Below are 248,845 nucleotides of genomic sequence, written 5' to 3'. Positions count from 1 at the left end.
ATGGGTCATCTCGGGTCAAAAACTAGGTCACTAGGTCAAATCAAAGAAAAACCTTGTGTATGCGATAGAGGCTGTATTTTTCAATTGATCTTCATGAATTTTGGTCAGAATGATTGCCTTGATGAAATCTAGGCCGAGTTCGAAAATGGGTCGTCTCGGATCAAAAACTAGGTCACTAGGTCAAATCAAAGAAAAACCTTGTGTATGCGATAGAGGCGGTATTTTTCAATTGATCTTCATGAATTTTGGTCAGAAGGATGACCTTGAAGAAATCTAGGCCGAGTTCGAAAATGGGTCATCTGGGGTCAAAAACTAGGTCACTAGGTCATATCACGTAAAAACTTGTGTATGCGATGAGGCTGTATTTTTCAATTGATCTTCATGAATTTTTTGGTCAGAATGATTGCCTTGATGAAATTTAGACCAAGTTCGAAAATGGGTCATCTGGGGTCAAAAACTAGGTCACTAGGTCAAATCAAAGAAAAACCTTGTGTATGCAATAGAGGCTGTATTTTTCAACTGATCTTCATGAAATTCAGCCAGAATGATTACCTTGATAAAATCTAGGCTGATTTCGAAAATGGGTCATCTGGGGTCAAAAACTAGGTCACTAGGTCAAATCGAAGAAACACATTGTGTATGCAATAGAGGATGTATTTTTCAGTTGATATTCATGAAATTTGGTCAGAGTGATTGCCTTGATGAAAACCAGGTCGGTTTTGAATATGGGTTATCTGAGGTCAAAAACTAGGTCACTAGGTCAAATTAAAGAAAAATCTTGTGTATGCGATAGAGACTGTTTTTTTCAGTTGATATTTATAAAATTTGGTCAGGTTGATTGCCTTAATGAAATCTAGGTCGAAATTGAATATGGGTCATCTGAGGTCAAAAACTAGGTCACTTGGTCAAATCAAAGAAAAAACTTCTGTATGTGATAGAGGCTGTATTTTTCAGTTGATCTTCATGAATTTTGGTCAGAATGATTGCCTTGATAAAATCTAGGTCGAGTTTGAACATGGGTCATCTAGGGTCAAAAACTAGGTCATATCTAAGAAAATGCTTGTTTTATCGCAAGAGACCAATTTTTTGGTCCAATCTTAATGAAAATTGGTCAGAATATTTGTTTCCATGAAATCACTAGGTCAAACATGTTTTACACTGTTATGGAGTGTTTCTTAGGTGAGCGACCTAGGGCCATCTTGGCCCTCTTGTTTCTTACAACATCCTGAAATAATGCATGACAATTAAAATATACCTTAAAATGAACACTTTATGTAAGTTATTCTTTATGCGCAAGTGCAAAATAATAATTAAGAGTTCAATCTTAAAGGTGGCCAATCACATTTAATCAACATTTAATGACATTTTTTACTTTTTGTATATTCTGGTAGAGAATTATTTAAGGAACAAAAAGACCGATTACATAGAGTTAGATTCCTATTTGAAATGTATATTTTATTATTTTTATAAGATTTTGTAATTACTCCCCTTTAATATGAAAGTATATAAAAAGCTGGGTATTTCTTTTTATTTCGATACAATGTCTAGTTTTACATTTGCATTTGATAGACGTATCAACTATTGAACAATCTGAACCAAAATGCAAGTTTTAAAGCTGTGTGTAGCTTCTGAATTCATTTATTTCCAATCTATCTTGGTTGCGCAACCAAGAAAGGCAAAGGGAGGTAATAATAATTTTTCAAACTTGCGTTTCGAATGAATTCCATCTAAATACATAATTTTTAATGCAAATATTTTACAGATATATTACAATATGTCTAATATTTATACATTTCCTTAGGCAAAGTATGTTTATCAAATTTATACTTATGATAAAATAACTCTATCTTGGTTGGGCAACCAGGATAGGAAAATGAAATTTTAAAAATACCTCCAGCGAAAATCTAATTTGTATTAAGTGTTAAGTGAACATAAATGAGTGTAAATGATCAGATGCTAAAGTTTCGAACAAATCCGTTACATGGCCAAAATCTGATTATCCACCTTTAATGCAAATCAGTCAGAATATTTGTTTCCATGAAATCATTAGCTCAAACATGTTTACATTGTTATGGTGTGTTTCTCAGGTGAGCGACCTAGGGCACGAAACTTAATAGGGAGGTTGGTCATGACCAGCAGATGACCTGTATTGATTTTGAGTTCCAAAGGTCAGAGTGACCCGGAACATTTAAACCTTTTCTGGACAATAACTTGAGAACGCTTGGGCCGAGGATCATGAAACTTGAATCATAGGGAGGTTGATAATGACCAGCAGATAACCTTGTTGATTTTAAGGTCAGTAGGTCAAAGGTGAAGCAAGTTCAGCTTTAACATTGACTTAATTCTGTGACAAGGCCATATTATGGGGGTATAATTCGTCACTCCTGTGACGACTCTTAGGTTTCACTTTATTTCTAAGAATTTCTGGTGATTCGTACACACTTGTTGAAACACAAACAGCTTGAAAGAGATAGTTTCCATCACCCTCGATTCTCAATCTTTTCAGTCAATTACTAGCCAGCAGAGCATCCAAATTCTGATGATGTATGTTAGCAAGTAGTTGTCTTGCTCTTTGTTGTCTTCCTTAAAGGTCAAGGTTACAGTGACCTCAAACAGTTAAACCGTTTCCCTACGATAACTCAAGAATGCTTGGGGCTAGGATCATGAAAGTTGATAGGGAGGTTGGTCATGACCAGTAGATGACCTCTATAGATTTTGAGATTATTGGTCAAAGGTCAAGGTCACAGTGACACGGAACAATTAAACGGTTTCTGGATGATAACTCAAGAATGCTTGGACTGTGGATCATGAAAGTTAATAGGGAGGTTGGCCATGACCAGCAGGTGACCCCTATTGATTTTGAGGTCACTAGGTAATAGGTCAAGGTCACAGTTACCTGGAACGGTCAAACGTTTCCAGATGATAGATCAAGAAGAATGCATGGACCTAGGATCATGAAAGTTAATAGTGGGGATGGTCATGACCATCAGATGACCCCTATTGACTTTGAGGTCAAAAGGACACAGTGACCCGAAACAATTAAACAGTTTCCAGACTTGAACTTGAGAATGCTTGGACCTAGAATTACGAAACATAATGGTGATGTTCATCACAACCAGCAGATGACTGCTATTGATTTTGAGGCCAGTAGGTCAAAGGTCAAGGTCAGAGTGACCCAGAACAGTTAAAACAGTATCTAGATGATTTTTTTTCTGTTCCTTGTGTAATCACTGAATGCATCAAGAGGGGCATTTTGTGTTCTATGAGGTCTTGTTAAAATGTAATTAATCTTTTGAATATACCTCTTCAGCAGGATTACTTACCCATGAATCTTTGGTGTCCTCTTCCTTTTGTTTTTCCGAAGATTATGTTGACCATGTTTTGAAGTGCCTATCTTACGTCCAAATTTCACAGGTGAAGACCTTAATCCTCCTACTGATGACACTGTTTTCTTCATCTTAGAATATAAGTTAGATAAATCTTCAAAGATTTCCTCATAATCCTCTCTCTACAGAATTAAGAAAAGGAGGCTGTGGATACTTGAAGACAATCCTTCGCATCTCGATCCTGTGGCTGTGTTTTTCAGCTTTGTCTGTGAAGTTTTATCTATCTTCATATTAAATCCTTCTTGGTTTGTCTGTGAATGTTTTTCTGTATTCACATTAAAATTTGTTTTGTTCTTGTATGTTAATGGCAGTTGATCTGGAACTTCAACTTTTTTTTATCGAAAGGGCAAGTATCTTCAAATCTGGGTAAATATAGAAAAGTCCCAACCATATAGCCTGTCATAATAGCGAGCATATGCTTGCATGGAAGATGATATTTTTCCCAGTCTCTGCAGCTACAACTGGAAGTGCACGGCCCAGATCTACTGTATAATATGATCCACTGTCTATGCTTTTAACTGTGAATACAGCCCTATCTTCTTGCTTTTCGATATTATCAATTGGAATCTTTTCCTGTGAGGGAGGGAGTCTTTGGGCGTAATGTTTCACAAATGTTTGGTCTACTGTGTAGGAAGTAAGGCAACTTGACAAAGTATGACCTTCACAGGTCCAAACTCCTTATGTTGTATTCCACATACCTAAAAGTTGAATAGATTTATCATGATGCATTTTTAGCTCGACTATACGAAGTATAAGGAGAGCTATCCTACTTGCCCCGGCGTCGGTGTCTTTCCGCGTCCCCACCTTGGTTAAAGTTTTTTTACACTTTCTCTTTTTAGCCCACCATCATCAGATGGTGGGCTATCCAAATCAATCTGCGTCCGTGGTCCGGCGTCCGTCCGTCCGTCCTTCCGTTAACAATTTCTCGTTATCACATCTCCTCAGATACTACCAGGGGGGTTTTGACCAAACTTTGTCAGAATGATGTATTGGTACCCTAGTTGTGTCCCCCTGAAAATCAGACTTGTTCAACAATTTTTAGTGAGTTATGGCCCTTTGTTTATTTCTGTTATTTACATAGATTTATATAGGGAAAAACTTTGAAATCTTCTTGTCCAAAACCACAGAGCCTAGGGCTTTGATATTTCGTACGAAGCATCATCTAGTGGTCCTCTACCAAGATAATTCAAATTATTTCCCTGGGGTCTAATATGGCCCCGCCCCGGGGGTCACATTGTTTATATAGACTTATATATGGAAAAACTTTTAAAAACCTCTTGTTCAAAACCACAGGGCCTAGGGCTTTGATATTTTCTATGCGACATCATCTAGTGATCTTCTACTAAGATTTTTCAAATTATCCCCCTAGGGTCAAATATGACCCCATCCCGGGGGTCACATGGTTTACATAGACTTATATAGGGAAAAACTTTGAAAATCTTCTTGTCCAAACCACAAAGCCTAGGGCTTTGGCATTTGTAATGTAGCATCATCTAGTGGTTCTCTACCCAGTTTGTTCAAATTATCCCCCTAGGGTCAAATATGGCCCCGCCCTGGGGGTCACATGGTTCATATAGACTTATATAGGGAAAAGCTTTTAAAATCTTCTTGTCAATAACCTACAACATTCAAATTTGGACCACATGTATGGTTTTGAGTGGCAAGATGAACCTTGACATGAGTTGACCTTGATTTTGACCTAGTGACCTACTTTCACATTTCTGTAACTACAGCCTTCAATTTTGGACCACATGCATAGCATAGTTTTGTGCACTGAAAAAAAACTTTGACCTTGACATTGACCTAGTGACCTACTTTCACATTTTTGAAGGTACAGGCTTCAAATTTGGACCACATGCATAGTTTCGTGTTCCGAAATGAAATTTGACCTTGATTTTGACCTAGTGACCTACTTTCACATTTCTCAAGCTACAGCCTTCAAATTTGGACCACATGCATAGATTCGTGTTCCGAAATGAAATTTGACCTTGATTTTGACCTAGTGACCTACTTTCACATTTCTCAAGCTACAGCCTTCAAATTTGGACACTTGCATAGTTTTGTGTACCGAAACAAACTTTGACCTTTACATTGACCTAGTGACTTACTTTCACATTTTTGAAGGTACAGGCTTCAAATTTGGACCACATGCATAGTTCTGTGTTCCGAAATAAAATATGACCTTTAGATTGACCTAGTGACCTACTTTCACATTTCTGTAGCTACAGCCTTCAAATTTGGACCACATTTATAGGATTGTGTACCGAATCAAACTTTGACCTTGACATTGACCTAGTGACCTACTTTCACATTTTTGAAGGTATAGGCTTTAAATTTGGACCACACGCATAGATTTGTGTTCTGAAGTGTAATTTGACCTTGATTTTGACCTAGTGACCTACTTTCACATTTCTCAAGCTGCAGCCTTCAAATTTGGACCACTTGCATAGTTTTGTGTACCGAAATAAACTTTGACCTTAAGATTGACCTAGTGACCTACTTTCAGATTTCTCAAACTACAGTCTTCAAACTTGATGCACATTGCATAGTTTTGTGTACAAAGAACTTTGTCCTTGAAATTGATCTAGTGACCTACTTTCACATATCTCAAGCTACAGCTTTGGAATTTGGACCACATGCACAGTGTTGTGTACGGAAATGAAATTTGACCTTGAGCTAGTCAATAAGTCTTGAAATTTGGAACACTTAAAAATGGCACATTGGTGGGCGCCAAGATCACTCTGTGATCTCTTGTTTCAACTTGTCTCTGTAATTACTTGATGGATTTGATTCAAACTTGAAATACTTATTCCTCATCATCATCCAAATCATCAGTCATAAGGGCCATAACTCTGGCACCAATATTTCATGAATTATCCCCCCTTTTCACTTAGATTTTCAGGTTTAAGTTTTGATGCACTTTCACTCTATCTCTGTTATTATTGAATGGATTTGATTCAAACTTAAAACAGTTGTTCAACATCATTACCCACATCATATGGAACAAGGTGCATAACTCTGGCACCATTTTTTCATGAATAATTCCCCCTTTTTACTTAGAATTTCAGGTTAAAGTTTTGGTGCACATTCACTCTACCTCTGTTATTACTGAATGAATTTGATTCAAACTTGAAATAGTTTTGATGCACTTTCACTCTATCTCTGTTATTATTGAATGGATTTGATTCAAACTTAAAACAGTTGTTCAACATCATTACCCACATCATATGGAACAAGGTGCATAACTCTGGCACCATTTTTTCATGAATAATTCCCCCTTTTTACTTAGAATTTCAGGTTAAAGTTTTGGTGCACATTCACTCTACCTCTGTTATTACTGAATGAATTTGATTCAAACTTGAAATAGTTGTTCAGCATTATCACCCACATCATATGACACAAGATGCATAACTGTGGTGCCGATTTTTTCATGAATTATTCCCCTTTTTACTTAAAATTTCAGGTTAAAGTGTTATGCACTTTCACTCTGTCTCTGTTGTTACTGAATGGATCTGATTCAAACTTAAACAATTGTTCAACATCATAACCCTTATCATATGACACAAGGTGCATAACTCTGGGACCAATTTCTCATGAATTATTTCCCCTCTTTACTTAGAATTTTAGGTTAAAGTTTTGATGCACTTTCACTCTGTCTCTGTTATTACTGAATGGATTTGATTCAAACTTAAAGTAGTTGTTCAACATCATCACCCACACCATATGACACAAGGTGCATAACTCTGGCACCAATATTTAATGAATTATGCCCCTTTTGCTTAGGATATACTTATATAGTGTTTTGATACATTTTATCTTTACCTCTCTTATTCCTTAAAGTTGATATTTTTGACATAGACTCAGGCTATTGTGCAATATCTTCATCCACAATTGGAGTCATTAAACGCTCCAGTGACAGCTCTAGTTTCCTCAGATGTGCCCAGTTTCACTATCCAGCATCCAAATAGTCGAGCGCGCTGTCTCCTGTGACAGCTCTTGTTGGTACAGTAAACATTTGCTGAAGTTACTTTCGGAATTTGCCAAATAACATGTAGCCCCATTTTTTCTGTTTTTTAACCCAAAATGGTGTTTTGCATGCGATATCAAAGAAATAATTATGTCTCCCACCACACAAAGGTATGGGAGACATTTATTTACACCTGTCTGTGTGTGTATCTGCCACAAAGCTTTTCCACACTCTTAAGTCGAAAATTTCTCATCCGGTCTTCACCAAACTTGAATAAAATGTGTTTGCCAAGCATCCTTGGCCAAGTTTGATAACAAGCCATATCAGCCCAGTCACTTTGATGGCAGTTGATCTGGAACTTCCACTTTTTTATCAAAATGGCAAGTGTCCTCAAACCTGGGTAAATATAGAAAAGTCCCACCCAGCCTTGAACTTCTTCTGTAAGAATAGCGAGCATAATGCTTGCATGGAAGAACGGCATGGCCCAGATCTGCTGTATAATATGATCCGCGGTCTATGCTTTTAACTGTGAATACAGCTCGATCTTCTTGCTTTTCGATATTATCAATCGGAATCTTTTCCTGTGAGGGAGGGAGTCTTTGGGCGCAATGCTTCACAAACATCTTTGGTCTGTTATGCAGGAATTTGGGCAAGTTTTGAGAGTACAACCTGCACAGGTCCAAATTCCTTATATTGTATTCCACATACCTACAAATTGAATGGATTTGTGATGCATTCTTGGTACTAGTAAACATTTGCTGAAGTTACTTGCAGAATTCGTCCAGTAACATGTAGCGCCTCTTTTTCTGTTGTTGTTTTTTTTTTTAACCCAAAATGGTGTTGTGCATGCGATATCAAAGAAATAATTATGTCTCCCACCACACAGAGGTATGGGAGACATATTTATTTACACCTGTCTGTCTGTGTGTGTATTTGCCACAAAGCTTTTCCACACTCTTTAAGTCGAAAATTTCTCATCCGATCTTCACCAAACTTGAATAAAATGTGTTTGCCAATACATCTTAGAATATAAGTAAGATACATCTACAAAGATTTCCACATAAACCTCTCTCTTCTGAATTAAGAAAAGGAGGCTGTGGATACTTAAAGACAGTCCTATGCATCTCGATCCTATGGCTGTTTTTTCGGCTTTCTCTGTGAAGTTTTGTCTTCACATTAAATCCTTCCTGGTTTGTCCGTGAAGTTTTGTCTTTAAATTAAATCCTTCCTGGTTTGTCCGTGAAAGTTATTCTGTATTCACATTGAAATTTGTTGTGTTCTTGTATGTTGATGGCAATTGATCTGGAACTTCCACTTTTTAGCTCACCTGTCACAAAGTGACAAGGTGAGCTTTTGTGATCGCGTGGCGTCCGTCGTCCGTCCGTGCGTGCGTAAACTTTTGCTTGTGACCACTCTAGAGGTCACATTTTTCATGGGATCTTTATGAAAGTTGGTCAGAATGTTCATCTTGATGATATCTAGGTAAAGTTCGAAACTGGGTGACGTGCGATCAAAAACAAGGTCAGTAGGTCTAAAAATAGAAAAACCTTGTGACCTCTCTAGAGGCCATATTTCTCAATGGATCTTCATGAAAATTGGTCAGAATGTTCAACTTGATGATATCTAGGTCAAATTCGAAACTGGGTCACGTCGGATCAAAAACTAGGTCAGTAGGTTTAAAAATAGAAAAACCTTGTGACCTCTCTGGGGGCCATTTTTCTCAATGGATCTTCATGAAAATTGGTCAGAATGTTCACCTTGATGATATCTAGGTCAGGTTTGAAATTTGGTCACATGCAGTCAAAAACTAGGTCAGTAGGTCTGAAAATGGAAAAACTTTGTGACCTCTCTAGAGGCCATATTTTTCTTGGGATCTTTATGAAAATTAGTCAGAATGTTCACCTTGATGATATCTAGGTCAAGTTCGAAACTGGGTCACGTGTGGTCAATAACTAGGTCAGTAGATCTAAAAATAGAAAAACCTTGTGACCTCTCTAGAGGCCATATTTTTCAAGAGATCTTCATGAAAATTGATCAGAATGTTCATCTCGATGATATCTAGATCAAGTTCGAAACTGGGTCATATGCGGTCAAAAACAGGTCAGTAGTTCTAAAAATAGAAAAACCTTGTGACCTCTCTAGAGGCCATATTTCTCAATATATCTTCATGAAAATTGGTGAGCCTGTTCAGCTTGATGATATCTAGGTCAAGTTAAAAATGGGTCATGTGCGGTCAAAAACTAGGTCAGTAGGTCAAAAAATAGAAAAACCTTGTGACCTCTCTGGAGGCCATATTTTTCATGAGATCTTCATGAAAATTGGTGAGAATGTTTACCTTGATGATATCTAGGTCAAGTTCAGAAGTGGGTCACGAGCCTTCAAAAACTAGGTCATTAGGTCAAATAATAGAAAAACCTTGTGACCTGTCTAGAGGTCATATTTTTCAATGGATTTTCATGAAAATTGGTCAGAATTTTTTATCTTGATGATATCTAGATCACATATGCTCAGAAACTAGGTCACTATGTCAAATAATAGAAATAACGACGTCATACTCAGTGCAACACTGGGTCACGTGGGGATAGGTGGGCGATTCAGGACCATCATGGTCCTTTTGTTTTATCGAAGTGGCAAGTGTCTTCAAACCTGGGTAAATATAGCAAAGTCCCAACCATAGCCTGGAATTTCTGTGAGAATAGCGAGCATATGCTTGCATGGAAGATGATATTTTTCCCAGTCTCTGCAGCTACAACTGCATGGCTAAGATCTACTGTATAATATGATCCACTGTCTATGCTTTTAACTGTGAATACAGCTCCATCTTCTTGCTTTTCGATATTATCAATCAGAATCTTTTCCTGTGAAGGAGGGAGTCTTTGGGCGCAATGCTTCACAAACATCTTTGGTCTGTTATGCAGGAAATTAGGCAAGTTTGGAGAGTACGACCTACACAGGTCCAAACTCCTTATGTTGTGTTCCACATACCTACAAATTGAATGGATTTATGATGTATTCTTGGTACAGTAAACATTTGCTGAAGTTACTTGCGGAATTCGTCAAATAACATGTAGCGCCTCATTTTTAGCCCACCATCATCAGATGGTGGGCTATTCAAATCACTCTGCGTCCGTGGTCCGTCGTCCGTCCGTCCGTCCGTCCGTCCGTCATTCCGTCCGTCCTTCCGTTAACAATTTCTCGTTATCGCATCTCCTCAGAAACTACCAGGGGGATTTTGACCAAACTTTGTCAGAATGATGTATTGGTACCCTAGTTGTGTCCCCCTGAAAATCAGACTGGTTCAACAAATTTTTAGTAAGTTATGGCCCTTTGTTTATTTCTATAATTTACATAGATTTATATAGGGAAAAACTTCGAAAATCTTCTTGCCCCAAACCACAGAGCCTAGGGCTTTGATATTTGGTATGAAGCATCATCTAGTGGTCTTCTACCAAAATGATTCAAATTATTTCCCTGGGTTGTAATATGGCCCCGGCCTGGGGTTCACATGGTTTATATAGACTTATATAGGGAAAAACTTTGAAAAACCTCTTGTCCAAAACCACAGGGCTTAGGGCTTTGATATTTTGTATGTGACATCATCTAGTGGTCTTCAACTAAGTTTGTTCAAATTATCCCCCTAGGGTCAAATATGGCCCCGCCCCGGGGGTCACATGGTTTACATAGACTTATATAGGGAAAAACTTTGAAAATCTTCTTGTCCAAACCACAAAGCCTAGGGCTTTGATATTTGTAATGTAGCATCGTCTAGTGGTTCTCTACCAAGTTTGTTAAAATTATCCCCCTAGGGTCAAATATGGCCCCGCCCTGGGGGTCACATGGTTCATATAGACTTATATAGGGAAAAGCTTATAAAAACTTCTTGTCAATAACCTACAACATTCAGATTTGGACCACATGTATGGTTTTGAGTGGCAACATGAACCTTGACATGAGTTGACCTTGATTTTGACCTAGTGACCTACTTTCACATTTCTGTAGCTTCAACCTTCAAATTTGGACCACATGCATAGTTTTGTGCACTGAAATAAACTTTGACCTTGACATTGACCTAGTGACCTACTTTCACATTTTTTAAGGTACAGGCTTCAAATTTTGGACCACATGCATAATGTCGTGTTCCGAAATGAAATTTGACCTTGATTTTGACCCAGTGACCTACTTTCACATTTCTCAAGCTACAGCCTTCAAATTTGGACCACCTGCATGGTAATTGTACCGAAACAAACTTTGACCTTTACATCGACCTAGTGACCTACTTTCACATTTTTGAAGGTACAGGCTTCAAATTTGGACCACATGCATAGTTCTGTATTCCAAAATAAAATTTGACCTTGATTTTGACCTAGTGACCTACTTTCACATTTCTCAAGCTACAGCCTTCAAATTTGGACCACATGCATGGTTTTGTGTACCGAAACAAACTTTGACCTTTACATTGACCTAGTGACCTACTTTCACATTTTTGAAGGTACAGGCTTCAAATTTGGACCACATGCATAGTTTTGTATTCCGAAATAAAATTTGACCTTGATTTTGACCTAGTGACCTACTTTCACATTTCTCAAGCTACAGCCTTCAAATTTGGACCACTTGCATAGTTTTGTGTACCGAAATGAACTTTGACCTTAAGATTGACCTAGTGACCTACTTTCAGATTTCTGTAGCTATAGGCTTCAAATTTAGACCACATGAATAGGATTGTGTACTGAAACAAACTTTGATCTTGATATTGACCTAGTGACCTACGTTCACATTTTTGAAGGAACAGGCTTCAGATTTGGACCACAAGCATAGATTTGTGTTGTGAAGTGAAATTTGACCTTGATTTTGACCTAGTGACCTACTTTCTCATTTCTCAAGCTACAGCCTTCTAATTTGGACCACTTGCATAGTTTTGTGTACCGAAATAAACGTTAACCTTAAGATTGACCTAGTGACCTACTTTCAAATTTCTCAAACTACAGTCTTCAAAATTGATGCACATGCATAGTTTTGTGTACAAAGAACTTTGTCCTTGAAATTGATCTAGTGACCTACTTTCACATTTCTCAAGTTACAGCTTTCGAATTTAGACCACATGCACAGTGTTGTGTACGGAAATGAAATTTGACCTTGAGCTAGTCAGTAAGTCTTGAAATTTGGAACACACAAAAATGACACATTGGTGGGCGCCAAGATCACTCTGTGATCTCTTGTTTCTGTTGTTTTTTTTTTACCCAAAATGGTGTTGTGCATGTGATATCAAAGAAATAATTATGTCTACCACCACACAGACGTATGGGAGACATATTTATTTACACCTGTCTGTCTGTGTGTGTATTTGCCACAAAGCTTTTCCACACTCTTAAGTCGAAAATTTCTCATCCGATCTTCACCAAACTTGAATAAAATGTGTTTGCCAATACATCCTTGGCCAAGTTTGATAACAAGCCAAATTGCCCCAGTCTCTTCGGAATTATGACCCTTTAAAATTGTTTTTTATAATCAAAGCACTCAAAGTATGGTAAGGTATGATAAGGCAGTTGATGTCTTGGTGCATGGTTGGCTCATATACTGCTGTTCAGACGATTAGGCATTTGTGGGAGACATGTGCTTTTTCTCAAAAGCAGCTGTAGTTGTAAGTCATTTGTGCAGAAAGCTTAAATAACAATTTTGAGCAAGAGATATGAAATCATTGGGGAATATGATTAAATTATTTAATATAACTTTTGGGAGGTTTGCATTGGGCATTTATTTGAGCAAGAAAATACTTAGAAAACCATAAATATTTGTGTTCATTTTATCAAAATGTAATCTCTCAGAATTATTAATAATTTCAAATGTGCAAGTAGCTGAGGAAATTGTTGTTAGATACAGTTATTAAAACGTTAAATTAAATAAAACCAGATTTCTTGAATCTAATCAGTATAATTATATATAAACTGAAATATTTGATTTCTAAAAATCAATGCCTTATATGTAAAATTACCTTGATTTGTGCAGCAGTCACATCAAGTCAGTTCATAAATGGCATCTAGTTCAAATGTTGTAAGTACTTCATTGTACTCCACACAAAAGTCTTGATCTCTTCTGAATTGATCGAAGTTGCTTTCTGTTAAATCTACTTTCATGCTGTCATTAGATAATCACTTCCTGGCATGAGCAAAAGACATCACCAACACTGCAGTGAGCTACATCGAAACCAAACTGGCACGGTGTTGGGGTAAATATCGACCCATCCGCAAAAACTGTAGCGAGTGCCTATAAGTCATGAAACATTACACTGTCAGACAAATGTAGAAGTTGATGGAGTTTTTAAGTCATGAAACATTACACTGTCAGGCAAATGTAGAAGTTGATGGAGATTTTAAGTCATGAAACATAATTCATACAATTTAGCAAAACAACTGCAAAATTCAAACAACATCGCTTCTGCATATCCAATATTACCTTCACTAGAACCACTTTTAAGTGAAATATAAATTGCATGTACAAGCAACAAATAATGAGAAAACATATTTGAATGTTCAAAATGCTGGATATAACAAGAGAACCATACAGTAACATGAAAGACCTATATTCAGATGCTTTCCAGTACTTAAGATCATTTTCAATAGAACATGGTAATCTTATTATGTCCAGTGTAGGACAAATTGTCCTCAACTTCCGGTCAGCTGTTTTGACCATTTTGCTGACACTAAAATGTTCCTTTGAAAACTTTGTCGAAAACCACAAACTTAAAGAGGTTTGTGCGTTTTATTCGACCTGGCAGATCTCAAAGCTAACAAGCAAAATAGCTAGAGCAATATAATTGTTTATTCCGTAATCTTCGGTAACCAACTACTAAAATTCAGCGCTTCATTGGTTACATGTACTACATACCCTGCACAGTAATGTAGCGGATCGTTGCGAAACCCCCGCCCTGCCAAGTCAAATGAAATGCACACTAGCACTCCATGCATATAATCTATGTCTACACCTTGACTGATATTGAAACATGGAAACATAATCAGCCAAGATAGTCCTTTAATTCCATGCGATGTTGCTGTGGGTTTTCCTTTTTCCTTTCATTGAACTGCAAATTGTTGCATGGTTGTTTATAGATTGTTTTGTTCTTTAATGACCTTTCGGTGATCCTTTATCAAGTGGAAATACATGTGCGTGTCCTTTTCCCCTCTTTGCTGTTATTACAGGTTGGAGACACTTCCAGCACCTATATAAACCATTGTATTGGTTACAGTTACAAAGTGAACTGTGTGCAGGCAAATCACTGGTGAAACACATAAGAAAGCCCCGCGATAAAGAGTTACCAACTGTTAATGCAAAGCATTGAATCCCTTGTGCCATTTGCGTTAAAGACTCAAATATGGATTTTAAAAAAGTTGACATGATGGGCTTTTTTAGTGACCGCTCAGTGTCCGTCCTGTGTCGTCAGTCTGTCAACATTTTCTGAAAAAATCTTCTTGAAAACCACTAGGCAGAATTACACCAAACTTCACAGGAATGATCCATGGGTGGTCCCCTTTCAAAATTGTTCACAGAATTTAATTCCATGCAGGACTCTGGTTACTTCAAAAATCTTCTTGTCCAAAACCCCAAGGTAGAGGCCCTGCCCCGGGGGTCACAAGTTGTATATAGACTTATATAGTAAAAAACTTTAAAAATCTTCTTGTCTAAAACCACGCGACCTAGGCCTTTGATATTTTGTATGTAGCATTGCCTTGTGGTCATCTACCAAAATTTTTCAAATTATGCCCCTGGGGTGAAAAGAGGCCCTGCCCCGGGGGTTCTCATGTTCTACATAGATTTATATAAGAAAAAAACTTTAAAAATCTTCTTGGGGCTGATTACTTACGTCAGTAATTGATTACTTTACAATTACTTTGATATTTTCTGATTACATTTACAATTAATTACTCTAAATTTGCATCAGTAATTGATTGAATTACATTACTTGCACCCAAGTAATCATGATTACAATTGATTACTTTCAATAAAGCTATTTGTTTGGACGACAGTTATATGGGCATATAATTATAAATGAATTAATATATGGTTATTAACTTTATTTACAAATATGATAATGCAATAAATCATTCATTCAGTCTTGAAATCCAGAAACGTCAATTATGCGGTTGTTACATGTTTCTCACTGTAGGGTATCATAGCACTTGATCATCATTAACTTGTGAAAGTATTCATCACTAAGACAAAATTGTTCAGGTCTAAAAAAAATTCCTGCAATACTAAACAGTCGTTCTACTGGAGCTGACATTTTGAATAAGTCATCTTTTTCATAGTTAGTAAGATGCTTTCAATCATCGAGTGATTTTATTGTTTTATTTGGAGCAGATTTTTTCCATAGCTTGTTTTAACCTTTACCCTGTTAAATTTCTTAAATAGACTGGTCCATCAATCAATCTGGGCAATACAATTTATTATTCAGAGTGGTTTCACTGAAAATTTTACTGACTGAATAGCAAACAGTGCAGACCATGTTCAGCCTGCACAGAAGTGCAGACTGATCTTGGTCTGCACTGGTTGCAAAGGCAAAACTAATTGCCACCAGCAGGTTAAAGGTTAATCAAATTGTGACGGGAATAGTTAAACTGGCCGTAACATTCACATCTGCTTGTATTCGAATTGTGTCAAAGGGCTGTAAAATTGTGCAGAGTTTGCTTAGAAGCTTACGTTCATATGAATTTACAATATACTGTGTCAAGTTTGTTCAGCTTTTCTTCAGGGATGTTCAAGACTGACCTTACCAATTGTCAGTTTGAGTTCCACCGAGTAACATTCGCTGTCTGTAGCCATTTTTCACCTTTGAAATCGACAATTTACTACCAGAAATTATTGATGGGCATAGTTTACATTTGGCCTTTATTGGTCCAGAACAACCCCTTTGGTATATCAAAATAATCCAGCACCCACTTTGACATCTTTCAGAAAAGTGATGAAAGTACTGTTTGGTTGCAATTAACCCTTACCCTGCTATATTTCTATAATGGACTGGTCCATCTTACAATTTGGACAGTACCACTTATTACTCAAAGGGGTTTTCACTGAAAATTTACTGACTGAATAGCGAACAGTGCAGACCATGATCAGACTGCACGGATGTGCAGGCTGATCTTGGTCTGCACTGGTCGCAAAGGCAGAATCATCTGCCGCCAGCAGGCTAAGAGTTAAATGCTCACAAAAATCTCATTGCATTTTGAAGGATAAATTATAATATTAATAACATTCTGATTTCAATTCAGGCAAGGGTAGACACATGGAGAGCCACAGACCTTCAAAGCAGGAATTTCTCGCCCGAATTTTGCCCCCTTAATGATGGGCTATTCAAATCACTCTGCGTCTGTGGTCCGTCATCCTTCCATCCTTTAATTATTTCTTGTTATCCCATATCCTCAGAAACTACTGGGGGGATTTTGACCAAACGTTGTCAGAATGATGTAATTGTACCCTAGTTGTGTCCCTCTGAAAATCAGACTGGTTAAACAATTTTTGAGTGAATTATGGCCCTTCGTTTATTTTTAGCTCACCTGAGCATGAGGTGCTCAATGGTGAGCTTTTGTGATTGCCCTGTGTCCATCGTCCGTCGTCGTCCATCCGTCCGTCGTCAACAATTTAACTGTTAACACTCTAGAAATCACATTTTTGGCCCAATCTTAATGAAACTTGATCAGAATGTTACCCTCAATAAAATCTTGGATGAGTTTGTTATTGGGTCATCTGGGGTCAAAAACTAGGTCACTAGGTCAAATCAAAGGAAAAGCTTGTTAACACTCTAGAGGTCACATATTTGGCCCAATCTTAATAAAACTTGGTCAGAATTTTACCCTCAATAAAATCTTGGACGATTTTGATATTGGGTCATCTGGGGTCAAAAACTAGGTCACTAGGTCAAATCAAAGGAAAACCTTGTTAAAGGTCTAGAGGTCACAATTTTGACCCGATCTAATTGAAACTTGGTCAGAGTGTTAACCTCAATAAAATCTTGGACAAGTTTGATATTGGGTCATGTGGGATCAAAAACGAGGCCACAAGGTCAAATCAAAGTTTAAGCTTGTTAACACTGTAGAGGCCACATTTATGACTGTATTTTCATGAAACTTGATCAGAATGGTAATCTTGATGATCTAAAGGTTCAGTTTGAATCTGGGTCATGTAGGATAAAAAACTAGGTCACCGGGTCAAATCATAGGAAAAGTTAGTTAACACATTAGAGGCCACATTTAAGCCATATCTTGATGAAACTTAGTCAGAATGTTAATCTTGATGATCTTTAGGTCAGTAGATCAGGTGAGCGATACAGGGCCTTCATGGCCCTCTCGTAATAATTCTATTTATAGCCCAGGCATTTATTAGACACATGGTCTGTTCAAAAGTTAGGGATAGGCAAATATTAGAATTATGACCATGTCGGTATTTACACCAAACTCCCAACGACGCGACACAAGGGACTTTACATCGTCTGTCCTGTGGGCTCAGAAAGCATCCCAAACCAGCATTTTTTCTTGAGTGTTCTCGCCTCCATACATGCTTAACCCACCATTTTATTATGGGTTCATTAACCCAGTCATTGTCGGACATCTTCACCAGTACACCAGGGGGTATGTCGGCTGCAGGCGGGTCCCTTTTCCCTTTGAGAATCACAAGTGGCGGTAGTTTACGTCCATCGGCCATAGCTGATCTGCCCTCGCTAAACCATTCAAAAATGCCCCTGTCCACTTGTTCATTTTTTACTTTCCTTTCTTTTTAACTTGGAATTTTTGGTTAAAGTTTTTGATAAAGTCAGAATGATATCTCTGTTACTGTTAAAGCTTTTGACTTGAAACTCAAAATAGTAATTTACTATCAAAGTCTACACCAGGAGACACAATTCCCGTAACTCTGATTTGAATTTTGACAGAGTTATGTCCCTTCATAACTTGGATTTTTTTTACTGGCAAAGCGCTAATTCAGATTCAAGCACTGAGAAAAGTCAAGCGCACTGTCTTACGGACAGCTCTTGATTTCTACCTGCTTGGAAATCCGAACTGGTGTACAGCATCCCATTTTGGAGGTCATTATAATTTTCCTTGCCGAATTAGTCAGCGGTAGAACACAACCACCTATTGATATAACTGACGTTAATGCTCTCGACGGTTTTATACCACTGACAAAAGAAAGGTAATATTGGTTACAATATCTGAATTTACATATTTTTACATTGTTTGCCAGTGTTGTCAAGTCCTGTAACTGAAAGGCCAAATAACTCCTTTGAGTTAAAAGTTAACATTCATTGCTTTATGCCAATTCCATAGCTCTTGCTCTAACTACTGAGCTAAGTGGGTGGACTTTGACAAGACAGAAACGCCATAAATGGCAGACATAGAACAAATGATTTACTCCTTTCTAGTACACCAAGGTCATCAAGGATAACGATCCTAGCAAACAGTTAATAGAGTATCAGATGTGCGCACACGTTTTTGGGAACAGCCCTTCACCTATGGTAGCAACAACTGGATCCTGAATGTAATGTTTCTGAAGTGTCCTTGCTACAGCAGTGTTCTATGTGCAACATTGTGTTAACTTTTAAGTGGTTTTTATAACGCCCGTTCGAAAAACGGGACGTATTATGGGAACGCCCTAGGCGGGCGGGCGGGCGGCGTCCACAGACTGTCCGGAGCATATCTTCTACATGCATGAAGGGATTTTGATGAAACTTGTCACAGTTGTTCACCATCATTAGACGGAGTGTCATGCGCAAAAACCAGGTCCCTAGGTCTAAGGTCAAGGTCACACTTAGAGGTCAAAGGTCAAATTCAAGAATGACTGTCCGGAGCATATCTTCTTCATGCATGGAGGGATTTTGATATAACTTGGCACAAATGTTCACCACCACGAGGCGGAGTGCCATGCGCAAGAACCAGGTCCCTAGATCTAAGGTCAAGGTCACACTTAGAGGTCAAAGGATACAAGAATGAAAACCTTGTCCGGAGCATTTCTTTTTTATGCATAGAGGGATTTTGATATAACTTTGCACAAATGTTCACCACCACGAGGCGGAGTGTCATGCGCAAGAACCAGGTCCCTAGGTCAAAGGTCAAGGTCACAGAGGCCAAAAGTCAGATACAAGAATGACTTTGTCCGAAACATTTCTTCTTCATGCATGGAGGGATTTTGATGTAACTTGGCACAATTATACACCATCATGAGACGAAGTGCCATGCGCAGTTCCCTTCTTTAAAATTACTTCCCTTTGTTGTTACTATAAATAGCTTATATTGTAACTTTTTCTTTACTAGTGGTAGGGAAAAATCGATACCACTTTTCTGTAGTACAACATGCATGCTACATCCAATTATGAGGTGTATTTAGACCAATCTCTACCTGGTAAAGATTTTTGTGTGGACTTAAAAAAAAATTTTGGATTTTTTTTTTTTTTTTAAGATTATCTTCCCTTAGTTGTTACTATAAATAACTTATATTGTAACTTTTTAGCTCACCTGTCACAGAGTGACAAGGTGAGCTTTTGTGATCGCGCAGTGTCTGTCGTCCGTCCATCAGTGCGTGCGTCCGTAAACTTTTGCTTGTGACCTCTCTAGAGGTCACATTTTTCGTAGGATCTTTATGAAAGTTGGTCAGAATGTTCACCTTGATGATATCTAGGTCAAGTTTGAAACTGGGTCACATGCAGTCAAAAACTAGGTCAGTAGGTCTAAAAATAGAAAAACCTTGTGACCTCTCTAGAGGCCATAATTTTCAATGGATCTTCATGAAAATTGGTCAGAATGTTCACCTTGATGATATCTAGGTCGAGTTCGAAACTGGGTCACGTGCTTTCAAAAACTAGGTCAGTAGGTCTAAAAATAGAAAAACCTTGTGACCTCTCTAGAGGCCATATATTTCACAAGATCTTCATGAAAGTTGGTCATAACGTTCTCTTTGATGATATCTAGGTCAAGTTCGAAACTGGGTCACGTGCAGTCAAAAACTAGGTCAGTAGGTCTAAAAATAGAAAAACCTTGTGACCTCTCTAGAGACTATATATTTCATGAAATCTTCATGAAAATTGGTCAGAATGTTCACCTTGATGATATCTAAGTCAAGTACGAATGTGGGTCACATGCCATCAAAAAGTAGGTCAGTAGGTCAAATAATAGAAAAACCTTGTGACCTCTCTAGAGGCCATATTTTCCATGGGATCTGTATGAAAATTGGTCTGAATGTTCATCTTGATGACATCTAGGTCAAGTTTGAAAGTGGGTCACGTGCCATCGAAAACTAGGTCAGTAGGTCTTGAAATAGAAAAACCTTGTGACCTCTCTAAAGGCCATATTTTTCAACGGATCTTCATGAAAGTTGGTCTGAATGTTCATCTTGATGATATCTAGATCAAGTTCGAAACAGGGTCATGTGCAGTCAAAAACTAGGTCAGTAGGTCTAAAAATGGAAAAATCCTGTGACCTCTCTAGAGGCCATACTTGTGAATAGATCTCTATAAAAATTGGTCAGAATGTTCATCTTGATGATATCTAGGTCAAGTTCGAAAGTTGGTCACGTGCCATCAAGAAGTAGGTCAGTAGGTCAAATAATGAAAAAACATTGTGACCTCTCTAGAGGCCATTTTTTTCATGGGATCTGTATGAAAGGTGGTCTGAATGTTTATCTTGATGATATCTAGGTCAAGTTTGAAACTGGGTCAACTGTGATCAAAAATAGGTCAGTAGGTCTTGAAATAGAAAAACCTTGTGACCTCTCTAGAGGCCATACCCTTGAATGGATCTTCATGAAAATTGGTCAGAATGTTCACCTTGATGATATCTAGGTCAAGTTTGAAACTGGGTCACATGCCGTAAAAAACTAGGTCAATAGGTCAAATAATAGAAAAACCTTGTGATCTCTCTAGAGACCATATTTTTCAATGGGTCTTCATGAAAATTGGTCAGAATTTTTATCTTGATAATACCTAGGTCAAGTTCAAAACTGGGTCACATGAGCTCAAAAACTAGGTCACTATATCAAATAATAGAAAAGACGACGTCATACTCAAAACTGGATCATGTGGGAAGAGGTGAGCGATTCAGGACCATCATGGTCCTCTTGTTTATAATTGACCTTAGGGAAAAAACATGACCACTTTTCTGTGGTACAACTTAGATGTTACTTTCAAATTTTAGGTATATTTTAAGGTATCTCTACCTGGTAAGGAGTTTTTTTTTGTGGACTTAGAAAAACAAATGACTTACAATGATTACTAAACAACCACAAAATTAAAATTCCATTTGCAAATACAGGTGCTAGAGTAAAGAAATTCGCTGTGACGGGCGTATATTGTGACATTCTGGCACTCTTGTTAACTCTGTGATCTTACTATACCGTCTCAGGAGTGTCCTTCCAACCGTTTGTGCCCACTGGGAATCTTCTTGTCAGACACTGCAGGCCATTTTAAATTAATTCACATAAACGTTTCTCGAGTGACCTGCTGCTTCAAAAGTTCTAGTTCATCAAAAACATTGCTTCATAAGCTGATTGACTATGAAAAATGTTCTTGTATTTACCTGCACCATTTGTTGATCGAGTGTGTGTCATAGTTTTGCCATAATTAGCTTATTTGTTTGTAACATTTAAGGCATTATTTGATAGTTATATATTTTGTTCAATATCTGTAGACTATATAATATTTACTTTTTATTGCATCTGTTTATTGCTTTTTGATATGATAATTTGCACAGCATTTGAAAAAGAAAAGCATACATTAACACTACATGAATTACCTTGTTAATACGTTTTTCTCCCATTAGTACATGTCCTAATCCAGTAAAAAAATACAGTAAAATACTTACTGCTTGAGGTTTCAAGGGGCTGAGCAAAATGTTTTGTTTTTAGGAGATCCAAACATTGAAAATGTAAAGGAAGTGGAAGAGAACAATTAGAATCGCTCATATGAGCATAGAAGTGCTCAAGCCACAGATCCTTGGGCAAGCAGTATTTCACTGTAGTTTTTATGCAGAAATTTCCATAAAGGGTATACTTCTTGTTAGTATTTGTATTTTACACTGAATTTAAATAAACTATGTTCAAATTAAATTGTTCTTGTTATATCTTGCCATGCATATACTTAACATTGATAATTCACTGGATTATTAAAGTGATAAGCAGTTACAAACTACCAGCAGAATATGCCATTTGGAGTGTGAGAAACTATACCTATGGACCCTGTGGAGAGTGCGAGAAACTATACCTGCCTTGCCCTGTGGAGAGTGCGAGAAACTTTACCTATGGGCCCTGTGGAGAGTGTGAGAAACTATACCTATGGGCCCTGTCGAGTGTGTGAGAAACTATACCTATGGGCCCTGTCAAGTAGACCAAGGTTTCTTACTATACCTGTGGGTCTTGTGGAGTTGGCCAAGTGTGAGCAATTGTAACATAGTACGGGCCCTGTGGTAATAAGCTCAAACTTGTAGAATTGGTGTGGTGACGTAGAATAAGTCTAAGAAACTTTAACAAATAGCGAAAGTTTTTGCGTAACTACTATAACCTGTTAATTGGTCCAGTGCAGTGGATCGAGTGTGTGCAACTATAACCCGTTTGTTTTGGGTTTATCGCCGTTTTTCAACAGTATTTCAGTCATGTAACGGTGGGCAGTTAACCAAACCAGTGTTCCTGGATTCTGTACCAGTACAACCCTGTTCTCCGCAAGTAACTGCCAACTTCCCCATATGAATCAGAGGTGGGGGACTAATGATTTCAGACACAATGTCATTTATCAAATAGTCACGGAGAACATGCGCCCCGCCCGAGGATCAAACTCGCAATCCGTAGACCGACGCTCTTACCTACTAAGCTAAGGGGGCAGGTCGCAAATATAACCTGTAAAACAACCTTTATGAAGTAGGCTGGGTTTGAGTAACTATACTGTACCATGGTCCATGGTATATTTGTGCTGTGTATGTGCATTAAAGACTGTATAATGGGTCTGTCTGAGGGTGAGCTGCTGTAGTACAAGTTCCATAGAGTAGGTTTGTTATTAGAAGTTATAATCTGTAGCTAGTCAGATGGCCTCCTAGCACCTGCTGGTCCAAAAGTCTGTGTTCATATCAGATCCCCGCCCCTGACAGCAACAACTCTGCAGTCAAATGTACTAGCTCTTAGTCCAAGTCTGTGTTCTCGATAGCCCAGCAGTAAAAAAATAGATGGCCTGCTGGTCAAGATAGATGTGCATAACATACACAACTGCACCTAACACAGTGACAGCTAATGATTTTGACTGCTGGTCAAAGTCCAAGTCAATATATTGGATCCCCAACATTGCCTATTTTTGGAACAAAATTATTAAAAAAATCTAAATTTTTGAAAATTAATCCCCCATGAAAACTAATGATTTAACTGTATATCACAGTGATGACTCCCCTCCCTTCTTCCAACAATGCTTGTAAACCATTCCATTTTTCAATGCTAGCTGAGAACTACAATACAGACTTTGATATGATTTCTGGCCTGTAACAGCCAATCTTTACACACCATGGACACAAACAGAAGCAAAACGTTTTATTGTCATGTATTTGTATTTACAGAACACTTATCAATGTATACAGATTTTCATTAAATTATCTAACCGGTATGTCATTCTTATTTATGGCTTAATGCCTAGTACACTCTGTAATAAACTGAAATTATTACAGAATACTCCCAAATGAAAACTTTTGTTAACGGACTGCTAAGTTTTTCATTTTACTAAAAAGAATTTATAGACTCTCTTTCATCACCACTCCCATATTTTTTTCGTCCCAATGATATAGTGAGTCAACTTAAGTTCATGCAAAGTTAGCACGGGAAGTATACAAATATTTTATCAAGTGATGGGGACAGATATCCCACATCTTGCCCTATGGAACTATTCTGTCTAAAACACCATGCACTTTAAGTGACATCATATGAGCCGCGCCATGAGAAAACCAACAAAGTGGGTTTGCGACCAGCGTGGATCCAGACCAGCCTGCGCCTCCGCGCAGTCTGGTCAGGATCCATGCTGTTCGCTTTTATAGCCTACTGCAATTAGAGAAATTTTCAGTGAACAGCATGGATCCTGACCAGACTGCGCAGATGCGCAGGCTGGTCTGAATCCATGCTGGTCACAAAGCCACTATGTTGGTTTTCTCATGGCATGGCTCAATTATCTAGATCACCAGAAACTTTATACATAATGCCAGTAAATAAAGTGCCATTTACAATATCTTTTAACATGAAAGGTAGATTGTTTTCTGAGCCTAGCAAACCTCACTGTCTTACATGCCTGCCTGAATAGCACTGGGTTTTGAGAGACAGCATGGAATAAGAAACCAAATGTTAGCAGCTATGTTAAACGGAAATATACAGTTATATCTACACTTGTTACCTCCTTAGACAATTGTGTACTTTCCCTGCTAGAAAGGCAACAAAACCCCATCTTACACAGGAAGTCATGTAAGGCACAGGGGTTTGGCTCATGCCTAGGTCCAGGCCCTACTTTTCTTATAGGGTAGGGCCTGGACCTAGGCATGAGCCGAACCCCTGTGATGTAAGGTTCTTAAAATCTCTACCAAATACACACGTGTGCCTTTAAGTTTTTCACAACATACTAAAACAAAACTCCTTGTACATTTTTATCTGCTACAAAAAAAAAGAAATTCTCTAATAAACTAAAACAGACAATCTGCGGTAAGTAAAAAAAAACCAACCTCATTCACTTAAGCTGAGTTTCTAATTCCCAGCTGTCTTACTCAGACAAGCAAGTAAGATTCCTATCATCTCTTCCAAATATTCTAATGAAGCCAGATTGTTTTCACATCACAAGTTATGAGCAATGTATTAATAATGCCAAAACATATGCTAGTACAAAACAAATTCTTTTCTTCAAAAAAAAACAAACTCAAATATACTTAAACTGATAAAATAAGAATAAAAAGTTGTTAATCAATGCACATGCATACCCTCCTTATTGATCATCTTATTATCACAAGACAAAAACATCCTGTGTCGAAAATGAAAAAAAACAAAACAAAACAACCATTTACTTCTGTATCATCAAAACCATATACAGACAAAATCAAATTCAAACACAAATTTTACAGGTACCATTAACTTTTCTATAGTTTTCTATTCAAAGTAGTCACAGCGTATCATCGAAGTTCAAAATCAGACAATGTGACAGATTATTTGGTAAAAATGTTAAATTCTACAAAATAATACAAATAATTCTTACATCATCAAATAACCATTTTAATATTCTCTAGTAGTTTTTCAATAACCCCTTATACATACCTGGCAATATTTCATTCTAGTAATACTTTGATGTCCACACAGGATTACTGAACCCTTACCCTGCTTTCTGAAACTGACTGGTTCATCACTCAGTCTAGACAGTCACAGTACAATACATTATTCTAAGGGGTGTTCAATGAAAAATTAATGACTGAATAGCAAACAGTGCAGACCATGATCAATGAATAAGTTGTGGTACTTGAAGAGTGACCATTTAAACACAAGCAAAATTAAGATTTTGAGTAATTCCAGGTTAAAAACTCTCCATGGCCATTGAGATGATCTGGACGGTAATCAAATGTTGCCAAGATATTACATCTTTTAACATTCTGTCTAAGTTTGGTGAATACCGTGCAAGAACTGCTCAAGTTAAAGTGTTAACTTTTAATTTTTTGCAACTTTAGTAATTCAAGGGCTATAACTCAAGAGGGACTTGGACTATCCAATTAGTTATCAAACCTGGTGGGCATCAGGTAAGAACTGCTCAAATTAGAGCACCGACTTGTGAAAGCCATCCACTGTAGTTAATCCCATACTACATCCAGTTTCACACTCGTATAAAAACTTTTTTTATAATGACTAGCGTATTACGTACTAATTCTAAACTTGTCAGAGGAAGATGTATCTCAGTATTTTGTACATAAGCACTGTAAGGGGAAAGATAAGTTATTTAGGGGTGAAAGATCTGCTTTGTGATAGACATGCTGCCACCTACTGCTCCACACATGTCAACACAATTCCTAAATTTTTAATAAATTCAATGATGCCTATGTAACGATGTCAACTCAACATTTCTTCAATCATAATTCCTGGTCAACTGAGTAATCACTGAATGATGTCATGACTCATGACCGAGATGGATGGTACAAATGTATTTTTGAATATCAGAATAGAGCCAATCTCAATACCAGCTTCTTTCACCTTGGTCACACTTCATGCAGTACAAAACAAGGAGCTGCGTTCAATAAACGCTTGATGCCCCCGGTGGCATCCTTGTCGATACAGAGCAACCTAAGTCCAAAATGAGGTCAAGGTCAAACTAAGGTCAGGTGATGTTTGAAGATGAGGAATGGTCACAGGTTACATCTGTATTAGTATCAATTAATTCTTGTAAGCGGTATTGATGCTAGACGAAACGGTCCCATTTGGTTAACCAAGAGATTGCCCATATAAAGCAACCTAAGTCCAAAATGAGGTCAAGTCAGGGTCAAACTGAGGTCAGGTGATGTCTGAAGATGGGGAATGGTCACAAGTTACATCTGCATTAGTATCAAGTCATTCTAGTAAGGGGTATTGATGCTAGACGAAACGGTCCCATTTGGTTAACCAAGAGATGGCCCATATAAAGCAACCTAAGTTCAAAATGAGGTCAAGGTCAAGGTCAAACTGAGGTCAGGTGATGTCTGAAGATGGGGAATGGTCACAGGTTACATCTGCATTAGTATCAAGTCATTCTAGTAAGGGGTATTGATGCTAGACGAAACGGTCCCATTTGGTTAACCTCGGACGGACAGGACGATCACTATATGCCTCCCGCATCAGTAGATGCCGGGGGCATAAAAATACTTCACTATCCAGCATACAAGATTAAGCTACACACTTGGGAAAAAAAACTTCAATATATACACAAGGTGCCTTAAAAGATGTAAGTCTTTCAGATTATATGTACAAAGAAGCACAGCTTCATTAACAAAATAAAAATAGATATCAAAAAGTGTAAAAATAAGTAAATACCAACTGCATTAACGGTTATCTGACATTTACACAAACCGAAAACAAAAAAAAATGTAAGACAGACTTGTAATTTTCAATCTAAGTAAGTTGCATCTTACTATTCATGATTAAAATAATACAGGAAACTAATACATCAAGCAACGTGTTAATTGGTTAAACCTTCATTTCAATAAAGCTACAAAATAGTTACAAGGTATTTCATTTCTGTCAAATGTAACCATCCTGTTGAATGGTAGGACCAGTCCTGATGCCATGCATTGTTTCAATAGGGAATCAACAGAACCAGTTAAATTGTGTATCCAGAACACGCGAAGTACATGTATCATATGACATGCATATTCTGGAAACTATGTAGTTGTTAAACACAGTAAAATATGCTGTTCTTGGATTACAGACACAACAAAGTCAAGTATAAGTCAAGCACAAGCTAAACTTTTTGACTTAATTTTACAAAATTTATGAAAATGAATATATGCCATGATCTCAAGAATCAGAAGATGCTGATGCCTTGAAGAATAAATTGTGATATTCCATCACAGTTATTTATTATTATCAAATAGTATTTGAAAAAAAAATCTTTCATGTTTGTGTCAGGTAGGCAATTGAAAATCCAGTCTGGCAAATTCTGCAAAGTGTTGATACACAGAATCTGTTATATTAAGACTTTGATACATCTGTCTAATGTGTAAGAACAAGAACTTACTGCAATTTCAACACTCTGATTTACAACCTTTTCAAATTACAAAAGTTCCTCTGATGTCATCACTAGCATATCGTCAGACTATCATCAGACTGACAAAAATCTCCACTGGACTGCTAGAATGAAAATATGGTAGACAAATGAGCCCCATCATGTGAAAACCAACATAGTGCATTTACAACAGGTATGGATCCAGACCAGCCTGCGCATCTGTGCAGTCTGGTTAGGACCCATACTGTTCACTTTCAAACCCTTCTGCAATTAGAGAAACTGTCAGCGAAAAGTATGGACCCTGACCAGACTGCGCAGATCACAAATGCACTATGTTGGTTTTCTCATGGTGCAACTCAAATGTTTGATGGGGGAAAAGATTTTCCACTTGTACGTATGTCCTCCATGTATTCTATCACAGGAACAATCCGCACACAATATACTTGTACCATACCTTTTTTAACGGACTCATTTAACTTTGATCAAATGCAAACAAAAAACCAACAAATATTGTGATAATAGAAATATTAAGCCAAAAGGGCTCTAAGTTTACAGATTCAAATCCTCGACCCGACGTCCGTGTACAGACATAAGTATCGTTTCCCTGCAAATAATGCCACCTGAAATTTTGATAAACAATTATAAAACTCAGAGAGGGTACAACCTCTGTGCAGTGTAAACAATACTATGAATATTTACATCATAAAGACTTCTAATCCATTTGTTAGTTTATTAATGTGCAGATACAATAAAACATCTACAGTGATAGAAAAAATGGCCCCAAACAAATCTGAAATTGTGTGACATTTTTGAGTGAAAACAGCCATCACAGCTCTGCATAGCCTCACTCCCAAAATAATCTCCCAAACACAGAATATAAAACTCTGGGACTTTCCCTTCAACATAACCACCAACTAGTTTACCACACAACACATGTAATGTAGTGTTCCCTACAAGATAGTGAATGATTGGCACAACATGTCCTCCTCGATGTAATTCCAGAATACACCACCAAACAACAGTAATACATGTATCTAACAGTACTAAGTTAAAAGCCAGCATGGCAGAACACTACAATGAAATGCAGTTTACGCAACAATTAAAATCAGCTCCAGATGTAGGTGTGTAGTCACTGGTGATACTGCCTGGTTCTCCGACTCTACCTTCCTGCCTGCCTATACTGATGGGGTTTTGGGCGGGGACACTGTATCCTGTGAAGTTTTCCGTTTGGGTGAGGGACCTTCTCCTGCACCTACTTCTATGGACCTTTTCTTGGGCTGTTCATAAATTTTTTTACATAGCTCAGTATCATTTCTCAACTCCATTGTAAATACAAATGAATGCAAACTTTTACTTTAATTTGTTTCAAAATGACTTGCTTTAAAAACTTCTTAAAAATTATCTTTCACTTTTCAGGTTATATTGATTCATACTCAAGCAAATTCTCTTGAAATTAATTACTAAGTCAAAAAGTACATTTCCTTCAATGAATCTTTATACAACCAATGTTAAGTTAGTTCCAAAAAAGTAAGGGCCAATAAACTTAAACATCTTTGTAACATTGATAGGGCCTATTATCACATGGAACAATGCATTGTGATGCAACATCAAAATCATATGCTTCTGCAAATGTAAATTATTCTAGAAATTTACTGGTACTACTCTAAAATGGGTAATCTAAGATGAAACAAGGAACTGCGTTCAGTAACGCTTGATGCCCCCGGTGGCATCCTTGTCGATAGATTTTGCACCTTATCGTTCAGGTAACTATAAGTCCAAAATGAGGTCAAGGTCAAACTGAGGTCAGGTGATATCTGAAGATGAGGAATGGTCACAGGTTACATCTGCATTAGTATCAAGTCATTCTAGTAAGGGGTATTGATGCTTGACAAAACGGTCCCATTTGGTTAACCTCGTACGGACGGACGGACAGGACAATCACTATATACCTCCCGCATCAGTGGATGCCAGGGGCATAAAAAGAAAATCTCAAATACAAAAGAGGAAAATCAATTCAGCAATGTTTACTGGAGAATGAAATATATTAGCTGACCTGCGCACACAGGCATTTCAAACATTGTAAACACCCCTGATGTATTTCACACTCAAGCAAAATCTACAGCACTGCATGTCACTCTTTTTAAATAAATCTGATTGGATAGAAAAAGTGTGTAAAGAACATACAACAGAAACTGGTGGTCCCATACTACTTCCTGTGTCGGGATACATCAATGCCTGGGCTTTCTCCTTCATTTCTTCGTCCTGAAACATCAATACACCTTTATATATCATACACTGTACAAACAGTTAGTCAAAAATAGCACATTTTCCTGGAGCATTGGTAGAAAAATCTAAGTTTTATGACTATTTCCAAGAAGTTAAATTAAGCCAATCCAGATTTTTATTTGGTGAGAACTTATAAACTGCATTTGTTTCATTTCAACCCTGAATTTAACCACTTCTAAGGTAATATTTGACAGTGGTATTAACTTGATACATGATCATAAAATAATAAGTCTAGCTTTTATCATATCCAATACAATAACAACATTCAAAATGATATGATGTTACATAATATACCTATATAATTACCTAAATAAATGTTACTTTAAGCCAAGGTTGTGTGAGAGCATCAGCCAGGGTTACACATATATAAATGTTACCTTAAGCCAAGGTTGTGTGAGAGCATCAGCCAGGGTTACACATATATAAATGTTACCTTAAGCCAAGGGTGGGTGAGAGCATCAGCCAGGGTTACACGTATATAAACGTTACCTTAACCAAGGGTGGGTGAGAGCATCAGCCAGGGTTACACGTATATAAATGTTACCTTAAACCAAGGGTGTGTGAGAGCATCAGCCAGGGTTACACATATATAAATGTTACCTTAAACCAAGGGTGTGTGAGAGCATCAACCAGGGTTACACATACATAAATGTTACCTTAAACCAAGGGTGGGTGAGAGCATCAGCCAGGGTTACACATATATAAATGTTACCTTAAACCAAAGGTGGTTGAGAGCAACAGCCAGAGTTACACATATATAAATGTTACCTTAAACCAAGGGTGGGTGAGAGCATCAGCCAGGGTTACACAAACATAAATGTTACCTTAAACCAAGGGTGGTTGAGAGCAACAGCCAGAGTTACACATATATAAATGTTACCTTAAACCAAGGGTGGGTGAGAGCATCAGCCAGGGTTATCCTCTTCTTAGCATCAACAGTCATTAACTTCTTTATCAAATCTATTGCTGTAAGGAGTAAAGAATGTAATGGTGAATAATTATGCCAAATAATTTGAATAAACATCCATGCAAAAAGAAGTTACAGACTGATCAAATAAAAAAAACCCAAAAAACCTTTTATCTCAAAGTGTTAACATGCAAGAAACAGACCCATAATTTGAAGGTCAAGGTAAAATGTGCGTGATGGACACCAAACCATCAACTGATATTGACAGCTCCCCTGACTCTTTCGTTAAGGTAAGCTTATATTATAGAATGCAAATAAATTATTTCATAATCATGAATTTATGCATTTTTAGCTCACCTGTCACATAGTGACAAGGTGAGCTTTTGTGATCATGCAGCGTCCGTCATCCGTCCGTCCGTGCATGCGTAAACTTTTGCTTGTGACCACTCTAGAGGTCACATTTTTTGTGGGATCTTTATGAAAGTTGGTCTGAATGTTCATCTTGATGATATCTAGGTCAAGTTCGAAAGTGGGTCACGTGCCTTCAAAAACTAGGTCAGTAGGTCTAAAAACAGAAAAACCTTGTGACCTTTCTAGAGGCCATATATTTCATAAGATCTTCATGAAAATTGGTCAGAATGTTCACCTTGATGATATCTAGGTCAAGTTCGAAACTGGGTCACGTGCCGTCAAAAACTAGGTCAGTAGGTCAAATAATAGAAAAACCTTGTGACCTCTCTGAAGGCCATATTTTTCATGGGATCTGTATGAAAGTTGGTCTGAATATTCATCTTGATGATATCTAGGTCAAGATCGAAACTGGGTCACGTGCGGTCAAAAACTAGGTCGGTAGGTCTAACAAGAGGACCATGATGGTCCTGAATCGCTCACCTCTTCCCACATGACCCAGTTTTGAGTATGACGTCATTTTTTCTATTATTTGACATAGTGACCTAGCTTTTGAGCTCATGTGACCCAGTTTTGAACTTGACCTAGATATTATCAAGATAAAAATTCTGACCAATTTTCATGAAGATCCATTGAAAAATATGGTCTCTAGAGAGGACACAAGGTTTTTCTATTATTTGACCTATTGACCTAGTTTTCGAAGGTACGTGACCCTGTTTTGAACTTTACCTAGATATCATCAAGGTGAACATTCTCACTAATTTTCATGAAGATCTCATGAAAAATATGGCCTCTATAGAGGTCACAAGGTTTTTCTATTTTTATACCTACTGGCCTAGTTTTTGACCGCACGTGACCCAGTTTCAAAACTGACCTAGATATCATCAAGGTGAAAATTCAGACCAACTTTCATACAGATCCCATGAAAAGTATGGCCTCTAGAGAGGTCACAAGGTTTTTTTATTATTTGACCTACTGACCTAGTTTTTTAAGGCACGTGACCCAGTTTCAAATTTGACCTAGATATCATCATGGTGAACATTCTGACCAATTTTTATGGAGATCCATTCACAAGTATGGCCTCTAGAGAGGTCACAAGGTTTTTCTATTTTTAGACCTACTGACCTAGTTTTTCACCGCACATGACCCTGTTTCGAACTTGACCTAGATATCATCAAGATGAACATTCAGACCAATTTTCATACAGATCCCATGAAAAATATGGCCTTTAGAGAGGTCACAAGGTTTTTCTATTATTTGACCTACTGACCTAGTTTTTGAAGGCACGTGACCCACTTTCGAACTTGACCTAGATATCATCAAGATGAATATTCAGACCAACTTTCATACAGATCCCATAAAAAATATGGCCTCTAGAGAGGTCACAAGGTTTTTCTATTATTTGACCTACTGACCTAGTTTTTGACGGCACGTGACCCACTTTCGAACTTGACCTAGATATCATCAAGGTGAACATTCTGACCAATTTTCATGAAGGTCTCATGAAATATATGGCCTCTAGAGAGGTCACAAGGTTTTTCTATTTTTAGACCTACTGACCTAGTTTTTGACTGCACGTGACCCAGTTTCGAACTTGACCTAGATATCATCAAGACGAACATTCAGACCAATTTTCATACAGATCCCATGAAAAATATGGCCTTTAGAGAGGTCACAAGGTTTTTCTATTATTTGACCTACTGACCTAGTTTTTGACGGCACGTGACCCAGTTTCGAACTTCACCTAGATATCATCAAGGTGAACAATCTGACCAATTTTCATGAAGATCTTGTGAAATATATGGCCTCTAGAGAGGTCACAAGGTTTTTCTATTTTTAGACCTACTGACCTAGTTTTTGATGGCACGTGACCCAGTTTCGAACTTGACCTAGATACCATCAAGATGAACATTCTGACCAACTTTCATAAAGATCCCATGAAAAATGTGACCTCTAGAGTGGTCACAAGCAAAAGTTTACGGACGCACGCACGGACGCACTGACGCACGGACGGACGACGGACACCGCGCGATCACAAAAGCTCACCTTGTCACTTTGTGACAGGTGAGCTAAAAATAGAAAAACCTTGTGACCTCCCTAGAGGCCATATATTTTATAAGATCTTCATGAAAATAGGTCAGAATTTTCACCTTGATGATATCTAGGTCAAGTTCAAAAGTGGGTCATGTGCTGTCAAAAACTAGGTCAGTAGGTCAAATAAAAGAAAAACCTTGTGACCTGTCTAGAGGCCATACTTTTCATGGGATCTGTATGAAAGTTGGTCTGAATGTTCATCTTGATGATATCTAAGTCAAATTCGAAAGTGGGTCACGTGCCTTCAAAAACTAGGTCAGTACGTCAAATAATAGAAAAACCTTGTGACCTCTCCAAAGGCCATATTTTTCATGGGATCTGTATGAAAGATGGTCTGAATGTTCATCTTGATGATATCTAGGACAAGTTCGAAACAGGGTCATGTGCTTTCAAAAACTAGGTCAGTAGGTCTAAAAATAGAAAAACCTTGTGACCTTTCTAGAGGCCATATATTTCATAAGATCTTCATGAAAATTGGTCAGAATGTTCATCTTGATGATACCTAGGTCAAGTTCGAAACTGGGTCACGTGCCGTCAAAAACTAGGTCAGTAGGTCAAATAATAGAAAAACCTTGTGACCTCTCTAAAGGCCATATTTTTCATGGGATCTGTATGAAAGTTGGTCTGAATGTTTATCTTGATGATATATAGGTCAAGTTTGAAACTGGGTCAACTGCGCTCAAAAACTAGGTCAGTAGGTCTTGAAAAAGAAAAACCTTGTGACCTCTCTAGAGGCCATACACTTGAATGGATCTTCATGAAAATTGGTCAGAATGTTCACCTTGATGATATCTAGGTCAACTTTGAAAATGGGTCAAGTACCCTAAAAAACTAGGTCAGTAGGTCAAATAATTAAAAAAAAACCTTGTGACCTCTCTAGAGGCCATACTTTTCATGGGATCTGTATGAAAGTTGGTCTGAATGTTCATCTTGATAATATCTAGGTCAAGTTTGAAACTGGGTCAACTGCGGTCAAAAACTAGGTCAGTAGGTCTAAAATTATGAAAATCTTTTGACCTCTTTAGAGGCCATATTTTTCAATGGATCTTCATGAAAACTGATCTGAAAGTTCACCTTGATGATATCTAGGTCAGTTTCGAAACTGGGTCACGTGCAGTTAAAAACCAGGCCAGTAGGTATAAAAAGAGAAAAACCTTGTGACCTCTCTAGAGGCCATATTTTTCATGAGATCTTCATGAAAATTAGTGAGAATGTTCATCTTGATGATATCTAGGTAAAGTTTAAAAACAGGGTCACATAACCTGCGTAAACAAAAAAAAAAAAAAAAAAAAAAAAAAAAAAAAAAAAAAAAAAAAAAAAAAAAAAAAAAAAAAAAAAAAAAAAAAAAAAAAAAAAAAAAAAAAAAAAAAAAAAAAAAAAAAAAAAAAAAAAAAAAAAAAAAAAAAAAAAAAAAAAAAAAAAAAAAAAAAAAAAAAAAAAAAAAAAAAAAAAAAAAAAAAAAAAAAAAAAAAAAAAAAAAAAAAAAAAAAAAAAAAAAAAAAAAAAAAAAAAAAAAAAAAAAAAAAAAAAAAAAAAAAAAAAAAAAAAAAAAAAAAAAAAAAAAAAAAAAAAAAAAAAAAAAAAAAAAAAAAAAAAAAAAAAAAAAAAAAAAAAAAAAAAAAAAAAAAAAAAAAAAAAAAAAAAAAAAAAAAAAAAAAAAAAAAAAAAAAAAAAAAAAAAAAAAAAAAAAAAAAAAAAAAAAAAAAAAAAAAAAAAAAAAAAAAAAAAAAAAAAAAAAAAAAAAAAAAAAAAAAAAAAAAAAAAAAAAAAAAAAAAAAAAAAAAAAAAAAAAAAAAAAAAAAAAAAAAAAAAAAAAAAAAAAAAAAAAAAAAAAAAAAATTTTTTTTTTTTTTTTTTTTTTTTTTTTTTTTTTTTTTTTTTTTTTTTTTTTTTTTTTTTTTTTTTTTTTTTTTTTTTTTTTTTTTTTTTTTTTTTTTTTTTTTTTTTTTTTTTTTTTTTTTTTTTTTTTTTTTTTTTTTTTTTTTTTTTTTTTTTTTTTTTTTTTTTTTTTTTTTTTTTTTTTTTTTTTTTTTTTTTTTTTTTTTTTTTTTTTTTTTTTTTTTTTTTTTTTTTTTTTTTTTTTTTTTTTTTTTTTTTTTTTTTTTTTTTTTTTTTTTTTTTTTTTTTTTTTTTTTTTTTTTTTTTTTTTTTTTTTTTTTTTTTTTTTTTTTTTTTTTTTTTTTTTTTTTTTTTTTTTTTTTTTTTTTTTTTTTTTTTTTTTTTTTTTTTTTTTTTTTTTTTTTTTTTTTTTTTTTTTTTTTTTTTTTTTTTTTTTTTTTTTTTTTTTTTTTTTTTTTTTTTTTTTTTTTTTTTTTTTTTTTTTTTTTTTTTTTTTTTTTTTTTTTTTTTTTTTTTTTTTTTTTTTTTTTTTTTTTTTTTTTTTTTTTTTTTTTTTTTTTTTTTTTTTTTTTTTTTTTTTTTTTTTTTTTTTTTTTTTTTTTTTTTTTTTTTTTTTCTAAAAATAGAAAAACCTTGTGACCTTTTAGAGGCCATATATTTCATAAGATCTTCATGAAAATTGGTCAGAATGTTCATCTTGATGATACCTAGGTCAAGTTCGAAACTGGGTCACGTGCCGTCAAAAACTAGGTCAGTAGGTCAAATAATAGAAAAACCTTGTGACCTCTCTAAAGGCCATATTTTTCATGGGATCTGTATGAAAGTTGGTCTGAATGTTTATCTTGATGATATATAGGTCAAGTTTGAAACTGGGTCAACTGCGCTCAAAAACTAGGTCAGTAGGTCTTGAAAAAGAAAAACCTTGTGACCTCTCTAGAGGCCATACACTTGAATGGATCTTCATGAAAATTGGTCAGAATGTTCACCTTGATGATATCTAGGTCAACTTTGAAAATGGGTCAAGTACCCTAAAAAACTAGGTCAGTAGGTCAAATAATTAAAAAAAAAACCTTGTGACCTCTCTAGAGGCCATACTTTTCATGGGATCTGTATGAAAGTTGGTCTGAATGTTCATCTTGATAATATCTAGGTCAAGTTTGAAACTGGGTCAACTGCGGTCAAAAACTAGGTCAGTAGGTCTAAAATTATGAAAATCTTTTGACCTCTTTAGAGGCCATATTTTTCAATGGATCTTCATGAAAACTGATCTGAAAGTTCACCTTGATGATATCTAGGTCAGTTTCGAAACTGGGTCACGTGCAGTTAAAAACCAGGCCAGTAGGTATAAAAAGAGAAAAACCTTGTGACCTCTCTAGAGGCCATATTTTTCATGAGATCTTCATGAAAATTAGTGAGAATGTTCATCTTGATGATATCTAGGTAAAGTTTAAAACAGGGTCACATAACCTGCGTAAACTAGGTCAATAGGTCAAATAATAGAAAAACCTTGTGACCTCTCTAGAGACCATATTTTTCAATGGATCTTCATAAAAATTGGTCAGAATTTTTTATCTTGTTAATATCTAGGTCAAGTTAAAAACTGGGTCACATGAGCTCAAAAACTAGGTCACTATGTCAGATAATAGAACAAGAGGACCATGATGGTCCTGAATCGCTCACCTCTTCCCACATGACCCAGTTTTGAGTATGACTTCTTTTTTTCTATTATTTGACATAGTGACCTAGTTTTTGAGCTCATGTGACCCAGTTTTGAACTTGACCTAGATATTATCAAGATAAAAATTCTGACCAATTTTCATGAAGCATGAAGATCCATTGAAAAATATGGTCTCTAGAGAGGTCACAAGGTTTTTCTATTATTTGACCTATTGATCTAGTTTTCGAAGGTACGTGACCCTGTTTTGAACTTTACATAGATATCATCAAGGTGAACATTCTCACTAATTTTCATGAAGATCTCATGAAAAATATGGCCTCTAGAGAGGTCACAAGGTTTTTCTATTTTTATACCTACTGGCCTAGTTTTTGACCGCACGTGACCCAGTTTCGAAACTGACCTAGATATCATCAAGGTGAATATTCAGATCAATTTTCATGAAGATCCATTGAAAAATATGGCCTCTAGAGAGGTCAAAAGATTTAAATAATTTTAGACCTACTGACCTAGTTTTTGATAGCAATTGACCCAGTTTCAAACTTGACCTAGATATCATCAAGATGAACATTCAGACCAACTTTCATACAGATCCCATGAAAAGTATGGCCTCTAGAGAGGTCACAAGGTTTTTTTTATTATTTGACCTACTGACCTAGTTTTTTAAGGCACATGACCCAGTTTCAAACTTGACTTAGATATCATCAAGGTGAACATTCTGACCAATTTTTATGGAGATCCATTCACAAGTATGGCCTCTAGAGAGGTCACAAGGTTTTTTCTATTTTTAGACCTACTGACCTAGTTTTTGACCGCACATGACCCTGTTTCGAACTTGACCTAGATATCATAAAGATGAACATTCAGACCAATTTTCATACAGATCCCATGAAAAATATGGCCTTTAGAGAGGTCACAAGGTTTTTCTATTATTTGACCTACTGACCTAGTTTTTGATGGCACGTGACCCACTTTCGAACTTTACCTAGATATCATCAAGATGAACATTCTGACCAACTTTCATACAGATCCCATGAAAAATATGGCCTCTAGAGAGGTCACAAGGTTTTTCTATTATTTGACCTACTGACCTAGTTTTTGATGGCACGTGACCCACTTTCGAACTTGACCTAGATATCATCAAGATGAACATTCTGACCAATTTTCATGAAGATCTCGTGAAATATATGGCCTCTAGAGAGGTCACAAGGTTTTTCTATTTTTAGCCCTACTGACCTAGTTTTTGACCGCACGTGACCCCGTTTCGAACTTGACCTAGATATCATCAAGATGAACATTCAGATCAACTTTCATACAGATCCCATGAAAAATATGGCCTTTAGAGAGGTCACAAGGTTTTTCTATTATTTGACCTACTGACCTAGTTTTTGACCGCACGTGACCCAGTTTCGAACTTGACCTAGATATCATCAGGTGAACATTCTGACCAATTTTCATGAAGATCTTGTGAAATATATGGCCTCTAGAGAGGTCACAAGGTTTTTCTATTTTTAGACCTACTGACCTAGTTTTTGATGGAACGTGACCAGTTTCGACTTGACCTAGATATCGTCAAGGTGAACATTCTGACCAATTTTCATGAAGATCTTGTGAAATATATGGCCTCTAGAGAGGTCACAAGGTTTTTCTATTTTTAGACCTACTGACCTAGTTTTTGATGGCACGTGACCCAGTTTCGAACTTGACCTAGATATCATCAAGATGAACATTCTGACCAACTTTCATAAAGATCCCATGAAAAATGTGACCTCTAGAGTGGTCACAAGCAAAAGTTTACGGACGGACGCACGGACGGACGCACGGACGGACGCACGGACACCGCACGATCACAAAAGCTCACCTTGTCACTTTGTGACAGGTGAGCTAAAAAACGACGTTATACTCAAAACTGGGTCATGTGGGAAGAGGTGAGCGATTCAGGACCATCATGGTTCTCTTGTTTTGGTTTTAGCTCTAGACAACCAAGTGGGACCATGTTAACAAATTCGAGAAAGATCCAGGCAAGGAAGATTCTGACCAAGTTTGATAACAATCCATCAAGTAGTTCACTGGAGAACGTAATTTAAGGTAAGAAGTGGATGAGGGACAATAAACCCCAAAACCTCAGTCTATACTAACACCTCGCTATAGATTAATTTTTCATGTATTTTCTTTCTTATAAAATATTGCTGGCAATTGTACTGATTTTTATACTTTGCTTATTCATTTCTTGACATGTTCTTCGAAGGGGGACATAAAGAAAACCAACCATCTTCAGATATTCCCTTCCAGTATTGTTTAGGAAATGTATAGTGACCACCCATTATCTGTTTAGGTAAGTCCATGTCCTTTCGTTCATCTGAGAATGGTGGATAACCTGCCAAACTGTAAAATACAACTGTAAATTGTTAACACAATTATCAATGGAGATTAATGTATCAGGTTTCAATTTAGTTTAAATTATCATCATCAAGATATTTAACTAGAAGAACTGGTGACATGCATAATTATAGTTTGTATAATAAAATAGTAATAGCAGGTGTCAGATAAAATCATCACTGCTTGGAAAAAATACAATTTTAAGCATGTTTAAGCATTACATTCATATATATACCGGGGTATATAGATTTGTTGGTCTTTACATCATACACAATTATGGGTCATATGGGACCTTTCCAGCTTTTGATGATGAAGATGTCAGATGCCCCTTCATGCATTATTTCAGGCATAGGCGGGCACCTGGGTAGAGCCATCGACCTTTCATTAGCCAGCTAAATGGTTTCCCCACATGAAAATAAAAACTTCCATCCCAAACAAGCTTTAATCCAAAGCAAACCCACAGTTGCAGTGAGAGGTAATTGATTCGAAGTCAGCAACCTTAACCTATCGGCCATGGAGGCCTCTCCTGAACCTGGATAAAGTGCACTTGGAAAGTCCCAATGCATCATTTGAAATAGACAGTTACATGAAATGTTCATGAACTTTTCAGTGGGGTAAAAACTATTATGAAGTAGTACGGATATACCAGATGAACAATATAACACCAAGACTCCACGCATCAATTGCCTTTGTGTAGGTACCAGTTCCAGCCGTTATCAAGATTTCCGGTGCGAGGTAAGTCGGTGTACCACAAAACGTTTTCATCATGGACCCAGCATCAACAAACTTTGACAGACCAAAATCTGTTATCTTTATTAAAGTCTCTTTATCATCAGTAGACAATAATATATTTTCAGGCTGAAAGAAACAGAAATAACAGATACTGATTTCAGTAAAGTCCAATACAAACCTTTTATTTCGATTAACCCTTACCATGCTGGACACGACTGATTCTGCCTTTGGGACCAGTGTAGACCAAGATCAGCCTACAAATCTGCGCCGTCTGATCATGGTCTGCACTGTTCGCTATTCAGTCAGTAACTTTTCAGTAAACACCTCGGTTTAACATAGTTTTTCAATAGTATTTCAGTCATGCAATGGCGAGCAGTTAACCTAAACACTGTTCCTTGATTCTATACAAGTACAAAACTGTTTTCCGCAAGTAACTGCCAACCTCCCCACATGAAACAGAGGTGAAGGCCAAATGATTTCAGATACAGTGTCTATTATCAAGTCGAACATACGCCTCCTCATGGACTGAACTCACGGACCCGCAATAAGTAGATCTTTGCTCTCCCTACTGAGTTAAGCGGGCAGGCTCTTTCGTTTTAGAGAGTTTTCTTTGGAGCATATGATTTTTATGGTTTTAAAACTACATCACCATATAAAGCTGCATGGAATGAAAATAAGAACTACACTGAATTATTCAAATAAATGGTAGTAGTTAACAATGAAAATCTTTTTTTAATTATAAATGATTAAATTGCAAATAAACAGATTCTTTCTAGAAAATGTATAATTATGAGACAAAACAATGTCATTGTTTTGAGGTTACCTTTTCACTCACATTTAATATAAAAACTTACTTTTAAGTCCCTGTGTGTAATACCCTGATCGTGTAAATACTGAAATAAAACATAAACTTTTCAATGTATAATCATTGTATACCTAACCTTAACTGTCATCAAAGTTCAATGAAAATGTTAGATTTACCATTTATTCAAATCTCAATTTTCCTATAGATATCTTTTCCAAAATAACTAATCCTTTAAAAAAGACCTTCAATACTCTTTAAAACAAAACGTGCAGTGTAAGTAAGTTATACGTAGTCAATAAGTGTGCAACGTTTCAATCCATTCCCACAAGTGGTTACTGAGATACCAGCTTACATACAAACTCTTGACCAAGTCGGGATGCCGACGCAGACGCCGACCCAGACAAACGTTGAGTCCAATGGTTCCACCTATTCTTCGAACAGAGCTAAAAATAATCTTCAGCAAAAATTGCTAAAAACCAAACCTGAATTTTTTTTAAAGTTCAAGTCTAAAATACAGATTTTCAATTTTTTAACTTAAAATGTTTCTCCGACTGTGAACTGATTTGAAAGGGGCCTACTCTTTGCACATAGACAGTAAGTTACGAAAACTAAATAAGTAGGTGCATATACACTGGTCTTCCAATCCTGAGGTCGGGGGTTCGATCCCCGGCAGCTACTCGGGAATTTTCAGAAATGCTTTTCAGTGTTTCCCACCCAACTAGAGGTGTACTGGTCAGGAACCCAGGCAATCCTTGCGTGTATCAGTGCTATACACTTGGCACGTTAAAGAACCAGGCTGTCTATTCGCAACGAGCTAGGCTAAGTTAGCCGGACAAGCCTGTATCTGATTTCTGATCTCTGTCGTGGGGGCTTTGTCTCACTCTGTCCCTCTGGTCAGATTGCTCTGTGTCTGTACTAGCAGAGGATGAATTATGCGCCCTTTGTGGCTGCATTTGAACTATGTAAAGCGCCTTTGAACGTGAAATTGATCATGAAAAGGGCGCTATATAAATCTGGTATAATAATAATAATATACTTACTTTACAAGCTAGAACCATCTGGTAGAAAAGTAATTTAGCCGTAGGTTCATCATATTGGCTTAAACTGACTACCTTATCGAATAATTCACCACCCTCTACACTGTAAAATACAAAATAAAGAGAATATTACAGTACAGTATTGCTTTTAACAGCAAATCAATTTGATAATGAAGAAAAAATACCTGATATTTTGTAGAGATAGTACTTGATTTTTTCACAATATAGGTATGAAGTTAAAAAGCTTTGAAATGCATGCATATGTCCATATTTTTCTCAAAAGATGAATATATTTATAACACGTTAACCAAAAGTGAACAGTTACAAGCATTTAGTATTTTCATATAAAAGAGAATCAAGAAAATGTAACTATTCTTGGACATGTAGCACAGAGACATCAAACAGATACATGTATAATATATTGGATATTTTCAAATTGGGTATATTTTATTTTACATTCAACAGTGATCTGGATGGGATGGTCCACTACACTGTTCACTGAAAACACTGAACCTCTGGAACAGTCTGGTACTCTTCAAATACAGTCGAAACTTGGTATCTTGAATCTATAGGGATGTAGAGTTATAAATTCATCTTAAGATGAGCCGCACCATGAGAAAACCAACATAGTGGCTTTGCGACCAGCATGGATCCAGACCAGCCTGCGCATCCGCGCAGTCTGGTCAGGATCCATGCTGTTCGCTAATGGTTTCTGTAATTCCAATAGGCTCTAAAAGCGAACAGCATGGATCCTGACCAGACTGCGCGGATGCTGGTATGTTGGTTTTCTCATGGCACGGCTCAGATGATATTTTGTGCATAAGTTTTCAGGACGGGACTTGAAAATGTCTTCAAGATAGCAAGGATTTTGAGAATAGCAATTTCAAGTTATCAAGTTTGAACTGTACTGTATATGGTGTAACAGAGTGCAAATATTTAAGCTCTGACCAGGACTCAAATCCAGGACCTCTCACACTTCAGGCAGACACTCTAGCACTTCGCTATAGCAGCAGAGTCTATAGCAAAACTGTAAGTGCATCCTTATTCTCTGCCCAACAACATTATGTGGGCTGGAACAATTCTGTGGCGGAGTAGTCGCTGTTTTACTTCGTTAGCTAACAGCAATTTTCATGTAAACAAAAAGTATCTTATTTTTAAAACATTTTTAAACTTTCAAAACTGCCCACATTTCTCTAGCATATTTTTTTTAGTATAAACTTACTAAACGGAAGCAAAAGTATAAGAATATCTTGTGTTTCTGATGTATTAATAATGTATATATATATATAAGCACAGACAGTGCTTGACTCCCTTTGCATTCTATCATTGCTATAATTATATCTAATTGCTGTTAATAACAGAATTTGAGTACTTTATGGTTGATCTGGATTAATTACAGTCACAGCTGGATTTCAGTATCACGAGAACCAACTATTCATTAGATCAAGTACTCACTGTAAAATACTATGTACTAATTTAGACCAATCAGACGCAACTCTATAATTAGCACCAATCATAGCCCACTTCCATAGATAGCACAGGAAATTTAGTGTATAAATAGGTTAACAGATGACAGACAATGAGATCATTTTTTATCCAGCAATTGATGTTTCATATCAAGGATTCAATGAATAATTTATCCCAGCACCTTGATAAGGAAGCTATTGTGGCTACACTGTTAGCGCAGATAAATTACTTAAAAGGAGTTGTTACACTTTCAAAGACAGAAGAGGATTACAGTATCACAACTAGTAGTTGAGTTTTTGGGCCAGTGCATAGAAGTTATACCTTTGCCTTAGTCGAATGCTATAGACAATAGCATATATCGGCTGAACATCAGAAAGGCTGAGACGGAGACACAGAGTTTTGTAATCTACTGAGACAGTAGAAGAGTTCCAGCTTAAAGATTGAGCATAACTGGCAAAGTACAGCAAAGGTTATACCTTTGTGGTAGTTGAATGCTAAAATGTTAGCATACATGCACTGAGCATCAAGGATTCAGGGCAAAATTTTTAATATACTGAGTTGCAGCTTAAACTAAGAAGACATAGGCTGAATATCTATGTGATTGGACTCCTATGTTGTTGATTCAAAGACATCGTCTCTCAGGAACTTCAACAAAAAGACAAGTCAAGTATAGTAGTTCCAAGCCTATAGGAGTTTCAGCTGAATGTTATTTAGTTGTATGCGTTAATTGAAAACATTGAGTGATTTGCCTGATACCTAAAATTACTGAGTTCAAAGTTTAAATCATATGAAAATCATTAATATACAAATCATTTAGGCAAGGTAGCCAGAGGAAAATTTTACATATACCGTATTTTCCCGAATAAACACCCCCGGGGGCATTACATTTTCCAAAGAGGGGGCATTTATTTGAGGTAAAAAAAATAAAAAAATGAAATTTTTTACAAAACTTAAAAACATCGTTCAAACTAACTATAAAGTGTTTCTGTGTTGTTTAATCCCCCCAAAACGTAATTATTTGGCATCCAATTTAATGCAGTGAGTCTTTTATGCATTTAAATACGGTACCTCATGTATTCCATGTCTGGCTTTTTGACATGCTCGCAATATTACATAATACGTCATGACCCAAACAGCTGTGTTGTGCTCCGATAACCTTTTCCTTAGTACATGCGGGTAGCTAATATTTAGCGCAATACACAATGGTTCGGCGTGCTGCTTATGTGCCTGCTTTTAAATTAAAAGTTATTAAAACTGCCGAAGAAAAGGGTAAACACTTTGCTGCAAATCTGTTTATAGTCGACAGGAAGCGTGTGCGCGAGTGGTGCAAAAACAAATCAAAAATGGATTTACTGTTTAATTTTCTATTTGATGATTGGATACGTACCGTACTTAGTATAAACGTTTTGGACTTACGGTACATGGACTGTTTAAAAGTGTGTTTAATTCTTAATACACTGGATACTTACCTGTGAATTACTTTTATGTGGACTTATACAAATGAGGTAGGTGATTTTTTTTTCGTTCTTCTTGACTTTTTTTCCTCCAAAAAGGGTGGGTGGTGGGGGAGGGCGTTAATTAGAGGGGGGGCCTTAATTTGGGAAAATACGGTAAGATATATATTCTCACCAGCTCTGCATTTAACAAAATTATTTGGGCCAACACTGTGACCTCTAGAGTGTTAACAAGCTTTTCCTTTGATTTTGAGCACAGGTGAGCTAAAAATTAACAAGAGGACCATGATGGTCCTGAATCGCTCACCTATCCCCACATGACCCAGTGTTGAACTGAGTATGACGTCATTATTTCTATTATTTGACACAGTGACCTAGTTTTTGAGCACATGTGACCTAGATATCATCAAGATAAAAAATTCTGACCAATTTTCATGAAGATCCATTGAAAAATATGGCCTCTAGAGAGGTCACAAGGTTTTTCTATTATTTGACCTAATGGCCTAGTTTTTGAAGGCACGTGACCCACTTTTAAACTTGATCTAGATATCATCAAGGTGAACATTCTCACCAATTTTCATGAAGATCTCGTGAAAAATATGGCCTCTAGAGAGGTCACAAGGTTTTTCTATTTTTCGACCTACTGACCTAGTTTTTGACCGCACATGACCCAGTTACAAACCTGACCTAGATATCATCAAGCTGAACATTCTGACCAATTTTCATGAAGATCCATTGAGAAATATGGCCTCTAGAGAGGTCACAAGGTTTTTCTATTTTTAGACCTAATGACCTAGTTTTTGACCCTACGTGACCCAGTTTCGAACTTGACCTAGATATCATCAAGGTGAACATTCTGACCAATATTCATGAAGATCTCATGAAAAATATGGCCTCTAGAGAGGTCACAAGGTTTTTCTATTTTTAGACCTACTGACCTAGTTTTTGAACCCACGTGACCCAGTTTCAAATTTGACCTAGATATCATCAAGGTGAACATTCTGACCAATTTTCATGAAGATCTTATGAAATATATGGCCTCTAGAGAGGTCACAAGGTTTTTCTATTTTTAGACCTACTGACCTAGTTTTTGATGGCACGTGACCCAGTTTCGAACTTGACCTAGATATCATCAAGATGAACATTCTGACCAACTTTCATAAAGATCCCATGAAAAATGTGACCTCTAGAGTGGTCACAAGCCAAAGTTTACGGACGCACGGACGCACGGACGACGGACACCGCGCGATCACAAAAGCTCACCTTGTCACTTTGTGACAGGTGAGCTAAAAAAGGAATGAATTTTTTTTTTTTTTGCCGGGGGGGGGGGGGGGGGGGGGGGGGGGGGGAGGGGGTGTGACCAAGGCAAGGTGGTGACCAGGTGTGGGTACACAATTTCACATGTTTATAATAGATGTTTATGGAAAAGAATGAAAGAAGTTTAATGAAATTCTACCAACTGGTTGGTTTGTTATGTACAAATCTGTGGATTTTTAAACAATTAAAGGGCAATAACTCTAAGAAAAATTGACAAATCCAAAAAAGAAATGGACGGGCATCACTGATGTATGTTGGTTCATATTTATTACAAGTTTCATGAAATTCTACCAGCTTGTTACCGAGAAATGGCTGCAGACATGGATTTTTCATTAAATCAAGGGCAAAAACTCTAAGGGAAATTGACCAATCCAAAAAAAACTTGACGGGCATCATCGCAGTATGCTGGTTCATGTATATTTCAAGTTTTATGAAATTCTACCTGCTAGTTACTGAGAAATGGCTGCGAATGGATGCACACACCGACGGACACATGCACAACACGATTTCAATACCCCCCTCCCGATTTCATCGGCGGGGGATAATAATAAATACCTCTTTGCATCACACAGACTCATAAACATCCTCTGTCAATCAGTGTTATGACTAAGATTGACTGGTAAATGTAATCCTATAAACTAATAACATTTTGTTGCGGCGATCATCCTGACCAAGTTTCATGCAGATGGGGCCAAAATTGTTACCTTTAGATTGTAACAGTGAAACTGTTAACAACATATGACAATCAATGATGACGATGGACACAGGGTGATCACAATACCTCATCTTGAGCAAGAGATAACTAAATGTTTTCTATTCTAAACTGAATACTTACAGCTCTAATACAATAAATAGAACTTCTGGTGTGTCTATCACATCCTCTATGCCTATAATACATGGCTGAAAGTTAAAATTAAAATGGAGATATTACAGCTTCTAAGTCTATAATACATGGCTGATTTTACAAATGGAATAATATCTTCTATTCCTATAATACATGGCTGTAAGTTTAAGTACAATTGAGATCGAAACTCTTCAATGCTAAAAACACAAGACTGAAATTTCAGGTACAGTGGAAATTTAACATATTTCGGAAGAATACAGCATATTGATTTAACATCAATGCTAAAATCAGTTACTTGAAAATCAACACATTTAAACACTATAGCTATCCTCCAAACATAGTTAATACCTCCAGACGTTGCTTTGATACAAGGAAAGAAAAATGTTGTGATTATGACCTTTGACACTTGATGAGATGCACAATTAAAACTAATTTTATAAAAATCCTTCCCTTGGTTAAGTAGAGCAAATTTAAGCTATTTTATCTATGAACTCCAAGTGTGACCTTGACCTTGGACCTTATAACCTGGGTTTTGCACTCTGCATTTCATCTGGATGAGGTTAACAACTGATGTTAATTTTACGAAAATCCTTCTAGATCTAAAGCATACACAAATTTTAACTATTTGATCTTGGACTCAATCAAACCGAGTCTGCAATTTTCACTGTTTGCATTGTTTTCGGTGCTTCCAAGGGATCTACTTTCCAGATTTTATTTACTTCACAATAGCGGGTGATAAGTGCTGCGTAGCGGCCGTAAAAAGTCGCCCCGACTTCATCTCAGTGTTGTTATATTTTCTGGTCCTTCGGGATCATTGATTTCAACTCATTTAGATTTGAAGATTGAATACTGCTTAAGCCGGTGCTAGGGGGCATGGGCAGTGTTGCATTTTCCATTACTGCTCATGAACAGACTCAATCAAACCGAGTCTGCAATTTTCACTGTTTGCATTGTTTTCGGTGCTTCCGAGGGATCTATTTTCCAGATTTTATTCCAAATGTGATCTTGACCTTATACTTAGAGACCTGGATGGCTCAGCATAATATGGCAGTTAAGTGGCCATATTTGTTTAACAAATTAAGTAACCATGGCTTGAAGAATCTGGCAATGGTTCACAACGAAAAAATGAAATGCAACACTCCCACTGGAACAAAATTCGGAGAAGACCTTGCCATGATGCCACAGACCAAGTCTGATGAAGTTCCGACAGGCTGTTCATAAAACGTAGTTGCTTAAAGGTATTTCAATTTTTTCTTCTAATAAACCTTAAATGGGGTCAAGTGCCCCCATTTGAATAAATATAGCATAAGAACTTATCATGATGCTACAGACAAAGTTTGATGAAGATCCATCATGCAGTTCATGAGAAGTTGTTTAAAGGTTTTTTTTTCTATTTTTAGCTCTAGCAGCCCATACAAAGGGCAAAGTGCCTCCAATTGAACAAAGTTGGTACAGGCCCTTATAATGATGCTACAGATCAAATTTGGTGAAGATCCATCAAACCGTTCATGAGAAGTTAAGGTATTTCTATTTTTTAGCTCTAGCAGCTCCTACAAAGGGCATAGTGCCTCCAATTGAACAAAGTTGGTAGAGGACCTTATAATGATGCTATAAATCAAATTTGATGAAGACCCATTTTTAAAAGTGAAGTCATTTAAAGGTCAGAGCTCCAGATAAGATGCATATTTGCGTAAATACGTTTTGAAATTTACAAAAAACGCATTTAAAATCAAACCTACGTGTACTGATACGCATTGAAAAAACAGGATACGTATTTTACTCGATTTAAGTGCGTAATCCAATTTTATCGTAAATCAAGCACATCCTTTTTGTAATCGAGCCTACAACAAACAAAAATGGCGTCTCATAAAAGCAAACGCAAAGGATATTGTAAAATAATGCCATTTTCTTCTTCAAGTATATAAGTGTGTGACAAGAGATGACTCGGACAATGCCTATCGCTAAGCACGTGATCTATGATATATTATGGGTAACTGTTGAAAAAGCCGAAGCACCATACATGTAGGTTTTTTTGAAAAAAAACATTGACAGTCAAAGTATCACTGGCTGTTGATATATCGCAGTGGTCAGTAACTGGAATAGTGTAGTGTAAGATGTAATGTATGCAGTAAACAAAATGTTAAAACTATTTGAATGAAGGCTGAAAAAATATTCAGGAAAACAGCATTGGCCGACAAAAGGCACTTCAGCAGAGCACATGAATATCAGAAAATTATACAAACAAACAGTTATTATTATTACCCTTTTAAATGATTTCGAATTCTGAAAAACCATTTAGAATTCTAAAATACCCTTTTGAAAAAACATCTAGGAGTAAAATACCATTTGAAAAAACATCTAGGAGTAAAATACCATTTGAAAAAAAAACTAGGGGGTAAAATACCCTTTAACCTAAAATCTTATCTGGAGCTCTGAAAGGTGTTAATATTTTTAGCTCTAGGGACCCCTAAAAAGGAACAAACAAATTTTGCAGAGGGCCTTATAATGATGCTACAGACCAAGTTTGATGTGGATCCATCAAGTGATTCATGATAATAAGTTGTTAAAAGGTTATTCTATTTTCAGCTCTGGTGGCCCCTTTGAGGGGCCAAGGTAAACCATTTGAACAACTTGAAAGAGGTCCATGCCAGGATGCTACTGACACAGTGTGGTGTAATTCTGACCATTACTTTCAGCAAAGATGTTTAAGTAAAAATAATAATGCAAGATGCAGTACAACATACAATTTACAATGGACCATCCAAATATAGCTAACCCTGAAGAAATTTCAGGTGAGCTAAAAATCTGGCCAGCGATTTCTGCGATGATAGTTTGAAGTTTGCCATATATTCTTATAGAAAAAAAAATAACAAGGGAAGGCATGTTTTAAGCAAAATCAAAATAACACTAGCGAATTTGCTAGAGAATCATCCAAGCAATACTGCTGTGATATTATTCTGAAACTGTTCAGTGGTTTCTGGGAAGATGACTTTCAAAGATTTTCAGTTTGTTCTCAAAGCAGCTTTTTGACCTCTTGTTTTGACCGACATAACCCAAATCTAAACCTAAATTTCCCAAGTTAGTGGATGCATTACGACACACATTTTCATGCAACCCCTTGTAATACTTAAGGGAGTAGCCCTGTTCTGAAATGGCAATGTTTCACTCCAATTGAACTTAACATCTTTTTCTGCTGACAGCTTTTGAAAATGTTAAGATGAGAACATTAATTTTGAAATTCTAAATATAATCATAATCAGTTACAAAAAATCTTGAAATTCATTCAAAAAATGGTATTGTATCATGAAAATTTGAAATTTTAATAGTTTTTATGCACAAATATCACAGACTTAAAAATGAAAACACAATGTAAGTGACTGACATGATGCTAATACCAAAAGAGTTGCATGTACATATATCTATATATCTTACTAATAAAAAAACAGGTGCTCCCTTAAATATTCAACCTAGTATACATTTCAGTATAAATTTACTTACATGTTTAAATACAGACTTGCATGTTAAATGTAAATTTGTAGAGTAAATAATCTAAGGTTATTCTAAAAAGTCTAACATGCTTAACCCTTTGCATGCTGGACACAAATGATTCTGCCTTTGCAACCAGAGTAGATCATGATCAGCCTGCACATCCGTGCAGTCTAATCAAGATCTGCACTGTTTGCTATTCAGTCAGTATCTTTTTGGTAAGCACCCCTTTTAACAGTTAATGGTACTGTCCAAATTGAAAGATGGACAAGTTCACTATAGAAGTTTAGCAGGGTAATTTAGCTTACAGTACTGACCTGGGATGCTTACACATTCTCAAAAATCATAAAATGTAGTTCTATACTGTGGCACTAACGATGGAAATACGTCAAAACTCTCTCATTGTTTAATCAGTATAAAAAAAATGCCTGATCCATGATTAATCATAATGAAAATCAGATATATCAATTATGGTCAAGCTAAACTTTTCAATTTCAGACAAGAACATAATTCTTGTGATTAAAGTATGATTGAACATCATGCCCAGGATTTTCAATTGTTCCTATTTCGCCTAATTAGATATCATTTTATGTACAAATTAATCGCTAACCGTGGACATTGTGCCAGATTTAGCTAGGGGGCATTATTACGACATCAAAGTTTGTCAACAAAGTAAAGCTTCCTCTATGATCACATCATGGAACATTCATTCATGAATACTTACATGTTTTAATGCCTTCAAAATCTTCACCTCACTCATCACTTGTTTACTTAAATTCTGAAAAATAAACAAATAGGAAGTATGTTACCTTAATATCATAGTAAAACTAGAGCTGCTTTTGAGAAAAGCCCATGTCTCCCACAACTGCCTAATCATCTGAATAGTAGTATATGAGTCAACCATGCACCAACACCTCAACTGCCTTATCAGACTTTGAGTGCTTTGATTATCAAAAACAAGTTTCAAGGGCCATAATTCTGAAGTGCCTGAGCCGATTTGTCTAGTTATCAAAGTTGGCCAAGGACTTATTGGCAAACACATTTTGTTCAAGTTTGGTGAAGATCGGATGAGAAATGTTCGACATCAGAGTGCGGACAAGCTTTGTGACAGACACACAGACAGGGGTAAATCAATATGTCTCCCACACCACTGTGTGGTGGGAGACATAACAACTGAATTAGGTATACCAGTATCTGATTCCCCATGTCACCTTCTCCACAAGCAATCTTGTCATATCTCAAATCCACAACAATATCAGACATCTTTCAATATCAGTTCCATTTGGAACCTTTTTTTTCTGTCTAAAACAAGAAACCTTAACATACAGTTGTAATAAATAAAAACCTATATCCAATATTGAAATGATCCAATCATACAACAAATGAAGTGGTCTGGCTCTGGTAAGAGAAATTTTAGTGGGCGAGGTTTAAGTAAATCCTTATTCCGATTGTGCCTGAAAAGATGTCAGTAAATTTTGTATTTCAAACATATTACATCATTGAAAGGCAGGAACTGTGTGAAGGTTTCTAAACTACTTACCACAGCATGTTTGCCCCCAGTGGAGAACTTTTTTTTCGTGATGATTTTAACAGCAAATCGTTCGCATGATCCTTTTGAAAATCCAAGTCTTACTTCCCCACATGCACCTCTGTTTAATATACAAATGTATAAAATATCATAAAATCAATAAAATGGGAGTACTGTGAAAGCAACCAGTAGTACAAACTTATTGGCATATGAATTCTGCAAGGAATCCTGGTAAGTTACCTAATATAGGAGAGCAAACCGTTGTCACGCTTTCGAAATAATGGAAAAAATCTGCATTCCTCTTGCTTTTTACAACTATCTAACACTGATTTTCACTCACTTTATTACTTTTTAGTCATATATACGTTCTGTGTCAAACTTGACGGAAATGAACATGCCGAAAAAGTTTCACCTCATCTGTAGGCAGGTAGCTTCAAACAATCGACAACTTTCTTTTTAAAAAGCAAACTAATATTTCAAAATATTTATTACTTGTATTCGAAGATTTCCATCTCTCAACTTAGTTTGCTAACCATAAAATGCTTCAATTTTTAGGGGATGATTTTTTTCAGTTTGAGGCACTTCTATTATGTGGAGACATAAATTTGTGGATTACCACTTTTGAAGACAAAAAGAACAGGAATTTTATTTGTTCATTGTGGTTTAATTTTATAGATTGACAAATCCGAGAAAACCAAGCCCATTAGCCCTTTGTCAATATTAATGAATTTACAGTAATAATTTTTAACTCCCTGAATACTTTGAAGGTTAAAATGAAGTAATACTCAATAACTATAGTCAGGGTTCAAATTTAGACAAGCATACAAGCTAAATGCTAGTGGAACTTGAGAATAGCTAGTGGGCTTGGCATGTACTAGCTAATTTCAGCTAGTCAATTACTGTGAAATCATTAATATTCGTGGGGGACTAATTTTCGTGGATTTCGTGGTTGAGTCAATCCACGAAATTTAATCCCAACGAAAAAGTAAAATTTCCATTCATTTTATATTCAAAATTTGAAATCCACAATTCATATCCCCACGAAATTGCCGTTTTGACCAAAACCACAAAATTTGATGCCCACGAAATTAAATGATTTTACAGTATATACCAAGCAAATGTCTTCAAAGCTTTAATAAAGCTGGTTCTGCAGGTACATGTATACATTTTTCTGCATGAATTCAAGGAATGATATCATGATTTATTTTTATAAAATGATATTTCATTGTTCAACAAAACTCTGATATAATGCATGATTGCAGCTGGCAATTAGTAAACATGGAAGGCTTTGACTTTAGCTTGTAAGTGGATAAAAATGGCACTAGCTATTTTTAAGCTAATAGAATTTTTTTTGTGTGACTGGCTACTTACGGAGATTAATCAGTAGGTTTTGGCCAGTAAAATATTAATAAAGTAATTAAATATTATTGTTTAACATTAGCTAGTATCTTTTCATTTTAGCTAGTGAACAAAAAGGACACTAGCTACTTTTAACTAGTAGAAAATGTTGCTAAATTTGACCCCTGCTATATAAAAGCTGCTGAAATAAATTACCTACCTTCCTAATGTTTTCGTGAGTGTATATTTCTCTTTAATTTCTGCAGGTAGGTCCGAGTCATTTGCACTAGACAGGTCCATATACATAAATGCTGAAAGTGAAAGTAAGGAACAGTTACAGAAAATAATAAAGCAGATCATATAATTCAAGAAAACAATCTTTCAAGTATGAAAACAATTGTCAAAAATCTGAGATGATCTAATAATGTTGATTTCACATATTATGAAATAGAATATTGAATGATATTCATTTTTTTTTTTTTTTTTTTTTTTTTTTTTTTTTTGGTTGGGTTTAACGTTGTACCGACATATTTTAGGTCATATGGCGACTTTCCAGCTTTGATGGTGGAGGAAGACCCCAGGTGCCCCTCCGTGCATTATTTCATCACGAGCGGGCACCTGGGTAGAACCACCGACCTTCCGTAAGCCAGCTGGATGGCTTCCTCACATGAAGAATTCAACGCCCCGAGTGAGGTTCGAACCCACATCGATGAGGGGCAAGTGATTTGAAGTCAGCGACCTTAACCACTCGGCCACGGAGGCCCCCTGAATAATATTCACTATAATTATTGTTTCATATACAATTTTAGTCAATCTGAAATGGAAAATAAACAATTTCTCTACCCTGTTTTTCTAACAAATGATAATTTAATGTAATGATGCATTAGTCACTTTTTATAATCAAGTAGGATCACCTTCAACAAGGAAATTCAAAATGGTTTCTTGAAAATTTCTCTATAATTAACCCTTAGCCTGCTAAATTTCTAAAATGGACTGGTCCATCACTCAATTTGGGCGATACCATTCATTATTCGAAGGGGTGTTCACTGAAAATTTACTGACTGAATAACGAACAGTGCAGACCATGATCAGCCTGCACAGATGTGCCAGACCATGATCAACCTGCACGGATGTTCAGGCTGATCTTGGTCTGCACTGGTCGCAAAGGCAGAATCTCTTGCCGCCAGCAGGCTAAAGGTTAAATCAGAGTTATCTGTCAGAGTTGAAAAGTGAAAAAGGTCCAAGGATGCTACTGACCAAGTTCGATAAATAATCATCAAGCAGTTCATGAGAAACAAGAGCTGTCCGTAAGACAGTCAAGCTCGACTATTCGAAATATTGTCCCAGAAGCAGGAAAATATTACCCAAAAAGGTTAAATATCAAAAGATTTTCTAAGTCCAAAAGGGGCCTAATTTGACCAAACTGAAGGTCAGAGTTATGGGACTTGCTGCTATCCACTAGTTTTATAACCCCGAAGGCACATGTGAAGTTTCAATTCAATATCTGCATTATTTTCCGAGATAGTAACTTGCATGTAAAACTTCAACCAGAATTTTCTAAAAGGGGGCATAATTTGCCCAAAATACATGTCAGAGTTATGGGACTTGACCCAGTGAGGTTGGTAATTGATCTAGAAAAAGAAAAAATAAGTTTCAAATCTATATGCCTTTTAGTAATAGCTGTATGTACTTGCATGCAAAACTTTAACCAGGATATTTTAAGTCCAAAAGGGGGCATAAGTTGGCCAAAATGAAGGTCAGAGTTATGGGACTTGACCAGGTGAGGTTGGTAATTGATCTAGAAAAAGAAAAAATAAGTTTCAAATCTATATGCCTTCTAGTAATAGCTGTATGTACTTGCACGCAAAACTTTAACCAGGATTTTCTAAGTCCAAAAGGGGGCATAATTTGGCCAAAATGAAGGTCAGAGTTCTGGAACTTACTGCTATCAACTAGTTTTATAACCCCGAAGACACATGTGAAGTTTCAAATCAATATCTGCATTAGTTTTGGAGATAGTAACTTGCATGTAAAACTTTAACCAAAATTTTCTAAGTCTAAAAGGGGGCATAATCTGCTCAAAATACATGTCAGAGTTATGGGTCTTGACCCAGTGATGTTGGTAATTGATCTAGAAAAAGAAAAAATAAGTTTCAAATCTATATGCCTTTTAGAAATAGCTGTATGTACTTGCACGCAAAACTTTAACCAGAATTTTCTAAGTCCAAAAGGGGGCATAATTTGGCCAAAATGAAAGTCAGAGTTATGGGACTTGCTGCTATCAACTAGTTTTATAACCCCGAAGACACATGTGAAGTTTCAAATCAATATCTGCATTAGTTTTGGAGATAGTAACTTGCATGTAAAACTTTAACCAAAATTTTCTAAGTCTAAAAGGGGGCATAATCTGCTCAAAATACATGTCAGAGTTATGGGTCTTGACCCAGTGATGTTGGTAATTGATCTAGAAAAAGAAAAAATAAGTTTCAAATCTATATGCCTTTTAGAAATAGCTGTATATACTTGCACGCAAAACTTTAACCAGAATTTTCTAAGTCCAAAAGGGGGCATAATTTGGCCAAAATGAAAGTCAGAGTTATGGGACTTGCTGCTATCCACTAGTTTTATAACCCCGAAGGCACATGTGAAGTTTCAATTCAATATCTGCATTATTTTTCGAGATAGTAACTTGCATGTAAAACTTCAACCAGAATTTTCTAAAAGGGGGCATAATTTGCCCAAAATACATGTCAGAGTTATGGGACTTGACCCAGTGAGGTTGGTAATTGATCTAGAAAAAGAAAAAATAAGTTTCAAATCTATATGCCTTTTAGTAATAGCTGTATGTACTTGCACGCAAAACTTTAACCAGGATTTTTTAAGTCCAAAAGGGGGCATAAGTTGGCCAAAATGAAGGTCAGAGTTATGGGACTTGACCAGGTGAGGTTGGTAATTGATCTAGAAAAAGAAGGCACATGTGAAGTTTCAAATCAATATCTGCATTAGTTTTGGAGATAGTAACTTGCATGTAAAACTTTAACCAAAACTAGAAAATGCTTTTGTAAAAAAGCGCATGTCTCCCCAAATGCAAAGTCCTATAGGCAAGAAGTCAATAGGGTTCAGGAGCGAAAGTCAAAGAGACACTGATGGTTGGCTGCAATAGGGATCATCTACTTGGCATGTCCAGTCATCCCGCTAAATTTCATCACTCTTGGCCTAGTGGTTCTCAAGTCACTGTTCAGGCTCCTGTGACCTTGACCTTTGATCAAGTGACCTCAAAATAAATAGGGGTCATCTACTCTGCATGTCCAATCATCCTATTAAGTTTCAATATTGTAGGTCAAGTGGTTCTCAAGTTATTTCCAAAAAATGATTTTACATGAACAGGCCACTGTGACCTTGACCTTTAATTGACTGAATCCAAAATCAATAGGGGTCATCTACTCTGCATGTTCAATCATCCTATGAAGTTTCAACATTCTGGGACAAGTGGTTCTCAAGTTATTGATCGGAACTGGTTATCAATGTTCAGGCCCCTGTGACCTTGACCTTTAATGGAGTGACCCCAAAAACAATAGGGGTCATTTACTCTGTATGAACAATCATCCTATGAAGTTTCAACATTCTGGGTCGAGAGGTTCTCAAGTTATTGATTGGAAATGGTTTTCCATGTTCAGGCCCCTGTGGCCTTGACCTTTAACAGAGTGACCCCAAAATCGTTAGGGGTCATCTACTCTGCATGACCAATCATCCTATAAAGTTTCATCATTCTGGGTCAAGTGGTTCTCAAGTTACTGACCGGGAATGGTTTTTAATGTTCAGGCCCCTGTGGCCTTGACCTTTCACAGAGTGACCCCAAAATCGTTAGGGGTCATCTACTCTGCATGACCAATCATCCTATTAAGTTTCAACATTCTGGGTCAAGTGGTTCTCAAGTTACTGACCGGAAATGGTTTTCAATGTTCAGGCCCCTGTGACCTTGACCTTTAATGGAGTGACCCCAAAATCGTTAGGGGTCATCTACTTTGCATGTACAATCATCCTATGAAGTTTCAACATTCTGGGTCAAGTGGTTCTCCAGTTATTGATCGGAAATGGTTTTCAATGTTCAGGCCCCTGTGACCTTGACCTTTGACGGAGTGACCCCAAAATCAATAGGGGTCATCTACTCTTCATGATCAATCATCCTATGAAGTTTCAACATTCTGGGTCAAGTGGTTCTCTAGTTATTGATCGGAAATGGTTTTCAATGTTCAGGCCCCTGTGACCTTGACCTTTGACGGAGTGACCCCAAAATCAATAGGGGTCATCTACTCTTCATGATCAATCATCCTATGAAGTTTCAACATTCTGGGTCAAGTGGTTCTCTAGTTATTGATCGGAAATGGTTTTCAATGTTCAGGCCCCTGTGACCTTGACCTTTGGCGGAGTGACCCCAAAATCAATAGGGGTCATCTACTCTTCATGACCAATCATCCTATGAAGTTTCAACATTCTGGGTCAAGTGGTTCTCTAGTTATTGATCGGAAATGGTTTTCAATGTTCAGGCCCCTGTGACCTTGACCTTTGACAGAGTGACCCCAAAAACAATAGGGGTCGTCTACTCCAGCAGCCCTACAACCCTATAAAGTTTGAAGGTTCTAGGTCAAATGGTTCTCCAGTTATTGCTCGGAAATGAAGTGTGACGTACGGACGGACGGACGGACAGACGGACGGACGGACAGGGCAAAAACAATATGTCTCCTGGGGGAGACATAATTTTCTAAGTCCAAAAGGGGACATAATTTGCTCAAAATACATGTCAGAGTTATGGGACTTGACCCAGAGAGGTTGGTAATTGACCTAGAAAAAGAAAAAATAAGTTTCAAAGCTATATGCCTTTAATTGATGGCTGTATGTACTTGCATGCAAAAACTTAACCAAGGTGTGACGCCGACGCCAGGGTGAGTAGAATAGCTAGACTATTCTTCGAATAGTCGAGCTAAAAATAAGTTTCAAATCTATATGCCTTCTAGTAATAGCTGTATGTACTTGCACGCAAAACTTTAACCAGGATTTTCTAAGTCCAAAAGGGGGCATAATTTGGCCAAAATGAAGGTCAGAGTTATGGGACTTGCTGCTATCAACTAGTTTTATAACCCCGAAGACACGTGAAGTTTCAATTCGATATCTGCATTAGTTTTGGAGATAGTTACTTGCATGTAAAACTTTAATCAGAATTTTCTAAGTCCAAAAGGGGGCATTATAATTTGCTTAAAATACATGTCTGAGTTATGGGACTTGACCCAGAGAGGTTGGTAATTGACCTAGAAAAAGAAAAAATAAGTTTCAAAGCTATATGCCTTTAATTGATGGCTGTATGTACTTGCATGCAAAAACTTAACCAAGGTGTGACGCCGATGCCGACGCCAGGGTGAGTAGAATAGCTAGACTATTCTTCGAATAATCAAGCTAAAAATTGTTTAAAGGTTTTCTATTTTTAGCTCCCATATAAGTATAGTTAGGTTGAACAATCTGAACCAACATGAGAAAGGTGCATGAATGATGCTGCAGATCAAGTTGGGGAACAACCATAGAGGAGTTCATGGTAAGAAATTGTTTTAAGCCTTTTCTATTCAACTCTGGCACCCTAAGTGCAGCCAAAGAAAACCATTCACTTAATGCTCAGGTAGGGTCAAAAAGAAAACGAGAGTACATGGAAACCTACCTTTATTTTTCTTCAATGCCAATGCAATTTCATCATTGTTGTTTATAACTTGTTTGCACCCTTTCCCTGAAAAAGAAACAACAACAGTCTGATACAATTTTGTGAATAGCTTTTTTTAACAGTACTATGATGTTCCTGGCTTTTCTTCCAGTGTCCAGATATCTTTGTACTGACATTTGTAAAACAAATTTATGTGGAGCTAAAATAGAAACTTCACTTATGAAACAATGAAATAATGACCTGGCACAATTTTCAATTACATGTTAGGATGTTTGCAACAGAAAGTCTGGTATCAAGCTGAATGATAGTTGTATTGCATGGTAACACATTTACCACTAACACATTTAACGTTTTGATTTCCAGTGTAAAATGAACCATGTGGGTCAGTTCAAAAGTTTGAAATAAAATAAAAATAATTTAGAAACAATAAACAATAATAGAAACATGATAAAATTTATATTTCATAATTATGTGAAGATAATGGTACATATACACACCAACTTTTTCCCCATTAACAAATGTGCCATTACTGGACATATCTTCCAGAAATACATGTACACCAGTAGTGGTAAGTTGCTGAAATAAGAGCGAAAATATGAATATTATAAACTTTCAGAAACTGATTTAAACAGTAGTTCGCAATTACAACTGCTTCAGTACTTCAATCCTGTCAAAAGGCAAACTGGCAAATTTTGACTGTGAAATGGTAGAACTTTTTTAAGGGCTATAATTTCAGCTAGGCTTATCACTACAACAAAACAGAGTAAAAAGTCAAGAGAAGGTAAATAATCGTAATTTCCAAAGTTATTTTTGTGCCAAGTTACAATATACTTGCCCTGGTCACCCATATTATCTAGAAATGCATCTCACTGACAGTGTGGACTTCTACTTACTCTTGAAATTTTGAAATGCACTTTACTGTAAGCCTGAAAACACTGGTGTTTCTTAGCACCATTGTTGCTAAATGGCACATCACAGTTGTCCCCTCTACCAAATGAATACTCTTCTTTTGACAGATCTGTGCAAAAATATAAATAAAATCTTTATGAAAATGGTGGGGGTTTGGGGTGAGGGCGAGGGAAGCTGTCACATGAGGAACAAAGCCACTTCCAAACAGAAAATTCACATTGCTTTGAGTAGAACACTTATTTACTCTCAAAAACTTAATGAAGAGATGGAGGAAATGTGAATATTGTTTACCTAAGTACCCTTTGTGGTTTTCTAACTGCAATTCTCTTCCTCTGACACTTTCAGAATAACATTTCAGGGGTGGCGAAATCTGATTTTAACTTGCTTGTCCGTTTTTGTTAATTGCTATTTTGTACTTGTCCATATGATAGTTATATAGTAAGTTCTGGTCAAATTTCACTTGTCCATACAAGCTTTGGGACAACCTCGGAAATACGGACAATTGAATTTGCCACCCCTGCATTTGACAAAAAAAGATTACTTCAGCCTACCCTTCAAAAATCCTGTAAGACTCTGGTTTCCTTTTATCTTGAATGCTCAGACATAGAAGACATGTTTTTGAAAGAAAATGACAGTTTTTGCAATTATGCATCTCAATGTTGCACCAACATCATCAAAATAAAGACTTGTAAGATCAATGTTGGCAAAAAGCCGGTCAATATGAGTATTGACCGGGCCGGCGGTCAATATTGGTTAAAACCGGTCAATACTGGTCAATACCGGTCAATACTGGTCGATTCAATACTGCGGTCACTCTTGGGTGGTCAATACTGGTTTATCCAACACTTACAAAATGCACATTCACAGATTAGCACAGGCTGTAATATTAATATAAAAATAATAAAGCAATTTGAATAATATAAAATTTTGTTCATTAAAAAGTATAGTGGTCAATACTGGTCCATTCAGTTTTGGTCCTTGGCAATGTGTCCTGGTCAGGCTCAATTTTGGACAATATATTTAGACTGGTCAGTGGTCAATACTAGTTTATTCAATGCTTTTATCTTCTTACAGTAGCCTTTATTTTGAATTAATTAAAAAAATATTACTATAAGTTACACTCATTGAAATGGACAGTACTGGTCAATTCAAATTTTGGTCCTAGGCAATGTATCCCTGATATATACATATAGTGGTAAGAATACTTTGATTGCATAACTTATTTTTTTTAAACAACTAATAAGTGACTAGACAGAGTCACAGACAGGCCTGCAACATATAATCTGTTGTATATTGTAAGACATGGTGTCAATTAGTCAATGTGACAATTGCTGTCAAAATACAATTAAACCACTTCCATGAAAGGTTCCAGTGTTCACAGCAATTTTTCATTAAATTATATATACCAGTAAAAATAATTATATTTATCACTTGTGAATCAAACACTTACTGCTACAGTTTATGATATGTATATACTTTCTACAAATGAAATGAAGTTCAGTTAAATTAGCAGTCTTTCCACTTATTGTGACATTTCTGTAGAAAAATAATATGTCTTTGTAATCTAATCTAACAGAAAATGTTTAATGACCAGTATCAATCAGTACTGATCAATCGACCACTTCTGACCAATTTGGGAGTATTGATTTGGTTGCTTTAACTAAATAATAATGCCTGCATTCACCTTAATCAAGCACCAAATGCGTTAAAGTCATTATTTAATTGTTCATAAACTCTGCAAAATATCTTAATAGTCAGTATTGACTAATTGACCAGTATTGACCAATCGACCAGTATTGACCGGTATTGACCACTTCAGGGAGTATTGACCGGGGCGGTTTTAACCGGTTAAAACCGCTGGTTAAAACCGGGGGCGGTTTTAACCGCCCAACATTGTGTAAGATCCAAATTATCTTTTAACTCTACACTTTGCATCATTATTCATGCATCACTCAAAAGGATCCTCCAATGATGTAATTGAAAAATAAAGATTCTATACATTAGACTAAGGTATACTTTTGACAGAATTGCCTTTATTCCATAATTTCATCAGTGCAATCCCAGTCAAGAGCAAATGACATCACATTTACTGAAAATGTTGGGGATAAAAATTATGCAAAATGTAATGGAATGGACTTCTTAACTGAAACACAAGTTCAACTGATTGTGGAGTGGACCAATAATTGATGTTCAGATAACTCATGGCCTAGTCCATTTGTAGATATTATTGTTTTCATTCTTATTTTAATCATATGCCAATACAAATCTATTAAAGTTAAGCATTTCCACTAAATGGACCAAAAACTTCTGTTCATGATCAGGTTTTCTCATCCAAATGGCAGAGCCTTTAAATTTCATATCAATTAAACTAAACAGCATATAAGACAGAAAACTGACAGTTTTTTATCACATTAATAGATGTGTGAATCAAGATAAAATTGAGAGATTATGCGATGACAGGCAAAAACAGAAAATTTTAAACAACAGGAAGGACCTGTAATCATGCGAAAAATTTAAAGAATTTAGCTAAATCAATTTTTTAAATCACCATAATATTCATTTTTTATTCATACATATAAAAATGTGAAGAAAAAACTTTATTGTGAAGAAATAAATACATGTACTGTGATACTGTTATTTAAACTGCAATTAACAATTAACTTCAAAATGCACCAAGTTACCATGTTATAAAACATTTTAGACATTAATAATTGGCAACTGGAATTGATCACAGCCTCAGTGTACAAGTTAAAAGCAGTGAATATAATAACATCATTACCGATAAAATATATTTGGATCTTTGTGTGCGGATAGGTTTACGTGTATATATTGTGAAGATTACTACTAAAAACATGTGACATACGTGAATCACAGTCTTGTATTGTAACCAACAGACTTACGTGCACCTGTTAATCATGATCGTTATATAACTGAATTCAAAAGCGTATACCGGCATGATTATTATGAATTTTAAGGTGTATACCAACATGAATATTATTTTCACTTTTTGCAAGTTAATTTAGAACTTATTATTGATTTTGGAAACCCTATGTCACAAAAAGCACTCAACCAGTGAGTTGAGTAAACAGGAAGTTTCAATCGTCCTTGCCAAAGCAAGCGAGCGTGTGGAATTTTTATACCCTTCAATACTATGCGAGTTTGATTCGTACTTCACCAGGCTATCCCGATCACGGGATCCATACACTGAAATGCACCGTGATGGTTTGATTAGGCTATCCGGCATGTCCTGCATGTTTACTGAATTGATGTGTGCTCAACTAGCCCGACTGAACAGAATACGAAATGGGTGATATCGTTGTACCTGGCAATCGGTGTACAAAACGTCACAAGAGCCCACCTACTCAGTCCAAATTAACAGACAGTGACATGGGATAACCTGTTGGAAACTGTCGAGATCATCAATTTAGGCTAATGAAAAAGACCTTCTGTATACAGGTTTATAAATTTGCAAAATCACTATTAATATTATCTAAGAAAGTTCCCAAAGATATAATTTTCTAACCTAATGCTATAAAGCTTTCGCCAAGGGGAAAGAGCCTTCCCCATGCAGAACTTTCCTGAGAAGATTCGTCTTCTTCACTGTATTCCCCGTCCATGACATCTTGTGTTGGCAGTGTGGCCATACTTAAAGCAGTTATTTTTGTGACTAGTGCACGGTGAAATTTGGAAATATGATGATTACACCAAAACAGACAAAATTTGTTTCAGCATGCAAAAATTGACGATGAACCTATGGTAACAACCGAAAAGATCCGAAAATAAACCGAAAGAAACCCAAAGCGAAAAAATGAAACCAAATTGCCAGTTTGGCTAAAACCCGGGATCGGGATACGGGATATTTGGACTAGAGATAGGCTGTAACGCTTATTATATGAAATATGGTGCTAACTATGACACAGAAAGCTCTTATTTCTAATACCAGTTTAGTTTCACTGTCACTATAGTCTGTCCCACCTAATTTTGGACCTCAACTTTGGGCTGATATGAAGAAATGAAATGGGATCAAAGAACATAAAACATGTTTTTGTGAATAAAAAAAAAGTCACCCTCGAGAATTTCAAGGATTTTTGAAACAATCGTGTGGTTTTCCCGTGCGACTTAATTTCAATTTTTCTATGGGAATTCGCTGTTGTTTATTTCTGGTCGCCATTGCCAAATATTCTCTGTTTTGGAGATTTTCGGGAAATTTCACGTGTTATTCCTTGGGGACGTTTCACACTTATTTTTTACACTTAGCTATTTTTCCTCCCGTAAGAAACAGAATGGGTTTGAAATAGAATTTATAATTCAGTATACAAACGAAGTTTTGAAAAACGTAAAAATGAAAAATAGAAAAAGAACTTACTTTGCATGAAATAATCCGGCCATTAAATAAAATATTCAGTTATAAATTCCTTTATGCCATAATCATTATTCCATTTATCCTTAAATCCTTCCAAACGATGTCCAGTTCAATGTACAATTTTCAACGTTCATGAATCAGAAGTTTTACGCTGAAAATCCATCATCCGAAAATTGATCCAGTCAATCTGCGGCAGTCTTTCGAAGAATTTCAGGCAAATAGCTGAACTATGCATTTGAAACAATATCATTAATCACAGTATTTTCCAAATGCATAATCCAGGAAGAACCTGTACGATACAAAGACGTCAACTGCTTCAGCCTCCTTAGAATATAGCCTTCTACACATTTAAGAAGCTCGCCATGACACAATAACTTTTCCACGCTAAATTCCAATTATGTCATACAATATATGACGTCACTAAATAATCTCGAGCGATCAAGTGCATAGGCGGCACATGTGGGCTCTCTTACGCCACCACAACAATAATTAATTAAGTAAATATTGAAGCTAACCGAGTCCCGAATTTAAAGAGGATAAAGCAAATTATCTGTTGAATGTGCCAGTCTGACTAGATTTACGTGGATAAAATTTAAATCAAAGGCGGGAATGGTTCAGTTTACTTTAACTTTGAGCCCAGACCTAAATCTTTAATAGTTAATTTGTTTCCTTTATAACATATCGATACAGCTACTTTAAAAGAAAACGTGTAAAAAGGGATTTTTTTTAATTGACAAAAACAAACAACCTTGACGTTACCGGTTACGGAAGGTGCGTTTATATTTATAAATTTGAAATTTTGGCCTCTTACATAAAGTGTCTCAACTGGCTGAGAAGTGACCTATAGGCCTACTCATATTACTCATATAACTCATCAAAGATGAACCCTACTATTTTGGTAAAGGAATAATTTTTTCTCAAAATTTTTACACAGAAACGCACCAGAGGCCACCATTTCATACCTGTATTTCAAAATGTTCAAGGGGGAGAGCCCCCTGACCCCCCCCCCCCCCCACAACATCAAGAGAGGAGTAACCCCTCCATTATAAGATCTGTATTAGACAAAAACCTGCACCGGGAGCAACCATTTTATGCCTGTATTTCAAAGATTTCCAGGAGAGAGCCCCCTGACCCCACTAAAATGAGGGGATTACACCCACTAATAAATGCACCAGAGGACACCATTTCATTCCCCCAACACCTGTGTTTATGTATAGGGCGGCTTGACACATAAAGTATGTGCTCTTCACCACTGAGTCGTGCAAGACCACAACAACAGCCCCTTAAATATGACTAAAAATAGAGTTTTTTTCATCATATGTTCCGCCACACTCCGTGAAACTCGAAAGTTGCCGAATATGAATGTACGGTACGGGTACGATATGGAATTAGGAACAACCCAAAAGGCGGTCTCCACTAAAAGGGAGTAACTCCGAGTTACTCTGCCGAAACATGACAACACTGCGCATGGTCTACCGGAACGCGCCAGAACGCCAGAACGATATTTTCACATTTGGCGTTGTTTCGTTCCGTCGTTGTGGCGGGGACGCCAGAACGAAAGAACGCCCAGACGACGTTTCTTATGGCGCCGTTTATAAGTGTCGTTCTTTCGTTCTGTCGCGTTGCATTCTTCGTTATATCGTTTTGGCGGGGGCGCCAAAACGTGGGAACGAAACAACGCCAAAAGAGGAAAACGTCGTTCTTTCGTTATGGCGGGGGCGCCAGAACGACAACGAGACAACGCCAAAAGAGCAAAATGTCGTTCTTTCGTTATGGCGGGGGCGCCAGAACGACAGAACGACACTGACAGAAATCAGCCACCATAGTTATCTCAAGTAAGAAAAATGTGACTGCTTACGTGATATCGAAGACTTTAGTTATGGTTGCAATAACATCTATCAATCTATATCCAGATCTGAATACAGAAACGACACTGGCAGAAATCAGCCACCATAGTTATCTCAAGTAAGAAAAATGTGACTGCTTACGTGATATCGAAGACTTTATTTATGGTTGCAATAACATCTATCAATCTATATCCAGATCTGAATACAGAAATACTTTTAGCAATTCGCGCAGTTTAAATTTGCTTTGCCAAAATTAGATGTTTAATCTGACTAAAAAAATGTTAAGTTTCCCTTGTAATTTGTGCATAGATACATTAATCAAAAACTTGCCAAAATGTTGATGCAGACGCAATGCATTAAATTAAACACTGACGAAGATTTCAAATACGATGACAACAAAAATAAAAAAACCTAGTATACCTTTAAAGTGCGAGGTATCAAAAACTTACCAAAATGCGGATGCAGACGCAATGCATTAAACTAATGCATTGACGAAGAATTCATATACGATAAAAAACAAAACAAAACGGTATACCTTCGTTCCATTCATTGCCTATGTAATCTTGACGTTGTGGAGGATATTAAATGAATAATAAATAAATAATTAAATAATCATAGCGACTGCTTTGCACACGGTTCAAATATACATTTTTTTTCACGTGTGTAGCAGTTAGATGCAGTTACCCAAACTGCCATAGTGTTAGGCCCCTTTGGCGTTAACGGGTCTTGGCAGTTGTACAATAAAATATATCATAGAATGACACAGTGTTTCAGTGACACAAATATTTTGAAACATAACCATATATCTACTGTTACTATTGATGTCTAATGTACGAAAACAGGGAGTATAGTCACGGTGTAGAGCAATTCACAGAACTCTGATTCTTCAACGTTCTAAGTCTCAGCCGTGCTAGAGCGATACACAATTTCATGGTCAAGTTAATTAGAACTCTTGATTGTAAACAAAGTATACGAAAAATGGTTGTATTCCTCAAAATATCCTGGGCTGCTCGAGTTGCAGTTTTTGCTTTTAGACAATGTCACGATCCCTGCCATTAAGCATGAGCGGTGTGCTAAACTATGATTTTAAATGATTACCTCCGTAATCTGTAGTACAAATGTGACAAAATAGATTAACGCTGGAATATAGCAAGAGAACGCATCTCTTGCCTAAAACATTCACTAAATCTCAATTTTCTGGGAGATGGAGACCACCTCCCTCACCTACATCATACTCGCAGCATCGCTGCTTCGTTCGTAACTATGCTGCTCATATCTAGCGCACAGTTTAAACCCATCCAGGTACGCTCCAGTTAGTGACTGATTCATTACCTCCTACAGCCTAACCCCCTTACACAATTTTTATTGCATATTTGGCATTTTTATTTTTTCACTTTTTCTGATAATCTGCAGGCCCGGGCCTGCAGTGCCTTATAGAAGCTACGCCACTGATTATCTATATAAAGTCTGAATTGCTAGAAATCACATTTTAAGGAATAACTTTTTTTATGGGTTTTTTGTGTGTGTGTGTTTTTTTTTTGTTGTTGTTGTTTTGCCTTCAACGTGTTTTTGGTTGAATTTTCAATATAGCTACGTACTGCCCTGTTTGTAATAGAAGTAAATGTTTCGTATAAGTACTTCTTGGTGAAAAAAACCCACAAAAAACACTTGTTTTATATGATCGAAAATGAAAGTAACTGACGCGCTTGAACAGGCTTCTTTTATCTAGCTGAAGAACAAAATACCCATTCGAAAGGTCATATGAGCCGCGCCATGAGAAAACCAACATGGTGCATTTGCGACCAGCATCCGCGCAATCTGGTCAAGATCCATGCTGTTCGCTAACGGTTTCTCTAATTGCAGTAGGCAGTTGAACAGATTCCGCAGATGCTGGTCGCAAATGCACTATGTTGGATTTCTCATGGCGCGGCTCATATTTTTATTTTGTCTATAGGTCTACCATGCCTATCAATAGCACAAAACTATTTTAACATGCCACTTTGGATTTCACTGAACGGCCAAGCATGAGATATAAAGACGCGAGGATGGAACTGAAAAACTGGTATTATGTTATTATAAAGAATAAAGGCAATTACGAGTATTAATTTGGTTAACGTAGTCCCATATATAGGCGGTTGTCTCAAATTGAAATATGTATATTTTAAATCATTAATTGCAATGAGGAATAATGTTTTACCTTAATCGAACGGTCACTGAAAATAGTGAGCACCAGGCTGTACACAAACATGTATTCATGCTATTTAAAAACAACCTTTTAACAGACTGTTATCATGCGAATTGCGAACCTTTGATACGATTATAAACAACAGTAACCGATAATGAAAATGAGTTTAATGGGTTGCGCGCATCTCCGCTGTCCCCACCTCTATTACGATATCTACGGCTGAAACAATGACTTGAGACATGTATTTATTTTACGTCAATGCTAACGGGTAAGTACAGACACATTTTCAGAAAAAAAGCTGAAAACCTGAAACGGAAATAACTTTAATTTGAAGTAAAATGTTAATTCAGGGTCTTCCGTACAAGGAAATACTACATGTTTTGGACAAAGTTTGTTTTAATTTTCCATGCCTGTTATTCAACAATAAATATATCTGACGTCGCTAACTGTGAACAAACCCCCAAATGACATTTGTATGGACGCCGCCATCTTGAAATTGACGTCGCGTCATTTTACAATGCAAGTCTATGGGAAAAAACATAAAATCTTGATTTTTAACTTCATTTTACATTTTTTCAAAAAAATGAAAAAGGTGCCTAGAGATATTAACCGTCTGGTATTAACGATGTCCTTTTTGACAATTTTATATACAGTATAGATAAATTATCGGAGGTCCAAAATTAGGTGGGACAGACTTTAGTTCTTTTCTGTCTATTACAATACGAATGAGAATGCAGCCACCCATACATACAGCACTCCGCATTGAAAAAGGGGTATGAGTAAAGGTATACATGCACACAGCACGTGAGCACACAAATAAATGAAATGATGATAAAATTGATGATTTTGTCTATTTGTTAAATATTCTTATTATAGCATTTGTTTGCGTTTAGGGATGATACGTCCCTTTTCATGGAATCACTCTAGTGTATCATTGAAGGTTCCTTGTACACTACTCATGAAAATATCTGTGGATGTCCGTGAACTGAATGTCGTCCTTGTTTATTGTATATATGTTGAGTTCTGCACAACCCTTTTTCTAGAGAGTGTGGACAGTAGCATGCATTTCTATTGCCGTCCATGAACAGGCTCAATCAAAACTGTAACATTTTCATTTTTGTTTTGTTGGGCGACCTGTGGAGTTTCCACATTTTCTGTTTTAGTGTATACATGTGCTTAACCGATGTGTGCGAGTAAACATTTACACATACTCATATTTCGGTGCAATGATTGGAAACTGCTTCAGGTATTCTTCCATTTCCTTGATACTGGACCGTTTCATGAAAAATTATACCACCGCACCGAATTCCGCCTGGCTGGTAATATGTGAAAGCCAACAAGCAAATGTCATAATCACTTATGCCCGGTAAAGCGACACGTTTACCTATCAGAGATTAACTGTTAGTGTAGAAAATGCCGGGTGTATTTTCCATTCTTACAGGGAAAAAACTTTTTTGTTTACAGCCTGTGCCTTCACTTCAAAACCTTGCTTGATTGCGTTCTATTCATCTCTCTCCCAGACAGACAAACTTGATTACACCATGGTTGGTTAATAGGTGTCGGTGCTATCTTGGAAGAAAAATAGATACTAGTAACAGAGCCAAGAACATTTTTAAAATGATAAAATACAAGGTTTCATTCATTCATATTTGCTTCACATAATTATTCTATAACATTCATTTGTTCTTTTAATTAATAGATACTGTTCCTCAGCGCAGTTGGTTCGAGAAAACCATTCAGCTGGCTAACTGAAGGTCGGTAGTTCTATCAAGATGTCAGCCCATGCTTGATATAATGTCTGTCATATCTACAAAATGATTTTCGAAGAAATTTGTCATGAATCCACTGGAGTCGTCCTCAATAATCCTGAGTCATCAAATGCCCAATACTTGTGTCGATGTGGAGTTAAACCAATAAAACAATCCCCAACAATCAATTAAATCTAATTAAGTGATTGATCGATCGATTGATCAATCAGCCAGTTGGTTGGCCAGTTAGTTGGTCAGTTGGGAGGGAGGGAGGGAGGGAGGTACGCAGGCAGTCAGATGGATGGATGGATGGATGGATGCATGGATGGATGCAATAGTGGATTTGATGCATGGCTGGATGCAAAAATGGATGGATGCATGCAATAATGGATGTATGGATGCAATAATGGATGGATTAGTTTATTTCTTTTAACTGAGTATATAGTAATGGTCAGAGATCAACAATTCAACAAGGTGCAAGGAATTTACATGAAATAAGTTAATCGTATATCTTGGAATAAGGTTATGTTTAGTCCGTTCTGATTGGCCAGTAATGTAAAACAGAACAAAAGAAATTTGTGTTAAACCAACAAAAAAAAACAACAACAAGCAATTAAATCTAAGTAAGTAATCAATCAATCAATCAGTTGGTCGGCCAGTTAGTTGGTCAGTTGGGAGGGAGGGAAGCACGCAGGCAGTCGGATGGATGGATGCATGCATGCATGCATGCATGCGTGCAATAATGGATGGATTGATGGATGGATGGTTGCAATAATGGATGGATGAATGCAATAATGGATGGATTAGTTTATTTCATTTAGGTCAGAGACCACCAATTCAAAAAAGTACAGGGGACTTACTGGGAATGAGGTAAGTGTATACCTGGGAATAAGGTAACGTCTGTGCGTTCTGATTGGTCAGTCATGTAAACAAACCCAGGAAGTGATTATTTTTTCAAACTTGATATTTTTTTCACTGCATTTACAGTATTTTATTATACATTTTGACAAAATTTGCTACATTTTATGTGTATTGAAAAAAAGTTTTATCAAACGAATTTCTCCCGCCATGTCAATGATGTAAACAGGGGGTCATCTCATTCACACGAAAATTACTTAAATAAAGTATCACTATTCATATGTTTTTCGTCCGATATTTTGGTAGAACTAAGATAGTTCTTGAAAAACTTGTAATTAGATATACATGTTTCGATGTATGGAAGGCCGTACACGCCATAATGTTACAATGTAAGTCTATGGGAAAACAATTGATGGTCTCTAACCTATAATAGAGCTAAAACATGACTTTCGTCGGAAGTCATCACAGGTAATGTAAATGGCCACAAATCTGTTGTAAATGATGTAGAGAGACGTTTTCGTGAAAAAAATAAGCGTGAAATTTGATTTTTTTTTTTAATTTTGGCCTCTTTTTTTTAACAGGTGTGCCCATTTTTATCTGAGCTTTATGACCAAAAAGGGTCATTTTTATCTCTGTCATTTTTATCTCTGTAATGTTAGAGAATGATCAAAATTATTAGACCTTATTTCTATTTTTTACGGAATGAATCGTATTTCAGCTTCCAAGTCAAATCAAAAGCAGACAACTGAGATTTTCACGAAAACTTGCAATCTGACGACGACAGGGACTGAGTCTGGGCATATAAATCGACAGGGGGTGACCTCAGTAAACTGTCAATATCTTTCTTAAAACTGAACATTTCTTGATGAAACTTTGTAAGACATTTGGTATTGGATCATGTTTCACAATGTCACTGTAAAATTGGAAAATGTGATTCGAAACATTCATCTATAGGTCAGAGACCACCAATTCAAAAAAGTACAGGGAGCTTACTGGGAATGAGGTAAGTGTATACCTGGGAATAAGGTAACGTCTGTGCGTTCTGATTGTTCAGTCATGTAAACAAACCCAGGAAGTGATTATTTTTTCAAAATTGATATTTTTTTTCACTGCATTTACAGTATTTTATTATACATTTTGACAAAATTTGCTACATTTTATGTGTATTGAAAAAAAGTTTTATCAAACGAATTTCTCCCGCCATGTCAATGATGTAAACAGGGGGTCATCTCATTCACACAAAAATTACTTAAATAAAGTATCACTATTCATATGTTTTTCGTCCGATATTTTGGTAGAACTAAGATAGTTCTTGAAAAACTTGTAATTAGATATACATGTTTCGATGTATGGAAGGCCGTACACGCCATAATGTTACAATGTAAGTCTATGGGAAAACAATTGGTGGTCTCTAACCTATAATAGAGCTAAAACATGACTTACGTCGGAAGTCATCACAGGTAATGTAAATGGCCTCAAATCTGTTGTAAATGATGTAGAAAGACGTTTTCGTGAAAAAATAAGCGTGGAATTTGATTTTTTTTTAAATTTTGGCCTCTTTTTTTTTTAACAGGTGTGCCCATTTTTATCTGAGCTTTATGACCAAAAAGGGTCATTTTTATCTCTGTTATGTTAGAGAATGATCAAAATTATTAGACCTTATTTCTATTTTTTACGGAATGAATCGTATTTCAGCTTCCAAGTCAAATCAAAAGCAGACAACTGAGATTTTCACGAAAACTTGCAATCTGACGACGACAGGGACTGAGTCTGGGCATATAAATCGACAGGGGGTGACCTCAGTAAACTGTCCATATCTTTCTTAAAACTGAACATTTCTTAATGAAACTTTGTAAGACATTTGGTATTGGATCATGTTTCACAATGTCACTGTAAAATTGGAAAATGTATTCGAAACATTCATCTATAGGTCAGAGACCACCAATTCAAAAAAGTACAGGGAACTTACTGGGAATGAGGTAAGTGTATACCTGGGAATAAGGTAACGTCTGTGCGTTCTGATTGTTCAGTCATGTAAACAAACCCAGGAAGTGATTATTTTTTCAAAATTGATATTTTTCACTGCATTTACAGTATTTTATTATACATTTTGACAAAATTTGCTACATTTTATGTGTATTGAAAAAAAGTTTTATCAAACGAATTTCTCCCGCCATGTCAATGATGTAAACAGGGGGTCATCTCATTCACACGAAAATTACTTAAATAAAGTATCACTATTCATATGTTTTTCGTCCGATATTTTGGTAGAACTAAGATAGTTCTTGAAAAACTTGTAATTAGATATACATGTTTCGATGTATGGAAAGCCGTACACGCCATAATGTTACAATGCAAGTCTATGGGAAAACAATTGGTGGTCTTTAACCTTTAACTGAGTAGTTAGTAATGGTAAGAGATCAACAATTCAAAAAGGTGCAAGGAACTTACTTGAAATAAATTAATCGTATATCTGGGAATAAGTTTATGTTTAGTCCGTTCTGATTGGTCAGTAATGTAAAAATGAACCAAGAGTCACCAAATGCCCAGTACTTGTGTCGATGTGGAGTTAGACCAACAAAAAATAACAAAACAAAAAAAAACAGTTAAATCTAATTTAGTGATTGATCGATCGATTGATCAATCAATCAATCAGTTGGTCGGCCAGTTAATTGATCAATTGGGAGGGAGGGAGGCACGCAGGCAGTCGGATGGATGGATGCAATAATGGATGGTTGGATGCAATAATGGTTGGATTTGTTCATTTCTTTTAACTGAGTAGTGACCAACAATTCAATAAGATGCAAGGAATTTACTTGAAATAAGTTAATCGTATCATACTATATCTGGGAATAAGGTTATGCTTAGTCCGTTCTGATTGATCAGTAATGTAAAAGAGAACCAAGAATTAATTTTGCACCGTAATTGAACCTTTTAATTAATAATGCAAGTGCGTTCAGAGTATCTAATTATACATTTTGACAATATTTGCAACATTTGATTTGTATTGAAAAACGTTCCCTGTTACGGCTTTCTCCTGTCATGCCAACGATATAAACAGGGGTTCATATCATTCACGAACAAAACAAAAGTATCACTATTCATATGTTAAAAAAGCCTATCTGTTGTCAACTGGACGAGTATACTGGTTTGACAGATAAGACATTCAAACGTCGGTAAGAGCCGGGAATTCTGATTACTTTGGAATATGTGTTCATTATGTTTGTTTGTTTTCCATTTATTTCCATAAGGACATTTTCTTAGCATGTAAACTGTAAATATGTCTACTTCAGTAATAGGTTAATCAATGTCTCTATTTTATTATCACAGCAGCGTTGTTTGTGCCGTGTGGCGGCCGTAAAAAGTCTCCCCGTGCATTCAATCAGGGCTGTTATATTTCGATCTTCTCAGATCGTTCAGCATGACTTTTATGTTGTGTTATTGGTACCGTTTAGTTTTTCAGCATAACCGTTTCGGCCTGGTTGTTTCCAATACTCCCGCTTTCATAGCTTTGGGTATTGTTTAATCACCCCATGGATATGGTGCCTGCTTTTTAATTTTGTCTTTTGACAGTTCCTGTGATATGCAGGCTCCATAACCTCAGATCCCCTTTCTAAATTCCAGTTTGTTTAGTTCTGCCCATTGTTTTCTCGTTTGGGGCAAACCTATTACTTCATCTGGGAACCAAACGCCGCTTTTCATGGAATTACAAGCCACAACCCGTGTATCATTGAAGGTTCCATGTTCACCGCCGTTTGAATACATCTGCAGATGCCTCTAAATTGCTTTTTGTACTTTTAGCATGTGTAAATGTTGAGTTCTGCTCAACCCGAGGCTAGAGGGCGTGGACGGTAGCATGCATTTCCACTACCGTCCGTGAACAGGCTCAGCAACATTTTCGTATTTGTCGTGTTGAGCGACCTGTGAAGTTTCCACTTTTTCTATTCTATTTTATATGCACTTGGTGCTATTCCAACTATTTATTATATTATTATTGTAAGTATTAATAATTACTACTATTTCTATGCTTTCATGATATTTTTTATTATTTAACCTGACTTATGTATACTAGTACTTTAAACCTTGTCATAGATCTATATTAGTAATTTAATCTAAATTTCTTAATATTTTACTTAACATATAGGTTTTAAATATGTTTAAACATATTATTATGCCTTCCTTTTTAGCTGCTTTATCATTATTAATCTCTGTTTTATATATGTTTGTCGGAAAATAGCTCATGAGCTAATGTTAACTTGTTATATGTAAAGCTTCTTGTATCTTGTATCTGTTTTTCATTCGTTATTTTGTTGGAACGAAAATAGTTCTTGGAAAAATGTGCTTAGATGTGTACTTTTTGATTAATGGAAGGTCGTACATGCCAAAGTCTATGGCTTATCACTGCCAAATCAAATGTAAGCCTACGCAGGTCTAGAAGTCATAAGTAGTCCAAATATAAATAGTCATAATCTTTCTTCCTTTCCTTGTGCCCTTTTTCAATAGCATAGTGTTTTCTTTTACTCTTCTGCGTTTCAATATGTATGTGCAGCATTCTATCAAATCGGCATGTTCCTATCGCATGCTAGGTGAAAATAGCGGCATAAGATTTTTATATCTCGAAAGAACAGATTGAAAGAAGCAAAAAGGAGTAAATTCAGCGGGTTATATTTAATAAAGTTTTCTTGGATATGGTGCCTGCTTTTTAATTTTGTCTTGTGACAGTTCCTGTGATATGCAGGCTCCATAACCTCAGATCCCCCTTCTAAATTCCAGTTTGTTTAGTTCTGCCCATTGTTTTCTCGTTTGGGGCAAACCCATTATTTAATCTAGGGACCATACGCCGCTTTTCATGAAATTACATGCCACAACACGTGTATCATTGAAGGTTCAATCAAACCGAGCCTGCAACATTTTCGTTTTTGTCGTGTTGAACAATCTGTACGTGGAGTTTCCACTTTTTCTATTTTCTTACGTAAAGTTAACACCCCTTTCCTTTTTTCTATCGTATCAGAATAGGTATTTACGAGAATTATAGTTTCTGATATGCTAGAAAATGTCTGGAAAAAAAAACGTTATTAAGTCTGTAGAATTTTATATAAAATAAAAGACAGCCAGATTTACCTTAGCGATGTTCAGTCTGGTGCTCTCGTACCTAATACCGAACATCATAATTTAGCCTGGGCTAACTGCTGGTTCCGTATGGCGACGCGAAAAGGGGAAAAGCGTTTATGATATTAAGAACCAGTAAGTTTTGACACGAAACCCAGCACCGTTTTGTTTTGACAGATGTGTTTGGAGATGGTAAATACATGTTAATTCTTGTTATATGTGTGTGTTTTATACATTAGGCAATTACTAACTCTCTACTCTAGCTAATTTACTCTACAGAACAGCACTCGATTAAACGGTACGGGTAAGAAAGCATAGATCATCAGCCGGCCCAGCGAAAACAAATTGCAGTGCTTTAGGGTATAGCGGATAGCTAACTAATTTTTCCTGCATTCCAATTCAAAGAAATGAAAAAAGTAGGTTTTTTTTTCAGTATATCCGACAGAAAACATCTATTCTTCTTAAAACATTCAGCTTTTAATAGAAATTCATGTGTTTTTTCTCTCCAAGCCATTCTTTACGTATGTGCTGATTTAGGGTGTACAGGATAGCTTTGGTCGTTTTTTCCATTATTAGTTTAAAATCCACATCTAAACAAACTTTCCAAGACTTCTTTACTATAAATCAGAATAATAATGTATTCTCTTTTCAAAAACATTCAGCTTTTTAAATTTCTATCAAATACTTTTCATTCACTGACGTTTTTTACATATGCACTGATTTAGTCTATAGGGGATAGCTTTATTTTACATTTGATGACATATGAAAAATAACACAACGAGCAAATATTTAAAATGTATGTCAGAATGTCTGTTTGCGTGCCAGTAAAAGAATGATATGAAAATTTATACAATAATTCAAAGAGCTATAAAAATAAATATACTTCTTTGAATAATTCAAGTTTAAATATAAAATTTATCAACCTATCCTCTATACCCTAAAATCCGCTATACCCTAAAGCACTGTATGCGATTAATTTTTCAACAATCATAATGTATTTCATCCCTTAGAAAGATCAGTAATAGAACACAAAACTTGCTGGTTCGTGATTAATTTTGAATTGTAAATAATTAGGTATAATCTTATTGTTATTAAAAATAATAGATACAGACGATTACTGCAAAAAAAATAATGTGTAGCATCATACCGATGTAATAGGAGCGGAAAAATGTGCAGCCCGATACAGGACTCGAACCTGCGACCTTCTGCTTGCAACTCTACCAACTGAGCTAATCGGACAGTCGATTTCATAGACTAATTATATACACTCTGCTACATTCCTCCCTCCTTTTTTTTCAAAGACAATCTCAGATTCGGCCCCTCAGATTCTTTTGACTATATAACCCATCCATTGCTTCACCCTAGCTCTAAGATTCCAAGGCTAGTCACGGCGATATTGCCCATAGAATAAAGTGTTAATAATAATTCAATTATATATATATATTCAATTATATATATATATGTTACGCGCATATAGCCAATCTGCGCATTTGGTAAATGGCGCAGCGCAAATAACCAATTTGTTATCTGCGCAACGATTTGTAAATCGGGCAACCTTACATATTTCTTATATGCGCAGGGTAACTGTCTTGCGCGTTTGGTAAATGAGTCTGCGCTTTTAACATATGGATGATATCTCCCGATAAAATTGAATATCATTAGAGGGTTAGACTTGTAGGCCTACATAAAACTGTTTAATTTTAAAGGAACTGACGGTGATCAGGCACGCGTAAAGGTGTGAATTGACTGTGCTTAATTTGTAAAGAACATTTTTTAAGGTAAATGAGCGTATTTATGCGGTAATTTCAATGAGATGCTCAAGTCCCTGGTAGTTTATGGACTAAAAATTTCTGTTGACGACGGTATTAAGAGTCATTTGTCATAGGTGTTAAAAACTTTAAAATGATACAAAATATCCAAAGTATATTCAATAACACAAGTTTTTTTATTTATTTTTTTATTATTTTTTTAACTTTTAAATGCCGTAGCCTGTGCGGGATGTCGATCCAGCGCTAATATCAAATCCTGAAATGACACCGATATTTCAAATATATTGATCATTTCTTACAGATCATATTGATATTTTTTAATGTTTTGTAGTACAAAAGAGTAATTTTCGCCAGAACGTGAACGAATTTTTGTTGCTGCGCAAGATGTGTCCTGCGCTAATAGAAAATCTGGAAATTACTCTGATAATATGAATAACTGCCATAAACCATGCTAACTTTTACATTGTTTAACAATTACAGACTGATATTGCAAATCTTGGTTTTTAAAATGTGTCATAAATTTATTTCAACATCAGTAAATTCATGGGAGTCGGTCACCAGGTTTCAATATCTGCAGTATGATACAGTATGCAATAAAATTCAAACATGCGTGAAGGTGTGATTTCCTTCGGATAGCCGCATCGTCCTCTCTATTCTTTTTATAACTAAAGTATTTTCACTTCATTCGATCACATGCAGTCATTTTATACCGGATATAGAACATAAAGTAAACTTACATAACAGACTGAATTGCCACACACTTACCACAATTCACCATATCGCCTTTTTTCATCATATTAAAAAACCGCAATTCTTTTTTACCAACGTGAGCATATCTCTTGACATGGCCAAGATTAAAAATAAAACAAAAATAAGCAGAATTAAAAGACGATTCTTACAAATCTTTTATACTTATAATCATTTTTTAATGTTTTATAGTCATGATAGTGAGACAGATAGAATAACTAATAAGTTTCGTCAAAATGTGAACGAAATTTCACATTTTGAAGGTGCGCAAGATGTGTGTCCTGCGTTAATAGAACTCTGAAAATACTCCAATAACTTGAATATCTTTTATAAACCATTTTAACTTTTACTTCGTTTTCCGATTACAATCTAAAAATGTAGCTTTTGAAAATCTCAATATAATGTTTTATCCGTAGCCTGCACGGGATGTTGTTCATGCGCTAATAGCAAATTCTGAACTGAGGCCGATATTTCAAACATATTTCAATTCTAAAAGATACTATTTATGTAACTTTATAAAAAAATGTTTTCGGAGTAGAAAAAAAATAGAAAGAAGCGTGATTTCCGTCATAACGGGAACGAAATATTACACTTGTTATCTGCGCAAGATGTGTTTGCCCTGCGCTAATAAAAAATCTGGAAATAATCCTGATAACTTGGATATATCTTTCATAAACCATGCTAACTTTATCATTGTTTTGTGATTACAGGCTGTAATTGTAGCTTTTGCCAAAAGAATATTTTGTTACATCTGTATCTTGCGCGGGATGTCGGCCCTGCTCTAATAAAAAATCTGGAAATGATCCTGATTACTTGAGTATCTTTCATAAACCATGCTAAATTTAACTTTCTTTTATGGTTACAGACTAAAGTTGTAGCTTTTGCAAAGACAAATATAATTTTAATTCTGTAACCCGCGCGGGGTGTCAGTTTTGCGCTAATAGCAAATCCTGAATTTAAATATATTTAATTTATAAAGGCATATCATTTATTACCTTTTAAAAATGTACGGTAGTAGAAATAGGTAGAAACAAGAGTGGTTTCTGTCATAACGAGAACGAAAAATTATATCTTTTATCTGTGCAAGACGTATGTCCTGCGCGAATAGAAAGTTTTAACATTACTCCGATAATTTCATACGCTATGTCAACTTTAATTTTGTTATTACAATTACAGACTAAAATTGTAGCTAGAATATTTACTTCTACATAATTCGCGGGATGACGGTCCTGCACTAATCGCAATTCCTGAAATGTCAACAATATACCAAATATATGTCATTTCTTACAATTCTAATTGATATTATTTTTTTTCATGCTTTTATAATGCAAAATAAATAGAATAACGAGTAAATTCCATCAAAACGTGCACCAAAATTTACATTTTGTAGCTGCGCAAAATGTGTGTCCTGCTCTAATAAAAAATCTGAAAATTACTCTGTTTACTAGAATATCTTTCATAAACCATGTAAATTTTATCATTGTTTTACGGGCTGAAAGTCTAGCTTTTGCCAAAATGAATATCTTGTTACATCTGTAACCGGCGCGGGATATCGGTCCTGCGCTAATAGCAAATCCTGAAATGATGCCGAAACTTCAAATATATAATTTTATTTCTAAAGCATTCTATTTTATGTACTTTTTTCTAAGAAAAAAGAAGAAGAAACAAACTGTTTTTGTGGTAGAAAATAAATAGAAAAAGGAGTGAGTTCTGTCATGAACAGTACGAAATATTACTTTTTTCTCTGCGCAAGGTATGTGTCCTGCGCTAATGGAAAATCCGGATATTACTCCGATAGCTTTAACTTTGCTTTACGAGTCCAAACTAAAATTATAGTTTCTGCAAAGCAGAATATAACGTTACATCTGTAACCTGCGCGGGATGTCAGTCCTTCGCTTATAGCTAGTTTGACCCTTATCATGCTGGACACGATTGATTCTGCCTCTGCTACTCGTTGAGTTGGTCGGCCTACACGTGGTTAAACAGTTAAAATTATGGAAAGAAAAAATATGGCATTTCCTTTGCGTATGAACTTGTGATTCAATCAGTGTTATATTTCACATTAAGGGATAAATTAATTTTCAATGTTTTTTTTTTTTTTTTTTTTTTTTTTTTTTTAAATTGGTGACGTAATACTATAATAAACATTTGTTGGCTATAAACTCTTGATAAACAGAAGAGAACAGAACATATCTTTTATTAGCTTTGTACATAATACATCAAAAATATAGAATTGACATTTGCATAACATATACTATTACATCAGATCTGACTATATGATAAAATTATAATAAATTTACAGATCATGAAAAGGATGATCATATAAAGCGCAAACTATGACATTGTGGACAGGCGATCTATGAAAATGTATATATTATCTTGCTTTGATGATAAATCGTCTGTAGCGAATTCCTGTGAATGTTTAGTATTAGAAAATAGTGTTTATTTCCTTAACCTTTTAAAGTATTAAGCAATACATTTGATAGTTGTGAAAGATAGTAAATAGAAGGGTCACACATTAAACCGGAATCCACCTAAAAACCGGAATACACCGGAATACACTTTGCATAACCGGAATACACCTGTATTTTTTAATTTAAAGGTATTTTTGAAGTGTTTTTGATATAATTCAATCATATTTATCATAAATAATTAACATACGAAAGGAAAATAAAATACGTTCACGCAAAATGATTTTATACGAGATTGAAATTCGGCAACCGCGCCGGAAATTTCCATAACCGAAATACACCCTTATTTTATTAATAAATGGTATTTTGTAGTGTTTTTTTTTCCAGAAATCATTCGTGTTTAATATAAATAATAAGTTTACAAAAGGAAAATAAAATACTTAACACAAAACGATTTATACGAGATTGAAATTTGGCGACCGCTCGGGAAATTACCATAACCGAAATACACCCGTATTTCTTCAACAAATGGTATTTTTGAAGTGGTTAATGACTGAGTCCAAACATATTTATCATAAATAATTAATTTTCGAAAGGATATTAAAATACTTTTGCGCATTACGTCTTGTACACGATTGAAAATCGGCGTGCGCACTGAAAATTTGCGCATTCGTGAATGAATTTCCATGTCCTAAAATTCTGTAATATACACCCGTATTTCTTAAATCAATCGTATTTTTAGGGTTTATGACAGAATTAAATCATATCTAAAATGAATAATTAATTTACAAAAGCAAATTAAAACGCGCAAAACGTTTTTATACGAGGTTCAAAATTTGTTGAGCGCACGGGAAATTTGCGCTCTCTTGGATGAACCACAATCGCCATAATTTTGTTAGCTTTCAACTTAGGTAGGTTAATTTCTTTCAAGTTTCAATTTTTTAGTTCAAATTATTTCAAAATATCTTTTTATGCTAATATGATATTCCTTTATGACATATTTCAGGTAACAGAGGAATTATTTTACTGCCATGAATGAAGAAATAATGATACTTATATAAATTCTGAGTTGTTAAAATCATCGTTTTTTTCTCTCTCTTTCAGACCACTCTTTATTTACTGAACTTTAATAATAACCAATATGAAATATACTTTTAAATCTTATTGCTTATCATTCTGTTAAAAGTACCTTATAATTGTTAATAACGAACAGGCATGTTATTCGATTGTCACCTGTCAATCAACAAGTTGAGCATGTTGAGTGGACTCTGATTGCTATAGTATCAATCAAAATATTTAAAGAAAGTTAAAGATGTTTTTACGGCTTTTCGTTGTCAAAATAATCTGCCGTCGAGTAAATATGCTTCATTCAATAATATGATATATTAACCATAAACAAAAATATTTGGTGACAGTTACACGCCTGGAAAATCATACCAAGGGCAATATGCATTAATATATAAATGTGCCTTCTATGGTGTATCTGGAATGTCAACTCGTAAAAAAAATAGGCCAATGTATGATTAAATCTGCAATTCATCGCTGTTTTAGTAAAACATTGAATAAGTGTTGATACGTTTAAGTATATATGTATATGCATAAGCTTTTCGTGTGCCAAAATAAAAATTATACTGAATGTACCTGTTTTTTTTTTTCTCAATTTTTCAATTTGCAATAATATCTACAATTAAATGAAATTAAATAAAAGCTTATCATATTTAACTGCACTTCCCTCGTTAGACATTATTTGTCACATGTCACTTGTGTGTGCTTTCAAATATACTGATTAATTGATTATCAATAGGTGTGATAATCCAATCAAACTCTATCGGGACTAATCAGAGACACGTGTTTGTTACGCCGCATATATTCAAAGGATATTAATTTTGCTTTGACAATGAACGCAGTAAACGTTTTTATATTTATATATTAAACATGATATAATTCTTTTGAAAACTGATTTTTCAAAATATATTTTCTTCTTAAACATGTTATATTATCAGATTAATTCTAAGGAAATAATTCAATTAGTTCCAAAAATAAACATATGGCCGGTCTTTTCCGATCAGCGCGTCTTATGCGCTGACATGTGTTTTGTGTATAATTCATTTAAAAATCGAATATTGATATTGTTTTCTCAATTTATTTTCTTTTTTATTTGTTATACGAAATCTGAAGAAATAATTTCCAATAATAAACACGTGACATGCCCCTTCCGATCATGTTATGTCCTTTCCGATCAGCGGTTTATGCCACTCGTATTTTGTCTATAATTCATTTTAAAATCGAAAATTGCTATTTTGTAATTCCTAATTTATTTTCTCTTTTATTTGTTAAATGAAATATGAAGAAACAATTAATAATTTCAAATATTAAATAAACATATGACAAGCCCTTTCCGATCATGTTAAGCCCTTTCCGATCAGCGCGGTTATGCCATGACCCGTATTTTGTCTATAATTCATTTATAAATTGAATATTGATATTTTTTTATCATAAATTATTTTCTTTTTTTTTTTCATTTTTTAATTTCCAATAATCAACATTCCGGTATCTAGTCAGAGCGACGTAAGCGTGCAGCATTTCCGTAAGCTCGCCGAATTTCAATCTCGTATAAAATCGTTTTGCGTTAAAGTATTTCATTCTGCTTTTGTAAACTAATTATTTTATATTATACTAAAATGTTTTCTGCAATAGCCCCTATAAAAATACCATTTATTATTGAAATACGGGTGTATTTCGGTTATGGAAATTTCCGGCGCAGACGCCGAACTTCAATCTCGTATAAAATTATTTTGCGTGAACGTATTTTACTTTCCTTTCGTATATTAATTATTTATGATAAATATGATTAAATTATATCAAAAATACTTCAAAAATACCTTTAAATTAAAAAATACAGGTGTATTCCGGTTATGCAAAGTGTATTCCGGTGTATTCCGGTTTTTAGGTGGATTCCGGTTTAATGTGTGACCGAAATAGAATAAAGTTTAGAAAAGATCACTTTTACATTTTTCTATTGTAGCCCCGTACGTCCAAAAGATCAGATAGCAAAGAAATATTCCTGTTTTGTTGAATTTTTTCTGTAACCTATACAACTGATAATGCATCTCATTACAATCCAGATGAAAGTTGCTTCTAAATGCAATACTGGTATGCTTAAGTCTGATGTAATTAAGTTTAATATTTTCAAGCAGTGATAGTAAACAAGTAAACATGGATATCAACTGTACTATATCAGGGTGTGTTACTTGTGCAAATTTTTGTCACTTTATATGTTTCATTCTAATATGCCTGCCTCTGTTAAAACACTCTCACGATAGAATGACGTCACGTTAACGTGCGTTGACGTCAAAGATTTTGTTGCGACAAAGAAAAAGCCCTTGTATATTTATCTACTATTTTAGATTAAGGCATACTAGTATTGGAATCGAAATAATTTATAGCAAAACCATGTTTTAACACTCTTTATACACTCGGGCGTTCATACGTCGTACAAAAAAATCACTCGGGATGCGCCCTCATGATATTATTACGCCCGACGTATAACCGCCCGTCGTGCATAAACATACATAGACTTACATCTGCGCAGATAACAAATGTAAAATTTCGTTCTCGTTATGACAGCAATCACTCTTTTTTCTATTCATTTTTACAGTACTCATTTGAAAGTAACATAAATAGTGTGTTTTATGAATGAAATATATTTGAAATACAGTGTAATTTCAAACTTTGCTATTAGCGCAGGACCGACCTCCCACGCAAGTTACAGGTGTAACATTATAGATCCATTTAGATTTGTAAAAAACAACTATAGTTTTAGTCTGTAATCGTAAATCAAAGTAAAAGTTAATATGATTTATAAAAGATATTCAAGTTATCGGAGTAATTTCCAGATTTATTATTAGCGCAGACACACATCTTGCGCAGATAAAAATGTAATATTTCGTTCTCGTTATGACAGAAATCACTCTTTTTCTATTCATTTTTTACAGTATTCATTTGAAAGTTACATAAATAGTATGTTTTATGAATGAAATATATTTGAAATACAGTGTAATTTCAAACTTTGCTATTAGCGCAGGACCGACCTCCCACGCAAGTTACAGGTGTAATATTATAGATCCATTTAGATTTGTAAAAAAAACTACAGTTTTAGTCTGTAATCATAAATCAAAGTAAAAGTTAATATGATTTATAAAAGATATTCAAGTTATCAGAGTAATTTCCAGATTTATTACTAGCGCAGACACACATCTTGCGCAGATAAAAAATGTAATATTTCGTTCTCGTTATGACAGAAATCACTCTTTTTCTATTCATTTTTTACAGTATTCATTTGAAAGTTACATAAATAATATGTTTTATGAATGAAATATATTTGAAATACAGTGTTATTTCGAACTTCGCTATTAGCGCAGGACCGACCTCCCACGCAAGTTACAGGTGTAACATTATAGATCCATTTAGATTTGTAAAAAAACTATAATTTTAGTCTGTAATCATAAATTAAAGTAAAAGTTAATATGATTTATAAAAGATATTCAAGTTATCAGTGTAATTTCCAGATTTATTATTAGCGCAGGCACAGATCTTGCGCAGATAAAAAATGTAATATTTCGTTCTCGTTATGACAGAAATCACTCTTTCTATTCATTTTTTACAGTATTTATTTGAAAGTTACATAAATAGTATGTTTTATGAATGAAATATATTTGAAATACAGTGTAATTTCAAACTTTGCTATTAGCGCAGGACCGACCTCCCACGCAAGTTACAGGTGTAACATTATAGATCCATTTAGAAAAATTATAGTTTTAGTCTGTAATTGTAAATCAAAGTAAAAGTTGATATGATTTATAAAAGATATTCAAGTTATCAGAGTAATTTCCAGATTTATTATTAGCGCAGACACACATCTTGCGCAGATAAAAAATGTAATATTTCGTTCTCGTTATGACAGAAATCACTCTTTTTCTATTCATTTTTTACAGTATTCATTTGAAAGTTACATAAATAGTATGTTTTATGAATGAAATATATTTGAAATACAGTGTAATTTCAAACTTTGCTATTAGCGCAGGACCGACCTCCCACGCAAGTTACAGGTGTAACATTATAGATCCATTTAGATTTGTAAAAAAAAATATAGTTTTAGTCTGTAATCGTAAATCAAAGTAAAAGTTAATATGATTTATAAAAGATATTCAAGTTATCAGAGTAATTTCCAGATTTTCATTTAGCGCAGGGCACCGAACACATATCTTGTGCAGCTACAAAATATAAAATTCGTTTATGTTTTGATGAAAATTAGGTCTACTCTTTATTCAATCGATTTTGTACTATAAAATAATAATAATAACATAGATAAGATTTGTAAGAATTTTCTTTTAATTCTGTGACTTTTTTATTTCATCTTTTATCTTAGACATGTTGAGAGATTTGCTCCCGTTGGTAAAAAGAATATTATTGTGAAATTTCAAGATATTTCAATATAATAAAAATAATGTTTTGCCAAGTGTGTGCTCGGGTGAAGTAGAAAATTATAAAAATAGCATAAAACATACCAGAGGACGACCTGTGCAAGCTGGAGGAAATCACACCTTCACGCATGTTTGGGTTTTATTGTATCTTGTATAAGATCGGAGGTATTGAAACCTGGTGACTGACTGCTGTGAATTTACTGATGTAGAAACAAATTTATGACACATAATTTAAGTACCAAGATATTCAGCATTTGACATCTATATTTATTGATAAATTGACCAACTGGATGATTTATCAAACACAAAATGCAAATTTCCGATAATATATAAAGTTACATTTGTTATTTGTGCTGCGCATTTGGTAAATCGCGCAGGTTAAATTTATCCTCCGCAACAATTGGTAAATCGTTGCGCATATAACCAACGTACAAATATTTGTTATATGCGCTGCGCGTTTGGTAAATAGCGCAGATTGGTTATTTGCGCTCAACATATATATTATATATCAACTTGTGTATGATACGTTAGAAACACTACAAAATTGTTTCAAAATTCAGATTTTCATAATAAAGTACATGTTCTCTGAAAATAAGTCCAAAATAATCTCATGTTCAGGACAACATTTCTGTCTAAAATAGTTAACATATTCACATATTTTAATTTTATTACACCTTCATATTAAATACATAGTAGTATTATGCTATTTTTTTTATAAGATTAAGAAACAACTTTATTCTGATGTGTTTTGATTGCCTGGATGCATATAACTGAGTAAAATCAGTCTTATAAAATGACAATAATATTTATTTAAATTTTTTTTTTAAGAATTGTTTTATTTGTTGTTTAAATCTGTGCATGATAAAATTTAGCATTTTATGAATATTGTTTAGCCAAAACAAAATCTGATGATCTTATGGTCATTTGTTTTGTGTCTTCAATTCAACAGTCTGTTAAAAATATGACTGTATGAGAATTTACACAAATTAACTTTGTTGTGTAGCTACTTCAATTTACTTACAAAGAGTGCAAATTCCACACATATTAACACATATTTGATGTCATATGTTACTAATTAACAACAATATCCCAAGTAAAAAAACTTACAAAATCAATGTTATCTCTCAAAACATCTCTAGGTATTCAGGGATAGATTGGCTTACCAGCCTCCTAGGTGGCTGAAAGATAAATATCAGCAGAGTAGAAGTGGAGATAATGCTTTAGGGTAGAATGAGTTGATAGATCATATCCTTTTTCATACCCCGTCAAAGAAGGAGGGATATTGATTTGCATGCATGCATGTCCATGTGTTTGTCTGAAATGGAAAATGCTTATAATTCAAATGTATTTTAACTAGAATCACCAGACCTCAAAATTTAATAATTATAATTAGCATGTACGTGGCCTTTGCTCACATATATTATTTTCCCCTTTTACATAGTAAAAGCAGAGTTTTTCTCCTTAATTTGCCAAAAGGTAGGGATATTTGACTGTATCTGTGTAACCTATGATGGATCTTCATGAAATTTTACACAAACCTAGATCACTATTGGATGGTGGTGCACAATTTTCATCAAGTCTCAAGATCACTTTAGTAAGTTGCGAGTTATTGCCCTTTAATTGTTTTATAATTCATTAATTCCCACATAACAAAGTAATCCATAGAATGTTTTTATGGAATTTTAGATTGATATAGATCTATATAGGGCAGTAGTGCATGCTGATGTTTCTTCAGATCTCTTCAGTAACTACTAAGTTATTGTCCTTTAATAGTTCTTAAATTCACACAAAACAAATTACCGGTAGCCCATTGATGGATCTTCATGAAATTTAATACTAATATAGGGTGATTGTACATATACAATTGTACATATTTATTAACAAGAATGAAAGAAGAACTATGAAACAGCATAATTATTAACTGTTTATCAATTAATTTAAGAGATAAGCGATGGAAACGTAGAATGAAGTAAGTAGAGCTTCCTAGTCTAGGATGGGCAAAGCATTGTGTATCTGTATGAGTATGGTGTTCAGTTACAAATTCATAGTGAAATCGTGTCATAACAAGATTCATTAATAAAGTAAAAAAAACAGAAATGTAAAAATGAAAACTCATTTACAGAGCACACGCCTGCTGGACCCGGTTGTTCGAAACTTTAACCAGCTGTTAAACTAACCGCCTGTTAAATTTTGAATCAAAATACTAGTCTTGGTGGGAAACACTAGTGCGATGTTATAGTTTTACTGTAAAGACATTTTGGTGTTCATAATAATTAGCTCATACATTTGTTTTTCAAAGTTTTCTAAAATGTCGAAATATAACTAAAAGTTAATCGACTGTTAGCTAAATCGCCTGTTAAAGTTTTGAACAACTGGGCCCAGCTCTTTACATTGTTGGGGAGAATTAGGACAATTTTTTTTTCTTTTCACTGACAAAGCAGTATTCAAGACTATTAATCTAATCTGATATTAACTGTTATTTGTTTTTCTATTCAGGTGCCGAATATTGTGTCAAGCTTTGAGACCCGAGCTGTAAATGGAGCCATATAATCTGAGACTTCAGCAGCTAACCTTTAATGAAGACCAGCTTCAGGTGATACTTTCAGCTTGCTATCGTATAAGCAGAGTAGTGGCTTGTGAACATAACACTTTTTACTGGTTTTGAAATCTGAATCAGAGGTCCATTTTACTGTCAATTCTTACAGATTGTTTATTGGTCATCAAAACTAAACAAAATTATGTGTCTTTAATTATTAAAATTATTTATGATGATATTTATGTCCGATTACTCTCAAAAGAATTTCAGAAAAAATTGTGCCATTCTTGGACATTAACCATCACTACCAGCTTGTATTAAATATTTTGGTTTTTGCAGTTCTTGACAGTTCTTAATGAGTTTGGCTTACAGTTTTATTGACATGGAAGTGATTACTGTACAACAAGCCTCTAGCAACATGATAAACAGTATCTTGTTATTTGTTCTAACAGGATGGTAGCCTTGATTCATTCAGCAATGTGATACACTATGACTCAGCTCTGTTAGACCAGACCACAGGCAAGAAACAAAGTACAACAGAGGTTGAGAACTCCATACAGTTTGCATGTAAGTATGCAACAGGTGTCTAGCATGATATCTGCATGTGAATGAGGAGGTCAGGATCACACTACAGGTCCAGGCAGATGACACCTTAGCCCCTCTGATTTTGGATAAAGAGGCAGCCTATATATGACCAAATAGGAGGCTAAGAAATTTGCAACAGTGAACTGATTTTTGTTTGTTTCAGCAGTAATTTTACTTCCATTGTCATTGTTCCAAGACTGTATTTTGTGTATTATATATATCTGAACAGTGGAACACTGCTTGCTTGAGCTTTGATAACTCGAGAGCTTACTTGAGCAATTCATGCTGTCTCCAGTTGGTTTTTATACTTTCTATGTTTGGATAATTCGAAATTCTCAATAATGTCAAAGACTTCAGGGTTTTGCCCATCTGCTTGAAACCTTGAGCTGTCAGTGTTATACTGTGGATATGTAATTTATATATATACTACAAGCACCTGTCTGTATGTGTGTAACTTCATAAGGATTGTGAGAAGGCAGTTATTGCTACCATGTTGTAGAATATTTATAGTATTGTTTCATTAAGCAAAATTGAATGTACTGTTGTCATCGATCTTCCTGTTCAAACCAACTCGTTCAAACGTCTTAGGCTTGATGAAAAGAGCATGTTGAAAAATATCACCCTAACTGGGGGAGTAGCTTTAAAATAGAAGAAAATAGTGTCGTTTGCATTTCATCTTTACGTGTGAAACTGAAGACTTTATCAAACTGTTAACTTCTTATAATGAAACTTAGGTCAGTAATGGACTGAAAATAGAACATGAACAAAGAAAGATACAAGCAGTAGTACCCTCACGGTCCTAGAAGTTGCACAATGTTTTTATGTTCCGTTTTTCACTACATATATCACGCTATTTGTTTCACCGCATGTTTCTGGTGCAGGGTTAAACCCAAAGCAAGCTCATAAATCCCAGAAGCTTTTCCTTCCTACACCATTCCAAGAAGTGCAGACAACTCTATCCTCCAAAGAGAGTTTCCTCCCTTCCCCATTCCAAGACCAGCATCCTCAGCAAGATTTGCAAGCTGGACAAAATATTGATCAGGTAGCTGAGAAAAAGACTGACGATTTTGCTACAGAGATTAATCAGCTTATCAAAGACGTATACTCCGAGGTCGAAGTACCGTTTAATCCTCTTCAGGAACAGAAAACTATCCCTGACTGGATATTTCTTCAGCAAAGCTTGCACCAAGGTGAAGGTTAGAGCTAGTTTTGCATTATATTGAAGCTTTTTTGTTTTGTTTTCTTGATTAATATTTGCTTTACATGTAATAACATAAGTTGGTTATTTCTTTGGCAGATTGGTCAGTGATTTTGCTTTGTAACCACTGCTTTCAAAATGATGTCTCTGTGAATACAGTTTTAATGTCTTTGAAGATAGGGTACACCCAGATTGTTATCTCATTATTTATGAAGTCCGCCCGCTTAGCTCAGTAGGTAAGAGCGTTGGTCTACGGATCGCGGGGTCGTGAGTTCGATCCTCGGGTGGGGCGTATGTTCTCCGTGACTATTTGATAAATGACATTGTGTCTGAAATCATTAGTCCTCCACCTCTGATTCATGTGGAGAAGTTGGCAGTTACTTGTGGAGAACAGGTTTGTACTGGTAAAGAATCCTGGAAAACTGGTTAGGTTAACTGCCCGCCGTTACATGACTGAAATACTGTTGAAAAATGGCGTTAAACCCAAAACAAACAAAACAAAATCATTATTTATGTTCGTTATGTACTCTTTTAGCAGCGTAATATTTTGAACTGCATAGGAATAACCAGCTATTGTTATACTTAAAGGAAAGCACTCAACACAAGTAAGGGAAAATAAGAGTATACAAAACATAGGTATTGTTAAAACTGAGAAAAAAAAAACTGAGACAGAACCTTTAAAGGAACTTGTTAACCAATAAAACTAGGCAGTGGTTTCCATGTGCTTCAGTAAAGCTTTATAACTTCAGTGCTGATATTCCGCTTTTACGTGAATTCAGTTAAAATTAAGTCTTCAAAAACATTTTGGGATGTTTTGTCAGTCTTTCAGTTTGTCAATGGCACACATTCAGTATTTTATAGCAGGAGTTGTATTCTTTGATGCAGTTTGATTACTAGGTCATACGTGTTTGCACGTTTTCAACCCAAAATTTCTCTACTTGCAAAATTACCTTTCTACTTTTTGATTATGTTTTGTTTTAGCTTGAGCTCACGTGTTTCTTATACAAGACACACTTAAATATGGGACCCTGAATTAAGGTTACAAAACGCAATAATGTTTACAAACATGATGTTTATGAAAACGAACTGTACCTAAAACGTGTCCCACATTGAGTATTTTATAGTTGAAGGTGTGTTTATTGATACCCAAAGTAGCTGGGTCATTCATTGAATATTTGCCTTAGTTTGTTGTCATGTTTTGTCATAGCTTATCAACTGAAATAATTTATGCCTTCATACGATAATAAAAGGCCTCAGTTGCTGAGTGGTTAAAGTGGCTGACTTTGAACCATTTACTCCATACCGATGTGGCTTCAAGGCTCAGTCGGCGTGTAAAATACATCATGTGAGCTGGCTTAGCGAAGGTTGGTTGTTCTACCCAGGTGCCTGCCCATAATGAAATATTGCATGAAAGGGCACATGGGGTCTTCCACCACCATCAAAGCTGGAAAGTGGCCATATGACCTATAACTGTGTCGGTTTGATGTTAAACCCAACTAAAAAAAATTCATACGACAATATGCAAAAATTTCATGAAAGTTTCAGCTATGTCAGTCCAGTTCAAGAACAAGGTCATGTGGTGAGATCAAAGGTCAAATAAAAATTTACACATAATTATATTGCATGTTTACCACTTATCAAATAATGCAGATTGTTTTATGTGTTAAGCAATGAGGCTATAGCACTGTTATGAATTATGCTTTGCGTAAAAGAAATGATATAATTCAGCTTAAAAGTTTCCTGCTTCTTTCATAATGGTCTGTTGTATGTTGTGTTGTGTTGGGTGTTTTCAGTTTTTAAGGGCATTGCAAGCTGAGTTTGTATTTGTTATTGCATGCATGTTTTTATATTGGTTAACCTTTAGCCTGCTAAATTTATAAAATGGACTGGTCTGTCGTTCAATTTGAGCAGTACCATTTATTATTCGAAGGGGTGTTCAATGAAAATTTCATGTCTGAATAGCAAACAGTGCAGACCACGCAGGCTGATCTTGGTCTGCACTAGCTGCAAAGATAAAATCACTTGCCCCCAGCAGGTTAAAGGTTAAAAGATTTTTGTAACCAGCGCAGTGATTTTGTCTGTCAGTATGGTGTATGTATTTGGTAAGGGTCTGTGAGAAATAATGTTTAACTGTTTGTTTAATGGCACAGGGGGCCTCCGTGGCCGAGTGGTTAGAGTCGTTGACTTCAAACCATTTGCCCCTCATCGATGTGGGTTCGAAACCTCATTTGGGGCGTAGAATTCTTCACGTGAGGAAGCCATCCAGCTGGCTTACGGAAGGTCGGTGGTTCTACCCAGGTGCCCGCTCGTGATGAAATAGTGCACGGAGGGGCACCTGGGGTCTTCCTCCACCATTAAAGCTGGAAAGTCGCCATATGACCTAAAATTGTGTCGGTGCGACGTTAAACCCAACAAAATAAATAAATAAATAGTTTAATGGCACAGTTGTTATTAATGTTAGGAAATGGTAATAATCGACAGTCCATAGGGCTTGTAAGAACTACATTATCTATTGACTCTCATTACGGTATGTGGTCAGTGGTGCTTATTTACAGTACCAATCCTTGCCTGGTTTTGTCTTGGTGCCCACTTCTGTTTACAGAAATGCCAGAGGCACTCTAATAGCCTTATTACAGAAAAGTTTTAGTCTGACTTTTTAGCTCACCTGTCAGGTAGTGACAAGGTGAGCTTTTGTGATCACCCTTCGTCCGTCGTCTGTGCGTCCGTCCGTCCGTCAACAATTTCATGCCTGCACGATAGTGGTTTCGTTTATGATTTTATTTTAACCAAACTTGCACACAACTTGTATCACCATAAGATCTCGGTTCCTTTCTTGAACTGGCTAGATCCCATTATAGGTTCCAGAGTTATGGCCCCTGAAAGGGCTATTTTGACCTTGTCTGCACAATAGAAGCTTCATTTATGATTTGAATTTAATCAAACTTACACAAAACTTGTGTCACCATAAGATCTTGGTTCCTTTCTTGAACCTGCCAGATCCCATTATGGGTTCCAGAGTTATGGCCCCTGAAAGGGCCAGAATTAGCTATTTTGACCTTGTCTGCACAATAGCAGCTTCATTTATGATTTGAATTTAATCTAACTTGCACAAAACTTGTGTCACCATAAGATCTTGGTTCCTTTCTTGAACCTGCCAGATCCCATTATGGGTTCCAGAGTTATGGCCCCTGAAAGGGCCAGAATTAGCTATTTTGACCTTGTCTGCACAATAGCAGCTTCATTTATGATTTGAATTTAATCTAACTTGCACAAAACTTGTGTCACCATAAGATCTTGGTTCCTTTCTTGAACCGCCCAGATCCAATAATGGGTTCCAGAGTTATGGCCCCTGAAAGGGCCAGAATTAGCTATTTTGACCTTGTCTGCACAATAGCAGCTTCGTTTACGATTTTGATTTTAACCTATCTTGCACACAACTTGTATCACCACAAGATCTTGGTTCCTTTCTTGAACTGGCCAGATTCCATTATGGGTTCCGGAGTAATGTCCCCTGAAAGGGCCAGAATTAGCTATTTTGACCATATCTGCACAATAGCAGCTTCATTTATGATTCGATTTTAACCAAACTTGCACACAACTTGTATCACCACAAGATCTTGGTTCCTTTCTTGAACTGGCCAGATTTCCTCATGGGTTCCAGAGTTATGGCCCCTTAAAGGTCCAAAATTGGCTATTTTGGCTTTTGCAGCCATATACAGACTTCATTTATGGTTTTATTTGACACAAACTTCCAAAATAACTTCAACAACAATAATTCTTGGATTTCATGACAAATCAGATCTAAGCATAGGTTTAGAGTTATTTTATATCTGATTACCTCCCCTGATTGTAATCAAAATGGATTTATATCAGTAAGTACTTAGAGGACTTATTTGAAATTTCATTATTGTCATTAGTTGAACTCGGCCAATCAGAGTAGATAACTATGGACTGATTTTATGTCAAATTACCTCCCTTTTATTTCAAATTAAAATGGGTATATCTCCGTAACTAATGAAGATACTGATCTGAAATTTCATTTATATAAACAGATTTATTTGGCAGATCCTTCTTTTGTTCGCTTACAATAATTTTTTTTTTTAATTACTTTCCTTTTTATGTTACTATTAATAGCTTATATTTAGTAACTTTTTTATTATTGGCCGTAGGGAAAAACCGAGACCACTTTTCTGTGGTACAACATGGATGGTACCTCCAATTTTTAGGTGTATTTTGACATATCTGTACCTTGTAAGAATTTTTTTTTTCTTTTTGGTTAAATTTCTTCCCTTTGTTTTTAGCTCACCTGTCACAAAGTGACAAGGTGAGCTTTTGTGATCGCGCGGTGTCCGTCGTCCGTCGTCCGTCCGTGCGTCCGTAAACTTTTGCTTGTGACCACTCTACAGGTCACATTTTTCATGGGATCTTTATGAAAGTTGGTCAGAATGTTCGTCTTGATGATATCTAGGTCAAGTTCGAAACTGGGTCACGTGCCATCAAAAACTAGGTCAGTAGGTCTAAAAATAGAAAAACCTTGTGACCTCTCTAGAGGCCATATATTTCACAAGATCTTCATGAAAATTGGTCAGAATGTTTATCTTGATGATATCTAGGTCAAGTTTGAAACTGGGTCACGTGCCATCAAAAACTAGGTCAGTAGGTCTAAAAATAGAAAAACCTTGTGACCTCTCTAGAGGCCATATATTTCACAAGATCTTCATGAAAATTTGTCAGAATGTTCACCTTGATGATATCTAGGTCAAGTTCGAAACTGGGTCACGTGCCTTCAAAAACTAGGTCAGTAGGTCAAATAATAGAAAAACCTTGTGACCTCTCTAAAGGCCATATTTTTCATGGGATCTGTATGAAAGTTGTAGTGAGTGTTCATCTTGATGATATCTAGGTCAGGTTCGAAAGTGGGTCACATGCGGTCAAAAACTAGGTCAGTAGGTCTAAAAATAGAAAAACCTTGTGACTTCTCTAGAGGCCATATATTTCATGAGATCTTCATGAAAATTGGTCAGAATGTTCATCTTGATGATATCTAGGTCAGGTTCGAAAGTGGGTCACGTGCCATCAAAAACTAGGTCAGTAGGTCTAAAAATAGAAAAACCTTGTGACCTCTCTAGAGGCCATATATTTCACAAGATCTTCATGAAAATTGGTCAGAATGTTCACCTTGATGATATCTAGGTCAAGTTCGAAACTGGGTCACGTGCCTTCAAAAACTAGGTCAGTAGGTCAAATAATAGAAAAACCTTGTGACTTCTCTAGAGGCCATATATTTCACAAGATCTTCATGAAAATTGGTCAGAATGTTTATCTTGATGATATCTAGGTCAAGTTTGAAACTGGGTTACGTGCCATCAAAAACTAGGTCAGTAGGTCTAAAAATAGAAAAACCTTGTGACCTCTCTAGAGGCCATATATTTCACAAGATCTTCATGAAAATTGGTCAGAATGTTCACCTTGATGATATCTAGGTCAAGTTCGAAACTGGGTCACGTGCCTTCAAAAACTAGGTCAGTAGGTCAAATAATAGAAAAACCTTGTGACCTCTCTAGAGGCCATATTTTTCATGGGATCTGTATGAAAGTTAGTCTGAATGTTCATCTTGATGATATCTAGGTCGAGTTAGAAAGTGGGTCACGTACCTTCAAAAACTAGGTCAGTAGGTCAAATAATAGAAAAACCTTGTGACCTCTCTAAAGGCCATATTTTTCATGGGATCTGTATGAAAATTGGTCTGAATGTTCATCTTGATGATATCTAAGTCGAGTTCGAAACTGGATCAACTGCGGTCAAAAACTAGGTCAGTAGGTCTAAAAATAGAAAAACCTTGTGACCTCTCTAGAGGCCATACTTGTGAATGGATCTTCATGAAAATTGGTCAGAATGTTCACCTTGATGATATCTAGGTCAGTTTCGAAACTGGGTCAACTGCGGTCAAAAACTAGGTCAGTAGGTCAAATAATAAAAAAAACCTTGTGACCTCTCTAGAGGCCATACTTTTCATGGGATCTGTATGAAAGTTGGTCTGAATGTTCATCTTGATGATATCTAGGTCAAATTTGAAACTGGGTCAACTGCGGTCAAAAACTAGGTCAGTAGGTCTAAAATTATTAAAATCTTTTGACCTCTCTAGAGGCCATATTTTTCAATGGATCTTCATGAAAATTGATCTGATGTTCACCTTGATGATATCTAGGTCAGTTTCGAAACTGGGTCACATGCGGTCAAAAACTAGGCCAGTAGGTCTAAAAATAGAAAAACCTTGTGACCTCTCTAGAGGCCATATTTTTCATGAGATCTTCATGAAAATTAGTGAGAATGTTCACCTTGATGATATCTAGGTAAAGTTCAAAACAGGGTCACATACCTTCGAAAACTAGGTCAATAGGTCAAATAATAGAAAAACCTTGTGACCTCTCTAGAGACCATATTTTTCAATGGATCTTCATGAAAATTGGTCAGAATTTTTATCTTGATAATACCTAGGTCATGTTCAAAACTAGGTCACTATGTCAAATAATAGAAAAAAACGACGTCATACTCAAAACTGGGTCATGTGGGAAGAGGTGAGCGATTCAGGACCATCATGGTCCTCTTGTTACTGTCCTTTAGACTTAGATATTTTTAACAGGTGAGCGATATAGGTCCATCATGGCCCTCTTGTTTAACCTTTACCTTGCTAAATTTCTATAATACACTTGTCCATTATTCTATTTGGGCAGTACCAGTTATTAATTGATGGGGTGTTCACTGAAAATTTACTGACTGAATTATAATAATAACTGAACAGTGCAGACCATGATCAGCCTGCATGAATGTGCAGGCTGATCTTGGGTCTGCACTGGTCGCAAAGGCAGAATCTCTTGCTGCCACTAGGCTAAAGGTTTATGATATAAGATGGACATGAACTTACAAAACAATTATCTTTGCTTTATGCTATTGCTTAACTTGCTGTAAATAAGCATTGACACTGAACTGCTGGATTTCAAAAGGATAAATGAGCCGTGCCATGAGAAAACCAACATAGTGGGTTTGTGACCAGCATGGATCCAGACCAGCCTGCGCAGTCTGGTCAGGATCCATGCTGTTCACTAACAGTTTCTCCAATTCCAATAGGCTTTAAAAGCGAACAGCATGGATCCAGACCAGCTTGCGCATCCGCGCAGTCTGGTCTGGATCCATGCTGTCGCAAACCCACCCATGTTGGTTTTTTCATGGCACGGCTCAAATTACTTTGTTTACCAGAAACATTCAGCTTTTGTTTATAATCAGTATACAATTATCTAGTCATATATATTGCTTTGGGAGTCTCGGTCATGAAATGAAAGAAAAATATGAAAATTTTCAAAATGTGTATGTTTAAACAGACCGCAACAGTAGCAGAGAAGTTGAACACTTTATAGCGCAGCCAAGTCGTGTAAAAGTAACACACGTGTACAACCAGACAGTTTGGTCGCAGGTACCGGCCACAGCCTCCTATGATACACCACATATCAGTAAACCACAGGTGAAACTGTCCGCCAGTGATATTGTGGTTAAGGGGACTGATATTAATACCCTACAACAGGTTTGTATTGGCTTCTCGTATAGTCTACATTATCATACAAAATTTAATGTGGGTAGATATTTTGAGACAAATCATATTGTACTGTTTTAGGTGTCACCTATTTATAAAAAAAAAAATGGGAGACCTACTTATTTCTAATGGGCTGCATAGGCATAAAACGTGTCAATAAATTCTCTGTATACTGCGAAATCACTGATTGTCATGGCAGATTAATTTTCATGGTTGAGTCAATCTACGAAAAGTTAGCTTCAGTGAAGCAGTATAATTCACATTGATCTTATGTTAAGCATCAAATACCACAAATTTATATCCCAATCAATAGCTAAAATGACTAAAACTTCGAAATTTCATGCCCATGAAATTTTGTTTCACTGTAACGCATAAAGACAGTACAAATGTATGAAAATATCTTACCACATATACACAGGTATAGAGCATGCTTTTCATATACAGTAATGCTAGATTGCACTTTTGATAGAATGGGTGAGAAATGGTTTTAAATTTTCTATACTTTAACTTTTAAATTGTTCGAGTCAAGAATATTGAAAATACTTGCATAATATGATTTAGTGATGCAGATTCTGCATACATGAATTGTTGTTAAAACAAACAGTAAACAAGCTAGAAGGTAAGTCAAAACAACTTTTTGCACAAATAGAGTCATATTGTCTTGAACACATTTGTTTCAGGCATTTTAGCTGGTCTTAGTAAGAGGCAGACCTCTTGTGGTTATGGGTCAGCTTCCACATGTTCAAGGTCACTAGGCTTAGTAGGCTCAGATATCGTATTTGTGTCGGTGTAAAGTTTTATGACAAGAATCAGATCACACGAGCCATGCCATGAGAAAACCAACATAGTGGCTTTGCGGCCAGCATGGATCCAGACCAGTCTGCGCATCCGCGCAGTCTGGTCAGGATCCATGCTGTTCGCTTTCAAAGCCTAATGGAATTAGAGAAACTAATAGCGAACAGAATGGATCCTGACCAGGCTGGTTTGGATCCATGCTGGTTGCAAAGCCACTATGTTGGTTTTCTCATGGCACGGCTCATATAAGGATTGATCTTGGTAGTGTCAGATACTCGGAAGGTCAAAGACCTTGGGGTCAGATTTTGTAAGTTTTGGTTCAAGTTAAAAGGCATTCTTCTCAGTTTCACTGTATCTTCTTATACTATCTTGTAGTGTTTCTGAGTATACTTCATACCCACTCCCTATTAAATCTCTACCCACCAAACTTCTGCCCCAACACTATTACACCCGTCTTTTCTTCCTAGGTCAAGTTCAAAACTGAGTTTCCAGAAGTCAGAAACTACCGGTAGGTCACTAGATAAGGTCATCGAAAAACCCTGTTATCACTTTTTAGAGTCCTCAATTTTGACCTGATCATCATAAAACTTTGTCAGAATTTTTGTCTATATGAGGTCTAGGTCAAGTTAAAAACTTTTTTTACTTGAGTTAAAAATACTAGGCCACTAGGTCAACCCATAAACACCTTGTTTACATTCTAAAGGTCACAATTCTATCATCACATACTTTTATCAAAGTGTCTGTCTCCATGAAATCTGGGTTAAGATTAAAACTGGAGGTCAGTAACTAGGTTACTAGGTCAAATCATACAAAAATCTAATAAATGCCACATATTGTCACGATACAATAGACTGGCAGATTTGAAGGTCAGTTAAAGCATTTTCATCAGCAGTTCATACTCGTAGTTTGATGCCATACCCTCCCTTAAATTCTTATTGCCCAACACATTATACCTTTCAGATCAAGTTCAACTGAGTATCTCAGAATAGAATAGAGGTCAAATAGTCATCGAAAATATCACTTTTAGAGCTCAATTTGACTGGGTCACTAACTTTGTCAGAAATATGAGTCTAGGTCAAGTTAAAACAATGAGTAAAAATACCATAGGTCAACCATAAACTACATCTAAGGCAAAATACTACTTTATCAAAAATCGAGATTAAAACTGGAGGCAGTAACTAGGTTATAGTCTACATCAAATCTAATAATGCACATTTAGCTCACCGTCAAAAGTGACAAGGCTGAGCTTTGTGATTCGAGGCGTCTGTCCAAACCGCCCTCAGTAAACTTGCTTGTGACCACTCTAGAGGTCACATTTTCATGGGATCTTTATGAAAGTTGGTCAGAATGTTCATCTTGATAATATCTAGGTCAAGTTCGAAACTGGGTCACGTGCGGTCGGAAACTAGGTCAGTAGGTCTAAAAATAGAAAAACCTTGTGACCTCTCTAGAGGCCATACTTTTCAATGGATCTTCATGAAAATTGGTCAGAATGTTTACCTTGATAATATCTAGGTCAAGTTCGAAACTGGGTCACGTGCTATTAAAAACTAGTCAGTAGGTCAAATAATAGAAAAAACCTGTGACCTCTCTAGAGGTCACATGTTTCATGGGATCTGTATGAAAGTTGGTTGAATGTTCATCTTAATATATCTAGGTCAAGTTTGAAAATGGGTAACTGCGGTCAAAAACTAGGTCAGTAGGTCTAAAAATAGGAAAAACCTTGTGACCCTCTAGATGCCGTACTTTTCAATGGATCTTCATCAAAATTGGTCAGAATGTTCACCTTGATCATATCTAGGTCAAGTTTGAAACTGGATCACGTGCTATCAAAAACTAGGTCAGTAGGTCAAATAATAGAAAAAACCTGTGACCTCTCTAGAGGCCATATTTTTCATGGGATCTGTATGAAAGTTGGTCTGAATGTTCACCTTGATATATCTAGGTCAGGGTTCAAAATGGGTACATGCGTCAAAAACTAGGTCATGTAGGTCTAAAAATAGAAAAACCTTTGACCACTTAGAGCCATATTTTTCAATGGATCTTCATGAAAATTTGTCGAATGTTCATCTTGAGATATCTAAATAAGTTGAAACTGGTCACGTGTGGTCAAACTAGGCAGTAGTATAAATAGAAAAACCTGTGACCTTAGCCATCTCATAATCTTCGAAATTGTAGAATGTCACCTTGTAATATCTAGTCAATTCAAAACTGGACTGTGCTTCAAAACTAGTCATTAGTCAATAATAAAAACCTATGCTTTAGAAGCCATATTTTCAATGGATCTTCATGAAAATTGCAGTGGAACAGTGAGCAATCAGACATCATGGTCCTTGTTTCTACATTATAAGTCTTTGTAAATGCTTGTCTCTAGAATGTAAGATGTTCAAACTAGATTAAACTATATCATCATAAAATATACACAGAATTAAGGTCAAAACTAGGTTTCACAAGGTTTAAAACTAGGTCACTAGTTCAAATTATAGAAAAACCTTGTTGATACTCCAGAGGTCAAATTTTCAACTTGATCTTCACAAAACTCAGAATGTTTGTCAGTATGAAATCTAGGTCAGGTATAGAACTTTTATCTAAATCAAAACACTAGGTCACTATGTTAAGTCATAGAAAAACATTGTTAACACCTTAGAGGCTACATTTTATATTTGATTTTCAAAAAAAAATAGAATGTTTCTCATTATAAAATCTGGGTAAAGTTCAAAACTGGGTTAAACAAGATCTGAAACTAGGTCATCATGGAAAAGAGTTCTTGACACTCTAGAGGTCACAGATTCAACATACTCTTCTTAAAACTATGTCAGAATATTTATTTAAAAGCTAGAATAAATTCATAAGTGGGTCACATGGGTAAAGAATCTAGATCACTAGAATAAATTATTTAAAAACTTGGTAAATGTTCTATCTGATTTACAGGAAACATAGTCAGAATGGTTTGTCCATATGTAATCTAGGTTAAGAAATACGCAAATATCTGTGTTACAGGCCCCTCAAGGCCCTCATGTTTTTAGCTCACCTGTCACATAGTGACAAGGTGAGCTTTTGTGATCACCCTTCGTCCGTCGTCAGTCTGTGCGTCAATCCGTGCGTGTATCAACAATTTCTTGTCTGCACGATAGTGGTTTCATTTATGATTTTATTTTAACCAAACTTGCACACAACTTGTTTCACCATAAGATCTTAGTTCCTTTCTTGAACTGGCCAGATCCCATTATGGGTTCCAGAGTTATGGCCCCTGAAAGGGCCAAAATCAGCTATTTTGACCTTGTCTGCACAGTAGCAGCTTTATTTATGATTTGATTTTTACCAAACTTGCACACAACTTGTATCACCATAAGATCTTGGTTCCTTTCTTGAACTGGCCAGATTCTGTTGTGGGTTCCAGAGTGATGGCCACTGAAAGGCCAGAATTAGCTATTTTGACCTTGTCTGCATAAAAGCAGCTTCATTTATGATTTTATTTTAACCAAACTTGCACATAACTTGTATCACCATAAGATCTTGATTCCTTTCTTGAACTGGCCCGATTCCTTTATGGGTTCCAGAGTGATAAGATCTCGATTCCTTTTTATACGCCCGAAGAGACACCTCGGTGTCCGTCTGTCTGTTGGTTAGCAATTTCCCTTCCGCTCTGTGACTCTTGAACCCCTTGAAGGATTTCAAAATCTTTTGTCAAAAACTGCTGGTCCGTTTTCAAAAACAATTTTTCACAAATGTTTCTTGGGTGACCCTCTACCGAATTCCTTCAAATAATTTTGATTCATTGAAAAAGTGGCCGCCTGTGGGAGGGGCTCATTTTCCCATATGGCTATGCAAAAAACTTCTTTTATGAAACTACTGGTCTGATTTGAAAATAATTTTATTTGAAGTAACTTTAAGAAAATTTCAACTATATTTTCACATAATTCTTTTGATTGATCTTGATTATGATTTTTTGACCTTCTTGTCCTTAAGTGCAATGATAACAGGTGAGCGATATAGGGCCATTATGGCCATCTTGTTTGACTTGTGTCTTATATCTCAGTCATGTTGTTTCTTTCTATCTCTCATTCTAGACCTGTTACCTACTGTTAAGCTACTCTATTACAGATATCATCAAACACAACTGCAGCAAGACAGTACCACAGACCTAGCAGGATGGCAGATAAAGGAACTGATGCTGGGAATGGGAATCCATCAGAACCATTTGAGTCTGTAGCAGAGGCCTTACACTTACAGCAGTCTGTTATAGGTATGATATTAGCGGCAATATTTTTCTGTATCCAGCTGGCTTACAGAAGGTCAGTGGTTCTACCCAGGTGCCGGCTCGTGATGAAATAATGCAAGAAGGGGCACCTGGGGTCTTCCTCCACCATTAAAGCTGGAAAGTCGCAATATGACCTATCATGTGTCAGTGCGACGTTAAATCCAACAACAACAACAAAAAAGTATCTTTCGGTGTAAAACACTGTTTTCTGGGCTTTAGACAATTAGGTTATTTCATAGTGATTTATTTTGTGATATGTGATCTGCCTTTTATTATTGTGTGACCAAGACATAATGTTATGAACTTTTATGATATAAGATCATACATGACAGAAAGATAGCACAGGAAATTTTTGAAGTTCAAATCCTACTTCACTCATTTCTAGGTTTATTGATGTAAATACCAGTGTTCAAAATACTTGTAACAAAATTCATGAAGTTTTAAACTTTTCTTCGCAGAAGATAAACCAGATGATTATTATTCATTGATAATTTATAGTAGCTGATTTCCTACAGGTAATAGTGGAAACATAACACCAGTATCTGCGGATGTGGTAGCTCAAATTGTTGCTGAGGCTGAACGTAAAATAAAGTTAGGTCAGGCTGTGACGCCGACTCCACTAGACGCACATATACAGGTAAGTCCAGGGTTCTACACATCATGATGATAACTGAACTTTATAAGAAAATCTTTTTTAGGCTATCTTTAAAATAACATTTGTTTGCAGTAACAGGACCTACCTGTGAAAATAGCTGCAACTCAACTTTTTTTTTTTCTGACTAGTCTTATGAAATTTTGTTCCCCTATATGATTATATGCAAAAATTCCCTACATACCTACCCATACAAAAAACTTTGAGTTGTGTTACTGCAAACAATTTTTAGCTCGACTATTCGAAGAATAAGTAGAGCTATCCTACTCACCACGGCGTCGGCGTCACACCTTGGTTAAGTTTTTCGTACCAGTCCACATTTTGACAAAGTCTTTCGAGATAAAGCTTTGAAACTTTCAACACTTATTTACCATCACCATGGCCAGTTATAGGCAAGAGTACATAACTCCATCAAAGATTTTGGCTGAATTATGGCCCCTTTTGACTTAGAAATCATGGTTAAGTTTTTCGTACCAGTTCATATTTTGACAAAGTCTTTTAAGATAAAGCTTTGAAACTTTCAACACTTGTTTACCATCACCATTGCCAGTTATAGGCAAGAGTACATAACTCCATCAAGGATTTTGGCTGAATTATGGCCCCTTTTGACTTAGAAATCATGGTTAAGTTTTTCGTACCAGTTCATATTTTGACAAAGTCTTTTAAGATAAAGCTTTGAAACTTTCAACACTTGTTTACCATCACCATGGCCAGTTATAGGCAAGAGTACATAACTCCATCAAGGATTTTGGCTGAATTATGGCCCCTTTCGACTTAGAAATCTTGGTTAAGTTTTTCGTACCAGTTCATTTTTTGGGACAAAGTCTTTTGAGATAAAGCTTTGAAACTTTAAAACACTTGTTAACCATCACCATGCCCAGTTATAGGCAAGAGCAATAACTCCATCAAGGATTTTGGCTGAATTATGGCCCTTTTTGACTTAGAAATCTGGGTTAATATTTCGTACAGTTCATATTTTGACAAAGTCTTTTGAGATAAGCTTTGAAACTTTCAACACTGTTTACCATCACCATATCCAGTTATAGGCAAGAGTACATTACTCCATCAAGGATTTTGGCTGAATTATGGCCCCTTTTGATTTTAGAAATCTTGGTTAAGTTTTCCATCCCAGTTCATATTTTTTGTAAAGTGTTTGATATATGGCTTTGAAACTTTTATCACTTGTTTAGTATAATAGTCTCTATCTGTAGGAAAGAGTACAAAAACTCTGTCATCTATTTTGGCTGAATTATGGCCCTTCTGGACTTCGAAATTGGTTCTGTTTTCATACAAGTCCACGTTTTGTCAAAACTATTTGACATATGGCTTTTAAACTTTGAACACTTGTTTATCATTATGATTTCCATCTGTAGGCAAGAGTACATAACTATTTTAACTGAATTATGGCCCTTTTTGGACTTTGAAATTGGTTCATACATTGCCATTTAGTGCAAGACTTATCGAAATCAAAGAAATACAGGAACATTGTTTGTCTAATCTATTTATTTCTTTTGTCTGAATATCTGTGGAAATATTTTGACCCCCTTCTTCAATCAATTCTTCGAATAGTCGAGCGCGCTGTCATCAGACAGCTCTTGTTTAATTACAGCCTCATGTTTAAAGTATTTATGTATGATAAAATAGTAGTGTACAATTAGAGTACAATTGAGCACTTTAGGACTAACATTGCCTTTCAAAATTTGGAAATTTTAGATTCTGGTTTTGTCAAAATTAAAAACATTGAAATAAAGAAGAATATTCTTGGGACATTTGTTCGACTTTGAACAAAATTTTGGATGTCTGAAAAACCAGCTGTCTCAAATTACACTGCAGTTACACAACTTTAGGTTACGTTTAATAGTTTACAATATTTAGTGTACAAATGTACTTGCATTGCTTCAAAGTGCATTATTATCTGGAAGATTGATATGCAGATAGTTCATACATGTATTTTGTACAGAGAGTAAGATGGTTGCACAATAGTGTTTGCTCTTCATTCTTTTTTCTCCCTTAAACTGTCCATCTGAGCCTCATAAATTCTTTATGTGAGGAAGCCATCCAGCTGGCTTATTGAAGGTCGATGGTTCTGTCCGTGTGCTTGTCCATGCATGTTGGGATACCTGGGGTCTTGCTCCACCATCAAAGCTGGAAAGTTGCCATATGACCTGCAATTGTGTTGGTGCGACATTAAACCCAACAAAATTAATAAATATTTTTTATTTGCAGAAATCTCCATCATTTGGGACATCAACCACAGCAGGAGCAGCTACAGATCAACCAGACCAACCCTCATTCAGTCTTCCTCCAGCACCAAGGCTCCCTGATGCCGCCACAACCAGGGAACTCATCCGTATTCACTCCCTGGATATCACACGTTCCTCAGGCGGAACTGCAAGAGAACAAGAACCAACATCTCTTCCACAACAGCCACCTGGTTTACCATCTCCACACACAAACAGTGCAGGTAGAGAAACAAATCCCCAATCTGGTGATATATCATTGCCAAACAGGGTTCCCATTAGCCATGTGCCAAATGAACAAAAAACTCATATACCTCAAACTACAGCAAGTGCACAAAATACAAGACCAGTACCTACACAGGGCATGGAAAATGTTCCTGATGATAATCAAAGTGTAGCAAGCTTCAATAGTGAACTGGAATCTTTGACAGAGAATGCTACAGACAGTTTCTTGCAGTCACTTCCACCATTAAGACATGTAAATCTAAGTGACATAATGCCCGAACCTAAAGTACAAGATATGCAACACTCTCCTCCTGTGAAGGAGACTTCATTTAGACCCTTGAATGTTAAAGTTGATGCTGTGCAAAGTGATGTTATGCAACAAAGCCCAGCCTTTCAAACATTTGTGACAGACAGTGGTGTGTTCTCACCAGAATCAGTAGGAGTTGTTTCCCCTGCTTCAAATACTCTTCCTCAAAATAAAACCAGGTTTGTCATTCCAAAACCAGGTCCTCTATTCCAGAGTACACCAAGAAAGGCTATAAACATTAGAGAACATTTACAAAAGCCAGTTCATTCCAGTAATACTGAAACTAGTTCGCAGATTGAAGAAGTCCGAAGGGAAAAAGCGAAACTTGAAGGCCAGTTGGAGATGCTCTCTATTGAAGCTCAAGCAACTTTGCAAGAAAGAGCAGAGCTACAAGCACAAGTAGCATCTCTTAAACTTAAACTGATGAGCCAGAAGACTCAGAGAAATGATGCAGAAAATGATGTGCTGAAAGCTGATCTTGAAAGTCTGAAACAGTTGAGAATCTCCCTGGAACAGTCAGTGTCTGACCTACAGAGACAACTTGAAGAAAGATCTGAAGAGGGACGGAATCTACAAGAAGACCTAAACCAGTCACAAGAACAGTGTGACAAACTGAATCTCAGAATGACAGAAATAAGGGATGAATTGAGGACAAAAGAGGTCACTATTCAGGCTCTTAAGAATAAAGTAGCAGAACTCTATGTGGAAGTACAGACTTCAATGCATACTAAAATGGAAGCTGATAATGAGGCGAGGTCAGCTAAAAGCGAACTTGTGTCTCTGCAGAGTACAAAAGACTGGTACCAGCAGCAGTTAGAAATCGCTTCAAAGGCCAGGTCAGAACTTCAGAAAGAATTGACCATGTTACAAGCACAAGCTGTGTCACAGTCAAGTATCATTGATAGATTAAAATCTGAAAACACAAAACTTAGACAGCAGTTTACAGACATTCAGAATAAAGCTCTGAAAGAAAAGGAACTGCTTGCTAAACATTTAGAGACTATAGAAAGTGACATGATGGACAGGGAAGCAGCATTTCAAGAAATCCAGAGAGAAAGATCATTTTTGGAAGATACATTTAACACAAAAATTCAAACTGCAGAGGATGAAAAGAATAGGATCAGTTTATTGATGCAGATGACAAATGATCTAGAAAACCAACTTGACAAAGCACACAGTGACTTAAAGAAGAAACAAAACCAGATTATTCAGTTAGAAACTGAAAATATTGAGTTGATGAAAAAACTTAGTTTGTCACAAGAAACTGTTACAGAGAAAGAGACTATGGTTGAAGATTTAAAACATAATTTGATTGAATTAGATGCTAGGCTAAAGGCTTTTCAGAACAGTATGGTGAATAAAGATACTGAAATTCTTCAACTGAAGGAAGAAAAAGCAAAGACTGAGATAGCACTGAATGCTGCATTGCTGGAAAAGTCTTCAGTAGATAAAGTTCTAGATGGACTGAAATCTGACATGGGGAAGGTTGAATCAAGTTTCAAACTTATGAGGCAGGAATTGAACACAAAGTCATTGGAAGTGACTAAGATAAGGTCTGATGGTAAGAGTTCAGAAGAACAGGTTGAAAAATTGAAAACTGAACTTGAAAATGAAAGGAGAAGCTATGAGCTTACTAAATCTGAATTTGAAAACAAATCTGAGCATATTAATGAACTACAAGGTCAGAAAGTTAAGTTAGAGAGTGAAGTATTGGTGCTTAGGGAAAAATTGTCTTCCATGGAAGTTTCACATGAGGAGGCAATGAGGGAAAAACAGATTCTTGATACAGAGTTGGGTGCTACTCGAGAAAAACTTGAAGAAGTTAATCAGAAACTGCGAAGTGAAAATGAAGTAGAACAAGAAAGGTTGCAGAAATCTAGTGTTGATGATAGTGAATTTAAAAAAGTGCAGGATGAATGTGTTCAGCTGAGAGAAAAAGTTGAAGAAATGAGTAAAGATGGTAAAAAGGATTTGATGAAGCAGAAAGCTAAATCTGCTAAACTCAGTCAAGATTTAAATGCTGTGAAAACTGAACTCATGGAACGTCAGAAAACATTTGATGAGAATATTGAATTACTTAGTGCTAAGCTTCGGGAAGTGGCGACAGAAAAAGAAAAATTGGAAACAGAATTGACAATGGTACATAGGAAGTATGAATTCAGTATGCTGGAACAGAAGGACCAAATTGGAGCAGAACTACAGGTAATGATTAGAAATATATTGTAATTGTTACTGTAACAGTATTGGTTTTCCAGTAGTACTTCTGTTATGGAGGTCAGTAAAATTTACAGTTTTCTGGGTTATTAAACAGGCATTCTGTTTCCTTCTTCATTTAAGTCATTTTTACTTCCACTGAAAAGTGGCAGACACAATATTTGCTAAATTAGTTTAATATTTGAATATTCTCGGACAGAAAGAGTATACTGTGAAATGGTTTAACTTTGAGGGCATGACATTTCTAGGTTTTAACCACCTCGATAGCCTTGTGGTAGAGTGTCCGCTTGGAGTGGGGGAGGTCGTGGGTTCGATCCCCGGCCACGTCATAACAAAATCGTGAAAAATGGTACCAGTAGCTCCCTTGCTTAGCACTCATCATTAAAAGGGGAAACTGGCTTCTTCTGTCATACCCTCGTGGCGATGGATTCCATCAGGAATGAGGAGTCAAGAGTGATCAATATGAGTTGTAGAACTTCCTTCGCAATCGACCTGAAATCAAATATGTATAAACTATTTCTAGGTTTTGACCAAAATGGCTGTTTTATGGGGATAAAAATTTGTGGCTTTTTACTTTAAGGAATAAAATGCAAAGAAATTTTATTTGTTCATTGGGAATTTATTTTGTTGATTGATGCAACTATGAAATAAGCAAAATTTAGTCCACCGCAAAAATATAAAATTTCACTGAAGAGAGTTCCAGAGGAAAATGGTTGCGAACGCTTTTCTATAATTATCATTACTGAATATATACATGTTTATGCAGGTTAAAAATTCCTTCAAGTTCCAGAAATTGTAAAGATTTGTCTTGAATTACAGAAATTGGCATCAGAACTACACCAGGTCCGTCTGGACAAACATACGTTAGAGTCTCAGTTTGCAGAGCTTCAGCATGCACGAGATTCCGACCTCAACCAGTACCATCAGCAGTTGTCTGCCCTTGAGGAGGATTTACGTCTTGCTCTAGAGTCACAGAGAGAGACAGCTGTAACGGAAGAGACTAATACAGAACTGCTGCTGAAACTGGAGAAAGAGAAAGGCAGATTGGCAGGTAGGTGTAGAAGGAGAAGACAGTTAGGCATGGCATGCTTATTATACACCAGAATAAAGTTTATGGGAGTCATGCATAGGATCAGTCTGTAATTCCTGTTCAGAAGCTGTTCTTTGAAACAGAATGACAGATTTCCCATTAAGTACACATTGATGTTCATCTTGATTATAAGGTGAAAATCAGTTATGACCCAGGTAAGTTCATCCCTTGTCAAGGTCATGGTCAAATTTCTCACTTCACATGTATGTCAGCACCATGTCTTCTAAAACTGGATTTTCATTAAATAAGTGTTATAGTATACAGGAATGAGTGGGAGAGAACTTGTTTGGCAATAATCTTAAAAGTTTATTATTATTGATTTTTCAGCATATTTGATTGGAGAATGCCTCAGTATTCTTGTTCGATCACTTGAAACTTTCCATTTAATTTAATGCCCTATCGAGGATATTTTTCAACTGTACATTCTCTGAATGGTGATCTGTCGACTAATTGAATGAGAGAAAAGATTAATAGTTCTGTATTATATCAGGTCTGATGCAGAGTAATGCCACACTGAAGCAGCATGTAGCACAACTTGAGGAAGCTCTGGCCTCCAGGGAGTCTACCCTGGTAGAGATGCAGGCCCAGTGGACACAGAACATGAGAGAGAAAGAGTTGGAGTCTCACGAGAGCCTCAAGAGGGTGCAGGCACTCGAGGAAAGTCTACAGAAAGAGAAAGATGGTCAGAGGGAAATTAGAAAACAAGTAAGACTTTTGATATTTCTTATCAAAGAGTTTGCAACCATTTCATCACTATGTTTGTTTGAAACTGAGGGGATGTAACATACATGCGGTATCATATCAGTGTTCACAAAAATTGACAAGTTCTTTCTTTCATAACATAAATGATGAAATTTAAGTGTTTGCATTTCCATATATAGTTGGACAGCTCTTTATATTAATTATTTGAACATTTCGGTATAACCAGTGATTTATATAAATACAAAAATAGAAGTGGAAGACCTGGAAGCTTAGAGCACAGATGATGTAAAATGAGTTACACACTGCAAAGCAAGTCACCTGCAAATTGACACTATTATGGACAGATTTTTCCTGATAAATTTGTTTTGACATTTGAGCCGTGCCATGAGAAAACCAACATAGTGGGTTTGCGCAGTCTGGTCAGGATCCATGCTGTTCGCTTTCATAGCCTATTGGAATTAGAGAAACTGTTAGCGAACAGCATGGATCCTGACCAGACGCAGGCTGGTCTGGATCCATGCTGGTCGCAAACCCACTATGTTGGTTTTCTCATGGCACAGCTCATTTCTCAGTAGCAAAACCGCTTGATGGGCTTTATTCATACAACACTGCGCTATCCCAATCACGTGATTAGCACAACGAAATGTGCCGTGATGTTTAGGTTTTACAAACCGTGCAAAATCGGTGTACAGGGTGAAAACTGGGTACACAGTCAAGCCCAGTTACTTACTCAGCCTTCTTTATTAGTTCAGTAGGGATGTCATTGAATACTTGGTACTTTGTCATATATCAGATAGTCATTTAATACAACTCACATGTTATCTTTATATAGATTGGCCTAAAGATCACAGATAACAAGAAGTTGAAGCGTCTTAATGATGCTCTCAAACAGGACCAGGATCAGTTGAAGCAGGATGTATCCCTGCGTGAACAGGAAATTTCCATGCTACAGACTGAGCTAGAAACCAGCAAAGAGGAAGTGATAGCTAGACAGGCAGAGATTACCTCCCTTGAGACAGAGAACAAGTCTGTCCAGAGGGAGTTAGAGCGGGTACAACAACAGTTGTATGATAACCTGGCCAGGGAACCAGTCATCCAAGAACAAATTAAGGTAATAGCTTAGATTCGGCTTTAACTGACTTCATAATTATTAAAATATCATCTTTGAACATAAAAACTTGAAATATGTCTGCATGACATGGGTGCCTCTTAAAATAGCAGACTGTCTTTGAACGGCTTTTCAAGAGTAATGAAGGGCAGTAACTTTGGGAGTTATATTCACTGTAGAATTCCTGTATTTAAATACATTCATACATCATTAGAAATCACCTTTGAAAGTTCCTCCTAAAATTAAAAAGTGTGTATACCAAAAAGATACTGACTGAATGGCAAACAGTTAAGATCTTGATCAGACTGCACATATGATCTCCACTGGTCACAAAAGCAGAACCAATCGTGTCCAGCATGATAAGGGTTAATACTTTTTAAATACAATATTACGCTTACTTAAAAAGGGGACTAAAACAAACCCAATTTATTTACAGTTCCGGACATTAAATAGAATATGTTGCCAGCCATGAATTGGACTCCTTCTTATTTAATCAAGCTTATTACGTAGCTTGAATTACTTCAAACAAACAACCAGAAGTACTTTGTTGACAAATGCTATTACCAATTTTATTTTAACAAACTCCACTTTTACATGAATTTGAATAATCGCTAATAAACTGTAATTGTGTTTATAGATTTTTTCTGCTCTGCTGAAAATTCTTCAAAAAGAAAAATAGATATTTTCTTGACAGAAATTAAGGTGTTTATTACCTTTCAGAGTCTGGAATGGCAGTTAGAACTGAAATCAAAGGAACTGGAAGCTGTTCAAACGCAGGCAAAGCATTCAGAAGATAGACTTCTGGCTGAGACAGAGAGCATCAGACATCTTCTACATGTACGTCTATAGATAACTTAACTTGTCTTTTAATCCGGTTCACATAATATATCAACGGCAAACAGTTTTGTTATCATCTACATGTTATATTATGACATAAAGTCAAACTTCATTCACTTGAACTTGACAGGAACGGAAAAATTTATTCGAGCAATCAGTAATTCAAGCCATTGAAAAATTTGCTGGGACCTGACAAAGAATTCGAGCGAAGGGCGGTGTTCAGATTTTCACTGTTCGAGCAAATGAAGGTTGACTGTATTTTCACTGTGTGTTTCAGACAGATGTATACTGCAATCTTATATACTAGATAAGCCTTGAATGCATATCAGATAACTTCTATCACACTTACTAGTAATAGGTTATTTCTTGATAGTACTGAAGTATTAGCTCGACTATTCGAAGAATAGGGGAGCTATCCTACTCGCCCCAGCGTTGGCGTGAGCGTGAGCGTTAGCGTGAGCATGAGCGTCACACGAACGTTAAAGTTTGCATACCACCCCAAATATTTTCAAAGTCCATTGAGATATTGCTTTCATATTTTGCATACTTCTTTACCATCATGACCCCAGTCTGTAAAAAGGAGGAGGCAACTCTATCAAGCATTTTGACTGAATTATGGCCCCTTTTCGACTTAGAATAAATGTTACAGTTTGCGTACCACCCCAAATATTTTCAAAGCCCATTGAGATATTGCTTTCATATTTTGCATACTTGTTTACCATCATGACCTCCGTCTGTAAAAAGGAGGAGGCAACTCTATCAAGCATTTTGACTGAATTATGGCCCCTTTTCGACTTAGAATATGCTTATTGTAATGTTAAAGTTTTACTCATTGCTTATATTATACTATCAAGCACTGAGAATAGTCGAGCGCGCTGTCCATTGACAGCTCTTGTTTTTGTTAACTTGTAGCAAAATTCTACAGTTTGTTTAGCAAAATCTGTTTATGTGTCATGGTTTTCAGGGACTGTGAGTATTCATGGAAATATCTTAATGTAGTTCTTTACTACAAGTAAATAATTCATAACATGCCAAAGAAAAAGAAATAATATATATTTTTTTGTATTTGTTTGTGGAATGCAAGCTGTATTACATACTGATCAATGTTTCTGATCAATGTTTCTAGGGTATGTAATAAAATGCTTTAACTTTTAGGAAAAGACAAGTGAGATAGAGAATTTGAAGATAGATATTGCCACTATGAAACATGATAAACAAGTACAACAGGCAAAGGTCTCTGAACTGAGAAGTGCTCTCAAATCTTCTATCCAGTATCACAAGGTAAGTCAGCTATAGTATAGTGTTATTTACATGTTTAAAACATATATCCAATGCCATATTGTAATTCAGTCATTGTGTATAATATTATGTGATTGTTACATACTTATTTAATAACTCTGTTAAGTTTCAGTGGAACCTGAAACGTCAGTTTTTCACCCAGGCTTAATGACAAAAATTTGTATCGTTTTATAGAATAATTATAGGTGTAGATGCATATATAATATAAAAGATTATGTTATTAAGAGTGCAAGAGAACAGTGTTTGACCATTTTTTACCAGCACTCGTCTGGTGAAAACACTAGAAACATGAGAGGATACTTTATATAACTTTTATCAAGTTTCTGACAGTTATTATTTTGATATCAGTACACAGTTTCTAACTGGGAAGGTATACTCATACTGCTTTCATTAGCTTGACTATTCGAAGAATAGGGGAGCTATCCTACTCGCCCCGGCGTCGGCATTAGCACACAACTGTTAAAAGTTTGAGTACCACCCCAAATATTTTCAAAGTCCAATGAGATATTGCTTTCATATTTTGCATACTTGTTTGCCATCATGACACCAGTCTGTAAACTGGAGCAGACAACTCTTTCAAGCATTTTGACTGAATTATGGCCCCTTTTCGACTTATGCTTATTGTAATGTTAAAGTTTTACTCATAGCTTATATTATACTATCAAGCACCGAGAATAGTCGAGAGCGCTGTCAACTGACAGCTCTTGTTTTAGAAATTCCCCTTTGTTTCCATATACTACTTTAACCTTTGATGTTACAGTTAATTCAGAAGATGAGCAAGCTTCAGTCTGTGAGTGGTTCAGGAGATGCTGGTACAACAGAATTACCTCCCTTACCTTTTGATATTGCTGACATGGATAAACTGCTGCAAGAAACTACAGTCAGGGCATTGGAGAGCAAGTATGTTATCTCCTCCTTAACTTAATGAATGATAGGATATGTAGAAGAATGATGATGGGATTTGTAGCAGTCTTTGTATTACTAGTAAATCATCTTCTAAACAAGTTAAAGTAACTGTGGTATTTGAGGTATTTAGAGTTATTTCCCTTTTATCAATATGCAGAGTCCATTAGAATTGACATTTATTACTTTTTCTGAATTCAGTAGTAGAGGCGGTTGTGGAGAGCATGTTGATAGCTTAATATATTGAGAGATAATTGGAGATGGAATTGTGAAATTTCTATAATTTTGAGACTTTCAAGGTGACTGTATTCCATTTATACTGGAATTTTATTTTTACAGACCATTAGACAACCTACAAAACTGTTTACTGAATCTTCGATCAGAAATCTCCGGGCTTCAGGCACAAATGGATGTACATAACAGTACAATAGAGACCTCAACCAATACCTGGAGGTTTGTTGCATTTCTTAATACATTCTAGTGTGTTGTTGTACTTTAAATATCTATAGGGGAACCTCTGTGGTCAAGTGGTTAAGGTCGCTGACTTCCAGTCACTCACCCCTCATCGGTGTGGGTTCAAGCCTTGCTTGGGCCTTTGAATTCTTCTTGTGAGGAAGTCATCCAGCTGGCTTACAGAAGGTTGGTGGTTCTACCCAGGGCCAGGTGCCCGCTTGTGATGAAATTATGCATGGAGGAGCACCTGGGATCAAAGCTGGAAAGTCGCCTTATGACCTATAATTGTGTCGATGCAATGTGAAATCCAACAAAATAGATAAATTAAATATTCATATCCAAGATTAAGGATGAAGTGCTGAACGTTATCAAACGCTGCTTGATGACCAGGAAGGTAGATGTGTCAAGTGTTCATTTTTTCTACGTACAATTCATTAGATTTTGATGAATTTCTGGAATGTATTTTGGACAAACAAAGCTTGCAAACACCACCACATTGCAGACGTCTTCACATTGAGCTTTTATGCAAATGGATACCACTTAGACTGATTATCAGCACAAAGTATTGCATCAGTTTTACTATATATACAGAATTTCAAAGGTTTTTATGCTATTTTTAGCTCACCTGTCATGAAGTGACAAGGTGAGCTTTTGTGATCGCGCAGCGTCCGTCGTCCGTCTGTGCGTCCGTTCGTGCGTGCGTAAACTTTTCCTTGTGACATCTCTAGAGGTCACATTTTTCATGGGATCTTTATGAAAATGAGTCAGAATGTTCATCTTGGTAAATTCTAGGTCAAGTTCGAAACTGGGTCACATGCCATCAAAAACTAGGTCAGTAGGTCTAGAAATAGAAAAACCTTGTGACCTCTCTAGAGGCCATAATTTTCAATGGATCTTCATGAAAATTGGTCAGAATGTTCACCTTGATGATATCTAGGTCAAGTTTGAAACTGGGTCACGTGCCTTCAAAAACTTGGTCAGTAGGTCTAAAAAAAGAAAAACCTTGTGACCTCTCTAGAGGCCATATATTTCATCTTGATGATATCTAGGTCAAGTTCGAAACTGGGTCACGTGCGGTCAAAAACTAGGTCAGTAGGTCTAAAAATAGAAAAACCTTGTGACCTCTCTAGAGGCCATATATTTCATAAAATCTTCATGAAAATTGGTCAGAATGTTCACCTTGATGATATCTAGGTCAGGTTTGAAAGTGGGTCACGTGCCATCAAAAACTAGGTCAGTAGGTCAAATAATAGAAAAACCTTGTGACCTCTCTGAAGGCCATATTTTTCAATGGATCTTCATGAAAGTTGGTCTGAATGTTCATCTTGATGATATCTAGGTCGAGTTCGAAACAGGGTCATGTGCGGTCAAAAGCTAGGTCAGTAGGTCTAAAAATAGAAAAACCTTGTGACCTCTCTAGAGGCCATACTTGTGAATGGATCTCCATAGAAATTGGTCAGAATGTTCATCTTGATGATATCTAGGTCAAGATCGAAACTGGGTCACGTGCCATCAAAAAGTAGGTCAGTAGGTCAAATAATGAAAAAACCTTATGACCTCTCTAGAGGCCATATTTTTCATGGGATCTGTATGAAAGTTGGTCTGAATGTTTATCTTGATGATATCTAGGTCAGGTTTGAAACTGAGTCAACTGCGATCGAAAACTAGGTCAGTAGGTCTTGAAATAGAAAACCTTGTGACCTCTTTAGAGGCCATACCCTTGAATGGATCTTCATGAAAATTGGTCAGAATGTTCACCTTGATGATATCTAGGTCAAGTTTGAAACTGGGTCACGTGCCTTAAAAAACTAGGTCAATAGGTCAAATAATAGAAAAACCTTGTGACCTCTCTAGAGACCATATTTTTCAATGGATCTTCATGAAAATTGGTCAGAATTTTTATCTTGATAATATATAGGTCAAGTTCAAAACTGGGTCACATGAGCTCAAAAACTAGGTCACTATGTCAAATAATAGAAAAAACGACGTCATACTCAAAACTGGATCATGTGGGAAGAGGTGAGCGATTCAGGACCATCATGGTCCTCTTGTTAGATTGAGGGATGAAGTATAAACTTATTGTAATTACCAATGTTCTTTTGAGACATTATTTATTTCCAGTAGAATAAATTTCATTTTATATTCAAACAGAATATTGATTCTCGGCGGCCGAGTTATTGTCACTGATTTTGAAACATTTGCCCCTCACTGCTGTAAATGGGATTCCCGATTGAGGTATTCTTTTATGATGAAGCCATCCACTTGGCATACAGACCGGTGGTTTAACCCAGGTATCAGCCTGTGATGAGTTACTGGTAATGCCCAGTAGAATATTCATATTGCCAGGATGCTATATGTGGGCCTCCTTGGCTGAGTGGTCATGGTCACTTAGTTTGAAACACTTGCACCGGTTGCTGTCGGTTGGAAATGTAGCTTGGGGTGCAGAATTCTTTTATGTGATGGAGCCATCCTCTAAGTCTTTTGCTTACAGGTCTGTGGTTTTACCCAGGTACCAGCTTGTGATGAACTTATGCTCAGAGGGGCACTGGGGAACCATGGTTGTCCTCCATCAGCAAAAGCTGGAGAATTACCATATGACCTATAATTGTCAGTGTTTTGGTGTGATGTTTAAAACAAATCAGATTAAAACATAACTAGCTATGTAACATTTAAGATAATCCTTCCTGCATTATGTATTTCAGCACAATAGAACAGCAAGTAGCGGAGCTGACGCACGCTGTACAGACTATCAGTAACACCACAATGAATACATCAACAACAGCATCACTGGCAGCTGCAGCAGTGGACATGGTGGACAAGTCAATGGGAATTATAGATGTATAATATGTATAATTACTAGTTTCGTTAAAAATACACAAGTTGTGGAGCTGACACATGCTGTGTAAGCAATTGGTAGTGCAATTGTGGCATCAATGGCAGGTGGCACCTGTTGACATTACGGACAAGTGATTGGGAGTTATAGATATATAACTACATGTCTCTACTTAAATAATACAGGCTGCAAAGAATTAGTGTTAATAAATGAACCATATATGGTAGACTTTACTGCAACTCAGTCCATACGACTGTTGGCCTCTGTTGATGAGGGAGGGGATAAGGTTGCTTAAAAACACAGCAAAACAAACCAGTTAATACAAATACATTTGAAAAGATCCTTCAGAAATTACATGGATTAGATCATTTATGTATTTTGTTTTCTTTAGACCAGTTACTCGTGTTGTTGGATAGCATGGTGCTATGTTGTAGTGTCAAAATGTTTCATTAAATTGTTGTAATATAGATTTTATATTTTAATTGACTGTTGAAATTTTAACTTGTTACTGGATCTCTGTAATTTACTTTGTCAAGATGATTTTGTGTATCTATCAAATACTTACACATCGATGCATACACTGCTGTATGACTCCCTTCTTTTAAAATGGCTATACCTGTAGGAGGGTTATCTTTGTTTTTGTGATTTACATTTTAGATGTATGGTTACGTACATCATGTTTTGACAAAAGGAAATTGCAGTTATGTAGAAATTACCTGTTAGATCTCAGTCATCAATTAAATCACCTTTATCATAAAAATTTTCAGGTTTGGTAATCATTATTTTTGATTTATTATTCCCACTAAAGCAAACAATTTATTAAAAGTGGGAATATTTTGATTTCTGATTATATCAGTTGTCTTTTCCACTAAACTGTGAAATTGTTCAATATTATGGTTTTTGTCAAAACAGCTATTTTGTGGGGAAATGAATTTGTGGATTTCTAATTTTGAACATAAAATAAAAATTTTACTTGCATTAAATTTCTTACTTTGGTTCAACTCCGAAAAGTAGTCCCTTTGAATGTTAATGATTTCACAGTATTTGAGTCAAAAGCTTTTTCCATTCAACACATTATATTTACATTTACCCTATTCTTTTCCATCAAAAATTATGATATTCATTTTGTATGAACAGCAAAAGGAAAGGTGCGAAAGTTATGTCATCACTGCGACTGCAGTTTTGATGTCTGTGTATAATACTATAGTCAGGGAGAACGTTCCTTAGATGACGTCACAGTTGTTCCGTCTGGTGAACAGAATGTCCAGGAAGCTGATTTTGATGTTAAATGCCACAAAATAAGTGCAATTTATAATATCTTGTTTCAAATGGAAAGGAAATATAATGTAAATATAAGAAATGGAACTATTTTTTTTCGGTGTTCATGTAAAATGAACGACAGAATAGGCTAGCGTGATTCATGCATTTGCCGATTATATTCTGTCGTTCATTTTGCATGAACACTGAAAAAAACCATTTCAATACTTAATTACATTTCAAGTAGCAACTTTAGTTTTACATTTAAAGTCAGTACATTTTTCTTTTTTTCTTCTCCTTAAAACATGTTTTGCCAAGAATTAAAACGAGTCACGAGTAATTCTAAAAGCAAGAGGTACTGTAACTCTTACACATCATATTTCCAAATTTCTGTTCAGATTGTAAAATTGAGTGATGTGAAAAACATTCAGTTACTGGTAGTTGTTAAAGGAACAGTGTTTTGTACATACACTAATAGATTATCATTATTTTGGTTTTTAGTTCAACAGCAACATTTACTGTGCCATTTTAATATGTATTTATTTACTAAATGTATTTGTGTTATTTAGGTTGATTCAGAGTATTCATCCTTTTAAAATGTGTTGCTTGAATATAGAAGAGCGCCACTGTGCGAAAACCAGCGTCAGGGCTTTGCGACCAGTATGGATTCAAATCAGCCTGCACATTAATGCAATCTCATCTGGATCCATACTGGTTGCTTATCAGCTGCATGCAAGTGCTAAAATGGAAAAACGAACAGTACGGATGTGGTGATAAACAAACAGTATGGATGTCGAGATAAACAAACAGTATGGATTTAGAGGTAAATGAACAGTATGGATATGTTCTGATCTGGATTTGCTGATCAGAGCCCAATGTTGGCTTTTGCACAGTGGCACTTGGATGTATTAGTATGTTACAGATTGTTTTTCTAGCTTATCATTTGGTAGTTTCTTGTGTTGATGTTACTGAATCTCGTGGGATATATTTTGTTTCTAACCAGTCTTATTTTTATTTATACATTAGGATACTACATGCTTGTTTCTGTGAGCAGGGAACTATGATATTTTTACTGCAAGAGATTCATATTTATGTCTGAAAATGCAGATAGGGAAATGTCTGGGTCCTGATTATTACAGGTTTTTTTTTTCACATTTAAGAAAGTAAACTCTTAAAATTGAAACGAAGCAATTTGTTTCAAATTTCAGTATTTTTTTAGCATCGTTTGAGTGGTTTTCATGTGGAAATGTAATTAAATATATCTTGCCATAACAAACTTTACTTATATCCTAGTCTCTAGAAGTATGAATATACATTATTTGATCTTTTTATTCTTATTTATCTTAACACTTGTTTGGAAAATGTGTGAGAATAAAGTGCATTTATTTTATATTTGGACTATTTTCCACACCAACAGCATGACTAGTTTTTTTTTGCAAAGCTTCTATATACTGGTGCCCATACTCATCAGTGTTTTAATTCTGAAAGACATTGTGCCTGAAATCATTCGTCCTCCACCTCTGATTCATGTGGGGACGTTGGAAGTTACTTATAGAGAACAGGTTTGTACTGTTACAGAATCCAGGAACACCGAGTAAGGTTAACTGCTCGCCATTACAGAACTGAAATACTGTTGAAATGGAGTTAATCCCAAAACAAACAAACCAACACATATGTTACATGAATTTAAGATTCTGGAACTTTTCATTCAGAAGTTTTATAACATGTTATGGATATTCATTTTCATTTTACTCTGCAATTTAATGGAAATGACTATATTACATGAATTTGTTCGTCTAGAACTATTTAGACAGGTTGTAAAACATCCATGTACATAGAAATCCAGAGAGTTTTTGCAATTTACTGTGCAATTATATTGACTAGTCTGTATTGATCATACACATAATACACCTCAGCAAATAGTGTATAAAGCATATCCTGTATTTTGTGGGAAATCTCATCATGAAGCTCTTGAAATTGATACTGAACAGGAAATTGTTAGACAAGACTAACAGAATACAGTATTTGCTGATGTTTATTGTGGGTATAATACTTCAGTCCATGCTATATGTCTCAAATAGTTTACTTACAAAGCATTTATCATTCATTTACCTATTATTTTATGTTTAATCAGCTTAGATAAATTCTTGTGAAGTTTCTTGTGGTGACAACTTGCAGTACATAAACTTCGGTTCACACTCAGAAAAGTTGTTTTCATAAAAAGGGTATTCCTGATGAAGTAGGGTATACCCAACGATCAAACCAGTCTGGGGCAGCAATGCCTCCAATACAGCAACAATGTAACTTAGTTCTTTCACCTGGAAAACAGTATAGAGACAGATGCAGGTTTGCATCAGTTTCCTTAATGTTTGAGCCAAAAGAAATTGGTGAATAATGAATACACAAAAACATTCGTTTTAACATTAAGTCATTATATATTTTTTAATCATGAAGAAAAGGAAATCCCAAGAAGCTTAACAAGAGTTTTTAAGCCTATATGGGGGTGGGGGAGGGGGAGTTATATAGTCACAAAGGTATTGCTTGCAATATTTGGTTAGTTAACAGTACAGTGCAACATTTTTAATAAATGCATCATCTTAACAACATCTCATAGTGTTTCTCCACTTGTTGCATTTATTTTTACGAGGGATTTCCATTTACACTAAAACCTATATTTCTTGTTAAATACATTGAATATAATGTAATGGAACCTGTTAAACATGTTTATCATTGTTACAGTGCATCTGTGTCAAGTATTTTTGTGTAAAATAATGTGTAGCAGGGATTTGGTAACTCTATTTACTTCATTACTGTGTAACCAGGTAGTGTCCACATGCAGGTTCTTATGCAAGTTTTACGAACTGGATAAAATGGTTCCATTGATTGTCATAGTAATGTCAACACTGTGGATCCACATGATATCCTAATGTCTGCAAGGGACTGATATGTGCTAGTTACTAGTTTATATGGTTTTATTTACTGTTAAAAATGTAAAACCTGAGAAGCAAATATTTGGCAAAATCTGGAATAATTTGTACGCTTCCCCTTTTATCCAGATAATTTATATCCATGTAGCGTCTGGTTAGAAATCCAGAAATAAGGTCTGGTTAACAAATCAAAATATCAAAATCTTATTCCTTTTTTTGAAATGGCATTTAGTAAAATGTAAATTCAACAAACATGTTTAACGTAAATATTGAACCTCTGAACACAATTTCTCTCAACATTTCATTTTTAAGTGTATATATTCTTATTTATTTGTTGTACCAATAATTTCAAAGTGATAAGTTTGGAGTAGTCAATCAGAAAGTGATGTTTTACACTATTGTTATTTGTATGGTTCTAATTCTTGTTATATTGGTTGTATAATAATTCTTGAGGGAATAAAAAACCTAATACAATATAATTATGTCTTGTTTTAATTTCCATTACATGGAGAATGAATACATAAATGATATAAGACAACAATAGCACTTGGGGTGATGATCAAAATGAAGAAATTCAATGTCTAAAATGGCACAAACAAGACTTGCAGCGTAGGATTTTATAATGAACACAATCCTGAGATTAAAACATCTTGTCCTCGCACCTCTACATTCCTGATTTTAAAACATCTTGTCGTCAAACCTCTAGCCAGTATGTGGACTCTCCTCCTGAAAGGTAACAAAATTGCTACTATCTTATCTGCTTTTTCATAATTTTCCAAAAAAAAAAAAAAAAAAAAAAAAAAAAAAAAAGAGCCATGTTCAATAAATGCTTGATGCCCCTGGTGGCATCCTTGTCGATGCAAAGCAACCTAAGTCCAAAACAAGGTCAAGGTCAAACTGAGGTCAGGTGATGTCTGAAGATGAGGAATGGTCACAGGTTACATCTGCAATAGTATCGAGTCATGCTAGTAAGGGGTATTGATGCTAGAGAAAACTGTCCCATTTGGTTAACCTCGTACGGACGAACTGACGGACGGACAAGACAATCACTATATGCCTCCCGCATTAGATGCCAGGGGCATAAAAACACAATATCTTTAAGTTAGATATGACTGTAACAATGTCCCTCATGACTTGTGAAAGGACAAGTTTTGGTATACAGTCTGGAACTGGATGTTGGAAAACTGGAGGCCTAGTTTATTTTGGTTAATAAATAGTGTACACACATTGGTAATTCTAGACCATGTGCAAATCTTTAATGCTTAACAAGATTTTATTGTTCTAGAACAGTTTTGACTAAGAGACCGGAGAGATTTTGACTTCTGATCGCCACGCATTCCGACACTGAAACCATTTTTGTGGGCTATTTCACGGGAATATGAATTCGCTGATTTCAATTCTGGAAGGTAAGTTTAATGTGAATTTCAAATGTTTGTTTGGATTAAATTTCGCGGATTAATCCAACCTAGAAATCCATGAAAATTAGATCCCCATGAAAATTCATGATTTTTAAGAAAGATACTTACATGTTCTTTATCAATCAGAAAGTATGTATCAAGCAGTTCATGAGCTTTTGTTGAGATGGTTGTGTTACTGTGGTATTCCAGCCCTTCCAGACGTGCCACACCTTCAAACTTCTCAAATATGTTGTAACCCTAGGAAACAGAAAATAAGACAGTTACGTTTATCATATATCTTTTTAATACTAAGCTACATATACATATATATACATCTGGCTGATATAAATGAGTTTGAAAAAGACCATTCACTTCTTTGAAAACGGCTGATACCTAAGTACATGTAGGTAGAACATCTGTAGGATTCAAAATTTGAAAACTGGATACAAAAAATGTATACAATATATTAATAAAGCATAATGACAAAATGGTCATAACCATCTTTTGATAAGAGCAGACAGGGTATTCACGACTTTGCTGGCAATGACCCCATATTCAAATGATGAAAGCTACTGTGAAATAAATCAATTTTGTGGTTTTAGTCAAAATGTCTATTTTGTGGGCACATAAATTTGTGGATTTTGACTTTTGAACAAATTAAAATAAATGGGAATTATAACGCTTCACTGGAATTAAATTTTTGTAGCTTTACTCAACCGCAAAATCAACGAAGATTAGTCCCCCAGGAAAATTAATGTTTTCACACTACCCTGTTTGGATCTACTGTGCAATAAAGAACTTACTGCCTCTGTCAAGCGGAGGATCATTTCACAGAAGCCGAGAGCGAGGTTCAACAGTTCCACATCATGTGACTTGAGTATGGGGATGACACTCTGCAGTACATGGTGCTCCAACAGATAGTCACACGCCTCCTGGCCGTGACATGCCATATTGTTCAAAACATACAACGCCTGAAACAGAACATGACATTCAAGTTGAAATAGGCAGCAACTAATTATCAAAACTTGAAAGAAAAGAAATTTTAATTTCATAGTTAAGAAGCCAAACAAAATATGTCATTTTTAACAAACAGTATAAAGTAGGAACATTTTGCCATAATTACCAAGAACTATCAGTAAACTCTTGAACCAGAAATGCACCAGTTCACTTCATTATAACCTATTTTTGTAAGTCTGGCCCAGATCCCTCAAAAACTGCAAGGACCCATTCAGTAGTATTTTGTAAAATTTCAAAGGGCCACTGCCCCTAAACTAGGGGAGGTACATTCATGTTTTGATAATATGTGCAAGTTCCTTTAGCAGTTCTAAAATTCTGTATGTTTGGACAAAATCCTTTGAAAACTGTAGAAGCTATCTATAACCTACAAAGATTTCTGGACAGCTGAAAGGACAAAGCAGTAACTATATGCTCCCCCATTTCCCCTGAATTTTTCATGAAGCATAACAAATTTTCTGAAGAATTAAATAATTGATATAATTAATGTAGTAATTCCAGTTTTGTTTTTTTGTTAGGGTTTGTAATACCTGTAGAAAAAGTCATTGCACATTTATTGCAGATTTACCGGGTATATTTTTTAATTTTTTAAAATACTGCGAAACATATAGATACTGTAAAATATAGTTTATATGAAAAATGTCTGGACATAAACAAAACAATCTGAAAATCACATTCCATGGTTCTTGGTTGTTAATACAATAAGTAGGTTTCTAGAAGAATTCCTATACTGTAAAAAGAAAAGTTCATACACTATTCAGACCATATACTACCTCATGTTTGATATCATGTCCTCCTGTCAGTTTGTTTGTGATGCTCTCCAGCAGTGGACCATATGCTATAGATGTAGCTATTGTTGGCTCACCTGTCCATATAAAAATATAAACCACTCTTTCACTACATTATAAAAGTAAAATTTACAGTCTGAAATCTCTTATATTTTGTAATTTTTATATACAGCACATTACTAAACTAAGGTATGTTATCCTGAATCATTTAGCACACTACTGTAAATCATTGCAGCAAATATCAAATTGAGCCGCACCATGAGAAAACCAAAATAGTGCATTTGCGACCAGCATGGATCCAGACCAGCCTGCGCATTCACACAGTCTGGTCAGGATCCATGCTGTTTGCTAACGGTTTCTCTAATTGCAATAGGCTTTGAAAGTGAACAACATCAATCCTGACCAGACCTGATGGATGCACAGGATGGTCTAGATCCATGCTGGTCGTTGGTTTTTCTCATGGCGCAGCTCATTTCTAACCGTAGAACTTCTTCATAAGCCTAGACTTGCATGTATTACAGTCAGTGGAAGGGGCCTCCATGGCCCATTGGTAAAGGTCGCTGACTTCAAATCACTTGCCCCTCAATGATGTGGGTTCAAGCCTCACTTGGGGTGTTGAATTCTTCATGTGAGGAAGCCATCCAGCTGGCTTAGGGAAGGTCAGTGGTTCTACCCAGGTGCCCTCTCAGAATGAAACAATACATGGAGGGGCACCTGGGGTCTTCCTCCAACATCAAATATGGAAAGTCGCCATATGACCTATAATTGTTGATGTGACGTTAAACCCAACAAAATAAAATAAATAAAATACAGTCAGTGGTGGCAAACAGGTCACAGAAGGAGTTGCTTATCCAGGAAGTCATTAAGCAGGGCACCAGTACAAGTTCTAAACAGTAAAGTGCATAATGATATAATATACTTAATTAATACATTTTACCATATTCAAAAACTACACTTTGCTTCAATAAACGCAGAATCGTTTTCATTTAAATTCTGTACAAATCAGCAACATACCAGCCATATTTGAGAAAACCCAGAGTGTTTCCTTGACAACATAGTTCACACTGGAATCTAGATACACTCCTAGTGTGTGTAACAGGCGGGGATTGTCAACTGCCTTTAAAGAATACTCTTCTGGTCCGCTACAGATATTACCAAGGCAACGCAGAAGTGGGGTAACTGTCTGAAATATGCAAGTAATATTCATATATTATTTTACATATAACTAATACAGATAAACACCATTTGCTCAAAATTGCAAGGGAATGAGCAAAATGCTAGTGTTACTGTAAAAGGAGACATTTTAGCGAGGGTTTAATATTCCCTATATTTCCAAGGCTGTACGTCTCGCGAAAATTAATCCTCGTGTAAATATTCACCGTAAGCATAATTCAAATATGACACCATTTTTACAATTTTGAGATTACTAAACTTTGTGAACATACTCAAAATTTCAAGTCTGTGAAATTTTGAGCCAGCGAAAATATGTGCTTTTTACAGTATTCAGGGTTTTGAGTGATATAGTATAGAAAATATAAGGAAAACAGCAAGGACCATATTTACTACAAATCAAAATCATATCTACTTACAATGTTATGTTTTATAGTTTTTTTAATCTAATACAAACACAGGCCCAATTGTGTTCCAGATATTGATCAGAAACCATTTTCAGTTTTTATGTCCCCTTTTAAATCAATGGCCCCTAAAACAATGCAATTCATCTTAAGATCACAGACAATTATGTTATAAGATTGACAATTGTAGGCTAAGGTGTTTTTTAGTTATTGAGCGGAAACCATTTTCAGTTACAAGGTCCTTAATCTTTGGGTCATCTACAGACTACAAGCAGTTCAATAATTTGACTACTGTAGGCCAAAGCATTCTTGAATCACTGATCATAAATGGCTTCTGCTGTTTCTGGCACAGAGAAGACCAATCAAGCTGATTTACCTGTACATCTACTGGGTGCTCAGTTGCCAGCTTCACCAGAAGTTCTACCACTGCTGCCAGAATACTTTTCTCTATCAGTGCCGGAACATGTTCTCCTCTGTGTACGAGAAAAATTACAATCAATCCTCTGAGTATGAGAAAATTACAATCAATATAAATACACAGCTTTGTACGACATATTCTACATGGTTAGTAATTTCTTTCCAGGAATTCAGAAACTTTTCTGAATGCTGGCCTGTATGAACTAAATCTTTACAGCTACACAAAATTTACCACATCTGCAAACTGAAAAATAAATCCTTGCTCATTACATCATAAGAACTTGCTCTGTCTACCAGCAGAGGACTTAACAAACATTATAACAAGTGTATGAAGTCCTATCGGTCAAAGCCGGGCCTAATTATCAGTACAGCATATGAGTGTCTATTGTGTATTATTGTCTGTGTCATAAACTTACAGTGTATCGTATACACTGTAAATATTGCAACAATAAAAGAATCAAAATAAACTAGAAAATGCTTTTGTAAAAAAGCGCATGTCTCCCCAAATGCAAAGTCCTATAGGCAAGAAGTCAATAGGGGTCAGGAGCGAAAGTCAAAGAGACACTGATGGTTGGCTGCAATAGGGATCATCTACTTGTATTGTCCAGTCATCCCGCTAAATTTCAACACTCTTGGCCTAGTGGTTCTCAAGTCACTGTTCAGGCTCCTGTGACCTTGACCTTTGATCAAGTGACCTCAAAATAAATAGGGGTCATTTACTCTGCATGTCCAATCATCCTATTAAGTTTCAACATTGTAGGTCAAGTGGTTCTCAAGTTATTTCCAAAAAATGATTTTACATGAACAGGCCACTGTGACCTTGACCTTTAATTGACTGACTCCAAAATCAATAGGGGTCATCCACTCTGCATGTTCAATCATCCTATGAAGTTTCAACATTCTGGGTCAAGTGGTTCTCAAGTTATTGATCGGAACTTGTTATCAATGTTCAGGCCCCTGTGACCTTGACCTTTAACGGAGTGACCCCAAAAACAATAGAGGTCATTTACTCTGTATGAACAATCATCCTATGAAGTTTCAACATTCTGGGTCGAGAGGTTCTCAAGTTATTGATAGGAAATGGTTTTCCATGTTCAGGCCCCTGTGGCCTTGACCTTTAAAAGAGTGACCCCAAAATCATTAGGGGTCATCTACTCTGCATGACCAATCATCCTATGAAGTTTCATCATTCCGGGTCAAGTGGTTCTCAAGTTACTGACCGGAAATGGTTTTCAATGTTCAGGCCCCTGTGGCCTTGACCTTTCACAGAGTGACCCCAAAATCGTTAGGGGTCATCTACTCTGCATGACCAATCATCCTATTAAGTTTCAAGATTCTGGGTCACGCGGTTCTCAAGTTACTGACCGGAAATGGTTTTCAATGTTCAGGCCCCTGTGACCTTGACCTTTAATGGAGTGACCCCAAAATCGATAGGGGTCATCTACTTTGCATGTACAATCATCCTATGAAGTTTCAACATTCTGGGTGAAGTGGTTCTCCAGTTATTGATCGGAAATGGTTTTCCATTTTCAGGCCCCTGTGACCTTGACCTTTCATGGAGTGACCCCAAAATCAATAGGGGTCATCTACTCTTCATGATCAATCATCCTATGAAGTTTCAACATTCTGGGTCAAGTGGTTCTATAGTTATTGATCGGAAATGGTTTTCAATGTTCAGGCCCCTGTGACCTTGACCTTTGACAGAGTGACCCCAAAAACAATAGGGGGTTTCTACTCCAGCAGCCCTACAACCCTATAAAGTTTGAAGGTTCTAGATCAAATGGTTCTCCAGTTATTGCTCGGAAATGAAGTGTGACGGACGGACGGACAGATGGACGGATGGAAGGACGGACGGACGGACAGGGCAAAAACAATATGTCTCCTGGGGGAGACATAATAAATTAATAGATAGCTAAAATAAACAAGTGAATGAAGTATTGACATGCAATACAAAGTTCCCTACTAGAAGGTGACTAATGATCTCAACTGCACCAAAGTTATGGAATGCTCTTCCGGCTACCATTAGAGACGCTAAAAGCTTGGATGCTTTCAAACGATCATTGAAAACACACTTTTTCTTCAAGATTTATTGAAACTCACTTTGCACTGGAAATGGAAATTATTTCCTATTGTTAATTGGTCATTAAAAAATATTCAGGACAATTAAAATGTAGAGTAAAACCTGATTCAGGCTAAATACCTTTTATTATTGATTTTTTTGTGTGTTATATTGTATGTCCATATCATTCTGTGATATGTAGTTTGTACAGCGCTTTCGAACGTTTATTTTATAGATGAAAAGAGCGCTATAAAAATCTGGTAAATAATAATAATAACTGCGCATTATAACTTCATGATTCTGATATATGGTATTAAATGAGATGTATACAATGTATACTACTAGTATATATACAATATGTTACAACTTACAACATTTGGATTAAAATTTGCAAATATAAAAATTTACAGTAATTGTTGTTGACTTTTTATAATATATATTAATACAAAAAAAAATTCAATTTTAATAACATTTCATTTTTGAATCGGTGGGAAAATATGAGGAAAAAATGCAAGAAATCATCATATGAAAGGGAAGTAATTCTGAAGAAAATACTCTAAATTTTGTCCATATAACAAATGAGCTTAAGTTAAAATATTTTACAGACTGGATAGGAAAAGATCAATGTTGACTTTTGACCTTCCAATGTGACCTTGACCTTTGAGCTAGGTGTCTGGGTATTGCAAATGACAAGTTGTCCAATAATGGGGAAAATTTGTGCTAAATGACACCAAAATACTTTTATAGATGACAGAGTTATGGACTGAACAGCAAGAAAACCCTTCTGAACTTTGACCTTCCACAGTGACCCTGACCTCTAAGCTTAGGATCTGACTGTTGCATAATGACACACCATCTCATTATAGGGAACATTTGTGTCAAGTAATATTAAAATATCTTGATAGATGACCAAACAGGAAAAAAAAAAACCTTTTGACCTTGGACCTCCGACTTAACCTTGACCTTTTAGCTAGGGATATGGGTTTTGTGCGTGCCATGTTGACTCATGGGGATCATTTGTACCAAGTAATAATCAAATCCCTCAATGGATGAAGGAGTTATGAACTGGACAGGGAAAATACCTTGACCTGTGACCTCCAAGTGAGACCTTGCCCTTTGAGCAAGGGGTCTGGCATTGCACATGATAACACCTGATTATGAGGAAAAAATTGTAATCCTTCCCTGGATAGCAGAGTTCTGGACTGGACACGAAACAGACTCTGTACATGCCATGTTAACCTTTGACCATCAAATGTGACCTTGAACTTTAAGCTCGGCATCGGAAAGTTGAGCATGACTCATCATCTTATTATGGTGAACATTTGTGCCAAGTAATATTAAAATCCCAATACCAAATATTATGTCATATCACAAATCTTCTAGTTACTAGTATGTTAAATGTTTTTGCAAAGATATCTGAATATCCAACGATGCATAAAATAGTTACTGACTCAACAAGATAAATGACGTAAAATCTGTGACTTCTAAATGCGACCTTGACTTTTGACCTAGAGGCCAATATCTTGTAATTGACAGGTGTTCGTGTAATGACAAAAACTTGTTGCAAATATTGATAATATTGGTGGCAGCCAAAGTTATGGAGCGGACATGAAATAGTCCCTCTTAACCTTTGCGCTCTAAGGGACAATTCTACTGCTGAAACAAGCAATACAGCTCTGACCTGGCAGGAAGAGTGCTTTTGTTAGCACTGATCTATGTCTTATAAAATAACTTACGTTGTGGTGAGGTATGTTAATATCCAGGCAACCTCGGCCAGTGTACCTCTGTTCTCCTGTCTGTTGTGGAGAAATGGAGGGATCATCTGTATAATACCTGCCTCAACAAGCTCTCTGAAATAAAAAACAAAAACTTTACAATAACAAAAGTTACATTCTATTTTATTCTTCAAAAGAAACAGGATTACTAAGGTCATTACATCTGTCTGTCACAGCAAATTACTTTCAAAAATCTCTGCTGCTGTAAACGGCACATATCTTCGCGGGGTCAAAATTTCATGAATTTGAAATTTTAAGTATGTTCGCAAGGTTTAATATTCGAAAACTGTAAAAATGGTATCCTGCTTGAATTAGAATTATACTAATGGTGAATATTTATGCAAGGATTAATTTTCGCGAGATGTAGTGCCTCGGGAATATAGCGAAATTAAGCCCTCGCAAAAATTTCTGCTTTTACAGTATAACACTGTCATGTTTTTGCAATCTGGACAGATTCAGGAACCATAACTCTGAAAATGTTGTCTGGATCAGCTGGTTATGGAATATGACCTAGACTTTATAGTGAAACATTTTCTTTATAAATATGGATAAAATCAAACAATTCTTTAGTTACTAACTCATTTTTTTCCAGTTTCATTTTTGACTATTTCAAGGGCTTTACTGCAGTGAAATTTATTCACAGTGGCTGGTTATTGAACTTAACATAGATTACCGTATACAGAAATACATCTTCTGTACAAGTCTGATTGAGATTAAAGAAAAACTAGAGACAGTTTTTCAGGAAAAATGTCTGTCTCCCACCACTTAACATGCAGACATAGTAAAATGCCGCAAATTAAGGGTCACAACTCCAATAAAAGTCCCTGAATCACATCATCCTTACATTACACACAACTAGGCTAGGCACTGATCACTCCTGTAAAATGTGGTGAACTTCCAACCAGTGGTACTGGAGAAATAGCACAGACATCATAGAATCTGACATATCAAGGGTCAGAATGCCACTGGAAATCATTAAACCTGGACATACCAATTATATGCACAACTACACTTCATACTGATCACTTCTGAAGTTTGGTGAAATTCAGCCCAATTGTATAAAGCATGTAGTGTAAACACTGTAAAATACAACAAATCAAGGGCCATAACTCTGCTGAAAATCACTGAACGGATACTTTGAAATTGAATTTCTGAATTTTGATTAATTCAAGGGCAGTAAACTGTGGAGACACTGATCATAACTGGCTTGGTTATCGAACCTCACTAGAGGTTTACAGAGAAAACCTATGGTGTTAGTATGGTTATGATACAACGGAAGTGATGTCAACAATTTATGACACATGCCACTTGAAATCGCTGCATAGAACAGAATAATATCATAAAGTACATTTTGACTAGAAATTTTACAAGTATCTGTTAGACACATTTATAAATGTTATCAATTTGGCAATACTTATATAATTTACCCAGGACACTACTTCTATTCTGTAAAGCAACAGAAAACTAGCTGAATTAATTAACACACTGTCGATGGATGCAGTGAAATTTGGATAACAAGTACATTTTTCTCAATACCATGCATGTTTATTTAGTTATGCTCCAGGGCACAAAACATGATGGATAGTTTTGACCTTTTAGCTCAATTTGTTACCTTGACCTTTGACCCACAGTGCCAATTTAAGGCTTATCGAAAAGGTCATACTTTGAATCTGACTATACTGCAGTACCGGTAAATATCAAATTTCAATTAATTCTTCCTTGTATTTTTAATAGTAGTAGCATGTTAAAACAAAGTATTGATCAACTGGAAGTATAAAGAATATAGACTCTACCTGCAATTAATACCAAATTTATTTTAAAAGGTTGTTGATCAGTCAATCTTTAATTTATAGCGCTATCAGTGTTTTTACATACTATACATGTTAATATGACTTCTTGGAGAAAATTTTAATAAGTAAGTTAATTTATTACTTGTTTATACTTATGTCATATAAATATAGAATATAAGGTGAACTCATTGCGTATACAAAAGTATCATGTATGTGGACCTTAATTTATTGGTTTAAACTGTACTTTGTGGAATTGAAAAGTATCAAAATTCACACTTCAATAACATAATTATGAATGATCTACACTAAATGACCTTGAACCAAACATTTTTGAAGATATTTAACTATACTAAAACATTTAATGCACAATTTATGATCTACCTTGTTTTTGTTAAATATTTTTTTACTGCAAAGGAAGCTTTTTAAGTAGGGAAAGGGGTGGGGTGGGGGGGGGGGATTGGGAGTTGGAGAGGGTTAGCTTACATATATCTTTGTATCACATGTTGAGTAAACAAGAGTTATTTTCCTTGTTTAATCTGATTTCAGAAATCCTGTATTGTGCATTTTTAGCTTTTTGTGATCGCCCTTTGTCCGTCGTCATCCATCATCCGTCGTCAACAATTTGACTGTTAACACTCTAGCCCATTCTTAATGAAACTTGGTCAGAATATTACTCTGGTGTCAAAAACTAGGTCATCAGGTCAAATCAAAGAAAAAGCTTGTTAACACTCTAGAGGTCACAATTATGGCCCAATCTTAATGAAACTTGGTCAGAATGTTAACCTCAATAAAATCTTGGAAGAGTTTGATACTGGTTCATCTGGGGTCAAAAACTAGGTCACCAGGTCAAAATCAAAGGAAAAGCTTGTTAACACTGTAGAGGCCACATTTATGACTGTACCTTCATTAAACTTAGTCAGAATGTTAATCTTGATGCTCTTTAGGTCAATTTTGAATCTGGGTCATATAGGGTCAAAAACTAGGTCACCTGGTCAAATCAAAGGAAAAGCTTGTTAACACTCTATAGGCCACATTTATGACTGTATCTTAATTAAACTTGGTCAGAATGTTAATTTTGATGACCTATAGGTGAACTTCAAATCTGGGTCAGGATGGGTCAAAAACTAGGTCATGAGGTCAAATCAAAGGAAAATCTCTATGAAACTTGGTAAGAACGTTAATCTTGATGATCTATTGGTGAAGTTCAAATCTGGGTCAGGTGGGGTCAAAAACTAGGTCATGGGGTCAAATCAAAGGAAATGCTTGTTAACACTTTAGAGTTATGACAATATCTCTATGAAACTTGGTAAAAATGTTAATCTTGATAATCTTCGGGAAAAGATCAAATCTGGGTCAAGTGGGGTCAAAAACTAGGTCATCAGGTCAAAACATCAAGGGAAAAACTTACTAACACTCTAGAGGCCACATTTATGACTTATCTTCATGAATCTTGGTCAGAAAGTTAACCTTGATGATCTTTAGGTCAAGTTCGAATCTTGGTCATGTTGCGTCAAAAACTAGGTCACTAGATGAAATCAAAGGAAAAGCTAGTTAACACTCTAGAGGCCACATGTATGACCATATCTTAATGAAACTTGGTCAGAATGTTAATCTTGATGATTTGACCTTTAGGTCAGTAGCTCAGCTGAGCGATATAGGGCCTTCAGGGCCCTCTTGTTAAATTGTTGTAATATTTACCAATTTATGAACAGAATTTAGAACTATTAAAATATCTAGATGTATCTTAACAGGCATATTTCAATTTATGAACATGTTTTCATTATAGCTACTGTGATAGTTTAAGGAAATTAGAAAATGCTTTATATCAACATGAAAACACATAAGTAGCTTATTAAGAAAATGTACTTTTTTGCTATTACTTCCAATTATTATAAATATTCATGGTTTTATGTGAATGGGAAAATGAAAATCACCAAAAAAATAAAGGTCCAAATAAATTAAATGTTACACACAAATGTATACAGTTATGATATTTTGTCTTTATTTTTGAACATTTTAAATAGTTACCAATAAACTCAGATTATAATCAAAACCACTGAAGTTTAAAGAGGGGCTTTTTTATATATTAAGTGTATAAGCATATATAAGGTTCATGTCAAGGTCAAGTAGTTTATCACCTCCCCATATTTCCAAACACATCAACTTCTGTGGTCTTATTTGTTCAGTATAACTTGATATACGTGTAAGTAGATATACTCATGGTAGTCAAAAAGTTTGCGAACTGCCGATTATGGGCATTTCATGCGCAGGAATATTAGTGTAATGCTGAAATTTGAAGTAACGAAGCCAACTTTGTTATCCCCCGACGAAAGTCGGAGGGATATAGTTTTGGCGTTGTCCGTCCGTCCGTCCGTCCGTCCTTCCGTCTGTCTTTCCGTCCGTCCGTCCGTCCGGAGCCATATCTAGGAAATGGTTGGGAATATTTATTTAAAACTTCATATACATGTTCACCACAATGAGTTCTTGTGGCCCGTCAAGTTTCAGTCAGATTGCCCAAGTAACACCAGAGTTATGGCCCTTAGAAGTTTCTAGTGTTAACTATATAGGGTACTATAAATATGGCAATTTCTGCATCATAACTTTTGATATATTTGACCTAGAACTATGAAACTTAAACAGAATTTAGATCACCATAATGTGGTTGTGTACACACAATTTCATTTGGATTTATTTGTAAATTAAGAGTTATTGCCCTTTAATTGTATAAAAATCCACATATTTGTACATAACAAACTTACCATTGGTAGAATTTCATTAAATTTCTTTCATTCTTTTCCATGAACATTTATTGTAAACATGTGAAGTTGTGTACCCACACCTGGTCGCCCCCTTACCTTGATCACACACCTCCCCCCATCCCCCGACCCCCCCCCCCCCCCCTCAAAAAAAAAAAAAAATTCATTCCTTATTTTAGATTTTTTTCAAACAAACTTCATATACATGTTCACCACTATGAGGTTATGGGGCCCATCAAGTTTCAGACAGATTGCCCAAGTAACACCAGGGTTATGGCCCTTAGAAGTTTCTAGTGTTATCTATATAGGGTACTATAGATCTATAGATATGCCAATTTCTGCATCATAACTTTTGATATCTTTGACCTAGAACTATGAAACTTTAACAGAATTTAGAGCACTATAATGTGGTTGTGCACAGACAATTTTTTACGGATTTCTTTTTGTAACTTCAGAGTTATTGCCCTTTAATTGTCTAAAAATCCACATATTTGTACATAACAAACTTACCATTTGGCAGAATTTCATTAAATTTCTTTCATTCTTTTCTGTGAACATTTATTATAAACATGTGAAGTTGCGCACCCACACCTGGTCACCCACTTGCCTTGGTCACCCCCCCCCCCCTCCCAAATTTTTTTTTATTTTAGATTTTTTTCAAACCTTCCAAGTTGTACTATTCCCCCACCTCACTTCTCCACCCAGTCATGCCCACCACTGATCATGCATCCTCTGCCCCCCTCCCCCACTCCAACTTAACCCTTTTACCTTTTTTTTTTTCATTTTTAATTTTCAATCAATATTTATAATCAGCATGTGAAATTTTGTTTCCTCTCCCGTTCCCCTGCACCCCCACCCCCTAAAAAAATAAATATATACATATATCTATATATAGATATATATATTTCCATCCTTTTTTTTTTTTTTTTAAATGTTCAAACCTTCAACATGTTAAGTTGTGACTGCACAAACCTTGCCCTCAGCCATGTTCAAGATATCTTATCTGTGTTCTCTTAAGGACATCTGATCTTTTAAGTTCAAATGTACATGTAAAACAGCAACACCTGGTGCCAAACCACTCAAAGACAATATTTCATTCCAGTTAAACTTCAAGCTCACATTTCAATTAACTGCATGTAATTTTAAAAGCTAAGCTTATTACAGTAAGCATATCCCATTCAAAATAAATTCTTTAGTCCGGATCAAAGTATCATACATTTATTGTGTACTCTTTAATTAAACATTTGTTTTCTGTTAAATTGATTTTGACTAAAGAAATTATTTGCTTCTTATTAACATCCTTAACTTTTTGCCGGATTTATCTTTTTGCCATTCCTCACCACAAACCCTTTCGGCGGGGGATACCAATTCATCGAATTTGCTTGTTTATCTTTATTTGACACATCTTGGGGAATGTGGGAATTTAGGCTGGCTAATATTTTGACAGATTTTATGAATTTTGCAAACTTCATGAATATTTCCATGTTGCAAACTTTTACATTTATACATTACAAGTTATGAAGAATTAATGTTCTACAAAGTAGACAACATGTGTAGAACTTGGCCTGAGGAGTGGTGTCAAACCACTTTACATGAACCTTAAACAACTGGTATAGTAGAATTCAACATGTCCTCGGGCCTCTGTGAACGAGTGGTTAAGGAAGCTGACATTGAATCACTGGCCCCCTCACTGATGTGGGTTTGAGCCTCACTCGGGGTGTTGAATTCTTCAAAGGAAGCCATCCAGCTGGCCTGTGGAAGGTTGGTGGTTCTAGCCAAGTGTCTGCCCTTGACGAAATAATGCACGTGTTTACTGTGAATTTACGATGATTCATCATACAGGTATTTTGTATTCCAGATAAAAGATGGCGTTATCAGGGAGACAAGCTGAAAGCCAATCTTCTCCCACATTGTCACGAGGCTGCATGGAAGACTATGAAATTTTTTGTCAACCATGTGACTTAGTCGACCGCCGACTTCCAGCTTTCGGGTTCTGCAAAGACTGTGAAGAGCACCTGTGTGAATCTTGTTTTAAAAATCACAGAATGACCAAACCCACCCGATATCATATTCTATTGGATGAAAACAACATGCCACAAACTCTTCGAGTTCCATCAGAACCTGCTAATGCTGATCAATCTAATGACCTTCCAACGCCCTGCCCTGAACACAAGCAAGAAATTATCAAGTTCTTCTGCCATGACCATGAAACACTTCTATGCAATGTATGTGTCACACTAGACCACACACGAACATCTTGCCAAGTCGACTATATACCTGACATATCTAAGAAGAGCCTAGAAAGCAAAGAAACCTTAAAGGACCTAGAGAAGGTGACTGAAAGATACAAGAAAGCAACAGCAGAACTAAAGGAAAAGCTTAGCAAATCTACAAAGTCCTTGAAAGATGTTCTTGCTGAGATAAAGAGCTTCAGACAAGAGATAAATCAGAGAATTGATGAACTGGAAAAGAAAGCTATAGAAAGAGCAAAGGATCTACAAAAAGAGAATAATACAATACTGAAAAGAGCAGAAAAAACATGCAATGATATCACAAAGTCTATTGAAGCATCATCTGACACTATCAAACAACTAAGAGACTCCAAACAAGCAGCCAGACTCTTTATTGAACTCAAATCTGCTGAAAAATTGATCAGGGATCAAGAGAAAAGGCTTTTACAGCTACCATCACCAAAAAATGTCACAGAATTCTGTTTTCTACCAAGTCCAGCTATAATCTCCTCTCTTCAAGAAGAAAAATCTTTAGGCACTATAACACATAAAAAGAAAGAACTACCAGGACCTCCTCCTCCTTCTGTAACATTACCAAGGTTTTCAAATCAAGGAGATATCTATGTGAAGACACCAAAAGATAAAGAAGGATGCTGGGTAACAGGAATGGTTCTCCTTACCCCTTCCAGACTGGTTCTCACAGACAGCAATAACAAGTCAATTAAAATGGTTAATCTGAACAGCAAGTCCATAACTGATCATCTACAACTAGATACTGCTCCGATGGATGTCACCATGGTAACCAATAATCAAGTTGCTGTCACCCTGTCTGACAAGGAAACAGTTCAATTTATATGTGCCATTCCAAACAAATTTGCAAAGAAACACAAACTCAAGGTTGACGGATACTGCTGTGGTATAAGTTGTTACCAAGAGAAACTTGTTGTAACATTCAGTAATCCACGCAAAGTACAAATCATTGACTTGAAGGGAAAAGTACTGGCAACAATCACAGATGATTCAGAGGGTGACAGTCTTTACTTCGTTGCTCCATATCATGTCACATCAAATAGTCACTCTATATATGTCTCCGAGGCAAGAATGTATGAAGTTTTAAGGTTTAACTGGGAGGGGGAACCAACAGGCAGATATAGTGACCTGACCACTCCTAGAGGTCTTGTAATGTTAAATGATGGATCCATCTTAGTGAGCGAAAAAGACAATGGTAACATACAACATATATCTGGTGACTTAAGCAGAGGCAATATTGTGTTGAAAGACCTGTCAAGTCCAGATGCTATCTGTTGGTGCGGTACTGACAGTATTCTGTACATTAGTTGCTTCACTGACGAAGATTCATTTTCCAATTCTATTAAAATGTACATGATGCTAGAATATAATAATCAACTTTAGGAGAACATTCCCTGTCCTAACACTGGAGTTATTTGTGAAATTCTGAATTTGTAAACCAAACACAATGTAAAAAGCTGAAGACTGACTTAATATAACTAATAAAAACAATGTGTGTGTGTGTGTGTGTTCGGGTTTAATGTCTTTTTCAACAATTTTCAAAAACAATGTGTATCAAACTGATTTACAGTGAAAAAAAAATACATGTTAGTATTATAAGGTATAATTATGATCTGTATTTTTTTGCATTGTAAGGTTAGTGTCCAATTATTGCAGCTTGCCTTACTGTAGAGTAGGATGACAAAAATTTATTACAATGTATTTTACAGTCAAATTTTGTTCGCTCAAACTCAACGGGACAGGGAAAATTAATCCGAGTTATTGATAGTTCAAACATTGGAACAATATACATTACAAAAGAAATTTTGCAGGAACCTGATGGTGAGTTCGAGCTAAAAGTGGTGTTTGAGCTAATGAAGTTCAACTGTATTAATAGCTTATATACCAGCATGATGGCCCTATATCGCTCATCTGAGTACCATTTCTCTTAATGAGAAGATCAAGTTTTGACATAGGCATACACATTAAATATCATCAGGATAAATATTTTCTTGTAACAGTCCCTTTTGACCTATGGGTCACGTACTTGTCAGGGCCAATCTCCATACCAAGTTTGAGGGTCCTAGGCTCAAATGCTGCATTTTGTACTAGCAGGACTATTCCTTACCCTGGAAGACTTAAACCAATCTCATTAGATGCTGCTAAGGTATATTCATTTATATTAAAAAGGGAGGTAATTTGTCATAAATTCAGTCAAAAGTTATCTACCCTGATTGTCCGAGTCCATCTGATGGCATAAATGACATTTCAAATCAGTATCTTCATTGGTTACTGGGATACACCCATTTTAATTTGAAACAAAGGGAGGTAATTTGACATAAAATCAGTCTATAGTTATCTACCCTGATTGTCTCAGTCCAACTAACGACAATAATGAAATTTCAAATGAGTCCTATAAGTACTTACTGATAAAAATCCATTTTGATTAAAATCTGGGGAGGTAATCAGATATAAAATAACTCCAGAACCTATGACTGGATCTGACAGATTCATCTTGGAATCCGAGATTTATTGTTGCTGAAGAAATTTTGCAACTTTGTATCAAATCAAACCATAAATGAAGTCTCTATATGGCTGCAAAAGCCAAAATAGCAAATTTTGGACCTTTGAGGGGGCTATAACTCTGGAATCCGTGAAGGGATCTGGCCATTTTTCGAAAGGAACCGAGATATTATGCCAATACAAATTGTGTGCAAGTTTGATTAAAGTTGATTGCAAAAAGGTGTCTCTATCGTGTTCACAAAGCAAATTTTGGCCCTTTAAAGGAAATTCCTGTAGTTTTTATGTGCATATTTCTGCGCAGCCGGCACTTTCTACGGAAAACTGAAGTGAAGTCAACATTTCGAGGGGTAAGTGCCAGAACCTGCTATGTGCATTTTTTGAAATTTTACAGGAGAGTGTTTTTTTCTCTTTTCTTTTTAATAGTACGGTTTTTTGAGATATCGAAACTATGGTTTTATTTACTTTATTATTATTTAATACAGGATATATATATTTTGTTTATATCTTTAGTAAATTAGGTCAAATTCAAAAAACTTGTTTTGGCACAACTAAAAGTCCATTTATTTACAAACATTTGAATAACTAAAACATTCTATTGAAAGATATCTAGTTTTGGCATGTACAATTCTACTAAAACTTTCGAAACAATACTGAGCCAGAACATGCTATAAATTGATAGCTGGTGAAGATGTTGCATGTCATAGTTTTTGTTAGTGTTGAAAACATTCTATAAAGCAATAGAATCTTCTAGCATATGCAAAATTTTTTGGCATTCAAATATATTCTATAAAAACATAGATTCTTATGGCATGATGCATTCTTTGTCTTAGCTTAACACTTTTCAAGTCACAAATAGCCTATATGTATATATCTCCATTTAGCTCTTATTAGACTGTCTTATCATGTATTAAGGGGACGCATACTTTGAAATTAGAAAAAAGTGGGTGGGGTATGATAAAATTTACCTGCAAAAAAGTACAAGGTTTTGGTACATGAAATGGATACTGTTTCAACTGTTATAAGTACACAAAGGATTGCTCAATAAAATAAAAATGAGAAAACTGAAACAAGAAAGTTATTGTTGAATTACATAAGACTTACTGTGTACATTCAAAGTCAACAATTAATACTTTTTGATGCGAAAATAATAGTGCTTCACCTTGTCCAAACATTTACCAATGTCCTACAGATTCTAATTTAAAGAAAGAATGTGAAATATGGTCACTGTCTTGCTTTTCATATCGCATATGTAAGCTAAAACACATTATTTAGTTTGTTTATAAAGTAGTGCATAAGAAAAGATACGGTGGTCAAGGAATGCCACATTCCAAAACTAAAGAGTATATTCCCCTTAATACATTAAACATTTATCGTTACAGAAGTCTAGTGGCTTACAATAAGGGCCTAGAAATGTTGCCATTATTAATTTTTAACTTGGTATTCATGAACTACAATGCACTTAAATATCAAAACACATTCAACAAACTTTTGAAAATGTATTGTCTTAAAAATCCCTAAAATAAGGTATGAAATTTGGTTGAGAGGTCCAATCAATGTGTATGTGTGCAAACGTAACATTCTAATCTTGTTCACAAAAGTTACTAATACACAGCAGGCATGTCAATGATCAAAACTGGACGAATATACAGTTATCCTCACTTTAATGTCATTTATAATTAGTCCTTCAATTCTCCACCATACTTTTCATAACTCTGTTTGCAAGAGTTGCACGAGAATGCTGTCATTCACGTAAAAAAAATGGGGTCCAATAAGTTGTAAATGCAATATCATCTAAACGTAATTAATGGATTATGCAGTTCAAGATAAACTTTATCTCATAACGTAACGAACATGTATAATGTTGTAACAACAACTTTACTTACACTGATTTAAGTAGCAGTCGGTTTATAAGTGACTTTATGATTCATTTTGTGTTTTGTTATTGTTGTCAAAAAGTATAACGGAAGTGCCTCACAACTGAAGCGGAAACCAGTTTGATGCGCAAAGTAGTCCAATGTAAGTAATATTTTTTGACAAATGTCCACAGAAATTAATAATTTTCTAATTTTAAAGACGAATATCTGAATAGGATTCATCATTTGATAAGAAATTATAATCATCGACATGTTTTTTTAAAAATCGTACACGTGCTGACACCTAAGTTGTCTCCCGTTGTTTATTAGAGTTACCTTTCGTCCGGCGCAATAATACATTTGCAGTGAATCGCCGAGAAGTCGTGGGAAAATTAAAAACCATGTAAATAAACTAAAATTAACCACCTTTTCAAGATGAATTTCTAGTGATCGCCATTATGCATTTAACCCGCCTGACCTGTGTAGCATCTTAGATATCTGTTCTAAGGTATTCATTGTGTAGAATGTCATGTTATGCCCTTGCAATGCTAGTCCCACTCTGATTTTTTTTGTTTACATTTTTATCAATGAGAAATATGGCGTCCATCCGAGCTGAATGACGTGGCGTTAAATTTTTACATGTTTAAGCAAACCAGGTGTGTTAGAAAGAAAATCTCATCCCTTCAACATTATTTGGAACACTGTTATTGTAAAAAACCTGTTTTTTCCTTATACAAAAGCTTAATATTTTGTGTTGAATGTACTTTCACAAAGACCTCTGTTTTCCTATTACATTCATAGTACCACATCCTTATCCACAAAAAACTGAATATTACAGGTGTCGATAAGTATTATATCAGTTTAGGAATATGTTTTTTATTTTCCCACCATCGATTTCTTGAATATGCACCCCTTCCGCATTTCTGTATGAACTGTGAATGTAGCAATATGCGTCCCCTTAAAGAATCATCTACAACGTTTTAGTCAATGTGCTTTATGTATTTCATAATACATTAATGTAATGTTATGAAATATAAACACTGCATTTATAGAGATATAAAGTTTGATACACTTGTTTATGACTGTAATCTATGTATTATCTATCATTATTGTCACACAACTGGGAACCACATTGTCAGTCGCATTCAAAATGTAGTTGTAAATTTATCTGAATAAGTGTTAAGTAACTATCGGAATCATTGCTTGAATCTTGAACTGCATGTGGTTCTGGTAAACAATCTCTGGTACTGCTTTAATGCTTTTAAGTAAACAGAGGATATTTGTTTGTTTTAGTGTAAGATCAAAATATATTTCACTGAGTGAACACTATAATGCAATATTTTCACGAGTGGCACAGATACGAGTGAAAATGTAAATTATTGTGTTCACGAGTGAAATATATTTCGATCTTACATTGAAACAAACAAATTTTCTATTTATTTTATGCGTTTTAATGGTTTTAACAAATTATACCCAGTTTGTCCGCGCAACGTCACGTGCATCACATCATGATATTATAATGTCATGACATCAGGATATCTTTGTAGAAAAACTGTCAAGAATTCTATTTTATACGTTTTCTGATTTCTTTCACATTTTTGTAAAATAATCAAATATTATTTTATTTGTTTAACTTGTCAAATAAGGTCAGAAGTACATCAGCGGACATATAACAAGTACATCCTGTCAAGTTGATATATGGTGCATTTATGTAATTGTTTATTATATCAAACCCACACGTTTTATACGCCAAATTGTCAGACAGTGCATATAACTTATGTTAGAGAATTGCTATATACTGCTGTTTTAGATATCTCTGAGAGAGAAAGGGTCTAGGACAGACCAGGTGTAGGCCGGTTGTCCGGACTGAGACCTAGGAAATGGGTCTCATATATATTAAGATTAAGTTAGGTTTTAGATATGACACTTGTTAAAATCAGACTTTAGAAGTTACAAAATGAATTATGAAAGTTATGTACGAAATATTCTACTGTGTAAATAAACATCAAAAATGTTCAGACTCGTGTTGTGTTACGTTACATTTTATTAAGATAGAATGTAAATATTTATTATCCTGTTATTATTTTTACACATCTGTACCTTTTCTTAAGAGTACTTTGCAAGGAACTTTCTATCATCTATAATTCATACTACTTCGCATTCAAGTGTAGTTCCGTACCAGCGAAAAATAAAAATGATATTTTCACTGTTTGAAACAGTGAAAATATCAATTTTATTTCACTGATAAATTTCAGTATTTCATAGAAGAGCATAAAATAAAGCCTTGTAATACATGGAATTATTCAGGAATATTACCACCCTTGCATAGTTGCAAGAGATGCTTTTTCTTTGCGTCAGAAATAAGTAGCTTTGAATGATACTTCATTAGCAGAGATACAACAGTATTTGCTTGTTGTCTTCTGAAGGGAAATATTTTCAGTTTTTTCATTATTCATCATTAAAATTAAATTTGAAAAACACACCTCTGGTTCCTACTTAGTATATCTAAACAATTATGACCAGAGAACCTTGGTTCCTGTTTCTGTACCTTTGTTCCTTCATATTGTTACTCTGATAGTGTTTAAAGTCTATGAGGTCAGTGTACCTTATACCATTTTCTCATCTGGCCATCTCAATAACTATATCTCAGTTTGACAGTACAAATATACTTGTACTGAACTACATGGTCTATTTCTGGTGGAAATGACTGGTGATGTAACTACCTCTTGTGCTCTTCTATTTGCATCTGCATCAGACCAGGCAAAGGGTGCTAAATGTTTGTAAAATGTATGGCAGTGCTTATAGATGTAGTACACCAGGCTTACCAAACATGGAACATGTAACACTGACTGGAGATCAAAACATACTACATGACTATTACACTGAGATTCACATTTCTGTTTATCGTCAGCTTTCAGTTCTCTTGATCACTTCCTTCTTTGCTTAGGTTTGTCAGAAGCATTCTTTTGTTCATAAGTCATAATTTTTGCTACTGATTACATATGCTGGTCCTTCTTAGGTACAAAATAATCTGTATCCTTCCAATAAAACTGGCTTTGTTTTAATTTTTTCACTCCTCCAGATATAGGCAGTGTGAGAGTGTGAGATACAAATCAAGGAACTGTCTCCTTTTCTCTTCTCGAACATAATGTGCACCTGGGTGGGAAAGATTCAATATGCTTTTTCACTGCATCTACTCTACTTGGAAAAATTTCATAATAAGGGTGTGTTTTCCTCTTTAATCACTTCCTGTAAAATGTCTGCCCTTTTTGTTCTTCAACATATGATCAATATAATTATGCCTTATCAACTGACATTTTCCTAAAACACTTTTTATCTTCAATTTCGAAAGAAATTCTTCTTGACACCCGTTTCCATTTTGGATTTGGCTTTGATATGTTTTAGTGTCTGTCTTTTCTACACCTGTACAAACATCTTTCTGTCTGTCATAACTTGCCAATGACCAAACTGATTTAAAGAGTTGTTGCCTTAGTTCTGCTGTTACTTTTGTGTCACATTTTTGTCTGCATTTGCTACAGTCTACTAGCTCAACCAACTAGCAATGTTGGGCTTTCCATCTGCTGATTTATACCCTGCATCTGACAGCTTGTAACTTTTTTTCACATTTATTCCATGTTTCTGACGTTGCTTTTCCTTTTCTAGTATGAAACTCCTCAGGCATTATAAAAACTGCTTTTTTCTTGATGTAGCTTTTTTCAGTGGTATTGATTTATCATTGGTGATAGGTGTATATTTGTTGCTTCTGTTAGTCAGAATGCCATCCTAAAACGGCGAGGCAAAGTATATTTCAGAGTCTTGATTTCCAAGATATCCTTCAAAGTGTTCCAAAATTCCACGAAAAGATGTATAGACTTTACAATTACTTAATCTGCAATGGCAAGTGAATCACTGTTGGTTGGTTTCATTGTGATTACTGGCTCTTTAACATTATTTGTGTAGAATATAACATTGCGCTTTGAGTAATTAGCCAGTACTAATAGGAAAAGGTCTGCCACTGACACGTAATCAAGCCACATTTGTTTCTTCATCATCCTGATGATGACAGTTGAACACAAAGGCAATTTACTCTTCCATTCTTTCTTCAAGAGTGTCGTAAAGAGGGATCTTTGCCGATTTGTTTCCAACTAGCTTTAAAATGCAGTTAAAGTAAGGTTTGATTTTTCTCTTACAAGATCATTTGCTGATGGTAGTAAGTCTACTTCACTTTAAATAACTTCCACTCTTTTTTCTAAAACATTTAAACAAGATGAATGTTCAACATTCCAGTGCATAATACAATATCTGCCACACACTCTGAACTTCTTAGTCCATTTTCATCACCTAATTATTGAAAAAACAGTGGAAGTTGACATTGCCAAATAAACCTATCGTGGAATGTCTGCTTTTTGACATGAAAATGACATACAATCTTACTACCGGTGTAACAGTCAGTTTTTTCCCCAGTCAGGTTTTTCCCCGGGGAAAGAATTGACTAGTCAATTTCTTCCCCCACCTGACAGGTCAAGTATATGCTAAGGGGGAAAGAACTAACAGGTCAATTTCTTCCCCCACCTGGTAGGTCAAGTATATGCAAGGGGGGAAAGAAATGACTAGTCAATTTCTTCCCCCACCTGACAGGTCAAGTATATGCCAGGGGGGAAAGAACCGACCAGTCAATTTCTTCTCCCCACCCCATGGGTCAAGTACTGGCTAGGAGGGAAAGAACTGACTGGTCAATTTCTTCCCCTACCTGATAGGTCAAGTATATGCTAGGGGGAAAAGAACTGACTAGTCAATTTCTTCCCCCACCTGATAGGTCAAGTATATGCAAGGGGGGAAAGAACTGACCGGTCAATTTCTTCTCCCCACCCGACAGGTCAAGTACTGGCTAGGAGAGAAAGAACTGACTGGTCAATTTCTTCCCCTACCTGATAGGTCAAGTATATGCTAGGGGGAAAAGAACTGACTAGTCAATTTCTTCCCCCACCTGATAGGTCAAGTATATGCAAGGGGGGAAAGAACTGACCGGTCAATTTCTTCTCCCCACCCGACAGGTCAAGTACTGGCTAGGAGAGAAAGAACTGACTGGTCAATTTCTTCCCCCACCTGATAGGTCAAGTATATGCTAGGGGGGAAAGAACTGACTGGTCAATTTCTTCTCCCCATCCGACAGGTCAAGTACTGGCTGGGGGGAAAGAACTGACCGGCCAATTTCTTCCCCCACCTGATAGGTCAAGTATATGCTAGGGGAAAAGTCAACTGACTGGTCAATTTCTTCCCCCACCTGACAGATCAAGTAAATGCTACGGGGGAAAGAACTGACTAGTCAATTTCTTCTCCCATCTGACTGGTCAAGTACTGGCTAGGGGGGAAAGAACTGACTAGTCAATTTCTTCCCCCACACCACAGGTCAAGAACTAGCTATATATAAGGGGGAATGAACTGACTAGTAAAATTCTTTCCCCACCTGACAGGTCAAGTACTGGCTAGGGAGGAAAAGAACTGACCAGTCAATTTCTTCCCCCACACCACAGGTCAAGTACTAGCTATATAAAGGGGGAAAAGAACTGACTGGCCAATTTCTTCCCCCTCCTGACAGGTCAAGTATATGCAAGGGGGGAAAGAAATGACTAGTCAATTTCTTCCCCCACCTGATAGGTCAAGTATATGCTAGAGGGGAAAACACCGACCGGTCAATTTATTCTCCCCACCCGACAGGTCAAGTACTGGCTAGGGGGGAAAGAACTGACTGGTCAATTTCTTCCCCCACCTGATAGGTCAAGTATATGCTAGGGGGGAAAGAACCGACTAGTCAATTCTTCCCCCACCTGATAGGTCAAGTATATGCAAGGGGGGAAAGAACTGACCAGTCAATTTCTTCTCCCAACCTGACAGGTCAAGTACTGGATAGGAGGGAAAGAACTGACTGGTCAATTTCTTCCCCCACCTGATAGATCAAGTATATGCTAGGGGGGAAACAACCGAATGGTCAATTTCTTCTCCCCATCCGACAGGTCAGGTACTGGCTGGGGGGAAAGAACTGACCAGCCAATTTCTTCCCCCACCTAACAGGTCAAGTATATGCTTGGGGGAAAGTCAACTGACTGGTCAATTTCTTCCCCCACCTGACAGGTCAAGTATATGCTAGGGGGAAAAGAACTGACTAGTCAATTTCTTCCCCCACACCACATGTCAAGTACTAGCTATATATAGGGGGGAATGAACTGACTAGTAAATTTCTTCCCCCACCTGACAGGTCAAGTACTGACTAGGGGGGAAAGAACTGACTAGTCAATTTCTTCCCCCACACCACAGGTCAAGTACTAGCTATATATAGGGGGGAAAGAACTGACTGGCCAATTTCTTCTTCTACCTGACAGGTCAAGTACTGGCTTGGGGGGAAAGAATTGACTAGTCAATTTCTTCCCCCACCTGACAGTTCAAGTATAATGCTAGGGGAGAAAGAACTGACCAGTCAATTTTTTCCACCACCTGATAGGTCAAGTATATGCTAGGGGGAAAGAAATGACTGGTCAATTTCTTCCCCTACCTGACAGGTCAAGTACTGGCTTGGAGGGAAAGAACTGACTAGTAAATTTCTTCCCCCACCTGACAGTTCAAGTATAATGCTAGGGGAGAAAGAACTGACTAGTCAATTTCTTCCCCCACCTGACAGTTCAAGTATAATGCTAGGGGAGAAAGAACTGACCAGTCAATTTTTTCCACCACCTGATAGGTCAAGTATATGCTAGGGGGAAAGAAATGACTGGTCAATTTCTTCCCCCACCTGATAGGTCAAGTATATGCTAAGGGGGAAAGAACCGACCGGTCAATTTATTCTCCCCACCCAACAGGTCAAGTACTGGCTAGGGGGGAAAGAACTGACAGGTCAATTTCTTCCCCCACCTGATAGGTAAAGTTTATGCAAAGGGGGAAAGAACCGACTAGTCAATTCTTCCCCCACCTGATAGGTCAAGTATATGCTAGGGGGGAAAGAACCGACTAGTCAATTCTTCCCCCACCTGATAGGTCAAGTATATGCAAGGGGGGAAAGAACTGACCAGTCAATTTCTTCTCCCAACCTGACAGGTCAAGTACTGGATAGGAGGGAAAGAACTGACTGGTCAATTTCTTCCCCCACCTGATAGATCAAGTATATGCTAGGGGGGAAACAACCGAATGGTCAATTTCTTCTCCCCATCTGACAGGTCAGGTACTGGCTGGGGGGAAAGAACTGACCAGCCAATTTCTTCCCCCACCTAACAGGTCAAGTATATGCTTGGGGGAAAGTCAACTGACTGGTCAATTTCTTCCCCTACCTGACAGGTCAAGTATATGCTAGGGGGGAAAAGAACTGACTAGTCAATTTCTTCCCCCACACCACATGTCAAGTACTAGCTATATATAGGGGGGAATGAACTGACTAGTAAATTTCTTCCCCCACCTGACAGGTCAAGTACTGACTAGGGGGGAAAGAACTGACTAGTCAATTTCTTCCCCCACACCACAGGTCAAGTACTAGCTATATATAGGGGGGAAAGAACTGACTGGCCAATTTCTTCTTCTACCTGACAGGTCAAGTACTGGCTTGGGGGGAAAGAATTGACTAGTCAATTTCTTCCCCCACCTGACAGTTCAAGTATAATGCTAGGGGAGAAAGAACTGACCAGTCAATTTTTTCCACCACCTGATAGGTCAAGTATATGCTAGGGGGAAAGAAATGACTGGTCAATTTCTTCCCCTACCTGACAGGTCAAGTACTGGCTTGGAGGGAAAGAACTGACTAGTCAATTTCTTCCCCCACCTGACAGTTCAAGTATAATGCTAGGGGAGAAAGAACTGACTAGTCAATTTCTTCCCCCACCTGACAGTTCAAGTATAATGCTAGGGGAGAAAGAACTGACCAGTCAATTTTTTCCACCACCTGATAGGTCAAGTATATGCTAGGGGGAAAGAAATGACTGGTCAATTTCTTCCCCCACCTGATAGGTCAAGTATATGCTAAGGGGGAAAGAACCAACCGGTCAATTTATTCTCCCCACCCAACAGGTCAAGTACTGGCTAGGGGGGAAAGAACTGACAGGTCAATTTCTTCCCCCACCTGATAGGTAAAGTTTATGCAAGGGGGGAAAGAACTGACTAGTCAATTTCTTCCCCCACCTAACAGGTGATGTATATGCTAGGGGGGAAAGAACTGACCAGTCAATTTCTTCCCCCACCTGATAGGTCAAATATATGCTGGGGGGAAAGAACTGACTGGTCAATTTCTTCTCCCCATCCGACAAGTCAAGTACTGACTAGGGGGGAAAGAACCGACCAGCCAATTTCTTCACCCACCTGACAGGTCAAGTACTGGCTTGGGGGGAAAGAACTGACTGGTCAATTTTTTTCCCCACCTGATAGGTCAAGTATATGCAAGGGGGAAAGAACTGACCAGTCAATTTCTTCCCTGCACCTGACAGATATTAAATAGTAATGGCAACCAAACAGAAGTTAAAAGAATTGACTAGTCAGTTTTTTCCCCGGGGAACTGACTGGGAAAAAAACTGGGCTGTTAAACCGGGCCTTCAAAACCAGAATCTTCTATCGTAACATAGCGCAATATGGCTGTTGCACTACTGTATAACATCAGTAAGATTTAGGTCCTATCTTTATATGACTTTTTCTGGCTCAGTTGGGTTAAAGCATTATATGTAGAAAACTGCTCTGCTAAAATGTTCTATCTTTACATATCATGTTTTGGATTTTTAAAATTCCTCCCCAAGCCTTAAAATGCAGTCTGCCAAAAGCAGCTATTAGTATATAGATTGTTTTGGTTCATTTCAAATAAGATAAACTTACTTTGATAACATGCTTTGAATGAAAACTGTTTTTGGCATAAATTATTGATAGGGATTCTGCAATGACTGATTTGATCCCAATTAAATAACTATTGAAAGAAATATGGTATAATGACACAGGCTGGTGCAAAATGTGCGGCTTGAAAGACTCTACCAGAAAATGCAAACAAGAGGGCCATGAAAGCCCTGTATCGCTCATCTGACTTATTGACCTAAAGATCATCAAGATTAACATTCTGACCAAGTTTCATTAAGATATGGTCATAAATGTGGCCTCTAAAGTATTAAATAGCTATTCCTTTGATTTGACCCTGTGACCTAGTTTTTGACCCCACATGACCAAGATTCGAACTTGACCTAAAGATCACCAAGATTAACATTCTGACTAAGTTTCATGAAGATATAGTCATAAATGCGGCCACAAGAGTGTTAACAAGCTTTTCCTTTGAATGACCTAGTGACCTAGTTTTTGACCCCACCTGACCCAGATTTGAACTTGACCTATAGATAATCAAGTTTAACGTTCTGACCAAGTTTCATTAAGATATGGTCATAAATGTGGCCTCTACAGTGTAAACTAACCTTTCCTTTGATTTGACCAGGTGACCTAGTTTTTGACCCACATGACCAAGATTCAAACTTGACCTAAAGATAATCAAGATTAACATTCTGACCAAGTTTCATGAAGATACAGTCATAAATGTGGCCTCTACAGTGTTAACAAGTTTTTCCTTTGATTTGACCCTGTGACCTAGTTTTTGACCCCAAATGACCCAATATCAAACTCGTCCAAGATTTTATTGTGGTTAACATTCTGACCAAGTTTCATTAAGATTGGGCCAAATATGTGACCTCTAGAGTGTGAACAAACTTTTCCTTTGATTTGACCTGGTGACCTAGTTTTTGATCCCAGATGACCCAATATCGAACTCGTCCAAGATTTTATTGTGGTTAACATTCTGACCAAGTTTCATTAAGATTGGGCCAAATATGTGACCTCTAGAGTGTGAACAAGCTTTTCCTTTGATTTGACCTGGTGACCTAGTTTTTGACCCCAAATGACCCAATATCAAATTCGTCCAAGATTTCATTGAGGGTAACATTCTGACCAAGTTTCATTAAGATTGGGCCAAAATTGTGACCTCTAGTGTTAACAGTCAAATTGTTGACGACGACGACGCCAAGACGGACACAGGGCAATCACAAAAGCTCACCTTGAGCACTTTGTGCTCAGGTGAGCTAAAAAGTGAAAAACGTAAAATATGGTACATAGCACCTTCTGGCACTTACCCCTCGAAAATTTTGTTGAAACATGTGACAGACACTCTTAAATATGAGGAATCTTGAATAAAATAACATTTTTGATAAGTTTTATCAGTAAGTATCATGCCTGACAGGTATCTTGCCATTTTTTTGGTTAAGTTTTCATATCACATTTTAGTAAAAAGGCAGTGTTGATCATATAATGTAAGACAATTGACTTAGTACTGATAAGACAATATCACCTTTCAGATTATTTAGTATTTAATTATAGAAAGAATAAAGAATTTTTAAAACTTTTTTATTACTTCTAGTACATGTAACCAATTTGGTCAGGTTTGCGCCATTTTTCGTCCGAACAGGTGTTGTATTCAAGCAGTCTTAACATAAAATTTAGCCTGGTGACTCATACATTTTTAGTCATTTTTATGCTCACAATACAATTATATATATACAAGAAAAACAAGGAAAAAATCTATGAAACAGTTTTTTTCAAAATTTAAAAAAACATTCTTAACTATTGGTATTTTTCATTGAAAAAAGTTCACAAAAGTGAATATGAAACAAGTTTTTTTTTCTCTAGGCCTTCTGGTTTTTTTTTAGAAAATTTTGAAGATTTTTCTATGTACAATCAAGTAACCCCATGGGGCGGGTCAATTTGACCCCGGGGGTCATGATTTGAAGAAATTTTGTAGAGTCTACTAGGCAATGCTACATGTCAAATATCTAAGATCTAGGCCTTTTGGTTTATTTTTAGAAAATTTTTGAAGATTTTCCTATGTAAAATCAAGTGACCCATGGGGCGGGGTCAATTTTGACCCTGGAGGTCATGATTTGAACAAATATTGTAGAGGTCCACTAGGCAATGCTACAGGTGAAATATCAAAGCTCTAGGCCTTCTGGGTTTTTTAAGAAATTTTTTAAAGATTTTCATATGTAAAATCAAGTGACCCCCAGGGTGGGGTCAATTTTGACCCCGGGGTTATGATTTGAACAACTTTAGTTGAAATCCACTAGGCAATGCTACATGTCAAATATCTAAGCACTAGGGCTTCTGCTTTTTGAAAAGAAGATTTTTTAAGATTTTCCTATGTAAAATCAAGTGACCCCTGGGGCGGGGTCAATTTTGACCCCGGGGGTCATGATTTGAAAAAATTTTGTAGAGATCCACTAGGCAATGCTACATGTGAAATATCTAAGCTCTAGGCCTTCTGGTTTATTTTTAGAATATTTTTGAAGATTTTCATATGTAAAATCAAGTGACCCCTGAGGTGGGGTCAATTTTGAACCCGGGGTCATGATTTGAACAACTTTAGTAGAGGTCCACTAGGTAATGCTACATGTCAAATATCTAAGGTCTAGGGCTTCTGGTTTTCGAGAAGATTTTTTAAGATTTTTCTATGTAAAATCAAGTGACCCCTGGGGCACCATGGCAACCAGAGTTCTGCATGGAATTCAATTCTTTGAACAATTTTAAAAGAAGACTATCCAAGGGACATCCCTGTGAAGTTTGATCAAAATTGGCCTGTTGGTTTAGGAGGAGATGTTGTTTAAAGGAAAGTGTGGACGGACGACGGACAGACGTACAACGGACGGACAGACGCCTGACGGTGAGCGATCACAATACCTCACCCTGAGCACTCAGGTGAGCTAAAAAGCAGAAAATTATGAAAATGTTGAAAAATCGCTGGCAGTTTCAGCAACAGTGGGTGTGTTCAAAACATTTTTTCACAAAAACAAGCCTGGTGACCCATTGTTTTTATTTGTTCATTGTTTTCAGCACAAATTTTCCTATCATATATATGAATTTGAAAAAATTCTATGAATGGAAAAAAACTATAGGAATTCTCTTTAAGGGGCCATAACTCTGGAACCCATGATGGGATCTGGCCAGTTTTCAAAAGGAACCAAGATATTATGCCAATACAAGTTGTGTGCAAGTTTTATTAAAGTTGATTGCAAAATGTGGTCTCTATCCTGTTCACAGACCAAACATTTCATTTTTTTATTTATATGGGTTTTATGGTGCTACAACACAGTATAGGTTATATGGCGCCAAACAGGACTACAAATTTTGGTTCCACATCTCATTTACATCGAAATAAAAACATGAGGTATGGAATCAAAATTTGCACACCTGCTGGAATCACAGAGTTACAGCAAAACCAAGTGTTAAGACCCTATTAGTCGCCTCTTACGATCATGCAAGGGTAAGGCAGTGGTTCCAATTCTTTTCACAGATCGTCCCAGGACCACATGGGGTCACAAACCAAAAATGGCAAATGGCAAATTTTGGCCCTTTAAGGGGCCATAACTCTGGAACCTATGATGGGATCTGGCCAGTTTTCGAAAGGAACCAAGATATTATGCCCATACAAGTTGTGTGCAAGTTTGATTAAAATCAAATAAAAAATGTGGTCTCTATCGTGTTCACAACGAAATTGTGGACGGACGAAGGGTGATCACAAAAGCTCACCCTGTCACGTGACAGGTGAGCTAAAAACAATGGGACTGGTATATTATTTCATATTAATATTAATAATCTTTCTTCATGTTTCAAAAATTTTAATATTTCAAAACATAGACAATTACAGGTACAAAAAAGGGCAACAATTATGAGTTATAGAACTTTCCTATATTTTGGATAACAGATCACACCAAAAATATTGCTAAGCTTTAAAAGTGCAAAACAGAGTATTGGAACTTGTGCTCTGCAGTCAGATCATCACAGGGAACAAGAGTATGAAGTCTCATCTATTTGAATTAGTAGAATCTTCGATACCAGCTTACATACAAACTTATCAAAAATTACTTAGTCATCTAAGGGACATAACTTTGAAATAACTAGGAAATTTATAGCAAAAGAGTGTTTTAAGACTATTTATGCATGATGGGTGGTTATACATCAGGTGTAATAATATCACAAAGGTGCAGCCCAGTGTAATTATTTGTACAACATATCACTGCCTGAGTGTTTAAATAGTGTTAAAACAGGGTTTTCCAATCATTTTGATTATAATATGCCCTTAATCTTAAACAGTAGATAAAATATAGTAGCGTTCTTTCTTTGCTGCAACAAAAAATTTGATGTCACCGCACGTTAACGAGACGTCTTTCCAGTGTAAGAGTGTTTTAACAGAGACAAGCAAATCAGAATGCAAAACAGAATTATGGAACTCGTGTATCATCACTGTGAACAAGTGTGTGAAGTTTCAATCCATTCCTACAAGTGCTTACTGAGATACCTGCTTACATAAAAAACTTTAACGAATCCAGATGCCTTCGCCAGAATGTGCGAGTACAATAACTTTACTAAGTCTTCAAAAGTCAAGTAAACAAGAGCTGTCTGCTGACAGCTTGCTCTACGATTCGAAGAACTGATGAACCAGAATTTCATTTTCCCCTGACTTTCCTAAAATTTCATTTTTCACTGATCATTGTCTAAATTTCCCTGACAATTCACTGACCGTGAAAAAAATTTTTTCCTTGACTTTTCAAGGTAAGTGGCTACCTGAATTGAAGGAAAAATGTAGAAAATTTGGCCTATAGAATGTTAATAAGGTTTTTTCTATTATTCAACCTTCTGACCCAGTTTACCTTAAAACCCTCCAATAGTTACACTTGTCAAAGATTTTTCTGAAGTTGTATATAACTGGGCCAAATGATAAAACAATGATAGTAGCTGACATAACACGACAACTGACAAATGGGGATCACAATAGTTCACCTTGGGCGTCTTGTGCTCAGATGATCTTGTCACTTCAAACTTTATTTATTTTGATGGGTTTAACATCACACCGACACAATTATAGGTCATATTGCGACATTCCAGCTTTGATGCTGGAGGAAGACCCCAGTTGCCCCTTCATGCACTATTTCATCACAGATGGGCACCTGGGTAGAACCACCGACCTTCCGAAAGCCAGCTGGATGGCTTCCTCACATGAAGAATTCAACGCCCCAAGTGAGGCTCGAACCCACATCCAGAGGGGCAACTGATTTGAAGTCAGCAAACTTAACCACTCCGCCATGGAGGCCCCTGCTTAACACTTTAAAATCATACCTTGTGATCTCTGGTGATTCCCTGGTAATGTTTGACAAGGCGAATGCTGAGGACTGTGCAACTGATGAACACGGGGACTGTAGTTAGAAAGATATAACATGTTAGACTTCTAGGTAGATGGCTAAAAGAAGGAACGGAAGGCTAGAAGGTTGTGTGGGATACCAAGAGATCAAATTCATTAGTAAATGTATGTATCAATAAACTAACACCCTGAAATTTCATAAGGCTTTTAATATGATGTTAAAACCTGATAAAACAAATAGATAATGCACAATTCCATAGTTAGAAAATCTCTACTTTCAATATTCAATACATATGAACTTACTGAGTTAGGACAATAAAGGGAGGTAATCTTAAACAATGGATTCCATAATTTTTCCTTCTATCAAACATGTGGCAAACACATGAGAAAACTAGAGGTGCTTTTAATAAAAGCGCATGTCTCCAATGACCGCCTAATCATCCAAATAGAAAGTCTATCTTTATAAACTGTTTGCAGCTTATTGGTATATGTTGGAGCTAGAGTAGGAGTAACTGATATACATCTGTGTATCAGTAATAATGTTCACGGGCAATAATTCAAAAGTGCTTGGGCCAATTTGGCTAGTTATCGAACTTGCTGAGGACTTATTGGCAAACACATTTTGTTCAAGTTTGGTAAAGATCAGATGAGAAATGTTTGACTTAAGAGTGCGGACAAGCTTTGTGACAGACGCACACACACACACATACACAGACAGGAGTAAATCAATATGTCTCCATCAATAATAGTATAAAAATGGTATAAAGTCATGTACATACCTGTAGCAGTTTAACAAGAGGAGCGACTATACCCTGGTCATGTAACAAGTTCCTGCAATCTGGACTGTCCCCTGCTAAGTTTCCTAGCGCCCAGGCACACTGGTCCTGCAGTAAAAGAAGAATCAATGTAACATATATAAAATATATATTAGGGGACAAAATGTTTTCAGAGACAACTCGCCATGCAGGACTAGTGACTTGCAATAATTACTATAAAATCATTATTTTTGTGGGCAGGAAATTTCGTGGTTTTGGTCAAAATGGCGAATTCGTGGGGATGTGAATTTGTGGATTTCAACTTTTGAACACAAAATGAATGGGAATTTTACTTGTCTGTAGGAATTATATTTTCAGGGTTGTCTCAACCACGAACTCCACAAAAAATTAGTCCCCCACAAATAATAATGATTTCACAGTACTTGTCCTGTAATAGAGTTCACTAGTCCAGGAATGTTCAGATGTCCAACATTTTTAGCTGATGACACATAAGTTAACTTGTACAGTGTAGTGTATTGAAGCCTGCAAATAACTGTCATAGCATATGCAAGTACCACCTTGCTTCACATTCCATTGTTGATGTGTGATACACACTGAATAAGTAATAAACGGACCATAAACTATGACATTACGGCACAATTGCGTGATTATTTCAGCCAGGATATGGTCTGATTAACTGGTACATATATTACTTTACTGATTTCTACCAAAAAGAATGCACTCTTCCTACATTCCACTAGTCCTCATGTTGTTTCTACTCCTAAATACGAGTGGACAAGTACAATGTACAATTCTTGTCAACTGCTTAATTATAGCACCTATGTTTGGGTGTTGACAAAGCAGCTGCTTACAGGAGTTTACTTGGAATGAAAACATACAGAATGACGACTTCAGTTGTATGTACAAGTATATATAGAGGATATTACATCAGTGTCTTTTCATATTGAATTTATTAAACAACTTGAATAAAATAATAAAATGCAAGGCTCTGCCAAGCATTTTATCCATTTTATTCAACAAGTTTCAATGTAGAAAGTCACAAATGTAATAGGTTAGCTTTTCCTGTGAAAACATCAAAATTTCTTCTTTTGTTTACTATATAAACAAGTCAATTTGGTAAACGTTTCCTATACTATTACATCAAAGCTTTATTACACTACAGTATTATCACTTTTATGTACACCGGTACTGTAAAACAATATTTTTGTCAATATTGCTGATGTAATCATTTTGTGTTGTAACATTTACTAAGGTTCATTAAGGTAGCAGGGTACACTTTGAATTTTGGCCCCCATCTTTAGAAAATTTAAACAACCGATACACGTAAAATTCTTGTGTAAGTTATAAAACTAACTGCTGCTAGCTTTGTATGAAGCGGTGAGTCACCTTTGTGCAGGAAATTCAAATCACGGAAAGGTTCCCTGCTTGTTGATTGATACTCAGGAACTTTTTCGCTATTTTGTGAAAAAACTAGCTGGATGGGCCCCCATTCATTTATATCCTGAAGTTCAGCAGGGACTATTAAATTGAGAAATGCAATCTTGCAGCAGGATCATTGAGGGCTGTTCAAAAAGTGCAAAATTGATGATTTTGGCATGCTATTTTTAATGGATGGTGTAAAACTTTCATTTTGATAACATTCTGTATTCTTGTACGAGAGTCCTGATTTTGCCATGAATTGAAAGCACAAAACATGCACGCAATTTATAAAATGGTCACCCTGATTCTGCTCATTAGGGAAGTGCAAAATTGCGACCCGCTACATGTAAGCCTGGCCGTGTCCAAAATTTTCAAATCTTAGTGTACCCTGCAACCTAAAAGCATTATTTCATTTAGTGCTTATCTTTCTATGATCTCCCTTGCACATACCTGTAGTGAATGGTTGTTTGAACTAAGAAATGTGATGAGGTATGGTGCTGCCATCTTGGCAACTGCCATGGCATGCTCACTGGACCCTGCCGATACATTGGTAAGACACCATGCTGCTTCCTGTTGTAGCTCCACATCACTTCCTGTCAGAAATCCCACAATGCACTGCAAGCTGTTCTCAACTCTTTAAAAAAACAAAGATAAAAATACATTTTCCTTTCAAATAAAACATTTCTGTTTGTGAAGCATCTTAATTGAAGAAAGCATCAACTTACTACACTGATTGCACATGAAACAGCCATTATGTATGTAAGTATTTCTTTACATGAAACTGTCAGTATGTACATAAATATTATTTACATGTCTTTCTCTTTTGAAACAGTTGGTATCTCCATATTCCTTTACATGAAACAGCCAGTATGTACGTAAATATTCCTTTACATGGAACAGTCAGTATGTACGTAAATATTCCTTTACATGAAACAGGCAGTATTTATGTAAATATTCCTTTACATGAAACAGTCAATATATACGTAATTACTCCTTTAAATGAAACAGCCAGTTTGTATGTAATTATTTCGTTACATGAAACAGTCAGTACATGAATATTCTTTTATATGAAACAGCCAGTATGCACATAAACATTCCTGTACATGATACAGTATGTAAGTAAATATTCCTTTACATGAAACGTTCAATATACGTAATTATTCCTTTACATGAAACAGTCAATATATATATGTAAATATTCCTTTACATGAAACAGTCAGTATGTATCTTACCTGAAGAAAATATCAATGTACCTTGTTCCGGCACATAAAATATACAGTATGTAATTAAGTTAACCTACTTGAAGAATGCATCAATGTACTGTGTTCCCTGGGCACAAGCTTGTCTCAATGTCTTCAAGTCTTTCAGTCTGTCTGGATCACTATGCTGCAGCTTCTTCGTTAACTCAACCACCTGTTATACATGTAATATAACTAAATTACTTTGTAGACAATATTCTAACTAAAATAGTATGATAAACAGATAGCCACCAACAGCTGAAACTTCTGATATGATTTACCCTTAGACACTGTCTGATGATACATAAACATCAAATTATGCAATTACGCTCATCCGAATGAAAACTTTGAAGTACAGTATTGCGGTATAAGCTGGTAAGCACAAATGTAATTATGAAACACTAGTATAAATTACTTCATTCTAGTCTACCACCAGAATCTACTTTTTTGCAACACACATGATAAAAACGAAATTTTGGCCAATAAAATCATCAAACATATTAGTATGAACTAATGTCATGAAGTCACTCACTGCAACTTTGAGATTTAAAACTATTCCAAAATTGATCTCAATATTTGTAAAAGATGAGTAGAATAGATATAATATTATGTACTAAATGATGTTCAGTTTTGATTTTTGTAACATTTTTTTTGGTCTTTTTATTGATATTTTCCAGAGTATCTGGAGGCAAGGTTCATTAACTAGCAGCAAGCATTTAATACATTTTTAACTATATAACTAAAAGACTTGCAGAGTATCTAATTTCAAAAATGAGTAAAAATATATTTTGAATGAAAGGAAATGAAATAAGTCAACAAAATATCTACTCACAACATCTTCTGTAAAGCCATGGTCACCCCCTGCCTTGTGTGACGCATCAAATCTGCATCTCTTAGAACTGACAATTTTGTCACGCTTTTCCTTCCTCAAAGCTGAAATAATTTTACGGATCTTTTTTGCAACATCTTCACTTGGCAAAACAGCACAGTTAATAGCACAGTAGAGAGCTTTCTACTGCATCTTCATGGGATAAAATAGCACAGAAGAGATTTATTTTTTTCACAGCATCTTCACTGTGTAAAATAGGACACTAGAGAGCTTTTTTTGCAACATCTTCATTGTGTAAAATAGCACAGTAGAGAGCTGTTTTACAAAAGCTTCACTGTGTAAATTGCACTGCAGAGAGTGGATACCGTTAAATTTTTTCCTGAAGTCTGATGTTAACCTTTAACCTCTTAGTGTGACCTTGACCTTCGAGCTAGTGACAAATCGTCTCATTATGAGGAACATTTGTACCAAGTAATTTCAAAATCCCTTGATGAATGGCTATGTTATGGACCAAACAAGAAACAGACCCTGTTAACGTTTAACCTCTAAGTGTGACCTTGGCCTTAGAACTAGGGGTCTGGGTATTCCACATTAAATATCCTCTCATTATGGGGATCATTTGTGCCAAATAATTTCAAAATCCTTTGATGAATGAGTTATGATCCAGACACAAAAAAGACCCTGTTTACCTTTTACCTCTAAGTGTGACCATGACCTTGGAGCAAGGGGTCTGGGTCTTGCTCATGACATTTTGTCTCATTATAGGGAACATTTATGCTATTTTATTTCAAAATCCCTTATAGATGGCACAATTATGGACCAAACACAAAGAATCACAAGAATTTCAATTTAATAATTTGTACTTTAAAAGAATTATTATGAACTAGATATACCAAAAATGTTCATTGTGTATGCAGTACCGGAACATTACCTCTGATCTCAATTTTACATTTATCATCATCAGTCAGGGGTGTAACTGTTTCAAGTTATCGCAGTTTATAACCCATTTGAGTTATTGGTTAAACTTTGATAACTTGTTACAGTTATCATAAAATATTACAAAGCCTTCCTGTGCCAATTCCTCCTTTTGAATGAGTCTAATGCAATTATTTCCTGAATCCTTGACCTTTTATCTTTCCAGCTGTGCAGTAAAAATTTTTACGCAAGGCTCATAAAGTTTTACGCAAAAGCTTTAAAGTTATAAAACTCTTAATATCTCATTAGTATCCCATTATGCTTATCAGGTCATGCTTAGACTAAAAGAGAATTTGATTAACCATAGTTTGCTACTAATTTGACTTTAAAGGTCACTTCGTGAGAACAGCAAAAAGACTTTTTTTGAATAACTTACCTGAGTTAACTATATTTTATAACTAATACAGGTTATAAAATGCTTGAAAAAGTAACTGAAATAGGTTACATAACTTAAAACAGTTACACCCCTGACTGATCATAGTCTGTGTCATCTGTACCACAAGATGCTTCTATCATTTGTTTAGGCTGAGCTTCATTTAATGCATGATGACATTTATTACAATTCTCCACATAAGAAACACACTCTTGACAGTTGGTCAAAGTAGTTGCATATTGCTCATTTTGTAAATTTTGTCTAATTTTTTAAGGGATTTACTGTTAATAGTACGTTGAACAGGAATGAATTCTTCCTTTGTAATTTTCCAATCAGTATGTATGCATAAAGTCAGTGCCACATTTTTTAGTGAATCTGCCAGCCTTTTCCCACAATTAAGAATATATTCACTTTCCACTCTGGAAATGGGGGAAAGTGAACAAAATGCATTGAAACTGACTGTGTGGCATTGGTCTGCTGATGCGCCAAGTGTGGGGTGCTGTGTGTTGTGTGCTTGTCACCTTCTGCTTTCAGCCTCCACCGCTGTCTAGCCTTCTGGTGAACAAGAAGCCGAGTGTGTAAGTCTTCCCTGCCAGTACATAACCTCTCTGTAAATAAGCCCTTATGCAGTACCTTCCAGTTGGCGCTACATGGTAAATGAGCACGTTGCGGCCTCAGGCAGAACTGCAGGGGACTCGGAGGAGGTCTGCCCCCAGACATGTGGCATGCCAGGCCCACCGGTGTGCGGACACGCCCTGATGCCTATGAACAGACCCCCAGCTATGGGAAAAATAGCTCCTGTGTTCCCAGAATAGGGTTTTAACTCGGAACTAAGGGTGAGGTAACCCCGAAAGAAACCTAAAGAGCTGAAGACAGAGGTGCCGGGCCATTGGCACTCTCTTAACGAACCACAGCACCATGCAATATCACTATGACTACACAGCCATCCTGTATTCAACAACGTGGTGCTGAATCTCTGAGGTCCCTGGTCCCTCCAGGGGGATTCAGTGCCGGGCTCTGAGCCCGACAGAGTCCACCCACAGCTACTGGGGGTCCCTCCTTTAATCCACAACATGCAAAGAGAAGAAGGAGGAACATACCAAGGAGAAGAACCAATCTGCATCAACCTTTCAGGTTGATACACTGGAATGCGGAGGATGCCTTCAACAAGAAAGCTGAACTTGAGCATATCCTCCATGAGAAAGACATCAATGTCTGTTGCATTCAGGAAACTCACCTACAGCCAGAGAAATCCTTCAAAGTCAGAGGATACCAGTGTTTTCCCTGTGACAGAATTGGCAGACGAAAAGGAGGCATCATGACATTGGTCAGGAACAACATCAGCACTGTCAAGACCAATACGCATACGGATGACTCCAAGTTCCAAGTTCTCAGCCTCAGAAAGAACAAGTTCAACTTAAAACTTATGAATATATACTCTCCAAGTGACAAAGCTCTGTCCCTTAACAAAGTTACAACTAATGAAACCAGGTTCATCATTGTAGGAGATTTTAACAAAACTGGGGATATGACCACCTAGATAAACGTGGAGAGGAAGTGGAGACCTGGCAAGATGATAACAAGCTAAACCTCATCAACAAGCCAGATGATCCCCAAACTTTTTACTCCAGAAGCTGGCGAACAACATCAACCACTGATCTTGCTTTATGTACTGACGACATACATGGACATGTCAAGAGGGAAGTCGATGAACAACAGTTACTAGGAAGTAGCGACCACCGCCCAGTCCAACTTACTATGGATCATATAGCCTCTACTTCACCTGACATCCCCAGATGGAACTACAAGAAGGCCAGGTAGACCTTTTACCAAAGTCTGAGTAATGAGCTCTGTAAAGACATCAGAGTGGAAGGTAGAGACATCAACTGGGTTGTCAAGACTTCAACGCTAGTATACTTAAGGCTGCTTACAGCGCCATTCCATGGGGAGCAAGAAAGGACTATAAGCCCTACTGAAGTGATGAGTTAGAGAATCTACAGGCAAAGTTATCAGAAGCCAGGGAGGAAGCAGAAAACAATCCCTCACAAGAAAGTTACCTCTCTCTACAGCAAGCCAAGGAGAAATTCCTCAGGCACAAAAGGGAAGCACAGAGGAAGAGCTGGAGAAACAAAACAGCCTCGCTCAACCTAGAGCGAGATGGCCAAAAGCTGTGGAGATTGATGAGACAGCTGAATGATGAAGAAACAGGAAGAGGCTCAGTAGCTTTGGAAGAGAATGGTGAACTGTTAATGGGTAAACAAGTGGCAAACACTTTTGCCTCTAACTATAAAGATGTTTCCAACATCCCCATCAACACGGAATGGCAAAGGGAAGCACAAAGAGAAAAAGGGGAAAGGCAGACAAGCCAAGTGACACCAGAATGCATGAAGCAGAGTATTAAACTGCATGAGCTACAGACAGCTCTTAGGCAGTTGAAGACAATGAAGTCTCCTGGACCAGATGAGTCACAAATGAAATGCTGACCCATCTAGGCATTGCAGCAATCTGCAAACTCCTGGAAACTTACAACTACAGCTGGACACAAGGACTGCTTCCACAGATATGGAAAGAGACAGTCATGATCCCCATCCACAAGAAAGGGAAGGATCCAAAGAAGGCTGCAAGCTATCGCCCAATCAGCCTAACCAGCTGTTTGGAAAGACCATGGAGAGGATTGTGAATGCATGCCTGAAGTCGTACATGGAGACTAACAACCTATTTGCAATGCAACAAGCTGGCTTCAGACAATTCCGCTCCACTGGGGACCAGACCACTTATCTATTGCAAGAGATAGAGGATGCCTTCCAAGCACAGAAAGTCATGCTTACAGCATGGATTGATCTGCAGAGGGCGTTTGACAAAGACTGGACTGATGGACTCCTCGTCAAACTGATGAGGACTGGAGTAGGAGGTCACATGCTAAGGTGAATTAAGTCATACCTCCACAACAGGAGAGCAAGAGTCAGTTTAGAACATGCCAGCAGTAGAAAGTTCCTGTTGCGTCATGGTGTCCCACAAGGTGGACTCCTATCCCCTACACTCTTCTTGCTTTTCATCAATGACCTGGTGTCTGAACTACCAAAAGAAGTTAAGGCTGCTCTCTATGCTGACACTCTGGTGTTATGGTGTAAGGAAGAACATGCCACTACAGCCACATACAGGATGCAAGAAGCCATCAACAAGCTTTCAGCCTGGGCTGAAGATTGGTGTGTATCGATCAAAATAGAGAAATCATCCACCACACTATTCTCCCTGTCATCAAAGCAGTGGGCGGGTAAAATCAAGATGGAAAATACTTCACTGATTGAAGCTGACAAGGCAAAATACCCTGGAGTGACCTTTGACAAACGGCTAACCTGGAAGCCCCACATTAGTCAAGGCACTAACAAGACCAAGGATGGAGGAAGATGCTTTTCATCTTCTTGATTGGTCTGAACAAGTGATGATGGTCAGGCTCTGCTCAGGGCACAACAAGCTCAATGCTCACATGTACAAGAAATATAGACTGGCATCATCGCCAACTTGTCCATGTTGTGAAGAAGATCAGACTGCAGAACATATACTTCAGAGATGTAAAAGGCATGACCAGTAGCGAGCTGCAACTTGGCAGATAGATACCTCAATCCACCAGAAACTGTATGGAGGCATTGAGGATCTGCGGCATACCAAAAGTTTCATCAATGCTACAGGTCTGACAGTGTAGTCGCGAACGAAAAGAAGAAAGAAGAAAACTGACCAAATTGGTAATTTTTAAGGCTGAATATCTCAGAATTAAATCTAGACAACTAAAAAACATTTTGAATGGTAGGATCTTAGATATACCCTTTGTGATAAGAAATGTGCATTCAGATCATCTCTACGTCATATATCCTTATGCACAGGTTATTTTTTCTAAGATATATAGAAATGGACCATTTTCTTGCCCGATCTGGCAATTTTTGGTGCAAAATTTCCCGATTGGGCAAGATGTTAGGGGAATCTTCGAATTGCCTGATCGGACAATTTCCCCCACTGCACAGACCGGATTTCACTTGTTTAAAAAACATTGAAAAACCTTCAAATTTCTATTAAAGCAATCATTTCATTACAGTAGCACATATATTTATTCATTTAAACCTAAAGAACTTACTATAACAAATAAATTTTACAACTTCAAGAAACACTTTTTTCTTGAAATTTGCTTAAATTAAGAACTATAATGCTTAAGCAAAATTCCCATATAACTTATATTAATTTTGATGAAAGAAGGATAATTTTCTACTTAAGAAATAAATTTGCGCATTCTAAAATAGCAAATATTTTACTATTTCTTTCATTAATTTTCATTATGTAAGCTAATTTAAAGCTTTCCATCCAAAGACATTTTGTCTTTTGATTGAGCGATAGTGTTAAAATCAAGAGCATGTCTCCCATATCCAGGGGAATTCTCCGACCCAGTTACTGGACAGCTAGACACTCACTATTTTGTCACTACTGGTTCTAGACACTGCCATTTTTTCACCATATGGAAGGAACCAGTGAACACTAGTGTGACCGTGCCTTGGGCAGTATTGAACATGTAAACGCTACTCAATCATTTTAACACGTCTTCTCAATAGAAACGGTCACTTGTTTCGAATAATTTTGGGTACGAAAAAGTTGTTTACCAAAATCGTCACGTACTTGAATGAAAAAAGATATGTCAGTCTAGTTTAAGCTCACTTACATACAACTTCTTGACCTCTTCTTTCCTTTATTTTGTCCACAGAATCTGTTTTGTGCTTATATTTATCTTTATGCGGAGACGGATCCATGCTTGGTAATGTTTTCCTCGAGAGTGCTCTACCCCTGAATACTCTTCACTATCGCACACCGGTATTTTATTTTATTAATTATCGCTGATTTCTCTTATACCTTTTTTGTATTAATTTCTTTTCATTCTATTTTATGTGAAGTATATTATTAACTACTCAGATAATCAGATTTAACGACATGACATTGAGTTAAGTGTTAGAATTTCTTATTTGTCATTAGTTTTCGCGACAATATTTTATGAATTTTATTTTTTTTCAGGTCTGGCACTGCCATTATTTTCCCCCATTGGTTTACATTATGCAAAATGACCCCATTATGTACTGTAATTTCAAGAAATTACCCCCAAACAATTTTTTGGATGTATGGAAAGCTTATAAAACAAGCAATTCATTACCTTGATACCTTGATCTTCGGGCCGTAATAATATGAATTAAGGCACCACCTAGCATGGGGATTTATCTTTTATATATCTACTTACAAAGAAATACTCAACACTCAAAAGAAAGTGAAACCAGTCTGCGACGTGTACATAAACCGGAACCGGAAAGCATCGAAAAAATTTCCTCAGTATATGCAAACAACAGAGACGATTAACTATATACGGACGTTACCATCTCGGGGATTTTCATCCCCAATAAGCTGTGCTATTCTGGCCCCTGTTGTGAATAATCTTCTGAGTATGTCTCAAAACTAATTGATACATAAGTTTTAATGAACTCTAAGTGCACATTTTACAGTCATACTAAAGTTAATAACAACTTGGCACAAATTTCTTTGTATTCCAATTATCATTGTTCAGCAGCGATTTGAACATATCTACTGATTCAGCATTCACAGTTTTTGCACTTAAAGCATTCAAGTAAAAAATGATCTCTGACTAAATGAGTTAAGCCTAATGTTATGGCGGCACTTTTTCTTCATGAATTTTAAATGATGTCCTCGAAGACCACCCACAGATAAATTAAACATTTTGTCCCAATTCATGTCATCAATTTTTTTTGTTGCTGTTGCATTTATCCTTTTGTTATTCTTATGCATATCCTATCTGTGTTAATTTACTATGTGTATATGCCTGCATCAGTAAAGCTTCCATAAGTAGTTTCCATACTATGTTTTATGTTTGTTTATCTCCCCAATTATTTTATTTTGACTTAACTATTGATCATGAATAATAATACTAAATGTTCTTTATCCCTTTTATTAGCATATATGTAACTTTAGCATTAATATAATCATAATCTTTGCTAATAGTACACAATAGTTTTATTATGCTTAGGAGTTTTAGCAAATTGCTTTTTTCCAGTTTGTATGTGCTTTAAAATGTTTACTGTTTACCATTTAATCTTATTTTGTATCTTAGCCTTAACCATGTAGTTTTCTTATCCTTTTAGATTGTTTGTTTGTATTGTTATAGGATAATCATGTTATGTCGGAAACTAGCTTGTTATAGCTCATGTTTAGATGTTTGTGAAAACCGACGCTAAATAAAGATTATCTTATCTTATCTTATCTTATCTTATCTTATCTTATCTTATCTTAAATTTATGAACTGATTTAAATATCTGTATTACGTCAGCTCGATCACGTCTGTATTCTAATGTTACAAGACCCAGTTTCCTCAACCTCTGCTCATATGACAACTGTGAAATATCTTGCACCAACTTGGTTGCTCTGCGTTGTACGTCTTCAATTTTTCTAATATCTTTTTTTCAAAAATGGTGACCACACACTGGATCCATATTCTGAAACTGGTCTAATTAGAGATTTGTATAGTGTGAGAAACATGTCCCTGTCTATATACTCAAAAGACCTATGTATAATCCCAAGGGTTCTTTGTGCTTTAATAGTAATGTTGATAATATGTTGTTCAAAGTTCAAGCCCTCATCAAAAGTCACACCTAAATCTTTCTCAGATTGTACTGGATCTACATACACATAATTAATTAATTTTGACTATTATTTTGAAATACATGTAAAATGGATTATTATGAACGCTTTACTACTGTTTTTCGAAAAGTTTTGAAAATCACACTACTGCTAATGAAAACTTTACTGTTATTCATTTTAAAAAATATATTTGAATACTAAAATATGTAATTTGTTAGTATTTCAAAACTGTTTTAATTGCGAAAATCCAGTTTAGAATTTGTTAAAATTTAAAAATTCTGATCCCTTAAAAACATGATTGTTCTGCCCGCTGCCAGATAAACAGGTTTTAATGAGTTATGTCATGGTGGTCTCGCCATTATTGATTTCGACAAACTTTCATTTGATCGGCTGAATAATGCGGTGATTTATTCAAGACTATTAAAAGTAAATCTTTAGTATGTATTCACACAAAATTTTGTTTGCAGATAAGTGTCGATATATTCAGTAAATAACATTCACTGAGGATTTTCTAGCCGTATGGTAACCGGATGGCTAGAATGCAGGCTAGGCATCTGATTATCGGACGGCAAGACACTTCCTTTAAAAATGTGTGTTATAGCCAAAGTTTGGCTTATTGGGACGACTTAATTATTCTATAGTGGTCTTCCCTGCCCCAAGCCACTGCAATGAATTTAATTCGTGTTTAAAATAGAGGCTTAAATCTTCGAAAATATGATGTGAGTGGAGATATCTACCCTGACACCAGTTTCAATAAACAGACTGCCTATGGCACTATAAAATGCAAAAACAAAACAAAAAATATACATTCATAATATGTCAGCAAGGCAAGTTTATGCTCTAATGTCAACATAAATTCATTATCAAAGATGTAATCATTACAAATACTTTGTACATGTACTAGAAAAGGTTCCTAAAGGATTCCATTGGATATTTCTTAAGTTTGGACGTGACAGAGATAGCGACGGTCAAAAGTTATCACACTGTCCCGAAACGTCACATTATTTGGACTATAGCCCAAGTAGCATTAGAACCCAGCTCCTGTAGAAATATTACAGCTTGCTGTGAACAGATGTTGTGATCATACTCTGAAAGGGGGCTTGGGGTCTCATCTCTGAAAAGACTGCTGTTGGTAGACCTCTGGTATGGGAGAATAAAAACAGCCATTTACATGTAGAAATTTTGCACAGTTCAAAAGGAAAAAAAATGGAATTTTAAATTGTTATTGACCAGCATTTTTTTCTGTGAAAAAACACTGTTGGCTGCCCTTGTTCAATTTACGGAACTCTGTAACAGGGCGTTTTGGGAATTGTTAAACATCAGCAGTATCTATTACGATGTTTGCACAAATCATTAATACAATTAGAATTTAAAATTGGTGAAAAAAAAATCTGGCAGAAATTTAACCCATTACCTCCTGTTTGTGAAGCATCTGCACTATCCACTGGGTCATGAGAACATTTGCTTTCAAACTAATATGAGCAATCATCAAAAATAATTGTGGTTTTGGATCAGTCTTCAGTTATTGTTTGAATTGTTTTTTTATGCTCCAAAGCAACTATTTCGCTCAAATCAGCTGCTACTTCAAGCCCTGGTTTACTATTATTTGCAACTTAAGAGGTAAACCACCATAATATTTCCACACGCAAGACTGGGCATTGCCAAAATTTGGAAATAATTCATGCGGTGCTGTCATATTTGTTCATTCTCGCATACCAGAGGTCTACCGTCTCGGGATTTTGACGAACATCTGATGGATGAGAATGTATTTGTTTGGTATGTAGCCATTTTGAGAAATCATAGTTACACTGAAAGAGTAAGTCATAGACAGAGAAAAAAAGTCGGAAAAAATACATGCGATTTGCCTAATAGTACACTCATTTGAGGGATAATTGATTACTCAAATCCATCTATTATTGCCGAGACATTTTTGATCAATATTCGATTATAATCCATCATTGGAGTATCAGTAAATATGACACTGTCAGCACCTCTTTGCAGCACTGGTAGCTCAGCTATAATAAGCACATTTTCATTTTATTCAGGGCATAGATTTACGCTGCGAAGCAAGATGGATTGAACTTCAGGGAAAGAAACAGTTAGTAAAGAAGATACAAGCATGAGTACAGACTTGGAGATTAAAGATGTTGAAATTGAGGCTACAGAAGATGCAGACGTTAGTGGTAACTCAGCTAACAAAGTTCCAGAGAACAAAGATTTGATGGAAGTTCAAGACAATGCTGAAACATCTGTTCTAACAGCACAAGGGGAGGGTGGAGATGCAGACACCGCTGATAAACTGACTAAGCAGGGTGAGCCTGATGAATACTTGTACACAAAGAGAGATGAGTTTACATCAGAAATATATAAAATACAGATCTCCAATCTGCCAAAAAGATTTGGTTTTGCTGTAAGTATTCTAGTGGTTTTGCTGTAAGTTTTCTAGTGACTGCTCTGAAAATTTAACTAGATTTTTCAATATTATTGTGAAATGGTGAATTTTGACAGATATTTTCAGAAGAGAATGTGTTTGTTCTAAAGAATAAATTGAGGTTACAAATGTATGTAGTTATCATCATGATATATAATACGTTTGGTTTTGATATGTGTGTTAGCAGGTCAGTTACCCAAAGCTAAATGACTTTACAATACAATCACCACAAATATCATGCAAAACTTCTTGCTTCAAGGCGTCACCTACTGATGACTACATTACACTTCAGGGAAAATAATTTCCTTCTAATTTATTCCTTAAATGAAAGTTATATTTCACATGACATCATAACTAGTCAGGCATTGTGACCTCTGGAATGCTCTACCTTGAGGTCACAAGATCCATAGTTGGTATCCTTCAGCTGTATATAGCTTCAGCCAAGGAAAGGCATTGGACTGTAAATATTCTGTAAATATATTGCATTATGTTATGTTATTTATCATGTTTCTGCAGTTAGGTAAATGGCATAAAACCCAGAACCAATCTATTTATAATAGGAAAACTTGTATGTATTATAAATTAGCTTTGTAACTTTGTGAGTTTTCACTTGTGTTTTTGCAGAGCTTAATTGTGTTATTCAAAAATTTTAGATGGGACAGAAAAACATTTTTTTCATCATTTTCAGGTTTTTAGCTCACCTGTCTCTATCACCAGTCACATAGTGACAAGGTGAGCTTTTGTGATCACCCTGCGTCCGTTGTCTGTCGTCCGTCCGTGCATCAACAATTTCTTGTCTGCACGATAGTGGTTTTATTTATGATTTTATTTTAACCAAACTTGCACACAACTTGTATCACCATAAGATCATGGTTCCTTTCTTGAACTGGCCAGATTCCATTATGGGTTCCAGAGTTATGGCCCCTGAAAGGGCCAGAATTAGCTATTTTGACCTTGTCTGCACAATAGCAGAGCTCTTCATTTATGATTTTATTTTAACCAAACTTGCACACAACTTGTATCACCATAAGATCTTGGTTCCTTTCTTGAACTGGCCAGATTCCATTATGGGTTCCAGAGTGATGGCCCCTGAAAGGGCCAGAATTAGCTATTTTGACCTTGTCTGCACAATAGCAGCTTCATTTATGATTTGAATTTAATCAAACTTGCACAAAACTTGTGTCACCATAAGATCTCGGTTCCTTTCTTGAACCGGCCAAATCCCCTAATGGGTTCCAGAGTTATGGCCCCTGAAAGGGCCAGAATTAGCTGTTTTGACCTTGTCTGCACAATAGTAGCTTCATTTATGATTTGATTTTAACCAAACTTGCACACAACTTGTATCACCACAAGATCTTGGTTCCTTTCTTGAACTGGCCAGATTTATTCATGGGTTCCAGAGTAATGGCCCCTTAAAGGTCCAAAATTGGCTATTTTGGCTTTTGCAGCCATATAGAGACTTCATTTATGGTTTTATTTGATACAAACTTCCAAAATATCTTCAACAACAATAAATCTTGGATTCCATGACAAATCAGATCCAATCGTAGGTTCCAGAGTTATTTTATATCTGATTACCTCCCCTGATTGTAATCAAAATGGATTTATATCAGTAAGTACTTATAGGACTTATTTGAAATTTCATTATTGTTATTAGTTGGACTGAGACAATCAGGGTAGATAACTATGGACTGATTTTGTGTCAAGTTACCTCCCTTTATTTCAAATTAAAATGGGTATATCTCCATAATTAATGAAGATACTGATCTGAAATTTCATTTATGTCAACAGATTTATTTGGCAGGTCCTTCTTTTGTTCACTTACAATATATATTTTTTTTAATTACATTCCTTTTACGTTACTATAAATAGCTTATTTTTAGTAACTTTTTTATTATTGGCCGTAGGGAAAAACCGAGACCACTTTTCTGTGGTACAACATGGATGGTACCTCCAATTTTTAGGTGTATTTTGACATATCTATACCTTGTGAGAATTTTTTTTTCTTTTTGGTTAAATTTCTTCCCTTTGTTCTTCCTGTCCTTTGGACTTAGATATTTTTTCTGAGGACCTTCTTGTCCTCAAGTGCAATGATAACAGGTGAGCGATATAGGGTCCTCTTGTATGTAGATTGTTGTTTATTGCAACGTTAATGTATGGTATTGTTTCTTTAGGAATTGAAGAAGAAGTTCTTACAGCTTGATTTAAAGCCTGTAAAGATGAAAGTTTGGAAAGAAATCTGTTTTGTTACATTCAGGTTAGTATGAAACTTATAGGTTCAGTTTAAGGAATTAATCTAGGTAAAGAGTTTTCATTCTTTTATAGAAAATGTTGGATGTGATTATAAGTTTGACTGACAAAGAATGTACATGTTCTGTAAAAAGGGTCATTAACTGTAAGCTTTTTTAGCTCGACTATACGAAGTATAAGGAGAGCTATCCTACTCGACCCGGCGTCATCGTCGGCGTCAATATCTTTCCGCTTCCCCACCTTGGTTAAAGTTTTTTTACACTTTCTCTTTTTTCAACTTATCTCTGTAATTACTTGATGGATTTGATTCAAACTTGAAATACTTATTCCTCATCGACATTCACATCATCTGACATAAGGGCCATATCTCCACCAATATTTCATGAATTATCCCCCTTTTTCACTTATATTTTCAGGTTAAAGTTTTGATGCACTTTCACTCTATCTCCGTTATTACTGAATGGATTTGATTCAAACTTAAAATAGTTGTTCAACATCATCACCCACATCATATGACACAAGGTGCATAACTCTGGCACCATTTTTTCATGAATTAATCCCCTTTTTTACTTAGAATTTCAGGTTAAAGTTTTGGTGCACTTTCACTCTACCTCTGTTATTACTGAACGGATTTGATTCAAACTTAAGATAGTTGTTCAGCATCATCACCCACATCATATGACACAAGATGCATGACTCTGACACAATTTTTTAAGAATTATTCCCCTTTTTACTTAGAATTTCAGGTTAAAGTTTTATGCACTTTCACTCTATCTCTGTTGTTACTGAATGGATCTGATTCAAACTTAAACAATTGTTCAACATCATAACCCTTATCATATGACACAAGGTGCATAACTCTGGGACCAATTTTTCATGAATTATTTCCCATTTTTACTTAGAATTTTAGGTTAAAGTTTTGATGCACTTTCACTCTGTCTCTGTTATTACTGGATGGATTTGATTCAAACTTAAAATACTTGTTCAACATCATCACCCACACCATATGACACAAGGTGCATAACTCTGGCACCAGTATTTAATGAATTATGCCCCTTTTTGCTTAGGATATACTTATATAGTGTTTTGATACATTTTATCTTTACCTCTCTTATTACTTTAAGTTGATATTTTTGACATAGACTCAGGCTATTGTGCAATATCTTCATCCACAATTGGGAGTCATTAAACACTCCAGTGACAGCTCTAGTTTCCTCAGATGTGCCCAGTTTCACTATCCAGCATCGAAATAGTCGAGCGCGCTGTCTCCTGTGACAGCCCTTGTTTAATCCGCCGCCATAAGTGGTGGGGGGTTATAGGAATGGTCTTCGTCCGTCCTTCCGTCTGTCCGTAACACTTTCGTGTCCGCTCCAAATCTCCTAAATCCCTTGAAGGATTTTCATGAAACTTGGGTCAAATGATCACCTCATCAAGATGATGTGCAGAACCCATGAGTCAGCCTTGTCGGCTCAAGGTCAAGGTCACAGCTCAAGGTCAAAGGTTTGAGCCTTCCATTTTGTGTCCGCTCTATATTTCCTAAACCCATTGAAGGAATTTTATAAAACTTGGGTCAAATGATCACCTCATCAAGATGATGTGCACAACCCATGAGTCAGCCATGCCGGCTCAAGGTCAAGGTCACAACTTAGGGTCAAAGGTTTGAGCCTTCCATTTTGTGTCTGCTCTATATCTCCTAAACCCCTTGAAGGATTTTCATGAAACTTGGGTCAAATGATCACCTCATCAAGGTGATGTGCAGAACTTATGAGTCAGCCATGCAGGCTCAAGGTCAAGGTCACAGCTGAAGGTCAAAGGTTTGAGCCTTCCATTTTGTGTCTGCTCTGTATCTCCTAATTCCCTTGAAGGATTCATATGAAACTTGGGTCAAATGATCATCTCATCAAGGCGATGTGCTGAACTCATGAGTCAGGCATGCTGGCTCAAGGTCAAGGACACAACACAAGGTCAAAGGTTTGAGCCTTCCATTTTGTGTCCACTCTGTATCTCCTAAATCTCTTGAAGGAATTTTATAAAACTTGGGTCAAATGATCACCTCATCAAAACGATGTGCAGAGCTTATGAGTCAGCCATGCTGGTTCAAGGTCAAGGTCATAACTTAGGGTCAAAGGTTTGAGCCTTCCATTTTGTGTCCACTCTGTATCTCCTAAACCCCTTAAAGGATTTTCATCAAACTTGGGTCAGATGATAACCTCATCAAGAACTCATGAGTCAGCCATGACAACTCAAGGTCAAGGTCACAACTCAAGGTCAAAGGTTTGAGCTCTGTATCTCCTAAACCCCTAAAAGGATTTTCATGAAACTTGGGTCAAATGATCACCTCATCAAGACGTTGTGCAGAATTCATGAGTCAGCCATGTCAGTTCAAGGTCAAGGTCACAGCTAAAGGTCAAAGGTTTACCCTTTCACTATCCATAGCAGTGGCGAGGGATTTAGCTGTCTTTCAGACTGCCTTGTTCAATCAGATTTCCTCAGCTTGCTCCAATTGTCTGTGTGTATTTTTTCCACCCAGTTTTAAAAGCCTAAAAAGCATTATTGTGTTTGAATGCTTGCCATCTGTCACACTAACTTATTTAATAAACTTATACTGCCTCTGAAACTTGCAACACCTGTAACATATTATGGTCATCTTTCAAAGTTACACACTTATTAGCCGGCTTAATGAGAAAGGCAACATTGTTCTAATGTTAAAGCTGTCAGGTAGGAACTCTTAAATCATATAAGGAAATTGAAGAAATTTCAAAATTGGCTAGTAAATCAGGAAGTTATGAACATTTCAATATTTGATAAAAAAGAAGGCAGCCATTTTGTTTCTATGGCAACATAAACAAGATAGTGGATTTATTAAATTTCTAGATATTTATTTAAACACCATTTCCTTATTTCTGTAAAAAGGTTCTCTATTTTTTCCAACTATAACAAAAGAAATTCTTATGATTTACATCTAAAACTCAAGAAATATTAGGAAATATTCTATTTAAAAGGTTATTTGCTATATAAAGAATTCAGCAGTACATAAATGATGTCATAAACACACTAAAATGGCTGTCTCAATGTTCAGCCATTTTTCAAACTGTTGCATCTTTTGGAACAGTGGCCCAATTTTAGAAATTATTTCACCATTATACAAGGCTTTAAGATGGCTTTCATATGACAGCAACTTGTTAACAGGCATTCCTTGCCGTTTAAGTTCAGAAACTCAGATGAGTGATCTAGGGTCATCATGATCCTTTTGGGCTTTGTTTTACAGTACAGGCAAAATGGAAGTTATCAAACGACACACATTTAAGACCAATATGTAAATGAAAATTTACCCCCAAGCAGGATGATTTTTCAATTGGTACAAGGTTCCATATTTCTGCTTTTCATTTTTACAAAGTTATGTCCACTTTTTGACTAAGCAGTTTTTGGTTAAGTTTTTCTGTGTAAGCTAGTAAGTACCCACTAATAGGAATGGATTGAAACTTCACACACTGTCAAGAATTTTACAGGTTCTGTAACCCAGTTTTGCATTTTTACCACCCTTTCGTCCGCCTTTTATAAAATCTTCTGTCAGAAAACACTGGCCCTATTTCAAAATAGTTCCACAAATATTTTTCTTTGCTTGACCATTACTAGAACTATTCTCTTGGGCTAATATGGTCCTCTTGTTTAGTTTCTTTATGATTTTGGAGAATTTTTTAAAATATGGTTTTAACAACTTTAATAATATATGCATTATGTACAATAAAAATCTGCCGCTGGACTTTCGGAAATTGAAAATTTTATGTCCAGCAGTAAATGAATATCTGCATAATTATATACAGTTGAATATCGTTACCTCGATATCGGTTAGCTGGATACTCCGGTTAGCACAATGTGTTTTGGTCGGTCCTGATTTTTCCCTTTATATTTTAATGTAATTACTTATCATTTCCTCGATATGATTAGCTCGATATTTTGTTTAGCTCGATGAGATTTTTCAGTCCTGTCATCTTACCTCTACTGTTTTTACACCTGGTTTCATTGATATTACAGCTTGTCAAAAATTGAATTCTTCATGTGAGGAAGCCATCCAGCTGGCTTACGGAAGGTTGGTGGTTCTACCCAGGTGCCCGCTCGTGATGAAATAATGCACGGAGGGGCACCTGGGGTCTTCCTCCACCATTAAAGCTGGAAAGTCGCCATATGACCTAAAATTGTGTCGGTGCGATGTATTAATCATAATCAAGCTAGTTTGTGTGTTTATAATGCCCTTCTTCGAAGAAGAGGGGTATATTGTTTTGCAGATGTCGGTCGGTCGGTCGGTCGGAATGTAGACCAATCCGTTTCCAGATGATAACTCAAGAACGCTTGGGTCTAGGATCATGAAAGTTGATAGGGAGGTTGGTCATCACCAGCAGATGACCCCTATTGATTTTGAGGTCTGTATGTCAAAGGTCAAGGTCACAGTGACCCTGAATAGTAAAACGGTTTCCGGATGATAACTCAAGAACGCTTAGGCCTAGGGTCACGGAAGTTGATAGGGAGGTTGGTCATGACCAGCAGATGACCCCTATTGATTTTGAGGTAAGTATGTCAAAGGTCAAGGTCACAGTGACCAGGAACAGTAAAATGGTTTCCAGGCAATATCTCTAGAATGTTTGGGCCTAGTATCAGGAAAATTGATAGTTAGGTTGGCCATGACCAGCAGATGACCCCTATTGATTTTGAGGTCATTAGGTCAAAGGTCAAGGTCACATTGGCCAGGAACAGTTAAAACGGTTTCTGATCTTCTTGTCCAAAACCATAGGGCCTAGGGCTTTGATATTTGGTATGTAGCAAAATCTAATGGTCCTCTACCAAGATTGTTCAGATTATTTCCCTGGGGACAAATATGGCCCCACTCCGGGGGTCACATGGTTTATATAGACTTATATAGGAAAAAATTTGAAAAACCTCAAGTCCAAAACCACAGGGCCTAGGGCTTTGATATTTTGTATATGACATCATCTAGTGGTCCTCTACTAAGAGTGTTCAAATTATTCCCCTAGGATCAAATATGGCTCCGCCCTGGGGGTCACATGGTTTACATAGACTTATATAGGGAAAAACTTTGAAAATCTTCTTGTCCAAACCACAAAGACTATGGCTTTGATATTTTGTAATGTAGCATCATTTAGTGGTTCTCTACCAAGTTTGTTCAAATTATCCCTCTAGGGTCAAATATGGCCCCGCCCCAGGGGTCATAATTATGGTTCATATAGACTTATATAGGGAAAAACTTAGAACCTTCATGTCCATAACTTACATCATTCAAATTTGGACCACATGTATAGTTTTGAGTGGCAAGATGAACCTTGACATGAGTGACCTACTTAAACATTTCTGTAGCTACAGCCTTAAATTTGGACCACATGCATAGGTTTGTGTACCGAAAAAAACTTTGACCTTGTTATTGACCTAGTGACCTACTTTCACATTTTTGAAGGTACAGGCTTCAAATTTGGACCACATGCATAGTTTTTTGTTCCAAAATCAAATTTGACCTTGATTTTGACCTAAATTTGACATTGATTTTTACCAATTACCTACTTTCACATTTCTCAAGCTACAGCCTTCAGATTTGAAGCACATGCATAGTTCTGTCTACCGACATGAACTTTGACCTTGAAATTGATCTAGTGACCTGCTTTCACATTTCTCAAGCCACAGCTTTCAAATTCCACACATTTCTGTAGCTACAGCTTTCAGATTTAGACCACATGCATAGGTTTGTGTACCGAAAAAAACTTTGACCTTGTTATTGACCTAGTGACCTACTTTCACATTTTTGAAGGTACAGGTTTCAAATTTTGACCACATGCATAGTTTTTTGTTCCAAAATAAAATTTTACCTTGATTTTGACCTAGTGACCTACTTTCACATTTCTTAAGCTACAGCCTTCAAATCTGATCCACAAGCATAGTTTTGTGTACTGAAATGAACTTTGATCTTGAGATTGACCTAGTGACCTACTTTCACATTTCTGAAGGTACAGGCTTCAAATTTGGACCACTTGCATAGTTTTGTGTTCCGAAATAAAATTTGACCTTGATTTTGACCTAGTGACCTACTTTCACATTTCTCAAGCTACAGCCTTCAAATTTGAACCACATGCATAATTTTGTGTACCGAAATGAACTTTGATCTTGAGATTGACATAGTGACCTACTTTCACATTTCTGAAGCTACAGGCTTCAGATTTGGACCGCATGCATATTTTTGTGTTCTGAATTGAAATTTGACATTGATTTTTACCTATTACCTTCTTTCACATTTCTCAAGCTACAGCCTTCAAATTTGAAGCACATGCATAGTTCTGTCTACCGAAATGAACTTTGACCTTGAAATTGATCTAGTGACCTGCTTTCACATTTCTCAAGCCACAGCTTTCAAATTTGGACCACATACACATTGTTTTGTACCGAAATGAAATTTGACATTGATTTTGACCTTGAGCTAGTCTTGAAATTTGAAACATTCAAAAATGGCTCAGTAGATGGCGCCAAGATCACTCTGTAATCTCTTGTTAGGTTAATAGGTTAAATGTCAAGGTCAGATTAAACCAGAATGGTAGAACTTTTGTTTACAGTGAGCATATAATTTCTGTTCCTTGTGCAATTACTGAATGCATCAAGGGTGGCATTTCGTGTTCGACGAGCTCTTGTTTTGTTTGTTATTCAATCTTTAATCCAATTTAAATGTCATGAAGTTTGCATTTAATTCCAAATAATTAGCCTTATAAAACAGCTTGCTTGCTTGCTGTTTTCCAGTATAACAACTAATTTGGATGAAATGTTTTTCTGTTTAACGGAGTAAAAATCTGCCATTTAGGATTGGGTAACAATATGTGTATTTGACAGGCAAATTTTCGTTATCAAAGCACGGTCAAAATGACTACTCAACTAGGAACATTACCACTGCATTCAGACTTGTTTAGCGAAGGAATAAAAATACTAATGTTTACACATACATTTTTAAAAATTAAAAAGTTGTATGTATGTACATGTACTATTTAATTAAGATGTTTTATTTGTCAATAAAATGAAAATCGTATTTATGTTTTATATTATTTCATTCCCCTGTCAAACCATCTGAAAAGCGCATTGGATACAATGACAATATAGATGTCTGGCACAAGTAGTCCCAGGCATTCGATATCGTTACGTCGAACTTCAGATATGTCGATGCAATTTTTACAGTCCCTTGAATATCAAGGTAACAGTATTCAACTGTAATAAATCTGTACAAACAGTTACTCAATGGTGTGTTTGTCTGTTGACAAATTAAACACTTTGATAATACTGCTTTCCCACATTCCCACATACAATATTTCGTTTTCCTCGTTGTATCTCGCACTTATTGGACTATCAATTCCACAGCTGTTATCTAGCAAAATCTTCACTTTGGTAAGGTCAGAAGATATTTGATGGACATTGTTTGACAACAGTCCACACACATATACTGTTCCCAACCTGTCTACTGTCAAATGACACGGCCCAGTTAGCTCATCATCAGCATAGATGGCCTTCACCTTACCATCAAAGGACAGACTTGTGACAGTATGTTTGTTGCAGTCAGACACGTATATTGTTGTGTTGTCTTGACTAAGTGTTAGAAAATAAGGAGCCTCAAATAAAGGTTCCCCATTACTGTTGTTAACCAGAGTTTTAAGCACTTTTCCTGACATGTCTGTTATTTGAAGTTTTGCAGGCACAGTATCATAAGAAACTATTAGAGTGTTATTACCATAGGCAATACCACGGCATTTTGCTCCAACATGTATGTTATGTGTATCGATAACAGTCATATGCCCAGAAAATGTTACAAACCTGACGGTGCCTGTTTCAGGAAATGTTACTGCAATTTTATTGTCTTCAACCTTTGTGATTGCCCATGGACCAAAAGTCATGTTTATAATGTCATAATATGAATCAGTGTTTGTTGTTGTATTTCTATAGATGATGAGGGCTTTGCCATTGCAGTCGGCTACAAGAAGTGTGTTTTCATCCAGTAAATACAAATCTGACCATTTAACCACTTTGCTTGGCAGGTCAAAAAGATGATAGGCGTATCTTTCTTTTATAGAGGAAGGTAGTTCTTCATAACATATTGAAGTTCTGTTTGCATCATGGCTATTGATATGGGGATTCACATCTTCACGTTTGACTGTATAGTAATGTATTTCCGTATTTTCTGCCCTCAGTTTAGCCACGTTTTGCTTCAGTTTCTTCATTTTTTCATTTGTCATTTTGGTTGTTACAAACAACTGGCACTTTTGATCTTTATTTTGCTTTTGTGTCAGATCCAATGATAATGATTGAAGATTATCTTGCAGTTCAATGTTTTTTTGTCTAATTGATAGCAGTTCTTTCTGGTCAGCATGCTTTGTTTGTAATATTTTATTTCTTACACAATATGCGTCATTTGCAAGCTTCTTTTCAAAAAGTTGTAGTTTTACAGCCATTTGTTGAGCTAGTGTTTTCCTTTCTTTTTTCAGCCATGTTATAGTTTCTTCTATTTTCTGATCAAAGTCATCAATAATTTCCTTTTGATGCATCTTATATATTGATAAAAGTTTTTCTTCACACTGTCTTGCTCTTGTTTTTGCTGCAGTTTCAAGTGAACCAACTGTCTCAATTTTAAGGTTTACATTGTTTTCGTGTTCTTCTAATTCTTTTGACAGCTGATACATGTTCTCAGAGAGATTTTTCACTTCTCCACTTAGATCAGTGCTGTCAACAAGTGTTGGTAAATGACTTACATTCTTGCATTTTTTATGAGCATTTTTCTTGCATTCACAGCAAGCAGCCATTTTACAATTATCACAGTAAAATTTTACCAATTGATTGGCATGAACAAGGCATTTTTTCAAGCAGAAATGTTGAGGCATATTATCCTTATCCTTCGTGGTGTGACCGTTTGCATACCTTTTATGATATTTGAGACATGCATAACACAAATATTCCACACACTCCACGCAAAATCCTTCAGCAGGTATATAGTTATTGTCATGTTTTTCACAATGTTCACAAAACATTTCTTGTATTTCATCCGAGTCCTTTGTGAAAGAGTCACATAAAATTTTACGGTCAGAGAATGCCATAGTTTTCTTCAGATTTATGAACTAATATTCAGTCACTACCAGATAGGTACAAAAAACCTTGGCAAAAACAGATACCTTCACACTTATGACTTCCTTATCGAACATAATTTATACCTCCTTTCCTCTGCGCTATAAATTATTCTGCTTAAATAACATGTCTCCTAGAGATCATCAGTAAGTTAAAATTGTTTAAACATTTACTTAAAGGGACACATTTGCAGCTCTTTTGGTAAAATGAAACCATCTAAACAGTTATTTTTGTAAACATTGCTTTTTGTGTAAACTTATTGACACATGAGTTCTTCTTTTTGTGTGAACTTATTGGCACATGAGTTATTGCATAGGGCCCCTGTAATGTTGCTGTTTTAAAGTTATTTAATGCTGATTTTCACTTTTTGATGTCACAAATTATTTCAATGCCAGTTTTATATCGAACTGTGTTAATAAGTTATTCAATGTTTTCACCCCAACTATGAAACAGTTGCTTTAAATCAGTGTAAAGTTGTTATATGCCTGTTTCTCATCGATTCGAGCTTTCTCATCAATTCGAGCCCTTGTGTTTTAGTTAAATTCATGCTCATGTAGCATGTTCTTCCATCAAAAACTTGTGTCATTAACATTTTAAAATGCCTTGGAAAATATTAGTCATGAAACCACTGAAAAATTGAGTAAATACCTGTTTTATCATTTTGGATAAAAAATAGCTTATTTCAAAAGGAAATTACACAGTGGGTAATATTGTGAGCCCAAATTTCAAATTAAAAGCATCCTGAGCATATTTCGACTGTTGTAACGAGTGAACAAGAGTTCAATGTTGATACAAATTTGCTTCATTGAAATAGACTGCGCAAACATTAACACTTATTGACTTAGCAAACAAAGGGCTTGAATCGATGAGAAAGTTTTAAAATTATGTGGAGTTTGACCTCCTTCAGTCTCGTGCAAAAAAGTACATATAAAAGATCATAACATTGTAATTCTTAATGTCCATTGTTAAATGCATATATTTTTGTAACAACAAACAAAAATTATTTAATTGAACATGTTTACAAAAATATGCACACCCCTAAAAGATTTAAGAGGCTCGAATCAAGGAGAAAGCAGCATACAATAAATGGAATGCAAGAATGCTTAACAAAAGATACAATGTAACTATGTATTAAGTTGCCAAAAGATATGAAAAGAAGTATGCATGACCCATTATCTATATCTTTAAAAGGACAATTGATTTGCTTTTATGTTTATTTTCTGTATAGTATGTGATCAGTTTCATACTACTCAGCAAAAAGTCTGTATTTTGTGTAAGTAAACTTCTATTTAAATGTGACTTTGATATTGTTATGCTCCTCGAAGGTGGGGACCATATAGTCACCGCCTTGTCCATCCGTCTGTCTGTCACACTTCTTGTCCTGAGGATAACTTAAAAAGTATTGAAGATACCAAGTTGTAACTTCAGTGATAGAGTTCATTGAGAGAAAGTGCAGTGACAAGGAACCATAACTCTAGGTGGTCCCATTTATGAATTATCTCCCTTTTTAGCTCACCTGTCACGAAGTGACAAGGTGAGCTTTTGTGATCGCGCAGCGTCCATCGTCCATTCGTGCGTCCGTCTGTGGGTGCGTAAACTTTTCCTTGTGACATCTCTAGAGGTCACAGTTTTCATGGGATCGTTATGAAAATGGGTCAGAATGTTGATCTTGGTAAATTCTAGGTCAAGTTTGAAACTGGGTCACGTGCGGCCAAAAAGTAGGTCAGTAGGTCTAAAAATAGAAAAACCTTGTGACCACTCTAGAGGCCATAATTTTCAATGGATCTTCATGAAAATTGGTTAGAATGTTCACCTTGATGATTTCTAGGTCAAGTTCGAAACTGGGTCACGTGGGATCAAAAACTAGGGTCAGTAGGTCTAAAAATAGAAAAACCTTGTGACCTCTCTAGAGGCCATATATATCATAAGATCTTCATGAAAGTTGGTCAGAACGTTCACCTTGATGATATATAGGTCAAGTTCGAAACTGGGTCACGTGCCGTCAAAAACTAGGTCAGTAGGTCAAATAATAGAAAAACCTTGTGACCTCTCTAAAGGCCATATTTTTCATGGGATCTGTATGAAAGTTGGTCTAAATGTTCATCTTGATGATATCTAGATCAAGTTTGAAACTGGGTCACGTGCGGTCAAAAACTAGGTCAGTAGGTCTAAAAATAGAAAAACCTTGTGACCTTTCTAGAGGCCATATTTCAAAGATCTTCATGAAAATTTGTCAGAATGTTCACCTTGATGATATCTAGGTCAAGTTTGAAACTGGGTTACATGCCATCAAAATCTAGGTCAGTAGGTCAAATAATAGAAAAACTTGTGACCTCTCTAAAGGCCAAATTTTTCATGGGATCTGTATGAAAGTTGGTCTGAATGTTCATCTTGATGATATTTAGGTCAGGTTCAAAACTGGGTCACGTGCGGTCAAAAACTAGGTCAGTAGGTCTAAAAATAGAAAAACCTTGTGACCTCTCTAGAGGCCTTATATTTCATAAAATTTTCATGAAAATTGGTCAGAATGTTCACTTTGATGATATCTAAGTCAAGTTCAAAAGTGGGTCATGTGCCGTCAAAAACTAGGTCAGTAGGTCAAATAATAGAAAAACCTTGTGACCTCTCTAGAGGCCATATTTTCCATGGGATCTGTATGAAAGTTGGTCTGAATGTTCATCTTGATGATATCTAGGTCAAGTTTGAAAGTAGGTCATGGGCCATCAAAAACTAGGTCAGTAGGTCAAATAATAGAAAAACCTTGTGACCTCTCTAAAGGCCATATTTTTCAATGGATCTTCATGAAAGTTGGTCTGAATGTTCATCTTGATGATATCTAGGTCAAGTTCGAAACAGGGTCATGTGCGGTCAAAAACTAGGTCAGTAGGTCTAAAAATAGAAAAACCTTGTGACCTCTCTAGAGGCCATACTTGTGAATGGATCTCCATAAAAATTTGTCAGAATGTTCATCTTGATGATATCTAGGTCAAGTTCGAAAGTGGGTCACGTGCCATCAAAAAGTAGGTCAGTAGGTCAAATAATGAAAAAACGTTGTGACCTCTCTAGAGGCCATATTTTTCATGGGATCTGTATGAAAGTTGGTCTGAATGTTTATCTTGATGATATCTAGGTCAAGTTTGAAACTGGGTCAACTGCGATCGAAAACTAGGTCAGTAGGTCTTGAAATAGAAAAACCTTGTGACCTCTCTAGAGGCCATACCCTTGAATGGATCTTCATGAAAATTGGTCAGAATGTTCACTTTGATGATATCTAGGTCAAGTTTGAAACTGGGTCACATGCCTTAAAAAACTAGGTCAATAGGTCAAATAATAGAAAAACTTGTGACCTCTCTAGAGACCATATTTTTCAGTGGATCTTCATGAAAATTGGTCATAATTTTTATCTTGATAATATCTAGGTCAAGTTCAAAACTGGGTCACGTGAGCTCAAAAACTAGGTCACTATGTCAAATAATACAAAAAACGACGTCATACTCAAAACTGGATCATGTGGGAAGAGGTGAGCGATTCAGGACCATCATGGTCCTCTTGTTTGAAAACTATGTAAGCTGTTGACTTCATACTTTACATATCTATAGAGGTTAATGACAGGGATTGCAGTGACAAGGAACTATAACTCTAGGTTATCCCATTTTTGAAGTATCTCCCTTTTTTGACATTTGTCCGAAGTATCACTCAAAATTTATTAAAGGTACCAAGTTGTAATTTTATACCATGATAGACCTCATTGAGAGGAAGTGCAGTGACAAGGAACCATAACTCTAGGTGGTCCAATTTTTAGCTCATCTGATTTTTGGAAGAAAAATGATGAGTTATTGTCATCACTTGATCAGCGTCATTGTCGGCATTGCCTGGTTAAGTTTTATGTTTAGGTCTTAACTCAAATGCTATGTTAGCTATTGACTTCATACTTTACCTATTCCTAGAAATAGTGAGAGGGAGTGTGGTGTTAAAGAACCACAACTCTTGCTGACCACATTTGTACCTTACATAACCTCCGTAAGTGCAAAGCCCCTTATGCTGCAGTAATTTCGGGGAGCATCCATCGGTGTAACCAATCACCTTGTTTGTATTTATGTTCATGTTATGAATAAGAAATAAAATCTTTGAAGCATTGAAAACAACAAAGCAAAATAATAACAGATTCTCTTTTATTAAGTCATCACTTATTGCACTTTCTAAAATCTGAACCATATTATAAGCTGTGTTGAAAAATGGTGTTTTTAACCGCAACAAACTAGATGTTTTTCCTGCAGTTTTCCAATACACAGAAAGTAATTATGGCCTTATTTGTGTGCATTGTTTGTGCTACTTAAAAAGGGCTGGATATATTTAGTTAAATTTCACATAGAATAAAAGAAAATTAAAAAAAAAAGATATACTTAGAAATCTGGTTTTTGTGATCTACTTTCCTTCCTTTGTGATGTGCTACAGTCTTCACTCTTGTTGAAAGTTTTTTCCTGTAGGTATAGATAACAACTACTTAATGCTTTCATTATTTTTTTTATTTGAAAATGATACAAATAAAGGTAGTCTGCATGTTTGATTAAGATCAAAATTCTTAACATGTAAAAATGGGTAAACATTCTAAACAAAAGAAAGAATTAGGTATCATAATTTCATCAGAAGTGAGATAAACTTATTCAAACATTTTATGTTACCAGTATTAAATAGCAATTTAATAACTTTACAAACAACTTTATAAATAAAGGAGACAAGACTTTATACAAATACACATCTTAGAAGCTTAGTTTGTACTTGAAAAAAAACTGTAGTGTTTAATTAGACAACCTGGACATGTTGAATCATCGTGATCGCACTCTGTGATGCACCATGTTGGCTGATCGTCTGGCACCTGTTAAGCAAACACAATACCGGTATTAGTTTAAAGTATGCAAATGTGTCCAAGACACAGCAAATGGACACAGTTGATTTTTTTATGGGGACCACACAAAAATGAGTTTTCGTTTTGCCTGTACTGCAGCTCACCTGTGTTTTGTTCAGAGTGAGCTTATTAATAGATGGATGGTCTATGGTACCTTGTCCTGTGTCAACATTTTTAGTTAAACATCTTCTTTGAAACTATTGGTAAGAATTACACAAAAGTTGGTCTGAAGCAACTGGCATATACCTCTCTGAAGCTTGATCAAATGGATTTGCTTGGCCCTGTTAAGTAGCAGCTAGCACTAAAGAATAGAAAAACATTAAAACAACTTCTCTTGGTTCACCGGATGGATTTTCACCTAACTTGGTCTTTAGCATTCTATGGAGTAGCATTCTCAAGTTCATTCATACAGTTAAGCTTGACCCTTTTAGGGGCAGCATAAATGCCAGAGCTAAACAGAGATAAATCTTTCAACAACTTCTTCTCATGACTCAGATGATGGATCTTCACCAAACTTGGTGTGCAACATCCTTGTTTGGACCTCTCAAATTTATGCATATGACTCTGCCTAGCTCTTTTTAGGGGTTGCCAGAACTAAAAATTGAAAGACATTTTAACAGCTTCTCATGAACCACTTGTTACTTTTAATGCCGAATGTTTGTGACAAGAGACTGGACATACAACATACAACATAAACATGTATTTTTGCTCCTAGATGTGAACAAGATAGGGAAGAGGCTTTGAAAAAGGTGAACGGTCTCAAATGGAGAAGCCAGGAACTTACAGCTACAGTATGTAATACCCAGTTACCTTGCAATTGTAAATACATTGTAGATAAGAAATTTGACTTTAGTGTGATAGAAGCTTTGCATGTATCTAGCAACTTTTGTTTGATATTACAACATTTTAATTAACTTGACAGTACCAAGATAGGTTTGTTTGAATACAAAAGCATCTTTCTTTTTTCTGGCTGCAATACTTATTTATACAAATGAATGAAGTACTGGTACCAAAGATTGAGTGTTAACTGAAATACTGTTGAAAAATTGCAGTTACTCCACATAAAGTTTACCAACCAACTAAACCAAGAAGGCATTGACATACTGCTGTGCGCTTTGTACAAGTTCTTCTTATTAATTAATAGTTTGAGACAAAGATGATAATGGTATTATATATTGAAAATACTGGATATAAGAATGTTAGATTATTAACCAATAAATCTGCAGGTTGCTAAACCAGCGGCAGACCCTCTAATGAGGAAGAGGAAACAGGAGGAGGCAGGGAAAGTATGGGAGAAGAAAGCAAAACATTCGGACGATGGTCTGACCCCAAGCGAGAAACTGAAAAATTCTGTAACACCATTGTGGAAATTGGAATATAAAGATCAACTGAGAGTAAGTTGTTTAACCCTTAGCCTGCTGGCGGCAAGTGATTCTGCCTTTGCGACTAGTGCAGACCAAGATCAGCCTGCACATCTCTGCAGGCTGATCATAGTCTGCACTGTTCGCCATTCAGTCAGTATCTTTTTTTGGTAAGAACCCCTTATAACAGTGAATGGTACTGTCCAAATTGAAAGATGGACAAGTTCATTATAGAAATTTAGCAAGGTAAGGGTTAAAGCAATCAGTGTGATGCAATATAGGGGAAAAGAGGATCAGTAACTTTATCATGATGGTGAATTTATCTTTCCTCATCTTTATGAAGGACATATGTATTTTAAGGTCCTTGTTTATATTATACTCTTATTGAATGGCTTTCTCATCAATAGTCAAAACTGTTGCCTGTGGACGGTAGGACAGAGGGTCAATAGTTTTGACTATTGACCAGCAAGCCATGCAGTAAGTGTTATTACTGGTATGTGTTTTGTCATTGAAGATATTCCAGTGTTAAAATGCTTTTATACCAGTCACACTACTAGTATCATATTTGCATATTGTATATTTTCTGATTTAATGTATTCCATATACTATAGTTTAAAAACTGTTTGTTGTAGAAGAAAGAGGAAGAAATGAGACAATTTTTCAAAAGATTACATCGACAGCTGGAGAAGAATTGTCCAGATCTCAAATATTGGTTGTTAAAGAATAAGAAGAAATATGGAGCTATACCGTGTGAACTGCAGCCTATTATTCCTTCTGTATGTATATTTGTGTGAAAATTAAATTCTAACATTTAGATTTGGATGATGATTAACCCAGGGGACCTTGGTGGCCAAGTGGTTATGGTGGATGGCTTCTAATTACTTTCCTCTCACTGTGTGGGTTCAGAACCTCACTTTGGGCATAGAATTCTTTATTTGGGCCTGCCATGAGAAAACCAGCATAGTGGATTTGCGACCAGCATGGATCCAGACCAGCCTGCACATCCTCGCAAACTGGTCAGGATCCATGCTGTTCACTTTCAAAGCCTATTGCAATTAGAGAAACCATCAGCGAACAGCATGGATTCTGACCAGACAGCGCGGATGCACCTTGGGTATTCCTTCACCATCAAAAGCTGGAAGAGTCCCCATTCGACCTAAATTGTGTCAGAGTGACTCCAAATCCAACAAAAAACAAAACAATGTCATTAAACTGGGATAACCAGCTGAAATAATTTGCATGTAGAATCTTGTTGTATCACATGTAACTCATCCATGGTCAGGCTTATACTTGTCCTGCATGTCTGACATCAGAATAATTAATAAATTACAAGTTTCAGTGACATTTCCGAGGTAATTAAATCAGAAACAAACTTAAAAGGAAATAATCAGATTATTGTTATCTTTCAGTGTATAATATAACATGATTTTCCTTCATATATTTCAGCCAGTAACTACAGGTTACAGAAACAAGTGTGAGTTTACAATAGGCCCAGGCCAGGATGGCGAGGACTGCGTTGGGTTCAGGTACAGCACCTATGCAAAGGGTTCGGTGATTGTTGGCTCACCAGAGGAGATCAGCTTTCTACCCGATATGATGAAAACTGTCGTGAAAGTAAGTGATATAAGTACTTACATGAATCATGTTTAATATTATCATTTACTATTATTACTGGTATAAAATTTCATTGTTTCGTCCAACACTCAGATTTATCAGTATTTGAATTTGAGGACTTCAAATGTTAAAGAAAAGTAATCTGGATTTGGATTTTGTGAAATGATACAACTAAAATTCATGAAATTTAGCACCCCTTAGATGTTACACATATATTTCCTATCATAAACCTCATTTACAGATGTGTTGTTAGGTGATTTTCCATAAATGTTCAACATTTCCACTATTCTGTTTTTAGGGATTTCAGAAGTATGTGTTATCATCCGTGTATACAGCCTTTAATCCGGAGAATCACACCGGGAACTGGAGACAGCTGACGGTCAGAACGAGCAGGCTCGGTCATGTCATGGTCTTAATAGACTTTCATCCTCAGAATCTAACACAGGTATGTACTTTGTTTACTTAATTAGGTAACTTATGAAACTATTAGAATACACAAGTGTGTTTAAGGGCTACCATGTTTGCCTAATCCACATCCCATATTTGCTAATCTCAAGCAAAAATGACACTGAATGCTGTTTATGTCTATACATTGTTTTGCATGTAATGTCTACAGTGAGTCACGGCTAATGTCTACTGTGATTTGTGTCTTGATATCTTCAATATATGTAGTGATTTGTGTGTAAAGCCTACAGTTATTTGTATCTGTTATGACTTTTTCTTTGCTAGTAAGGTTGAAGGGGCCTCCGTGGCCGAGTGGTTAAGGTTGCTGACTTCAAAGCACTTGCCCCTCATCGATGTGGGTTCGAGCCTCGCTCGGGGCGTTGAATTTTTCATGTGAGGAAGCCATCCAGCTGGCTTTCGGAAGGTCGGTGGTTCTACCCAGGTGCCCGCTCGTGATGAAATAGTGCATGGAGGGGTACCTCCACCATCAAAGCTGGAACGTCGCCATATGACCTATAATTGTGTTGGTGCGACGTTAAACCCAACAAAATAAATAAAATAAATTGCTAGTAAGGCTGACTCTGTATATGTAAACCCAGTACATACATAAATCATTTCTGTTGCTGATTAACTTGAAGGCTTTAAATTTTGCTAAGATTAACCATTGAAGTTAGGACATTGCATAGTATATAACCTGTGTCTATTTTACATTTTAAGGAGGATACAGAAAAAGAGATGGAGAATATTAAAGCCTACTTCACTAAAGGAGATGGCCAGGACTGTGGTATCACCAGCTGTTTCTTCAGATCTCATACTGAAAAGTATGTTCTTTATTTACCCACAGAAAAAACATAGTTAAGAGGGGGTATTTAGGAGTCATCTTATGGTTGGTTGGTCGGGCATTATTACCCATTCCACAAAAATGTTCTCCTTTCTTTTGTAAGCTTATGCATATGATTTCTATGGAAGGGTCATATTAACTCTGGCAATGTGGTATTTGTGAGTCTTAATCACATTTTATGATACTTCTAGTTTTATTTTTATACTTGTAAATTAGCAAGCTTTAGATTTCATACTGAAAAATATAGCTACCAGAGCACATAACCAAAGTCTCCTGGTCTGCTCCGTATCTTCTAATTTGCAAGAAAGATTTTCAAGCATCTAGCATCAATTCTTTACCTCATAAAGAGGATATGAGCCGCGCCATGAGAAAACCAACATAGTGGGTTTGCGACCAGCATGGATCCAGACCAGCCTGCGCATCCGCGCAGTCTGGTCAGGCTCCATGCTGTTCGCTTTTAAAGCCTATTGGAATTGGAGAAACTGTTAGCGAACAGCATGGTTCCTGACCAGACTGCGTGGATGCGCAGGCTGGTCTGGATCCATGCTGGTCGCAAAGCCACCATGTTGGTTTTCTCATGGCATGGCTCTTATGTAGAGTGCACAACCCAGTTCATTAGGTTCAAGATCAAGGTCACACTTGAAGGTCAATGGTCATGATAACAAGATTTTTTTCCCTGTATCATAGCGACATCCTAGAGGTAATTATCACCTTTAGTGATAGCTCAAGTTCTGCATGCCTTTTTGCTAAACTTGTAAAAACATTTTTGGATTGTAATGACATATTAGTAGCTTTAAGATTCAGCCCTTACTCTTTTATTACCTATCACAATATGTTACAGAATGACTGGGGCTGCATCAGGTTCTCCATACAGACTGGTCTTTGGAGATGAGGTATGTATTTAGTTTAAACCTACTATTCTTACTAAATTTTACTGGCTTAATTTTAAACAAGTAGGAATGAATAGAAATTCTTGTAAGACTGCTAATTTTACAAGGGTTCATTAAGTACTCAATGTGTCATCTTTATTTTTCTTGTACAGAATCTATTGTTCCATTTCACAAATTTAAATTTTGTTGTTTTTTTCGCTTTGTTTATTTATAAGATTGTGTTTTTCTTTATAAGACAGTGGATAGTTTTGACTTAAGCTTAGACAAAGTGCTTCTGACAGTGAAACCTTGATTCCTTCTTTCAAAATTTCAGAACATCACAGAATCGTTGCTTGAAATGAAGTTTCAGATTTCCCCAAGTGCATTTTTTCAAGGTAATGTTTCTTCAAGATTTCCTTTATTACTTCCTACAGTAAAAATTAGTTTTACCTCTGGGTTTGATTTTAGTTACAGCTGATACCTAGTAAATGTTCACTACTGGGTGATTTACTTGAACTAGTACTGTTGCCAGTGCTGGGAAGGTAAATATGACATCTGTCATGGGATTGATTGCAAATAAGTTCTTCCATCCATTTTGGGTGGAGACTTTCATTTATTTAGTACCCAGGCTAAACAGGTTTACATTTTACATCTGTTATCTGGGTTGATTTAATTTTGTTTTCTGTTTTCATTACCTTTTACAAATTGGTGGTATTGATTATAGAAAGACTCTAAAAATCTTCTGCTGGTGGCTCAATGAAGATAAGATTTCTGATCGTCATTATACTTGAAAGAAAGAAAAAATTGAAATTTGATCGAAAATATTGTTCTTGTAAGGTCAATCCATGTATGAATTTACCCATCTAGGCATTTGATTTTGTTAGTGTATTAAGTAAATGAGTTTTCAACTTGACTATTTGAAGAATATTGAGGTCTTTTGTACTCACCCTGGGGCTTGTTTTGATGTTGGCGGCACATTAGTAAATATAAAGTCTCCAGTACAGACAGGGATGTTCGAGTGCCAAACAAAGTAATGAAGCAAGTGACATACTTGGATGTATTGACTTAAAACTTGACAAAGACCATATTTTATATAAACTTACCTTCAGAATTTAGTTTTGCCCTGATGTGTTGTTAGCATGCAATATTACTTTGTTTTCAGTAAATACAGCAGCTGCAGAAGTGTTATATAAAACTGTTTCTGATTGGTGCAATGCATCACCTGACACAACTGTTCTTGACGTCTGCTGCGGCACTGGTACCATAGGCCTCACAGTCGCTAAGGTTAGTACTTCATTTGTTTGATAATCAGCAAGCTCAGACTTGTATTTCCATAGTTACTGCTCCTTAAGTAGTCAGAATTGTGAAAATAAGTAAAGTAAATAATATTGTTGTTACGGGTAAATAGTGCGAGTTCAGCACTGTTGTTATAAAGTATATAAATTGCAATGATACATAGATATTTAATCACAGCTCAAGTTATATATGTTGTGAAGAATGATTTGCCAAGGAATATTTGATATTAATCTTTTCTGCTGAGAGTGTGTCTGGGATATTAATAGTTTATTGAGAATTATGCAGGAGTTCTGCGACAAAAGTACGGTTGAAACTCCGTTTTGCAAATCCTAAGGGATCGAGCTCTAGATATTGAGTTTCAACTGTATATTGCAACTATAGAAACACAACATTATTCTGCTTAAGGATTAGTGCATATTTCTGGATACAGAGCTGATAATCTTTCTATTAAGTATATATCTAAACAAATTAACATTTTATAAATATTGTGAATTTGTTTCATAGCCTGAATAGAATTGAGAAACCAGTGACACACATCAAAGTATGAAATTCTGATATCAGTATGGAAAAATATTGATTTGCTTGTTCCATTGTAACTTAATGGGAGAATGAGTATGAAATAAACCTTCTTATAATTATGTATTGTCAAATACAATTATCCATTACAAATAGTAACCAAGGACTAATACTTCTGCTTGTTATTTGCATGATTTTCACTTACTTGCACAACATTTGTTTGTATTTTTAGCAAGTATCACGAGTGGTTGGGATAGAAATGTGTATAGAAGCAGTGGAGGATGCTAAAGTTAATGCCAAATTAAATGGTTTGTATCCATGTCCCTGCCACTATGCAATTTCACCTGTTTTAAAATTCATTGTTATTGCATGACTATACAAGGAATAAATTAGAAGCATTTTGAGTTTCAACAATAGTGTTGACAAGTAGTCATAAGGATGTCCAATTTAAGTAAAGTTGTCTAATAAGTGTTCAGGATAGGGAGTCTATAGGATAATGCTTTGCGTATAGAATTCAGTTATTAGTCCCCTACTGGTTGAAAACCAGTTTCGGGGACTATAGGAATGCGCTTTTCCGTCATTCCGTCCGTCCGTCTGTCCGTCCGTGCGTCCGTCCGTCCGTCCGCAATTTCGTGTCCGGTCCATAACTCTGTCATCCATGAAGGGATTTTAATATTACTTGGCACAAATGTTCCCCATGATGAGACGACGTGTCGTGCGCAAAACCCGGACCCCTAGCTCAAAGGTAAATGTCACAATTTGAGGTCAAAGGTCAACAGGGCTTTTTTCCTGTCCGGTCCATAACTCTCCCATCCATGAAGGGATTTTAATGTTACTTGGCATAAATGTTCCCCATGATGAGACGACGTGTCATGCGCAAAACCCGGACCCCTAGCTCAAAGGTCAAGGTCACAGTTGGAGGTCAAAGGTCAACAGCGCTTTTTTCCTGTCCGGTCCATAACTCTCCCATCCATGAAGAGATTTTAATATTACTTGGCACAAATGTTCCCCATGAGAAGTCGACGTGTCATGCGCAAAACCTAGACACCTAGCTTAAAGGTCAAGGTCACAATTTGAGGTCAAAGGTCAACAAGGCTTTTTTCCTGTCCGGTCCATAACTCTCCCATCTATGAAGGGATTTTAATATTACTTGGCACAAATGTACCTCATAATAAGACGATGTGTCATGCACAACTTTCAAACCCCTAGCTCAAAGGTCAAGGTCACACTTAGCAGTCAAATGTTAACATAGCATGAACAGGGTCTGTTTCGTGTCCGGTCCATAACTCTGACATTCATTAAGGAATTTTAATATCACTTAGCACAAGTGTTCCCCATGATGAGATGACGTGTCGTGCGCAAATCCCAGACCCCTAGCTCAAAGGTCAAGGTCACAATTGGGGGTCAAAGGTCAATAAGGTTTTTTCCCTGTCCGATCCAGAACTCTGTCATCCATCAAGGGATTACAATATTACTTGGCATAAATGTTTCCCATGATGAGACGACGTGTCATGCGCAACACCCAGTACCCTAGCTTAAAGGTCAAGGTCACACTTTGAGATCAAAGGTCAAGAGGATTTTTTTCCTGTCCGGTCTATAACTTTGTCATGCAAAGCAGGATTTAGATATCAGTTGGCACAAATATTCCCTGGATGAGACAACATGTCATGTGCAAGAACCAGGTCCCTAGGTCTAAGGTCAAGGTCATATTTAGAGGTCAAAGGTCAAATTCAAGAATGACTTTGTACGGAACATTTCTTCTTCATGCATGGAGGGATTTTGATGTAACTTGGACCAAATGTTCACCACCATGAGGCACCCTTGTTTTTAGAATTACGTCCCTTTGTTGTTACTATAAATAGATTTTATTGTAACTTTTTTATTACTGGCGGTAGAGAAAAATCGAGACCACTTTTCTGTGGTACAGCATGCATGTTACATCCAATTTTTAGGTGTATTTTGACCTATCTCTACCTGGTAAAGAGTTTCTTGTGGACTTATATTATATAGATTTTTTTTTTTTTTTTTTTTAAAGATTAATTTCCCTTTGTTGTTACTATAAATAACTTACATGATAACATTTTTATAATCAGCCAAAAAAATTCAATATGAAAACAACTATAGGTTTTTATATATATAAATTTTAATCCAAGTGTTTTGTTATAGCATATTGTATATATAGTACAATATTGTTTATACAACATTGACAGATATCAGTTCATTATGTTATACTGCAGTAGAGAAAATTAGGTGCCTTCCAGTAGGGGACTTTGTATTGCATGGCAATACTTCATTCACTTGTTGTTTTTGTTTTCCTCCTGTTGCAGTCCTGGCTTTAAGGGTTTGGATTCTTACATTTTAAACTGGAATTATCTCCCTTTATCTATTCTTGCTGTTTATTGTGTTCAGCCAAGTGTATTTACCCACCAGGCATTGGTGATTATAATTTTATTCATGCCATAGAAAATTACAATGGAGAATTTTGTTAAATAAATTTCCTAGCTGGTGTTATGTACTGTGAAATCATTTAAATTCGCTGACATGAAATTTCGCGCAAACGTGAAAAAGGACTGTTTCGCATGGGCTTTAATTCGCGCATTTTCAATTTTAGTAATGAAAAAATATAATTAAAAAATAATAATAGCGCGGTCTTAAATTCGCGCATCGGTACTAGCATGAAATACGCGAAAATTCATCCTACGCGAGTAAAAATGAGTTCAAGTATGTTCTTTGAATGGGCTTATAAGTCATGAGAGCTTGTGATGGTAGGAGTCAGTCAGAGTTTTCTATCTTGCTTGTTTCTCAGTCAATATGGTAGAACTTTGAAATATGTAAAAACTGTTTCTATGTTGCATTTTAGGTATAACAAATGTAACATATCATTGTGCTAAAGCTGAAGATGTCATGAAGGACATAACAAGATCTGTGACTAGTTCATCTGATGTTATTGCTATTGTGGACCCACCCAGAGGAGGGCTACGTAAGTCATTTGCTTTGTACAAAGCTATACAGACTGTGCCAGTCAGTTGACATTCTTTGACATGTAAACATTCACGCTAAAAGTTCTACATTTACATAGGGTGTAACTTCATTTATACCTAAAAAAGACAGTAAAAAACAATTTTATAACCATAGGAGATCTGTTGGAATTTAAGAAGTATACAGACAGTATATAGATTGCTATCTAAATTGAGGTGATACATTTTTATACGCCCGCTCTTTAAGTCGAACAGTTTTCATCCGATTTGCACCAAACTTGCTGACAATATTTGTGGGCATAATATCTTGGCCAAATTTGATGACCAGCCAAATGTCCAGGGCACTCTTGGATTATGGCCCTTGAATTACTCGAAAAACTGCAAATTTAGCCTTGTCCGCTCTCTTAAGTCAAACAGTTTTCATCCGATCTTCACCAAACTTGCTGACAATGTTTGTGGGCATAATATCTTGGCCAAGTTTGATAACCAGCCAAATTGCCCTAGGCACTCTTGGATTATGGCCCTTGAATTACCCAAAAAACTGCCAATTTAGCCTTGTCTGCTCTCTAAGTCAAACAGTTTTCATCAGATCTTCACCAAACTTGCTGACAATGTTTGTGGGCATAATATATTGGCCAAGTTCGATAACTTCCCAAATCGCCCCAGGCTATCTTGGATTATGGCTGTTGAATTAGGCCAAGTTTGATGACAGGCATATTTTGTGACAGTCTGGCACTCTTGTTGTACTATGTGAATATCATGTTGTATTTCAGTTCTGAAATTATATTCCAGATTCAAGTGTGGTTGTTGCCATTAGAAATTGTAGAAGTATTAGCCGTCTAGTATATGTTTCCTGTAACGTTAATGGTGCATTGAACAATATCATTGAGTAAGTATCAGTTTAATTTGATAATGTTTGGTGAAATGAAAGTCCTCTCTGTTTTACCACTACTGCATATTGTACAGTTTAGTTTTCTGGAAATTTATGTTGATGCAGAGTTGAGTAGGTCAATAACATTTTCAACATTATTTCTAACAGTTTAGGAGTGGAAAATTCTAATAGTTGTTTTACCAGTAATAATTTAATGTAAACTTCATTTTATGAACAGAGGTAGAAGACTACTAAATTTATGATGTGGTACGTGTGTGTTTGCTCGTCAGATTAATGTCAGAGTATCGTAATTTTGAAAAGATGTGAATAGGTCTGTGCAGTATTAAATCATATTAAACTTAATTTTGTTTAACTCGATAATCAGGGCCTCGGATGTCGACCGTTATTGTTGCCATTTACGATAATTTTAAGAATTTGGCGCTAAATTTTGCGAATTGGTCAAAATAAGTGGCACATAGTTTGTTTTTTTTGGTCATTCATGTTTTTTTCTGTAATGATAATTATAAGCAGTCTAGAATTGGTTCTCAATACACGTGATTACCTAGGTGCTGGTTGTGAATAAAATCGTTAACCAGTCGAGGCGGTGTATTTGTAATTATGGCTATTGATTATCAATTATACTGATTTTGATGTTAAAACAGACAAGTGTCAGCTGAATTATGTGAATGTTTTACTGTTTGGCTAACACTTAGGAGACCTTTTTATCTTTATCATCATTTGAATACAAAAGTTGGACACATGCTTGTTTATTTCAGTACACTAAAATTTTGAGGGAGACAAATCTGAAGGCTTGCCAATTTGTAGTTTTAACTCTTCCCAAGCATTTTTTTTAAATTGTGAATTTAAAACATTTTATGTATAAATTGAATAAAACTTACAAAATACTTATTTCTCATTCCAGTTTAGTTCGACCAGTATCAAAGCGCCTACGGGGACCGAGATTTTATCCTGCAAGAGCTGTACCAGTCGATTTATTTCCACACACAGATCATTGTGAACTTGTTATGCTCTTTGAACGTGAACAAACAGACAGTCAAGAAGACATAGACAGTCAAGACAAAAATCTAGAGAAAACGGACATTAAAAAGGAAATAGACAGCCAAGACAAAAATCTAGAGAAAATTGACATTAAAAAAGAAATAGACAGTCAAGACAAAAATCTAGAGAAAACAGACATTAAAAAAGAAATAGACAGCCAAGACAAAAAACTAGAGAAAACAGACATTAAAAATGAAATAGACAGCCAAGACAAAAAACTAGAGAAAACAGACATTAAAAAGAAATAAGACAGCCAAGACAAAAATCTAGAGAAAATGGACATTAAATAAAAAAGAACTAGACAGTCAAGACAAAAATCTAGAGAAAACAGACAATAATAAAGAAATAGACAGTCAAGAAAAACTGACAGTCAAACAGACCATGCAGATTGATGTCAAAATGTTTTTTTATCTGGGTTTTTTTTTGGCTGGATTTTTATTTCTCAAAAGAGTTATATCAGAAAGTCTTTGTTGTATGTTAACATTTCTTTGAAAAGTTGACCAAGGTATCGGGGTGTTTTTAGATTTCTAGCTTTCATTTGGTTTTCTGCCCATGAATAAGGACTTCCATAGCCTGAATGGTAAAGGTCTCGGACTTCAAATCACTTGCCCCTCACTGACATGGGTTCAGGCCTCACTTAGGGCATAGAATTCTTCATCCAGCTGGCTTATTGAAGACAGTGGTTCTACCCAGGTGCCCACCTTTGATGAAATAATGCAAGGACGGGGTTTTCCTCCATCATGAAAAGCTTGAATGTTGCCATTTGACGTATAATTGTGCCTGTGTGATGCTAAACCCAACTTAAACAAAACAGACCATGACCACAGTCAGACCACAGAGTGTGTGAGATATAGAAGAGGCATTTATTGTCTTTCGCTGATATTCTTTTGATCAAATATGTGAAGTAAAAATTACTTAATTGTTTATAAATTAATTGACCTACCTACAGCTAAGGATTCCTTAATGTTTGACAGAACTAGAAAGGGATTTTCTCTCTTTCAGATGCATTGAGTGTATTGTGATAGTTAAAAGATAATCAGCAAAAATATAGGCCTTACAGTAATGATAACTGAAATTTAAGATAAAATTTTATGCTAATTACCAGAAGTCCTAATGCCTGTTTAAATATATCTAAAACAAGGGCATGTTTAACCTAGCCTGTTACTGTTTAGCTAATTTATTGCCAAAGCATAGTCTCCTTTTCATGACTGGCTAACTGGCAGAAAGAGTCACTGATAACATATATCCTGGATAATCCATAATGTACAACTTTTCCAGAAAGTTTTTACTTTTATAAGAAAATTCATTTTGTATTAAATCCAATGCTTATTGGCATATTGAACGTTTTATGATAGACTACGATAGTTCTGTATTTAACATATATGAAATGTCAGATATCAAGTATATTGGCGAAATTTTGAATAAAAAAGAAAGTCTTAATATCAAAGGCAGGGTTTTTAGTTCATCTTTGCAGGAAATCATGGTGAGTTTTTAGGATTGTTCGGTGTCAGTCCTCCCATCCGTTTTCATCTCCAAAACTCCTTGAAGGATTTTCATTAAATTTGGGTCAAATGATCACCTCATCAAGACAATGTGCAGAACTCATGAGTCAGCCATGGGTCAAGGTCACAACTCAAGGTCAAAGGTTTGAGCCTTCCATTTTGTGTCTACTCTCTATATCCTAAACTCCTTAAAGAATTTTCATGACACTTGGGTCAAGTGATCACTTCATCAAGACAATGTGCACAAGTCAAGGTCACAACTCAAGGTCAAAGTTTTGGCCCTTCCATTTTGTGTCCCCTCTGTATCTCCGAAACCCCATGAAGGATTTTCATGAAACTTTGGTCAAATGATCACCTCATCAAGACGATGTGCAGTACTTGTGATTCAGCGAAGTCAGCTCAAGGTCACAGGTTTGAGCCTTCCATTTTGGGTTAAGGATTTTCATGAAACTTGTCAAATGATCACTTCATCAAGACAATGTGCAGAACTCGGGTCAGCCATGTCGGCTCAAGGTCAAGGTCAAAACTCAAGGTCAAAGGTTTGAGCTCTGTATCTCCTAAATCCTTTGAAGGATTTTCATGAAACTTGGGTCAAATGATCATCTTATCAAGACGTTGTGCAGAATTCATTAGTCAGTCGTGCTGGTTTAAGGTCAAGGTCACAACTCGATGTCAATGGTTTGAGCTTTCCATTTTGTGTGCCCTCTGTAACCCCTTGAAAGATTTTCATGAAACGTGGGTCAAATGATCACCTCATCAAGGTCAAGGTCACAATGTCAAAGGTTTGAGCCTTCCATATTGTGTCTGCTCTCTATCTCATAAATTCCTTGAAGAATTTTCATGAAACTTTGGTCCAGTAATCACTTCTTCAAGACAATGTGCCCAACTCATGGGTCAGTCATGTCAGCTAAAGGTCAAATGTATGACCCTTCCATTTTGTGTTCCCTCTGTATCTCCGAAACCCCATTAAGGATTTTCATGATACTTTAGTCAAATGATCACCTCATCGAGATGATAAGCTGAACTCACGGGTCAGCCATGTCGGCTCAAGGTCAAGGTCAAGAGTTTGACTTCCATTTTTGTGTCCGCTTTGTATCTCCGAAACCCCTTGAAGGATTTTCATGAAACATTGGTCAAATGATCACATCATCAAGACGATGTGCAGTACTCATGATTCAGCCATGTCGGTGCAAGGTCAAGGTCACAACTCGAGGTAAAAGGTTTGAGCTTTCCATTCTGTGTCCACTCTATATCTCCTAAACTCCTTGAAGGATCATGACACTTTGGTCAAATGATCACTTCATCAAGACAATGTGCTGAACTCATGGGTCAGCCATGTCGGGTCAAAGTCAAAGGTTTGAGCTTTCCATTTTGTGTCTGCTGTCTATTTCCTTAACTACTTGATAAATTTTCATGAAACTTTGGTCAAGTGATCACTTCATCAAGACAATGTGCAGAACTCATGGGTCAGCCATGTCAGCTGAAGGTCAAGGTCACAACTCTAGGTCAAAAGTTTGACCCTTCCATTTTGTGTCTGTTCTGTATCTCCGAGACCCAATGAAGGATTTTCATGATACTTGGGTCAAATGATTACCTCATCGAGATGATATGCTGAACTCACGAGTCAGCCATGTCGGCTCAAGGTCAAGGTAAAAAATTGGACTCTTCCATTTTGTGTCTGCTCTGTATCTACGAAACCCCTTGAAGGATTTTCATGAAACTTTGATCAGATGATCACCTCATCAAGACAATGTGTAGTACTCATGATTCAGCCATGTTGGCTCAAGGTCAAGGTCACAACTCGAGGACAAAGGTTTGAGCCTTCCATTTGGTGTCTGCTCTATATCTCCTAAACCCCTTGAAGGATTTTCAACTTTTGTCAAATGATCACTTCAACAAGACAATGTGCAGAACTCATGGGTCAGCCATGTCGGCTCAAGGTCAAAGATTTGAGTTCAGTATCTCCTAAAATTTAAACCCTTGAATGATTTTCATGAAACTTGGTTCAAATAATCATCTTATCAAGGCGATATGCAGAACTCGGAGTCAGCCATGTTGGCCCAAGGTCCATGGTTTGAGCTATCAATTTGGTGTCCGCTCTGTATCTCCTAAACCCCTTGAAGGATTTTTATGAAACTTGGGTCAAATGATCACCTCATCAAGATAATGTGCAGAACTCATGAGGTAGCCATGTCAGTTCAATGCCAAGGTCACAACTGAAGGTCAATGGTTTGAGCTTTTCATTTGGTGTCCGCTCTGTATCTCCTAAACCCCTTGAAGGATTTTTTATGAAACTTTGGTCAAATGATCACCTCATCAAGACCATGTGTAGTACTTATGATTCAGCCATGTCAGCTCAAGGTCAAGGTCAATGGTTTGAGCCTTCCATTTTGTGTCAGCTCTGTATCTCCTAAACCCCTTGAAGGATTTTCATGAAACTTGGGTTAAATGATCATCTCATCAAGTCGATGTGCAGAACACGTGAGTCAGCCATGATGGTTCAAGGTCAAGGTCACAGCTCAAAGTCAAGTGTTTGAGCCTTCCATTTTGTGTCCGCTCTGTATCTCCTAAACCCCTAGAAGGATTTTCATGAAACTTGGATCAAATGATCTCATCAAGTTGAAGTGCAGAACTTGTGAGTCAGCCATGTTGGCTCAAGGTCAATAGTTTGAGCCTTCAATTTTGTGTCCGCTCTGTATCTCCTAAACCCCTTAAAGGATTTTCATGAAACTTAGGTTAAATGATCACCTCATCAAGACAATGTGCAGAACTCATGAGGTAGACATGTCAGCTCAAGGCCAAGGTCACTACTCAAGGTCAAGGGTTTGAGCCTTCAATTTTGTGTCTGCTCTGTATTTCTGAAAGCCCTTGAAGGAATTTCATGAAACTTTGGTCAAATGATCACCTCATCAAGACAATATGCAGAATTCTTGAGTCAGCCATGTCAGCTCAAGGTCAAAGGTTTGAGCCGTCCATTTTGTGTCCGCTTTGTATCTCTGAAACCCCTTGAAGGATTTTCATGATACTTGGGTCAAATGATCACCTTATCAATACGATGTGCAGAACTCATGAGTCAGTCATGTTGACTTAAGTTCAAGGTCACAGCTGAAGGTCAAAGGTTTGAGCCTTCCATTTTATGTCCACTCTATTTCTCTTAAACCCCTTGAAGGATTTTCATGAAACTTGGGTTAAATGATCACTTCATCAAGAGGATGTGCAGAACTCATGAGTCAGTCATGTTGGCTCAAGTTCAAGGTCACAACTCAAGGTAAAAGATTTGAGCCTTCCATTCTGTGTCCGCTCTGTTACTCCTTAACCCCTTGACGGATTTTCAAATTCATTGATGTCATACATGGTCTATTAAATATACTTAACAACAGCAATGCTTTCACCCAATAACATCAACCCTTTCACTATCCATAACAGCGGCGGGTGATATAGCTGTCTTTCAGACTTCTTTGTTACAATTGACAGCAGTAGTATTTACCGTTTTCCTCTTTTACCAAACATCAAAACCGCCTGCACACATAGCTCGGTAGGGAGAGCGTAGATCTATGGATTGCAGTGTTGTGAGTTCAATCCCAAGGCGGGATGTGTGTTCTGGATGGCAATTTGATAAAAGACATTGTGTCTTAAATTATGCGTCCTTCATCTCTAATTCATGTGTGGAAGTTGGCAGTTACTTGGGAAGAAAAGGTTTGTACTGGTACAGAATCCAGGAACACTGCTTAATTTAACTGCCCGCCGTTACATAACTGAAATACTGTTGGAAAATGGCGTTAAACCCAAATAAAACAAACAAACAAAATCTCAAAAACAGGAAAGAGTCATCAGGTAAATGTTGTCAAAATGCTTCAGTCCATCCAGAAAATTCGCTGTTAGCATTGAAAATTAAGAAATAATATATCTCATCGGTGATTTGTCGCTGAATAAACCACTGTTTGAGTTCAGATGCGGAGGAATTATATCACGAGGGCGCAACCCGAGTGATATAAATCTACGCATCTGAACGACAATGATTTATTCACGAGCAAATCACTAAATGAGATAGAGCTATATTATTTCGATTCTAACACGTTACCAAGAATTTCGAAGTACATCCTTGTCGGCATTCATTAAATATTTGCCCATTTTCAATCGGTTTCTTTTCCAGCGCGCCGCTACACTGTTTGACGCTGTGACGTAATAATCGTGACGTCAGAACAGTGAATTGTTGTTTAATAATTCACTGTTTCCAGCCTTCTTTGTTTAATAGGAAAATGAATCGGATCGTGTTAGAATTGTGTTGGCCTAAGGCAAATAACTTGCCGATTTGCTTAATAAAAAACTAAAACTGTTTATAACACATCCATATGCACATTAGAGCAGCATACCTCCAGATTTGGCTAAAGAATAATCTTTCTTTCAAATTGAAGTTTTGGTCGTATTATGAACATTAGAATATGAATTTTTGTTTCTAAAACATTTTAAAAATTCCAAATCAACAAAAAAAGACGACCCCGTCGGGAATTGGGTCCTGCAATATACCACTAAGGACCATTAAGGACCGCTAAGGACCACTAAGGAGGCACAAAGGACCACTAAGGACCTCTAAGTGAGTACTAAGGACCACTAAGGGGTGACTAATGGTACAATAAGGACCCTTAAGAAAAATCTAAGAAATAAATGTTAAAATAAAAAAGATATGAGTAAATTATTTCAGGCAGTTTTCCTATCAAAGACCGCTAAGGAGGCAGTATGGGCCACTAAGGACTATTAAAGATGTACTATGGACAAATTAGGGGCAATTACGATAATAATTATTAAAAGCAGTGCCAATAGATTGTATTACTTTAATTTTCAAGTTTAAATTTTAATTTTAAGATAGCACGGCTAGCTAACTGAGTGCTTATAAATGTCTCATGAATAAATATGCATTTTGACTGTATCACATAACAACACAATCAAAAATTAGTAACTTTATTGTCATCAATTTAAAATCATGAAATCTTATTTAACCTTATTTATTGATGAAATAATTATAATATATTGATATAATGTACCTTAACAAATTCATATACTATATGTCATATCAAGAAATAAGATAAATATTTACATAATAATAAAGCACACAATTATATGCTTATCAAAAGTTCTATATACAGACATACTAATCAATTAAGTCATCGAAAATTTTTATTAACCTTATTTATTCATTTTATTTATCTTAAGAAATCCATACTATATCATAATATGTCATACCAATAAAACATACATTATATATATTTTTACAGAACAATAAAACACACAATGGCATTACTTATAAAAAGTTCTATATACAAACATTCTAATCACTAATTTAAAAAGTCATTGAAAATTTTAATCAACCTTATTTATTGATATTAATGTACCTTAAAGTGGAATTATATGCATTTTTCAAGTTATCAAGCTTAAATAGATGTGCATGTAAAAAGGATGGAGGAAAGTATAGCTTTTAACCCAACATACCAAACTCTTCCTGTTACCAGTACAAAATAATAAGTTTCCAAATATGACTTTTCTTATTTTGACTGGGGCAGTCTTTTTAAAAAATGTCAAACTGCAAGCAGGAGTTGCTTCCCTTCTACTTCAGAAATTTCCATTTTCAGGTATGGGAGATCATTGCGCAGAAGATTGAAAAAAATATCTATTATTTTATCCGCCCGATTTCTTTATTTTTAAAGCATCAACTTCAAATACTAACGCGGCATTATCGTTAATTTAACACATCTTTCAACCGAAAATTGCTTTTATAAAACACTCACCCAAAACACACTATAATTAAGCAGTATTAGATGCACATAATGCCACTTTAATTCATATATTATGTCATAACAAGAAATCAGATATATATTTATAGAATATTAAACACATAATTGCATTGCTTATCAAAAGTTCTATACACAAACATACTAATCACTAAAGCCATTGAAAATTTTAATCAACCTTATCTTAATTTTGTACTTTAACAAATTCATATACTATATTGCTATAAATATTGTATAATGTTTTATGCGTATAAAATCTTTGGTATTGGTATATATATATATATATATATTATATATTATGTGTCATTTCAAGAAATCAGATATATATTTACAGAAAAGTAAAACCATTATATAATGTAACATCAAAAGTATGCCCACTTATTTAGCCTGATTAATGTGTGATAAACAAGATTATCATTATCATACAAATCTATATAATCAAAAAGTGTGCCCACTTAATCAGCCTGATTAATGTGTGATAAACAAGATATTAAAGGGCAGTGCTATACTGCTACTTGATTATACAGTAGCAAACATGCAACTAACCTAATCAAAGTTGACATGTGGGGAAGAACCTTTGTGTTCAAATAATTCATAATTAATATTTTATACAAATAAGGGAGAAGCTTTTCAAATTGTCCATGTTGTTTCGAGATTATTTTGAAATATCGAACCCCGGACCGCCGCGGCAATACATTTTCCTGTCGTCGTAACCAATAGCGCTATAGCTGAAGTAGTGAATAATGACTTCAAAATAGATCTATATAGAGGATATTTATTTGTATGAAGTGAAATATCAATTTTATTTCACAAGTGAGCATCAAAAACTGAGTTTTAGCCACGAGTGAAAATGACTTTTTTGGTGCTCACGAGTGAAATAAAATTGATATTTCACTGACACAAACAAATTTTCTTTTTATTTTATGTGTAAAACTCTACTTTTGTTGCGTAATTTATAAAATGTTGAAAATCGCGGGAAAGATCAACAGAAAGCATAACACAATTGACGTCATTTTATGGTCCCCGGTATTCATAACGCTCAGTGACTTCAATCGCGGCGGAAGACCGGAACTAGCTCCGCAAAAACAGTGAAAAATAAAAATGATAATCTACTGTTTCAAAACTGTGGATTATCACTATTATTTCACCGAGAAAACTCTATAATTCACTGGAAAACATAAAATAAAGATATTTATAATCGAGACAGTTTACCTCAAGTAAAACCGTGTCAAACGCTTTTCGATTTTCACCGTAAAAAGTAGTAAAAACAGCAAATTCTCATGTGTTTCCATAACATTGTTTGTCAGTAATTAAATTTTAAAGCCTTCTTAAGAAATATAGCATTTATTTCAAGATATCAAAAAAAATATTTTTTTTTGTTGTCAAACGATCTGGAGACATGCCGCTACCCTTAAAGAAATGTTCGTCTGCACTTCAAGGAGTGGGTCGGTAGGTCGGTTATTTCCAAGTATTTTCGCCTAGAAAGTGAAAATGTCGAAATTACCGGTCTGTTTGGTGTTTAATTGTTAATATCCTTTTTTTTTGTAACTTGAAAACAGAAATAAAATATATTTCTTTAGAACGTTGCTAGAGCAAAAGTAGATCTAGGTATAGTTGCATAACCTTAGCAAAAAAGTGCCAAAAAAAAGCTAATGAATAATACCACTTACCGAAAAGTAGAGTATAGGAAACGTTGGTCAAATTGACTTGTTTATATAGTAAAAGGGAGTAGAATTTTTTATGTTTCGACAGGAAAGGCAAACATGTGATAAATTTGTGACTTTCCACATTGAATTTATTAAACTCGTTGAATAAAATTGATAAAATGCTCGGCAGAGCTTCGCATGATAAATTTGTAACTTTCCACATTGAATTTATTAAACTCGTTGAATAAAATTGTTAAATGCTCGGCAGAGCCTCGTTTTTATTATTTTATTCAACTCGTTATGTAATATCCTCTATTTACCGAAAAGTAGAGGATCTAGTTGATAGTGATGTCAAAGACAACGAGCAACACATCGACAACAAAATGTCACCGTTAACAAAGAGAAAGGAATTGATCTCAATATAATGACGGCACATTCCCAGAATCAATCATGATTAATTCTTGGATAAGAAATTTATATTTTGTACGGAATTAGAAACATGTTCAGATTTTGGTGCACCCGCTCTTAAGAACTTAATGAAAAATAATAAAAATTCAAGCATTTCAGAGCCAGTCAAGGACGTACAGAAAAGAAATAAATTCAAGTTCTGAAGAATGCATTTTCAGTTGTTTGTAGAACATTTTGTTTAACGTCGGCGTTTCTGCTGACGTGATAGTAATTTTCTGTAAACACGCGGTCATTATCGAAGGCACGCGCAATTTTCCCGCCAAAATACATAGAAGAAGCGTCGTCTTCCCGTTCCATCAAGAAATCCATCATGGCATATAAGACGGCCCGATATTTACGCATATTTAAGCCGCCTTATCATTCGCAAAGGCTGGGACTTTTATATTTCACGTTAAGAACTTCAGGTTCAGGAGTATATATTTTAATTTGTATCATCAAAACACACAGAACAACATCTTCACTAACAACCTACCTGACCACGAAGGGTTATAAAAAAAAGTAAGTCTTTGCTAATTATTACATTTTCTGTCATGTTGTCCTGTAAGACGGATACTTAAAATATTCGAAAGAAATTGTCCCCCTTTAAAAATGAAAGTCATTAAAGATGTGTTAAGAAATAAAAAAATGCTGAAAACTGAGTTCTGTCTTGCTTCGTGGTTATTGAAGAATATTAATCGGACACTGATAAGACGTCTTCGTCCGGAAGAGCATTAGTGCCAGGCGTATGTTATTTTTCAACTCGAAATTTCGAGTTACTAAGTCGAAGTTTCGAGTTACTAAGTCTCGAAATTTCGAGTTACAATTCTCGGAATTTCGAGTTAATAAACAAAACGCACCTGACACTAATGCTCTTCCGTATCTTCATGATAACGAAATAGAATAATTTATTTATAAGATTGATTGATTTTACATTACTCGGCTTAGACTAATAATGAGATTTTTAAGTTCTCGCAATTGTTTCAATTTCCTTGTTGTCGTCTTATCTCAGCCGAGAGAATATATAATTATACAAAGATAAATTGACTGCGAAAAGAGGAAGGTTATATAAAATCTATAACACAATGCTAATATTAGAGAAAAAAACATTTTAGAGAGTTAATGAACATTTGCCTACGTAATGTTATGAATATAAGAGCTGTTGAAATATATTTTGCAAGGTTCATATTGTATTTAGCCGAAATTATTTGTTATTCCCTTCCTTTACCTACCGTGGTTGTGCAACCAGGATAAATTGGAAGTGAATGGATTCGAATGCTTAACACTAAAATAGAAAAAACTGAAAACTCAACGTACCAAAATACAATATACAATTTAGAGACATACGCAGTTGTGCACGGTACACGGAGTGCAACTCCATAAAAAGCGGTGTATGGTCTCCAGTCAAAACGATTGCCTTGCCTTAACAAGAAAACAATGGGCAGAACTAAAACGTAATGAAATTAAGAAATAGGATCTGAGGTTATGTTGTCCGCATATTAGATACTGCTAAAAGGCAAAATTAAAAGCTGACACCATATCCACAGGATAGTCAAACGTATCCAGTGCTAAACAGGTCGCAGCCTTTCAATCACTCGCCCCTCATCGGTGTGGCCAGTGGGTTCGGGCCTCACTCGGGGAGTTGAATTCTTGATGTGAGGAAGCCATCCAGCTGGCTTACGGAAAGTTGGTGATTCTACCCAGGTGCCCGCTCGTGATGAAATAATGCACGGAGGGGCACCTAGGATCTTCCTCCACCATCAAAGCTGGAAAATCGCCAGATGACCTATAATTGTGTCGGTGCGACGTTAAACCTAACAAAATAAATAAAAAAGCTATGAAAGCGGGAATATTACCACCACAGCCGATAACCTTAGATTGTTGAATACTGTCAAATTCAAATGCAAAAGGGTTGGGGGAGGGGGGTGGGGGTGCGAAGGGGATCGCACTGAACCTAATCTAATCAACAAAAATGGCGGAACTACACAAAACGGTGAGTTTTCCCCAAATATCATGTGTTAAGAAAATGCTTGAGAAAAACAGTTGTCTATTAACATTCTAAACACACCAAAAAGCATTTGTAGTTTTCCAGGAATGCTGGTCACGGGATTCGAATCGGGGTGGGGGATATATAACTCAAATTTTGGGATAGTATTTAGGTGCATTTTGCTAGAATAGTCCTTTTCTGGAACTATTCAGTCCTGAGTAAAGATACTTTTATCATAAACTATAGATTTCTGTTTTAGAAATACGCCAAAAGCTATCTGTCTATCGGATACACTGATACAGTGTACTAACTGAATTTTCGAATTTCATCAAAACCCAATTTTAACTTTCATGGTCAGGCTCGGTGCCCAAAATCAATAGGTAATAAATTCATAAATTCTAATTTAGAATGCGTTACAGCAGAAAGACAAAACGTTTTCAATTTTCAGCTATTCTATCAGTTATCAATGGCATAGTTGTTTAATTTACGATATTTTCCTTTTGTTATATGTACATATTTTCATTGCATTTCAAGGAAATCCTTAAAGTAATATAATTTCGCTGGAATAAAAGGCAGCCGAATAGCTTGACCGCTTCCTGGCATTCTACTTAACTAAAGAAAATGTATGTAAGGCGAACACATATTCTAGTGTTCGGTAAATTTCACATGGTTTCTAATTAGAAAAGGTTTACAGTAAACATGACATGAAGGCTGATTTACGTTTAAAAAAATCCGGCAATTGTCCAAGGACTAAATCAGAGATGTTTTAACAATGCGATGGTGCTGTTGTTGTGGAGATGGATATCGACAAAGTGATCATCATCAAGTTTGACCATGTCTAGATTGAGGATATGCCATAAAATAATACAATCAAAGGGCTGAAAACACAGAAAGGTTGAAACCCGCATTTGATGGTTCGAAGCTGTATATTCCATTTTAAGATGTTTACTTTTTTCAGTTTTGTGCGTTGATGAGGTGGCTAAATATTTAAATCAGCTTTTGTTTACAGAGTTTGTAAAATGGTGCATATTCCTGACCTGCAAGATTTTCGCTATCATTTTGTTTATATAATCTGTCCTTCAAGAATTATTTCTATCCGAAGAAATTACAACAGCCGAATTTGATTTGCATAGAGAATGTACAACATGCAGTAACACTATTTAAACATTTCATCAGTGGCAAAATAACATTATGCTGGAACGTTGTAAATTGTTGTAAATTAAGAACATATAACACGTAAACAGTTCATAAACGGATTGCCTTTACACAAAATACAGTCCTTACTAGTCACAAGTTAAATATGCATTATATATTCCATAGGACTTGCTAGCCGTACGGCTAAAACACAGACTACGCATCCAGTTACCGGACGGCTAGACGCTAGCTAGCAAGACATTTTGACCCCAAGACCTCGAAACGTCTAGCATTCTTTTCGTGGCATATTTCTGCCACGAGTTAGCTAGGTAGCTTTCATTTTATCATAAGCTTTCCAGGAAATGCATGCGTTTTTCTGAAAACATTTCAGCAATAAATTATATTTTCTTGATATTCTTATTTATTTCCTGGAAATGTTTTAGCGCAAAATTTCGAGTTAGTGCTTGGAACTGCTACGAGATATTGGTTAGCCATCACGGTAAATTAATATTTTAAGTTGCGCATTTTTCTGAAAACCATTATTTTTTTTTCTTGATAGGCTTTTTACTTCCTTGAAATTTTTGGCTATTGAGATGAAGTTTTAAGAAAAGTTTGAAATATTAAGATAATTTCTGAGAGTATAGAGATAGCTACATCTAGGTAATAAATGGCAGCTGTGAGCATAACTTACTAGCAATAATATTTACAGGAACACTTCGGCTTTTGAGATAATCATTTTAGAAAACTTCGCTTGATCAAGATAATTGTATGAAGTATCGCGATTGGTAGGCCTAAAGCATATACATCGTTTCTCAAAACTGAGAGAAAATATGATCACAAAATAAATAGGTGATGTTGACTTATTTTCGTAATTTCAAGGTTTATATAAATTATTTAAAAGATAGTTGGTCTTTATTTCTCCATGATAGTACAGCAATCGTTTTGTTTTTGTTTATAAACGTGTTCCAATATTGTTTCCAAAGTGAGGGAAAATATAAAGAAAACCATTCAAAATAAACAATCTATGGCTTATTTTCAATTATCAAGTTATTTTCGTATATAGATAAGTGCACATATGATCTGTAGGGAAATAGAAAATATGAATAGTAGAGCTTTAAATAAAAATATATGGCTTATTTTCGCACTTAGGCTATAAATTTTCGTATTGATTTTGATGCATATATAATGCTTTTTATTGCCTAGTTATTAATGCAAAACCTTTTTTTTTTTGTTCATACGTGCGTCCAGATTGAGTCTGCGTAATATTATAAAACAAAACTAAATTAGATATAAAATAAAGAAAATATGGCTTATTTTCGTAATTAAACAGATCTTATTTTCGCGAAAATAACCCCATAACCCCACTGTAGGCTTACCTGTTGCTATCTTATGGTATAATATGCCACTATACATTCTAGACATTTCCTGTACTTTAGTTCTTAAACAGTTCTGCACTTCGCATGTCACCTATTTGGTGTAAACAGTCCTGCAGTATGTGCGACCAATAAATTGTGGAGTGAAACCCAAAGACGAGACAAAGCACACGTTATTTCATTTTTACAGCGACTCCGGGTAACAACAACAACAACACTGACACAAATTGCAACATTTTGCTGAAAATTTCAGTTCTTGTAGGTATCAAAGAAAGTAAATGGTATTGCCGAACGTACATGTGGTCTACCTGGACATTTACTTTATTTTAATGTAATGAATTTTGACTGACAATAATGTGACGACTGTGATAGACCACAACTATTAAATAGCAAAAAAGCACTTTTATTAGACTTTTTTTTTTTGGTTAGTTTTGACAAAGAAGTATAAAATACACAGAATGGCAACTGGCTGTAATCTCGTGTGATCTCGTGTCAGAGCGTGAATCGGCGTTATCTCAGTAAAAACAAACATCGGCGAGCATGGAGTTACAATTTGTACCTTTAAAACTACATTTAAAATACATGTTGGCTTCTAAAACACAACATTAGTTTAATGTAAAATAGTCTTAAGACACAAAGTACACGTTTCTTGCCATCAAAAGAAGCGTGGTCAAACAGTGATAATTAATTTACGGTTGAATAATTGCTTTCGCATACAAAATGGCGCGTAGAGAAAGGGTCACTTCCGGTAAACGAGATCTCATTCAGTTGTCACAGGATGTTAGCGAGATTTGCTCTATATGCCTTTCAAGTTGCCGATCTATTTATTTTATAGCTCTTTGGTTTTGATAACAACTTAAACAAGAAGATAATAAAAATCACGCTTTTGGGCTGTTATATGAGTAGGAATGGCAATACAAAGCAGTTGTGTATATAAAGCATAAAATCTATTGAGAAATTTAAATTGTTATGCATGTTTATACCAGGCTACCATAATTGTGTGTCCTAGACCTAGATTTTAACCCCATTCAAATTGGAAGTGGCCAGAGGTCCAATAATCCACTTACATGTCCAGTGTATAAGGTAATTGCTGGTAAAAGTTTTGATTAGTTGTCATAAAGTAAAATAGACCAGTTTCACATTTGGCGAATTTAGCATTCTCAGGATTTCTAACCAAATCACAAATTTACAAAACGAGGCATGCAGACTGCAGTGCGATAGACTGAACTGTGTACACTACGCAGGATTTCTGCTGCAATTCGCCAAAGTCGCCATTGGTGAAAAAGATAAAAATTGGGCGAAAATGTTTTTGGCGTGAATGTATTTTTTATAATGTATTTCTCTGTCTTAAGTACGCTCTGTCTTGCCTAAGTATCAATATTGCCTTTTTTTTTCCGTTTGTCACACATTTTCGCGACCACAATTTCCAATTAATGCAAATGTATTGTTGATTTTAAATCATATTGCAAGATGCAAAATACAATGATACATATATCTAGTTTGATTTATAAAGTCCTTTTATTTGAAATATAATTCCAGGTCTGGCTTCAGGGGCTTGAGGCCCCCCCCCCCCCCCCCCCCCGCACTCCCCCAGTTAGTTGAGAAGTGGCCTATACTCAACAAAGATGCATCATACTAATTTGGCAAAGGAACAATAATATTTTTTTCGAAGAGGCCACCATTCCATACCTATATTTCATGATTTCGACCCCCTTTCCCTCTCAACAAGAGGGTACTAACCCATCCATTACCTCAAAATGTTGGACCTAAAAATGCACCAGAGGCCATGATTTCATACCTGTATTTCAAAAATTTCCAGGGGAGAGCCCCCTGACCCCCCACTCCTCCAATAAAAGTTTTAACAGTTAAATAATGAAAATAATGAAATAAACTAAAAAAAATGACAAAATGTTGCAACATGCGCAGTACGTTGGAGAATACACCTCCCCTCCCCCTTAAATGCATCACTGACATTGATATTTTGTGGCGAAAAAAAAAATTAGGGCCAGTGGAAACCCTGACTAAAGTAGGGCTTTCATACTGTTGCACTGAGGGAATGAGTGTCGTCACGCTCTATGTATAGAATGCGATAGATGTTGCTTGTCAAAATAATTTACCATTCCTACAGAAGTCATTGTTCCCAAGTTCAGAAAAGACATTTTGAGTTAATGTAAATTCATATTTGGTTACAAATATTAGACCAAAGTTGGTAAATCTAAATTATATAAGTGTGACACAGTGCACTGACATTCAAAATAAGTGATATTTTTCAAAGCTGATATTCTTAACTTTATACTCACTCTTCTTTTAATAGATTAATTTAAATAAAATAAGGTTTTATCAGGAAAAGAACCAATATGTCTATAGGATACTTTGCACAATGCTTTCTACATTTAGTTATGCTCTCTTGCATTTATTCTGTCAAATTTTTTAATAAATTACTATTGTTTTAGTTATTCCATATTTTGAAACCGGATTTCAAGCTTTTAACTCGGTGATTGAAATCTGAATTCAAAGTAAAATAAAGTTGCAGAGGCATTGAAATTATAACCAGCATTTAGAAGCTCCTCAGTCGACATGTCTATTTTTAGCTCACCGGTCACATAGTGACAAGATGAGCTATTGTGATCACTCTTCATCCGTCGTCAGCCTGTCCGTGCGTCAACAGTTTATTGTCTGCATGATAAAGGTTTCATTTATGATTTTATTAGCTTGACTATACGAAGTATAAGGAGAGCTATCCTACTCGACCCGGCGCCGGCGCCTTTCTGCATCCCCACCTTGGTTAAAGTTTTTTTACACTTTCTCCTTTTTCAACTTATCTCTGTAATTACTTGATGCATTTGATTCAAACTTGAAATACTTATTCCTCATCATCATTCACATCATCTGACATAAGGGCCATAACTCTGGCACCAGTATTTCATGAATTATCCCCCCTTTTCACTTAGATTTTCAGGTTAAAGTTTTGAAGCACTTTCTCTGTTATTACTGAATGGAATCTCTGTTATTACTGAATGGATTTGATTCAAACTTAAAATAGTTGTTCAGCATCATCACCCACATCATATGACACAAGATGCATAACTCTGGCACAGTTATTCATGAATTATTTCCCTTTTTACTTAGAATTTCAGGTTAAAGTTTTATGCACTTTCACTCTATCTCTGTTACTGAATGGATCTGAATCAAACTTAAACAATTGTTCAAGATCATTACCCTTATCATATGACACAAGGTACATAACTCTGGGACTAATTTTTCATGAATTATTTCCCCTTTTTATTTAGAATTTTAGGTTAAAGTTTTGATGCACTTTCACTCTGTCACTGTTATTACTGAATGGATTTGATTCAAACTTAAAATAGTTGTTCAACATCATCACCCACACCATACTTCAAATCACTTGCCCCTCATCGATGTGGGTTCGAGCCTCAATCGGGGCATTGAATTCTTCATGTGAGGAAGTCATCCAGCTGGCTTACGGAAGGTCGGTGGTTCTACCCAGGTGCCCGCTCGTGATGAAATAATGCACAAAGGGGCACCTGGGATCTTCCTCCACCATCAAAGCTGGAAAAGTCGCCATATGACCTAAAATGTGTCGGTGCGACGTTAAACCCAACCAAAAAAAAACCAAAAAAACTTATATAGTGTTTTGATACTTTTAATCTTTACCTCTCTTATTACTTATGTTGATATTTTTGACATAGACTCAGGCTGTTGTGCAATATCTTCATCCACAATTGGAGTCATTAAACACTCCAGTGACAGCTCTAGTTTCCTCAGATGTGCCCAGTTTCACTATCCAGCATCGAAATAGTCGAGCGTGCTGTCTCCTGTGACAGCTCTTGTTTTAACCAAACTTGCACACAACTTGTATCACCATAAGATCTCGGTTCCTTTCTTGAACTGGCCAGATCCAATGATGGGTTCCAGAGTTATGGCCCCTGAAAGGGTCAAAATTAGCTATTTTGACCTTGTCTGCACAAAAGCAGCTTTATTTATGATTTGATTTTTACCAGACTTGCACACAATTTGTATCACCATAAGATCTTGGTTCCTTTCTTGAACTGGCCAGATTCCTTGATGGGTTCAAGAGTTATGACCCCTGAAAGGGCCAGAATTAGCTATTTTGACCGTGTCTGCACAATAGCAGCTTCATTTATGATGTGATTTTAACCAAACTTGCACACAACTTGTATCACCATTAGATCTTGGTTCCTTTGTTGAACCCGCCAGATAGGTTCCAGAGTTATGGTCCCTGAAAGGGCCAAAATTAGCTATTTTGACCTTGTCTGCACAATAGCAGCTTCATTTATGATTTGAATTTAACCAAATTTGCACACCACTTGTATCACTACAAATGCACTGGCCAGATTCCATCATGGGTTCCAGAGTTATGGCCTCTTGAAGGTCCAAAATTTGCTATTTTGGCTTTTGCAGCCATATAGAGACTTCATTTATGATTTAATTTGATACAAACTTCCAAAATATCTTCAACAACAATAAATCTTGGATTCCATGACGAATCTGTGAGATCCATTTATAGGTTCCAGAGTTATTTTATATCTGATTACCTCCCCTGATTGTAATCAAAATGGATTTATATCACTCAGTAAGTCCTTATAGGACTTATTTGAAATTTCATTATTGTCATTAGTTGGACTGAGACAATCAGGGTAGATAATTATGGACTGATTTTATGTCAGATTACCTCCCTTTATTTCAAATCAAAATGGGTATGTCTCCGTACATTTTGTAACTAATGAAGATACTGATCTGAAATTTCATTTATGTCAACAGATGGGCTTGGAAATCAGCAAAGATACATATTGACTGAATTTATGACAAATTACCTCCCTTTATTTTTTATCTAAATGAATATACCATAGCAGTCTTAATGAGAATGGTTTCAAATGTTATTTAAGTCTTCCAGGGTAAAAAAATAGTCATGATAGTACAAAAATGTAGCATTTGAGCCTAGGACCCTAAAACTTTGTATGGAAATTGTCCTTGACTAGGTCAAAACGGACTGTTATAAGAAAATGTTTATCTTGATGATCTTTTATGTGTATTCCTATGTGCTCTATGGCAAAACTTGATAATACCATCATGGCCCTCTTGTATTCAGCAAGAAAGAACTATGACATCGGGTTTGTTCTCAATTGACCACCTCACGTCAGTCGACGTAACTATTTATATTTATATTGTTTTATAAATTTGTAAGTAAAATAGTGTTGTGCCTTGTTGGTTAGTCTGCATTTTGAATAATTCTTTGTATCAGTCATACGAAAATGTAAATTTAAAGAAAAAAAATATTTCACATAATTGCAAAATATGCTAGGTTGTTGGCAATCTGAATGCAAGCAGGAGGGCCCCAGATAAGATGCTTATTAGCATAAATTATGCTTTGAAATAATGTATAATATATGCATATCTGATAATTTTTAAGCATATAAAAACATATAAGAAATTACAGAAACACACACAATGACTTCTTACTAGCGTAAACAAAATCTGAATCATCTAAATGCTTTACGTTACAGAGCATGGTCAGCATTAATTCTCCAAAACGGAACATACACACGCATTGAATGGTACTCTATAAACCTAAGTTAAGCAATATTATACACTCAATGCATGCGCAGATCAAATGACTGTGACTCAATGCAGACCTGGAGCACTGGTATAAATAACAGATTCCTGTATATACCAGATTTAAGCAGTTTAAATGAAAGTATCTTAAATGTATATATTTTGTAACCATGGTGATACAAACCCAAACCTTTAGTCAGTATATTATACATATTATACACTAAATGTGTGTGGAAATGCAATAATTTGTGTATTTTTGCCATGCGCTCCATTTGATAATCACTTTCAGACATTCGCAACAGAACACTCTAGCTCTGCATTGAGCAACATCGAAATCAGATAGTTGGGAAACAATATTGATAGTACGGTAGTGTATCTTAAAGTGGTGTCGATTTAAAATATCAACTTCTGATGTGGAATAAACAAGAAAATGTCTCTTTCTAAGAATGTAAAAAGTGAACAAACACTGTACACATTTTATAACCAACAAAAATGATCCCCAAAACATATTTAAAAGTATATTGAATATTTTATTGGAGTCAGTAGCGAGTGGTTTAAGCCAAAGCAAGACATGGCAAGCCAAGGATAAAAAGCAAAAATGAAACTGAACTGCAAACAGATTCATGGGTGTTGCACCCAATAATATATTATAAAACTGATTTCTGTTGGGTTTTTTTTTTTTGCATTTTATAATTTTCCTGAGTAAAATTACTCCCAGTAAATTTCAGATTTTGCAATTATACTCATTCACAAAAATGATGATGAGTAAATACTCATTGGCCCCCCCAGAAATATCTGGACCTTTGTCTTATCAGTTCTAAAAATAGAAAATACAACAGTTGTATACAAACACAATCTCTCCTATTAACAGCCCCTATTATCGAAGAACCAAACAACCTGTAACTTATCTGAATAGGAGAGATTATGTTTGCATACAAATCCCATGTTATTTCTATTTTTATAACTGATAAGACAGAGAGCGGGTGGGCAGACGCCGAGCGTCCATGTTTTTTGTAAACAGTGATGTTTTTCTAACAGCTTAAACTTAAACTCTTAAAACACAAATGATATCAATATTTTTTTTATCAATGGAAAGGATATAAAACAAGCAATTTATTGATTACTTTTTATTATTATTTCGAAAAAAAATGGATTAACTATGAACATTGAACTTATAGCGTTTTTTTCTAAAAGTTTGAACATCGCTACGCCCCTATTAGAAATCACATGTCATTTAAAATGGATATTCATTTTAAAAAGATATTTAAATGAGATAATATGAAAATTGTAAGCATTTCAAAACTTTTTGAATTTTTAAAATCCATAAATGAGCATAAAAGTTATCAAACATTTGTTTTGCCCACCACCAAATAAACAGGTTTTAATGCGTGACGTCACGGCGATCTCTCCTATAGGCAATATCACTAAGGTAACGTCAAAGTAAGTCTCTAGTAAAAATCACCAGAGATGAAGTTTGATCTGGTAAAAGTTGCTGTATTCCTTTTTAGAGGAAATAGATTGGCTTGTTCAAGTATCAAGAGTGTAATGGCAATCTTGTTTTTCTTGCCGGCAGTCACACTGTGGTTCTGCATTGTTTTTCTATAATATTGCAGATAGATGTCAGTCTGGAAGACACTCGGTGCTAGTCTCCACTCCAGTAGAACTGGACTGAAATTAACAAGGTTAGTATCTAGTAGTACTTAGCTCTGACTTCGGCTACCCCAACTTGGCAGACTGTAGGTACATGCAATCAGTTTTTTACACACTATTACCAAGCAGTATTGCAACATTTGTGCTTAGAATAAGTAAAATCTGCCTAAGAAAGGGAAATATATGATATACACAATAGGGAAGAGTCGTTATAATCAGATTCCAATTTCAGGCATAAAATAAACACTAACATTGTTTCCAAGGTACAATGTTGTCACTGGGATTTGCATGTAATTCAGTTCTTGGTTTAATGTTGTTTGGGTGTCTGTATCTAATTTTGTTCCATAAGAAAATATTGTCTCGTATAAATACATGTTTGTGTGTGGCATGTCATCAGACAAAGACTTTTCGAATTTTTAGCTCGACTATTCGAAGAATAGTCTAGCTATTCTGCTCACCCTGGCGTCGGCGTCGGCGTCACACCTTGGTTAAGTTTTTGCATGCAAGTACATACAGCCATCAGTTAAAGGCATATAGCTTTGAAACTTATTTTTTCTTTTTCTAGGTCAATTACCAACCTCTCTGGGTCAAGTCCCATAACTCTGACATGTATTTTGAGCAAATTATGCCCCCTTTTGGACTTAGAAAATTTTGGTTAAAGTTTTACATGCAAGTTACTATCTCCAAAACTAATGCAGATATTGATTTGAAACTTCACATGTGTCTTCAGGGTTATAAAACTAGTTGATAGCAGCAAGTTCCATAACTCTGACCTTCATTTTGGCCAAATTATGCCCCCTTTTGGACTTAGAAAATTCTGGTTAAAGTTTTGCGTGCAAGTACATACAGCTATTTCTAAAAGGCATATAGATTTGAAACTTATTTTTTCTTTTTCTAGATCAATTACCAACCTCACTGGGTCAAGTCCCATAACTCTGACATGTATTTTGAGCAAATTATGCCCCCTTTTAGACTTAGAAAATTTTGGTTAAAGTTTTACATGCAAGTTACTATCTCCAAAACTAATGCAGATATTGAATTGAAACTTCACATGTGTCTTCGGGGTTATAAAACTAGTTGATAGCATCAAGTCCCATAACTCTGACTTTCATTTTTGCCAAATTATGCCCCCTTTTGGACTTAGCAAATTCTGGTTAAAGTTTTGCGTGCGAGTACATATAGCTATTACTAAAAGGCATATAGATTTGAAACTTATTTTTTCTTTTTCTAGATCAATTACTAACCTCACTGGATCAAGTCCCATAACTCTTACATGTATTTTGAGCAAATTATTCCCCTTTTTGGACTTAGAAAATCCTGGTTAAAGTTTTGCGTGCAAGTACATACAGCAATTACTAAAAGGCATATAGATTTGAAACTTATTTTTTCTTTTTCTAGATCAATTACCAACCTCACTGGGTCAAGTCCCATAACTGTGGCATGTATTTTGGGCAAATTATGCCCCCTTTTGGACTCTGAAAATTCTGGTTAAAGTTTTACATGCGAGTTTCTATCTCCAAAACTAATGCAGATATTGAACTGAAGCTTCACATGTGCCTTCGGGGTTATAAAACTAGTTGATAGCAGCAAGTCCCATAACTGATATGCATTTTGGTCAAATTATGCCCCCTTTTGAACTTAAAACTCTTTTGATATTTAACCTTTTTAGCTCGACTATTCGAAGAATAAGTAGAGCTATCCTACTCACCACGGCGTCGGCGTCGGTGTCGGCGTCGGCGTCACACCCTTGTTAAGTTTTTCGTACCAGTCCACATTTTGACAAAGTCTTTTGAGATAAAGCTTTGAAACTTTCAACACTTGTTTACCATCACCATGTCCAGTTATAGGCAAGAGTACATAACTCTGTCAAGCATTTTGACTGAATTATGGCCCCGTTTGACTTAGAAATCTTGGTTAAGTTTTTCGTACCAGTTCATATTTTGACAAAGTCTTTTGAGGTAAAGCTTTGAAACTTTCAACACTTGTTTACCATCACCATGTTCAGTTGTAGGCAAGAGTACATAACTCCATCAAGCATTTTGGTTGAATTATGGCCCCTTTTTGACTTAGAAATCTTGGTTAAGTTTTTCGTACCAGTCCACATTTTGACAAAGTCTTTTGAGATAAAGCTTTGAAACTTTCAACACTTGTTTACCATCACAATGTCCAGTTGTAGGCAAGAGTACATTACTCCATCAAGCATTTTGACTGAATTATGGCCCCTTTAGACTTAGAAATCTTGGTTAAGTTTTTGGTACCAGTTTATATTTTGTGTAAAGTGTTTGACATATGGCTTTGAAACTTTTATATCTTGTTCAGTATAATAGTCTCTATCAATAGGCAAGAGTACGTAACTCTCTCATCTTTTTTGGCTGAATTATGGCCCTTTTTGAACTTGGAAATTGGTTCTGTTTTGTAAATGTCCATGTTTTGTCAAGACTATTTGACATATGGCTTTTAAACTTTAAACTCTTGTTTATCATTATGATTTCCATCTGTAGGCAAGAGTACATAACTCTGACAATTATTTTGACTGAATTATGGCCCTTTTTGGACTTTGAAATTTGTTCAATTTTTCTTACAAGTCAGCGTTTTGTCAAAACTGTTTGAACTGTGGCTTTGAAACTTTTAACACTAGTTTATCAACATGATTTCCATCTGTAGGCAAGAGAACATAACTCTGTCAACTATTTTGACTGAATTATGGCCCTTTTTGGACTTAGAAATTAGTTAAATTTTTCATATTAGTCCATGTTCTGCCTAACATATAACTTAACATATTTGCCATCATGGTCACACATTGCCATTTAGTGCAAGACTAATCGAAATCCACAAATACAGGAACATTTTTTGTTTAATCCATTTTTTTGTTTAGTCTGAAAATCTATGGAAATATTTTGACTCCATTCTTCAATCAATTCTTCGAATAGTCGAGCGCGCTGTCATCCGACAGCTCTTGTTGGGTGATATTTTCCTGCTTCTGGGACAATATTTCGAATAGTCGAGCTTGGCTGTCTTACGGACAGCTCTTGTTCTAAATAAAGTACATGCTGTAAATCAGACAGGTTTTTAGCTTGACTTTTCGAAGAAAAAGTAGAGCTATTGCACTCGCCCCGATGTTGGCGTCGGCGTTGCTGTCGCCGTTGGTTAAAGTTTTTGATAAAGTCAAATATCTCTGTTACTATCAAAGCTATTGACTTGAAACTTAAAATAGTTATTTACTATCAAAGTCTACACCAGGAGAAACAATCCCCATAACTCTGAATATAAGTTTGACAGAATTATACCCCTTTTTAACTTAGAATTTTTGGTTAAAGTTTTTGATAATGTCAAATTTATCTCTGTTACTATCAAAGCTATTGACTTGAAACTTAAAATACTTATTTACCATCAAAGTCTACACCAGGAGAAACAATCCCCATAACTCTATTTTGAATTTTGACCGAATTATGCCCCTTTTTAACTTAGAATTTTTTGTTAAAATTTTTGTTAAAGTCAAATATCTCTGTTACTATTAAAGCTTTTGACTCGAAACTCAAAGTAGTTATTTACTATCAAAGTCTACACCAGGAGGCACAATTCCCATAAATCTGGTTTGAATTTTGACAGAGTTATGTCCCTTTTTAACTTGGAATTTTTTTTACTGGCAAAGCTCTAATTCAGAGTCAAGCACTGAGAAAAGCCGAGCGCGCTGTTTTACGGACAGCTCTTGTTAAAAGTAGGTATGGTTGAAATAAATGCCAGGCACGTTCAGAACCATTAAGCTATAAATAACTGCAGTTTGAAAAATGTTTAATGGGAAACCTGTTACTACAATGTATATCTGTCTCCTCCATTTCACAATGTATGTCTTGTTCTTTAAGTCCACAACTACAAGCTTCTGTTTTGTTGCGACCAGTATCAAAGAAGACGTACGCGTGGCCAGAATTGAAGGAAGACGACATAGAGGAAGAGTTTATTCGAGGAAGTGGACCTGGGGGACAAGCTGTCGCAAAGACCAGCAACTGTGTACAACTAAAGCATATACCTACAGGCATTGTTGTTAAAGTAAGGCACCTATAATGAGTTTGCTTGCTGTTTTAAAATATTTTTTTCAAGTAGTTCATTGTTTCTCTGTTTTATTTTGGAATTATTTTTGAACAACTTTATTTTAGGATCATAGAAAAGTTATTTTTCTGGTGATTAATTATCTATAAAAGCAGGTGTAGTGAAAGTGTAGTATGTAATAAAAAGTTATCAAACATCTGTGATCAACACGTTTGTAGTCTACATGTCTGTAGTGTACAAGACTCAGCTGTGGTCTACAGATCTGTGGTCTACACATCTTGGTCTACAGGTCTGTGGTCTACACATCTCTGGTCTACACACTTGAGGTCTACACATCTGTGGTTTACACATCTGTGGTCTACACATCTGAGGTCTACACATCTGTAGTGTACAAGACTCAGCTGTGATCTACACATCTGTGGTCTACAGGTCAGTGGTCTACACATCTGTGGTTTACACATCTGTGGTCGACACATCTGTGGTTTACATGTCTGTGGTCTACACGTCTGTGGTTTACACATCTGTGGTCTTCATGTCTGTGGTCTACAAGTCTGTGGTCTACATGTCTGTGGTATACACATCTGATGTCTACACATCTGTGGTTTACACATCTGTGGTCTACACATTGAGGTCTACAGGTCTGTGGTTTACACATCTGTGGTCTACAGGTCTGTGGTCTACATATCTGTGGTCTACACATCTGTGGTCTACACGTCGGTGGTCTATAGGTCTGTGGTCTACATATCTCTGGTTTACACATCTGTGGTCTACACATCTGTGGTCTACACGTCTGTAGTCTACATATCTGTGGTCTACACATCTGTGGTCTACAGGTCTGTGGTCTACACGTCTGTGGTCTATAGGTCTGTGGTCTACACATCTGTGGTTTACACATCTGTGGTCTACAGGTCTGTGGTCTACACCGAAGGGAGGCATATTAGTTTTCAACTGTCAGTCCGTTCGTTAGTTCGTTAGCTAGTTTGTTCGTTCGTTCGTCACAACGTTAACATTTTGCATGAAGACACTTTACTCGCAAACCACTGCACCCAGGACCTTCAAACTACACGTGCTGATAGTACTTATTGAGTACACGACCCCTACTGACTTTGGGGTCACCAGGTCAAAGGTTTAGGTCACAGGGGCCAATGTTACCTTTTTGCATGAAGGCACTTTACTCGCGAACCACTGCACCCAGGACCTTCAAACTTCACATGCTGATAGTACCTACTGAGTACACGACCCCTACTGACTTTGGGGTCACCAGGTCAAAGGTCAAGGTCACAGGGGCGAATGTTAACTTTATGCATGAAGGCACTTAACTCGCAAACCACTGCACCCAGGACCTTCAGACTTCACATGCTGATAGTACTTATTGAATACACGACCACTATTGACTTTGGGGTCACCAGGTCAAAGGTCAAGGTGCTGCGGGGGCATTTGTCACCATTAGTGACAGCTCTTGTTTTCTGTCTAGAGCCAGCAGTTTTGATTTTCATCTAAAGATTTTTATTCTCACATGACATGCATATGAATTGACTGCTTAACAAAATTTTGCATAGTTACGAGAGACATTTTGTACATTTCGCAGAGTCACGAGACACGAGCACAGTCCGAGAACCGGAAGATAGCGAGACAGAAACTTGTATACCAGCTGGATATACTGTACAACAAGGACAACAGCTTTGATGCTATAAGCAAGAGAGAGGCCGCACAACAGAAAAAATCCAGGGAGAACAAGGCCAAGAAACGGCAGGAATTAAAGAAAGAATTTAAAGCAAGAGAAGGTTTAGATTAAAAAAAAAACAGTAAGTGTATTGTATTGAGAAGATTACAGAGCAGATACATACAAGGTGGAAGTAGTTTTTGGCAAAGTGATGAACTTTGTAAGGACTGCAACCCTGTATATGGCTGCTGACTTTGAATCACTTGTACTTCAAAACTTTTGGTTCACCCATTGTTGTAAAATATTTCGATGCTGGCTCCTGAGTACTTGATGAGTAATTTCTTTGTTAACACATTCATGTCTCCCTGTGCCAGTGGAAAACAAAAAAGAAAATGTTGTTTGGCCTGTTTTGTAAAGTGAAAAATGTTTGGTTAGTTGTCAGTTTAAAACATCAGTAAAGGACATTAATAACATTTTCATGTGATGCAATATTTTCCTTTGACATGCATATCTCTTGATTTTTCAGATGAGTACAAAAGAAAGTGAAGGATTTCAGGTAACAAAAGATCTGTAAGTGTTGTATGCGCTGTAGCATCATGCTTTCATATGTACACAAGTGATATATTTTATAGCATTGATATAAATGTACTAACTTACAATAACTCTTTATAGCCAGTCTTTGCAACTTCATTTTGGCTTGATCTGTTAAAGCTCTATAATGTATTGCACATACTTCATACTGTACAGGGATGTTCAGTCGTGTTGTTTTTATTTCCAACTATATTCACAGACTTTAAATCAGATTCAAATTTGTAAAACAAAAAAAAACTATATTTATTTGCATCTTTTTTGTTGTCATTTATAACTTGGAAAATAATTTATGATGAAAACTTGATCTATATTCTACATTTGTAGCCCACCATCATCAGATGGTGGGCTATTCAAATCACTCTGCATCTGTGGTCCATCGTCCTTCCATCTGTCCTTCCGTCCATTAACAATTTCTCGTTATTGCATCTCCTCAGAAACTACTGGGGGGGATTTTGACCAAACTTTGTCAGAATGATGTATTTATACCCTAGTTGAGTCCCCCTGAAAATCAGACTGGTTCAACAATTTTTGAGTGGGTTATGGCCCTTTGTTTATTTTTATAATTTACATAGATTTATATAGGGAAAAACTTTGAAAATCTTCTTGTCCAAAGTCACAGGGCTTAGGGCTTATATATTTGAAATGTAGCATCATCTAGTGGTCCTCTACCAAAGTTGTTCAAATTATCCCCCTAGGGTCAAATATGGCCCCACCCCAGGGGTCACATGGTTTATATAGACATACAGGGAAAAACTTTAAAAATCTTCTTGTCCATAACCTACAACATTCAAATACAGTGTATAGTTTTGAGTGGCTAGATGGTCCTTGACATGAGTTGACCTTGTTCTTGGCCTAGTGACTTACTTTCACATTTCTGTAGCTACAGCCTTCAAATTTGAACCACATGCATAGATTTGTGTATCGAAATAAACTTTGACCTTAACATTGACCTATTGACCTACTTTCACATTTTTGAAGGCTTCAAATTTGACAGGCTTCAAATTTGGACCACATGCATAGTTTTGTGTTCTGAAATGAAATTTGACCTTGATTTTGACCTGGTGACCTACTTTCACATTTCTTAAGCTACAGCCTTCAAATTTGGACCACATGCATAGTTTTGTGTACCGAAATGAACTTTGACCTTGAGATTGACGTAGTGACCTACTTTCACATTTCTTAAGCTGCAGGCTTCAGATTTGGACCACATGCATAGTTTTGTGTTCTGAATTGAAATTTGACCTTGATTCTTTACCTAGTACCTACTTTTACATTTCTCAAGCTACAGCCTTCAGTTTGAAGCACATGCATAGGTTTGTGTACCGAAATGAACTTTGACCTTGAAATTGATCTAGTGACCTACTTTCACATTTCTCAAGCTACAGCTTTCAAATTTGGACCACATGCCTAGTTTTGCGTTCCGAAATGAACTTTGACCTTGAAATTGATCTAGCGACCTACTTTCACATTTCTCAAGCTACAGCTTTCAAATTTGTACCACATGCATGGACCACATGCACAGTACCGAAATGAACTTTGACCTTGATTTTGACCTTGAGCTAGTCTTGAAATTTGGAACATTCAAAAATGGCTCGATTGTGGGCGCCAAGATCACTCTGTGATCTCTTGTTACAGTATTCAGACACTTTTGTGTCATTATTTCACCTTTTAATATTTTATATAAGTTACATGAAATTGTTAGAAAAAAGGTAATTAAAAGTAAAATTCACTCTAAATATTCTAACAAGTTATAGTTTGACGTCTTGTATTATCTCATTGAATACATTATTCTAAAATGCTTTCTTCTGTTAAAACACTCTTACGCTAGAATGACATCACGTTAAAGTGCAGTGACATCAATGTTTTTGTTGCGACCAAGAAAGAGCGCTATTCTACTGTTTTAGAATAAGGGCATATTAGAATCGAAATAATTTTTAGCAAAACCGTGTTTTAACACTATTTATACACTCAAGCGGTAATACGTCATACAAATAATTTATTATGCCCAACGTATAACCACCCATCGTGCATAAATAGTGTTAAGGCATACTTTTGCTATAAATTATTTCTTAATTGATATACTCAGAAGAATTGTTTAAGGAAGCAAAAGATCTTTAATGTGACACTCGTTCTCTTGGGTGTGAGCAAACTTCCCAGTTCAAATTATTTTGTGCAGAGCATCTTCAGTGTTTGACATTTGGGCAGTTAGTGAATTGTTTATAAAGAACTACATGTATTAAGTTTATATATTTTAAATCAAGGTGATAATTCTTTGCATTAATGATTAAACATTTGTAACTACTCATGTTGTTAGTGGTAAAAAAATACCCAGATATTTTGGTTTATAATTCTAAGAACATGTACAAAAAATGAATTCAAGCGCACTTGCTGGAGAACAAAATTGTGTGAAAATGTCGTTTTACTTTTAATGAGAATGTGCGAATTTAACAAACCATCAAACAGGCCATTTTAGAAAGAAACAGCAAATTCAAAGACATACATATACAGTCATTGCCATTATGTGACACAAGTTTAGGGACCAGAGAATGGTTACATGTTTTAACATTTTTTGTTTTGCTAACATAGATTGTAAATTGCCTTTGATAGGATTTTTAAAAAAAGGTTTGAGAATTCTGTGCTCAGTGCATAATAGAAATCATTGTAAACCATTTAATGCCCATATTACAGTTGTATTTTGTGTTTCAAATACATTTGTTCAATATGTTTCTAAATATTTCCTGCCAGAATAATTTTTTTTTTCTAAATGAAAATGTTCACAAGTTCAAATGTTATCAACAATTGTCAGAATTGGTTTAAATTATTTCTTTAAGTTACGGTGGAATGGTGCTGAAAACCAAAGACCAGAAGTTCCAATCTGCTGAAGAGTATGATACAAAACTAGCAGGTAAATAGTGAGCTTAGTGGTTTAGCTTGATGTAATGTAAAATCATTGTATTTTGTGAGCACAGAATTTTGTGATTTTTTTTAGAATAGCTTTTTCATAAGGTTGTGAATCTGAGGATTTCAAATTTTGAAGATAAATTATATGGAAGTTTTGATTGTTCGTTACGATTTTAATTTTGTGGATTGACTAAACCACAAGTCCAAAAAATTAGTCCGCTAAAATAAGTGATTTCACAGTAGCAATGTAAGTTGTCTGTGGGACCATAGATCTGTGTTCAATTATGTTACTGCAGTTAATGCAGATGCATGCCAAATTGTAAAATCACCATTACATTTAAAGTTCCTGTACTGTGATACACTACAAGTCATACAAGATGCTTATTTCAATCCAGCCAGTTAGAAAGTTTACTTAAGGCTTTTGATTATTACATATTCCTCCTATTGTCCCTCAAGCTAACCTGCTAAATATCTTTTGCTGAATGTTTAATGTTTGTTTCAGTTCATAAAAAAATGGAAATTAGTTACTAATTGAAATAAAAGAGGTGTAATATTTGTAAAAAAAAGACCTGCGCCAAAGCTTGGATTTATCAATTGTAAGTTTTGTATTTCCATATAGCTGCAATGCCCAAGTGGGAAGGTAGTGGTGTACGTGGATTCTGGGCAAAGATCTCACTGGAACATGCTCACGTCACTTCAGTATTTGCTAAGGTAACGATGTTATTTGTACAACAACTGAAAGGATACAGAGAAATATTGAATGTTGTGTTTTTACCATAAATGAATTTTATCCCATGTTTGACGTAGCGCGAGTGTAATAAAGTCATTAAATAAAAACGATAATACACTAGTGTAATAAAGCTTTGACGTTGACGCCGTTTATAGTAAAGGAGACGTTGGTCAAATTGACTTGTTTATATAGTAAAAGAAAGTAGAATTTTTAATGTTTCGACAGGAAAGGCTATGTGATAAAAAGAATATTACATTTGTGACTTTCCACATTGAATTTATTAAACTCGTTGAATAAAATTGATAAAATGCTCGGCAGAGCCTCGCATTTTATTATTTTATTCAACTCGTTGAATAAATACAGTATGAAAAGACACTCATGTAATATCCTCTATATAAAAGATTACTTCCTGAAATGTTTCTTTCAAAGAATTATTACAGGAAAAGAAAAACTGACTTGAACCTAGGACTTTGGACAAACAGTTAAGATCTTTGACTCCAAATCACTTGTTCTTCATTTTGTTGGTCCCAATCTTGTTATGGTTATTATGTGAGGAAGCTTCATCCTGGCTTGCAGACATTAAGTTGTTCTACCCATGTGCCTGCCATTGCCTAAGATACTGCTTTTAGGGGCACCTGGGTTCTTCTGCCTCCGTCAAAAGTTGGAAAGTCTCCATATGTCAATAAACTGTGTTTGTGTGGCTTAAAACTCGACAAAAAAAATGAGGAGGTGTGGTCACAATGTTGTGTGGATAGTAATAAAGGCTAATACAGATAAAAAGAGAATAAAAAGAGTTTCACGCATGACAAAATTAGATCAATCTATTACATATACTTCAGTTTGCCATATGAGACAAGAACTAGTTGTGCAATAAAAATTGCAAAAGGAAAATTTCCTTTGTTTTCATCTAACCAATTATTTTATACGATTTTAGTATGGCTTAGACTTTCATCATGCTCAGTCAGGATATGTGATGATGGCAAAATGGTTGCCTACCAGTGAACCTAGTATGGTACCAGAATATGCCAACCAGTATCTAGGTAACACATACATAACTTAATAAGCCAATCAGTATCAAGATAATATTTTATATTCTTAAATATGCCAGTCAGTATCTAGGTAACGACTTGAATGTATACCCAGGGCTCTCGCAAGTAGGCGACTTGAGCGAAATAGGTGCTTTGGAACTTCAAACTTTGCTCGAAACTAACCTCAAAGCGAAATGTAAGTTGCCCGATTTTCTTTGATATCCGCATTCGCTAATTACCGCCACCCGGACTGTTGACAATTTGCACGGTGCTGGAGGGAGAAGTGACGTCTCCCAAAAAATTGGACCTAGCTAGACCCCTGATACCTTTATATATCAACAAATCTGTAGAAAACACTTTCTGTATCTAAATATGCAAGCCAGAATACAGTTGAATGCCAATCAGACTTGCTTTCTACATTTCACTAACAACTTAATATTTTAATATCGTATTGTCTGTTATAGTACTCCTGACACTCTTGCCTCAAATTCTACACCCCAATTATACCTTCCTCCCCCACACCATTTTTTTTGTAATTTACATTTTTCACACTAAAAAATATGTCATTAAGTTTCTTAGTATATCCCAGATGCACCCTCCCAACTTATCCACTAAAAAACAAAAATAAAAAAAAAATGGCATTCTAACACTACGTGATATATTTGATAAAGTGTCTTATTATCCATCATTCCACCCTCCCCTTAGAAGAAAGCAACAACAGCCCCCTCCTAACTACTTACCCGAAGCACAAAGATACTAAAACATGTTCAACTTTTCTGTTGCGTTCACTGTTTTCCATGCTTTTCGCTTCTCTGTTGGAAAGCATTTTGAAAGGTTGACTGCACTGGATTCTGACAGTTCTTGTAACTTGTTGAAATGTATTGTTCTTTATTCAGGTGTGGCAGGATTTGTTGTGAATGAAAAGAATCAGCTGCTAGTAATACAAGAAAAATATCACCCTGGGACTGCGAAAGCAAAATGGAAACTGCCTGGTGGACATTCTGATAAAGGTAAGTTTTAAGAGAAATATCACCCAGGTAGGTTGTAGAGGAAATATTGTCCTGGAAGTGAAATAGCTGTATAGGAAATGCCTGGCTGACAAGCTGATACAAGTAGGTTGTTGGAGAAATATTGCCCTAGAAGTGAAATAGCTGTATAGGAAATGCCTGGCTGACAAGCTGATACAAGTAGGTTGTTGGAGAAATATTGTCCTGGAAGTGAAATAGCTGTATAGGAAATGCCTGGCTGACAAGCTGATACAAGTAGGTTGTTGGAGAAATATTGTCCTGGAAGTGAAATAGCTGTATAGGAAATGCCTGGCTGACAAGCTGATACAAGTAGGTTGTTGGAGAAATATTGTCCTGGAAGTGAAATAGCTGTATACATAGGAAATGCCTGGCTGACAAGCTGATACAAGTAGGTTGTTGGAGAAATATTGTCCTGGAAGTGAAATAGCTGTATACATAGGAAATGCCTGGCTGACAAGCTGATACAGGTAGGTTGTTAGATAAATTTTGCCCTGGAAGTGAAAAACCTGTATAGGAACTGCCTGGCTGACATGTGATACAGGAAGGTTGCTGAGTAATATTACCCTGGAGCTGCCATGGCTATATAGGAACTGTTGCCTGATGGACATGCTGATACTGGTAGGTTGTTGGAAAAATATTGCCCTAGAAGTGCTTCAGCTATATTGGAAATGGTTAGACATGATGATACAGTAAAATTATTACCCTTGAACTGCCACAAATATGTATAAACTGCCTGACTGACATTCTGATACTTGTAGGTTTTTGGAGAAATATTACCCTGGAACTGCAGCAATACATAGGAACTGCTCGGCAGACCTGCTGGCACTGGTACATCGGAATATCCTTGCAGGCATGCTGATACAGATAAATTATCACTGTTATCACTGTAAAAGTCATTTGAGGTGATTTTACAGCAATGAAATTGAATGTTAGAATGTCATTTTGTCTGTGCTTCAGTGTAAAAAATGTCTAATCTTTATGGGGCATTATTTTATGCATGTTTCATTTATATTTCAATAGGTGAAGAAATATTTGAAACTGCCCAACGTGAAGTGCGCGAGGAGACAGGAATAGAGACAGAGTTTGTGGGAATTATATCTTTCAGACACCAACAAAACTATAGATACGGATGTAGTGATTTCTACTTCATCTGTGTAATGCGACCAATCAACAGTGACCAAAAGATTCAAGTTTGTGAGCAGGAAATAGCAAACTGTAAATGGGTAGATGTAAGTGTATATAGGTGTCAAAACATCAGTTTGTTTATGTTTGTGTGTTTGTCTAATCACAGACCATCAAGTTTAAAATAGATGTTAGTGTTATACACTTCAATAATAACAATTTGTAATGCCAATAACCAGTGATTACATTTGTCGGATGTAGTTTGGTAAATAAGTTTGTTTTTTTCATTATGCTGAAAGGGTGTAAAGTTGAACAAAAGAAGAACAGCACCTTTACATAGTCAATTTAATGTTGAAGTATGTAACTTTTATTTTGAAATGATTGTGATACACACACATCTAGCTTATTATTAACCCTTACCCTGCTAAATTTCTATAATGAACTCGTCCATCTTTCAATTTGGACACCATTAACAGTTAAAAGGGATGCTTATCAAAAAGATACTGACTGAATGGCGAACAGTGCAGATCTTGATCAGACTGCAAGGATGTGCAGGCTGAACATGATCTACACTGTTCGCAAAAGGCTGAATCAATCGTGCCCAGCATGATAAGGGTTAAGAAATTGTTTCATGAATGTTGTTTTAACTGTCATATATCATGAAATTAATATTGTCCCTGAACATTAGCTAGCATGTTAAAACATCTAGTTATGTCCTTACTGATGTTTCAGATTGATGAGTACCTGAATGATCCAGATATAACAGACGCTAACAGATATTTTACACAATGTTACAAGGACAGTCTCACCAGTGGCAACCAGCTGATAGGTGCATCACCTGTACAATCATTCAATAGAAAAACCACACATCAGGTGTACAGTATACAGACACCTAAACACAAAGAGCATAAACACTTGTGATATACTGATCGTTTAGTTATAATTTTGTAAAATTGTTAAGTAATGTGATTTTCATCCTTGTTTTGAGAAAAAAATGTTTATCAAGATAGCAATGATCTTTAGCTCACCTGAGCATAAAGTGCAAATGATGAGCTTTTAGGATTGTTGGGTATCCATCTGCAAGGTAACTTAGGTTTTTTTTAAAGGAATATCTACTCTTAAAACTGCTAAGTCAATTTCATTCAAAGGTTACAGGAATGTTCTATGGATGGTAGATGCCCCATTTTCAGATTCCTTTAAATTGAGGTCATCAAGACTGAATGCTCATTTCCATAACAACTGGGAAAAAGTTCTAAATGTTTTTTCTTGGAAAACCTAAGGCCTAATTTCAAATAATTTAACAGACATTTTCCTTGGTTGACCCCTATCAAATACTTTCAATTATCACATTTTGTTAAAAAGAAAAGCAACTATGTGGCTGGCAGTGGACATAGCGGGTATCTGTATATAAAGGTAGAAACTTTGAAAAGCTGGTCAGAATAATTCAGCTGGAATGTCTATAGGTAACCTCTCTGCCAAATTCCTTCAAATAATTCCATTTCCTTAATAATCATGGAAATTAGGGGGCAAATTTAGCTTATATAGCATGTTACATGTATTTGAGAAACTACTGTTCTGACTTAGGCATAATGGTACAGACATGTTCCTTCAGTGACCTATTGAACAACTCTTTCACATCACTCAGCTTTGTTTTAAAAAAAGGCAAGTTTTCTGTATATATATGTACATAGTAGGAACAAACTGTTCAAATTATTCAAAATTGTCAAGAACAAAGTAACTAGAGTTAACAATAGAAAAATCTTCAAACATCATCTCCTAGACCTCTTCCCTTTTCAAAAAAATTCCAAAGATATATTTCTTGGGTGACCTTCTACCAAGAGTTTTCAAATTTTTATGACTTAAAAATGAAAAAATCTTCAAATGACTTGAATTTTTTAACTGCTGTTACAGTTCAGAAATAATTTCATGTATATATTGACTTTTGGTGACCAACTGCTTAGATACTTATTAGTTCAAATTAGTCTGATTCATTTAAAAAAAGTATGGCCACGAGATGGTGAGGTCACTTTTCTCTTGATGTACATGATATATTGAAATCGTCACCATAGAAACTTCATAATTGCCTAAGTCAAAACTCTATCATAATTGTTGTAGCCATCTTTATCTAAAGGAAAACATGCCTTCTTTTCCCTTTATGTCCATATCGATTGTTTTGAAAACCATTGAATCTGCAGGTCAGTTTTTGAAGTTATTGGCCAAAATATTTTTCATGACTACCAAAATTGCTAACAACCTGTCAGTAGGGGTGCGTACCGGTTCTCGATTTGTAGCGAATACTGGTATTCAGGGTTCGATTGATACATTGGATCAAACGTTCCTGTATCGATCAAAATATCGGTCAAAAACAAACATGTAGTTGTAGTTGGTAAATTTACTAAATGGCCTCAGTAATAATTCTCCTCCAGTTAGCATACTTTGTTTACTCTGGAAATGCTTTTTTACAACGTCACACCTGACAGCCAGTCAGTGTTCAACAGTATCCGAAAAATGTAAGTATATGGTACCCAGAACAGAACGGTAATTTTTGCAGTGATGATTTTTTCGTCTGCAAATTCTAAGCGTACTAAACAAATTAAGAATAAATCTCTATGATAAGCATGCTGCCACCAATAGTAAAGTCTGGTCATACTTTAATGAAACTATTGGAGGTGCAGACTGCAGAGCAAGTTCTCTCCACCTCTGGAGATATACTGTCTGCAGAAAGGTCGATGTTGGATGCAAATGCATTAGATTGCATGATTTTCCTAAAAAAAATACACCCAGGTCATGTGATTTTGTCGCAGAGTAGACTAACCTTAAAAGTTATTAGTCAATAGTATTCAATACTAGTAGTAAAGTTCATATTGCACTACTATAATGGTCTTGTACTCTGTTATTATTTCGTTAGAAAATATCATATATCGAATATCGATCATTTTGACCGATACGCACCCCTACCTGTCAGAGCTTTTAAACTTGGGGTGAGTGAGGTAGGGCCACAATGGCCCACTTGTGTTTTAAAACTGTCATATAAGCAGCTTTAAGTAGGTTACAGTGATATTTTATACAGGACATATCCAGGTCATTTTAAAGGGTAATATATTGAGATTTTTAAAACCTTGCAGTTTATTTTGTCTTATATTTTAAGTTAGTAATCCATAGACAATTTAGGTCCGATTAAGTGATAGAGGTATGAAAATGTATACTGCATTTACTACTAACACTGTATGTTTCGAGGATTTCCTGTCTATTTACATTGATTTGACAATGTGTCAATTGATTTATTTCTTTGTATTGAAATGTTACTTTGTGGTAACCACATAAATGAACAATCCTTTCTACAAATTTGGAAATCTTTCCCTTAATTTTACTTAATACATTTATGAATTTTTGAAGACACTTCTAATCAGCACTATCAAGCTTGAAACAGGAAAACAATATACCTTTGTGTAGCAGTAACATTTAAGATAATTGCTCAGATACTAAAAGGTTCCCATCATTGTGTGGCATTTGCCATTACTTGACAGGCTGGGAACCTTGTCTTCTACCTCCATTAACCTTTGCCATGCTGGACACGGTTTGTTTTGCCTTTTCAACCAGTGTAGTTCATGATCTGCCTGCACATCCATGGAGTCAGATCATGATCTGCTCTGTTTGCCAGTCAGTAATAATAAGAAATACTGTATTTCTTTTGGTAGATACCCCTTTTAGCAGTTAATGGTACTGTCCAAATTGAAAGATGGATGAGTTCATTATAGAGCAGGGTAAGGGTTATTCTAGGTATTTTATTGTTTTCAGGGCACAAAAAATGAATTCTACTCCGATAATCTATTGAGTATTTATTTTAGATTGTTGTATTTGAACTGTCAGTATTTAAACTCAGTTACTGTGATTATAGGGCATGTTGTAAATGTAATCTGAAAGTAAATGTAGATACAATAAAAAATGTTCAAATTTTACCTTGTAGAATTAGAACTATGAATGAAATTTGATCTGCATAGTGGATAGAATTGCAGGGCATAGATTTTTTTTATATGCTAACATTTTAAAGTCAAAGTAAGTTGCAGGCTACATCACTTTTGAAGCCATTCAGTTTTGTTTATTAATCCCCCGCCATGATTGGTTGGAGGTTATAGGAATGGTCTCCGTCCCTAACATTTTTTGTCTGCTCTGTATCTCTTAAATCTCCTGAAAGATTTTCATGAAACTTCGGTCAAGTGATCACCTCATCAAGATGATATGCAGAACTAATGTGTCAGCCATGTCAGCTTAAGGTCAAGGTCACAACTCTAGGTCAAGGTTTCAGCCTTTAATTTTGTGTTCGCTTTGTATCTTCTTAACCTGTTGAATGATTTTCATGAAACTAGGGTCAACTGATCACCCCTTAAAGACAATGTACAGAACTCGCAAGTCAGCTGTGTCTGCTCAAGGTCAAGGTCACAACGCAAGATCAAAGGTTTGAGCCTTCCAAATTTTTGTGTGCGCTCTGTATCTCCAACACCCCTTGAAGGATTTTCAAATTCATTGATGTTATCTTACTTGGACCATAGAAAAACTTACTTAAGGGTTAGAATTATGCTTTGAGAAACAAAAAATCGAACAACACCAAAGCATAGAAGGAAAGAGTTGTTTAACATGAAAATTGAACAGCATGTAAAACATGTATATTACTAAACAAGTGTCAGTATACTGATATAAACATTGAATTCCGGAAAGGACTGTCTAAAGGGGCCCCACTTCCGGACAGTCAAATGCCTTTAAAAACTCACCATTTTCAAAGAATTGTTACACCTGTTCGTTTTGATGCATTTGCAATAGCGTGCGAGTGGTGAAATTTTGCATAACAAGGTGGAACACAGTTTTCAGCAACTGTATCTTTATTTCTTTACAAATGGCATTCATGATCAAAGAGAGGAAACTTTTTCTGAATATTTTAAGTACAAATGGCATTCATTTTCAAAGGGAGACAATTTTTTCCGAATATTTTAAGTACAAATGGCATTCATTTTCAAAGGGAATCGACTTTTTCTGAATATTTTAAGTATCCGTCAAGAAAAAGTTGTCTCCCTTTGAAAATGAATGCCATTTGTAAAGAAATAAAGATAAACAATTGCTGAAAACTGTGTTCCACCTTGTTACGTGAAATTTCACCACTCGCACGCTATTGCAAATGCATCAAAATGAACATGTGTAACAGTTCTTTGAAAATGGTGAGTTCTTAAAGGCGTTTGACTGTCTGGAAGTGGAGCCCCTTTAGGCAGTCCTTTTCCCGAATTCAATGATTATATCAGTACACTGACACTTGTTTCGTAAAGTAATATACATGTTTTACATGCTGTTAAATTTTCATGTTAAACAACTCTTTCCTTCTATGATTTGGTGTTGTTTGATTTTTGTTTCTCAAAGCGTAATTCTAACCCTTAATAACCTCAATCACTTCACTATCCATAAAAGCTGCGGGGGATATAGCTGTCTTACAGACTGCCTTGTTAGTCCCCTACTGGTTGAAAACAGTTTCGGGGACTATAGGAATGCGCTTTTCCGTCCGTCATTCCGTCTGTCTTTCTGTCCGTCCTTCCGACTGTCTGCAATTTCGTGTCCGGTCCATAACTCTGTCATCCATGATGGGATTTTCAATATTACTTGGCACAAATGTTCCCCATGATGAGATGATGTGTCATGCGCAAAACCCGGACCTCTAGTTTAAAGGTCAAGGTCGCAATTGGAGGTCAAAGGTCAATAGGGCCTTTTTCCTGTTCGGTCCAAAACTCTGCCATCCATGAAAGGATTTTAATATTACTTGTCACAAATGTACTTCATGATAAGACAATGTGTCGTGCACAACTTTCAGACCCCTAGCTCAAAGGTCAAGGTCACACTTGGCAGTCAAATGTTAACATGGCATGAACAGGGTCTGTTTCGTGTCTGGTCCATAACTACCATCCATGGAGGTATTTTAATATTACTTGGCACAAATGTTCCCCATGATGAGATAGTGTGTCTTGCGCAAAACCCAGTCCCCTAGCTCAAAGGTCAAGGTCACAATTGGAGGTCAAAGGTCAAGAGGGTTTATTTCCTGTCCAGTCCAGAACTCTGTCATCCATCAAGGGATTTTAATATTACTTGGGATAAATGTTCCTCATGATGAGATGACCTGTCATGCGCAACACCCAGAACCTTAGCTTAAAGGTCAAGGTCACACTTGGAGATCAAAGGTCAATGGGACATTTTTCCTGTCCGGTGTATAACTTTGTCATGCAAAACAGGATTGGAATATTACTTGGCACAAACGTTCACCACTATAAGACAGAGTGTCATGCGCAAGAAAATTATCCCTAGGTCGAAGGTCAAGGTCACACGTAGTGGCCAAAGGTCAGATACAAGAATGACCTTGTCTGGAACACTTCTTCATGCATGGAGGGATTTTGACGTAACTTGGCATAAATGTTTACTACCATGAGACGGATTGTTGTGCACAAGAACCAGGTCCCTAGGTCTAAAGTCAAGGTCACACTTAGAGGTCAAATGCCAAAATCAGGAATGACGTGTCCGGAGCATTTCTTCTTTTTGATTTAACTTGGCACAAATGATGACTACCATGAGGCACTCTTGTTTTTAGAGTTATGTCCCTTTGTTGTTACTATAAAAAGCTTATATTGTAATTTATTTATTACAGGCCGTAGGGAAAAATTAAGATAAGTTTTCTGTTGTACAGCATGCATGTGACATCCAATTTTTAGGTGTATTTTGACATATCTCTACCTGGTAAAGAGTTTTGTTTGGACTTATATAGAATTTTATTTTTTTTACCATAAATAACTTATATGATACCTTTTTGATAATCGGCCAGAAAAATGCTATATGAAAACAGCTATAGGATTTTATATATGAAAATTTTAATCCAAGTGTTTTGTTATAACATGATTGTATATAGTACAATTTTGTTTATACATTATTGACAGAATGATCTGTTCATTATGTTATACTGCAGTTGAGAAAATATGGTGCCTTCCAGTAGGGGACTTTGTGCAAGGCAATACTTCATTCACTAGTTTGTTTTGTCTCGAGCGCCACTTTTTCAACAATAGCAAGTCAACCTAACTAGTTTCCTTGGTTTTGTATTAACTTGCTCTCCGTAAGTAACTGCCAACTTCCCACATGAATCAGAGGTGGAGGAGGAATGGTTTTAGAAAGCTTTTTTTTTATAAATCTTCACAGAGAACATACGCCTTGCCCAGGCGATGATACTCACGACCCAATGATCCCTAGATGTGCACCTCTCTATTTAGCCAAGTGGGCAGACAAATTTTGGTTGGCAAGTGGGCAGACCATTTGTATCGCTATTCTAATAATATATATTATATACTTCGACATTGTAGTAATATATACTTGACATAACTACTTATTGGCCAGTAGGTAGACCATTTGTCTCGGCATTCTGATAATACATACCTTACAGGATTTAGCTTCTTGACCAGTAGGTACACCTAAAGACTATATGAGCGTGCCATGAGAAAATCAACATAGTGGTTTTGCGACCAGCACGGATCCAGACCAGCGTGCGCATCCGTGCAGTCTGGTCAGGATCCATGCTGTTCGCTTTCAAAGTCTATAAGAATTACAGATATTGTTAGCGAACAGCATGGATCCTGACCAGACTGCGCGGATGCGCACGCTGGTCTGGATCCATGCTGGTCACAAAGCCACTATGTTGGTTTTCTCATGGCACGGCTCATATTTGTAAATACATGTAGTTCCTAATCAATATTTTAAGAACGGTTTTAAACATCGGGAGAAATGCCTGTGGCTAGTAGATGAACGTTATTTTCTTGCAACGGTGTGAGTCATAGTAATCGGCGCGAAGAATACGAAAGTTCGATAAGTTCACCGTACTTCATACGACGATTGTCTGTTACCAGTACTTGGGGCCCCATTGTTCTCGTAGCTTGAAATGTCAGTTACCTCAGGACTGAGAAGGGTTTCTGGCTGATAAATAAGAGATAGCGTTGAAGGATCAGACGTTTGCCTTTGGTGATCAGTACATGATCCCTTTTGTTTTGGGGCCGATGCCTCTTTAAACTGAGGCTAAAAGCTATCTCTTATTCCATATCTTATGGATAGTTGAATATCGCTTTGGCCTTAGGCTGATAAACTTCGTAAAGTGTTTGTTGCTAGTGCTACAGTCATAAGGTCAAAGTCTACAGCTACAGGGCACTTAAAACTGAAAATTACGCACCCAGTTATTCTATACAGTATTCATAAGGGCAAATGTGTTTTGGAACCCGATATTGTTTGAAATAGATGTCTTGAAGTCTGCACTTAAACTAACACAGCTATACTGACGTATTGGCATTTCTTGAAAACTATCATATACAAATCTCAACCAATATTTGCTAAACAATAAGACTCGTTTTAAAAAGTGCGAAAAGAACTATAATCAGAAGGCTATTTTTCTTTTCACAAAAAAAGTATTCAAAAAGTAGTTTTTCTTATAGATCACCATTATAAATGGTAGTTTTTCTTATAGGTCACCATTATAAAAAGTGATGACCGTAGATTTTCCCCCCAGAGTGCTTGTGAAAATGTTCGAAATCTGCAATGCTCTGTTTGGCTTTGTTTCGGTTCCGGTGTATATGTCGAATGGCCTTTTTACTGGAGAACTGATATTTATTTAGTTTTTAGCTCTTCAGAGCACAAAGTAATTAACAGAGCTATTGTGATCACCCACAAGTCCGTCCGTCGTGCATATTTTCTTCAAACGACATCTCGGCAGAAACCATCACGAAGAAGTTGATGAAACTTGACACGGATGTTCATTGGGTGGTCCTCTGACAATATTGTTCAGAAATCCACCACATGTAGAATTCCGGTTGTCGGAAACAATTCGTCTGATTGCAAAATAGTGAATAGGATCCATGTGTCAAAATATCCCACCGCGGTTTCAGAAACGTAATTAGTTCCTGTAAGTATTTCTGTTTTACCGATACATCATGATGAAGCACAAATTTTTTACTGTCCTGCAAAATATCTGTCGTGACTCTTGGAAATATATTAATGGCCATACGTATCTTGTTTAATTTCAACCATTAAATGATATTACATGTTTATAATTGCTGTTATGTCACGACATTTCTGCACAAATGGATTTTAAGTCTTTGAACTTCTTCCGGTTCCAGTTAAGCGTAAATAGTACATCATTTGAACAGAACAGCCATTATTGTTCTAAATCTGTTCACACAGCTTATATTACAGTAACTTGTAACATTCCCTTATGACAGAGAAGCCGTTTCACATATATAATTGTAAACATTGAACCAGGGGCAGGTGGCCGAAGGAGATGGGGGGAGAGTCGTTACCGAAGCAGTCTTCTGTCGTTTTGAAACAGCATGGTCTATCGCATTTACGCAGAATCTTGATCCGAAATGACCCAAGTATACGTTTTTGCATGGATATTAAACCAACAGAGCAAAAAATAAATAAATAATCTGACGACTATTTGTATCCGCCATTATGCGACTGCCATTTTTATTCGCGCCATTTTCTTATTTAGCGTCTGAACTGTATGCCTTTTTCAAAAAAATAGGTCTTCTACATTCACTGCTGCTGCTGGCGTGCATTCTTTGTATAGTAATCATTGCAAAAGAATTTGTTAGAATTATATACGTAGGCAAAGTACCATCATTTTTGCATTTAACATAAATTGTAACCCTTTTTAAAATTAGAAAATTTCAATTTTCGTTTTTTTTTTTTGTGTAAAAATATTTATGTCATTTTTTTTCTCAGTAAATACTAAAAGAGCTATAGCATTAAAACTTCATAGTCTTGTTCATTATGATTGTATGAGTGAATACAAAATGTATGCAAAGAAACATTTCTCACTTTTACATTTTGTTAGAATTATGATCCTTTTTTTAACTTAGAAAATTGGTATGTCTTTGAAAAGTATTCAAGATAAAAGTGTGGTTCTTGAGAACTGCATTCTCTCTCATTGATGTCTATTTAATTATTGATCGATTTCAAATACATGTACTGTACGAGTTATGCTCGTGGACAAGCAAATGACAGACAGACGTCATGGACGGACACCTCGCTAATCATAAGCTCACCATTCGATATGAAGCAAACCAACAACATTTATGGCGTTGATTGCAAGATATATGAAAAAGAATCGACTATACCAATGTAAGTACATGTTTTAATCATAACTAAGAATTTCTAAGACGTAACTCGCACTTTCATATCTACGATTCGCAGCATCATAATCAACGGTGTTTGTATTTTCAAGGTGGTTTTATTTTCGTTAAAATTATTAGCACCATTTTTTTAAAACAGTTCTTTCTTTGTTCAAAAATGCATGAAATTAGATTGATCATAAAGTTTCATAATTGAAGTCTCGTGATGTAATTAAAGTCCGTAGTTGGAGATATAATGGTTTCTATAAACATTTCTCGTAGAATCTAGTAAGAAAAGGCGTGTGTTTTAATAGCTAATAAAATTATAACCATACTTTAATGTCTTTGTAATACATGATCTCCCAGTTATTCTGCAATACTAGTTTTTATTATATGTTATATATGAGCCGCGCCATGAGAAAACCAACATAGTGGGTTTGCGACCAGCATGGATCCAGACCAGCCTGCGCATCCGCGCAGTCTGGTCAGGATCCGTGCTGTTCGCTAATGGTTTCTCTAATTGCAATCGGCTTTGAAAGCGAACAGCATGCATCCAGACCAGACTGCGCGAATGCGTAGGCTGGTCTGGATCTATGCTGGTCGCAAAGCCACTATGTTGGTTTTCTCATGGTGCAGCTCATAAGTCCTAAATCAGTCGCCATATATAATGGTAAAACGCAGTCCCCAAATGCATTTCAGAGAATCATTGCAGGAAAAAATGTTTTCCTTTATCATAATATCTCTTGTCTTATTTGTTTCTGTTTGTTGTCAAGGTAAGATAGAAATATTTTATTATAACTTCTTTATTGTATTAATATTTTTACTCTGTAACCATCGTTGTTTTATATCTTAAACTGTATTTATTTTGGCTGGCACTTATGTTCGGGTTACGTTGTTGTCGAACCAGTTGGGAAAGCTGACCAGGGGTCGTTTCATTGTATTTGATCGTGTTTTTGATTATAAAAGAAACATTTTATGGTACTGTGATTCAAGAAACTAAAGTATATATTAAATTTGTTTATTAAAAACAAACAACAAAAAACTTGTATTCAACATTGCTTACATCTCAACTTTTTTACTGTTAGTATCTGAAGTGACACGCCAGTCCATTTAGTTTTGTTAAAGCTCCTACATTGTACTACAGTCGATTTAGGCCGTATGCGATAGCGGCGTTTCCCGTTTGTTTTCTTTTGTTGTTGTTGTTTTTTACTACAAGTCACGTGAGCGTTGAGCTAGCTACGTTCATGTCCGTACATTTGCCTAACGAGAGTACGAAAACACACGGATATTCCCGATATCATTAAGGTACATGATCTTAAATTGAGCGTCTAGTGTATGTTGCACCGTTCTCTTACTAACATTACTCAAGTCTTCTGGAGGGGCTCGCCCATGAGGGTTACCGGTGGCGACTGTAAGTAAGCTTATAAAACAAACCTCAGATTGTGAATAAAACGTTATTCTCTTTACAGACTGTATCAATGGAGCCCTCCACAAATACAGTGGAAGAAGGTCACAGACACATGCTGGTTTTTCATGCATATCGTGGGCAAGTCCTAGAGTAGTTTCCAAACTTGAGAAAATGTTGCCAAAACGACCTCTGGATAGATACTTTCCGGAGTCAAGTCTGGAAGAAGCTCAGAATTTCTGCAGATCACCTATAACCCTCGGTAAATACATAATTGAGCTGCAGCATGAGAAAACAAACATAGTGCATTTGCGACCAGAATGGATCCAGACCAGCGTCCGCGCAGTCTAGTTAGGATCCATACTGTTCGCTTTCAAAGCCTATTGCAATCAGAGAAACCGTTGGCGAACAGCATGGATCCTGACCAGACTGAGCGGATGCGCAGGTTGGTCTGGATCCATGCTGGTCGCAAATGAACTATATTGGTTTTCTCATGGTGCGGCTCAGTTGTTATTATCAAAATAAGCTGCTATCAATTTGGTTAAGGTATAAGACCCGTCGTGTTACTCAGCAATTTCCATGCGATTACGTTTTGTCCTTAGGCAATTCGGCCATTTCCGGTGGTAACTGTAAACAAACGCGCACGTTACTTCCTAGCCTGGGATTCAGGCGTTGATAGTTTTTGCTTTGTCATAACATACGCGCTATTTCATATACATGAGCAAGTTGCTGTTACTGGCTCGTTTAGTTTCTGATAGTATAGATGTTTTTACACAAATTATTGGTTGCTATACCAGCGAATGTTTTGATTTTAACGCGCATGCGCTCTTTACGTGTGGCAAAAGAGCTCTCAACCTAAAATTGTCATTATATTACGAATTGTTTTGTCATTATAAAGATAATTTCATTCAAGTAATTTATCATACAGTATAATTTGATTAAAGACATGTGTGTTAATTAAACATATCTTACCTGAAAAGCCTGCTTTATTCTTATTTTCGTCAGAAAAGAACAAGCATTTCCAGGTTTTTCCACACATCATACAAATATAAAACTTGTTCCTTACATTTAAAAAATTCCTATTTTTTCATAATATCTATTTTTTCCCACAACTTCAAATCGTTGTTATATATATTTTTCTCCGCCTTGAATGACATGTCGCGGCTTCTTGTCACAGAAGTTGCTGTTTTAAGTGATATACCGGAAATCATTGCGTAACTTTTCTTATGTATTATGCAAATGACATGATAAAACATAGGTCACCTGGGTAATCAAGACGAGAGTGTCCCCTAATTAGAGCGGATCATAAAAGTTACTGAAGCAAAGAAGATGGCTTTGATGTTATATACATTAATGCTTTCGGTCATCAATGCCATTAAAAGAACGCACTCGGATTAATATATCAGGTGGCGGAGCTGTTTTGTGAACCAAGAATAAACATTTCACGTGATATCTAGTATCATAAAATCTATAAGAATATATGCTACGCTATATATTTGGAACTTTAATGGACATTTCCTTTTGAAAAGATGAAAGCGTGGTTACAAAAAATCTGAATTCGTAAGAAATGAATCAAATCAAGGACTATAACTACACACTGAAAGAAAATGCCTGAGATAAATCTCTTTTTATATATATATATTTTTTATGTTTACATGCTGGATCATTTTCATATCAAAAATGTATCGCGCACAGAAGTCATTATCCGTGATTTAGAATAATTGTGATAAAGTTGAATTCCGCAAATAATAGAACAGATAAAGAATGTAAGTGTAGAACACCCCTCCCCGTTTCCCGCCCCCTCTATTAAATCTTACCGCTGCATTGACTATTCATTCTCATCCATCAGAGGTTCGTCAAAATCCCGAGACGAACCGGTAGACCTCTGGTATGCGAGAATGTGACTATTCGACCACTATGATAATGTCAAATAACAAAACTTTCAAATTCGAAGAAACAACAGAAATAAAAATTAACGTTTTTAAGATGATTATTGCTATTTTTGAATACTGAATGAATTGATCCATTTTTCTTTTAACTACATTTCCAGTATCATGTATGCATGCTAACTGCGACACGTTGTAAGTTACGTGAGATCACGTTAGGAAATAAAACAAAACATTTGTTATTACTAATTAATTCATGGAAATTATCGTTTTTTTTTGTTAATTTTTTTTTTTTTCATTTTTCTGAACCTAAATCGAGACCATAAGTGCCGAATAAATAGTCCATTAATCCAAAATCTTCAATGATAATGCAAATCTGTGGGTTTGCAAAGATCTACATATATTTTCCTTTGTCTTACGGCGGATATTTACTATAAAACAAAGTCATTATTGATCGAATAGATTAAAATACAATATAATTCTAACGTTATTCGTATTGTGCAGTCATGTCTTTTTGCCCTACGTAGAGTGCGCATGCGCGAAAATTGTTTCCCAATGCCAAGGAAGTAGCTCCCTGTTAAAAGGTCTATAAACGATTTGCAGAACAGAAACACATGAAAAATCGACAGACTGGAACCCAGGCTAATTACTTTTCATGAAAACCAGGAAATGCAGAAGTTTATTGAACAAATCTGACCAATTTTCATTTCAAAATAGCATGTATACCTCAGCTTTTCATAACTTAGATTTTTTGCAGTTGAGAATTCGCAGTTCTTTCAACAACCGTTTGTTTATAATGGGACAGTTTATCCGGAATACCTACAGCTACATGAGATTGGAATAAAATTTACCATATGGTTCAGCTTTTCCGTGAGAACGCACCAAGACATATATGTTCTGCTACAAAATAACAGTACAGACTTTACTGACAACAATTATGAAGTGTTAATTGGTGGTAATAATGGAACAGTGTCGACAATCAGACGCAAGGGGAGAACATTAGCTGTTCACGAAGAGCCGGGAATCCTCTCTGCAAACAAATTCAGGTATTGTTGACGTCGTATTTACAATAGTCATGCAGAAGTCTTAAAAT

At 36.1% G+C, this 248,845-nt stretch overlaps 7 protein-coding genes across 13 annotated transcripts; 5 read left to right on the top strand and 2 right to left on the bottom strand.

Moving 5' to 3' along the window:
- Positions 1–23,878: 23,878 nt before the first annotated feature.
- LOC123533799 (serine/threonine-protein kinase Chk2-like) lies at positions 23,879–64,052 on the bottom strand. Its single transcript, XM_045315677.2, has 15 exons — positions 63,805–64,052; positions 60,266–60,390; positions 59,870–59,948; positions 59,373–59,438; positions 53,886–53,976; positions 52,340–52,448; positions 51,524–51,577; positions 47,305–47,369; positions 42,235–42,334; positions 41,244–41,282; positions 40,304–40,515; positions 39,548–39,663; positions 31,236–31,321; positions 30,254–30,331; positions 23,879–29,346 (listed from the first exon to the last, which is right to left on the bottom strand). The coding sequence occupies exons 1-15, from the start codon at positions 63,923–63,925 to the stop codon at positions 29,245–29,247; spliced, it is 1,443 nt and encodes a 480-aa protein (XP_045171612.2). The 5' UTR covers positions 63,926–64,052; the 3' UTR covers positions 23,879–29,244.
- A 12,433-nt stretch (positions 64,053–76,485) lies between these two features.
- LOC123533626 (golgin subfamily A member 3-like) lies at positions 76,486–123,293 on the top strand. 4 transcript variants are annotated; one of them, XM_045315351.2, is made up of 16 exons: positions 76,486–76,583; positions 89,298–89,394; positions 89,790–89,904; positions 90,804–91,112; positions 98,500–98,699; positions 103,608–103,749; positions 104,280–104,401; positions 106,643–109,390; positions 110,222–110,453; positions 110,983–111,197; positions 112,027–112,305; positions 113,023–113,139; positions 114,295–114,420; positions 115,199–115,338; positions 115,681–115,794; positions 118,497–123,293. In XM_045315351.2, the coding sequence occupies exons 2-16, from the start codon at positions 89,338–89,340 to the stop codon at positions 118,636–118,638; spliced, it is 5,058 nt and encodes a 1,685-aa protein (XP_045171286.2). In that variant the 5' UTR covers positions 76,486–76,583; positions 89,298–89,337; the 3' UTR covers positions 118,639–123,293. The 4 variants fall into 4 exon arrangements, with proteins under 4 accessions (XP_045171286.2, XP_045171285.2, XP_045171288.2 ...); XM_045315350.2 differs by having other exon boundaries at positions 90,804–91,118; XM_045315353.2 differs by lacking the exon at positions 90,804–91,112.
- On the bottom strand, positions 123,288–167,639 carry LOC123533630 (uncharacterized). Its single transcript, XM_045315358.2, has 13 exons — positions 167,498–167,639; positions 161,448–161,548; positions 160,678–160,790; positions 159,828–160,011; positions 157,962–158,066; positions 157,161–157,237; positions 131,797–131,910; positions 127,961–128,057; positions 127,025–127,193; positions 125,996–126,087; positions 125,012–125,179; positions 124,338–124,466; positions 123,288–123,537 (listed from the first exon to the last, which is right to left on the bottom strand). The coding sequence occupies exons 1-13, from the start codon at positions 167,583–167,585 to the stop codon at positions 123,514–123,516; spliced, it is 1,461 nt and encodes a 486-aa protein (XP_045171293.2). The 5' UTR covers positions 167,586–167,639; the 3' UTR covers positions 123,288–123,513.
- Positions 133,509–140,143, top strand: LOC123533628 (E3 ubiquitin-protein ligase TRIM71-like). Its single transcript, XM_053519277.1, has 2 exons — positions 133,509–133,750; positions 138,240–140,143. Exon 2 carries the CDS (start codon positions 138,247–138,249, stop codon positions 140,023–140,025), a length of 1,779 nt encoding a protein of 592 aa, XP_053375252.1. The 5' UTR covers positions 133,509–133,750; positions 138,240–138,246; the 3' UTR covers positions 140,026–140,143.
- On the top strand, positions 167,218–200,528 carry LOC123533627 (tRNA (uracil-5-)-methyltransferase homolog A-like). 3 transcript variants are annotated; one of them, XM_053519276.1, is made up of 16 exons: positions 167,218–167,419; positions 171,519–171,883; positions 174,079–174,161; positions 188,929–189,004; positions 189,440–189,607; positions 190,207–190,350; positions 191,021–191,188; positions 191,487–191,633; positions 192,350–192,453; positions 193,315–193,366; positions 193,677–193,737; positions 194,505–194,626; positions 195,387–195,462; positions 198,015–198,134; positions 198,925–199,021; positions 199,926–200,528. In XM_053519276.1, the coding sequence occupies exons 2-16, from the start codon at positions 171,593–171,595 to the stop codon at positions 200,308–200,310; spliced, it is 2,094 nt and encodes a 697-aa protein (XP_053375251.1). In that variant the 5' UTR covers positions 167,218–167,419; positions 171,519–171,592; the 3' UTR covers positions 200,311–200,528. The 3 variants fall into 3 exon arrangements, with proteins under 3 accessions (XP_053375251.1, XP_045171291.2, XP_045171290.2); XM_045315356.2 differs by lacking the exon at positions 167,218–167,419 and adding an exon at positions 167,515–167,646; XM_045315355.2 differs by lacking the exon at positions 167,218–167,419 and adding an exon at positions 171,103–171,249.
- A 20,618-nt stretch (positions 200,529–221,146) lies between these two features.
- On the top strand, positions 221,147–227,021 carry LOC123534618 (mitochondrial translation release factor in rescue-like). Its single transcript, XM_045316934.2, has 3 exons — positions 221,147–221,211; positions 225,043–225,226; positions 226,815–227,021. The coding sequence occupies exons 1-3, from the start codon at positions 221,147–221,149 to the stop codon at positions 227,019–227,021; spliced, it is 456 nt and encodes a 151-aa protein (XP_045172869.2).
- On the top strand, positions 225,103–238,248 carry LOC123534617 (uncharacterized). 2 transcript variants are annotated; one of them, XM_045316932.2, is made up of 10 exons: positions 225,103–225,226; positions 225,516–225,655; positions 226,815–227,031; positions 227,416–227,459; positions 230,312–230,385; positions 231,001–231,092; positions 232,046–232,151; positions 233,036–233,149; positions 234,188–234,396; positions 235,022–238,248. In XM_045316932.2, exons 4-10 carry the CDS (start codon positions 227,416–227,418, stop codon positions 235,208–235,210), a joined length of 828 nt encoding a protein of 275 aa, XP_045172867.2. In that variant the 5' UTR covers positions 225,103–225,226; positions 225,516–225,655; positions 226,815–227,031; the 3' UTR covers positions 235,211–238,248. The 2 variants fall into 2 exon arrangements, with proteins under 2 accessions (XP_045172867.2, XP_045172868.2); XM_045316933.2 differs by lacking the exons at positions 225,103–225,226; positions 225,516–225,655 and having other exon boundaries at positions 226,923–227,031; positions 227,416–227,445.
- The last annotated feature ends 10,597 nt before the right edge of the window (positions 238,249–248,845 follow it).

This window comes from Mercenaria mercenaria, chromosome 12 (assembly GCF_021730395.1).
Source record: "Mercenaria mercenaria strain notata chromosome 12, MADL_Memer_1, whole genome shotgun sequence".
Classification (NCBI taxonomy): Eukaryota; Metazoa; Mollusca; class Bivalvia; order Venerida; family Veneridae; genus Mercenaria; species Mercenaria mercenaria.
Note: the sequence above shows the minus strand (reverse complement) of the source record. Positions and strands in the feature narration are given on the sequence as shown.

Coding starts and splice junctions, on each gene's coding strand:
- LOC123533630 (XM_045315358.2), bottom strand. CDS start 167,585: ATGGATCCGTCTCCGCATAAAGATAAATATAAGCACAAAACAGATTCT. Junction 126,088..127,024: donor GGTTTTCTCAAATATGGCTG/GTATGTTGCTGA, acceptor TTATATGGACAG/GTGAGCCAACAATAGCTACA. Junction 125,180..125,995: donor GACATGATATCAAACATGAG/GTAGTATATGGT, acceptor GTTCTGTTTCAG/GCGTTGTATGTTTTGAACAA.
- LOC123533627 (XM_053519276.1), top strand. CDS start 171,593: ATGAGTACAGACTTGGAGATTAAAGATGTTGAAATTGAGGCTACAGAA. Junction 190,351..191,020: donor TGCAGCCTATTATTCCTTCT/GTATGTATATTT, acceptor CATATATTTCAG/CCAGTAACTACAGGTTACAG. Junction 199,022..199,925: donor GCATTGAACAATATCATTGA/GTAAGTATCAGT, acceptor TTCTCATTCCAG/TTTAGTTCGACCAGTATCAA.
- LOC123534617 (XM_045316932.2), top strand. CDS start 227,416: ATGAGTACAAAAGAAAGTGAAGGATTTCAGGTAACAAAAGATCT. Junction 227,460..230,311: donor TTTCAGGTAACAAAAGATCT/GTAAGTGTTGTA, acceptor TATTTCTTTAAG/TTACGGTGGAATGGTGCTGA. Junction 233,150..234,187: donor TGGTGGACATTCTGATAAAG/GTAAGTTTTAAG, acceptor ATATTTCAATAG/GTGAAGAAATATTTGAAACT.
- LOC123533626 (XM_045315350.2), top strand. CDS start 89,338: ATGGAGCCATATAATCTGAGACTTCAGCAGCTAACCTTTAATGAAGAC. Junction 110,454..110,982: donor AGAGAAAGGCAGATTGGCAG/GTAGGTGTAGAA, acceptor GTATTATATCAG/GTCTGATGCAGAGTAATGCC. Junction 114,421..115,198: donor CTTCTATCCAGTATCACAAG/GTAAGTCAGCTA, acceptor TTGATGTTACAG/TTAATTCAGAAGATGAGCAA.
- LOC123533628 (XM_053519277.1), top strand. CDS start 138,247: ATGGCGTTATCAGGGAGACAAGCTGAAAGCCAATCTTCTCCCACATTG.
- LOC123534618 (XM_045316934.2), top strand. CDS start 221,147: ATGTCAGTCTGGAAGACACTCGGTGCTAGTCTCCACTCCAGTAGAACT. Junction 221,212..225,042: donor ACTGGACTGAAATTAACAAG/GTTAGTATCTAG, acceptor TTGTTCTTTAAG/TCCACAACTACAAGCTTCTG. Junction 225,227..226,814: donor CTACAGGCATTGTTGTTAAA/GTAAGGCACCTA, acceptor TACATTTCGCAG/AGTCACGAGACACGAGCACA.
- LOC123533799 (XM_045315677.2), bottom strand. CDS start 63,925: ATGGCCACACTGCCAACACAAGATGTCATGGACGGGGAATACAGTGAA. Junction 60,391..63,804: donor CGAAAGCTTTATAGCATTAG/GTTAGAAAATTA, acceptor ATTTTTGCACAG/ATCTGTCAAAAGAAGAGTAT. Junction 59,439..59,869: donor TGTTAATGGGGAAAAAGTTG/GTGTGTATATGT, acceptor TTTCTTTTTCAG/GGAAAGGGTGCAAACAAGTT.